The sequence below is a fragment of the Spea bombifrons genome, chromosome 6 (assembly GCF_027358695.1).
Source record: "Spea bombifrons isolate aSpeBom1 chromosome 6, aSpeBom1.2.pri, whole genome shotgun sequence".
Lineage (NCBI taxonomy): Eukaryota > Metazoa > Chordata > Amphibia > Anura > Pelobatidae > Spea > Spea bombifrons.
The window spans coordinates 43,078,554-43,317,959 of record NC_071092.1 but is presented as its reverse complement, the minus strand read 5'-3'; the positions used below and the strand labels follow the sequence as shown (position 1 = coordinate 43,317,959).

The window sequence follows — 239,406 nt, the reverse complement described above, 5'->3', positions numbered from 1 at the left end:
ACAGCCATGGATTCTTGAAATGTAGGACTGGGCATTACCAGCTGTTCAGCAGTTGGAGTGGGACTTCAACTCACATGATGCTCAGCCAACTCTAAAGCCAATCTGGACATCAAGGGTGGGCTAACCGCTAAGGTGCTGCAGCTGTGATTATATCTTACTCCGAGAGTCAGCTGTCGCCGGCCGGCCGGCTGAGGATGATAGGAGTTAGAATTTATTTTTGGGATCACACACGCCGAGGCTAGATTTTTTTTTTACGTGGCCTTTTGCTGACTTCCAAGCCACTAATTCCTTGATTGAGTTGCCGTGGCCGATCTCGCAGTGATTGACGGGAGATATCCTATCTGACAGCTTCGTGATATTCCTTATCTGGAGGAAGGAAATAAAAGAAAATGCTTAAGAGGCGCAAAAGGTGATTTTGAGTCAAGGGAAAAAAAAATGAAAGTGAATAGGAATTGCCTTAGGTGGGGGAGGGGCTTCCTGCCCCCTATTGTACGGCATGTTTACCTGCGGGTCATATATCAGGGGGGTATTGTTTATTTAAGAAAACAATGCATAGAGATTTGCAAATGAGTGCATTGTTTAAAGGGACAGGGCCGCCATTCTCAACACAAACAAATATGATTAATAATGGTAGAATTGGCGGATCAAATTGGAAAGGTGAGAAATATTGGGACAAGGGGTCATAATCTAAAACTAGTCGATCAGAGGCTTAGGTGTAAGGAAGTTTTACTTTACTGAAAGGGTGATAGAGAAATGGATCAGCCTCCCAGCAGAAGTGGTAGAGGCTAATACAGCGAGGGAATTAAAACATGCATGGGATAGACATACGGCTCCTGAATCTAAGACGAGACCAACGACTGATTAAGGTCTGAGTCTTTACGTCAGGAATAAGGAGCGACTAGACGGGGGCCGAATGGGTCTGATTTGCTATCAAATTCTTTGTTTCTGTAATTGTCTAAAAATAAAGGAACTGAGTCACTCTGTTGCAGCGTTACACTGGGCTGTGTGGCCTTAGTTTCCCTACTTTTTTTTATAGAAAGTAGAAAGATAGATTTTTCCGGTAGATCAGACCCAATCGGCCCCCGTCTAGTCTGTCCCCTTTTTTCCTGATGTAAAGACCTTAGTCAGTCGTTGGTCTTGCCTTAGATTCAGGAGCCGTATGCCTACCCCATACATGTTTAAATTCCTTTATTGTCAGCCTCTACCACTTCTGCTGAGAGGCTGTTCCATTTATCGACCACCCTCCCAGTGAAATAACATTACATTATTTCCCTAGCGTATCGGGGTAAGACACAGGACATATAGATCTCCTTCAAACCAATAAACCTTTCCCTTAAAGCAATGGTCTGTTATAGACCTACTGAAAACATTTTTTAGAGAGCCATCAATTAACCAGAATCATTTACCGTTCGTTATCACATTGCACTGCAAGCCCGTACATGAACGGGCTTTGTCGTTAAGGGGTTAATAAAAGGTTTCTATCTTCAGGTTCCCGTGCAGATTCACAATGTAATTCCCAAGGTTACAATGTTATCTGCGGATAATAATCTCAGTGATTTGGGGTATTTTCACACAATCTGTGATTAGTTTCACTGTTAGGAAAATCTTCGCCTCAAAGAAAAGGTGAATGATTTATCTCTGTGATAGAATCTGACTATAAAGAAAACAATGATAAAAAAAAACAACATTTTAGGTGTGAAAATCATAGAACGTTTGCTTATATTTTCCTGCTTTTCAGTAATATTATTATTATTAATTTTATTATTATTAAGTTTATTATTATTAGTAGTATTTTTTATTATTCATGTTATTATTGTAGTAGTAGTATTTTTTATTATTAATTTTATTATTATTAGTAGTAGTAGTATTTTTTTATTAATTTTATTATTAGTAGTAGTATTTTTTATTATTCATGTTATTGTTATTATTAGTATTTTTGTATTATTCATTTTTTAATTAATAGTAGTAGTAGTATTTTTTATTCATTTTATTAGTAGTAGTATTTTTATTAATTTTATTATTATTAGTAGTAGTATTTTTTAATAATAATAATAATGTATATAGTGCAAACAATCACCGCTGTGTTTCGTACTCTCCATACATTCATAGAGGATGACAAAACCAGAACTGAAAGCCGAAGACACCCCGATACATTAGGCAATAAGGTATCTTTATTACATCATAATAAGGTATTTTATTATATCATAAGCTTACTTGGTTGCCATTAAACCTGTATAATTTGTAAAGGAGGAGAAATGTTAGAACAAGAGACCATAATCTAAAATTAGCGGGTCGGGGGTTTAGATGTAATATAAGGAAGCTTTACTTTACTGAGAAGGTGATAGATAAGTGGAACAACATCCCAGCAGAGGTGGTAGAGACTAATACATGCATTGGATAGGCGTATGGCTTCTGGCGAGACCCACTACTGGTTAAGGTCTTTACAGCAGGGAAAATGTGCAGACTAGACGGGCCGAATGGGGCTGATCTGTCTGCAAATTCTATGAGAGGTATTTTTAGGGGGCAATAACTCTAATAATAATAACGCCGTATGATGTAAATCCACGCGTGCCGCGATGTTACTTGAGATCAGGTCTGAAACGGAGGCACGATGTAAGTGAGTGAAGTGGATGTAAACCGAGGGCTGCCTGCGTTGCTGCATTTAGTTAATGTATTCAGAGCTGCGTATTGTTTGTCTCCGCGCGATAGTCGGGGGGCTGAATCCGGCTGCCAAGCCCCACCGAGCCGTTTGCTTCATTCATCGGAAAATAGGAATGCCGGGTATCAAGAGTTAAATGCGCTGACATAAGTACTTGTTAGTTTTATCTAGCAGCGTGAAATACGACGATGATGTTATGCACAAAAATCACCCAAATTTAAATCAGTAAAAAACACTGAATTACGCCCGAGATGCTCCTAGGCGTACGTTTCAGAATGTGGCCCCTTTCAGCGCGGCTCCATGCTGATTGCAGGGATTGTTCCGCCCCGACAGAAGAGGAATCATTATGTCAGCGAGCGCTGATTGGAATTCTTTGGGAACAAAGCCTCTGAAGAATAAAGCTCCAGGCGTTTGGCGGGGCGAGGGGGGGGGGCGGAGTGACCGAGTACAATGCCGGGGCTGGAATTAGAAGTCAGGGGGTTTATTTGGGGGTAGAACGTTCATAAAAAAAAGACGTAGCCTGTGGTTATAGCGTCCAGGTGTCAGAGAACATAAAGACAGCGGGACGCGGCGAGAGAAGCCAGTAAAATAAAGGGAGCCATAAATGAAGAGTAAGAATTTAGGTGCAAAATGGTAAATGTGGTGCAATCGCCCCGGCAACCAATGGAATGCACCAATCAGCAAGAACATTCCGTGTGTTGCTATGAGAGCAATTTTGGTAAAGATGATACTTTTATCAGATAACTGAATTACATTATTTTTGGTACATGATAAATAAGAAGGGGGTTGGGGGGCTCTAAAAACCCCTAAGAGTGTATTTTACATTTTCAGTCTATATGTTATGTAATATTTTTTAAATAAATATAATTTATTATGCAAACACCTGTTGCTATAAAGCCATTTTAATGTTTGGCTGTCAGCATCCTTCAGCACGATTCAAAGTAATCCACGTTAGGGTCATCTGGAGGTTAAATGGTTAAGTTTTTCTGCACTTCTTCGGGGTCCATTGAGGGGAATCAGCAGTCATTTAAATGCAACAAACACAAAACTTTCACATTGAAAACGGGGATTAGGTGCAAAAAAACATCCTGTGTTACCCCAAACGGGCGCCATCCGCATATCCCCACGATTCAGGAGAAGAGTGACGGCGATTGATGTGCAGGAAACGGGCCGGCCGGCTCTACAGACCCCGGACACGGTGAGGAGCGAGCGTGAAAGGCAGCTTCCCTGAATGACAATAGAGGTAAATAAACAGATAAGTGTCAGACGATCCATCCAATCCCCTCCGGAGCAGCACGTGTGTGTGTGAGAGACGATGGACATATTGTGTGTGGTGCAGGTGGGTGATAACACCTGCTGCAGGTGTCCACAATGGCCGATTTCCCTGGACACTGACCCATTCCACCTGTTGCTCAGCGGCACAGGTTAATCACCCCCATTCTGTGTGTGAGATGTATCATTTATCTCCCTCTGCAAGCGGTGGGATGTTGGTTGGGCGTCATGCTTGGCAGCGTCATAGATCTCCATAGTGTATATGGGCCGGTCTGGCCCCAGAGCAGTAGTGTGAAGGGTATCCTGATTGCAAGTAGGGCAATCTACCAATGGTTATGCAGCATGGTGGTGGGGGGGCATATAGTGTGTATTTGGGTGTCTAAGATGTAAATCCAAAAGTTTAAGGATATCCTACTATCCTCTCGGCCACCACCATATTCGCTCAGCGTGAACATTCTTTTAGAACGCGTCTGTTTAAAATATTCTTTTTTGTGTTAGGTCTTCATGGAACAAAAGTAACAAAAGTAACAGCCCATGAAATAAAAACTTCAGAATAAAACAAAGGGCGACCGGCCTCCCGGTGATTGCCCCGATAGTATTTTTCTTTTAATCAACGCCTCTCGTTTCTGACGATCTGGAGATCACAGACGCAGTAACTCGCTGTCTGATACATTCGGGGAATGGGTATTGTTGATTACGGGAATGGTATTGATTTGGGGGAATGGGTATTGTTGATTTCGGGAGTGGGTATTGGTTTGGGGGAATGGGTATTGGTTTGGGGGATGGGTATTGTTGATTTCAGGAGTGGGTACTTGTTTGGGGGAATGGGTATTGTTGATTTCGGGGATGGGTATTGGTTTGGGGGAATGGGTATTGTTGATTTGGGGGATGGGTATTGGTTTGGGGGAATGGGTATTGTTGATTTCAGGAGTGGGTATTTGTTTGGGGGAATGGGTATTGTTGATTTGGGGAAATGGGTATTGTTGATTTCAGGGATGGGTATTGGTTTGGGGGAATGGGTATTGTTGATTTCGGGGATGGGTATTGGTTTGGGGGAATGGGTATTGTTGATTTCAGGAGTGGGTATTTGTTTGGGGGAATGGGTATTGTTGATTTGGGGAAATGGGTATTGTTGATTTCAGGGATGGGTATTGGTTTGGGGGAATGGGTATTGTTGATTTCGGGGATGGGTATTGGTTTGGGGGAATGGGTATTGGTTTGGGGGAATGGGTATTGTTGATTTTGGGGATGGGTATTGGTTTGGGGGAATGGGTATTGGTTTGGGGGAATGGGTATTGGTTTGGGGGAATGGGTATTGTTGATTTTGGGGATGGGTATTGTTGAACGTTCTTCTGGCATCGTGACAATGCGAGGACTCGTTTTCTGCAGTTACAGTCACTCCGCATAACGCTCAAAAGAATATCATCTGCAACCCAGGGGCTACAACAAAGTTACGGCATTAAAAATCCTGGATTATGTCGCAGACCTGGTGGAGCGAATTCGGCTTTTATAAATTGACGGGATAATGTCACAGCAGAGGGTGCCGTCTAAATCCTCTTGGTTGTTGTGACGGACGGGCTGTAGCCTCTGGCTCTGATACTCACAGCAGGCGCTCAGCACCAAATAGTGAACTAAACCCATCCCAGCCGCAGTCCCGAGGAGCTTTATGCACAGATTATATACAGTTCTTAATGGGCTGGTAAGAGGCATGGAGAATCCTGTCTGCAGACATACTGCCCCCCCCCACATGCTCCAAGCAATGCTTACTTTAATCTGTAAATAGAATTACTCGGGTTTATTCACCGTGTAGAACATGGGAAAAGCAACCGATCAACTTACACACCAGGTCCATCTTTTCGGTGCCACTGATGGCCACTGAATTTAAATCAGAGATGATCTTCATTGCAGAAAGCAAACGTCATGTTAACCAAGCATATAAGCCAGAGGTGGGCAAGCTGGCCGGTTGTGCAGCACGATTTGTCACCTGGAACCACATCCGAGCCTAAATGGATCTGCACATAACCTAAAGAGAGTCACTAAAAAGGGATCCAAGATATCCATTACTAGCATTTGTACCTAGAAATATGTCTGAATACACAAACTGAACAGTCAGACAAGAAGCTGTCCAGACCTCTGCAAATGTCTACAGCAGACAAAGTCTGGAAGGCTGCGCTCCTCTGCTTGGGGTATTAGGGCTATTTGTTATGCGGGATAAATGACTAGATGTGACTTTAATGTAGAACATAATCATTTGCATTTACAAAGCATCATTCTCCCTTCAACAGTGAAAACTTTGGGGGGGGGGGTGACGCTTACTGATCCAGGACTGGGACCACTGCCTTCCATCATAATTTCGTGTTACTGGCTTAGCTCAGGAACACTGTATCAACACTTGATCTGCCCTATCCAGCTACGACGTCTCTGAAAATGTATGCCATTTAGACTCCAAATGGTAGGGAAATTATAGATTATATCATGATATTTCGCATATGAATATATTAAGCCACCTCCTCACGTGTCGTGTGGTTTTGCATAATGTGATAAGGCGGATAAACCCCAGAGTTGGTACCAAAGCCAAAAGACCCCACCTCGTCTCTTCCAAGGTGAACAGTGCAAGGGCTCTGAAGGTAGAAGCCTTGCCACCTTTACAAGCAGATTTTATGTGTGTTTGTGGGACAAAGGTCATTGTGGTCCATCACTTGAGTGACGAGAAACAAGACGTCTTCGGGTTATAAACTTTAGTCTAGTGACCCCTAGCTGTAGACAAATAGCATTGCATGCCAATAGTCTACGATCCACAACACCAGAAGGGATGGCCATTAGAGCTAGCCTCCTAAAGCCTTTTACTAAACGTTACCCTGGACTTCCAGTGCAAGGATTAGGAAGACCTGGTGGCCTGACCCTTAAATCCCCTTCATGGGATGGAACATGAGAGTTGGGTGACTCTGTCCCATCGGTCCTCTGTTCAATATTAAAGTGAAAATCTTCAGGAATAGGAGACTACTAAAAACCACTAGTGTTTCAAGTTTTTTTAGGGGATTAGTTAATTTGCTAAATTCTGCATTAAACTGAAGAAGCTTTCTATTGTCTATTATAAATAAGTGACCCGGCACCCCAGGGTGCGGCAGAGTCTCGCTATACTCCCGGACGTGTTGGCATGTATGAGCTGGAGGGACACTTCCGAGCTCCCACGCAGGAGTGCCTTTCTTCGCTGATAACGCAAAGTAATCACATTCCAGAGCGTGAGTAAGAAAATCATTACTGTTCTACATTAAAGACTCCAGGTATTCTAATCAGGACATGTTTATCGCTCATGAAGTAGGATCTACCAAGATTGTTTACAGAGAGGGTGGTAGGTAAGCAGACCAGCCTCCCATCAGAAGTGGTAGTGGTGATATAGTGAAGGAATTTAAACATGCATGGGATAGGCATACGGCTCCTGAATCTAAGACAAGACCGATGAAAAAATGTGCCAACAAATTCTATGTTTCTAAAGAGTTTATATTACCATGGATTATATGGATCCCTTTATATGTATTTTATGTGATTTTCATTCCAATTTTGATTAGTTGTTTTCAGTAGCTCACGGCATAGAAACCAACACTCTTCCCATCTAAGAGGAGGATATATATATATATATAAGCGTTAAAAAATAAGAAAATGAATATAATGGTTAATATATACATCCATAATCTCTAAAGCAACATTTTAATGTAATTTTAAGATATTTCATTAATTATACTTAGCACTTATGGATGTAAATGCTGGAGACTCCTGTTATAGATAAGATCACTTTATTAAATTTTTTTATTTTTTTTTATTAGATAATAAAACATAAATACAAAACAATAATACAAATAGTTGGAATTCTTTAAGTAGCGTAAAAATGTGTCTGTAATTTGTCTGTAATATAGTTAAGCATCGTAACATTTATTAAATAAACTTAAAACAAAAACAAAAAAAATAAAAGCTTCATCATCCGGACATCAGTTTTTGCCATGATGAGGGAGCGTTGCATTTCTTTGGTTATATGTGAATAGACAGTAACATTGTCTTTATTCTGTTATGGAACACATACACACTCGCCCTAACACTCACTTAACATACACTCTCACTAATATACATATACACACTCACCATAACAGATACACACATACACACTCACTGTAACACACGCTAACACCGCACACTCTCACAAGTAGCTGTTCCTTATGTGAGTGGCTGCCCTATTTCAGCATCAGGTCATTTGGAGTTCCCAGCTAAAACTTGTCAGCAATCGAGCCATTGAGTATCATGTGTAATGTTTTATCTAATGTGGTGGATACATGCTCCTTACACCAAAATGAAAATATTATACTCAGGTTTTATTATAAATAAAATTCTAATGTAATCCTGATATATAGTATATACAGAGATGGTTGTACCTTCGGTCTGATCTAGGGTGGTGTTTCTAGCCGTCCCATCCTTGATCAGGCCAACCCGGGACCTGCCACCCTTGGCCAGGATACATCACTGGGTATATATGTATGTGTATATATATATATATATATATATATATATATATATATATATATATATATGAAACCAAAGAGAAAATGGGCACTCACGGGTCTTTGCAGTAAAGTGCATTAAGCACAATTTTATTTCAACCAGCACAGCCCTGTGCTGGTTGAAATAAAATTGTGCTTAATGCACTTTACTGCAAAGACCCGTGAGTGCCCATTTTCTCTTTGGTTTCATATATCTGGCTATTTTTGGAGCACCTGGGCAAATAAAAGCCTGTGTATATTAATAAATTCTCTGAGTGTGCAGCCGCTCCCTTTGGTTTGTATATATATATATATATATATATATATATATATATATATATATAGTATTGGTACAGGTATATAGTATTGGAGTATTAATAGTATCCCAACTGTCTATTTATTTGCCACTAGAGGGCGATATAATCCTACAAGAAGGGGCTTGTGCTTAGTTCACCTGTCACCCAGAAAATATTGCATTAGTTAAAAAAGTGTTATTTTATCATTTACATTTTCAATGTTAATTTTTTTTTCCTGTAGATCCATACATTAAGAAGTTTAAATCCCTTTTATATAGCAATCATTTTCAAGGGAAAAAATCATACCTAAAGAGTTGATATGTAATTGAAACAAACTCCTGGATGTAACGCTCAGGGTGCCTGAAATGTGAGCAGTTATTCATTTAACCCTTCGTGCTCCAAGTGAAAACGAGTTAAAACATAGCTTCCGCTGGGTACCCTCAAATCATTTAGTAAGCCGCAGATTTGGGTACTGAATGCGATTAACCCTTTAGCTGAATCACAGAGAAGATTGGGACCTGCTGGAGACACTTTCCTGATCCTGTATGTTGCTAGGATAATTCCCCAAGGCAGGGTGTCTGAGCTCGTGACTTCTAGCAGAGAACACCGGACTCTCTCGGGGATAATGTCAGAGGATCGTTAAAACTAGTTTATAAGTTACCAGGGAACAGAGGACGCAGGCCGTGTACACGAAACAGGAGACGAAAAAGCCTAATATAGACTATTATGCTGCACGGTTAAAAGACTTATGGAGGACATGAGAACGAGTAGAACTGCAGCGCTTTTGGAACAGACAGATTCTCACGGTTTCTGAGAGCCGTCGTCAATGGTTTCCAATGCTGTACTCTGAGCCAGCACATGGGAAAAAAACATTGCCTTGGGAAGGAAAAGTGAATAAGTCCCAAATGCATATATATATATATATATACACATCAAATACCCCTATACACAGACGGTGCGCCTTCTCGGAAAAAATAGGCTCCCAAAATCTGTCCCCTATATCTGTCTGAGGACAAGACCTGGAAGTTCTCCCAAAAACAAAGAGGTGGACAGGGTTGCTGAAAATGGAAAACTCCAACCTACGTCTCTCAGCTTGAATGTGTGTAGAGAGAAATCCCTGCCTATAAGTAAACCCCTAGGTAAATCCATACTTCCCAACTGTCCCTCTTCACTCCCCTACTCAACTTGTTTTCTAGAAGCTAGGAATGTTTGCTGGGTATGAGGGAATCGCAGGGTTCTACATTACTAAAAGCCACAATAATGCGTGTAGAAACAGTGTAATATGTATTTATAAATTATTACTATTTTCTTATTCTAAATGCCTTTCTAATGTTGGTATTTCTGAAATCCTTGTGTTTGGCAAAACCACTTCTGCTGGAAGGCACTTCCGGGTCATCTTGGTTGTCCATCCTCCTTGTTCACTCAGGCAAAACATTAATCGCACCGTCTAGTAAGCGAAGCAACTGAACCTTAGAGGACGTGTCATTTAATTCTGTAGATTTAATCTCACAAATCAGCGGCAGCCATTCGGTTCCATGACCCCTAAGTGTTCCCAGCGAAAGTGATGAATGAGGCCAAATTTTACCTGGTTAAAGAATTATCTCTGGGAAAAGCTCAAAATGATACAAGTAATGATACAGTGTTCAGTAAATGCCCCCCCCCCATTCCATGTCCTCCAGATCTTCCGGTATCACACAATAGTCCATTGTGAGTCTTCTGCGTTCCATCACTGGTGGGGTTTGGAACTTTGGATATCATGTTTTGGGGGGTAGTGTTTATAACTTGGTAGGAAACCGTCTAACATTTATTCACATTCTTATGTGAATAAAGCACGATTGGTTTTGCTGCTTTCACTAAAAAGTCTTTTTCTCAACAAAAATCCATAGCAAAAGCGTCCGCTGCATTTTGAATACATTCTTTATCCGGGAAATGATTGCACTTTGACACGGATCGTATGTTCTGTACCAGTCGGAGTGAACAGACCCTCCCGTGGATATCTACGCTCCGTCCGTGATGAATGATCCGGGGTCACACATTCAGGGACGAGGCTTGTTGTGGAAGAGTTTGCCTGCTGCAGACGGCACCCAGACATTCCTCTTAAAATAGTCTGAGCGCTTTGGGAAAGATTGGCAAACGTTCTTTAAAGGAACATTCTAGGACTTTTCTAGGACTGCTCCTTTCCTTTGGAGTGCTCTCTTTTTGGATTTTCACGCTCCCCAGCAACCTATTAACCTTTGGTCATCGCAGGGCCACCAGCCACCCCGTCGTCCGTACAGCTGAGCACCGGGATGTTACCCCGGCACCGTCCTCCGTAGTGTTAATAGCCCGATGAACGATCTCCCTTTTAACCGCCCCATTGAACATTGGGGTTACCCTGTTATGCAGCCCCCCTAGACCTGTCAGTCTAGTTGGCCTAGGTCAGAATACCCGGTGAAAAGACCCACTTCTTCAGGGATGCCACGTTAACTCGCTTCCTCCCATCCAACGCTGCTGGATGCTAGAGATGGTCCTTCACGGATGACCCTATCCTCCACACAAACGTACAAGACCTTTTCAGGGTGCGTATAGATTTTTGGACGTTCCCTCTCTCCTTGAAAAGCTTTCATTACTGGGATATTCTCCTTTTCCTCCAAACCCTCTATGAGAAACATCACCCCCCCCTCGCCTTCACCCAGAAACGGCCGGGAAATGCATCCTTCTCTGACTTCATAGAACATCATCCGGTTCCCGCACGGCAACCATCCATTCCCTTTCGGTTTCTGGTTACGAGATGAACTGGTTGCTCTGGTCAGGTTATTGGCAAACGTAACCAGCAGGTCAACATTCCTCCATCGCTGATATAACAACACACCTCGGGGTGAGGAGCGGAAAGGAGGGAACGGAGAGAGATACGGTGAGAGCGGCGTGGCGGGAGAGCGTGGACGCCACAGATAAGGGAAAGGTGTAGCTGGAATGTACCGTTTCAACATAACACACAGTGCGAACTCTGTATAAGGACGCCTTCATTTTAACCATTTCATTCCCGGGGAGTTGCACCATATATTGTGGATAGGTGGAAACATTTCTCACTTTTCATTGTACAGCGCTATGGAATATGATGGCGCTATATAAAACAATAAACAATAATATTTTTATTATTAATAGTCAATGCTGAACCCAGTCACTAGGCGAGTGCCCCTAATGCCCATGCACTTACACTCCCAGGGGAGGTCTGGTAATATTCAGGCCAGGTGGCAAGACCAAATAATACAGCCCTGCCCTATACAAATGTGCTGCTTAGAAAGAGCATGGAAATGATACAGTCAGGGGGTAAATGCTGACTAAAGCCCTAAAAACCCTGGTGGCAATTTGTGGATCTACTAGTAAGACAGACAGAAAAGGCACCTGGCAGTGGACCCCAATCTTCAAATGAGAGCACCCCAGAGTTCAGTTGCCCCCAAACACACTTGACAACCCTCCTAAGTCCCCAGCAGGGGTTAAACTATACCGTCATCTGGGGGGCAAACTGAAGAAGCAGCATTTCGGAATGAAACGCCACTCTTTTAACCATTTAATTTACTGATGACAGAAAGTCTGGGTATTATTACCCTATTAATGGGGTCCCAGTTCCCCAAAAGACCCAGCTGCTCCAAGTGGTTACGAAATCGAATAAACCATTTGGAATCGTGCAAACGAACAGCAAACCCACGTCGCTGTGTAGAGTGCGTTCGTTATAATGCACCTTTTTCCCGTTTTACCTGCATGCAGCGGTTACTGGCTGTAGATGCAATCATATAGCAAGCGGCCAAAACGTCACCTGCCTATTACAACGCCACCCTTTACTCCCCAGTGGCTTTTACTAGCACCGACCAGCGCATACTAATATGGGGGTATTTGTTTTAGCAAAAACAGGGTGTTAATTCTGTTTTAAAAAGTCATAACCCCCCTGAGGGTGGCAGAGCTTACGGGCACTGCTGCCGATACGGCATCCAGCGTCCAGAACAGAAAGGGTTAATTTTCATATTAGGGAGGTGTGGAGAGGAAGGAGTCAAAGAGTGGAGAGCATGTGAGAGGAGGGAGAGCTGGTGGAGGGTTTGTAGGCAGGGAGGGGGAGTGCTGCTAGAACTTTGAGCAGCGTAACATTCAGATCTAGAGGCAAAGTGTAGTGATCGGTGGGGAGAGCCGCGCAGGATCGCCAAGGTAAGAGCCGCCTGCTTTATTGACTCGCTAATAAGGATACCGTTCTTCCCCTTTAAAAGAGGATGCTTATAAAACTATAGGAGGGGTGCTGGGTCCAGAACCGGAATATCTCAACCCGAAACGCTCCGGGAAAATATATACCAAGGTGTGGCTGTGCTGTGACAAATGCTATGGATTACAACTCCCATCATGCCAGTGCATAAAATTATAATTTCTCGGGCATTCAATGAATTACTTCCTAATGATACAACAATATAATTCATATTAAAATTCAATGAAATGTTTTATTTCCTGGCAGCGAAAGTAATATTAATAATATTTGTATCGGTGTTGAGGTTGAAAGGAGTGCTAGGATTGTAGGTAATGCAGGAAAATTCTCTTAAGTGTAACAGATAAATGTTCTAAATCTATTAAGTTGGCCTATTTTGGGACAGTGTTTATGGCTCAATATTAGTGTTCTATTATTATATAATTCTATATCGTATGATGTAGAAATCCCACCCAGGTCACAAATCCCAATCCGTTGCAGAGGGTTCAAAGGGAAACAAATTACACAAAAAAATATCCGTTCAATATTTAGGAAAGAAATACAGTTTTTAAATGAGTGAGAGTCGTGAAAAGAACTAAATTTAACAGATAGGAAATCTTGGCTAACGTTTTTTTGCACATTCATTATGTATCCTGTGTTAGGAATGTACCGTAGTATTTTTTCCAATCTCGTTTTGTATTGTTTCAAATTCTCGTTATACTTTTGTAACTGGTGCGGAAAACAGGAAATTGGAGGAAATGGCCAAAGCCAGGCGTGCCGTATCCAAGCGGCAATGCGAGGGTCACCGCTTCGAAAGCCCTCACTGCCACTGCCACTAATTATTTTATAACACTAATAACGCTAATTGTGTTATGTTGTGTCCTGCTTTCTGGTGAAACTGCGCAGAAGGGGTACACTAATAAATGTTTCCCCCCTCTGACACATAAAGGGTTAAGGAGGCTTCTTTTTCTATGTTGGCCCAATAAAAGGTCACAAACATCAACTAACGACTCCATTTTTTTATCGGGCTAATTTGGGGAAATCCATTTTTTCTTATAAAGATTCAAGGGCAGCCTATTTACTTTAACGTACGATGGAAGCCATCTCAATGGCACACAAAGGGTTAAGGGTAAGCTAACCCCTTCACTACCGCATCCTAGGCCTTGTTTGTGAGTGCGGGCCATTCCCAGACATTTCAGATCTGTTTATCTGGTCTCTATGGGGATCTCCCTGTGTTTAGTAACCGTTCGGATTTAACCCTTGATGGATCCATGAACTCGTCAGAGACGCCGTAGCTTCTGTGTTCACGGAACACTTTGTAGGATGTCCCTGGCTCAAGAAAAACACTCGTTACCTTTAAGGACAAGAAATGGGCAGGGGGTCCTCTGGGGTTAAGGGGTTTTAACATCTAAATATTAAAAATCACATAATTTTTATTAAATTGTATCCAATCCGGTGACCTTCTGGCCTCCAAGAAAAGAGAGACCTTGGGGGGGGGTTAACCTGTGCCCCAAAGGGGGTAGATTCAACGTACTCCGGTATCCATTCTTTGAGTATAAATGTGCATTCGCAGAAATAAACCAAATCAGCAAAGGGTCCCGCGTATGATACTTTGTTATAAATGGTTTTTATGCAGTATATGTTATTGTACATCTCACAATGATCTGTTTAAAGTTTTTTTTATGAAAACACGTATAACACGTTACATTTATGTGGTTTTCATATCCTGGCCAAGAGCGTCTTTGTTTTTTTATTGTATTACATCATATTTTAATTGGGTGCGGCTCAGCGGTCTATACTATACCCCGTAAAAAAGCTGGACCCAACTTAAATATAGGATGTCCGACCGTTCCTGAACGAGACGCGGGAAGTGACAGCCTTCCTTCCTCTTTAATACCGGATGGAGTCCACGGGCCGCGTTTATATGTGTAACACGTGTGGTCTGAGCTGCGCGTGTTGCGTGTTGATGGAGCGCTCACACAGATAACACAGAAGCACAATACATGCAGAATAGGAAGAGACAGACTAAGAGACCAAAGAGCTGTCAACAAGCTGCCTACTTCGGCCCTGGGTGTCTTTATACCGAGCACATAGGTGTACGCGGCCCTCGCATCAATCGCAGGGACCCATAGGAGGGAATGCCAAATCTCAATGGGCCTCGTAGAGAAGTTCTGTATTACTGATGGGGTTCCCTAAATATTCTGGAAAATAATACGCTTCAGGAACATCCTTGTTTCACATCTATCCACATTCCAGATGGTCAAAGAGGAACTACCGTGGCTTTATCTGATTTATCTGATGCGTTATATGGGATGGAGGCGTAGGTAGGGAACAATACCTTTTTTGTGAGTTAGTGCCTTACTCATTGCACTTTACGTAGTTGAGTAAGGTGTATATATAATAATAATAATAATAATAATGCACTTTAATGACACTGTTTAATAGGTAAAGCCCGTTTAACTCCGTTGTTGCTTGCAGGGCTGTAGTACTCTGATGCATGCAAACATTCTGAGCTCCTAGGAAGAGGAGAGTGACGGAAATCTAAGAGTCTGTGTGTCGAGAGCTGGCTATGGAGAGCACCGCGGACACTAAGTGAGTAAAGTCTGTTACTTAAATTAATTGTATAAACTTTGTAGCTTCTGTGAAATGTCTTGTTGCTGTAGACCTCTAACAGTCCCCACTCGAATGCCCTCTCACAATGCTTGCACCTGCTTGCGCAGTACACCCGGCGGGCGACGAGTGCCGGGAAGCAGGCAGCAACCTCTGGATTACGTGAAGAAGCGGTATTTCTGAGTAACGCGCCACTCATCTAGAAATTCTGAATTGGGAATTCTGCAGCCTTCATTTGGATCCAATCCTTATCACCCTCAGCCAACCTGAGCACATTGCTTACAGTCTCTGTGATTCATACAGCGGCCCAGCCGCACCCTGCAACCTGCATGCTGATAAATGATTGATAAAAAGCACAACGGTTGTATAGCAGTTAAGGGCGACGATCATTTTTATACAATCGGCCCCAAAGAAAATCTGCCCTCTTGCAGTGGCATAGCCGGTTGTGTTGGACCCTGGGGCAGCGTTGGAGATTCCCCCCCTGTGCGGACATCACATCCGCTTCCAGAAGTGGACAGAGGACCGGGGGGGGGCAGCTTCCCCTCTTGCCCCGCAGAACATAGCCCTGTACTTTTTTTTTAATTTTATTTCTAAAGCAAAAGAAGCCCCCCCCTACTTTTCTTCTTAAACATCACATGTCCGAACATTTCAAATGAGCAAAAAGAGACACTTTTGTTTTTAGATGGTTTGGTTAGGATTTCTGTGACTTTTGTAACCTATTTCCAAATGTTTATGAAATTGAGCAGCCCGAGGAAGAAGAATTTTCTCGAATAAAACATTACCGTTGTCTATATGCACAAATAATCTGACTTTATAGAAGCCTGTGATACGCTTATACGCAGCAAAACATTCTGAGCTCCTAGGAGAGGAGACGTCAGGGATTTGAGTCGTAAAAGAGGGACTGCCTTTCTTAAACAAGGATACTGGGAGGTATTCCTACTTAGGATACACTTCGATCTGTTATTAATGCTTGTGGTTTGCAGGAAAAAATCCTCTGTGATTCTCTCTCTCGAGCTTAGCATGGCTTGCAGGGTCCTGATCATGATGATTTATTATTATTTGTTTTATATAGCGCCATCAAATTCCATAGCGTTGTACAATGGGTAGACAGGACACAACAAGGTGAGGAAGGCCCTGCTCAAAGGAGCTTACAATCTAGATGATGATGATGATGATGGCCCAGCACCGGTGGTGTTGCTGGCGTTTCCTCTGTGTAGCAGAATATATTGACACTGAGATCATCCTCATTTTACTTTCTCTCTGCCGCTCTTTATATGATTGGTTAATCAGTAACAACGTTACACAGAACTGGAGCCTTGCAGAGCATTTCACCACCGGTGTGGGGGGGGGGTACTTTTACGAGGAGGCACGTTCTCTATACCTCCGTCACATGATGGTGTTTGTTTTATTTATTACAGTTTTCTGTAAACTTAACCCAAAAAATAAATTCAACTTAAATCCCTCCGCGGTTCGAGTTATCGAGGGCGATATAATTACTCCCTGCGAAGTCCTTCAGACTCGTTTGGCGTCTGACCCTCGATGACTTGGTTTTTCGGTGCTTTGACAATTACAGTTTATAACTTTTAACTGTTTCCATTCCTTTTTTTCAGGAGAACTGCAGCGCACGTTGAAAACCCAACAGCACCGAATTGTCTTTTTTCATGTAATTGGTAATAGTTACTTAAACCTTATTGAGCTCTGATCTGCTGGTTCTCCTTACCTTCAGCCATGTCTGGTGAGTATATATGGTATATACAGTATGTATGTGTGTGTGTGTGTGTATATATATATATATATATATATAATCTATTACGCAGGTGGTAACATGTCCAATAAGCAGCATAATGTCCAATAAGTCTCATTAAAGGTGAGATCTGGTGGCCCAATGTATTTAGCCTTGGCCTCCTCTTTGTCTATGTTTATGTTTTTTTACATTATTTAGGGTAAACTCAGCTCGTAGGAGAACTTCACAGGGGAAGGTGTATAATGTGTAGTAAAATATGTAACATTAAATGGTATCCTTTTATATTACATTTATTTATATATATATATATATTGTATTTTACTATTCTGTATATTTTATATTGACTGTATGTTTCTTTCTTTACTCCAGGTCTTCAGTGCAAAGCGGTTTTTCTGTGGCTGTTTTTCGTCGGAGTCCGGACAGTGGGAGCGGTGGACGACCTGTGTAATAATTGCACCGTGTTGCGCAATGTGGAAGACTTGCCCAATCTGGATTCAGACCTCTGCTGCGCGATACTCAACTTCTCCGTGAGTGCTCTGGAATGGAACGTCTTCACCAGGTTATCCAGCCTGCGGGTTCTGCGCCTCTCAAACTGCGGGATACTTGAGATCGCGTCTAGCGAAGGATGGAGAACACCGACATCCATCGAATATCTCTACATGGATAACAATCACCTGAGAGGTCTTCCTGATGGATTTTTAGCCAATGCCCCCAACTTGAAGGTGCTTCACCTTGATTTTAACGAACTGCACCACCTGCCTCCGAACTTCCTGATGGCCTCAGACCACATAGAGGAGATAGACCTAAGTTACAACTACCTGACCGCTCTTCCACTGACGATCTTCAAACCTTCTCTCTCGGTACTTGGCTTCCTCAACAATAGCTTAGAATGTACCTGCGCCCTCTATGACCACTTGGAACCATTCTTCCGTAGCAATGATAGCCGTGGGATGCTAGAAGACTTGACTTGTGCTTCGCCAAAAGAGGATAATGGATTAAAAATTAAAGATGTCCAGAGAGGAAGCCTCTGCAGGTCACATAGTTTAACCGTGGTGCTGATCTGCATTCCCCTCTTGGTGGTTTTAGGGTTTACGTGTTGGTATCTTTGCTGCCGTAAACAAAAAGCCGCGTACGCCAACGCAAGGCAAGAGTGCAGCTTGGTTACCGTGGAACGCAACGGAACCTCAAATTTAAGACAATACCATCATTACGAACCTAGACAGCATTCCCAAAAGGACAGGCAGGAGCTGGAAGCTAACCAGGTAAACGACCCCATCTTACTGAAACCTTCTGCGGCCCTGTTGGGGAGCAGCCGGGATCTCTATGAAGAGGTGGAAATAAAACTAGGGACGTCTGCAGATCACTTGGTGGAGAAGGACGGTGACGTCAACCAAGATGGCCCTGGGCTGATGTTGGCGGACGAAGAGGAAGATGATGTAAATAACCGGGCGGGAGACGAACTGGACGTGGAAACGGCGAGCGTGACAGATGTCATGAAAGACTCTACAGACCGGGAGAAGCTTTATCTAAACCAGGCTACGGACTATTACAGCCTGGTCCCCGGGATTGAGCTGGAAGACTCGGATCATTGTGAATATGAAAGTGTTGACCTCTCCTGAGAGGTTCCTCTGGCTTTGCTATTCTTAGGCAAGTGACCGAGTCGGTTATTCATTGTTGGGTTTGTGCCGTTTTGCAGAGGAACGCATCAGACCGCAACGAACTGAGGAGGAGGCTTTTCTACGTGGCGCTACCCTGGCGTTCCGCGATTAATGAAGATGAGGAGATGCCGAGGTTATCCTTCCATCAAACACCAAGGACACACTATTTTCATTTACGTGTGCAGCTTCCAGATAAAGATATATATTTATTTGTATATTGATACGGGGTGTTTTAAAGCCTCCAGCCCCGTTCAGGGTGAATTATAATAAAGATGTTTTAATATGAATTAGAAAACCCTATTTTACTTAATTTGATATTATACGGAGAATTGTCACAGAGCCGGTTTCTGTGGAGGTAAAGCCAGCGCAGCTTGGGTTTTATTGTGTTGAATAGCCGTGAATCTTTCTTTTCTCGTCTCAATGACTGCTTGGATTTACTCCGCAATGAACAGTTTCTTCACTTCTAACGAAACCTGGAACCATTGTGCTTCTGTAATCATATCGGCAGTTATCGCCAATAATCAGAAATGCTCATGGATTCCAGCACATGGAATGTAGACTGAGATGTCGTGTAACATTTCCCGCCGCGATGCGTGAATTCATCCTAACATGGAATAGGATTATGTTTTTTTGTTTTAAGAAAAACACTGGATTTGAGTAATGTAGCCATAATCAACAGCACTTTTCCCCCGCATGAGGTTGTGAGTTTAGGAATTAATGGGAACGTAGATCAGGGGAATGAAGGAATGAAGAAGAGAAATGAATGAGATGAAGAAGGGACCAAAGCGTTGGAAATAAAATATTGATTTTAAAAGTGTGTATATATATATATGTTTGATTTTAAATAGCAGTCTGTCACAATCGAGGTGCTACGACTGGTTTCTGTGAACGATACCTCTTCCGGGTCCCTATCCTAGCACGTTAATGTCTATTTTATTTGCAAACTCAAACTTATATGAATTTATTTATATCCGTGATACTTTTTTAAAAGAAATCTATGAAAGGAAAAATAAAACGCTTGTTTAAATTGCATTACTGTGCTGCTATTTGCTTACCAGGAAACAGTCACTATTTTCTGCTACGTAGAATTATCATAAAAACATAGAATGTGACGGCAGATATCTTAATCGGTCCTTGATCTTTTCTTATATTCAGGATAGCTTTATGCCTATCCCAAGAATGTTTGAATTCCCTCACTTTATTAGCCTCTACCACCCCTAATGAGAGGCTGGTCCATTTATCTACCGCTCTGTCAGCAAAGTAAAACTCCTCTTTTCAAGAAAACTTCCCTCCTGTAAAAAAAAAAAAAAAAAAAAAAAAAACCTAAGAGAACCCAGTATGTAGGGCTTGAAATGAGGTGTGATAGAAACATTTTAATACTTAAAGGGTTTAAATGTTTCTTTACATAAATAGGTGGCAAAGTTTCATTTATGTGTCACAAGGTTACCGTACCTGGGAACTTTCTAGCTCCGGCTACCTGTGAGACGCGTGTAGTAGGTCCCGCTGGCGTCATGGGACACGCGATATTTTTAATGGGGGACTGGGCGAGTAGTGACCCGGAGAAGCCCCCAGGTATGAAGGTTACATTACACATTAGTGGATAGCGGTAAACGTAATATTACCTCTAGGATGTTGACTCTGTGTCCTACAAGGTCTCTGAAATCCAGTCCTGAGGCTGGTCTGGCAATAGAATTTTAAATCCCATCAATCACATCTCCTATAGTAACTCTCCACCTTATTTTCATGACGGACAGATTTAATGGATATCACCGGAACTTCTCCCGGGGGTTCCACCGATTCTAAACTCCCATCCTTAGCGGATGTGTTGAGACGTCAGTACTGTCTGGGAAGTATAAACCCTGCAGAGATCACTAATCCCATCACACAAAGCCCGGCCGTATTTAGCATTAGACACAAGACATTGTTGTCGTTTCTGGATTCAGGCCAGAGGAGGAAATGGTTATTCTGGACGGGGCTATTGTCTTAGAAACCCCGGGATTTAATGTGAGAGAGGGAGTCGCCACTTTCCTTTTCCTGACTTTCTCTAGCCCAGGGCCGCCTCGGCACTAAAGCCGTTCTCTGGCTACGGCTTCCATCGCTCTCGTTCTGGAAAGGACGTCATCCAGGAGGTTCTGGAGCTCTGCTTCACTAGGACTTCAACACCTGTACCCTCTACCTGTTATTGGCCCAGCGCTAAAACCAGGGGTATCAAAACTTCAAGTTACTAAAACTTAATTTTGGGTCCGTTCTGTGCTTTTAGGTGCTCGGATCTCGCCGCAACCGGCACATTCTTAACCGGAAGAGGACTTTTTCTGGTCAGCTAACCGCGTTCAGGCCATTCCTCGACAGGTGGATCATTTTTCTTAGTTAGGCTTCGGACCCCTTTTTGGAAACTATATAGACTAAAAATAATAATTTCCCCATTTCCACAGAATCATTTACCCATGAACACGAGCGACGCATGGTTTTACAAATACTGCAGAAATTCTGGTTAATGTGTGACTGTGTGATGAAATAGAGCAAGGTGCACAGATCAGATCTTCAAATGGTTCCCACTGGGTCAGGCTCAGGACAAATAAATAATGAATGATCCTGCCGCCTAAGTGAAGGAATGATCGATAGTGTTTAAAATGACATCGCTGTTTTCTCTTGTGCTCTTGTCTCCTTGATTTGCCCGGCATCAGGTTCCATCACAGGATGTGCTCATGGGAGTGAGCGTGGATTAAAAATGATTCCCCCATCTACTGAAAAACAGTGCAGGGTCACCGCTAGAGTGGCTGAGAGTGCTGGGAGTTACTGCGTATTTGCATGTAGCTTTAATTCTGGGCGAAATTAACATACTAGTGAGCATTTTAAAAAAAACAATTAAAGGGAAGAAAAAGTAAGAGACTCGTGCGTAGATGGTAAGCTCTAGGGACTAAAAAGGGAAGGATTATCGCCTCTTTCTCTGAGAATTTGGCTTGCGATAAACGCGGGTGAATCAGGTCAAATGGGTGTGAAAAGATAAGGACTCCTTTGTAATCCCTCACAGTAAATGTCTCAGAGATAATTCACATATGGAGAAGTACATTTTAAATTATTAACCCCGTTCTAAAAGGCTGCTTTTTTTTATTTCAGTCTGATGTGTACAGCAAGCATTCCCGCCTGAAAATGGTTTGTACCAAGAGACTGGGGTTGACTTTGTGGCCCTGGTGCTTTAAGGCCAGTTGCCACCAAATAACACATATGTTGATACGCCCGGCCACGCATTACGTTTCTATGCTCACGCGGCATGCATCCGGGCATCAGGAGAGCCTAGTATGGATCACGGTCAGTCAGTAGCCCACCGGTGTTCCAGATGGCCATTCCGCATAAACAGACACATGGAAGAGCAGCGAGGATGAGCTGTATTGTGCATCCAAAATATTGGGATCCTGGCCTTGGGGTCCCCAACGCATCGTTATACTCCAGTCTGACTTTGGCGATGCGCTGGCAGGTGTGCGAGAATCCGGTATCAGAAGAGAGAAACGGCTCCTGTTACACTCAGACCCATCTCAATGCCTCACATTCAGGGCAGCTGGGGACCCGAGACCAAGAGAGCGCCCCCCCCCCCCGCAAAATATTCAACAAATCCTCCTTGTTCCCACAGACTTCAGTCCAAGCGAAAGGTGCCAAAGAGACATTAGTGAACAAATGAATCTTCCATCCCAGTGCGGCATAAGTCCTCCCGTGGCATGGAAGCTGTACCCAGATCTTTTAACAGTACGATCATTCAGATCCAGAGTTACTAAGGGTCAGTCTTCAAATTAATAATTTCTTGGGAAATATATAAAATATGCATACTCCGTGCTGGTTGAAGTGCTTGTGGGTGCTGTAACTTCTGGGGGTCCTGGTTCATGTATGTTGGACCTCTGTCTACTAAGAGGTAGTTTTGAAAAGCATTGATGTTACTAAAAGCAGCCGGCAGGAGGACATAAGACATTTGCACCAGGTAGTTCTTCCTCTCGGAAATAGCCTTATAGATATGCGTCCTTCTGTGATGTTCCAGGTATGGCTTTTATGTTCACAGATAGACCGGGGCCCAAATACCTAGACCATAGGAAGCCATTTCTCTAAGACTTATTCCTAAATACCAGGCATGGATTGTTTTCAGTGGGTTGAATGTGGTTCTGCCAATTATTGGTTATTCTCAGGTTTTTGTTTGGTAAGAGGACTGCTGTACATGAGCTAAAAAGTAAGGAATCAATGAAGACAATACATTCATTACATTTACTGAGCATGGTGGAGTAAGACAGTACTCAAAAGACAAAGGTCGTTTCAGAGTCTACTAACAGCTGAGCAGGTTACCAGGGTGATGCTGATTAAATATATTCATTCACAGAACTCTTAGAATGCAGCTCTGTTCGGATACTCAAGTGGAATTCCTAATACAGGATGTGCGGTCAATGAATCAAAGACTGTGCTGCCACCCAGTGGAGAGTACCCAAACTGCAACTGAAGAACCAAAGACTGTGCTGCCACCCAGTGGAGAGTTCCCAAACTGCAACTGAAGAACAAAGACTGTGCTGCCACCCAGTGGAAAGTTCCCAAACTGCAACTGAAGAACCAAAGACTGTGCTGCCACCCAGTGGAGAGTTCCCAAACTGCAACTGAAGAACCAAAGACTGTGCTGCCACCCAGTGGAGAGTTCCCAAAATGCAAAAGAAGCTCCGTAGTGTAAATGTCATGAACTGGATTTTAATGCAAATTATTCAATGATATGGAAAAAACAACAGGTAATACTACCTTTCTTTTTTATTGTGATAACAATGCTTTTCCTGTCTTTATTCTAAATCTACTAATGCATCACATTTCTACCATGTAATGGTCATGACATCAGTGGTGTATTTATCTTTGGGGCTGACCTAGGGCAGAGTCGCCAGTCTCCACAGTCGTCATTTTGAATACAATAAAAGTTGCTGTGTTGGAAATATTGACCATGTGCAAGAGAGAGGGTTCCCTAAGACAAGTGCCAGGTGCCTAGGGGAGGTATGTGTGTTAGTTAATTAATACCTAACTAATAGATAACTAATTAATGGCAGTCCTAGACCAAAAGTGAAATTATTAACATCGTAAGATCAAGTATACCTTATACCTTACTATGTTAATAGTGCTCTTTGGTCTAGAGCTGCTACTTGCGGAACAGTAAAATAGGCAGCAAGTGATCAGAATCCTTTGTCGATCCAGGTTTGGGAGAGAGAACAATCGCAGAATCCCACCCATTGTTCAAGGTGTTCAGTGTTATGTATGTGAGAACACGAGGAATTTCAAAATGAGGAAGCATCTCACAGAACAAATTACAACTTCCTCCCAGTCTGTATTTTCTGACTCCAAACCCTCTGGATTTCAGATTTATACCCGTGATAAAGCTATAAATAAAACTATTTACTAATCTCTAAATATAGCCCCGTTTCTGGTGGGAAAAAAGAGCAAAGCCATCCAATCTCACCTCCCCGGGGACATCGACTAAATGCAAACTTACACAGACTCATACACTTTAATAAAAATGCAATGCACATGTACGCTTTTATTACACAAATGCATAAACATACATTTTTTACTTATTGTTTTATTTCTTGAGCTTCTGGATAGCAGTACAGGAATAACAATGAATCGATGAAGTCTCATTATGGTTACAAGGAGCTTTCAAGCCTTTATTTCTGAGCAAAAAATATAAATATGAATGCCCGAAGAAGTCCAAGACCACTTATCAAAAGATATTAATTTGATTATTATTATCAGTAATCATATTTTTATGGTTATTATTATTATATAACACGATCATGTTCTGCAGTGTTATACAAGAGTAATTAATAGCCAAAATAAGAAAAAGTAAGACTCTAAGAATCTGGAATTTCTCCAGGTAAGCTCACTCATTCTCATTTGCCCCATTTAATGGATTCCATTAGATAGACCGCACGCAAGAGCAGGTTCTCTTCTCCTTTTGCATCAATTTACTATTGTGTGTGATTTTAAATTATTTTTCTGACTCTGTTGTAACAGCGCTATGGAATCTGCTGGCGCTATATAAATAAATGTAATATGACGTATTCATCCTTGTTTGGGAGTCCAATACATGAAAGCAGAAATAATAATGCACACCCAACACATTTCAAAGGTTGTGACCCGTTTGTAGCTCTACCACTGGTACTTTACCTCTTTCAGAGTTTTCATTACTTATTTATTTTATTTATATAGAGCCAGCAAAACTTCCGCTGTGATTCTTACAGTCCGTACATTCATAGGGCATTACAAAAAGTAGAATCGACAGACTAAGACATACCGATATAATAAATCGGGCCCTGCTTGTAAGTTTACAATCTACAGGTTTAAGGTAACGGATCTGGTATTCTGCATTCTAAAGAAAAAATATCTCCATTTACTTTATTCGGTTGCCATATATCTAAAACGTTCTTGTCCTTGTTTTCTAAAGAAAAGCAAATTTGTCCATTAAAACAACATGAAATGGATCAGAACTCCAGCACAGACAGGGTTAATGTTGTAAATGACTATTGTAGCTGGAAACGGCTGATTTTTAATGGAATCTCTTCATAGGTGTACAGAGGACCTTTATCACTCCCATCACTCCTTTATCACTCCCATCACTCCTTTATCACTCCCATCACTCCTGTGTTCCAATGGCACGTTGCGTTCGCTGATCCAAGTTTAGGATTAAAAGACCCCTTTACAGCTAGAAATGTCCTTGCTTTTCATCAAAACAGCTCGGTGACCCCAAACGTTTAAACGGCAGTATGTATGTGTTATTTTCTGTGTTTCTGTAAGTCATAAAGAAACACTTCTCATAGATTAATATGTACCTGGGATTATGGGGCAGTAAATCAGAGAGTGATCAGAGCCGAGTCAAACCCTTTATAAGGATCCCTGCATCCCAGGGAATGCTTCTCCCGCATTAAAGCAGAAACAGGTAAGATCTGAGTTTTCGCAACAGTGCGAGAGTTACAAGTTCTCCTAAAATGTAATTAATTTGTCTTTTGTATTTCCATAACTAGCAAAAAATAATGGAAGTTTTACCAGGGTCCTAATAAGGTAACAATAATGAATGCGTACGTTAAGATTTTGAACGATAAAGGTTAATAGCATCCCATTTATAGCCATTTCCTTGCCACGTGGAAGAAAAAACACAAATAATAATACAGTTTTTGTTACTGTCTTCATAAATGCATAGTTACTTCTACCACGCATGCTTTATATGTGATAACTTTTACATGTGAATGTAACGTGCCGCTGCTGTTACTTTATCACTTTTCGTTTCTGTATTTTTTTGGCTTACTTATTACTTTATTTAAAGACACAAAATATGTTTTTTTTTTTCCAATGTCGTTTTTAAAGAAGAATTTATTTGCAATTAATTTGTTATCATAGATCGCAGATAATGGTCGATGTATTCTGATATTTTTAAATGGTTCTGCGGACTGGCTTTTTCATTCTGCACCTTTTTTTAGTATTCAGAATATTCTTAATCTATAGCCGGTGCAAAAATCAGGAAAGGGGAAGGCATTAAATGCGTTACCTTCGCCGCGTCTTATTTTAAGAAGCTACACAATTATTACATCGAGACTAAAGAGTTTAACTTTTTAATCAAAATATTAACACTCCGTATGGAGTTTATCCACATGGGTGACTGAAAGGGGTTAAATGTCCTGTTGCTTTGGGTCTGCCATGTAGGTATCAGGATGACCGTCTCCTATACACTGAAAGTGTCCAATGCCCGATTTGGGGGCTTCTCCAAGCTGCTCTTCAGGTGGAAAGGAAGTATCTACAAGTTACTATACAAGGAATTCATCGTCTTTGTTGCTTTGTATTGTACGCTGAGTTTGACCTACAGGTGAGTTTACGTTCTACAAACTCTTCTTTTAAACAATCAGGAGCCAGCTGAATATTTTAAGCTTAAACTCAAACCTTTAAGGGCTGCATATATTCCCGATTCACCAATCGGCTTTATACATTTAACCGGTCAACCGGTTTAACAACTTATCTCAGCAACTCAATTTTCCCTTCTTTCAAGAGGACCTCCTCAGGCTTGGTCCTTCATAATGTTTAATCAAGTTGGCAAGATGAGATTTTTTTGCCTCACTCCAACTCAAGTGCAACTCAAGGTTTAGTCAATAAACCCCATTAAGAGACTCTGTTTCGTATACGTAATTGAGACCAAAAGCACTGTGATTAATGGGTGGATATTCCTGATTACAGGTTAATGCTGAATAAACACCAAAAGTGCCAGTTTGAGAAGGTTGCCAAGTACTGTAATAAATACACGGATCTGATCCCTATCTCATTCTTGTTGGGTTTCTACGTCACTCTGATCATCAACCGTTGGTGGGCTCAATACACCAACATCCCGCTGCCGGACCAGCTGATGTGTGTGGTATCAAGTAATGTGCACGGAGCGGACGAGAGGGGCCGCTTGCTTAGACGTACCCTGATAAGGTTCGCTAATCTATCCTCGGTTCTCATCCTGAGGTCTGTCAGCACCCGTGTGCTCAAGAGGTTTCCAACCATGGAGCATATTGTGGAAGCAGGTGGGACGGATGAACTCGTCACTTTAGCTGTGAGCCTACGAGCTCATAGTCAGCTTAATAAAGGGTAGATTTCCAGATTTTCATGGTGGGAAGTGATTATTCCTGTGAAATATGTTGCTTGTAGGTCACCTATGCATTTAGAAGCTTGTGGGCCATACCATTTTTAAAACTATGATGTAGTCCACCGGCCACCAAGACTCTTCTACCATCTATCTGCCTTTAGTTATTGTTAATAGAAAAATACAAAGACATAGCATACAGTTATAGAATATTTAAACTAAACACAATTACTCTCTCAAACACTTATTCCCTCTATTATTCTAAGATTCCTTTTTGGAACCTTTATGGTTCTGCGGATCACTGTTAGTTTGCAGACCATGGCTTGAGACGTAGATTATCAGAACATTCTGTGGCCATAAAATAGACAGATCTGGCCTTGCCGTGGAATAATCCTTCCGTTATTACCTGATCCATGGTCAGTCTGAGGAGATGGCAGAACGCAGTGATCATATATTTATAGTATATATTAAAATGCATGCAAGTACTGTACTTTTTGTGTAAACTTCTTAGATTATCATTATTACATAGGCATGGTACCTTGGTCATTCTTTTGTTCAAATGCGTTTATTTTTAAGGGTTTATGACCCACGAGGAACTCAAAAAATACGAGAGCCTCGCTTCTGACTATAACAAATACTGGATCCCCTGCGTCTGGTTCACCAACTTGGCAGCCCAGGCTCGTCGGGATGGAAGAGTCCGAGACGATGTGGCTCTGAAATTGCTCATGGATGTAAGTAGCGATCTGGCTTGGATATGGAAACTAACTCCGTACCAAAAATCCATATACATTTAATGTAATAGAATTAGAATTTTACCTTTATTTCACTTCATTAGTAGCGGTTGCGCTAACATGGCAGGACAATTTCTGGCTTTGTCGCGCTTTTTTCTTCTTGAAACAAATTGTGCGTTTTCTGCAAATTATTGGTTGTAAAATTACAAAAAAAAGAAATTGGGAGTTAATGCTCCTGATTTATTTATTTTATCAGTAAAGTAAGAAATAGCCATAATAAAACCAAATATATGGCCACAAACCGTTGAATGATTTACCAAGCTCTAAATATATTAATTTTTTTGTTGGAATTGTGTTTGTTTTACTGATAACGGCTCAGAGATATTACTGCTGTGAGACACTTTTATGAATTATCCACTCTGCATGTCACATCGTTCCCTATTTACAGTATATGAGCTGAGAAGGCAAATCAGCATGATATATTAACCCATTGTGGATCAAGATACAAGGATTATATTAGATATATTACATAAATTACTAATTACCTATGTATATATATATATATATATATATATTTGACAAAATCACTAAATGTGATAATCCCAGCGCCTAAACCCGACACCAGCCGCTGCAATATATACCGTATATAACCATTGTACAGCGCTGAGGAATATGATGGCGCTATATAAAACAATTAATAAAATATGTCCCTTTTACCTGTTGTCTTAAGGAGCTGAACAAGTATCGTGCAAAGTGCAGCATGTTGTTTCACTATGACTGGATCAGCGTGCCCCTCGTGTATACGCAGGTGAGTGAAAGCATTTACCCCATCGTGTCACCCTACAGTGGGCCGCAAACATTCGCCGCATTACAGTACGCCTCCTCCTCTAAGTCCAGGAGCGGCCCAATGATGTCAGAGGGACCACCCATTATGTCAGCAGGGCATCCTATCCCTCTTCCCACAAGGGGGGCTCCGAAGCCACAAAGTTACCAGGTATGCCCATGGCATAGTAATCCTTTTAGCCACCTGATGGCACCCTTTTATTTTTGGAAAATAGGACAGCCATCAGAAATTTTGGGGCCCAGTACAAACCTAAAGATAGGACCCCTTGCTCCTCCCACCACCCTGCCCCATGCCCCTCCCACTGCTCCTCCACATGTTCGCAATGGGGCCAACTGCCCCCAGAGTCCAAAAAGGCCCTGAAGGCCTTAAAACCCACAAGGGCCCAGGTAACTGGCTGTAAGAACCAATTGGGTGACTTGTGACAGATCAGGGAGGCCAGGAGCCTCCGCTTGCCCAGGCCACATACATGTCTACCGGTTGTTCCCAATGGTGGCCGTCCTGTTTGAATGTTTTGGGCAGGACTGGAAAGCGCCCAAAGCGTCGGTCTACTAAGTGAACTTGAGTCTATTATACGCCAGTCCTCCCACACGAGGCACGAAAAAGTTAATATTTAACGACGGAAGGCGATACATTTTATTCGCCATGTACTTTCCCCTTGAACAGTTGATTCCATGCCTGATTTTCTCGTACTTTCTCTACCGTAGGTGGTTACAATTGCCGTTTATTCATTTTTTGCCTCTTGCCTCATTGGACGACAATTTCTGGACCCCAATCACAATTGTAACGCAAATACCTTGAACCCCAGTCAAAACAGCACCGGGTATACGCTGGACACCAGTCCAAAAGACCTCAGGCATACGCTGGATCCATATGTCCCGGTTTTCACTCTGCTTCAGTTCTTTTTTTACTTTGGATGGCTAAAGGTTGGTGAAAAAAGAACTTTATTTTTCGCATTGCGGTATTTACACGGAAACAGAGTCAGCAGAAGTGGTAGAGGCTAACGGAGTAAATGAATTTAAACATGCATGGGGTAGACATACGGCTCCTGAATCTAAGACGAGACCAACGACTGATTGCGGTCTAAGTCTTTACAGCAGGAATAGCCGGAAGACTAGATGGGGCTGATCTGCCATTAGATTCTGATGTATGGCTCAGAGTAATGAGATTATTTGGTAGGTTGGGTGATTTGTATGGAAAGGGGAGATGAATGAGGATATGATGACTCTTAGCAAACATCTACAATCCAACCTGGGGTTTCAAACTCAAAATGTAAATCTTTCAGCAAACAACGTGGGTTTCCATCTAAAATGTAAAGAGGTCTATTTGCCACCAAGTGAACCGACATCTAAATGTAACCAGAATAATAGTTTTAAATATAAACAGAAAGAAGAACATTCTGTGTGTTCTCCAGGTGGCTGAGCAGATCATAAATCCTTTCGGAGAAGATGATGATGACTTTGAAACCAACCGGCTGATCGACAGAAATCTACAAGTAAGAAAAATGCTGCTCAATGCACCCGTGACGTAATACACAAAAAACTAGCCCCCCGCCAAGGGTCATACGTCGTAAGTCAGACTGTTAGTAAGACTGAGCCATTCTACTGGTTACCATAAGGCAACAGAGTGAGAACGCATGGCTGATACACAGCTGCCTGAAAACATCATATTCTGCAAAAAAATCAGGAAAATGGCGCAAAGTTTTTGAAAATTAATTTCTCCTTTCAATTAGCTGTATGCATTACAAACTTCTTGCCCATCCGTTGTTTCCTGGCAGGTCTCTCTACTTTCTGTTGATGACATGTATCAAAATCTGCCTCCAATGCTGAGAGACAAGTACTGGGGTGATCAGAGTGCTGCACCCCCTTATACCATAGCCACAGCTGCCGAGACCCTGAAACCATCCTTCATGGGTTCTGCCTTCGACATGCGGTAGGAAAACTTTCCATCCTGTTTGCTGCCATTTTGTTTTTTTTCTTTAACTTTTACGTCTAGCATTTTCAACAACAGAACAAACATATAAAATAACAGATAAAATAAATTGATTTCATGCAAGAATCTTATGAAAAAGGATTCAAATAATGTTTGTTTTTTTTTAAAAAAAAAAAAACTTGAACAGTGACAAGTTTACTGTAGACTCTATAATTGATGAAAATCTAAATTGTAGGATTTTCTAACAACGCAAAAAAAGAATATACTTAAGATGATCTGTTATTTTATTAAACCCATAACCATTAATACATGTGTCTTGTGTATTTCAGCATTTTAGGGGATTCAGAACAGTGTCAGGTTGCTGTGACCCCCAACACTCCAAGGGCCCGTACCCCCATGCTCAACAGATTCCTCTCCTCTGCTCCCTCTCCCGCTATTGGCATGAAAAACTTAATGGGTCGGGGCGTACGAAGCCATCTTGTGCGTTTCAAAGGAGATGGTTACGCATCTCCCAACACAAACTCCCGCCACAGCGATCAAGACCCAGAGTTTGTTGGCCGCATCGACGAAGAGGAGACAACAGAAGACGAGAAAGAAAGTCGAGGCAGCGAGCCGCCTACGCCGAGGCCTCTTCTGAAGGTCCCACGACGACTTGAAGCTTCAGAGAAACAGAAGAAAATGGAGCAGCCCAGACAATCTCCACTCTTAATTACCGTGACTGAGCCATTTATTGAAGATTTAGATGAAGATCAGGCTGAATGCTAGACTAACCCAATCATTTTCTTATCCAACCCCTCTTTATCTACTGCCCACTGTGCCCATTCATCCAAGGGCTCCCTGACCTCCTGACCTACAGAGCCCTTAACATGAACCCCCATATCTCTGAATTCTACCCTCGTCATTGTGCCCACAACATATGCCTCACTTCCATTGTTACCACTTCTTCCCAATTCCATTTCCAGGATTTTAGCCGTACTGCACTTATTCTCTGGAACCCCGTTCCGTCAGACTTTATTCGACCTGTTCTTATGTTAAATGCTCATTAAAAACCATTTCAATGAGCATCTTCCTAAAATGCACGACCTGTATTCTTAAAGGAACCATCCACGATCTCCAGCGTGAGATCTCCACGTGACCCGCGAATCTTCACTCAAGTAGCGTCACCTTCTCTCATCCAATTTCAACCACCTGATAGATTATAAGCGCGTAAGAGCAGGGCGCTCTTCTCCTTTGCTACCAGTTTGTCTTAACCAAGTGTTATTTGTTTTCAATTTTGTATATTGACAATTTTATTGTTTTTTTAATTTCCACTCTCCCCCGTTGTAGCAGCGCTACGGAATCTGCTGGCGCTCCACACAAATAAATGTAATCTATCTGCTACAACAGCTTGGGTGTCCTTCTCTTGAGTAACACGAGGGCTCCGTTTCCCCATCGATGAGATGGGCACTTGCCCAAAGCGTCTCTTGTTTAGGGCTGTTTTCAGGAAGCACATATGAATGCCTAAATCCTAAAACTGGTCAAGTTAACCAAATTCTTTATTTCGTAGGTCAGTAATATTGAATTTAAAGACATAAAATGCAACCCCTTCTATGTACTAGAAATTAATATTGAAAACTTTCCATATGGCTTTATCGCAAGCAATACAAAGCCTGTATGTCCTCTAGGACAAGGTAAGATTGCAGCCAGTGTGCCCAGGGGCCAATTGATGATAGCTTCCCCTACGCTATGGGCTATGGTGCCACCACATACAAGATACATGACCGACTTCTGGGGTCCACTTTGCCAACTACACATCTAGATTGTAAACTCGTTTGAGCCGCACCCTCCTCACCTGTTGTCTCTGTTAGTGAATTTATGTTACATTCTACTTGTTATGTCGGGTCTACCCATTGTACAACGCTACGGAATTTGATGGCGCTATATAAAACAATAAATAATAATAATATGCGGTTGTAGATTTAATCCTGAAGCTTTCAAAGTGCAGCCATGTGGCCCAGGCAGTCATATAGTGGTGCTTGAAACACACACATTAACCATGAATTTAATCATTATTTGTGTTTATCTCTGAAATTCGTTACAACCGTAATTAGTGTTAAATGCTATTGTACGGGGCTCGGCCAGACAACCCAATTTCCAAGAACTGACACCTATGGTAACAGAACTTACCTGATCTATCTGATATAATAAATGAAGAATTCTGCTCTATCACCAGTAGGTGGCAGTAACACAACTACAACACTAGCACTCCCATCACTACCACAAAACAGATCCTGCGTGCTTGTGAGTTAAGGTTCTACAACATACAATTAACAGGTAATCCACACTGAGTAGATACCATACACGCCTCCATCTTTCTTTAACACCACCAAATAAGCCCAACAGATGCTGGGCCTCAAAAAATTGAGTGAAACTCATGGTTGTTCCTCTCCACGGAAATCTTTAGTAAAAGGCGAAAGATTTATTCGGTCTGAAGAGAAACCAGAGTATAACCTGAGCACCGCGAGGTAACCGGCAGGCCACGGGCAGTGCTCTTCAATGTTAAGGTGTGTTAAATAAATCTCACACGGAGATGTTATCTGATCACTGGAACCGTTTACACAAATAAACACAATTCACAGTGATAGGAAGTATTCACGATTGGGCTTTTAACTGCTTAATGAACTAAAGATGTGGCGGACATTTCTCGGTGCATCATGGGTATTCAAATTAGGCAGCGGCTAAGGCGGACCTTCCACAGGATTGCTTATTAACCATTTACACTGGCGTAAGTACGGATATCCCAGCTGCCTCTAGGGGGCTCAGTGCGACACCTTCTTCTTGTCTACTTTAGAGGGCCCTTCCTAAACTATTTTGAACTGGCACAGGGAGACAGGAGAGTATCGGAGGTCACGTGACCCCGCCTTCCGGTGCTCCACCATAGAAGTGCCGGCAGCAGTGGAGGTTGTCTGTGTGGCGAACGTTTGCAGACCTTCCCCGGCTGCCCCACTAGACACCAGGGAGTCTTAAGCACGGGTAACAAGTAAAGGGATACACTGGTAAATTGAGGGAGGTGTTAAGAGTGGCATGGGGGTGTTTAATGGTTTACAGTAGCATATAGGGGGTTACAAGGCATATAGGGGGGAGTGGCAAATAGAGGGTTAAAACGCATGTCAGGGAGGCAGAGTGGCATATAGGTGATCTGTGAGGCAGAGCAGCAAATAGGGGGTTAAAATGCATATAGGGGATATAAGGCATTTTTGGGTGGCAGAGTGGCAAATTAAAGGAAGTAAAAACAAAAATCATTTTTCTCAATCAGTTTTTATTAAATATGAAGAAACAGTTTACATGTGAATTAATATTTACTAATAAATCTTTTTTTCCTAGAGGGTAGTCTTATACTCAGGCCTTTTTCCCCCTAAATTGATATTCAAATTTTGGGGGGTTGTCTTTTGAGCAAACACGGTAACGTATTTTAATCCAGCCACAGCGGAACGCCTGGGTATTTATTAATTACCCTCGCAAATTTCACTAATTTACGTGACAATGATGTATTTCTTTAGACTTCACGGCTTATTTTGAAATTACGGATTGAGCACTGCGCCGCAGCAAAGCTGGACTCCATCTTTTTTTGTTGGGAGAGATAATGGACGCCTTATGGCTCCCTACCTCTTCCTTACAGTGGTTCCCCTCCTAGTATTAGGTGGGGGACCAAGACGATCCAGCCTTCCTACAGACTTCTGCCCGGGGAGGGAAGGAAGACATCCCCTTCCTATATGCTTAACGGCAGCATTTCGTCTCTTGTATAATAAACCGACTCCCTCTGTAAACCTGTTCGAGGAGGGCCCTCCTTCCTTACCTCATTTCAATGTTGAATGTTATATACTACATATGCCAGGTAGACCCCTTGTACAGCACTGCACAATATGATGCCACTATACAAAAATTTGCAGGACCCAGGACTAAGCAAAACACAAGTGGCCTTCAGGGAACACTAAAGCTTTAATGATTAAACAGAACAAGAAATGTTTAACTAACCCAGGAAATGCGCTACCACTGCAATCCCCTACTAACTACCCACTGATCTAAAGGATGACCCAGTATGTGCTCAAAAAACAAACTGTTTCCAGTACCCTGCAGGAAGAACGTCACTACTTAGAAGCAGCCCTTTCACCTTTGCCAGACAAGGAGGTCCACACCTTACTCCTTGTAAATGTACCCAGCTATCGGAAGGGGCAGGTTACAGGAGAGCCCGGCCTTTCTGCAAGAAGGGGTTTAGTTTAGCACTGGAATGAAACCCCCAAGCCAAGGAAAAGGACTAAGGAGACACTTGTCAGTGCAAAATACCAAAGACCTAGATTTCCAGCCACCATATAATGAACAAGACAAACATTCTGGTCAAAAAGTTTTATTTATTTCATTTATGAATTTAGTCAACTTCAGTAGTTCACTTAATCACGTCATCTTCAAGCTCCACAAAACCTATGGGGGAAAAAAAGTCATAATTAACAGCCTGAATCCAGATAGAAGCTTCACACATTCTCTATTCTAAAGACAGGAAGCTCTCCAGTTAAACCTAAAAGCCTCTTGATAATTCAAGACCTGGCTGGGGATTATATGAATTTTAGTTCCAAAGCTGCAGAGTCACCCACTGGGTGCTCCATGTCTTCCTCAGATTGACAAATCTCATCGCTTAACTTCAGTAGCAGAACTGGACAAAAGTATCATCACCGGAAGACTTTAATCTGCACAATCTCATGATCTAAACACGAGAAGCGGAAACTCACCTTCCACAAGCTCTCGATCCAAGCCGATAGTTTCCCCTCGGACAGCCGCTGGCACCGGAACCCTCGTTTAGTAAAGAACTACCGACGGCAACCGATCTGTAATCAGAAAGAAGTCTTAGAACATATCCGCATCTAAACAGATGGACTCATAACATCTACTGCAAAGCAACACATCTTATATCTACCGGCTGTTTGGGTTCTTATTGTAAAAGAAATTTTGGACACATTTGCCTCCATTGTGTTTATCAGTTAATGTGAAAAGCACCCCAAATACCCATAAATTGCCATTTACTATAATCTGGCACAAAAGTATGATCCACGTGGCAAGATGTAGCCTCTCCTAGGACCTCATACACTGGCGATTTAAGGATAGCTTGGGTGTGTGCAGTCCTTTCATATATACCCCCATTATATCTGCCATTACATGCCCCCTGCCGTTTAATAAGCCCTGAAGTCATCAGAAGAAAGGGTGTCATCTCTGGCCACTCAGTAGCAGAACTGGACAAAGTTTTCATCACAAGACTTCGAATAGTAACTAAACTACGGTGTAAGGGGGGGAGAATAACAGGGAAAAACCCCTCGGCATACCGCCAGAAGGCCGCAGGTCAGCCCGCCAAATGCACTCACCGGAGGGAGGGGGGATTCAGGAGGGAAGCCGCTCGGGCTGTTTCACGACCTGCAAGAAAACGAGAAGTAAATTAGCGTGATATAAGCTGGAGGCCGCCGCCCGGGGGAGAGGGTCGAGCGCTCAGTTCTCCAAGGTTGTTATCCACAGTGAGAATTCAGGATTTCAGCAGCAAAAGTAAAGGTTCATCATACGCGCCCGGCCGTGTAACTAATTACCCCCTGAGAGGCAGATGCGTGCCGCTATAAGGCGGGGAAAGGGTATATACTTACTGTGCATGGAGGAGACGCGGCCCACGCCACGCAGCAGTCACACAGACATGGTGGGGTCATCAGGCTTCTTAATACCGGTGTGTGGGCATAGCTAGATCACCCAACAGTGGGGCTGCCCGTATAAAAGCGGGGCATGCGGCAGGAGCCAACATGATACCTACAGCCAACACCACGAGTCATTGCACAGAACGGAAAGACTGAAAGCGAGCGCGGCCATTGCTTTTAAAGGAATCAAGTCTCGCGAGAGGTATTGCTCGATGACGTCATGTACTGCCGCCACGAGGTGTTATGTTACGAACACTGCTGAGCTTCTAATACGGTACAAGACTAAGGGCGGACATACTGCTGCCCTCAAACTACGACTCCCATGATGCCAAGGCAACCGCTTGTCTGGCAGGGCATCATGGGAATTGTAGTTCAACAGTAAACCAACCTATTAACTGTGCTTCATAGAATCAAATCAATTAGAATAAATAGGAAGCTCAAACACCCAAGAGGGGCCTTTAATTTATAGACTGAGAAATTACAAGTAATATTATTTATTATTACTATTGATTTTATGGCGCCTTTACATTCTGGTAATAATAAGTAAACAAAACGTGAGGAGGGCTCGGCTCCAAGGAGCTTACAAAAACATCTGCAAGAAATGTCCGGTCATGGAGGAGGACAGCAGCAACAGGGCTGCAGCTTCCAGGTCCGGTATTTTATGTTTTAATTTTGAAGAATGCATAGTACTTAATTAGGGGTGTCCGTGCCATTAAACTGCCTCCTTAAGAGTTCCAGATAATTACATTGTCATTTATACATTATAGCTAAACTAGATTAAGGTTTTGGGATGACCGAAAGTCCATAAATTGTAAGCTTGCGTGAGCGATGGGCTCGTCTTCTGTATCGCTTTATCTTCTGCATTCACGTTACTTTGTATATTCCGAATACGGAGACATTTTGGACAATGATCGGCTCCCAACTTTGTGGAGGACCCTTTTCTTTTCCAGCATGACTCTGCCCCAGCAAAGCAAGGACCATAAAGACACGGTTGGATGAGTTTGGTTCGGAAGAACTTGAGCGGCCGCAGAGCCCTGACCTCAGTCTCGTCCAACACCTTTGGGATGAACTGGAACGAAGATTGCGAGCCAGGCGTCTCATCCAACATCAGTGCCTGACCTCACAGACGCTCTACTGGATGAATGGGCAAAAATTCCCACAGAAACTCCCCAAAATCTCATGGAAATCCTTCCTAGAAGAATGGAAGCCGTTATAGCGGCAAAAGGGGACCGACTACATATTAATGTCTATGTATTTAGAACGTGATGTCAAAGTCCCTGTAGGTGTAATGGTGTATAGGCGGCCCAATACTTTTGTCCATATAGCGCACCCTGTGAATTCTCCTTGCATTATGTTTAACATCTGTTGATATTTAAATCTTATTTTCACCGGAACCGATTTTAACAGCACTACAGAATCTGCTGGCGCTATATTAAGGCAATGTAATGAATTATATGGCTTGCTCCAGACATTGTCAGCGTTGCTGCCGCATTTACATTAGAAACAAGTTCACAGTATATCCAGTCCTATTGCTTCCATCACACAGCGTAATCCGTATTATTCCAGGAGCCCACCGCATAATACGTTTTATCTCATCTATTCACAATAAAATTATCAGTGTCTATCTGGTTAAGATATTTCTTTCTAAGCAAACAAAGCACATGGAAGTTCATCTTGGGCATTAATTCCAGGATGTCCAAAAATCCGTCATTTTTCCACCCAGCTAGAATTATTCTACATAAACGGCAGATGTGTGAAGGTTGTGTTTATGGATGATGCAGATTTGTTCCATGCTGCTTCATTTTAACCCCTTAATGACAAAGCCCATACATGTACGAGCTCAAAATGCATTGTTTTCAATGGGTTTAGAGACCGCCTGTTGTCCTTAAGGGGTTAAACAATGTAGACCTCAGAATTTAGTGTGACCAAAAACACAGCAACTTTATTACAAGAACAAGCTGCAACATGTATGATATACCCTATAAGCATCTTTTAATCTAAACATACATTGCATGACACCAAGTGACATCCCATGTGGCGCTCATAGCGTAAAACATTAAGGACTGAGGAACTTTGTATCAAAGACCAAACATGATCCCCATTTTTTTGTACGGGGTATTTACACAGTTAGGAATATGTAGGGCTTTGGGTTCTAAGGCATATTCACACACTATCGACAATACATAAACCAGGTGAAAGAGAAAGCTCACAATTTTTAATAGGATTTCTTCCAGTTACTGCTGAGAAAAGAACTTTGTTTTGGAGGCTATGTTTCTTTATACGCTATTTTAATGGGCTGGCAAACAATGGTAGCTTTTTCTAAAATTCTTTTTTAATTTTGTAATATATGACAGCATTAAATCATATACAAAAGCCTGAAGAGCTTACAGTTCAAAGGAAAGTACATGGCCCTAATAAATGTAATAAGATTACAATATCAAAAGGAAATCAAATATTGAAATTTCAAAAAAAAAAAAAAAAAGTGGTTGCCAAGGGAACACCATTCCACATAGCCCATTAGTAAAAAGACTAGTTGTAGAATAGTGTACAAGGGCACCAAGGGTTATAGGAATGATTTAGATTTGTTATGGATTAGCTCAGCAAGTTAGCCCAGTTAGGGATAGACTGGGTATTCCATACTGCCAATATCAAGCGTTTAGCGGCCAATAGTTTATTTAGATTTCAAGCAGAAAAAACCCTGGGAAAAAATTATTCCAAAAGGAAATACCCCAACTTGCTTTCAAACAAGTAAGCAACATCCCCTGCTAACAGGCGAGATCTCAAAGCCAATTACGGCCAATAAGCAAGAGTACTTCCACATGGGTGTTAAAGCCTAGTTCACCAATTGAGAATCTCACCGACTGCGGTGTTCAACGAACTCCCTCTAGTAATTAGACCCCTCTGCCTAACAACTCCTTGATATCACTAATATGAAGCACAAATCCCAGCCGGCTTCTTCTGAAAGCAGGGCCCTGTTCATATCTCACAGGCAAGTTTTTGAGTTTTGGACACCACCCCCTCACCCATTACCTATACATTATACAGGGCCAGTTCAGCCCTACTTACAGGAACTCATCACTGGGGCTTGGGTTTTCAAACTGCACCGTGGCTTTGTGGAGCCGATTATCAACCCTTCTGAACACCCTCTTAAGTGAACCCAACAGGTTTGCGCAGAACATACCATTTTTCACATCAGGTCTACCCATGTATTGTTTGGGAATGTCACTTAAAATCCAATTAACACTTCAGAGGCAAGAGAAAGACAAAAGCCATTGTGTTTTAATAAAGTTCTGTTTATTTGAAGTAAACAGGTGGGGAGATGTATCTATTTGCCCTTTTTGGCTTTAATCTTCCTAAGGTAGAACTCCAACTCTTTGCCCTCCAGGACATATCCATCAGCTCTGCCACACTGACCAGGTCGGGATGCTATGCAGGCTGCAAAAGAAAAACAAACCATTAACCATCACGCAGACGCATCAGCCGGGTTCAATGCATTCTATCAAAGCATGGACACCATTACAGATACAACAGTAACCAGATTTTGAAAAATAAGCTACAAAAAATAACACCATGCATTTGTTTATTTAACTTGATTAAAAACCCCTTAAGGACAATGGGCGGTCCCTAAACCCATTGAAAACAATGCATTTTGAGCCCATACATGGACGGGCTTTGTCATTAAGGGGTTAAAGACAGAAATCATGCCTGGCATCATTTCCACCAAAGAATTAAGCTGCATTTTAACATAGGTGTAACGTTTCAATAAAGACAACTGAAACTGAAGATTTCTTTTAAATGCTCAATGACGCAGTGTACCCAGCTATCGGAAGGGGCAGGCTACAGGAGAGCCCGGCCTTTCTGCAAGAAGGGATTTAATCTAGCACTGGAATGAGACCCCCAAGCCAAGGAAAAGGACTAAGGAGACACTTGTCAGTGCAGTATCGCTGCCACTTAGACCACCATACACCAAACAAATCACAAATATTCCCTACATTTAGACAACAAGCACAGACAGGTTAACTGGAAGCTACACATACTAGTGTTCAGATAGGACATTAACAATATGGATACATATATGCCCCCACAGCTCCATTACACAATGCAGTGCATTCTGGGATTCACAACCGGCCCTGTAAGGTTGAGTCTGTATAACCATCTTCACATATGACTTCATTTGCTAGGAATATGGATCATTCTACTCCATTCCCTCAGAGATGGTGTTAATTCACAACAGGTGATTCCCATCTATCAGATCAGCATCTTTCACATTCACATCTGCTAAAGTGACCGAGGCCATTCTGAGACAGTCTCTAGCAGAGTACGAGGTGAGCTACTGCAGCCAGTTCAAAAATATATTTTACATATTTTGTTTAACCAATGCTGACGATTTCCAATCATTTCCCATAGTAACAATGTTCATCCATAACTATTTTAGCATTACATAGGGAAGCAAAGAGGAAGAACCCACTTATTTACAATACTAGGTATGGCAGAGTATGCAACAGAGTTCAGAGGGGACTTCTGTCTGTCTCTTGTGACCATCTACATATATGCTAGGCTAACAAACTAGCCAAAAGTCACTTATAATCGAGTCAGTGAGTAGGAAAACATGACAATTACAGCAGAAAGACCATTTTACAGCTAATCCAATGTGCACATTTGGCTTCTATTTTTGAGGTATATTTCCAATGCTTTCAGCATCCCCAGTCATTCCTCTAACAAAATAAGTCTCCATCATCTTCGGATGAGTTGGAGGTACTAGCCTTTATTCTCATGAGACCCTGAAAACAATTCATTGGTGACCGAGGCTTTGACTAGTGGACAGAAAAACCTTTTCTACATTACATGGTGTGTAACCAGCACCACAGAGGGCATCACCATTCATGGTGGGGCCCTCAGCATATTTCACAGCAGTAAAGACTCACCAAGCAGCTTGCCCTGCTGGAACTGTTCCTCCAAGAGCGGACTGATCTTGGCTGTCTTTTTGCGCTCATCGTATTTCTTTTGAGTTTTCTTTGATCTCTTCTTGTTCAGGATTTCTTCCTCCTCGGGAGTCTGAGAGAACATCATAGTTCAGTAACATATAAGCTTAAATTGCAAAAGCAACAGTGAAGATTGTTGTGTGTGCGGGAGGGACTAATTCCTTAATTGTGATACAAGGGGTAAGCAATTTTAGGCAGTGTAGAAGATCGAATATTAAGACATGTTTCTATCAAGTGTTTAATATCTTCTGCAAGTTCTCACTCCTCCTCAGTATTAAAAAGGATCATCTCTTTCCATTCAGTAGCAGAACTGGACAAAGGTATCATCACTGGAAGACTGAGTGCTATACAGAGACATCACATATAGACTGATGGATTGCTCTATACAGAGACACATGTGACATTGCCTACAAAACCAATTGCATGTTATATTTCAAGAAGACAGAGAAAGGACAAAACAAGCTGATTTCATACTCACAAGCTTGGCTCCCTTCTTGCGCCCAAGAGGCACGCCATAGTGAGCCTCATACCACTGCCTGTAAGGGGTGCTGTCAATAAGGAGAATGCAGTTCTTCACCAGGGTTTTCGTTCTAACCAATTCATTGTTGGATGCGTTGTACACTACATCAATGATTCTGGTCTTGCGGGTGCAACCTTTGGATTTGAAAAGGCAAAGATTAAGCATTTCTCGCTACCAACCAAGCATTTGTGTCCTTGTTATACTTCTGTTTTAAGGGGTATATAAAGTCAGGGTCCGCTGTGACTAATGAACACCTTGGAATACACACCATAACACGTTCACAAACATTTTTCTAACGACGTATCAAAAACATGGAGCACATGACCAATTGTGTACCATGTGGTACACTCGAGAACCAAACTAGTATATGGAAGGACCTGACGGTCTTGTTTTCCCAAAGACTAAGAACTTCACGCTAAGTCAGATGCTCAAAGACAACATAAATGCAGATCTATTTTAAACTCCAAACTCAAGTACCTACCTTCAGTCTTACATTTAAATGATAAGAACTGCAGTACCAGTGTTTTAATTTGTGGGTCCATGATTGACAGTCAAACATACTTCAATATTAACATTTACACTGCCCTAACCTGTGGCCCTCAGTGTGAACTAAATACAAAGCGGTGCAGTCAGTGTAACTATGACTAAGCCTAGCACAGTGAGATTCACAGAATGCTCACATAAGGTCAAAGTTATCATCATTCGCACTGCATGTGGTCATGTCTCTTAACACTAAACAATCAGAAAGGAAATAAATTTCTTACACTCAGAGCCCCAGGAAAAGTTGCCGGCATCCAACCTCAGAGCACGGTATTTCTTGTTTCCACCACGGACTCTTACAGTATGGATACGACGGGGTCCGATCTGGGGAAAATAGCAGGATATCGAAATTAACAGCGGAACGCAACACAAAAAACATCCTACATAAATACAGCACAATGTGTCAGTGTAACTATGACGAGCCTAGCATTGGCAGGCAGTACAATGTCGACCAAGACGGTCTGCTCCGCTTGCCTAAGGAGTCCGTTTCATCATCCACATTGCTGTGTAAAGTCTGAATGGCTGATTTAAAGCACAGTGTAAGTGAAGAACCTGAACAAATTTGAGTTCATTGTATACCCACATATAAAACTATACATATAAAAACACCACTGACTACTGGAACATATTCCCACCAGAAAATAAAGTGTTTTGGGTCACAAGGACCTGCAGCATTTGGTCAGATAGTCATACCTTCGTGTTGGCAGCAGGGCGGCCCAACTCATACTTTCTCTTCTTGTGGTAGGGCTTCCTTTTGCCTCCGGTCTTGCGGCGCTTGTGCCAGTTGTCCCTTGAGATACCTGGTCAAGAGACAAAAGAGTTAAAACACATTCTGGGGCCACTGCAGGCCAGAACTACTCAGGGGTCAAGACTTGCAACAGCCCCATGCACTGCATACAAGTGATGCCCTAGCCAGGGCCCAGCAATACCACAGAGAAGGCTTCGCTACTGTAATAAAGCAAAATAATTCCACCGCGTTATGTAGGAATACCTGAGCCGCATCAACGTGACAGACAGCGTGCAGGTCCGAAAGCTGCCCCAGGCCGGGACGCACTACGAGCACCGGCCCTACGGCACTAGGCCGACGCCAGGGGTTACGAGCTACACCGGGAAACCGGCACGTCTACAGGAGCCAAACTAAAGCCAATACACGACCAGCGGCCTATACTAAAGAAGTACGGGGTACGTATACAGGCCGCCATATTGAAAGCCCGTCAGCTCGATATGCAGCACTCAACCTCCACAATAAATCCCCCAGCGTTATCTTTTAATCCCAATACCGGGTGCCCCGGGTTGTTTGAGCTTCCGTTAGCATTCCCCAGTAATGCCCCAGCACCTCAGACCAAACGTCAGGGTGGATGGAAGAGGATTGTAACTCAAACTTCAGGAGACACCGCAGCGGCCATGACATACCCATTCTCAGGCGCTGGCTGGAAAGAGGAAACGCAAAGGATCTCGGGTAGGTTTGATAGCTCGTGGGTCTCGCGAGATGCGCGCTGCAGTGACGTCACGCAACTCTAGCGGCTCACTGTTATAGTGACGGGTTGTTGCTATGGAAGGATTGGAGCGTCGGTAGCCCGGTTCGCCGCGATGTGCTGTCGGTTCTTTAAGCCAGTCGCGATACGCAATGCATTAATGCGTGCGTCATACCTCCCAGGTGCCCTACATTAGCAAGCACAGTCCCTCTTTTTTAATTAAATACCTCCGCTTCACTTTCTCTCTCCCAATCTCTTTCCTTGAGCTGTAGAAAATTTACTCTCATTTACCCCAAACAGCCCCGACTCACCCCATTCCCAACCATATCTGATGTGCGCTGTGTGTAAATAAAAACGGTTCTCAGCGGTCACTTTAATCCTGACTTTAACGTTTGAGTTAGACGGGTGGGGACCACACTCTATAAGGAAAAAAGGTAAAGGAGAGGCTGGTGCTGGAGCCTAAAAGTGCCATCCAAGCATTGAAATAGTACAATAAATGGTATAAGGCGATAATAAAGACCACATGGATACAATGTCCACTTCTTCAATTCTGACCTCTTCCGGTATTTATACGTTTGGTGCATTATGGTTTCTTGATAAAAGCTCATGCGGCCGAGGCGTTGGCGGATCTCGCCCTTCTTGTTATTGCATCCAGTTTTCTAATACACAGATGTTTTACATCCACACAGTCATTATAAGTGCTCCTTTTATACCATTAAAGTTTGAGTTTGTACCAGAATTGCCCTGAGTAGCATCTGATGTTCATACCTGGGAACTCTCTGCCCCGTCTCAGGGTAACGGTCTGGAGCTGAATTATTTTCTGTTCTGCGCCATAAACTACGATCACATCTAAGGCTACCAACTAATCATTTTTGCTGTCAGTATGATATGGTTGATATCCCTGCTTGAATGCAGGTGACTCAATTAAGTGTATCCTTAGTCAAGGTTTCCACGAGGACCGGTATCAGTCATTTGGTTAACATTTACAAACAGCTACGGAAGTCAGTTCACTAAGAAAAGTATAATCTCAGTTATTCTCCATAAACAGGCCAGAGTTTAAAGGGACGCTCCGGCCGTCATATGCGCTGAGGGTGAGCAAAGTGCTTTCCTGAAACTACCACTCCCATGATGCCAAGGCAAGCTCTTGTCCTGCAGGACATCACGGGAGTTGTAGTTTAACAAAAACCAAGATGCACTTCCTGACACTGATCGGTAGATGCTGAAAATCAGCAGAACTTGTACAGAGTTTTAAATGCTTGATTTTCACACCTAGTTCCCACGTCCGCCTCATCACATACATCAGGTAACCGCGACATCCTCTAGTTCTACATTTTCCTAATTGTTTTGTTAGATTCTAATCTATATGATAAAAACACATACAGTACACTTAAGTACTTAGAATGAAGAGGGAAAAAAATAAAAGGTGTTCCAAACACGAAGATCCAGACAAACCGCACCACAACATACGAGGGAAGCCATGAGTAATACAGGTCGGTAACCCGGCCAGTAAGTTGCAGAGGAGGTAACTATGTTATGATGGATCGGCAGTAACCGGGCTTGTGGATGATCTAAATGTTCCAAGCACAGGATTTCAAATAGTCATGTCATGGACACCCAGCCCTCCCTGATGAGCAGCACCGAGCATGTTCTGGTGGGACACTGGCTACCCACCTGCATACACTGAGACCGCAGAGGGAACAGTCACCCAAAATCAATCTCAAAATGTGAAGCCATTTTTCTCAAATCATTTCTAGATCACCTGTCTCATCCTCCAACCTTTTAAAAACGTGTAATGGGGTTCTCTCCCCATCTGGACCAGAATGTCTCAACTTGTGTTATAAATTCTTCATAAATTTTCAATTTTATGTCATTGTTGATGTTCGATTTCCTCCACCGTAATACAAAAAGATGTAACATTGTAACCACAAGTACCTTTCTATAGCTCTGGTCTGCCCTGATTGTTGGTTGCCACTGCCCTATGGGTGAGGGATCGGGTAAATTGGGTCCCTGGTAAGAGTGTCAGATATAAGTACGTAGTTTAGGGAGTCCAGGAAGATGGATCTGCTCTAGGAGGGCACCATTTTCCATTCCACAGACTGTTAAAGTCAAGTTTGATCATTGTGCGGACAGCGTTTTGTACATCCAGTGCTACCTCATGATGTTCAATACCATGTATTTGTTATATGTAGGACCTGTATACATTGTGCTGGCAAAACAATGTAGCAACATATGCATTTAGAAGCGATTGTGACAAACACTTAAGGAACTCACTCAATATGAATAAAACCCCTGAAGCCTTCAGTTCCCAGGAGTTTGTCACACAATGAGAAGCAGTGATAAAAGGGAAGCAGTGCTTTACATTTCATCTGTTTTGTTATCCAGTATAGAACTTTATGCCCAGCAAGCTGTACAACAGCGGAGGACCCTTCAGTTGGCTAAATCTGCAATTAGTGTATGCAAAATTAGACATCTAAATGCGTTAAATGTGTTATTTGTGTGGTAGAAAAATCAATTGCCTGCTGCTACTCCCATTGACTAAAATGGTTCCACAGAGCTTGTGCAAGAAGTGCACTCAAATGCTGAACGTAGGAAGAGAGTAATGCTGTCAAATTACAAATGTCACAGAATAATATTAAAGGCTGTTTATTGATAAGTCATTACATAAAATTGATAATAGCCAGTGCTTTTTGTGGATAGAACTCACCATCTTCTATAAAAACTGTATACTGTACATAACACCACATTCGTTCCTAGATTTCATGAAGGACACACAACCTGAACAAGTTGCGCTGCCCCTTAGTGGATAAAAACTGCAGAGCAAGATCAGCAGCTCTGAAAGGCACATATAGATGAGGGTCTAAGCTCTTAAAGTGGGCTAAACTTTCCTGGTTAACAGCTTGTTCCATATATACATCATACTCCAACATGAACAAATACAAGACTCGATAGACAGTAAAGACAAAACCTTAAAAAAATGGCAACATAGAAACTATTTATAAAGAGGCGTCACATTACAAGCTGAAACAGTTCACCGTAGTTTCATTTATTTGGCCTTCTCTTGTCTGATATTTGCTTGCTGGCCTGTTCTTCCATCTGCATGGCAAGGCGCAAGGAATTCACACTCTCTGTAGGGGAGAAACATGTAGATTAGTTACACGCGTGATCATGTAAAAGCAAAATGACCAAAAGCTAAAAATGTCATTAATGCTGGCTACTGCCTTACTTACCTCCCAGAGCGATCAGAACCCTAGAACGCTCCTGGATGAGATATTCTGCTTGAATCACAAATTTCTCCAGATCATAGTCTGGCTGCTCTGTAATTTCCAACAAATCTGACCATTCTGGTTCCTTCTGTATTTCAAGAAAAAGGTCAGCATTCATAGTTTATACTTAAATTCAAATGGAAGTCAGATCAGCAACAGGCATGGTATAGGCAATTTCCATCTCTGTCACAATAAGCAACACATGATTGTTTTAAGACAAGGAAGGAGAGGTGGCGACACATCCTATACTATTTTATATAAAGCATAGAACCCGATAGGCTGGGGGTGCTGATCATTTCTGTAACCTGAAATCAACCAAACACTTGGAAGTCTAGAAGGTGCTTGTATTTAAGCCAAAGCCATTCATATTCATTGAATTTAGCGTTAGTGTAAGAAGTGCTTTCCTAAGGATTTAATTTATACAGGGTTGGGTTATTGTTCGGTAAGATACAGGTGTTTTACATGCTTTACATGTTTTAGAGCCTGTTCTTGTAACACAACCAGGGTTAACCTGGGGTTTTTGTGCCTTGCCTCCAAAGAGGATCCAAGCCACTTGCCCCAAGCCTATAAGAAGAGAATTTAATGGCAAATAAAGATGATGTTCTGTAATGACTATCGGGCAGAAATACAGACAACTCACCTGCACCAGCTCCCTCAGCTCCTCAACCGCCTTCTCCTCCAGTTCACCAATGCGACTCATTGCTTCCTGGAAACTGTTCATTTGCGAGGACAGCTCTTCATCCTTTATCAAGACCTTAATGGGATCAAAATGAGACCACATTAGAATCCATAAAACAAAACAAAAAAAAACTGCACGTTTATATAAAGTAGACGCGCATCATACATCATCTTCGTCTTCCAGCTGCAGCAGTCCTATTGAGGAGTTAGATCCATCGCACTCCTCTGTCTCCATCTGGTGGTTGTTTTCATTACTTTCTGTATTTTGTGGACTTAATTCCTTAACCCTGAAAAAAAAAGGAAAAAAAAAAGTTATGTAAAGCACTGTACAAAGGCAGATCAATGGCATGGGGTAAGAGGAAAATAACTCATCCCGGATGGTAACAAGATTGCTTCAGTGTATGTTTATGTTCCACATGTACATCAAGATAATACTTTTGTGTATTTTTCAGCCACAGAATGGAATAGGATATTTTGGTTAGGGACTATTTTACCTCCGCAGAGTGTGAGGTGTAAACATGGAAGTTGTGTCACAAGCTAACACAGCTGTTCCTCAAAGTTACCAAGGGCCAATCAGGCAGTCAGGAAATTTATAGTCACAAGAAACATACCTGTCAGCATATCTTAATGTGTTGAGTGTATACTCGCAGGAGTTGAATCCAGGGGAAACCATTGCAATCTGTAAGACAAACGTAGAAATTCTGCAACAGGTCATTTCCTGGCTACTCCTACCCTCCCTTGGCTACAACATACCAACTGGTACACATTTCATATTGGGGGGGGCACACACAAACACACAGCCTATCCCATAAGCAATATGGGTTTTGGGGGGAGAATTACCATGCAGGTTCTAGAGTTCTCTCCTATAAAGGAATCCCTCAGTATCTGAGTAAGTTTACTTTCCCGGAAAGGAGTGTGAGATTTGTTTTGCCCCAGTGCACGGATACACTCCTAAAGAAAGAAAATACATACATTACATATGATATAAACATGTATACAATGAGAAAAAAATTGTCTCAATTTGTAAAATAGATGTTAATAGTACAGTAAGGCCCAGAGAAGAAACCGCCTACCCTACCTTTAAGGCAAGCAAACTCCTATTGATCTCTGCTCCTTCCATGCGTGTTGTACGGTCAGCACTGGATGTATCAGCCCCTCGCTCATTCCCTGCCAGATCTACCAACGAGAACTTGCCATGAAGTTTCCCTCTTCGACGTAAAATGATCTGCAGACAGGCGTGTGAACGAGAAGAGCTGGAATTGGCAAACGTCTGCCCAGAGGTCCTGTTGAGAAGTACAGATCAGCATAGCAGAAGCCAACAAGGTGAAAAATAAAAATCTCAAGCTGCCCATCAGGCACATCAGTATTCCAATGTTATAGTAAAGTCCCTTAAACAGAGAATGCTACAATGATCTGTTCTCGTACCTGCATGCACTTCCGATTTCAATCATTTTAAAGACATCTTCTGGAGAAGTGACCTCTTTCTCCAATAACCCCACAACCTGGACCTCCTGTTTTGCATCTTCCAATACACGCAACTTTGCCTTCTTATTTAATAGATCAAAAACCTAAAAATCAGAAACACCAGTTAATTTTACACTTAAACATCACAAACTGTACAGACACCTCTACAATATGAATACAATTTAGCTCACTGGAGGTACCTGCAAGTAAACCCTAATCCCATAGAGTATACTTTAAAGAGGACCATACTGACCTTCCCATTATAGATCTCAAAGAAAGTCACAAACACCTCTAGGTCTAAGTTTCTGTAACGAGGCTGCGTCACAAGGAGGAAGACATCTCGAGCTGGGAACAGAGAACACAAATTTCATTGGAGTGATGTACCCATAAAGCTATGGAGGAGGACACTTTCCCAACCTCTAAACTAATAAAGTCCAAGTCTCCAATAGCATACTTTTAGGATAATTTGTTCTTATCAAGTATAACTTACCTGCAAATGCATAGACACCCTTGGAAACATTCTGGCTTTTGCCTGTGAAGTCCCCACCCATGGTCTTTAAAACAAATAAGCGAGATCATTAATGAATTACACATCTGGACAGTGGTTTAGCACACTTAAAATATGTATTTTCACAGGTAAAAAAGTTAATATTCATAACATAATACGCCAACATTGCTGTCCTACAGAATAGAACCTTTAACGCACAAGAACACAAGTGCAACACTGACTAGTAAAGGAGTTCTAGGCTACCAGTCTCTGGCTTTAGATTTTAATATAGAGAAACCATGGAAGTTTTACTTACATGTGTTTTACCACTTCCAGTCTGGCCATAAGCAAAACAAGTTGCTTTTCCACCTTCAAATATTGACTGAACCAACGGTCTTGCTGTAAATCTATCATCAAAGACAAAAATCAGATAAAAAGGAAAAAAAAATTGTCCGGTACAGGCGTAGCAATATTAAGGGTAGCAAAGGATAATAAGAGGATTAGTTTAGTCCATGTAGGATTCTGCAACCTAAAAAAGGTGCAAGCATGTACATCACGAACTAGAAAACATGTTTTATTAAAGAGATGCCGTATGGAAGCACACTTACAATGGTTACTCATCTTTAAATGTATATTTAAAAACTTCCTGTCCCTGTATTGAATGTGCCTTGGTTCTAAGGTAACCAGAACAGGAAGCTTGCCAGTCTCACCGGCAGTGCATTTCAGACACATTGGTTCTTGAAATAAATCATGGAAGCCTAGCTATTTAGTATCGCAGTACACGTCTAAGATGGGTAGTAAGGGATTTATTCAGAGAGTCTCCAGGAGAGTTCCAACAAAATGAAACACTTCAACCAAACATTTTTGAGAGCAATCCCAGCAAGCTTTGCCTCCAATAGAAGATGTGGCCCTTTTTATGTGTAGTTAAACAGCAATATAAACATGCACGGAGAGCCAAATCTCAAGTGTCAGCACTTTATATTTTAATAAGGCACTGAAGATGCTTCAGTTCACATGCTCTTGCTTTAGTAATTAAAAAAAAAAAAAAAAAAAAAAAACCCTGTACATACCTGTACACCACGTCATTTGTGGCACTCTCATCAAATGAATAATCAAACCGGAATGCTTGGTTCTCCAAATACTTTGTCAGGTCTACCTTTAGCTTCGGCTCGTGCACTAGGACGATATGTTTGCTCGGAACAGATATTATATCAAACTCCTTCCTTGTAAGCTCTATGAAAGGAAAGATTTGTTTTGCAGCAATGCAGGTAATCCAGAACCATCAGAAAGGGGGGGGGGGGACAAAAAAAAACAAAAAAAAAAAAACTTACCCTGCTTGTTGAGGGGACGTTTTCGGACGCAGACACAGATCCGGTGCTCATCAGCCTGCAAAGTTTAAGTAGATCTAACTACAAAAAGCCTTTATGCAGCTATTAGCCATAAAGGTGTAGCTTATAGATCGATGCCCCCTATATGTATTGGTATACACGTGTATCGACACTTACCATATCAGTCATGCTGATTCTCTGACAATCCATTGTTGCTCGAAACTCCCTGATCATTTTCCCAAACTCCCAGTTTGGGACATTTTTGTCGCAGTCCTAGAGGGGAAACTATACTTAGCATGATATATAATCTCAGCAGTGCCCCCCCCCCCATTAAAATCAACACCAGAAAAGAATCACATGGTAGCCACTTCAGTACTCCGAACACATTTACGTCCCAGATGGCAGTGTACATCAACATTAGACAGCAGATGGCTGAGGACATAAGAGTTAGAGTTCTGCAGCAAGGACATTAAACTGGTTAGCTCCAAGTTAGGAATGAGGAATCCCTTCTGAAAAGACCAATATGGTACTGTAAATTTGGTCTACAAATTCACGAGCCTCAACTACAAACACTAGGTACTTGAATCACGTTCCCCCTTTAATTATAGTAAATACCTGCGTCCGCTTTATTCTCATCTCGCTATTTTGGGCTCTCTGCTCTTGCCGTTTGTTTTTCATTTTCTCCATTTCTTTAACAATATTCGATTTTCTTCTGGCTGGAGAAGCACAAGCGTTTACAGTTAAAATAGAAACAGATTTAATAAGCCATCCTTGAACCCCAACGCTAAGTGAATGCGCCGAGATTCCATGAAACACTAGGAATGAGCAACGACACCTTGATTATTCCTGGCATTAGACGCTGCAGACTCCTCAGATATTTCACTCATTCGAGGCAAAACTCTGCATTCACCAAGAGAGCTCAGTTTTGTGGATCTGGACCGAACAGCTGTGGAGTAAAAGACAGATGAGTAAGAGGACAGATTAGTGTCTCATGTTAACAAGGCATTTTATCACATTACCGGAAACGTCGGGAATCAGCGCCGAGAAATTTTCTAGTGTAAAAAAATAAATAAATAAATAAAAAAGTTGTGTAAAAGTTGGATACTTACCTGGGACCGATTGCTGTTGTACAACAGGAGCAGGCGCTGCGGATTCCACCTCCATGTCGTTTTCAGGTGGCAGGGTCTCGTGGATAGCGGTCATTTTAGTAGAGCGCCCACGCAATACTGGAATAAGGAGTTACATTTTCAAGTTGTGGCATACAGTAATTGATACAATATCTGCTCCATCTTATTCATGTTAGAGTGATTATGATTTTAAGAAAGATTAAAATAAGGAAAGCTTCTAGAAAGATTACCCAAAGAAAAGTAGATTACATAGCAAACGCCTGCTTGGTATAGAGCCATGAATAATGACTGAACATTCCAGCTCCCTGGAAGCAGGTTAGAGAGGCTTTAAAATAAATAGGATCCTCTGGGACAAAGTAACATTAAAAGCAGATCTGAAAATGACCACCCATAGGAGATGTATACGCTAGGTTATGATCACTAATTTGGATTCATTTTTGAACCACTTCTGATGAGGATGACTACACAAAGCCTCATTAGAGCTCTACAGAGACTAGGGGTGGAACGTCAAGGATCTCTATCTGCAAAAAATCCAGCTTTTGGGCAAAGTTAACTCAATCAAAACTGATGTGTTCAAACTAGAGTTTGTTTGATTCACTTATTGAGCAGATTTGAACACATCTGACCCACCCGGTGTAACTCAAATCACACTAATGAGCACACCTACACCATCTCTAACACAACAGCTGTCCAAGATACCATATGAGGGGGAAAAAGTCCTTCAGTTGTTTTCTAGAACACAGAACCATTTCAGTTTAGTGCGAAATACCCCTAATACTTGGGGACCTCTGAAACCCTAGCAGATGTTTCCAATCACACTTAGTGCGTTAATACATGACAGATATATAGATAAATATTATATATAGTCACTGGGCAGTGCTTTTTTATGATTCAGTTACATTAGACAGCCAATGAAAAGATAAATCAATAAAAGGTGATCAAAGTGAGGATATGGGATATTTCCACTGTGCTCTTAGTGAAGGAAACCAAGCAGACTACAAGCAATTTATCCAGAATCCCTCTAGTTGCCATGGCCATTAACTTGTTGAGGTTCCAGGCATGGAGATCAGAAGAAAAAGCAGCAGTAGCAAATATTGCAAAGGTTAATGAGATATATATATATATATATATATATATATATATATATATATATATATATATATATATATATATATATATATATATATATATATATATATATATATCACAGGAATTATAAAGGGAAACAGACTACAGAAAGCCATCAAGACGCAGCACATTATTTATGTTATCTCTCCAGACAGGGGATAGTGTTTAAATACCTCTAAAGTGCCATTCAAACTGGCAAACCCCAAAGGATTCTGGATATAGCTTGTTAACAAGATATTGTTAAATAAGAAGTGCCCAGGCTCTTTACCTTGCTGTGAAGCACATTCTGCTACAACAGTATTGGATGCTGGCACTTGAACAAAAATCAAATTACAAATCCTGAATTAATTACCAATTCTACGTATTGTCTTAATGCAATATTAAAAAAAAAACAAACAAGCAACCATCCTATAATTGACCCATTGAAATGGATAGCGCACACCGTTTAGTTCATGGATGCCCTTCATGTACACGAGTGGTGCTTTAAATGCAGTTTGCTTATTTTTCAAGTAGCTGCTGTCTGTCTCCGCACTGCCGGGTCTACAACGCAAACACAGGCATTGGGGTGACCCGTTTCGGTGTTCCTAATCCTTTGCCGTCAAGTAGCACAATGTAGCATTGAACCCTGCCCGGATTCACTTGTACCCTCAAACGACTGTCCCTAAAAGAGTAATATCTAATCCTGCCCCCATTGTGCCTTAGCTTCTTACTGGAATATAAGTAATAATTTTGGGAATTTAGTAGCAACACTAGACCTGACACTACTGGTGCTTAGCACTTATACCATTAGGCTAACCTGGTTCCTCTAAGTGGATCGGCTGCAAAGGTTTTACAAAGCTGTATCAGGTTGAAGCTTATTACAGATCCAGGCTGTGATGCCAGCATACGGCAGCAGTCCCATACAGAAATGTAATCCAATAAATCATACTATATATAGGGGTACATCATCCTGCTACCTGCTCTGCCCAACACAGTGCCCTCGTCTACCCTTTGGTGCATAGAACCGGAGATTTCCTGGCAGGAGATGCAATGACCTTTCATTGCTTACAAGAGAACTTGATCTGATTTGGCCTATTAGACTACCTATAAGACATGGGGGGTCAAGAATATTCTTCCTGAATACTAGTTAGCTACGTGTAATCTGAATGGTAAAGCTAGCACTCATAGCGCTGGACATTACATACATATACACACACACACACATAGACATATATACAAAAACCTTGTATGTCAAAGAGAAAAGTGTTCTTACCTTCTTTAGGAGCAGGGATTTTTGAAATCGTTCTCCGCTTTGAATTCTGCAAGAAAATAAGTCAGAGGGAGGCATGGCATTACTCTTTGCATTAATAATCATTTTTCTTCAACGTTTTAAGCCATTCAGATTTATCATCAATAATGGCAAAGCAAGTTCTTTCACTAAAGGTTACAGTGGATACACTGTAACACCTCCAGGACTCTACATAGAGTATTAAAACCCAACATTTATGCCCCAAAAAACAGACATGTAGGTGCCAAACTTTTGCCATCATGGTGTTTATTTAACCCCTTAAGGACAATAGGGGTTATTACTCGTAGTATATTGTGGGACAATGGCTATTTTAACATTTTTCGGTGTTCCTGTTTAGCTGTGATTTTCTTCTCTCTCATTTCATGCTCCCACACATATTATATATTGTTTTTTTCAGGACAAACAGGGCTTTCTTTAGATACCATTAATTTTATCATATCATCTAATTTACTATAAAAAAAATGATAAAATATGGGGATTTTTTTGTTAAAAAATTACTTTTTCTCACTTTTTAAACAGAAAACTTTTACTCATCTGCAAAAACGAATGAAAAAACCTGCTAAATAGATTCTACTATTTGTCCTGAGTTTAGAAATACCCAATGTTTTTATGTTTTTTTGCTTTTTTCTGCACGTTATGGGGCAATAAGTACAGGTAGCGTTTTGCCATTTCAAAACCTTTTTTTCCAAATCTGGTAATTCTTCCCCCCATGTGCCATTTCAGGTATCTTTGAAGCCGGCCAATGAAATTTACCCCATCAAATCATATATTTTTAAAAACTAGACACCCCAAGGTATTTGAAATGCTGGTATTTTAACCCTTTCAATGCACTAATTTTACCACTACCCTTTGTGAAACTTTATGGTAGTAATTCTTTTTGTATTTTTTTCACACATGTTGTATAAATTTATCGCTCCTGGTGTATGTCCGTGTCACACAACACCCCAATATGTGTTCAGTAACATCTCCTGAGCGCAGCGATACCCCACATGCATGGGTTTGTAGGGTTATTTGGGAGGTAAAAGGCCGCCTTTGTGAGGTGTGTATTTTTTTGCCATTTAGACATCTGCCCCATGTCCCATATTTGGGACATCTTTGAACCCGGCCAATTCAATTTACCCCATCAAATCATATATTTTTTAATACTAGACACCCTATGGGCATTTGTAATGCCAATATTTTAACTCTTTCCATAATGGAATTTTTGTAAAGATATTAGGACATATTTTGTAAAAATTTTAGGACTTGCTTATTAAAAACTTTTTTTTTTTTTTTTGGTGACAGTGGGGATTTTTACATGTTACCATATTTTTGACATTTTTTTTTAAATTTTTTAAATTTTTTTTTAAATTTTTTTTTTTTTTTTTTTTTACTAGTCACTCTCACTAGTGAGCTGGGCTCCATTGACCTTGCATGGTTGGATGCAGTACCTGCATTCAACCTGCAGGAGGAGCTCGAGAGTTCTCAAGAGGGTCTGGATAGACCCTCTATGAACTCATTTCTATTGTTAATGCCATCCTGTGAATGACGGCAACGTCATTCACAGGATGGCACTTGTGGTTGCTCCTCGGAGCAATCACAAGGCGATCGGGGGTCGGGGGGTAGTGTTGCTGACATGCCTCGATATCGAGGCATGTCAGTAACACCATTTATGCTTAGGAAGCGATTCATATCGCTTCCTAAGCAGTTTTAGCCAGGCGCCGCCGCGATCTTTGATGATCGGTGCGGCGGCGGCCATTTTTCTTCCGGGGAGGGCTGCCGAGGGCTGCCCTCCCCGGAACCACGGTCAGCCTCACTTGTGAGGCTTCCGTGGATGCTGCAAAGCCGCCGGCGGCGCTGCAGCTATTTAACGGCAGCCCGTACATGTACGGGCATTGTCGTTAACCCGTTGCACGGCAACCCCGTACATGTACGGGGATTGTCGTTAAGGGGTTAAATGTATCATAAAGATTATTTATATTAGTTATGCTGTCAATATATGCATTCTGTGCTGCGTCACAGTCTACCCTGTGTACGATATGTCCTTTCTTTGAATAGACATGTATAAATCAGAACCACAGTAGATAATGTTTTACCAGACAAGCACAATGTAAGAGTATAATGCTGTCAGTATATATAAAGGCTGCTACAATAATAGTAGATATATATTTTAAATGAGGAAAAAAAAATAGAATGCAGCTGTAAGAATTATAACTTGAATGGCACGCTCACAACGAGGCAAACTGTATACTATATATTGGTGCTCAAAGCCAAGCGTTACAAGGAGGAACTTCATTTCCTCTTAACTGTTAGCTTTATAGGGTATATTGTCTAAATAGTTTGTGGTGTGCCATCACTCACCTGTGCCAATAGATTTCTTTGAGGGGGCATGTTTTCCTTTAAATTTGGAGCAGAAAGAACAGCTTCATGCAGCTCTGGGTTCGCAGAGATCATATCGGCAAAGGATATCTGCAAACGAAAGGCAACATTCAAATCCAGATACAAGTATTATCGTGGAGATGAGCCATTACAGACAGATGGCTGCCATGCTATGAAACTGCCTATTTTCTTCATCACATAAAGGCGCATTATCCCTTTCTCTGGCAGCTTCCATATGGCTTCTAAGTAATGCGATTGAGATACCGCTCCGTAACCCTTTTTATGCCCGTTAAGGGAGACGAGCTGCCCAGTTTAGTACTTACACTTATCCCAAGAAATCAAGCAGCTAATCTCCCTAAAGCCCTATTCTTATTATTCATCTCCGGCTGAAGGGAAAGGAAGGTGGTAGTTTACTCTGCCGTTCAGCAAACAGCCTATATCAGCAGGTTTTAAGTTACATTACTTGGATTGCCTGCTATTACTGAGCAGTGTTCACAAAACCAGATGTCATGCTTCCACTTCCAGCTCAGAGCTATAAAATGCTCATTTCATATCTAGTAGGGATACTGTATAGTGAATATATGTAGTACCGTATTTGTAACACATGATCAACTGTACAATATTGCTTTCAAACGAACGCAAAGCAGTCAAATCCTTTGACATGTTGCATATGTGCGCAATGATGTCAGCAATCAGATGGACGACTACAGAAAACGAGGTTCATCTCAATAGATGCACTTCCGTTTCTGAAAATACTAACAAGGAATGGAAGTGTTTTGGACAGCGATCAGATAAGCCTAATTAAAAAGTGCAATGGATCTTTAATCCATCTTTCCTGGTCACACTCCAGACATTAAGGAGCAGTACTAGCCTCAGGAGGAGTCAGAAGTGCCATACCTGAAGTATAGTCGCAAATAAGATGCATTTTACAATATGGGGTTAGCCTTCTTAGGCTACGTATGACAGAAGGATCCTCAGGCGGATGGGGCTAGTAATATCTGGGTGCAATTGAAATGCCAGCCGAAGGCTTCCTGGCACTTTCAACCAGATGACCAAGTCCCCCCCAACACAGGTACCATCTCCAAGAGGCAGAGGCAAAGTTTTAGGAAATACCCCATATTTAGAGCAGCCACATGTTCTAATTAATTCAAGATATTTCTTGTTAGAACACTAGGGTTTTTTATAATTATTAAAAGGATGATAGTTAACGAGCCCATTTACATGCATTTCAGATACGGTGTTAAACCTACAATGAAATAAAACTTGTATTTATTTCCATTGGCCTAGGTGTGTATAGTCCCACAGAGGACCGGAAACCTTGAGGCTTCGAGGACATCAGAACTGCCATACTTTACCTCTTTCCCCTTGTTTGTTTCACCTTCTTTCCATTCCACATTGACAGATGACCGCTCCATGTTCACAGACGTGATGTACGCACTGTGCATCACCCCTAAAATACACATTAAAAACAGCTTTCATAACATGACAAGCTGTGCGGCAAAGTACACTTTTTTTCTGGTCAAATACGGGGTCATAATTAAATTCCTTATTCTTCAAACCAGCAGGAGGGGGAACGGCAGTCGTTATTCTAGGTCTAGATTGCATGGGGTAGGGTGACCCATCGGTCAAGTTTTATGGTTCTGGAGTTATTTTCTCCATTTGTAGGTGAATTACCATTCTATTTACAGCGTGAGACGTGACTTAAAAGCCATAAACAAGCAGAAAGTAAGCAGTAAAAGCTAACATTGCTGCACATTAAACAGTTACACTGTAAAAATGTCCTCTACAGGGAAACTTTACACCATCCACAGGTTCAGCCGTTTTATTAGCGCCAACCAGCATACAAATAAATCGCTCACTAGCACAGGAATATATACATGCATTCTTGACATCTTTCGATCAGGGAGGGAGCTTTGAAACTATTCTAGATTGTAAGCTTACAAGGCAAGTGCTCTTTACCTGTGAGCTATAGTTCTTTTAGACCCATTGAATGTAAGGACTGTAAGAAATGCTGAAGAAATTGCTAGAGCAATAATTATATTATTATTAAGACATTGAGAGACAGTAGCAGTTCTTCATATTGTCACCCAATAAACCTTTGGAATGTTAGAATGCTCTGATCACTCCAGTGCCCATATCTGAAATAAGACGGGCAAAAAAAAACAAAAAACTGCGTCACTCACAACATGAATGACGCAGAGCTCTAACCGCATAAAAAAGTAATAAAAATTGTAAAAATTAAAGATAGAATATTTACGCCACAGTGACCTCTACAGGAAAAATGGTAAGAGGTAGCAATATCAAGACCAGCCAATCAAAGCTAAGAGTGCCACAGGCTTGTCAGAGACCAACCAATCACAACGCTGCAATGCACAATCAGGGGGCATGTCCAATATTTGAATTCTCCGCTGTCGGTGCATTATACCGAAACAACGAACGTACTTCACCCGGTCAGCTGCCCAAACTCACCATTACTCCGCAGGATTTTGACCGTCAGCCCGATCATGAGGCGACCGGCCACGAGCTGTTCCATGGTGGCGTGAGCTGAAGAGAGAGCAGTGACAAAAAAGAAGAGAACCCGCGCGTAAGGGTCAGCGTGTAGCTGTACTATCTGTATAGTGTACCCAACGTGCACCCTCAGCCACTTGGTTCCGGTGGTACAATACGTCAATCTTCTTCCTCTCACGGCTCAAGAGAGCTGCAACCGGCCGCCAGTTTTTAAACAGAGCCCACCTCTATATGAACGTCATCACGTCAGCGCGTCAGAAAGAACTACGACTCCCACAACCCAATAGGCGAAGGGCATTAACGCACACGCGTAGTGAGCAGGCCTAGTTCAAGCCAAAAACCTCAGTATTAAAACTCACCACTCACATTAATTATCAACTAATATTATTAATAATAATTATGTCAATAAAAATATTAATAACAGTAATAATACTCATAATTATAAATTAGTAATTGCCTGGATTTAATTTATTTGACAAAGTAAAATGATGCCAGCATTGCAAATGGCTATTTTAATTCATTTTCAGAGTTAACAAGAGTTTTACCGATTTGTCTCCTGAACCTCTTGCCGTCATAATTGTGTAAAATGTTTATTGGTTAAAACCACACGGAGGGAAATATATGTTTGAACTTGCTGCAATGTTTCAAAATGGGTTATCATGTTTTCATTTGAGCTTGAAATTGAAGTGTCAACCCCACTTTCCTTCTTTGCTGGCCCCGCATGATGCATAGTTAATAACCATCTCGCTGGTACTGGCTCACTAAGCATGCAGCCGGGCATTTCGAGTCAGTGGCCGCACACAACAGATCTGGTGGGTAGAAGGTGCGCCCGTCGGCCATTTGCCTGGTGTGCCAGAGAGCCAGTTTAAGCCTGTGCCAGGTCCCTAATCACTTGACTTTTTGGTGGGGAGCAGGGGAGGGTCTTCGGGCCACTGCTCCCCCTTGAAGATCTAGAAGATCCAGCCCTCCTTTTGGTGTGGCCAGAGAGAGAGAGAGGGAAGCAGATCCTTAAATGTGGTATATGCATACCATGTATATGCTAGTAAACAAAAAAAAGCAATTGTACTGTTTCCAAACAAATTTGATTTGGATAAAATGATTAAAGTAAGGTACACCGTCTTCAACCAAAGATTCCATGTTCCCTTTTTCTTTAGCTATTAATAGAAATGGCTGTTTTTTTTTAAATATTTTTTATTAATCTATAAGTAATAAGGAAGTAAGGAATGTGTTCAGCTCCTTTCCCAGTCGCCTTCAGATGTCCATAGGTCTGAGCATAATACGCTGGGTCGGTGTTGATGCGCAGCATCTTTGCACTCATTAGTCCAGCAATAGCCAGGGTTCTGCTCCAAAAATCCTCCTTTGGACTGTCTCCAAGGAAGAGCCTGACGGGGTAAGATGTCTCCGCGCCCGCGTAGGAGTACGACACGTACAGACAGGTCATCAGAGATGCCTTTAACTCCTGCTTGCTGGCCAGGTTAGAGGAGATGACCTCTCTGGACACCAGGTAAAGAAAGATGACATTTGCTGGTGTCACGAATCACTCCGTCTGCCATCCTTGGCGGTAGAGGGCTCTGTCCACATTAAGAATCCAGCGCACAGGGTCCTTGGGAGCCAGGGATGGTATCGTAAGACACCTGCCGCAGATAAACCTACCAAACCACGTCAGCAGCTTGGTGGCAGCGGCCTGCTCCAGGACCCATTGAGATGGTAAGTTGTTGGGATCGGGCGAGTTCTTCTGGCCGCCGCTGGTTGGTTCACCTGGCTGCTTATTCAAGAACGGAGCCACAGACCGCTTCAAGGGCATCTCTGATGTTACTGATGAGTGCCTCTTGAGGGGTTTCCCCGTCTTCTTGATGTGAGAATCCATGCAGTATTTGATAACTAGGAAAGTCTCCACCGGTAAAAGCTGAGACCTCCGTCTGAGATGCTACCGTGAGTTAAGATAGTAACAGATCCCCCTGAAGATTCTAAGCCATTGTTCTCCCTCATTATTATGACATTATTACAATTCTATCCGTCTTCGTGATGTATGGTGACACCATGGGCACCTGTGACTCCAACTCCTATCACTCTTCTCAATCAATAAACTTTATTGAAAACAATGTAATGTAACCACAAATCAGCAGCCTCAGCAAAGGGAAAACAGAAATTATGAAATACCTTTTAAAAGTAAAAAAAAAGGAAACAGTGTAAAAATGCTGAAAAAGTCTCAGGACTTGGGTACAAAACACCTTGAGTAAAGAAGGGGTTAACACAGAATTTGCCAGCAGTTCAGACCCATTTGGCCCCATCTAGTCTGTGACTTTTTCTCAAAACCTTAAGCAGTCCTTGGCCTATTCCATGCATGTTTAAATCCCCTCACTGTCTTCGCCTCTACCACTTCTGCTGGGATGTGGTTCCACTTATCTACCACCGTCTCAGTAAACATTTAAGACAACGTTATTTTTGCATACTCAGGATGGATTGGTGAGACAGTTAAAAAACAATTGTATTTAAGAAAATTATAAATCAATTTACCTGTATTTAAGTTTCTATGAATGCTATTCTGTGATCAGCGTGATACGGCCCTTTTTAATGTTATTCTGATACTCTAGTTAACAATGACTTTGGGAGCATAAGGTAATGATTGGAAGAATTTAGATGGCGGTCATTGGGGGTCTATTCACTAAAGTAAAAAATTGACAGGAAAGCTGTGTTTCAGCTCCTTGACTTAACCGTCCATAGCTTTTTGTACAGAGGAGCTTGGCTGGCCCTGAATAATGTATAGTTAAATCGATAATAGCTCTTCAAAGTCTCCAGGCCCATTGAATTATACATTATATGGGGCCAGTTCAGCCCTTCATAATGAATTGTGACGTGAGGGAGTTGAACTCTCCTTTTTAGTGAATAACGCCCAATGTGTAATATTACATATCAGAGGGACAGACTATTCACGCGGATTTGCTCTGCTCATTTTAACTATTTAGACTCCTGTTTACATGTAGGGATTTGCTCAGGGATTGTCAGACCCTATCAGTTTTCCAAAAGAGAAATTCTGCATTTTGCCAAAATAAGTTAAGTATTTGGGTAGAATGCGGTTATTCTGAAAGCCGCAAAGCTGACAGATACACGTTAAATATCCGTATTTACAAATAACTTCAGGCAATCGGCACACAATTTAATTACCGTACATCCATTCACAATCAACCAGGAATAAGATTCACTGGGTTGACGATTCAGATCTTTTCCAATACGGTGCAAATCTGGTGGGCCAAGAGAACTAGGGGGTTGTCCGAGGTAAGGTCACATTAGGAATGCACTGATAACAGTGGATTTAAAAAAAAATACAAAAAAAGAAATAAAATACAAAAAGTAAAATATTTTAAATTTTTTTTCAAAAGATAATAATAAAGAAAAAACCCCTCTACATCCCATTGCCCTAACACAACATCTAAAAAGTATAACCCTCCTGCCCCGTTCACAACCCCCAAACCCGTTAAGCAAAAATAGCAAATGGACTTGAGGTACCAAACACCCCTGGGACTGAAGGGGTTAAGTAACGGTTTTGATGTCTTCCGGCTAAATTATGTATCTTCAATCAGCAGGGGGGGCGGGTTTATAGTTTTGGATTTAGTGGAGCGACAGAGAACCTGCAGTCAGTGTGTATTCTGTGAAGATAACTACGAGCCCTCGAGTTTGCGATCACTGAGTGGGGTGGGGGACATATTTACAAACAATCTGCCCCGTAATATCAGCCGCCCGCCATCCACTCTGACTCCACCTTCACTCATTTTCTCTCCTTTAGGTGACGGTAAGTAGAGCTCACCGGAGTATAGTGGATCCACTCCCGGTAGTGCAGCATGAAGGTAAGACGTTTATTAGTAATAAATATGGTTTCAGGTGGGGCAGTTTATCGTGTAAGCGTTTGGGGCAGTAGATGATCCTGCTATGAAATGGTGACTGGATTATAAGAAATGATGTGACGTGAGTTAAGGATACGGCAGGTAAATGGTCAGGGGCGTAACGAGAAACCACAGGGCCCAGGTGCAAAGATTGCCCCGGTGCCCCCTAACTTCACAACTTGTCTGTGCCTTCTTTGCCCCCCCCTTCCAACATACACTGACACACATATGTGAACACACAAATTACACATACTCGCTAACACACATGTCCACATTCATTCTAACACATACTCCACTTAACCCCTTCAGGACCTTTTTTTTTTAACCATTTTTGCGCTAAAATTCCAGAGCAGTTTTTGTGTTTTTGCTGTCTTTCTTCAACTGTAAACTCTCTCTTCTCAGTTAGTGCACCCACACAAATCATATGTTGTTTTTTTTTTTCAGCACAAGTAGGGCTTTCTTTTGAAATAATAATTTCGCTATCATTAAGTATGAAAAATATGGGGGAAATTAGGAGGGGGGGTGGTGGAAATATTGTCACGGTTTCAACTATAAAAACTATATATAACCAGTGGGTTATATGCCAAAAGTGTATTTAGGTATTTGTCCTGTTTTGGAAACACCTCATATGCCTGGTATTTTCATTTATTTTGGTACCTACAGGGTTAAATATGAATGACGCGCATCGCTGTTTCCAAAATCTTTTTTTAATTTTTTAAATCTGGTATCCTGGGAGTTGCACCCCAATAGTGGCCAGAAAAAGAAAAACTGCTCAACAAAAGTATATATTTTTTTGAAAGATGACATCCCAAATATAAGTATTTTACTTGGGGCATTTTAACACGTTTGATTTAACCGTTTTAGTGCCAGTCTGTCCTAAACATTGCAGTAAAATATTTTTTTTATATTTTTAACATATATTGAAACAACTTGTGATTAGTATTTAGACCACCCCCCCCGGTACAGCGATACCCCACATGCATAGATAAGTCATGTTTCTCAGATATTGTGGAGCCAAAACTGGTTCGTGTGCTTTTCAATTTTAAACTTTTTTTCAAATATTTTTTTTAACAGATTACTTGCAAGTGACAAGGTTAGGCCGCTGACATTTATCAGGGAGACCGATCAATATTCAGTGACTTATTAAAATGCCACTGACAAGTGATGAGGTAATAATTATGTATTTTTTATTAATAATTTGTGTTTTTTTTCATATTTTTTTTTTAATTTTTCATTTTTTAATAATCCAGGGGCTGCCATAATGATCAAATCACTCCTATTGGCCAGGAGTGATCTGATCATCATCAGCCCACTTTTGACTGGTTCTACAGCAGTTGCCAGACTCGCAGCATTTGACCTGGAAGCACCCTGGACTTTCAGGTCAGTGCTGATTTTTTTTTTTTTTTAATTATTATTATTACTATTATTTTTAACTCATTTCAATGCTGATGCTCTATTGGAGCACACCATTGACTGATATTTAGTCCCTACAAGCTTGTGGGGACAAATATTAACCCCTGCAATGCATTGAAGGGGTTAACACTGCTCAATTGCTTTTAACAGAGCAATCGGACAGCAGGGGTGGGGGCTGCCTCTGGCAGCTGGGACACAATCACTGATATACCAGCAATTGCAGGGAGGAGTCTCTTTGATAACTCCTGAAGTAACGCCTGTGCTGGTGATGTGGGGACATTTTTCTCGGCCTTTTGGCTAAGATCAAGTGTCGTACCCCTATGGTATGGTTCTACTCGGACGTGGGCAAATTTGTAAGGGAGCACCAACTGGAGGGAGTTAAACCAGACTTGTGGTTACCCCGTGTGATCCACAAGCTCATCAGAGCCAAAGACACTATCGAGAACATCCCAGGGCTCCCCGACGCCACAGCCAAGACTGTCTGGGCTAACGTGTCGTCGAGCAGGCTAACCAACAGGCACAAAGACATTGCATTAGGGCTGCAACAACTAATCGATAAAATCGATAATAATCGATAATGAAATTCGTTGGCAACGAATTTCATTATCGATTAGTTGAATCGATTATTATCGATTATAAAATGAGGGTTTTTTCAGAGCAAACGCTCTGAAAAATCCCCCTCATTATATAATCCGTTTAGTCTGACTCACCGTCTCACAGCAGCAGCTCCTACTTACTCCCCCTCCCTGTAATCACTGTGACAACTGGCCCCGCCCCTTCCTTCTCCAGGCCAGAACCACATGGCTGTGACACTCATCTAACTGTAAGTATATGTGTATATATATATATATATATATATATATATATATATATATAATGTGTATATATGTATGTAATATATATATATATATATATATATATTTGGGCTACTGAAAGTTAGGGGAGGTGGGGGTTAATTTAGGGGCAGTTATGGTTAGTGGGGTGTTTAGGGTTAATTTAGGGGCAGTTATGGTTAATTGGGTGTTTAGGGTTAATTTAGGGGCAGTTATGTTAATAGGGTGTTTAGGGTTAATTTAGGAGCAGCTGTGGTTAATGGGGTGTTTGGGGTTAATTTGAGGCAGTTGTGGTTAATGGTGTGTTTAGGGTTAATTTAGGGGATGCTGTGGTTAAGGGGGTGTTAAGGGTTAATTTAGGGGCAGTTATGGTTAATGGGGAGTTTAGGGTTAATTTAGGGGAATCTAAATCCTGGGGGCAGTGAAGTGACATATCTGGGGGTATAAGGCATATACAGTATATAAGGCATATGTGGGGAGGGCAGTGTGGCATGTCTGGGGAGGACGGAGTGGTGTATCAGGGTGTATAAGGCATATCTGGGGGTAGGGAAATGGCATGTCTGGGAGGCAGGGTGGCATGTCTGGGGAGGATGGAGTGGGGTATCAGGGGATATAAGGCGTATCAGGCACAGTGGCAGATGTGGGAGGCAGCATGGAGTGGCAGATGTGGGAGGCAGCGTGGAGTGGCAGATGTGGGAGGCAGCGTGGCATATGTGGGAGGCAGCGTGGAGTGGCAAATGTGGGAGGCAGCATGGCGTGGCATATGTGGGGAGGGCAGGGTGGCATGTCTGGGGAGGATGGAGTGGTGTTTCAGGGGGTATAAGGCGTATCAGGCACAGTGGCATGTGGGGGGTAGAGTGGAGTGGCAGATGTGGGAGGCAGCGTGGCGTGGCAGATGTGGGAGGTGGCGTGGCAGATGAGGGAGGCAGCGTGGAGTGGCATATGTGGGAGGCAGCGTGGAGTGGCAGATGTGGGAGGCAGCGTGGAGTGGCAGATGTGGGAGGCAGCGTGGAGTGGCAGATGTGGGAGGCAGCGTGGAGTGGCATATGTGGGAGGCAGCGTGGTGTGGAATATGTGGGAGGCAGCATGGAGTGCTGTGGTAGGCAGCGTGGCATATGTGGGGGGGCAGCATGGCATGTCTGGGAGGCAGCGTAGCAAGCCTGGGCTCAAATGTGCATATATTGGGGGGCTGGTTGGGAAATAAAGACAAGAAATGTATTATCAAAGTTTTTTTATTCTGCTGTTGTATTTAACATCATTATTTTAAATAAATGAAAAATTTACATTCATTTTTTTTATCCGATTAATCGATTAATCGAAAAAATAATCGGCCAACTAATCGATTATTAAAATAATCGTTAGTTGCAGCCCTACATTGCATGGATGGCCATTCAGGGAGGCCTCCCCCTAAGGACATTTATGCATGCCAGGGGGCTGTGCAGATATAGACACTGCCCACAGTGCATTGTGGAGGAGGAGACTTCCCTCCACTTGTTCTGGCAGTGCCCGTTTGCACAGGCCTTGTTCAGAGCCCTGGAGCTGGATCTCAAGGACTCTATCGAGAGAAAATACCTGTCCTACCATTCGGTACTTTACGGACTTTTCCCAGGGACACACACGGAGAGCGCCATTGAGGATGCTTGGCGCCTCATGTGCTGCGTAAAGGACGCTTTATGGTTTGCCAGGAACCGCCTGGTGCTGAGGAGGGAGCAGGTCACAGTCCGTGACTGCCGCAGGCTTATCCACAGCCTGCTGAGAGACTACTCTCTCAAGGACAGTCTAGAGGCTGAAGACTAGCCCCGTTCTCCTCGGCCCCCTTTCCCCCCCATTTCCCCAGGTTATGTTCCACTAAGTGCTAACCATATGTGCCACGTCTGGGAATGTAATTGTACACTGCTTCTACTGAGCTTTCCGTAAACTGAAGTCGTACTGTAACGTGTATTGCCCTGCGCTGCGTCGCGGTACTGCTTATCGTCTATCTGTGCTAACATTACTGTTCTATGTATTCCTGCTAAAACAGGTTGATGTCTGTTTTACCATAACCAGTTTTGTATAATAAACTTAAATACCCCTATGGCTGGGGAGAACTGATCCTCTGGCCTTAGGGCCGGGAAAGCAATGGAGCCCGAGGTGCCAATTTGCCCCGGCAGAAATGTTGGAGTCATGATGTGCAGTCTTGCATGCCACTGCACGTTGTGAGCGCACAATCCACTGGCGGCCTTCCTTACTTTTTTCTTTTCCCTTAGTACCTTCTGGACCTGGGGTTAAGATGAATATTGTTGAACCTGGCTAGGCCAGTAATGGCCTGCCCTTATTTATTTATTTTCACGAGTGCCCATTAATTTGTTGGGGTTTTTTTTCACGGTTACTGAACACTTGGCGAGTCTTGCTTTCACGATTTGGCACATGATTTTGGCACTTCGTTTTGGACACTGTTTTTTTTCTTTTTTTTAAGAAGAAGCAGTGCAGCCTATCTTTGCTGGAGGAGGATAGGGAGCCTTTTCGGCCCCTTTCTCTCTCTAAAGAAGGGGTCACTCCCTTGCGGGAGTGACCTGAAGGCAAAAGGAGTCTCACCCTTCTGGGTGAGAATCGAAGATCCAGCCCTCCCATGGAGGGGAGGGGGGGGATTTGTCTGGGTTTTCCCTTTGGGGGAACCCAGTATCGTAACTGGCTTCTGCTGCTTCTTGCACAGAACGCTGAACCCAGGAGCATGCACCTCGGGCTCCAAAAAATAAAAATCCCTCATCACTACGCTCCGGCTGAGTGCCGGGATATGACGTCATCCCCGTGTTCGGCATCAATAGCCGGCGCATAGTGATTAGGGCGCACGGAAGCCGAGGTCTGAAGTGCCAGACCTCGAGCTCCCTAATGTTGGGCTAGTTAGAGGGAGGTCGTGATCTCCCCAACCAGCCTTGCTCATCGGGTGCCCGCTGATCAGGGCTAGTTGGGGAGATCACGATCTTGCACCTACCTCGGCACGGCCCTGAAGACCGGCCCAGGGGAGGCGGCTTCTCCGCTCACCCCTCCCCTAGAGATACGCTACAGTTTTAGGGGATTCGTGGGGAATCGTGATTCTCCAGTCCGGCTCGGTAAGTTTGAGCACCCGGCGTATAAGATGACCCCTGACTTTTGAGAAGATTTTCATGGGTTAAAAAGTCGTTTTATACGCCAGAAAATACAGTATGTGGAAGGTCCACCTTAGCTGCTGCCTCATTTGAATGCCCATGATGCACTGAGAACTGTCCTGCCTCTTGCTTGGCTTTTTGTTGCTTATTAAACAACTCAATAGTAAATACTTCCTATCACTGTGTAATTGTGTTTATCTGTGTAAACGGTTCCGGTGATCAGATAACATCTCCGTGTGAGATTTATTTAACACACCTTAACGTTGAAGAGCGCTGCCTGTGGCCGGTCGGTTGCCTCGCGGCATTCAGGTTATACTCTGGTTTCTCTTCAGACCGAATAAATCTTTCGCCTTTTACTAAAGATTTCCGTGGAGAGGAACAACCATGAGTTTCGCTTAATTTTTTGAGGCCCAGCATTTGTTGGGCTTATTTGATGGTGTTAATGAAAGATGGAAGCATGTATGGCATCTGCTTAGTGCAGTTCTCCTGGTAATTATACTCATATGATTCTTTTATACATTAACAATTTTTTATACAACCTTGTCACCTGGTCACTTAGTCTGCCGGAATGTTCCCCTAAGCAGTTGCTTTATTTGAATACCCATGATGACCTGAGAAATCTCCCGCCTCATGTTTGGCGATCTACTGGATCAATAAGTAGATGTTTAAATTGTAAGCGGTAACAGCACTAAATATCTGACAGGCTGCAAAGTAAATGAGTTCAGGTAACAGAACCTATATATAACAGGCGATATATAAACAAAATGAGCGGGTTTGATTAGGTCTTTGAAAGCGTAAGCCTGTGCTCAAGGTTAATTGAGAGGTAGAGTAAATTCTATAAAGAGCATCTGCCTGTTCCGGATCCGACAAAAATGGCATCGCGGAACCCTGTGAATATCAAAGAATTTGTGCATGGAATCTCTGGCGGGTGTAGCAGAGGGGAAGCGGCGTGCGCGCAAAGGTAAGGTAATTTTTGTATTTTCTTTTATAAGTTGCAAGATCTTTATGAAACGAATAACAATTGTTACAACCTCATCACCCGGTCACTTAGTGTCCCAGAAGATTCCCTAAGCCTCATTTGGATACCCATGATGCACCAAGAAATGTCCCGCCTCGTGTTTGGCTTTTAGCTGCTTAATATACAACTAAATAGTGAATACTTCCTATTACTGTGTAATTGTGTTTATCTGTGGAAACGGTTCCAATGATCAGATAACAGCTCCGTCTGAGATTTATTTAACACACCTTAAAATTGAAGAGCGCTGCCTGTGGCCGGTCGGGTGCCTCGCGGTGTTCTGGTTATACTCTGGTTTCTCTTCAGACCGAATAAATCTTTCGCCTTTTACTAAAGATTTCCGTGGAGAGGAACAACCATGAGTTTTGCTCAATTTTTTGAGGCCTGGCATTTGTTGGGCTAATGTACAGGTATCAAAGATAGATAGATGAAGTAGATAATGGGGAAATATGATTGTGTTGTGGGTAATTGATACAAATATGCTAAGAAACAAACATGTTAGTAAAGCTCTTTTTTTTCAAGATTGGTGATGTAAGGAATTTATAGATACGTAATTAACTGGTTATGGACAGGGAGGAGATATTCATTTGGGAACAGGAGCAGGCTGGGTGTCACATACACTAATACCAGTAAGTATCTGACGGTTTACAAGGCAAATGAGTACATGTAATACAACCTATCACAGATAATGCATAAATTAAAAAAAGCTGGTTTAAATAGGTCTCTAAAAGTCAAAGCTGTCCTCCGAGATAATTGGGAGGTAGAGAGAATTCTATAAAGAGCATCCATGTGTTCCGGATCCAAAAAAGTGGTGTCGCAGAACCCTGTGAAAGCCGAACAATTAGCTCAAGGAATTTCTGGCCGCTCTAGCTGCGGGCACCCGAAGGTTAGCAGTGGGCGTTACAAATTTCATATTTTCTTTTATATGTTGCAAGGTCTTTGTTTTATAACGTGTTTCAAGTAAGCAACCTCGTTACCCGGTCACTTAGTCTGCCGGAAGGTTCCCCTAAGCCACTGCCTTGTTTGAATACCCATGATGCACTGAGAAATGTCCACCACATCTTTAGTTGTTTATTAAGCAGTTAAAAGCCCAATAATGAATAGTTCCTATTACTGTGTAATTGTGTTTATTTGTGTAAACGGTTCCAGTGACCAGATAACATCTCTGTGTGAGATTTATTTAACACACCTTAACATTGAAGAGCACTGCCTGTTGCCAGTCGGTTACCTCGCGGCGTTCAGGTTATACTCTGGTTTCTCTTCAGACCGAACAAATCTTTCGCCTTTTACTAAAGATTTCAGTGGAGAGGAACAACCATGAGTTTCACTCGATTTTTTTGGAGGCCCAGCATCTGTTGGGCTTGCTTGATGGTATTAATGTAAGATGGAAGCATGTATGGTAGTCATCTATCATGGATGACTTAGTCATTAGGTCTAGCATGTAGAAACTCTGTGCCCAAGCAGAAAACCTGCAATCAAGGTGATTCACTGGGCTAGCAAATAGATGTTTAAATTGGAATTGTGAACAGCACTAAGTATCTGACATAAATAGGTCTCTAAAAGCGTAAGCTTCCAGGATAAGTAGGAGGTAGAGAAAATTCTATAAAGAGCATCTGCGTGCTCCGGATCCAACAAAATGGCATTGCGGAAGCCCGTGAAGGAATCTCTGGCGGGTGTAGCAACAGGAAAGCTGTGTGCACCCAAACCATTTTTGTATTTTCTTTTATATGTTGCAAGATCTTTATAAAACAAATAACAATTGTTTCAAATATACAACCTCGTTACCTGGTCGCTTAGTCTGCCGGAAGGTGCCTCTAAGCTGCTGCCTCATTTGAATACCCATGATGCACTGAGAAATGTCCCCCCCCCTCTTGTTTAGTTTATTAAGACATTAAAAACAGCACAATAGAGAATAGTTCCTATCACTGTGTAATTGTGTTTATTTGTGTAAACGGTTCCAGGGATCAGATAACATCTCCGTGTGAAATTTATTTAACACACATTAACATTGAAGAGCGCTGCCCGTGGCCGGCCGGTTACCTCGCGGCAGTCAGGTTATACTCTGGTTTCTCTTCAGACCGAATAAATCTTTCGCCTTTTACTAAAGATTTCCGTGGAGAGGAACAACCATGAGTTTCACTCAATTTTTTGAGGCCCAGCATTTGTTGGGCTTAATTTATGGTAATAAAGATAGACTTGTTCAATGTGTTTTTTAGTTTTTTTTTTTTTTTTTGTCTTTATAGGTTTGCATAACCTTTTGTTGGGCTGTCTGGGTAGTGGTCTCTGGTTTTTATTTAGAAGAAGCTCTTTTTCTACGGCTCTCTAGTATGGGCTTTTTCCAGCAGGAGTGTAAGATATTTGGTGTCGGAGTACAGCGGCGTATAGTTAATTTTGCTTTACGCAAACTTTCGGCTCATCTTCAGCTGGTTCGAGAGAAGGTTGGAGGAGCGGCTGTATAGTGTTCTTGTTCTCGCCTGCTCTTGTTTTGATTCTTTTTGGTTTTCCTCCCTGACATTTTACAATAGCAAGTGTATAAATCCCAGTTTTCTCTTTTGAATATGTCACTAGATGATGATTTCCAGCATTTTTTTTGTTTGTTTGTTTCATTTTTCGGTCAGCATCCACTTCTTTTGATACAATTGTTTGACTGATTATGTTTTATGGCAGTATTGATTAAAAGTTATTTTTTATTTAAAGATAATGTTCCAATTATGATATAATCTAAGAGTTTTCCCCTATTAATTATTATATGGCACTACTAAATTAGTTACATTTGTATTGTTAGTGGGGGGGTTTGTGCCTTTTAATGCATTATGCAGCATACGCCTTGTGAAGATTGTTCCTTTAGTTTTGGGGTTACGTCAGCGTAACTCACGAGACCCTCATCTATGTGTGTCCGCATATTGGCTTGTAGTTTAAAGTCTGGCAAGTCTTTGAATGAAACGCAATTGGCATATAATGTGTCCGGGGGGGCTATAGTACGTGGCAGCAGTGTGTTGAAGGATCTGTGTTGTGGATCTAAGTTCTGACTAAAACAAGACCTTGAGTGTAAGGTGCAGTTGTTTCTCAGGTGATTTCAGAGAAAAACCTCATTGAGCAAACACAGTATATGCAAGACTAATACCGTTACAGGCAGATGTCTCATAAATTCTGAAAGTCCATCTTGTGAACAGTGCATCGACCTACTGTAGGGATCAGTAACTGTCTTAGCATAGGTGCCTCTCCTACCTCCATAACCCTTTTACAAAGAATAATAGTAAATGCACACAAGAAGATGGATTTATATGAATAAATTCATGGTTTATTTGTTTACATTAAAAAAGGTCTGATGTGGACTATAACACCCAACTCCAGCAGCCAGAGAAATCATGAGGGTGAGGAGGGTGATAGGATGCCTTCAAAAAGGGTCTGGATGTTTAGAAAAGCAGAACATACAGGGCAATAAGTGATAGAATAAACATTAACATTTTAGAGCTTCTTGATCCAAGAAGAAATCTGATTGCCTTTTGGAGTCAAGAAGGAATTTTGCTTGTAAGTGACAAAATACGAAAGTTTGGGATCAAAAGTAGAAAGGATGGACTTGTCTTTTTTTAACCTAAATTACAGGAATCAGGCACCATCCGTTCTCCAAAAAACAACCAAAAACAGACCATCAAGAAGTCTTCCCTTTCCACGGTACCACACTGCTGATTTTGTTGTGGTGCAATTAATTTATTCTGTAACCTCCTTTACTGCAAGACAAGTAGGAATCTGTTAGTATCTAATGTTATTAGACAAATGTATGTTCTAGTTCTTGCCTATGTTAAATATACTTACTCCCAGGGATATTGATTTGATTACATCTCAGTATGTCAGCTTGAACATTATCTAACTTCACATACAGGCCATCTGCATCATCCTAAAGAGACATCAAAGATGCGTCAACAAGTATAAAGATAATTATAAATATGCCTCTTAGTGATGTACCCGTTCCATTGCAAAAAAAAAACCCGGTGTGGAGCTAGGACTGCTCTCCATCCCTCTGATGGTATTTAATTCTTACCTAACCCTAAACCCAACCCGATTCCCTCCTGAACCACCCCACCACCCAGTATTAACATTAATTATTATTATTTTTAATCCTGGGTCTTGGTAACTGGAGAAATCAGCAGGAATATTTTACCAGTTGCTCTTTGTATCTAACCCTGTAAGTGCTGCTACTCCTAATGTAATGTCCAGATCTTACAGAGTCTTATATTGAGGACAGCCAGTGCAATGCATTTTTAAGGCAGTGGAATTAATCATAAAGGTTCTTCAGGCATTCTCACTAGCTGGCTAATGTATTGATTGCCTTGGTACATACGTAAGATCCTGAACTTATATGGAAAGGGTATTGCTCTTGAAAAGTTGAATTGAAGATATTACCAAAAGCATCTGGAACAGCTTATCCCCAACTGCTTTCCTCACTTGCTCTTCCACCACAGGGATTGACAACACAAAATACTGCAAAGAAAATGTCAGATTTCAGTTCATACTGTGGGGTCATTAACTCCCCAAAGACAGGCTTTTAACTACACTATATCACCAAACACATCCCTCCTAATTATTGAGTTTAGGTTTTTCAGCCACTTCCATTGTATACAGGTATATAAAAGCTGGTTGCTTAGTTCCAGTGAAGGAACTAATGTTAATGCTACATCTTACATAGATATTTTAGACAATTGTGTGCTTCCAGCTTTGTGCCCTGTTTCCTCTTCCAGTATGAATTCAATTAAACACCTTTGGGCAACATCAGTGCCTGACCCCACAAATGCTCTTTTGGGTTAATCAGGGCAAATTCCCACAGACGCACCACACAATCTCATAGAAAGCATTCTAAGAAGAGTGGAGGCTGTTATAGCTTCGGGTGGTCCGTGCTAATGCCCATAGTTTTGGAATGGGATGTTAAACTCATATAGGCAAGATGGTCAGGTATCAGCATACTTTTGATCATACAGTGTATCATTATATGGAAATAAGCAACAATATATAAAAAACATGAGATTTTTTGCTAAATAAACATCATAATGGACCCTTGTCTTCCTACTGGTATGCACTGTATCAACAGAAAGCTCTACAATGTACTTATTTTTTAAGAAGAACATCCATCTATCATTAATACCACCAAATAAGCCCAACAACTGCTGGGCCACCAAAAATTGAGTGAAACTCATGGTTGTTCCTCTCCACGGAAATCTTTAGTAAAAGGCGAAAGATTTATTCGGTCTGAAGAGAAACCAGAGTATAAACTGAATGCCGCGAGGTAACCGACCGGCCACAGGCAGCGCTCTTCAACGTTAAGGTGAGTTAAATAAATCTCACACGGAGATGTTATCTGATCACTGGAACCGTTTACACAGATAAACACAATTACACAGTGATAGGAACTATTCATTATTGGGCTTTTAACTGCTTAATAAAGAACTAAAGATGAGGTGGGACATTTCTCGGTGCATCATGGGTATTCAAATGAGGCAGCGGCTCCAGGGAACCTTCCGGCAGACTAAGTGACCGGGTAATGAGGTTGTTTATTTGAAAGCACACCATTAAAAAATAGATGCAGTCAGAAGAGGAATAACAGGAACGTCCCAAGAAAGACTATTACATTCAGTATTAATCTGTCTCATGACATTTCCTGGCTTTAACAGCTGCCATTATTTTTCCCTTTGGAAATCCAGGGACGATATTCCACTCATGTTCATGCCTCTGGACATCTCTTATCAAGACAGAGTAAAAAGAGTTAAGAGGCTCTGCTAGAAGGTTCAAAAGACACACGTTTATTCCTCTTCCTTACCTCTACTGCCAAGCTGGCTTGCCTCTGACTTTCTGTGTGGTCCTGATTTCCCATTACAAACAAGAGGTGATGTATCACTCGTAGCTGGATCAGCTCCTCGCACAACTCCGTGGACTCTCGAGCCAACGTACTAGTCACAGATGATTTTAATGTAGGTGAGAAAGTTAGACGTTATCCTGTAATTAAATCGCCATTCATGCAGCGGTGGCAAAGGCATTACGCTGACAAGTGCAACATTCTGTGAATGACCAACTCCACCGGTATGGCAAGAATGACCAGATCACCCCTTCAAACAGTGCTGTTTATAAAATACATGTCTCGAAGGACAGAATTATTTTAATACAACCCAGTTTCCATCTGAAAATGAATTCCCTGAGGTCCCGGAAGTATATGCAACGATGTACCTTTTTGTGCTCCGTAATAAAAGGTATCACCTTGAACTATACCAGACTCCAATACAGTCCACAAAATACAACTTCGATCAGCATTCCCTATGAGGGGGAGCAGTCTCTTTAAATATTTTTAGAAACACGTAATAACATTAGGGTGTATTTTGCAGTTATGCTCATTTCTACATAAACTGGAACAAAGATCAACGAAGGAGGATGAGGAGAAGCAAGAAAGCATAGTGAAAAAACACAATTACCCTCAACCCCACTAAAATGTATGCTTTGGGCATAGGGCACAAAGACGTGTCATGCCATTAAAATCATTAAGTTCTTACCCTATAGCTTTGGCAGCAGCTGCCTGTTGGATAAAAGTTGGTAGGGAGTCATTCATCTTAGGCACAGTTGGATCTATGCAACAAGAGAACATTTGATTCGTTATTTTTTGTTTTTATTTAATAACCAAGTATATATATATATATATATATATATATATATATATATATATATATATATATATATATATATATATTGATAGCATTTGTGTACTGTTTAAGGGTACACTACTATGTGTACCGTGCTATTGGATTGGTTAAGAACTGAACCCGTTTGGTGACCTGTCCATGGCATGGTAGTCTGCAGAAACGTGGAAAGAGAAGGTGATATATAGAGAAACACTCGGCAGAGCCCATGGGAGCTGCAAGGATTTTTATTTTCTGGATGCAACAAACAGATAAAAACAGAATGTAGTTCAACTGCAGAACTTTCTTCTATTTTGCTAAACACATGAAATCAACATATTTTTATTACATACCGTCCAAAATCTGTGGCCTTGGTTTATTGCTCTCCCTTTGGGATGGTCTCAGCAATTGTACGAGTCCTTTTAACAGATCCAGACGAACCTCTGTCCGCATTAGGTAGCTGATGAGCTGCAGGGCTGGGGAAAAAACAAACACTCTCGATTAATTGAGTTTTTGGGTTAGTACGGGAACTTACGATTATTGTCGTTGCTTAGGCTGATGTAGTACCCGCTATTGACTATGAGAACCAACTAGACACTCAACTTAGTAGTAATCTTAAAGGAAAAATAGGTCTAGCAGGAACAATCCAAAAACACAAGAAAAAAAAACATCTTCTAAATGGAGGGCATAATGTTCCCCAAAACCTGAACCTTTTTTCATATTTTTACCATGCGCTTGTTCATCTATGATCCCACTTTATCATCTTTAGTGTACCCCCACAATTTAATCTAAAACTATAAGGTATCAATTGAAGAAGAAAAAAACACTAAATGACAAGTGGTGTAACCCCCCAAAATAACTAAATCCGTTATTAAACATAAATTAAGCCAAGCAAATGTTGGACCTCATAAAATTGAGTGAAACTCGTGGTTTTCCTCTGTTCCCTAATCATGATCGAGCGTTTCCTAGCAAACCACAAAGCAAAGCCTCCTTAATGCGACACGTTAGGCGCCACATTTCTATAATGGCACCCAATGTGCAAGTTCCTGGAAAGAGTCCACACTGAACGGAGCTGTATGAGAGGAACTTCACAGAGCATTTGAGTTAATTTTCCACAAACAAGCACTGCAGGTAGTATCTGTATTTTAAGAAACCCTTAACAAACACAAACTTAATTAGTCAGGACCTTGCTGGGTGTCTTTGTTCCTACAGCTCATCCACTCAGAGGCCTAAAGAGCATGCACTGTAACACCAGAGAACATGCTTAATTCTTAAGAAGAACCTCCATCTACCTTTAATACCATCAAATAAGCCCAACAAATGCTGGGCCTCAAAAAATTGAATGAAACTCGTAGTCGTTCCTCGCCACGGAAATCTTTAGTAAAAGGCGAAAGATTTATTCGGATTGAAGAGAAACCAGAGTATTACCGGAACACCGCAAGGTAACCGACCGGCCACAGGCCGCACTCCTCAATTTTAAGGTGTGTTAAATAAATCTCACACGGAGCTGTTATCTGATCATTGGAACCGTTTACACAAATAAACACAATTACACAGTGATAGGAACTATTCTCTATTGGGCTTTCAACTGCTTAATAAAGAACTAAACATGAGGCGGGACAGTTCTCAGTGCATCATGGGTATTCAAATGAGGCAGCGCCTTATGGGAACCTTCGACCAGTAAGCGACCGGGTTATTTGAAATTGTTATTTGTGTTATAAAATTCTTGCAACATATAAAAGAAAATACAAAAATTTAATTACCTTCGCGTGCACGCAGCTTCCCCGCTGCTACACCCGCCAGAGATTCCTTGCACAAATTCTTCGGCATTAATGGGGTTCCGCGATGCCATTTTGTTGGATCCGGAACAGGCAGATGCTCTTTATAGAATTTACTATACCTGACAATTATCCTGGAGGACAGGCTTATACGCTTTTAGAGACCTATTTAAATCCGCTCATTTTGTTTATATATCGCCTGTTATAGATTCTGTTACGTGAACTCATTTTTTTTGCAGCCTGACAAATATTTACTGCTGCTCCTGCTTACAACTTAAGCATTTAATTACTAATCAAGAAAACCACCTTGCTAGAAGGCTTCCAGCAGGTAACCCAAGTTAAGTTAGTAGCAAACATGCTTCCATCTTTCATTAATACCATCAAACAAGCCCAACAGATGTTGGGCCTCAAAAAATTGAGTAAAACTCATGGTTGTTCCTCTCCACGGAAATCTTTAGTAAAAGGCGAAAGATTTATTCGGTCTGAAGAGAAACCAGAGTATAACCTGAATGCCGCCAAGTAACCGACCGACCATGGGCAGTGCTCTTCAATGTTAAGGTGCGTTAAATAAATCTCACACGGAGCTGTTAACTGATCACTGGAACTATCTACATTTCTTGGTGCATCATGGGTATTCAAATGAGGCAGCTGCTAAGGGGAACCATCCAACCGACTAAATGACCAGTTAATGAGATTGTTTATTTTAAACACTTTTTATGTGATAACTTTTGAAACACAAATTTAAACATTTTAAACACTTTTTATTTGTCTTGCAACATATAAAAGAAAATATGAAAACTGTAACACCCCACTTTTTACTTCTGGGTGCCCACAGCTTCCCCTGCTGCCAAGAATTCCTGGCACAAATTTATCAGGGTTCCATGATGACATTTTGGTGGATCCGGAACAAGCAGATGCTCTTTATTGGAATTCTCTCTGCCTCCGGATTATCTGAGACTTACTTAAACTTGCTTGTTTTCTTTATACGTTGTATGTTACAGGTCGTGTTACTCGAACACATTTGCCTTATAGTCTGTGATACTCAGACCGTTTCTGATTCCGAATTAAACTATTCACAGATCAAGTGGATTAAGTTGCTTGCCGGTCCTTTGCTTAGTTTTAGATTATCTGCATCATAGATTATTACAACAAAATTCACCTAAGTAAAGATGACAGAATAACCAATGCTTACCAACAACAACCTCACGCATACCGGTAGTCATACCATCTGACATTAATACCATCAAATAAGCCCAACAACTGCTGGGCCTCAAAAAATTGAGCAAAACTCATGGTTGTTCCTCTCCACGGAAATCTTTAGTAAAAGGCGAAAGATTTATTCGATCTGAAGAGAAACCAGAGTATAACCTGAATACCGCGAGGTAACCGACCGGCCACGGGCAGCGCTCCTCAATTTTAAGGTGTGTTAAATAAATCTCACACGGAGCTAACTGATCACTGGAACCGTTTACACAAATAAACACAATTACACAGTAATAGGAACTATTCTCTATTGGGCTTTCAACTGCTTAATAAAGAACTAAACATGAGGCGGGACAGTTCTCGGTGCATCATGGGTATTCAAATGAGGCAGCGCCTTAGGGGAACCTTCGACCACTAAGCGACCGGGTTATTTGGAAATTATTTGTTTTATAAAATTCTTGCAACATATAAAAGAAAATACAAAAATTTAATTACCTTCGCGTGCACGCAGCTTCGCCGCTGCTACACCCGCCAGAGATTCCGTGCACAAATTCTTCGGCATTCATGGGGTTCCGCGATGCCATTTTGTTGGATCCGGAACAGGCAGATGCTCTTTATAGAATTTACTATACCTGGCAATTATCCTGGAGGACAGGCTTATACGCTTTTAGAGACCTATTTAAATCCGCTCATTTTGTTTATATATCACCTGTTATAGATACTATTGCCTGAACTCTTTTTTTTTCGCAGCCTGACAAGTATTTACTGCCGCTCCTACTTACAATTTAAACATCTATTTACTAATCCAGAAGATCACCTTGCTTGCAGGCTTCCTGCTTGGGCATAGAGATCCTACATCATCGATATAACCAGCAGGCAAGCCACACTAAGTTAATACCGTGCATGTTTCCATCTTCCATTAATACCATCAAACAAGCCCAACAGCTGCTGGGCCTCCAAAAATTGAGTAAAACTCACAGTTGTTCCTCTCCACGGAAATCTTTAGTAAAAGGCGAAAGATTTATTCGGTCTGAAGAGAAACCAGAGTATAACCTGAACGCCGCAAGGTAACCGACCGGCAACAGGCAGCGCTCTTCAATGTTAAGGTGTGTTAAATAAATCTCACACGGAGCTGTTAACTGATCACTGGAACTATTTACATTTATTGGTGCACCATGGGTATTCAAATGAGGCAGCTGCTGAGGGGAACCATCCAACCAACTAAATGACCGGTTAATGAGATTGTTTATTTGAAACACTTTTTATGTGTTAACTTTTGAAACACAAATTTAAACATTTTAAACACTTTATATTTGTCTTGCAACATATAAAAGAAAATATGAAAACTGTAACACCCCACTGATTCCGAATTAAACTATTCACAGATCAAGTGGATTATGTTGCTTGCCGGCCCTTTGCTTAGTCTTAGATTATCTGCATCATAGATTATTACAACAAAATTTACCTAACAAAATAACCAATACTTACCAACAACAATCTCATGCATACCAGTAATCATACCATCTGACATTAACACCATCAAATAAGCCCAACAACTGCTAGGCCTCAAAAAATTTAGCAAAACTCATGGTTGTTCCTCTCCACGGAAATCTTTAGTAAAAGGCGAAAGATTTATTCGGTCTGAAGAGAAACCAGAGTATAACCTAAACACAGCGAGGTAACTGACCGGCCACGGGCAGTGCTCTTCAATGTTAAGGTGTGTTAAATAAATCTCACACGGAGATGTTATCTGATCACCGGAACCATTTACACAAATAAACACAATTACACAATAATAGGAACTATTTACTATTGTGCTGTTTTCAACGTCTTAATAAACTAAACATACAGCGGGACATTTCTCGGTGCATCATGGGTATTCAAATGAAACAGCTGCTAAGGGGAACCTTCCAGCAGACTTATGAGATGTCTCACACAATGACGTGATTACGCAAACTTCCTTTATGAACAAAAGTCTCGTGTTTACAATGAGGCTCCATTCACATTCACATCTCTCTGATGCCCCCATGATGGGCAACAACTTAGACCGTGCTGCGATCTCAGATCCGATATTCTCCCTCTCATAATTTAAGTTAAATGCACCGTATCCTTGGTAACCACAATCTGTGCCGGAACCTCACAGATCATCTACTGCACCAAATACATACATTATAAAGAAATTGCCCCAACTATGATATTCATTAATAATAAATTCCTTACCTTCATACTGTATCTCCAGATGCATTGACCGCAGCACTCCCAGGAGAGGATCCACAATACTCGGGTGAGCATTACCTACAGTCACCTAAAGGAGAGATGATGGACATAAAGGTGCAGTCTTGGAGTAACGCTGGTATCAGAAGGCAAATGGCTTATAAGGCCACAGGCACATAGTTCATCTCTACGGAATAGGGATCCGTTGGAAATGACCTTTTGTTCTACTAAATCCAAAACTAAAAACATGTAGCTGCCGCTGAGTGGAGAGACATAATGGCTGCCAGCTGGCAAACATATTGAAGCCCCTTTTATGCTCCCCTGGACTGAAGACTCTATCTTCTTTTAGATCAATATGGCCATTTCCAGTTTCCTAACCAGTTTACCCAAAGTCAGAGCTAGGAAAGTCCACACGTACTTTTAAGTAATAAAGCTTCACTTCCATCTCTAGTTTAATTTCCCCTTTTACTATGGACCCAAAAGTTTGCAACATTTTCGCTTCCTAAAATTGTTTTGGTATGGTTACCACAGATATGGGTGGTCAGGCAGTAGCTCGATTGCAACAGGACAACAATGAGCTCATTTACATTTCTTTAAATCATCAGATTAATAGAACCTAGTGTTGACGCTCCTTTAAATTTACCCTGGAATAGTCAGAGATACAGATCCACGCCTTAAAGTATTTTTGCTGTAAAACCTTTTTTTTCAGCAGGATTGTTTGCTTTCGTATTAGAACGTGGGATATTTTGTGACATTCGGGGGTATTTCTTACCTGTACAGTCCTCAGGGTCTGGAGCGCTAGCTGCAGGGCTTTTGGTGAAGCACAGGGGAGAAGCACAATCAATCCTTTGTAAACTTGGTTCTGATACTTGGGGTTTCCTTTAGCCAATAATTCCAATAATATTTGGGCCTGTTCTTGTGTTTCTTCCATCTTAGATCCAGCCAGACATTCGGCAACAGCCTTTACACCTTTTACAAGAAAATATACAAATGTATTTAAAAAACAACAACAAAGTAAATGTACGTTGTGCCCAGAATTGTGTCCAGAATTGTGTCCTTTGCAGTATATAATTTAAAGAAATGTAGAATTTGACGGATCAGACCCACTCGGCTCGTTTAATCTGCAGCCTCAGACCTAAAGCGGTCCTTGGTTTCTACTTAAATTTAAAGACAGACGTTCCCAAGGATAGTAAGACCTGATTACTGGGGTGACAATACAATGCATATTACGCAGGGCAACAGTGATTCCTAATACAGCTTTAACATTTAACATTTCGCTAAGGGTTATAAACAGAAGGAAACATAGAATTTGACAGCAGATAAGAATCATGCGGACCATCTAGTCTGCCTGATTTTTTTCTGCTTCTTTAACTAGACATACATTTCATATACATGGCACAAACAGTTTCACCGTGTATATACCGGCATAACGTGTGTGCGATCAACACCTCACATCATAAACACTCAACTACCCTACTGTGTTGCAGGGCCATCATTTATACATTATTCTGTAACATATTGTAAAGAAGCGCTAGACTGTAAGCTCACCAGAGGCGGGCCATCTTCTCCTTTTGTATCAGTTTGTTATTGTATGTGATTTTAATATTATTTTAGTGGCAACAGCGCTATGGAATCTGCAGGCGCTATGTAAAAAAAACGGGACACCAGGTCCCCTTCTTCATTTTCTTCGGGGGTCGCACTCCTGAAGGATATGCAGCCCCTTCCTTCCCTCCCTCCCTAGCTGTAAGGCCTGCAGATCTTTAGGGCCCTCCAGGCAGGGGTTTGGACCACTGAAATACCCATTTAGAGGAGGGGTGACCATAAAATGCATACCAGGCAGGGGCAGCAACAATTTTAATATAGCTGGGAGTATACATAGGCATCTCTTGCACGTATGGTTGAGCTGGCCTGTATACAGCAAAAGTGATACCATATACCAGTGAGATGCTTCTCAAGTTGTGTCCCCACATTAACTTCTATGCAGAGCCAGCTCAGGACTAACTCCGGAGTTAATGAGTACACCCTAGTAAGTGGTCAACGGAAAACCCTGAGAGGTAGGAAACCACTATATATATTTTTTTTATATGGTTCAGATGAATAAAATGTGTGATTTCAAGCTTTTATATATATATCTATATATATATATTTATTTTCTGCATTTTGTATTTACTGTAAACGCTATTACAGAATACTATATAATGACACTAGCTGCTCACCGTAGCTCTCACACACCATCTCCTTGTATTTGCGGCCCGATTTGGCCAAAGTCTGCAGGAGTTTCAGAGCTTCCATCTTATGGTGTTCTGTTAGTTGTTGTAGACCCAGAATTTCTAGCAGAGTCATGATGCCTCCAACCTCCATAAATTCAATCTTATAGCAACTTCTGAAAGGTGACATTAAAACAGTGATTTATTTTAATGAGCTTTTTGCGCATGGGCTCATTTTAGGACCCAAATTCTTTTGTACCCTGCAAACAGTAAAGAGGGACATAAGTATCACATGGTTCTACAGCCACAGTCACAATAATTCGTATAAAAACCATGCATATGAACTAAGTTAATTTATAAATGCTCATCACTTGCCCTGGAGGTGGAAGCGCTCGCGCCTCGGGGTTAAACTTTGAGAGTTTGTTATTTCAACTCGAGTGCAAATCCAATGTTTAGTGAATAAATAAAACAGGAAAGGAAGGGATTCGGAAGATTCCAGTTGATTTGATTTACCCGCTGGATGCTGACAGAAATATGGAGATCGATTGGAGAATCTCACTTAGACACGTTCCAAACATATATCTGATTAACAAATGAAGGAAGTCAATAATCAGAAACATAGCATACCCCCTGTACACGCCACCCCTACTAATGCAGAAAGTGTCATGACAGAAATTGTCGGGGGGCTTCCCAGAAGGTTACGTTGAGGGTCCCTTCTCTCCATGAGCCTGTAATCTCTGCAACTCTCCTGGTTTGACCTGGAGTCTCTGAGTGAACTGCTGCTTTCCTGGGTCTCCAGGTCCACTTCCCTTCTTACTCCCTGTCTATTTAAAGCTATGAGTCTAGCCCCGCCTCAACATGGGTCTTGCCACACCTTCTCCCAAAGCCACTCCCTGAGAACTCCACATAACCTATCCTGGGAAGGCCCCGGGTATGCTAGCAAATAATAGTTACAGAAGACCCACCTGTTCCAAGGGGCTGCAAAGGACTATGTCACCCCCTGTCTTAAATATAAGAGGACTATGTCACCCCCTGTCTTATATATAAGAGGACTATGTCACCCCCTGTCTTATATATGAGGACTATGTCACCCCCCTGTCTTATATATAAGAGGACTGTGTCACCCCTGTCTTATTTATAATATATATATATATATATAATGTGTATTCAGTATCTTCAATGTTGGTGGTATTTTTGGGTCCATGTAATCAACCACCTGGAAGAATATTGGGTTTAAACAATAATGAAGGATACGATAGCCTTAGCCATGTAATTAGTCGAGCCAAGAACAAGCTGCCCCCCTGCGAGAATTCCTGCTCCAGCTCCGGTGCGGTCTTCCCTTTGTTCAAGGCGATGAAGTTGCCCAGGATGCGGCTTCTGATGGTTTTGTTCCCATTGTCCCATTCCTCAAAGAACTCCATCAGCCGGCCGATCGCCTCCTGTTCCTTGATCGAGGACATCCTGAGATCCTCACCGCTGCTACAGAAACAGGAGAGGAAAGTCGGCACTTTGGGCCATATATTTAGAAAGGTCATTTCTTGTCCAAAGTGCTAAATGTTGTGCAATCAGTAGGGCATTTCCATGGTTACTGCTCCACATTTAGAATCATAAAAGCATAAAATCAGAACCATTCGGCCTTATCTAGTCTGCTCATTATTCTTGATGTAAAGACTTAATCAGTGGTTGGTCTCGTCTTAGATTCAGGAGCCATATGCCTACCCCGTGCATGTTTAAATTACCCCCACTGTGTTAACATCTACCACTTCTGCTAGGAGGCTGTTCCACTTATCTATCACTCAATAAAGTAACACCTCCTTGCATTATATGTATTTAGTATGGACTAGGAACATGCATTCAATCAGAATTCCATCCTAATGCCCCCTTGGACCTCCCAGCATGAACACCTGGGACACTCCATGCGCGCTTAAAATATTTTACTAAAAAGTCCTTTGCTCAATAGACACGTTAGCATCAATGTTTGGACGTAGAAGAGTACTTTTAAGGTTAAAGATGCAGCACTGGCTGAGAACCATAGGAGTTGCAGTTCCTACAAATAACTGTGGGCAGCCAATAAACCAGTGGAGAATATAGTTAAATGTATTAGTAGTAATATATATATAGTGTGTATGATGGAGAGCGGTCACCACAATGGAATATATTAATGGTGCAGGATAAAAACAGCAGATCATAGGCCTTGATGTAATGTAAGGGAGTTTTACATCACTGAGTGGGTAGATAAGAGGAATGGCCTTCCAGCAGAGGCGGTAGAGGTTAATACAGTGGGATAAACATGAATGGGATAAGCATATGGCTCCTGAATCTAAGACAAGACCAACGGCTGATTGCGGTCTAAAGTCACATCAGTACATCAATAGGAACGAATGTGTTTTACAGGGTATTTGCTGCTTAAACATACAAAGTCCACGTTTGCTTCCATTACCTGACAAACAGTACAACCAGGAGCTGTCATAATAATAATGATAATAATAATAACAGTAATAATAAGAGGAAAGAGGTGAACTGGATACAATACTAAATAACCCCTGAGTGGTAGCTATGGCAACGGTGTGCACAAAAGTTGCCTTATAACCAAATAAATCCAACTCTACAAGTTTGTACCCCTCACCCCTCACAGATGTGCCCCTCGGCGATTATGATGACCCCAAATCACATCATCAACCCAAGTTCCCCTCACACTCACCTCTTATCCAAAAATAGTACCGCTGGCACGTTCGACTTGCTTGACAGTCTCAGCAGCCAATCATAGGCGTCCGCTGTGCCGAATGGGCGGGATTTCCTTTTTCACTACAATTCTTACGGGTGAACTGGCGGACATGTCGCTAGGCGACGGTATCTAATGACTCACTGGTAACTAAGGCCCAAGACTTCTCGGAGAAGGCGTGGTTGAAGAGGCCATGATCAGCTGATGGGCTCTGTGGTTTCTGATTGGCTAACAGGGCGAGAGTGCGCTTCCGGAGGGCGAAGGTGGTAAGGGCAAGAGTTGCAGATGGTCTGAGTACAGGGCAGCGGAGAAGAGTTTGGATTTCAACATGGGGGACCTGGACCTGGATTATACCATCGTGTTCCCCGAGCCAGCCCTGCAAGGTAATAACAGTTGCCAAGGAAACCGTGATCACCAAATTACCGGAACCCTGAGGGAGAGAGGAGAGGAGAGGAGAGGAGAGGAGAGGAGAGGAGAGGAGAGAGAAAGAAAGAAAGAAAGGGGTGAGAGAGAGGAGGGATGTGATAAAAACATTTAATATCTAAAAGGGACTTAACAGTACAGGAGAAAAGTTTATGTATAAGTAGAAGAAATGTTGGAACAAGAGCTCATGATCTAACACTAGAGGGTCAGGGGCTTGGAGGTAATGTAAGGAAGTTTTACTTTACTGAGTGGGTGATAGATAAATGGATCAGCCTCCCAGCAGCAGTGTTGGAGGTTAACACAGTAAGGGAATTTCATGATGCATGGGATAGGCTCCTGAATCAATATATTAACAATATTTGTGTTAAGGAGTTTTCTTTATGTATAGAATAGGACTTCAACAAGGAAACACTTTTTTTTAACAAAAAAGAGGAAGTTGAAACCGAATGTAAAATATATTTAAAACACGTTCTTTGTTTTCTGCCTGATATCCCTGTTCTGGAATAAAACAATAATATATATATTTCTTTTTAAGTTATTATTCTTTTTTATTTTTCAGAGTCTCCCTGGGGGAAGCATCGGGAGCCCGTGGTGATCATGCTTGGGTGGGGAGGCTGTAAAGATCAGTACCTGGCGAAGTATAGCACCATCTATCACGATCAGGTAAGTAAAGCCAGGAATTAAACCCTTTAAACTAAATGACCCTCTGAAGACAGATAAATAGAACGATTCCGGATGTACTGTATTTGCCCCCCCCCCAAATTTCAATATTAATTTAGGAAAAAAAGAAAAAGTCTGTATATAAGACTACCCTGTAGGAAAAATGTTTTACTAGTATTTTTAAAAAAAATAAAAACTATGATTGAGAAAAACATTTTTTTTGTTTTTATTTCCTTTTATTTGTCCACCTGCCCCCCAGACTTGCCGTTCTGCCCCCAGATATGCCTTATGCCTCCCTGATATGCCACCCTGCCTCCCTGATATGTCTTTTAACCCCCCATATGCCACTCTGCCTAGAGATAAGCCTTTTAACCCCCTATATGCCACTCTTTTTCATGAATTCCACAAATTTCTTCACTCAAGAAAATACAAACTTATATTGTTCAAAATGGCGTGTTCTTGCTTTCTTTTTTGCTACTAAATAAAAAAATCTCATTAAAATATAATAATAATAATAATAATAATATAAATATATAATAATATAACTATTTATGGAGTAAAAGAGTATTTCCTGCATCTACTAAACACTTCCTTTTTTTTTTTTGGCAGGGTTGCATTGTCATCAGATACACGGCAGCCTGGAAGACCGTCTTCATCACCGAGTCTTTTGGTGTCAGCTCTCTCCGGGAAGAGGCAAAGAAGCTCCTGGAGTTGCTGTTTGATTACGAGATTGAAAGCTGCCCCCTGGTGTTCCATGTTTTCAGCAACGGCGGCTTCATGCTGTATCGCTATATTGTAGAGCTGCTACACTCCAATCAACACCTGCGCAAACTGCGCGTCGTGGGAACCATCTTTGACAGCGCCCCGGGGAACCGCAACGTGCGCGGGTCAGTAAAAGCCCTGGACGCTGTCCTCAAGCCCGCCACTAACGTTGTGTTCCGCTTCCTGGCTTTAGCAGCATTCGCTCTTATGGTTATAGTACTGCGGATCCTCTTGTACCCACTGACGAGGTTCTTCCACGAGAATCACTACGACGCCATGAAAAGTGATCCATCCACTTGGCCGCAGCTTTATCTGTACTCCAGGGCCGACGCCATGATCTCCTGTCTCGACGTGGAGAACATGATCGCTTTACGTAGGAAGAAACGTCTTCCCACTGAGTCCTTTGACTTTGAAAAGTCAGAGCATGTCAGCCATTACCGCAGGTACCCCCAGAAGTACTCTGACATGTGCATCACTTTCCTCAATGACTGCATCAGAAAAGCTATGGGCTCCACGTTCAAGAGTGATTGATCAGCTCATCAAGTTGAAGAACCTGGTGGGGGGGGCCCTCTGATTAAAATCTTCATGGTTTATATATCTTATCTAAATTATGGAAAATTGAACCCAATTCCAATGCAATTAAAGGAGATACATAGATTGGATCGTATAGATGCGTTAAACATCTAAAAGATGTATTTTCAGACCCCGTATTAAACACATCAAGTGTGTTTAATATCTGCAGATTACTGCACAGCTACAGATCCTGAAATCATCCAAATCTTTGGGTTTATGTAAAAAGAATACATACATGGCGGACATAGCAATGATATTCTAGTGCAATAAAACTGAACGGTGTTAAGGGCTCTTATTGAACAAAGTCTTTTGCGGTGTTAGCAGCTGTGAATTAAAATACCATTTTATTACGATGCTTCTTCTTCATTTTCTAGTGAATTGTTTTTCTAAATGCTGCCCTTGTTTAATCCAGCTGTTGTTGAACTACATTTCCCATAATCCTCAGACACTTAAGTGGGATACATTTAACTGAGAATCATGGGACTTCTAGTTCAGCAACAGTTTAGAAAGATACTATAAAGCTACACAAGTAGGTTAAATATTGCAACAGTGCCACTTGTTGGATAACATTTTTAGGTGTATTATATTAGTGCCATATATTGGTCGCCTTTGAGCATGTACCTTTAATTCCATCCATTACTACACATCGATGCTCAGAAAGAAACAAATAAATTCATAAAAGCTACGAATAAGAGACTGTCATTTTTTTAAAAGTATTTTCCTTATTTGGTTAATTTTAACACATGATTGAAGCGCTTAGTCTGTTGTTTTTTCTTTAGAGCCAGAGTTACCTTAAAGTGGTGCACAGCTTGTCTTGGGTTTGAAGGAAAATCCTCATTTGATCACTGAGTTGCCATAGAATGATTTGTATATTATTTTATATAATTGTGTATTATACTCTTTTCCCCTTAGAAGCCAAGTGAAGATATGCGGCCCCTCACTGCAAAAAACATATGAGATATTTTCATGTATAAAATAATTGGATATTCCTGTTACTTGGTCACCCCTGCTCAGAGAATAATTTGCACATTTCAGAGTTTTCCCAACAAAGGATGTGAAAACCCTGGCTTCTGAAGTGCTCGTAGTCATGTGACATCATACTCGAGTCAATGAACATCTTGTATAAGTTTACAAAGACCCTTCTCTAAGTTTGCAGGGAGGTAGAGAAGGATATTTGCAGAATATGTACCCCGTGGGTCCTCCTAAACTCTGCAAGTGATAAGTCACTAAACCCTAAAGGCTAAAGATGTTTTGTAATACGTACTTTCACCACAAGGTGGCAGCACTTCAGTGCTTTGACAGTAAAGTTGCAAAATATACACACATTTTGTTGTAGTTAAAGGGAGATTGCAGGTTTTATATGTATATAAAGGCTGCCAGTATTGTATACTGTGCAAAAATAAATACAAAATATCACCTGATCCAGATCTGTTTTTGTAAACAGAAAAAAATAGAGCCGGGAGTCTGCTGCATTCGCTTAGAGCCCCGTTCGTACATATAAAATATTATCTCAAGCTATCAACTTACATTTCTTTACCAATATCATAGATCCTGAAGCCTGGAAAAAAAGACACCTCTAGAGATTTCATTTGTTTGCTTGATATCTACCAGTTTCTCAAACATCAGTATGAAGCTTTGTAAAATATTTATGAGACTAGAAGAAAGATCTAAACTTTTCAATTAATGTGCGTTTGCTTACTCTCCAGCGATTGTCAAGGTGATTTATGAATGAAGGGCTTGTAACACACTATACCCCAAGGACCTGTTGTTGGTCAGGTTAGTGCAGTTAACCCCGGCGTTTGTCACAGTATCGGTTATGTGGCAAAGGAACGTGTGCTAATTGCAGGATGCATCTGTTGCAAGTTGTAGAATCCAGAGAGCAATTGTATATTTGTTGAGTCTGGAGTGTGTGTCCCACCACTAAAAACAAGCAGAAAGAGTGGACTATCAGCTTTTGTTGCCAATTTCAAAAGGAGAGGGCAATGGGGGTGCTTCTGGGATACTCTGATACTTCAGATTAGTATATTGAGCACTGGGAACATTGTATTTCCAATATGTTTTGGTCCATGATGATACTGGGACGAGTGGCTGGGTTTGCCAAATGAAGAGGGTCAGACCTTCAGCCACTTTGCAAAGAAGGAAAAACCCGAATTCCCAATCCCAAGGCTCTGAAAAAGAAAAGGTTCTTGGGCCTGACTCCACTGTAGGTTTCCACCGCACCAGGGGTGTATTATCTGCAATACTCAGGGGTGCCTAGTCTGCTAATAGATAATGTGGTCAACGCACTGCCATCCGCTATGTTGTGTAATCTATTGGTGCCAAGAGGGCACTCAGATTCTGAGGTTAGTTGACCGTGACACAACCTTTGATCATTTGCATCTGCATCTGTTTGGCTTATGGGAAATGTTTTTTTCATTGACCTGGACTTGGACTATCCCTTTGTCTTATCCTTGTGTTCCATGCCTTCTCGTTGTCCCGCCCGTCTTGCCCGACCCATCTCAGTCTCCAGCCATCTTCCAAACCCCGTCTCAATTTCCTATTGTGCTGTCATCCGCCAGTCCTTGTTCCAGCCTCGCTCATTAGCCAGCCCTCGTCTACCTACCCGCTGAACCTTGTAAGCAGATGCCGTCAAGAGCTAGGGCTGGAGCAGACCAAGGTGCCCTACTTAACCAGACAGTTTCTGGGTTCTGAACAAGCATCTGTCCCTCCACAGACACCCACCTGACCCGTGGTCCGCGGTCATGATACCAGGTGTCATTCTTGCTGCAATCCCGTAACCTTGGTTACCGTTGATTGTCTATGCTGATTTGTATGATTGATTTGTTGTGTTTTTATGTTCATGAGTACTGTTTTTAACCCCTTGACTGCTAACGACGGCATGGTGCCGTCGCTAGCAGTCCCAGTCAGGTGCTAACGACGGCACCATGCCGTCGCTAGCACTCTCCTACCTTGATGGGGGTCTGTGGACCCCCATCACCACCTAACCCGGCGATCTGCCCCTCATTTTGAAGGGCATCACTGGGACCACCCGATCCGGCCGGTGACGTCGCGCGTAATGACGCGATGACGTCACCGCGCAACTTTATTGAAAACTGACAATTGTCAGTTTTCACGGTATGGGGGCATGCTGCTTAGATGCCTGCATCTCAGGCATCTGAGCAGCTACAGACCCCCAACATATACCGTTGGAAAGGTAATCGCCTCACCTTTCCAACAGTATAATGCTTGTAAAAAAATAATAAAAAATATTATGTTAAAAAAATAAAAATGTACAAAAAAAGTTAAAAAAATGATTTGGGGGTCTCTAAAGGCAGATAAATAAAGATCAAAATTGCCTAGAGACCCCCAAATTAAATTATCTAAACATAAACTGGTTTAACTTTAAAAAAAAAAAAAAAAGTTTAAGTATTCTAGCTAAATGATCACTGTGGTAGCCAATGTTACCACAGTGATCATTCAGCTATAAAAAGTCACATTCCCTTTTTAAAAATGACCGATACTAAATTTTAACCCCATGATCCCTTTGATCGTGGGGTTAAATTTAGCCAATGGTAGAGGAAGGCAATTTTTGAAATCCAGATGAACTGCAAAAATCAGCCGTATAGCCTGTAGTACGTAAGTTAACCATGTCATCCCTGGAGCCCCTTGCATTTTTACTGCAAAACTTATTTTTGCTGTAAAAGTGATTTTTTTCTCCCTTTACGATCATCTCTTTGGGATTGTAAGGGGAAAGAATGGTGTGTGTGCTTCTGCGAGTGAATGTTTGGAAAGTATGGTGTGTGCTTCTGCGAGTGAATGGAGATATGAAAAGCGTGTGAATGGTCAGTAATTAGGGTTGAAGCCTTGACGTGGCATTACTGCTCACGTAAGAAGTTAAATTATGGCACAAAAAGTACATATTTTCAAAAACTACACCCCTCGGCGCATCAAATGAGGGGCTGCGTGTGTTTCTAGGACAAACCTGGAGTGCGCAAGACACAAATGAACATGTCGCTATGGTTAGAAAAAACATATTTTCTAGCCAAAGCGACATATTCCATCATTATTTGTGCACTCAACTTTTGTCCTAGAAATACATGTAACCCCTCATTTGAAGCTCCAAGGGGTGTAGTTTCTTGAAATGTGTACTTTATGTACCCTAATTTAACTTCCCAGATGTCTAGACCACCTTAACTTCAGATATGGCAGATTGGAGAATCTTGTTAAAAAATTGTCTTAAAACATTTAGGGGTGATGCCTGCATTTAGACAGCTCTAGACAGCTGGGAAGTTAAATTATGGTACATAAAGTATATATTTTCAGAAACTACACCCCTTGGCGCATCAAATGAGGGGCTGCATGTGTTTCTAGGACAAACCTGGAGTGCGGAAGACATAAATGAACTTGTCGCTTTTAATTTTATTTATTTTTTATTTTTATTTGTGTGATATTCTCTTATTTGTTGTGCAAGTCAGATTTGTGATACAAATACAAATAAGACCTCATTTGCTGCGGCTGGAGGTGTAGTTTCTAAAAATATATAGTTTTGTTAGCATATTTTAACATCCCGGGCAGCTAGAGCTGTTTAATTGACGCAGCCATGCATTAAATTTAAAGATGAATTTTGTGATAGTCTAATAAATTTAACTTTTAGCAATAAAATATTAGAAAAACACAGTCTTCTGTTCTCAATGTCTGTTTATTTTAGACCGGTTACCTACTACAAATATTTAGCAACACAGGTTTTGATATTAGAGTTTAGAAAAATAACATTACAAACTAGTTTTTATTGAGTTGGAAGTGAAAAATTACACTTTTTTCCCATTTTTGGTTGTATTTTGCAAACCTAATGAGACATACACATATAAAAATGGTATATTTGGAATCTGCTGGGTGTGCTGAAAAAAAACAATATATGGTTTGTATAGTTTATTCCCAAGAAATTTACTTGAAACACGTTTAAACGTGAGATGCACCAAAATGCCGAAAACTAGCTTAGCACCAGGGTGTGAAATGGCTTAGCAGCCAAGGGGTTAAAATCGACTGTGCGCACAGAATGCCGATATACGGTACTTATATATGCTGTTGTTGTTGTACATTGCAGGATTAAATTTTTCCATGCGTATTGTGTCCTCTGTCCTCACACATAAAGCACTATTGTTGACACATATTGTAGAATATTGCCCTCTGTTGGTTGCAAAAGAAAATTACACCAAAAAAACATGATATTTTTAGTTCCAAAAATATTTGAAATGTTCCTTAATTATTGCCTATGTTCGTTGAAACACAGTTGTGAAAAAAATAAAAATAAATGAACTATTAGATGGTCTAAAACAACTAACACTGTCCGATGGGACACTTAATATTTTAAAAAATAATATCTTTTTTTTATGTCTTTTACTGCTTGGCAAAACAAGCACAAGTGTAACTCTCATGAAATAAAAAAAAACATCAAAATTTAATTAATATAATCAGTAGGTACATAAATAATGTTCTATGTGTTTTAAAGCATTTTCAAACATTTCAGTTTACTTTTTTTCAGATAAATTTCATGTCATTACTCTTTTATATAGATTGAAAAAAATAAAAAAAAATAAAAATGGTGACGCAATACATGTTCTTTATGCTTATTTGGTATGTGTAAAATAGTTTTTTCCCCCCACTAACGTTAATATAAAAAATCCTGAATTTTCAGTAAGGCAAGAGTTTTAAGTCATTAAATATGTGGTCGTAATTTAACCTCATAACGTGATTGTAGATCGAAGAATAAACCCAGCCCAGGAACCGTATCCTACTACATGTACCGTCGTTTGGTGTTCGATCCACACGCAGAAGTGCTGGGCAGTCTCGCCAGTTGGCAGTGTGAATGTGTTAGGACACCAACTAATGGAAGTTAGGTCATAATACTAAATTTTTAGCACATTAAATTTAATGAAGTATAGTCATTTTTAATGAAAAGAAAGAAGAACAAAATCATATCATTTTTAAAAAATCCTTACTTAAGACTTTAACAAGCAAAAGGACTAAACTCACACATTAATCTTCACACAAAGACCCACAGAGGGTTTTACAGATCAATCCAGATTAAAAAAATATATACATTTCAGTAATTATCAGCATAGATGTAACTCGTGTTCCGACCAGCATTGCGCTTTTTGTGGGTTTCTGGGAATTAAAGAGTTTCTTTACTAAACTATAAATTCTTTTCTGATTTCAGTTACATTTACATTTTTTTTTTATTCAAAAATATTGAATGTCAGCCTCGTGCTAATTCATTTTAAATTAGAACTTGTTTTCTTTTATGGAGGAACAGCATAAGCCATACAGCATTGCCATAAAGTGTGGTGTTTGAGCAGGGAAAGAAACCCAAAATATCACATGACTGATAACAATGGCCGCCTCCGGGTCCGCAGATAACGGGAGTTTATTGGAACAAAATGAGATAAAACTAGGTTTTGTCCACACCGACCGACATTACTGTATACAGCGATGGGGGTTCATGATCAAGGTAAAAAATATTTTTTTTCCATGGGACTCTTAAAATGAGCAATAAGAAGAGCTAAAATTAACTAGTTTTAGTTATTAGCAAAATATGTATATTGGTTGAAATGGTAAAGGGGCGCCGGAGCTAAAAATCCCTAAATTGATGGAGTATGATTATGAAACACTGGATATGTACTATTTAATCAGCATGATTGTATAAAATAATTTATCGGATATGTATTATAAATTAGAAGCATTTTTTTAAGGGTGTTAAACGTACTGATGCTTATTATTGAACACTTTATTCAATTTTGTATATGGCGCCTGAAAACACATTTTGTTTAACCTTGGGCTTAAAAAAAACAAATGAAAATCAAGCTATGGAGGAGAAGACATAACACTCTCAATAACAATGAATGGAGTATGTGGGATTTGCTAGTGGCACAACTTGCTGTTTGAAAACCTCCTGCTATAGGCCAGATCTGGAGACCAATGTTCTAACTGATTTAGATCTAAATCATGCCGCCATAGATAAAGTATAATAAAATCATCTGCCACATCCATCTGTTTCACAAACTGCCTCGTAGGAGGTCTACTGGGATATTAGAAGACATATAACAGGAATTATCAGGATGCCTGTTGGGGAAAAACCTTTGCAGACACTACTGGAGTGGACAGAGTCTACCCAAAGAGAAATACCCAGAGAAGAGCTGGCAGCTTTCAGCCCTCGAGGGAAAAACCCAGCCAAGTGACCTAGTGTTTTTTTCTAATGAAGCCCACATGGATCGGTGCTTCTCTGTGATGTATAAAATGGTGCCAGAACGATAAAGCAAGGGCCACAATGGAAAACGGACTCCCAAATATTCATCTTCGGGTGCCGTGGTCTCCAAAGGAATGTGTCCTATAACTGCAACAGCCCAGAACACATTCAGCAGACACCATGCTTCATCCGGGCCAACACACATCTACCAAAAGGGACTGCATCGCGGTGTAAATGCTTCCTAATATATATATTACTCTAGTCCTCCTGGTGGCTTCATATGGAACTGCAAGTAAAACCCAAAAAAGGCAATGTCCCAAAATCTTCAAATAAGATCGGCCAAAGGGGCAATTGCACCCTTGCCAGCCCGCTTATAGAAATTACATCGATTTTTAACCCTTTTTAAGCCAGCATATCAGGCAATGCACTGCATGTCATAATGCGCTGTAACGCATTTGTTTCTCCTAGAAGCCTGAGGGACTAGTGCTGCGCCTGATGTGAAGGCGAGGTCCTCCAGTGCTCCAAAGTGATTAGGCCACAGTGGATTTCTGGCTCCCTCATCATCTGGGACTTCACAAGGGGGATATGCAGCCCCTTCTCTCCAAGGCTGAAGCCAAGCGAGGGTCGTATCTTCTAGTGCCCACTCCAAAGATTGGGTCCATCAAAGTCTTTGTTGCACAGCCCGCTCCTCCCACCAAAACCTGAGCCTTCATAGACCCATCGCCACTGCTGCATTTCCAGTGTCAACCATACCAAGTAACCCATACAAAAGTGGTTCAAATTGCAACAGCAATTATAATTCGATCATTATTTTGTGCTTTTTTGCAGGTTCTGCCCAAACCTTAGGGCTGAGCCGCCCTCCTGCCCACACGGGAGCCTCATGAATGGTGTCCAGAGTCTCAGCGGGTTACACTGCAGTCCCACTGATTCAGCTCCTTGCTATGCATTATAGGCGTGAATAATTAGACAGAACTTGCAAAACTTGCAGTAGCTGGCGAAGCGATATATAATGAGCATATAGTGTGACGGAGTCCCCAATACTAATGCCTGGCGGACCAAACCAGAGGGCTCTGTTGACTGTTTGGCCTTAAGGCCAGAGGACCACATTACTCACTTGATCTTAGCCTAAAGTCAGAGAAGCCGTAACTCGTTCTCCATCTGGCAATGAAATGGTTACCAAAAAATCCTAATCAGAAATCATAACAATAATCAACTCCTTTTGCCTCCTCCGTTCTCATTTCTGCTGCAATCTGCGTTTGTTTAATTAAGTGCTTTGCCTGCTGGGACCGTCTTATTTCCATAACAAACTCACAAGTCTGTCTTAACGCAAGTTACCTCATTCATTACTGGTAATTAGATATGGATTCCCCAACAACTTCATCCTTTTTGATAAATTGTCCCCCAGACACCCACTGCCACACTATTACCATGTTTTCAATGTATTCGATAAATCATTTCCTACTCATTCGGGTTTTTTTTTTCTAGGGGTGGAGTGTGTATATTTTAAATAAAAAAATATTAGAAGTCCATTTATTTGATTAATATCTTTCCAATGGCCTGGAATCCCTAATCTCCATCTGAAGTGGAAAATTATTTACTTTTATTTCTTTTGTTGAGATCTGATTTGATATTAATAATCGTTCTTGGGAGAAAAGTATTATATGATATGCCCTTTAAAAGCTCCGGCAGATACAGAGCTTTTGCAGGAGGACAGAAATTTTAAAAGTTCATTTTCTGTAAATTCCACCAATTTTTTTTATTTTCTATAAAAAAAATGTAATTCAAATATCTATATATTGTGTTACTATGTTGTATAAATGAGATATTAAGATATTTCTTGTAATTAAAATTAATTCCAAAATTAAGTGTTGAGCAAATAAACTTTAGCAGATCTGTAATTTAAATCACATAAAAACAACCAGGAAAAATTAATGGCACATTTTTTAAGTTTGTTTGGCAGAATCATTTTTTTTTAAACAAGACAAATAAGCATTCCAAGAAAATTTATGAATGAGACAAGATTTTACACGGTCAAAGAATTATTTCTGGGAATGCTAGGTTAGGCATGAGGCTCCCGGAGCCCGTATTAATTGTTCTACATTTTCATTTAAATGATCTATTCAAAAACAACAAGAGATAAGTCGTAATAAAAAATATAAAATACAATATCATCTTTGGAGGTAAAGGTACATTTGCAGGGTCCATTTCTCTGTAGCAGATAATGCAAAGCACACCTATTTCCTGATATTGTATATATATATAATATTTTATATAATAATATATATATATATATATATATATATATATAATATATTATTATATATATGGTATATATAATATATATAATATGATATTACACCTATACATGGTGCTAGCTTCTTCTTACCCTTATTTGAGGCTGCCAGGGAGGACTCTGCAGTGGAGAAATACAATGAATAAAGAAACATCCTTTATTTTACATACATTAATAATATAGTTAGAGTTTGGTAAACTGCTGCAATCTTTATATAGCCGGAATAAATTATTTGTAAAAAGTTGGAAAGGAGCAGAATTTATGTCTTTCTAGTAGACAGCGGAAGGACCGAGGGCTGTTATAATCTTACAAAAAGGCTATTAGTTTTTTCTCAAAATCTTCTTTAGAGCTTTTATAAAAGGGGGTCTTTACTGCCCCAAACAGCTTCGCCTAACAGGAATGCATAATAATACACATAAAGAAAAATCAGGGGCTGTAATACTTGGTAGGTTGTCCGTAGACTGGGTTATATCAACCCACCGTGACTCTGCTTATAATTACCACTGGCCAGGTTCACCGAGATTGGTTCGTGGCAAAGTTTTTGGTGCATCTCTCAATCTGACATTGTTTGCACCTGATATGGTTTTATTTACAGAAGTCTGAGTACCTCGGGCTTCAGGAAAAATCTAAATTATCAGAGGACACATGAGGGTGGCCACCAAGTAGTCCTTCCTCTTTGTTTCTGTGCCTGTAATGACAGGGGTGGAAAGCTGATTGAGGAACTATGGAGATCCTTCCGTGAGGTGTGAAATATCACGTGGGTTTTTAGATCCATCGGACCTAAAGAATTTCTTGGAATTCTGTGTGCTAAATATTTTATTGCGCATGGGTTTGTAACCATGGACCAGATTTGTCATCCTGCCCGAGATACATAGACAAAGAGGAAGCCTAGTAACGTGAACCATAACGGGAGACACCGTTCTCCATCCATTTTTTTCCTCCATCCCCGTGATAGCCCATCTTCTTAACTGAATCAGCATCTCCGTCTTTGCAACCTGAGAACCCGGAGCGAGCGTTTCTGTGCTGGGCGAGGTGTAAATTACTAGTGGGACGGAGGGCAAATGTAATGAACGAACTGTGAAGACAAGGGACTGGAGGCACAGCACCATCGATCAGTCTACAGAAATGTTTGTAAACTGGTAATCGTGGCGCCACTGTTTGCAGTCCCAGAGCACCCCAGCTCCTGACCTCCAAATACAATTTCTATAGATCTCCACCTGAGTGGCGTATAACTCAAGGTACCATATCACTTAGACCGAGGCCTCGGTGTAACCCGACACTGTGGTCTCTGGCCTACTAATGCAAAGCATATAGATCTGTTTGGGCTACAGATTAAGTTTCCTTTGCTCCCTCCCTCCTGTTCTGTCAAAGAAAATTGCAAAATAATGCAGCTTCCTCGACTTCATTACATCTGGGTTTAACAAAACCAACACTTCCTAGCACTCCGTCCCCTCCTCCTTTATATTCTGTGCCCTCCAGCTTGACAATAACCTTTCACCTCTTCCAAACCATATTGACAAGGTCAGGGGCCACTGAACACATGCCCAAACCAATCAATTCAAATTGGGTTTCCATATCTAGTCTGCGATCGCGGAGCAATTCAGCTCCCCTCCTGATGAGCCTCTTGTTTGTTTTAAATAAGGTTTGCCCATCAGTGATAACAAAAAAGAGAAATTGATGTGATGTTAAACAGCTCGGCGTCCTTCACTTCGAGGTCCTCGTGCAGCCTCGGGCAAGGTGGACATTTTAAAAGCCAAAGTCAAATTGCCACGTGCCCAAAAGTCCAACATTAAGCCGGGATAAATAAGTGGCTGGTGATGGACAGCCAAATAAAAGAGTCGAAAGAATAGACAGGGGATTTTATTGTCTTTTACTGGGGATTTCTTTGTTTTTAAAATACAGGGAAATCAGATATATTTATTGATAGAAAATTGTTACTTTTAGCAGTGGAAAAAAATAATTTAAAATAATAATAATAAATAATAATTAATAATAATAATAAAATAATAATAAATACGGTACTTAAATACACCCATTCTAAATTCTTTGTGTTAAAAAAGGGAACAATAACATTCCATATTATCATTGATCCTAATTTCTACACCTATATGCATTTTTACAATCATTGTTTCTTTTTATTTTCATTTAAATATCAATAAAACATTGTGACCATTGACTTTAATAGCGTTCTGACTGCGAGAATCGACATTGTGCCACCATTCCTTATAAATAAAGTTATACATTTATGTAGAATAACAATAGTTTGACAAGGGATAACTTTATTAATCTAATCGCGGCGTGACATACAAAACTAAAACTTAGCTGTGAATCAGTCTTTATAAGATTTTTTCAAATCTTCGTTACTGAATTGGGTTCTAAGTGAATATTGAAAACCGTGCAGGAGAATCTTATGAGTTAAACGCGCAATTAGGGAAACATTTAGAATGAAACGGACCAAATCCCAAATAAATGTTTAAAGGTGTCATCTGAATGCCAGGCGCACTTAATTATATACCTACATTGACTGATGAGAAATCCATCTCTGGTCATAAAGATGTCACTGAATTAGTCATCGTGTCGGGATGTAAAAGTTCTTTCTTTATGGAAAATAAAACCACATAATTAAGTGCTAGTAAAGAACCGAAGTCCTCGATGCTTGAGGGACATGTCTAAAAATGTTCAACTGTTAAGCTTTTTGCAAAGACGTTATTTAACTCTTACAACCAATTGAGTACCCATTGTACAGCGCTATGGAATATGATGGCGCTATTTATAAAACAATCAATAATAGTAATAGAGTGTCTTAGACTGGCCAGCGGCAAAATCCTGATTACAAGATTCTGATTGAGAATTTAGATTGTAAGTTCCTAGGGACACAGCCCCCCCATGTTGTTTTAACATCTGTTCATTAAGCGTCGCAGAAAATGTTGACGCTGTGTTAAAAAATAATCTGATTCTGATTAAAATAAATTTTTATCGTACTTTTTACATAGTCTGAAGGACCATTCAATGGAGCTTCTTGCTCTCTATATATTCTGCATGTGTTATAATATACAATTATCAGTGTCTAATTGTTGGAATTTTAAGACCAAGAAGTTGGAATGCTGCTCTAAAAGTTTATAGACTAAGTTTATAGATAATTAGCAATCCCAAGCCGTTCTGTGTTAAACTCCACCAACTCGAAGATCAAGTTTTTGGTGTTGTACCTTTACGTCGACAGCAGGAGGCGCCATTGCCATAAACTCTCAACCATAGAAGTGCACACCGAGTAAAGAAACATTATAGTGTGGAACATGCGGGAGCATATGTACTAAGTGGCAATTTTTAACCATTATTGTCCATGGAACCTCATTTCTTGAAATACATTTTTTCAGTCAATTTGAGAAGCCTGGAATTTCTAACTTTTTTAAAAATAAAATAAAATATTTTTTTTTAGCACTTGAATGGTGGAACCTACTACCAGCACGTGACCCTGGAAATTAGCTAGTCAGCCAAATTAAAAAAAATAATCAAAACCAAAAAAACCCCACAACATTCAAGGTTTTTCCGTCAGCACAGCCATCAATTTTGATAAAAATAAGAAAAAAAATTAAAAAATCTGATTTTTTACGTGGAACCAAAACATATTAACTGTATCACTTTTCTTGCATTGGATATTAATACAAAAATAATAATCTAAACTAACATTTCCAGGAAAACTGAAATTGTTCCTGTCCTTCCTCGTAGAGAGAATATTTTATTCTTTCCATCACTGGAAGGATAGATAAGTCTCCTTATAAGAGGCTGGGATATCTCGTCTATGGTGTTTGATCTTGATATGATGTAAAAGCTTTGGCTAGATGTTACATTATGACAGAGTTGTAGGGGAGACTTATGCCCTGGGTGCAACAATCTTTCTCGAAGATCTTGGTGGACCTAAATGTGTTGAGACTTCTTCTTGGATCCCAGGCTCCATTTCTCCTTTTTTTAGGAGATATTTTCTGCTCACTTTTTTCTGAACATTTTTATTTTGAGGAGAGGCTTCCGAAGACCCTTAATATATGATGCACTGTATGGACAAAAGTATTGGGACACCTGATCATTAGACCCACAGGGACTTTGATGACATCACATTCTAAATACATAGACATTAATATGAAGTTGGTCCCCTTTTGCAGCTATAAGGTTGTTAAAGGGTTAAAGTAAAAAAAGGAGAAGACATGATTAATATGTTGTATCCATTTTTATCTAAAATGTAACATTCTCTATCCTTTTGTTACCGTTCTCTAGCGCCTCTGTGTACTGAGTAGGCACACGCTGGTTGCCCTCAGGCTTTACCAGCTGATAAAAGAGATTAAGCCTTGTATTCCTTCCCTTTCTTAAATAAATGTTATTTCTCAGAGACGACAGCAGCCGCAAATAACCGCAGGGCTGATTCATTTATTAATTGCCCTTATAAAGGATACTTTAACTTCTTTTACCAGGCAAGCCTTTTGCCACCACTGCGGGATGTCTGTGCAGTGTATCCACCAATGTTTTTGCGGACGCCCGTTCTTTGTTCTGTCTGGTATTCTTGTCATTCGTTATAGATGTGATTATTAATTGAATCTCTCATGTAATTACAGGGAAAGCATACTAGTCACATTTTTCATCTTTTGTTGAAATTTCTAAACTCGGGGCTTTTGCCAACAGATGTGAAATATGTTTAATTGCCTCATCCCGAGTCTTCCCCCATCGCCACCATAAATCTTTAAACAGAAGCTAATATTTTGCTCAATACCGCTTTATACCGTCCGCAAAAGGAATTTTCCCACAATCCTTTGGGTGATTTAAAAAACATATTAAAATAAAAGCGAAACACAAATAAAATGCTAATATTCAGCATTTCCCAGGGAAGACGACCCTGAGCGCACCCTCATCTGGGGTAGTGGCTTCACGGCGCTAGCTATGCATGGTGGTGGGGCTAGTCAGACACAGGGGTGGAGATGACCCCAAAAAGCCTTAAATGGGCTGGGCGTAGGAGGGGAAGTGGGCGGGGAGTGGGCATGGATAGTAGAAAATATTAAAATGACTTGGAGACCTGGGGGGATCGGTGCTTTAACCAGAGAGTTCCCAAGCACCGCTTAGGGCATAGTGGCCCTTAGTAGATAAAAGGGAGACAGGAGACATATACAAATGTGACAAACATTCCATATATATATATATATATGGGAGCCTGGGTTGTGGAAAAGTGCAATTACCATGGAAACCAATAATATGCCTCTGTTGATTGCATATGGCGCAATCAACAAGCTGCATCTTGTTGTCTATGTAACCTATGTCACAACCTCTCCCACCTCTCGATTACTTGTGTTTTTTAACATTGTAAGCTGGTGAGCAGGACCCTGTATGATCTGCACTGGTTTATCGCCATGAGATACGGTGAGATAAAGGGTAAAGTGGCCCAACTGGCCTAGGCCAGAGCATTCCCTCCAACCTGTGTTGGCGTTGTGGCAAGACATGGGGAGGACTCTGGAGTAGGCGAGGGCAGTCCTGGAACTAGGGGGAGCCAGGAGCCATGGCCACCCACCCTTACTAGCTGCCTAGCAATGCTAGTTTGGGGGGTTATGTGGTTCCTACAAAGGAGGTCTGGTTTTTTTTCCCCACCTCTCTGTGGATCAGGTGCTCTTCCAACCATAAATGGGGGACAGTAGGATGGCCACTGAGTACCGCAGGACAATGCTCAACAACCGAGACTGCCCTGCAGAAACTGGGACTGTTGGGAGGTATGCCAGAATACATCGCTGTGCTGCATCACAATCTGCGTAAATAACTGGAGCTGTATAAATAAGGGATAATAATTCCAAAAATATGTGTATAGATTCCCATAGATCCAAGAGTCAGATGAAATCTCAGACACAAAGATTTACACGTGTTTAATGTCAAATATACTTTACAAATGGGATTCTGATATATCTTACACCAACACACATCATCATCATCATCATCATTACAACTGAAAGGGCCAACAAATGGCTTCTTTGGGCAAAAGGTTTTATTTTATATTTTTCTTCTTTTTTTTTCAAAGATTTTTTTTTTTTCATTTTTGTTTTTACCCCAAAACCAACAAAATAAAAATAATTAAAACTTCCCCTGGTAGAAAAACATTATGCAAGTTAAATAATACAAAAATACAAAGAAAAAGAAGGAAAAAAATGTTCTGTTTTTACAGATGGGTTAATTATTACAGAATTAGAGAAGTCTTCTATGCGTCTGAGAAACATCATGATCGTAACCTCAGCTGTAATGGCTAATTCTCTGCATTGACAATATTTATAAAAATTTGCTTTTTAGCAATACACATAATTATTTTTTGTGATTCCTCTGCTTTTGAATAGAATTTGCCAAGATTGTATCTTAGGATATATATATATATAAAATCTTGGCAAATTATATATATATATATATATATATATATATATATATATATATATATATATATATATATATATAAATAAACAGCCGTATATAGTGCACCTAGCTTTCCGTTCATATAGGGTTTTCAGTAGATTTTCGGAGTGGTAATGTTGTAATTTTTTTTTTCTATGAGGTTTATTCACTTCCTTTGTTCTCAGGACTTCACGCTCATAGTTTTTATCGTTTAGTAATACACCCATTTTCTCCATCTTCTCTAAATCTTTACATTTTTCAGTGCAATCAAATGGCTCAGCAACTTATTGGCTGGGAGGTCAACTTAAAAGTCTTCGAAGAACAAGAGCACAAGGGACAAGTAGCCAGTACCAGGAAGAGATGGCGGCTTTGGGTCGGTAGATGTGTTTTGGATAAACCTTATTGCTATCATGGGGATCGGTTTCCAAAACCCATGGTTACCGCCATCACCCTAGGTAGCAAATACTTGTGACGGCTAAGGAGCAACTTAGCAGATACAGCCCACCATGTTATCAATTCGTCAGAGATGGGAGAACTGCTACGGTCTGATTGTCAACCTAGCAGCAGCTCAAAGTTAAAAATGGAATGTGTATTAAATGTAACGGGGTCTCCAGCTTTTGTGCAGGAGTAGAAAACCCCGAGGTCCACAGGGCAAGAGCCGCAAACGGCCCCGGGCACTACGAGCTGAGGGGCAGCACATGAGCAGCCGGGCCACAATACCTCTGCACGTCCTTGTTCTTCCCAACATTTCTGGAAGCGGGCGTGACATCAGCACAGGGCACGACATCTAACTGCACCCCAAAAACAAAGGATCCCCAAAAAGATGCTAAGCAGGAGCATCTGATAGAAAGCTGCTGGTATTTTTTTTAAAAGGAAAAAAAAATCCTTAGACGTTTTTGTAATGTAATGCATCTTTAACTTTTCTTTTATAGCTAACGCAAAACCCCCTGGAACTCTTAATCATTGAAAGACAAATGTTTAGGTGAACCTGTAACCTAGGATGGAAAGAACCGCTTTCTCTATTTATTAAGCTTATTATTTTTTTATAAAAAGAATAGTCTGTAAGTCACCAAAACATTTTACATTAGACTACTATTTGGGCTTTGTTGCAAAAAGCTTGACCCCAAGCCATTGAACTATTACTGCAAACAGACAGTGCTGCCCTTTGGATTTGCAGGGTGGAGGGCAAGAAGTTTTTATTGGCCCCCTAACAACTCTTGGGGTCTCCCTTGAGATCTCAGCAGGTCTGAGAGCTACGGAGCGCCGGGGTTGCCATTCTACCACTTAGGGTGACCGGCGGAGGACAGGCGAGACGAGAGGCAGAGAGTGGGAAGTGGCTGTAGTCCTCTAGGTGACTTCTACAGGTTGCGCTGATCCTTGACCACAGGTAGATAACCCAGGAACTTCTTAAGTGTCTAAAGCCCAGTGCCTAAGTGTGGCTCTCGCTAACCGACAATTTATATATTTAAATTTATATGTAAGTGTAATATATCATAAAAGTAGCTTTATTATATGAAGACCATGATTTCCATGAATACTTAAGTAGATAATTAGGGTCTCTCTCTATGTCTTATCTGAAGGCAAAAACAGTGTCAGGTTCTGGTATATAAACATTTTTTTATCTTAATTTTACAATGAAACGCTCGATAAAAGTAAAATACGAAACACAGGATCAAGCCCTGATTATGCTATTAACTAATTATACCTGCGCTGTTTTGTGGCACGCGCCACAGAAGCCAATAACGTGGCGTTTGCATAGCTTATCCTCGGTTGCCCTGTGGGGGCAAAAGCGACTGGAGGAAGGTTGCATGGGCTGACAGATGCTAAGGATCCGGGTCACTAACTCGTGTCAGCTGCCAAACGGCAGGTCAACACTTTAACCTACTAATTCATTTCCCCGCTGTTTCCAATACATATCTAATAGAATCAATTTCATATTCTTAACTCTTCGCGGCCCGAGGCGAGCAGCACGCGTATTGCTAAACCCTGATTAGATGTCGTCTCCCGGGCAGTAAATGGGTCAATTTAAATGTACCTTCACACTCCGCTGCCCCGCAAGGCTGCATTCAGCTAGGATCTCAGCTGCGAGTCTGTGAAGGAGCATGTGGGCAGAGGATGAGAGGCTTCTTATTCTTTAAGAATTAATCAATAACCAGCCCTGTTTGTAATGATCCACTTTCCGGTATGGCTAAAACAAAAAAAAAAACCCATGGCAGTACGGCAGCCCTTGAAACAGATGTAAGATTTAAATACTATTAAAAGGCTAAACGCGCAAACCAAATAAATCCGGAATGATGGGGAATGTCACAATCCTTCGTCAAGATCCTTAGATAATGGTTTTGATTGCTCTGTGTGTGTATATACGCATAATATGTATTTTTTCCAGAGAAGTATAACGAGCCAACATGAATACACTATTGGTGTACTAAGCTTTTAAAAGTGTGTCTGTGTGTGTGTGTGTGTGTGTGTATATATATATATATATATATATATATATATATACACACACACACACACATACATATATACACACACACACTATCTGTTTGGGCATTTTTCTGGAAAACGTCAGAACTTTGTCACCTAAACCAGCAAATACAGTAACTCCAGGGAATGTTTCTAAGAATTTTTGTAAAAGCATCTTTAGCTAATAGTAGTTTTTGTGTAGTAATTCTCAATGTTCTTAAAACACTCAGGCCAAGAGGAGCCAGAGGGCAGAATTCCCAAAAACACAAATAGCAGCTACTTACAAGAGGCAAGTAGCCCTTTATCCATCCCTTAAATTACATTTTCTTTTATATCACATTTTATACATTATAGGCTGTACATTTTCCACTTAATTTTAACCCAATAAAACTCATGTTGGAGGTAGGAATTGTGTTTAGTATTTGAGGATGGAGAACAAATCTATGGAGAGTAGCACCTCCTTAGATAAGGTGGGAGAGTCCTATATATCACCTTGTCTTTATTACTATGTCTGATGCAGCCGAAGTCAGCAGAGAATGAGTAACTGCTGTCAGAAAGCGAGGGGATACTCAAATAACATTTCCTTCAGTAACAGAAGCTGGAGACAGCTTAAGCTCATGTGTTGTCCCACCTAAAGCTTGCCTTCTTTAGGGGTTAAAAATCTGGAAATCAGGGGTGAAACCTGTAACTCCAATACAGTAACCATTCTTAAGAACATACCTATTGTATTTTTGCCTACATATAAAGTATTTCCCTGAACGACACTTACAGATAGAGAGCTGGACCAAAAAAAAAATTCCTGTTACCAAAAAAAAAACAAAAACACACAAATAGCTGGAAACAAACCAAAGGCTATTGGCACCATTCTGCATGATGTGTAAATAAAACATTTTGTCAAAGAAAAAGGTTTAAAGTTGAAAGCGGAAAATATACAGATGTGTTTTTTTGTTTTGTTCTTGGAAGGCGAAAAATCACTAGCCCCAAGTGAACAATGAATGAGCGAGTCTCCAAGAGCGAAGAGCTAAAAGGAATAAAAATAAAAAAAACATTTCCTCTCTATGTAAAAAGGATCATAAGCAGCAGCAGGAAATTATTAAAATGTTCACGGACACGAGCAGCCAATAGAGTTTTTATAGCAAACCCATCGCTTTCAGCTCCAAAGCTGGCAGATTTCAATCTATATACAGCTGTTCATTAGCAGAGGATTCACAACACAACACAGCAACTGAGGGGTTAAGAGCTTCATTCACCTGAGCCAATTAAATCATGCCCATGTTACATTAGTACTGAAACAGGGGCTGATCAGCTGACCAGTGGGGGCCCCCAGTCAGCTGACCAGTGGGGGGCCCCCAGTCAGCTGACCAGTGGGGGGGCCCCAGTCAGCTGATCCCAGTACGGACATGTCGAAAGCCCATTCAAGTTCCGCACACGCCTGATCATTATATTTGGATAGATATTTAAAACATGTATTAGCCATTTCATTTGAGGAAGAATGTAGCAGAAAAGAAAAAAAAAATAAATTATACATTAAAAACGTTCAGACCCATCTTCTTGTTAAGGAACCCCCCTCCAGCCCATAAAAAGCGAGATTTTGGGTAACAGTTCGAGTCTATTCAATTTATACACAACATTGTAAACATATAATTTATAATACATGTGCTTCGCATTTCTTTTTTTTAGGTTTCTTCTTTTCCCTGCCTGGCTAAACAGTTTGGAAGTATGGGTGGGGGTCACAGAGTTAACATCAAATAAAATTAGCAATAAAAAGGAAATAACCCTCCCCCAAAAAATTGCATCTAGACAATGTTTCTCAAGGTCTCTATCTGGAGCACTTCATTGTTCTTGGTGATGGGTGTCCTGTTCGTGCGCCGCAGACATGTCACAGTCAAGTTTGGAGAACATGGTAAAATTTAGTGAAAATCAATGTAAACAAAGTCACGGGGGGGGGGGGGGGGGTTGTTGTTGACTGGGTATCCTCAGCTTCACGTAAATCTTCATTTTGATTTTCTTTTTGGAAGGCGAAAAATAAACCAGGAACAGGGAGAAGAGAAAATTCACAGAGGTGCTGGAGTACAGAAGAAGGGGTACCAAATTTGTGTTTTTCCCATTTCGTGCCCACAGGAAAGAACAAAGCGGATTAGGGAGCCTCAAAGTTTATGGTCTTGCTCCTCTCCAAACATCTCTCTCATTCGGGAAAGTCTAGATTTTCCATATGAAGGTTCCTTTGCTCCAAGTGTTTTTTTTTTTTTGTCTCTAAGTCTCTAAGCTTCTGCTGCTCCAACTCGAGTCCTTTTCCAAAAAGAAATTTTTCAGGATGATCAAAGGGGTGGGAGAGCTTTGTCTGAAGGAATCCTCCACCAGGTTGAAGCAGCACGCGTCTCTCTCCTGGTTTATCTCACAAGTATACGCGCCGCAGGTCTCCGGGAGATGTGATCGTGTTACACTGTGGACAAAGCTTCTTTGCGCCCTAAAAAAAAAACCACAAAAATAGGAAGAGAAATTAAAAATCGGTCACAGCCAGGAGAATGTACAACATTAAGCAAACACGCTTGGAACCTCTCGCTGTATCTTGATCCAGAGCCAGAGACATTGAAACAATGCAGGGTTTACAATAATCTATTAAATCTATTACAAACACTCATAGCCCTTTTTTTTATATAAACCAAACTAAAGTGGGGGCAAACATTCTTCTACTCGCTTCTTCCACTTCCTTGTAAAAATCCTTTCCTTGCGCATGTTATTAGTCATCTCCCACCCATGCCTGTTAAAAGCCAACTGCGTACCGGAGGAAAATGGCAAACAACAAAAACCCTAATCCCTTTGTGCTCTAGATCAGAACAATTCATGCAAGGGTATATTCTATTATAATATATATATATATATATATATATATAATGCGTGTGCCTCGCAGTCCCAGCACAAGCTACTCGCACCATCTCCTCCCTATAGGTAACAGCCATGCTTCTACATCTCAGTAGGATCCACGCTGGGGTATTTTAGGTGTAAATAATCCGGTGGGTTGAGAGAAAGTAAACAATTATGTCCGTAAGAAGGATGAAGCGGGGAATGGTTTATGGGAAGAAGTACAATTTAAAGTCGGGGAGTTGGTGGAAGGGACTAAAGGGCAGACTTAACGAGATTATACACTTCGACTTTGATCAAGACGCAAAAGCGCCAAGGCGTTCCAAGACTTTTATTGCTGTCTTCAGGCTACATTTTAATGGTTACATTAGTAACAAGCTATTTCGGGCAGGGAAGACTTTAAAAAGGGAACGCTGCAAAAGTTTTTACAAAAAAACCCCGTTTAATAAATTGCGGGGCAAGGGAAGGGTGGGGACGCTTCGCGGAACACATGATGGGATGATGCTTATTAATAGTTTCCAAGTTCCTTAATGTGTGAACGTGTCTCCCATCAGCTAAGACCTACAGTAAACCCGTAAACGCCATTTTGTTTGTGAATGCACCTTTTGGGATGTTTCTCACGTTAACGAGAGGCATCTTTACCAAATTATGGTAGGTGTTTGGATTTTTATTCTAATTCAAAAATAAAAACACGAGTAAAATTCTGGCAGGATCCCATACCAATGTCCTCCCCAGGGCAGGAATAGGTTGGTGATAGGGCAGAATGGGCAATTTTTGAAAACAAGATCACAGGTTTGTTGGGAGCCACCGCCTACCGCGGTCACCGCATGTTGTCTATAACTCAGTAAGGGTTCCAATTTACATCAAATGCATCTCCTCCAAATGGCCTTTAGTGGGTCTCCCAATTAAAACCATGCGTCTGTGACACGTTGACCAAGAACAGGAGATGGGGACAGAAGAAACAACAACTGCCCACCCACTACTGCGGGCTGAAGGGTGACCAGACGGAGGAGGTATGCGACCGCACTACTGAAGGTAATGACCCAGTCAACAGAACACAATTCCAAATATCAGAAAGGCGACGCCGTCTGCCCCCAGGAATGGAAGAGCTCTTAAAAAAAATAAAAAGTTCAATAATTGGGTCTTGTTACATGCCCCCCTCACGCCGCGGCCAGCTGCTGAACAGCCCCCAGGCTTACCAGAGTGCGTAGCCAGCATTCCTCGCAGTGCACGTGCCAGCACTGAATGGACGTCAGGGGCATTGTGTACGAATCCTGGCAAGGAGAAAAGAACAAATTAATTGCATAAATAGGAACCAGGACCCTCATCGTAGCAATTCGGAGTTTATTCAAGAACTGAGCATACATTACATACTCGGTAAAACCGCGACGCAGCGCAGAACACCAACATCAGAGGTTTAACAGAGAAAGCATCTGTATACCGCCAAAAACTAGCAGTACGGCCAAAAGCAAAGGTTACGCAAAATACAGAGAAGGGACAGTAATCACATCATACATAAAGGCGCAGAAATAGGGGCTTTGGAGCAGGAATGCCTGAGAATAGGGGGGGTTATTATGACCTATGTCCAGGGGCTGGGAGATCAGGAGAGCGAGGATTGGGGATTAATCCTCGTCGTCCAGACTGTCAATGATGGCGTAGACCTCAGCCGCAAACACAATATGGTTTTTAGGACTGAGTATCGGAACTCATGATTTCCGCGACGTCTCCCACCAGCAAGCAGGATAAAAAAAAAAAAAAAAAAAAAAAGGACACCTCAGCACCTAACCCCCCCCCCCCCAATTTATGCTGGGTCAAACACCAAAAAGCAGGCCTTCAATATTTAAAGGGTACAGTCAACTAACATGAACATCACTTAAGTAATTATTTAATATTCTGCTTTAAAATCATTCAGATTTACAATTGCAGCCGTGGCACCCAGTAAAAGAATAGCATGCATTTAATGCATGTTTTCCTTTCTGGCCCATGATGCCTTAGGGAGGACTGCACCGAAATTCTACTGGTCAGTCAAGCTGGGGAGTTACATGGTCCTTGGACTCCATCTGCATTGGCAGACTGTTCCCTCATAAAGCCTCATGCAGACATAATGATGATGATTGGGGGTAATCGGGACGGTGCCCGTGATTGGGATGAATCTTCCTCAGGCAAGGACATGTTTGTTATGGTCACTGCCACGCTTACTAGAAGGTATCCAGACATTTCTGGATCGATCGCTTGGGCCGCGTCGCTACTCACCATGCAAATGAGGCATTTGTAGCGGTCCCCTCGGGACAGCTGTCTTTCTAATTCACGGATACGCGCTTTTAGTGCTTCGAACGTCGTCACTGCAGACTCTTCTGTGATCCTGGGGAGGAAAAAGAAAAGTAATATTAACAAAAGGGTTCAACCAAGTATAAAAATACGACAGCTTATGAACATTTTTAATTTGCACTAGTCATCTGCTATATGTTTTCCTGCCCACAAGTAATTCTGGTTAAATATTAAACGCATAGGAAACCAGTCACACATACACTATACAAGGTAACAAGCCTGGTATCAAAAGGGTTAACCAATCATAGCGGACCATATGGGATAACAGTTTATGTATTCCATTCATTGCTGGAAATATGTTTCATGTGCCAGCGGACTGCAAGCGGAATTCGTACGTTCACAGAAAAAAATTCTTCCTTAATTGGGCCGTGAAACCAGTAGGTGAGCGACACAATGTGCGGCAAAATAAATATTTCCTTGTATTTCATTTGGTTTTAACTGTAGAATAATCTGCACCTTTAAGGAAAATACATTTTATTTTTTTATTATTTATTAAAATACATAAAATCCCCCTTTAAATAAGTTAAATGTCAATGTCTACAAATGGAAGAATGAATTAAAAAGGAACAAAATGGACGCGGGGGGGACGAAGCTCGGAGCCGGCCCGATGCAAGGAGTAATCAATGGCCGGGCCGTAGATCAGGGTGCTAGTTAGCCGGAAAATTAAGGCTCAGCTCGCTGCGTCACGCTGCAGGGAGTCTGGGCAAATCAATGGCAGAAGTATTGATTTAGTTATTATCACTTCATACGCTCTCAGACATTGTTAAATATACATTTATTAACAAGAGCAGAGAAGCCTGGGAGGGGAGGATTCCTCGGATGAGGGGGAACAAGGTTCCTCTCCCGGCTTTCATCTGCCGCTAATCAAAAGCGCAGCCGGGACCCCTGGACAGGAAAAAACGCTTTACACCGTCGCTTTCTCTAACCCCCTGCTGCCTGAAAACTAGGATAAAATCCCACGCCCAGGGCCGCCTCTGATTGTAACAAATGGGGAAAGCAGCACCTGCTGGGGCATTTAATATAAATATATATATATATATGTTATTTCTATAATATATAATATATATATATATATATATCTACATACACATTTATATAATTTCTATTATATATATATATATATATATATTATTTTCTATTATATATATTTATATTTTCTATAAACATTTTTTTATGTGTATATATATATATATATATATATATATATATATATATATATATATATATATATATATATATATATATATATATATATGGGCAGGTCAGAGAAAATGTAAATAAGAATGTAGGATAAATGTAAAATAATGACATACAATACATTTTACACACAGGCTTTTAGTAACATTCTAACCGTATGTCTATTAACATATGTATTCATCGTATGTAAATCACAGCATGCCAGGCGCACGGCTTCATTACTCAATTGACCCTTATAAGCAAAAGGTACCCACAAGCCTGCCCCCAACAAAAAAAAACAGTCATTTGTCACAAGTTTGCCCAATTCCACATCTTGGTCCTTCAGATTTTAAATTGAGCAATTCTAGAACCACTGTCCCTGTGGACGGCCGCAAGTAATTTTGTTAATTAAATTATCTCTGATTGTGATTGATTATCTCGATTGTGATTTCTCAACAAAATACTTGAATTTGTAAGTACAGTAGAAAAAAAGCCCATACACAACAAAAATTATGCTACCAACCACAATTTTAACTAAAACAGGCAAGGCGATTAGGAATAGAGTTCCCTGGACCTGGGAGACTTTGAGATGCATCATCGACAAGTGTATAGAATGTCTGTTATTTTATAAAGACCCCAAAGCCTTCTATAACAACGTTCACACAACGGTCAACTTGCCCCCCCTCACCAAACTTGATATTTGCTTCAGCAAAGGCTTCCAGATAATAGCCGGACCCAAGTTAAGTAAATGGTGATCCTCTACGGATCTGTATCCGATGTAGCATCATGGCCTCCACGCACGTCTCTAGGACTTCTCCTCGCATCCATCCAATGGGATTCCTAATTCATTTAATCTTCTCCACCTTCAAAAACTAATCTGTACAAAAAACCCACTTTAACGTAACCCCTTTAATACTCCATCTAACCTGCACTCCACAAAGAGACAATTTGTTACCTTGGTTCCAATTTATTCCCAGACGTGGTCAGCGGCTTCTCCCTTTAACCTTTTGCTACAATCAAACCATCCTTTTGTTCGAGTAATAACCTTAGTTTCTCCATTACCCTCAACCCCCCAACAGAATGCCAGACCCTCTGCATATTGTTAACCAGTACATTTTATATTTTTATCACTTAAAGTGTTGCCAATTCCTGTACCGCCGATACAAAAAGTATACACACTTACATTCAAAAGTTTGGGGTCACTGAGCTGTTTTCAAGTAGAAATTTCTAGCTGTAACATAAACGCAAAAGGGTTTTCTAACAGTCAATTAGCCTTTGAAGTGTAAACTTGGGATTAGTGAATGCAACCTGCCATTGGAACACAGGAGTGATGGGAGTGATGAAGGGCCTCAGTATGCCTATGGATATTTTCCATTAAAAATCAGCTGTTTCCAGCTACAATAGTCATTGTGACCCCAAACTTTTGAATGGTAGTGTAGGTTATAACACTAATGTCTTCCAACAGCACACAGAGCAGGATAGAGACTCCGACCCAGTAAACATTTTCCAATCAAACCCGCATGAATATTATCAAACTAAACAAATACATTTTACGTAAACAGCCGTCCAATCAAAACACACCGATGAGGGGTTAGACCGCCCCTCCGCACGCACATTTTAGGAATATCAGTTATTCGCGAGGCTTTAACTGAATAGGGATTTTGGTGTTAAGTCTGGCAATAACTTCAACTTTCAACACTACAGAAAACGGCTCGCTGCCGACTGAAATTTTTATGAGCCCAACCCAAACTTACTCCAGGGTTTTCAGGCACGATGACAGGTTTGGCAGACGCGGCTGGAATTTTAGGGAGCCAAAACAAGAGTGTGAGTGCAATCTGTCGGAAAACTCACAAGCCTCCCCTGTGCAAGGCTGGACTTCCCGAGAGGTGAAAAGGTGGCGTATCTAAAAACAGAGGGTATTTATCCATCGAGAAGAACGAGGGAGGGGTGCGGGACGGGTGAAGTTACCCCGAACCTTGGGGCAGAATAGCCGCAGCTTTCTTGGTCACCTCTATAAAACCTCAAATGTCACCAGTGAAGACTGAGGTGTATTCACTAAACATGGAAGCTGAAGGTTAGTTGGACATTCTGACTCAATTACTTTGTTGTGTCTCATCAAGGGCCAACCTCAGAGCTTCTTCTGCAAGAAAGGCAGATGTGGCCCCGCATACTGTATAGAAACAACTTATGAGTGAGACAGACAGGGAAGGAAGGGTCTGTCGCTTCACAAGAACAAGATGATAACCCGATAATGCATGTGACGTTACCATGGCAACTTCACAGCTATCAGATTCTCAAGCGGGAAAACACGTGAAAAGCATCCACTATTTAAAGTTCATTCAAACTCCCATAAGTTTGTTTAAAGTCAATGCAACCAACATAAGTTGAATTTAACAAACTTCTTGACTGTGTAGGTAGCGTGTAACAACTGGATATACAAAGCACAGCAATCCCTGCAATCTGTGGTGGATGTAGGCCAATTTACTGGACAGAGCCCATTATATATATAAATATATATATATATATATATATATAAATAAATGGTCTCATTTTATTTCCCCCCCATTAATATTAAAGCCATTTCAGTATTATCTTTACCTATTAGAAGTCACATTAAGCTCTATACATTGATACCCTAAATTGCTGTAATATATTCTGATTTGCTGAATTGCATCAATAATCCTATACCTATTTACACAATATATATGTTTGAAGCGGTTAAATCCATCCATACACGTTCAGAATGAGAAACAATCACACGCACGCACATTCTATCCTCCGCACGAGACAGCGGCTGTAATCCATGAAGACTTCTTCTCTCAGCATCCCCGGGTTTTTTTCTTCTCTCCATTCCATCTGATTAATGATCTTGTCGTTCTGATTGATGACCCACCGCCGGAGATTAGAGTCTCCAGTTCCACCCACCTCGCTCGGCACCCCCCCGCCGCTCCCCACTTCGGGAGGTCCAGCCGCACCGGGGCTGGAAATATTAGAGAATTATTAAATAAACATTCGAACGTCATGTCTCTTCCTATCCTACTCGACACTTAAGCAGCCCGTGTCCTGTTTGCTTTCATGCTGACACCGAACAGCTGGAGTGATTCATGGAGAGGCCGGTGAAGATGCGCTCGTGTCATACATCATGCGGGGCAGAAGGCTCCCTGCCCTGACGGAGATAAAGCGATCTGACCGCCACGGGCTGGAATGAATTTATGACAACGCAAAATTGAGGAAAACGAATGGGAGGTGACCCGGCGGGACGGTCACCCCGCGCACATTCCTTGGCCTGTAATCTAGTCTGCTGGCACGAAGCAAAATTGGACAGCAACGCTCTGAATTAATATTCTGCCCCCATAATCTCAGAGGAAGGACCATCTCAACAGGGAGAACGACCAAAACAAAGCAAGCGGCGGCAGACAACGGGGAAAAAGAGCTAAATGATGAATTTCAAGATCTAAACACCTATTTCCACTTCATGTTTATATGAAAAGAGGTTTCTTCGTTCTCAGGTCCACTTTGTCTAAACAATTAAGAGACGTGGACACTTTGGGAACTAAATACGCAATTTCACAAGGGAATTTTATTTCTTTAATAATTTGATAATCAAACTAACGATAGAGGGAATGTTCTAGGGCAAGGATACATCACTAAAAGAGCCCCAGGGCAAGAATAAGTCCGGCTGCGTGCTTCAGGAAAGAAATCCTAGCAAAGGGTCGATTGTAACCCAACGCTCCACACTATCAGGCGCATTTTTTTTCGGGGTGCACTTATTAAGTTAGCAGCGAGATGCCGTATTATTTATCCTGATGATGGTTTGTAGTGTAGCGCGCTTGTGACATTGGTGATAAAGCGAGGCTTACTAAACACATTTGTTTTGGTAAATGCTAATCGTGTAGTTCAGCGCCGAAGCGGATCGATATCCCAGGGATTTCAAAGAATGGGACACTAAAGTTATGAAAAATGAAGCCGCTCCAGGTCTGGCCTACAGATTCACTGCCTTCTGCCAGCGTCACAAGGAGGCGAGAAAAATGAAACCAATTTAGCTCCAGATTAAGAAACAGAAACTCAAGATGAATCAATTTAGCCCGCCGAGCCAGGTCGCCACATATCAAGGCTCAGTGCGGCAGCGCAGGCAGATGGTACACATCGCCCTCCCGAATAACTCTTCTTCGTTACCCCCCCACCGCCTCTGCTTTTGAATACACACAAGGTCTGAGCCTAGTTATTAATTCATTTAACAGACAAACTTGCGCAGATACACCTGGGGCAAAAGATCCAGGCAGGCATTAAACCCGCGGCGACGACTATTTATTACGGTGAAATCCAGTCTTCTAAGGGAAGCTCTGATAGTAAGAAGAGTCTCCTGTGGGATGGAAGGACGCGCTTTTGGAAAGTCTTCCTCGGCTGTGAGCGATGGCAAAACTATATATTGGAAGAAAACACGTGGCGCCGCCTGCATGGCTAGGAATAGACGCTTATACCAGCGTCTCCACACTCAGAATGCAGAGCAGCTATGACCCTCGACTACTGTTTTTGGGGTACAGCACTCAAACGGTCCACAATGGTAATAGAGAAGAGAACGGATTCTAGATGCTAGGCACTACCAGCCATACACGTTAAGGAGGAAGGGGATCTCTTGTAGGACCTCTATCTAATGTTTCGGCTCGTCTTAGTCAGTTCTAGTTTTGTCGGACCCTCTAAACGTATGGATTGTAAGAAACGCTGCAGGCGGTATGTTTAAAGCCATTTTCAAAAAGAGAGGACTTAGGTAGTTAAAATGTAAATACCCAGTATTTCACCCATTTTTTAAGAATGTTTGTGAAAGGGAAAATACTTTGGGTCTAGAAGTTGTTGGAACGTTACCGCAGTCTCCAGTTCAGATTGCGAACAGAGCAGAGATTCATTACAACGGCTCGGAGGTGGCCACAACTGCACTAATGAGCACTAAAGAAACCAAATTCACAAACAGACTGCATGCCGGACTGAAAACGTCTCCTGCAATCATTGTGCTAATTAAATAAGCGCTTCAAGCGTTTTACTTTAGAGGGGTTAGCGTGGCTCGTGGTACGGGAATGTTGTGCGGAGCCTCAGGGTTGCTTTTGGTGCCGCAGGGTACGGTACAGAAATAAAAATCAACTTCTTCATCACTACAGCGCCCAGCCGATGGCAGCCCCAGCAGTGAGTGTCATAACTTCATACACACGCTACAGACGTCGACAGCCAAGTCTTGTGGTCGCCAACTGATGCGTGATCTGATCACTGGGAGCCGCACGGACCGGACTTACAGCATCTCTCAGATTCACCGATCAATATACATAAAAGCATTCATAAAACACACACATAGAAGCCCACAAGAGCACTTTGTGGAAAACTATCGTAAATCCGACTCTTACTTTTCAATGTCACTGTTCTTGCACGTTTTCTGCATGGCTGCGTCCTGCTTACTACTCTCCCCATTACTTGTTGAGGGCATTTCTAGAAAAAGCAAAAGTGATTTTTAAAAAAAATTATATTCTCCACATAACACCTTTAAAGTATTTGCAAACTCATCGAAAACGTTGCACAAGAAGTAAATGTGTCTGTGCAAACACTCACCGTCGCTGGCCCATTTGGAGAATTCTGTTGTTATCCGGGTGCTCGGTGTCCCACCGCTGCATTAAGAGAGGGGTGGAAAAAAAGCACACTTGAAATACAAAACAAAAACAGTATTACCCTCTTATTGTTCCCAAAATAAATATATTCGTTATATATAAGCTTATGTGCGTGTATATAAAATTGTTTTATTTTTTTCAATCTGTAGGAAATATTATCGATAGTTGTTAGCGGGTGGAGGTGCGCGCTGTGAGCACTCTACCTCCGACCACACAGACCGCCCAGGCAGTGTCTACCGTCTCTGTGCGGGTTCCATGAAAACCCGCACAGAGACCAATTCATGCTCATTCCCATCGCATTCCCTGTTCTCATTGTTCCGACTTTGTGTTTCATTTCAACTTGGAACAAACAAATTCGGCCTTCGTGGCTTGAAAAGAACATTGCTTACTTTAACACGGCTCCTCTCAGGGCTTCTCTCTCTTTGGCTTCTCCAGGCTCCTCACCGGTGCACGGGATAACGTCTGCTTCCGTATATCTAAGTAACGGACTCTTAAGGAAAACGGTTTACTAGACTAACACGGTGTACAGCATGACAACCTCTTGCTTTATCCTCTGCATTAAAGTGGTTCCTCCATCATGGAGAATCAAGGAGAACGAGCCGAAGGATATGCCTGCATTTGCAAGGCTGTCCCCTAATATCCTTGGTATCTCCAAAACTAACGATTGATTTTCCAGCCCCATGTACCATAGGAGCTAAGATCTGTAGTCTGTAAAACACGACCAGCTTGTATTACCAAGAATTGTGTTAAAAAAAGTTATATCAACTACTCTAAAACAGCAGCCAGCTCTCCAACATTCGGTAAAAGGATACTGCGCCTTGCCATACTCTAGAGTGTCATCTCCATCCACATCGAGGTCGGCGTCACTATCGTGATTTTCTTTGCTGCTACACATAATAAATCCAGAACCTGCGCAGAACAGAAAAGAAATGGCATTAGTAAAGCTTTCAATGGCAGACTACGGTGCTAAATGGGTTCTCAAAAGGAAAGGCCTACTCAACAAGAAATGTTCTCTCATCAGACAGCTACTAATTTTATTCAGGCAGGGGGACCAACTACATATTAATCTCTATGTATTTAGAATGTGATGTCATCAAAGTCCCAGATGGTCAGTTGTCCTAATACATTTGTCCATAATATTTAGATACCAGTATATATAATAAAGCAATATTTATCACCAATGGCTCTGAAAACAAGGGGATCAGAGGTTCCCCAGTCGGTATCTTTATGGCTTAAGTTTTGCATCTTACTCCGAAGGATGTATTCTAATACAGTGGTGGCCACCAAACGTCCTCAACCGAAAAGTTGAGACATTCGTCAATACCGTGTCTCGAAATGAAAATGTTCTTTTACTGTTGATCACAAGCGCAAAGTACGAAGACACAAATGAGTTATTTTTCAGAACACCAACAGATAATGTGCCGCTGCATCTTCGAGCGCGATTAACGAGTCGCAACTGATTAACGAGAAATCACACAAGTTTCCTTCGGTGCCATCAAAGCGCAGCTCCTGGAAGTCAAGGTGAAGGAGCCGTCATTCGGAGCAATGTCAGAGTCACGCGTTTAGTGACAGTTTTAAAGCGCGTCCCTGCGGAGGATGACCTGCCTCTCATGCCCCCGATCTTCTGCTGTCATCTCTGTGTATAAGCCAGAGAAAACGTGGAAGCAGCTGTTCAAATATTTGACGTCTGAAAACCCTCCGCTCAGAATCCGTCTCCAACTCTCACAATTTGTGCAGATATTAAGAATAACGGATTCTGAGCCCGGCTCTTAGTGGCCTCCTACATGGAGGGTCGCACCGGCTTGTTGACCCGGCAGAAACCATCACCTACCCACACGGCGGGAGTCTCACGAGGGACTCCACGTCCCGGAGAAGTAGCGGTCTCTATTTTCTCTGACAAGAGGAGCCAATAGCAACCATGACCCTATAAACATCTGAAAGCGACCCTATTAGACATAAGACCCCCTAACACCGGTGCACAGCAACAACTGTGAACATTGTCACCTGTAGCCTGTTAACAGTCGCTGCGGCTGAGAGGAAACAACGTTACTTCATCTTCCCATGACTCTCAGCCAGGATAAGCAATTCAGCTACCGGTACTGAGTGGCACCACTGACAGACCGGGAGGCGATCCCTACCATCAAACAAAGATCACCTTGAGACGCCTCAAGAGAGTGGCCATGTCTGCTGGGGGGCTGTGCCACTTATCTACCACCTCCTCAGTATAGTAAAAAGGCTCGGACTCTCTAGTTTTAGATTATGGCCTCTTTTTGGATTACTTCTCTCCTAAACTTTGTTAAATCCCTTTATGTATTTAAAAGGTTTCTATCATATCCTTCTTTCCTCCAGCGTTGCTTTACGGAGGCTTCACAATCTGAAACGTACCCTCCTACTAGTTGCAGGGATTGCCGTGGTGCCTTACTTAACCGTTAGGATGATTTAAGAAGGTAACGTAGGTAAGTCGATGTTTGATTTACAGACAGGCGCTCCACAATTCCGTCCCAATAAAGAGAGTCCTGACAACAGGGGGATCACAGATATTTAGCAAGTCGGGTAATCAAAACCAAGTTTAGGAGCAGAGGGAAAAATCGCTCTACACTCCCGACGACAAAGACTTGCGAACAGCTGGAAGCCATACTCGAAGCCCCCGAACCCAGAGCGCACGCGAGGGCCCCCCGCCTCCCTTAAATAATTAACAGCAAGTAGAGAGCTTTCTGGTTTCTAAAAAGAGCAGAGAGAAAACATTCAAGTGTTGAAATGCTAAATTTCATTAAGGGGGGGAAACATGGCTCTCTAACCCCAAACTAGATTTTTTTTATGACCCTGTCGGTAGAACAAAATTCACTGTTAATGCAATCAATTAATCAGTAGATTGATTCAGAAAGCAGAGCTGGCAGGTGGCCGCGTGCAGCGGCTCTCGTACACCTGCAGCGAGCTTTACGACCGAAAGAGCAGGAAACAAAAGCGAGCGTGAAACTTTTTTTCTTACAATTTTATTTTTCCCACCTGAATTTGTTGGGGTTTTTTTTTTTTTTTTTTGCCCACAATATTCTAGATCTATAATTTTGGACAGAACCGTCCAATAGCGAAAATATATATATATTTTTTTTTAAATGAAGAAAAAGTTTACATTATTTAATAGCGTAGATAACCGATCCATTTTAAATGATGAGTTGGCAAACGTTTTTATTACACAGTAGCACGTAGTTTACCAGAATGATTGTGTTTATAACAATTTCCCAGCATGCACTTTTTCCCTCCCTGAAATGGTTTGTAAAACGAAAATTGTTCTACTGCTGGTGAAAAGCAGTCAATGAGAACATAGTAATTTAGGTAAAAAAAAAAAAAAAAAATTCAATCAATTCCTTTTGATTCAAAAGGTGAAAAAAAAAAAAAGAAAAAAAAGAAAGAGGCCCCAAAATTTTCAATCTTTTATAAAAAAAAATTCTTAAAAAACGTTGAAACTGTTTTAACATGAGCTGGTAGGAGATCTACCATTTTTTAATGCTGAATTGCTGTTTTTTTTTTGTTGGGGGGGTTAATTTTAGGGAAACACAAAGCAGCGGGTTGATAGATTAAAAACCTAAAAATAAGAGGCGGCTGACGCTATGGCAGCTTCTGTCACAGTCCTCAAAATAGGAGTTCGGGAAGGAGGTTGCTGCGCGAAGGATGACAGGTTATTGGTAGCAGGAATACTCCCTAAAGAGGTGACAAAACAATTACGCATTAGAGACGGGAACTAAGCGGATGTCAAATACACTTAACCACTCGAAACCTGAGCGCCTTCCGAACAACCTTCCCGGCCGCTTACGATGGATTCTGAGCAACGTTCCCATCCGAGATGAAACCGACACTGAAAACCTCCCTTTAAATGTGTTTTCAGGTTCCCGATGACCATCAGGGTATTTCAGGGCAATGTTCAGTAACTTTCCAGGACCCTTGAGTGATCACCGCATCGGAATTGCGATGTCAGCCCAGGATGGGACGCTAGATCAGGACTCTACCCGTGCCGTTGAGCAGAACGCTCCCGCGTATGTATTGCTAGACACTGTGGACATCCTTGCAATAATTCTCAATACAATCTGCGAATTATGTGGACCCAAGATGGCAGCTCTCACATAACCACCCTGACTAATAAACATCAAAAATACGGTGTTTAGGACTTACGATTGGGCACTATCTGTAACGCGAGGGCTTCTCGGGAAAATATAATTAAATATCTACAGAGCGTTCAGTCAACATTTGCTTTCAGACCTCTCCGTAATACATATTTTCTTTCAAACATTAAAGGTTCGGTCAAAACAGAGGAGTAAATGAAGATGAAGACGACGTTCGGTGGGAAGCCCGCTTAGTTAGGAGATGGCCTGCCTGCTTCATTTGGAAGTCAGGCTGGTAATAGGGTTTACTTAGTCCCTCGCTTGCCTGATTCGCGCTCCTGTTTTCCATTACCCTGGGCCAGTCCTTGGGGAAATTCGCTCCCTGGAAGCTCACGTTCCGAGCCCTGTCACCGCTGGCAGGTTTTATACAGATTTCCGCAGTTTTAATTAAAAGTCACATCGCTGCACGGCCAATCAGTTCAGAGATGGGAGGATAACAACCTGCCAGGCTTATTTACAAGGGAACGGGCAAAACAAAGAAAAATGGATAACGAGAAAGGGCGGCATGCAAAAAAAATTGGTAAAATAAATATATGTATATATTGGTACGGATAAACCCTTTACATTTATACACACAAACCTTTATAGGCTTCCTCCTAGTAAAAGGACAGCTTAAAATATTACATAAAATAATTTAGGGACTTGCTTGAATAAGGAACATGTATTCTTTAAGAATTCATTACATTTAACATTCAATTTAAAAAAAATAAATCTGGAGTTTTACGGTGTCGATCATGGTTACCAACCCAGTTCTCTTGACCGGGAATAATAAAACTGCTTTGTGCAGCTTTAATTCTAAAGGACTCGGTGATGGACAGGTGACCTCTGAAGGTGGTCCAGAAATTGTTAAAGAGGACGTCAGTTAAGGAAACAATCGCCTTCCTGCCACCCGGGCCTGTCTGCCTTTATAAACAACGACCGAGCCAGACACCGAGATCAATGAATGTAAAGCGTGGTTTCGGGTGCGTATAATTCAAACAGATATGTGTTTGTCTGCTGGCAACCTGCGCAAAGCGCGTTCACGTTTAACAGAAAGAAAGAAAATCTAAATAAAATACCTTAAATCTTATGGCTCTCTTTTTTTTTTTAATAATAACATAAAAACAGTAACGAAAACCTAGTGTTCCCAAACATTTTAATTTCACTGAACTACCAGAAAGCCAACAGCGAATCCCAGCGTTAGGGATATAAGTGGCAGAACCTGGCCGCGGCTTTCTGTCCCTTCGCTTCCGTTAATAACTCACATTTTCGTATGCGAGGACTGATCAGCTTTGACACGAGATCTCCAGTAAAGTGCAACCCGCGGTGGATTTCAAACGTCACCATAAATTAGGCTTTTTATGGTCTACGAGCATAACCTTGAACAAATTCTATCTGCCCAAGAAAAGATAGTCCTGAATACGGTATTTGGGCATAACATGCATTTCGCTTTAGACGATGACAGGCCCTTTTAACACCCCCCCCCCAAAGACCGGTGGATTTAAAATTGCTAAGGTTCCTAAGTTCAGTCTCTCCTGTGGAATTATAGATAAATATAAGGGGGCGCACATATCGGACTGTGTTTTTTTGGGGTTTTTTTTAGACTCCTCTGCATTAGGACAGTGGCCCCCCATCCCTATCAGCTAATGAGGGGTACTTGCTGCTAGCTAACATTCCCTGTCTATCTGGAATCTGAATGGACAGCTTCCTCAAGCTGGCGTTATCACTCCCTCTAACCACTCTTGGCAGGCAATCTAATTCCCCCTGAAAAGGTCACCGCCATTTTAACTGCCTTTCAATCACATTAAGCACACCGCTGCTCGCGTTCAGAGTCATGCGCCCGGAGCTCTCCTGGCTGAGGTGCGATCAATAGACTGACACACCGCTCTACCATGTCTTCCAAACGGAGCTGCGGAGAACTTTCTAAGAGTGTTTACCAATACCTCCCGGATACCTTGATATATGGAAGGCATGCGGTCATCTGGTAACTGTTATTGTAATATCTCTACACCGGTCCTCTACACATTATCAGATACCATTTGTCCCAGTTGGGGTGTAAGGGTTGGGTAGAGAAGAACTTTTCTACGGGGAACACACTTCTAGTAGAAAAGTTAGGCATTAACACAGTAAGGGAATTTAAACAGGCTAAGAAATGCGCTTTACAGTGTAAAGTATGATAACCGTTGTAGTTGATTATTAACATAAAAGAAAGTTTGTTCTCCAAATGCTTATTCCATAGAACAAAAAGCAAGTGTACATACCACGGAATCCTCCTTCCAAAAGTGTCGTGGCTCGTATTCTTTTCTGGCCACACCATTCATATTCCTCAAACCGATTGCCGTGTTCATTCTCAATATCGACAGAATCGTCCTCGTTCATACAGTTTTCTCTCTGCAAAATGGGAAGGAATAAAGTGAAATGAGAAGGTGCTATGGAATCACTCGCATACAGGGACACCAATGTGTCAGAAAGCGAAGACGTTCCGGGAGAGAGGTTTCAGTAAACCCTTCTACCTTTACAATAATAATTGAAAGAATTATTCTATCAAAATCGCAACTATTAAAAGTTTAGAATCTATGTAAAAAGAATCCCATTAAAAATGGCAGCCAGAGTGGTGGTTAGTAAGAAGAAGAGCTGATAGACAGGGAAGTGACAGAAGACAGAGGGTGGCATGAAGAGCCTCCCTGCTTCTCTACCTTAGCAAGACACAGTTCCACATGTCTACTCATCTCCTCCTCCGATCCAGACAATGGCCGGCTGCAGAGCGGACATACCTGCCCCTCATCTTGCTTCCTTCGTTTCATTTTTCCAATCCGCGCTGCATGTGGAAGGAACAGAGAAACAAGCGATGCACGTTAGTATATTTACAAAGAACGGCCACATATATTAGCTAGATAGACCCTTCTATCACATCGGCAAAGGAATAACGGTTGATCAACTCAATTGCTAGGCCACATTGACCCTGTAAAGGGGATACAAAACAAGCATTTATGGTTTTTGACCTTAAGACTGTAATAGAACATACTGCGCTAAGCCTTGGCGCTACTTGGTGCCAATATATAAAGTGTTAAAGCTGTGATGTCCGGATACTCCTAAATAATATGGATAGGTGGCCCCAAGTCAGTAGACAATGGGTGGTAATTACAGGTTCTTCACATGGCATCGATGTAGCGAAAGTGAAGAATGTAAAAAGCATTTCAAAAGGTAGCGGTTTCTGAAATCCACTTAGTCCAGTATGTATGTATGTATGTGCGTGCGTGTATATATTTTATATTTTAAGAATGTGATCCTCTATACTGTTTGTATAATCTACACAAAACGCAGCCTTTCACATTGTATAAGTACATCAAAAGTGGACGTAGCCAATGGGTTGGCTGGAATTAGCGCTGGAGGGTACAGATTTCAAAGACCGGGCAAACGAGACGGCAATGTGGTTAATTAACGCCGATAGGTGCAATCATTTCTCATTAGCTCACTGACTCCGCAGAATACAGATTCCCTGTTGCCATTACAGCCGCTTACTAAGATTCAGTCGCTGGCCAAAGCAAAAAGGGGGAAGGAAAACTGGGAAACGTGAAAGAAGAGGGTAGGAGACGGAAATTTGATTCAGCTGCTGGAAAAAGGCAATAACAAAGGCCTGTTTAATAGTAAATGGTGGCACTGATGTCTCATTATTCAAACCTTATGCCCCCAGGTGCGGAGCGGAGCGCTCGTAATGTGAACATTGCTTCGGAGAAGGTCTTAACATTGTTAAGCTTTAAACATCAGGTCGCGGCAGCTGCCACCTGCTTTATAACATGCGGCTGGGAGAAGAACTCCAGAGCTGGTAAAAGGCCAACAACCTATCCCCCTGGTCTTTAACGTGGCAGCAACATGCGCAAGGTAATGTCCTTCTCTTAATAAAATATATAGAAAATATATATATATACTGCCATTCAAAAGTTTGGGGTCACTTAGAAATGACCTTGTTGTTTTTTTTGTCCATTAAAATAATATTTGAAAATGATGTGTAATGGGTTGGAGTCTCTACCCTGTTCATCCCACTAGCTTTTCAATGTGTGCCGTTGGAGGACATTATTGTCCTTGGTGTTGAAGAAAAAAAAGCCATTGCAGACGGGGTTAATGTTGTAAATGACTCATCCTGTGTTCCAATGGCCCTGCATCACTCCCATCAGTGTGTATGTGGTTAGTGTGATCATAATAAAACTTCTCTCCTATAGCTTTAAGGAGGAATGATTAATCCGAAGAGACCTCCGAGGTCCCGAAAGTTTACGCCACTCCATTCTCCGTATCGGAAGCATATTTTGAAAATAGATTTGCAGAAATACAAACGACGGACATAAAGCTGCTGGATCACATCATTAAAGGTTGCAAACATTTTCGGTGACTTGATTGGCATGTTAAGGAGTCTAAACGGGAGTCTAAACGGGCAGAATGATTCTGTGTCACACGGGAGAAAAGTTGCATAGCCTTTTTCAAGTTTATATTAATTGATTTTGTTTTTCTACATGATTGCTTGAAGCGTTACCTGTGAATACTGAAATCAATCACTGAAGCTTGAAATATGGCTAGCAGTATATACGGTAAGAACCATTCGGCGCATCTAGTCTACCTTATTCAGTCGTTGGTCTTACCTTAGGTTCAGCAGCCATATACCTATCCCACGCATGCGTAACCCCCCACATACACTTGTAGCCTCTACCACTTCTGCTGGGAGGCTGATCCACTTATCTACCACCATCTCCATGATGGCCTTACCTTCCATCCTCGCCTCTGACCCTCTAATTTCAGATGAAGACCTAAATGTTCCCCTCCTTTAACTATTTAAATGATTCTACCATATACCCCTCTTTCCTCACAGCCGGACATTTAGGGATCCCTTACCCGGTAATTTTTATTCTCTCTATATTTTTGTATTCTCTATATAGAGATCATAGTTAAGAATGTACATAAAATATACAGATGTTTTATTTTTGGGAGGTTATGGCAGAAACACAAGATCAGCACTCACCATTCAGTCTGGTTTGTCTATTGGCTCTCACCCTCAGGAAGGTCTGAGGAAAAAAAATAAAGATAGTTAAGCGATTTCCCTACAATATCATCACGTAAATATCAACGCGGGGGTGACGGGCAGAGAGCGGGCTGTAAACCCGTATTACGCGGGGTTAACGGGAAGGATCGCGGTGGATTTGGCAGGCCCGGGTCACCTCCCCCCATTGGGCATCCAGATGTAAACAAACCTACTTCCTCTCTGCAGCTCTCACTCTGCATGGTAACCGGGGTCCGCCGGGGGAGCCAGGATCGCAAAAGCCGCAAGATGAGCCGCAGACTAACCGCTGCCAGCTGTCATGCTCAGGAGAGACGGGGGCACGAAGCCAGTTTACCGGGCACAGGGCCGATGGCAGCGGATTCCAATGCCCGCCTTACAGCCAGAGCTCAGCAAGCAGCCGCCATGTTTACTGAAGTCATGTGACCGAACGCACGTAGGCACGTATGCGTGCTGACGCTCCCATGGTTGCCATAGCAACCACCAGACCTACTACAACTCGGAGCTTCCCCTGCAGCTTCACAATCACAATACTAACTGCATTGGAATATACAGTATATTAAAGCGAACATTCCCCACTAATCACCCCCGACTCCCTGCTTTATATATATATTATAAAATATATATTATTATATAATCACCCCCGACTCCCTGCTTTATATATGTATTATAAAATATATATTATTATATAATCACCCCCGACTCCCTGCTTTATATATATATTTTATATAATATATACGGTATTATATGTATGTATGTATGTAAGTTGCAAAATTTGAAGTCAGAGGTAACTGCAAGCGATTATTAATAAATATATCATTTGCTTTGCAAGATTTAGCATGCAGACTTGAGTCGAGTCTGACAGTTCTGAGTCCTGATTTAAGGGAGCGAGTGCTTATGGGAAATATATACTTGAAATGTTGCATGAAAATGACTGCCGCGCATGATGCATTTTTTCGAAGTGTCCCGTGACAGAGGTCTTTACAAAGTGTTGGGATCATCTTCCTAAATACTGAGCCTGTAGCCTGGTGATGTCACACATACCTCTGGCTCCCATGCTTGATTTAAACCACATTTAAAGATGCATTTAATAGTTTCTGGGCAGAAGAAACTAAACCTATTAAATACATCCTTTAAAACAGACTAAATTCAAACATACCACCCCTCCAGCTCCATTGCAATGCATTGCGTGGAGGGGGGGGAGAGTATGGAATTCAGCGGGACAGCATTATGGCAATTGGCCACACATTCTCCCATTGAACCGGCAAGCGACCAGAACCGCTTACGGAGTAGGGGGTTTGGAATCTGCAGCTGTACAGTCTGCCATTGCTGGCCCTGCCGAATCCCGTAGCTCGTTCCAAAACACCAAAGGGGCTGGACGGGAAGAGACGCGGATTCTTAAATTATTATTTATAAGGACAGAATGCACAGCACTGTGTTATCCATAAAGCAGGAGACAATGGTAGGGGTAGAAACATGAGAACGAACATTGCGTATAGTACTGCGGAGTAAAATTTGCCAAACTAATATATAAAATAATTATAAAATTTGCATAACGCATGATTTTTCCACATCACATAGTCCTACACTAAAAAAAAAAGCATGAAGGAAAATGTGTTCTTCAAACCCAAGATCCAACTGCATGCATTCTGCATACTGACATCATCTCTATGAACTACAAGGGATGACCTCATTAATATCAGAACCTTTTAGAGGCGATGCAAGCAACATAGATATCATTCTATACATCTATTAACTATTTGGGTGTTAAGCTAGTATAGTTGAATAGTTCACATACTTAGAACAAAACACAGTGGAAATAGTATATAGATTGAAGAATCTATTAAATGAAGACACTGTGACAAAATAGTTAAACTCAATAACTGAGTGTAAGCTCACAAGAGCAGGGCTCCTCTCTTTCTGCACCAATAAGTCTTAAAATGTGTTAATGGTATTGTTAATTTTAAATTGTGTTTGTTAAGTATAGTCACTGTCTACTATTTAAACTACGGAATCCAACGTGACTTGTCAGTGTTGATAATAAATCGACTGGCACACGTCGAAAAATAATTTATATTAAATTAAAATATTAAAAAAATATTTATATTATCTTCTTGTTTACTACCAAACTCTCTGCGATCAGAAAACTTGCCACGCAACTAATAAAATCCATTCTAAACACGTCTCATAATGATTGACAGAAACCGATATTTTTGTCAATCTCAGTTCCGCAAAGTATTTTTGTGTTATATTACTAAAACGCAATTAACGCAAGGTTACATTTCTAATAAAAAATTCAGTGAATAAATGAAAACCGCCCTTTTTTGCATTCAGGGCACACTGTTTTTGGTTTTTTTTTAATACCAGGATCCTTTCTATTTTTAGTGTTTTGCAATTTTTAGCAGTTGTCAACCGCAGAGAAGTTAACATCGCGCTGGTTGTCTGTGCTAATGGCTCTCAGACAGAAACATGTCAGTCCAGCTGTAATGACAGACTTTGTGGAGTGGCGCACAGCTACTAGTCCTCTCTCGGCAGGCAGGATGACTTCAATCTGCCAAAGTGCCGAATGCTTTCACTCTACAAGGTACACAATCACTCTCAGAAATGTCAGCCCGACGATGACGATGACGGAATGTAAAGCTTTTCGGGTTTTCTGAGCAGACAGGCGCAGGATCCACAAGGACATCCTTAATCTTTAAGTATAAGCCTTACAGTTTCAATGGAGTTCAACTCCCATAACAAGGAGCCATCCTATGGGGATCAGCGATAACAGTGTGTGTTGGTATGACTTAATTTAGCAATCAGGCTGTTGCATGGTCATTCAGGCTGTTGCATGGTTATTCAGGCTGAATGACATACGGACCATTCCCACATTGACCCCTAGGCTTAGGGTTATTTGCTAAACTGTGATATATTTTAGGTGCTACCCTAATCCTCATCCAGGGTATCACCACGAGCCGCCTCCTGTGCAGTCAAAGCCGTCCACAGTGTTAATGGGCCGGTAGGGGAGATCACTGATCTCCATTGGAACCAGCCCATTGAGCATTGGCATTGCAGGGAGCCCTATCGCCCTAGGGCGACATGTTCCCTGTTATGTGGTATACGGGTTTGTACCCCCTTAGACCTGCCACCCTACACCTAGTCGGCTTAGGCCAGAATACGTTATTATGCATTATACATGGACACTGTGACACATGGACACTGCACTGCTATATAACAAATGTATGTATGAACTGGGGCTGGCCCTTCGTTAATGCAAATATTTCAACGCCTTATCTAAACCTTATATGAATAATTTATAGGAATACATTATGTTGGTGCTCAATCCCAATCTTCTGGGTAGCAATAATGATATAAAGATAATTGTTTTTTGTTTTTTTTTGCATTATGCCAGTTATAGATCGTCGAAATCTCCAGCAAGATTCTCAGCGCTATCTGGCAGCCAATAAGTGGATCTGGGGCTCTTCTCCATAAACTAAAGTAGCTAAAAAAAAATATCCAGTGTCGCTCATCGATGAATGACCCATCTATGTCGCCTGTTTAACATTTCTGTTGGCCTCTCTGCAGTAATTTGGACCTTGATTTAATTCTAATTTGTTTCAGAGTTTTTAAAACCTGCACACCTGGTATCTATCCGAGTGGTGGATGTCCTCCGTTGAGTGAGGCGATGATGTTGGAGATTCGCCTTCTCGCTTGATTGAAGCAGATAACAAAACAGCCTGTAAAGGAGAAACGAGAATGGAAAAAAAGATGAAAAGGTCAGGAAAAAAGTGCAGCCAATCACAAATTCCCAAACCTTTTTTTTTTTGTCCTATTTTCACGTTTGCCCTTGGTTTAATTGCCCCAAGCCTTACAAACACACAAAGGTACATTTATTTGATCATCCGTCAAAGGAAACGTCTTTGTAACACTGCACTAACTTGTGCCGGCTCCATGGGGTACATTGTTGAGATGTGATCTTTCATGTAGCAGACCCATGAAAAGGAATTGATCGTATATGCTATTAACCAACGCGGATATGTATAATTGAAGGTCTCGTACAGATTAAGTCTTTTCCTCGGACAACCCGGGATACAGTTTGAACATCAAACATTAGGAGGAGAAAGAGACAAGAGAACATTTTTGGCAACAAAGCGAGAATGAATTGGTAACCTGCACAACAATAATCCAGGATTATGGGGAAAAAAAATGCTTGGCCCTGCTGGAGACACTAAATTAAATGTTATGTATTAGTTTTTTTGAATGCCGTCCAGTATTCCTCCACAGCACCAGGGAGATGACCCCTGGAAAAAAGGCAAGGCTAAACTAATCCTAGACATGTCAATCTCATAGCTTCTTCTAGATGTGCTTGCAGTTTAGATTAATAAACTATCTATTTTTAAATTGTGTGGAAACCACTTCAGTTCTAAATACCCAGCTAGCATGTTAAGTGTAGAGCACCGCAAGCCAAGTCACACTTCTTCTGATGAAGCCTTCTTTTGTCTGATTTATGTCTTATTTTACAGATGATAATCATTTTTTTTGAGGTAGGTCAGCTTCAGGGAATTAAATATTTACCAAATATATATATATATAAAAAACCAAGGATATATATATATATATATATATATGTCCATTAAAATAACATGAAATGTATCAGAAATCCAGCGCAGACAGGGTTAATGTTGTAAATGACTACTGTAGCTGGAAAAAGCTGATTTTTAATGGAATCTCTTCCTAGGCGTACAGAGTCCCTTTATCACTCCCATCACTCCTGTGTTCCAATGGCCCTTTATCACTCCCATCACGCCTGTGTTCCAATGGCACATTGCGTTCCCTGATCCAAGTTTAAGTTTAAAAGGCTAATTGATAGAAAACCCTGTTCCAATTATGCTACAGCTAGAAATGTCCTTGTTTTTCATGAAAACAGCTAAGTGACCCCAAACATTTGAACAGTCGTGCATATATATTACTTAATCCATAAAAGGGAATTCACAAACAATAAAGGTTTATTGCAATAATATGCTTGTGGATATCGTTTCTGAATGATCTTTATTTAATGTATAATTTATCTTAAGAGAAAAAAAATAAAATGATAATAAATATATAATAAAGATGTTTTGAAAATATGAAATACTAGGATAATAATTAAAAAAAGATTATATATAAAAATATTAGAGATGATAATAGCAATCTTTAACGCTTGAGGGTGGCGCCCACAAAATCAACGGAGGTCGAGTCCAGGAAGTCTGTTCCAACTTCCTGTTTGGGCTGACAGTAGCATCATGGGAAATGAAGGTACATTTGCATAAAGCACACTGGCTATGCCTTTGGTAATGTCAGAGTTGGAAAATATACTGTGAATCTTAATAACTTTAAAATGAAACATTAAATAAAGATAATAACACAAATGATGGATGATTTTCAGCGTTAAATTCGGTTATGGTATTATCTCAGGCATGACAGCTACCGTTTAAATAATTTCAGGGTCGCGGAAATGATAAAGTGAATTTTTAACATTGCACCTGGTGGCGACTTCTTTTTTTTTTTTTAAAAAAGGTCACTGATTTTTAAAACAGACCAACGGTATAAAAATCGCTATAAAATGTGTTTTGGAAAAAAAAAGAAAATGAAAGGAGAAAAATGAAAAGAGGGCAGGTAGCACTAAATCATAACGTCGTCCCTGGTTCTCTCATTAAAAGTGGCCTTTTGTAAGGTAAAATTATCATTGTAAGCAGAAAGATCTTAAAAAGGAAAAATAATTCACGGCTTTCTCACCCTTTAATATGATAGCCGCCATCGGCTAATTTTTCCCTTAATGGCAACATGGCTATAAATTTTGCCGAAGCCCTGCACTCTTCTCACCTCCTCATTCAGTCTTGGCAGCCTTATGTCTTACTGATCCCACTTAAATCCGGGACATCTGGTAAGATTTTCTCAAACTTATAGCCTATTACCATTTAATGTAATATTCTGGGTTCTCTAGCGACAGAGTGCAAAAGAACAGCTAAACTATGGTGTAATAGTTTAATTACTTTAAAATTGATCATTAAACTTCACAGTAACAGGTGCCCCTGACAATGAACAAGCTGCTAGATGGTAATACCGGGTACAGCTCAGACACACACTTGCTGGGTTTTTTAAAATGTTTTTTTTTTAAAATTGAAAAGCCAAGAAATCTGTAATAGTTATTATTTGTATTATAGAATTCTCCCGCACTTATCTTTGGGAGATGTAGCATTTAAGAGATACATTTCTTGGGAGTCATAGTACTGCTTCATTACTGTGGTGTAGGGAATCCTTGGAGCTATCGGTGTTCTACTGTTTTGTTGTCATTCAGTCTGTGGCCAGCAGGGCGGCTTTAGAACAAACTAACCCAGGGGAGGAACAAGGTATTTGATATATGTACCGCTTTAAAAATCTACTTCGCCCTGCACAGCCCCACTTATGATCCAATAACAATTACATATACAATACAATGCAGTCAATTCACTAATGGGAGAGTTGTGTTTCAGCTCACTATATATTATGTTATTTTTTTTTTTATTTTTTTTAATATTCTTTATTATTTTTACGACATATAGAAACATATAGGCATATATATTCCATAGCAATACAGCAATTTTGGTAAAAAAATATTATGTTATTTTTTTAAAGGTTCAGCTGGAGGAAGAGCTTGGTTGGCCCTGCATAATGTATGGTTGAATATATGAGCCCTTCTAGGGGTGGCCTATTATAATAAATAGTGGAAACCACAACCACAACTCTCCTTCAAGCTCTGTTGACAACTCTCCGTTTAGTGAGTAAACCCCAACTGGCTTTACATTGAAACTTAACCCCTTAATGACAAAGCCCGTACATGTACGGGCTCAAAACGCATTGTTTTCAATGGGTTTAGGGACCGCCCATTGTCCTTAAGGGGTTAACTATTCCATTTTATGGGAAATTCCATTTCTTATTTGATGGAGAAACACCAAGTTTTATGGATGCAGATAGGTCCACATAGAGCCATCTCAACTAATAAGAGGTAACCTCTTGTTAGAAACGCTAAAACCACGTAGAACAAGCTTTTCCACGTCTAAACATCTAGTTTTGTTTATTTGTTTCATACGTATTACACATGTTTTAGAAAAAGTTTGTCTTGGAAGGTAATTTCAGTGTTTATTCGTGTGCCTCTGTATTGTGTCGTATTCCAAATATTGGTTTTTGACACCACTGTGTAAACCTTTGGAATAATATTTTAAAAAAACCCTCTCTACATTATAAATGTTACCTCTGACTGTTTAATATCTAACAATTTGATATGAAGGGTTCCTTGTTACATTCAAATTAATAATGTATTAGCCTCCAAAAATGTACATTTAAAAATTGGACAAATTAAGGGAAAGTGAATTTTACCGTCTGATCGGGCAATGCCTTACTCTGCACTTGCCATGTCAGTTTTAACAAAGCGGAGATGTTCTGCGGCTTGTGCTGAAATGCAACGATAAAAGAGACAGCCTTTTCAAACCATTAAAAGACAGGCTTTGGCTTCTGATAGCACAGCCGTACAAACACATTTTTTCCCCCTAAAACCATCCATCATAGCTCCTGTCAGCAGAACAAATAACCGTGTTTTTATACATCTATCCGGCGTGTTTTTATTTCAGCACAAAGCGTTTCCTGTTTGAAGCTTTTGGCTTTAACTCTCCTATCTAAATAGGTACTTATCACTTAACATAGAGGGGGTGTAGTGACATATTATGTGCCCGCCTGCCCTCCCCGAGTGCTGTTGGAAGCATATAAAGTGATACTAATAGCTGTTATCGTTTGAGAAACGTAACCTGCAAGTCATAAATGATCCCTGATGCCCAGATGGGTAATTTTCTTTTCTTATATGTATTTATTTTGCTGTCCGTATGCATCTATCAAGTCGTCTCCCACCTTAAGAGCACAGGAATCATAAACAGAGCTTTGTCTAGAATGAGAATGTTTAGTCAGGGCCAAGAATGGATTTGTTATTTTTTATTCTATTTCCAAAGGCACACAGCTGTTTTAGGATTGGGTATATGCGCCCTCTTTGGATGGTTAGGCCCCCCCCCGGTGTCCCGCTGCCCAGGTTGTTCATTGACCGTCGGCACCATACACCCGATCTGCCGCTGGACGCGCGCTAAGCGAGCATTAAAACGGAGAATGCGACCTCACTTAAAGTGCCAGGGCCGCTCCATCGTTGCCATTCCGGTCCTAAGTATTGCTATCTGCCTTTTCTAGTACTATAGGTAACACTTAAAGGAGATGTTTGTCTGCTTCAGCTGTTTGAGATGCTGGAAGCCTCGAGGATCAGGTCAATGAAATATTATTGGTAAGCCCTGTTCTTTCTAGACTTTCTATCCCTTTAAAACTGAGCAATATCTCATAATTATTCCACAGAGGAAGGTTATAATGCTAAAGATAAGCGGCTTTTAGGGAAGGGGACCTGACTTTCCACTGTGGTCCACCTCAACATCTTAGACTTCAGCTTAGCATCTTAGACTTCATTGTCATCATTCAACTATTGGTGAGGGAATTCGTGTTAATAAAGCAGCCTCGGAATTTCACGTCCAAAATCTTTAGTTTTATCTTTACTATAGTATATTTTATGTACAGAGTTACTTAATACTTAATTAAAAAAAGATTTCTTGCAACAAAAAGGGCACATGCAGAGGACAATTTAGTTGATTAATCCTGTTATTGTTTCAAAGTAATAACCTCTTAATTAGAGAAGAGGGACAGATGGAGCGGCGGTACGTCGTAGGAGCTGTGGATTCCAATATGGCGAATCTTTAGTAGTGCAGAAGATACAGCTTCAAAGTGTATCGTGTTCAGCTTGAACATGGAAATTTACATTAGAGCTCAGCACTTGTATAAATTAAAAAAAAAAAGAAATTCCTAGAGAAATTATTATTATGGTAAGACAGCTGGAGGCTGCTGTTAAAAGATTGTTAAGCACAGACAGGGAAGATCTCATCTGAATAATAAAACTTGGAAGGTCCTTCAAAGCTTTGTTGGATGGACCAAAGAAAGGCCTTTCACTTCAATCCACGGTCTTTGCTTTACACGAGGTACCCTTGAAGTTAATGCTCTGAGGACTTTATGAAAGAGAGAAGTGCAAAGGAGGATAAACCTGCAAAACACAGCTGGTGCCTTTTCCACGTGGAAAGGCTCTGGGGCCCGATTTAATCCCCGGGTATGAAACAGCTGAGACTGTTTGTTGACTTAAGTGGCCTTTCAACAACCAGGTTTCCTAGCTAAGTCTTCTGTCCCCTGTGAGAGCGATGGGCAGCCAAGCAAAACACATAGCCTAGAGGTCTTCAGCAAAGCCGTAACAAAGTATCTTCTTAGCAACACCATGTTTGGGAACCTAGAACGTTTCTAGATGTCACACTCCGGATCAAGAGAATGGAATGACTGTATGTTACTGGCTGAATGTAATCCCAGACGCCATAAATCCATATTGGTTTCCTGACATGATATTCAGGTAATGTTGTAATGTTTCTTGATCTGTATATAATCTAACATAGCAGAAGATGCTGGTATTAATCTAGGCATTAGAAGATTTAAGTGGGAGACCAGAATAATCTGATTTAAATACCAGATGTATCATGTATCAACTGACAGCAAAGAGAATAAACAATTCTTTAAACAGCCCTTGATAATGCCTTTTTTTTTTTTAGACCAGTGCTGATTTTCTGTGAAATTTCGATAAAAGCAAATTAAACAAACACTTTCATAATCCTTTCTGCCTCTTTGTGTCACTGGATTTGCTTAGTGATATGAATCTAATGTATCACTGTAATGGGAAGAGATTTGTGTGACGGCCAAATTGCCAAGGGGGGGACGGAGTTTTGCTTAACCTCTAAGGTGCCAACAGGGCAGAAAAAGTGGAGCATTATTGGTTCTGATAAGCAGAAGGAAAATTACTTGCATAATGGGAAACCTACCCAAGCAAATTGTTAGCAGTTTACAGCTCCATTTGCAGTTAAAAAGAATATTGCTTGAAAAATTCTGTTTTATGTGCCGTTACATGAACCGAAGCATTATGTATACGGTTTATTCTATTATACGTTTTTTTTTTACAATATTATAAACATATATCTCTCTAAGCTCTACGCATACGTATAATCATAACTAATTATTTCCTTTTCATATCACTTGCTTGATTTGGTGATTCCCATAAGCAGAATAAGATATCATAAACGCTATCATGCTATTCAATTGCTGAACAAAATGTTAACTAAAACACAATTAAAATGCACGTTTGGGGAGGCAAGAATTCCGTTTGCTACCAGTGGGGCAAAAGCTAATCAAAATGCCTTACGCAGAAATACATGGTGATTGTAATACAGAAAACTGATCTCCCATGCTTACCTTTGGCGTGCCCGGGGTCATGATGTCTTTCTGTATGGAATTCTTACTGTCAAAATACAAGAAAATAAGAAAAAAAGATTTAAGTAAATACGAATAAATGATGCAAACCCCCCCCAACAAAAAACTTATAACAACTCTGATACATAATTACAAGTGTTCAATTTCTGTAGGTTAATGTTGTTAATAATTGCTTGTCACCCTATATATCCATATCATTATAAAGATAGCTGTGTGGCTTGGCTCATGAATGGCTCAGCGAGCCACATCCGGGACCTGCGTTAATGGCCTCCCAATCCAATGGCCAGCTTGCCCATCTCTACGCATCAAATTGGTTCAGCTCGCTCCTACATGAGCATGGGTTCCGATCTCATGTCTTCTATTCTTCAATTTTTAGCATGTATGAATCGTAGTAACTCTATGTTGTTGTATAATTACCTTTATTACGTTATAATGTATACACTAATATGTTAAAGCACACGGGGGAAATAATTTCCATTGTACCGAGGTTCCCCGATCTCATCTCTTCTATTCTTTAATTTTAAGCGATGTATGTCTGTTTACGAATCTTAGTTGTGCAACGCTGTTGTAAATTTCTTGTATTCACTAATATGTGTGTTTTTTTTAATACATTAATTAAAAAAACTTTTTAAAGCACGGGGGGGAATAATGCTTTGTGCGCATGAATGTCTTTTGAAAAGTACGTTCGGAGGCTAATTGCTTCCCACGTCAATTCTTACACCTATTAACAGAGGAGAAATTACTACACAAATAAAATATTTCCAAATTTCACAAATGCTTTAAAATATGGGGGAAAAAATGGGGTTCAGTGATATAGCATTTGTCGCTTTGTCTCAGAAATAAATATTTCTGCCGCGAAAAGGAGACAGACAGCTGAACTCAATTCCAGGACTGTGAAAATGATTTGTTGTATCTGCTCGTTGTCCTTTTAATGTTTGTAGTCTGACAATAAACCAGCAGTCTCCCCCCCCCCCGCCTTCCGAGGGTTCCTGGAGCAATACGCCTTAAATTTAATAATGCCATTTCCCCCTTAAGACAGGTTAAATTTGAAACAATTACATATTAAAGCCAACAACCCAAACAGGATTGAGCTATAATTTTTTGGTTATTAAAGTAATCTTTCTGATGTAAATTCTCCTGTTAACATGCTGCAAACAGCACGGGGAAATAAATTATTTTTCCGTGATTCAATTTGTCAGGTCACAAGGCACCTGCAGCCCTAAAGAATCTCGAAATATGTTTAGACAATGGCGGGGATGGTAAGTGCTTTTAGTACGGTGCGGACGTTTGCCCCCTTGCCAGATACGAGCTCGTTGTGGTCTCCTGGATCTGATGGATGGGGAGTTAAAAGGGGGGAGGCTGTGTATTTAATAACAAAATTTGTATTCAAGTCTGCAGTCAGGAGCTGAGGATGAACGATCAGGAGTCTGCAAGTATTAGAAACTCCTCGCTAAACAGATGCTGACAATGGAACAAGACATATCAAATCAGATCTGCCGCGTATTAATATCCACGCCCGCACGCGCACACATACATACTCACACTCCAGCACACACATGCCCCCCCCAACCCTCAGCATGTGCAAAACCCAGAGACATCAATACATTTTTATGAGAGTTTTTAGGAGATGAACACACGAGATGTGACAGAAAAAGTAATGTCACTGTCAGGTTCACTTTGCGGAAGGCACTTTGGTCCCAGATGCTGAACAGTTGTGGCATAGGGGGAAGAAATTGAATTTGGCTTCCCTTAATAATCCTTGATTTGGCAGATGGCGCGGTATTATGAAATGAGAAGAAATAGGAGAGAGTATCTTCTCCTCGGGGTAGGAAAGGTTTATATTTATCTGTCCTCTTCAATAGCAATAGTCCATTTCAAGACTATGGTGCAGGGATGCACAACTCCAGTCCTGGGGGGCCACAAACAGGCCACAAATTTTAGATATCCCAGTTTGAGCACAGACATCTGAATTAAAAATGCATTCAACTAATTGTTTTTTAGGCGGAGATACAGAGAAATCCTGACCTGTTGCCCCGCTGTAGTGCATAAAGCTAAATTTAACAACCATTAAAATGTCATTTCTAAGGGACCCATCCACTGGTTTACTATATAACAAGCAACATTTAATTAGGGGAATTAGTGTTAAGACGCAAGCATTTATGCCCATCATTATATAACGGGACACATTTGTTTTTATATAGATGGGGGAAGTCATAGCCCTGCGCACATTTAGCTTCCTGTTGGGCCACATGGTAACTACACGGAGGCCAGAAAACAACTCAAGAAGTGCTCTAAAGAGAAAAATTTATCTTACTGTGTATAGACAATGTTTTTTACAAATATATTTATATAGATTATACTTCTGATATTCTCCCCCTGTTGACCAGTCCCCCCACTATTCCAGAAGGGGCGTATATTTGCTATTCCAGTGGCAAATTGGGCCCTGCAGTGGGTGGCCACTGGTTGAATATGTGCGGCCCTAATCTTATTGAGTATAATAATGCCAGGGCTGCCTAATCATCCCTAGTCCGGGCCCTGCTTTTCACCGCCTAAAGAATACCTTCCTGGCACCTGAAGGTTCAAACCCTCACGTCTTTCTCATTTCGCAGTCCACGGATATTCAATTGCTTACCTAATGGGACTGATAGACGTGACAAATAAATAATGTTTAATCTTCCAAGTGCCAGAAATTATCCTTAATGCAAAAGAGAGGCGTTTGAGACCTTTCAGAAAGCAAGTTTAATGACTCCAAAAAGGCCCATGAATACTCTAAAATCCCATTTACAAATGAAGATATCCTATTACTTTCAATGAGAAAATGCTCGGCTAAAACTATGGCAATTTCTTAGTGAAAACATTGATAAATCTCCCGGTAGCTTTTAATGTTCCTAGACAGAAGAGCGAAGGTTTGCAACGTCCTCCTTAATCATTCTTCCAGCCCGGGCACTGAAATGATTACCCATTTACATAGTAATAACCCTATACCAGCATATTATTTCAATGCCAGTTCCTTTTCCACGCCCGGATGATACATGTGTTTTAAATTATTATATGTACACAGGAAATTAGTTACCAAGTTTCAAATTCATAGGCCAGGGTGACACTTTTAATTAAGGTGATTTACACCGAATTATCCTTTGAAAATAAAAAACCTTGTTCTGCGTCCTAATAAAATATGATAATTACCACATTTTTTTTTTTAGAATTTACCGTTTGTTTTAATCTGTTTGGGGAATTGATATCTAGTTTATTATAAAAGAAAACCTCCCACTTTAATTCCCCTCTTTTTACCTGTAATTATCAGCTGTACGAAAGAATTATAAATTGAAATCTCCTTTTTTCCCCATTTTTTTTTATATATTTTAAAATATTGTTTTTATTATTAAATACCACCACATACCACCATCACTGTGTCCTTACGCCATTGTTAAAAAAAGGGGGGAATCCCAATTAGCCACCTTTTCCAACATCATATATTCTCCATAATGAAGGCCATGCTAGTTTTAATGAAATCTCAGTAATTCTCAGTGTTTTTTTTGCTAGAAAAATGATCAGTTATATTCTGGGATCAGTCCCAATAGCAAATACATTCTGCTGTGTTCAGATTATTACCTACCTGAATAAACTTTTATTGAAGGGTATGGGAAGATATTTAAAATTTCTCAATATTAACCCATTAAAATATAAAAAAAATATTGCTTAAAGGCAAAATCATTTTAAACCACATAACTAATGCTGACAAGTCCCAAAGTCTTACAAATAACAGGTGTGCCCGATAAATTAAAAAAATAGGTATCAGGTATATGGGCTGGATTCAATGTCAGAGAAAAACTGGAATTGAATTACTATAAATAATTGAATATGTGAATATTTCTTTTGTACCCTATGGAAGAAAATGTATTTAATTACCTATTTATTTACCTAATATGATAAAAATGCTATCAAGGTCATCCTGAGAATACTAAAAATGGGAGATGAGGATAAAATACCATAAAGTGGCCAAAATGACATAAATGACCGGAACTGCTGGACGAGGGACCCCTGGGCCAATGCTGACATTCTACCTCGTGTGACATTGCATGGAAGAAGTGAATGACAGACATCTTGCTCTCCCACTTCCATTGGGTCAAGACGCAAGCAGAGGACCCCTCACGGACCCCTCGGCTGCAAAATGTTGTTTTATTTCATAGCCGCCACATGATATTAAAATAATTTGTTGAGTTAGGGGATAAAATCCTGTTAGTGGCAGATTTGTACAGCTGTTCCTAAACGGCAATTACACTTGTAGAAGGACATCTATCAAGAGCCGCAAATGGCTAGTAGGAGGAATATAAGATTATTCACATCCCACATTGTCTTATTATGTCAGTGTATCAATGTGTCTGAGATCGCTTGACATTCTCCCTGTAAGTGATCTAAACAAATAGTGTTTTAATGTTATCATAAAAGCTTCTCATCTAAAAAGAACCATAAAATAACAGGATTTAACAAATGTATTGTTTTTTTTCCTATCTATTCCTGTACGCGATTGGTTGATATCCAAAATAAAATGTTCATGTTAAGAAATATATCATCCCCAACAGATCAATTTATCTTAAGTGGTCATTCTTAAAATTGTTTTATAAATACAATCACTTTCTCTTGTTGGTATCAAAACGGCCGTTGGATTGAAGATGATTTGATCAGAAAAAATAAAATGGCGGCCAAAAGCAACTGAAAAGAAAAACAAAATGAACAAATAATGCAAGTGTTTAATATGAGGAACTCAACATGAAGCATAGAACCTCTGACATTAAAGGTTACATGATCTCAACATACTAGGGAATGTTTTGGCCAGCCAAGTGTCATGGGAGTTGTAGTTCACAGAAGCTATAGGACCAGATAATGTCTCCCCTACGCCTCCCGCGACTCTCTGCCCGTTGCTCGGAACCCAAACTGATCCCAATAACAAATGAACATTCTAATTTATTTCCCAAAGCATCGTGAAATGTCTTGCAGTCTTCTCTGCCGTGCTGACAGTTCTACGTGAGTATAATATCTTTTACTAAGACCCTGGCCTTGGAAAGTGTCGGTTTAGCGGAAGACGCAACGGGATATAGGAGGTTATCCGACTTGATCTGCCTGGTTTACCGAGGACCTACATAAGGATTAAGTTAAATCATACTGAAAAGCTGTCCAAGCCTTTGCAAACTGAAAGGAGTAATGATGCTTCTCGCACGGAAAATCTCCAAGTCGAGGATGATCCTGGCTCTCTCTCTTTCCTTATCAGGGCAGAAAAAAAGTTCAAAATATCTCTTGATTTGCCTGGAGGAGAGGGAGAGATGACAGCTGTCACCTCGCCTCTCCTTGCTTCAGATTTTCTTCTGAAGGACTCTGTTGTTTTTTTTAAAGGTTTCTTCATATCTATTAATACGAGGTTTGGGTCCGTCTAGAATCTCTTGCATGCTCATTACGTACATACGAGGAAGATGCGTGGCTTCCTTGCCCATCACATTAGCATTTGAATAATATTATTAGTATGCAGAATAAATTCAAAAGTATTGAATTTTGTATTGATTTGTTACACGTTATATTTAAGGCGATCACTGCAGCCCCTGTCATGGTCAAATTTACTTACCTATAGAGTCAAACGCTCAATTTGTTGTTAAAGAATAATTCCATTTGTGGTTCTTTGGCTCCATAGAGCTTAAAAAAATACTTACTTCGGTGTTACCGATTAAAAAATGGATTCCATCCATGAGATCTGTCTGTTATACCTCAGTGATGTGTCCTGTAGATCCTAGCATCTGTTCATTACCTTGAGCTAATGATTAAATGCTATATTGTGAAATGCGTTGGGTAATTTGACGCTTTTTTTCTGTTACAATGGTTGGTCTGACCGTATTAAGTCATAGAACACATTTTACGTAATAATCATCTTATTATCAGCGAGTGACCGCAGACACAGAGACTTCTTCAGATTTTATTAAAAAGGTTTTGCCTGTTATCCCGACTAAGACTTATGGCTGACTTTTGTCGTGAAACGTTCAACCTGTGATGGATCGGGTGAGTTAAAAGCATGAGATTCTTCCTTGTGGGCAATTTTTAAACCTGAATCACCTTCTATAAATATCACCCTATATCCTTTATTATATCATATAATATTGTTTTAAAGGGGTCAATGGCCATTGCATATGGAATGTAAAGATCTCTTGATAAAGCTGGTTGGTTGGGATATCCACAAATATATGAAATTATACAAAACTTGGAGTCATCCCTGCCCTTTCAGCCAGAACAATACCCCAATTTACTTTTATTTCTGGGACTGAACTGATTATTCTTTCATTAATGCCGTCATCTCACACATTCTGTGAACTTCTTTGTTGATAATGTTCACGAGATCTTATCACGAGGGAAGGAGAGCAGTAATGAAAGGAAAGCCAATTTAGATGCACAACATCTAGTTAGACTGAAACAAGCAGTGAAGGAGTTAACAGTCTTGCTTTAGTGTCCACTTTGGCGTGAATTTACGTCCATTTGGGTCACCAGAGTTGAGGCTTGTCACTGCATTCCTTATTAGCTTTTACGTACATTTTTGCCTTAAATTATTGAGGGTATTGCTGGTCGCATCTTAAATATGCTTTTTTTTTTTTTGCTGCAACATCAAGTCCTCCCATTACCCTCAGCAACATCGCACCACGGAGGAGTAAGGACAGGCAGGGTCGCCAGCGGAAATCTAGCGAAATTTATCATGCGCCCAATTACAATGTTAATTGGCAAGCCCCTGAAATCAATTAATTCGCAAATTTTTTCAATTAAAAATTGATATAAATCATAAAGATGTTATTAAGGAAAGGCCAAAGCAGTCAACTTTTTTTTTTTTTTTTGTAGGCATCTGAATTTTCTTGGGAAAAAAAAAAAAATTAAAAATGCAGGACTGGTAGGGTCTAACGCCCTTGAGTGTCTTTGCAAGAGAGGGGGTTGTCATCAGCAGGACTGGGCTGAAGACAGATAAAAAAATATCGACCGGTCGGATGTACTCCCTTCTCTTTTTTATTGATCAGGTGGGAATTTAACTTGCTGTGCATATCCACAGTGTCAGCAAATGCCAAGGGGCATATTAGAAGCAGTCAGCTTGCAGGTGTCACTTTGACATGAAAGGGGAGGGTGGAAACTAGCTGGTATCAGAGAAAGAATGTTTTAAATAATAAAAAATAAGGGAAAAACATAGGGTGAGTGTGTAGGGCAGAAGGGGGGGAAGCATGACACATCGATGGAGATAGTATACAAACAACGAAATGATTTAATGGAAGCTGGTGGGATGGAGACGGCAGTGACAAAGAGAAAAGTGTAAGCTCTTGTTGACAAGGATCTATTTTATGCATTCCAGATGCTGAATATATGTTGGGCCCATTTGGCCGATTTGATCTGTCCTGCTGTAAAGACTCAGACCTTAATTATTATTATTTATTGTTTTATATAGCGCCATCAATATTCCATAGCGATGTACAATGGGTAGACCGGACATAACAAGTAGTATGTAACATAACAAATTGACTTACAGAGCTTACAATCAGTCGTTGGTCTTGTTTTTTCAGGAGCCATATGCCTATCCCATACATGTTTAAATTCCCCCACTGTTTTACTCGCTACCACTTCTGCTTGGAGGTCTAAAATATATATAATATAAAGTAAATGAGGAAAGACAATACTAAAGGCCAGATTTACATAGAAGGGATATGTTACATTAGATACTCAGACAGCAGGTTCTAAGCAACACCGTGCTCCTGGTACTCAATACAACTGCTGATATGTAACTGTTCCCCGAATACTAAAGTATTTCAATTAATTATTTGATTCATAAATAATTTGATTCATAAATATTACATCTGTTTCCTGCGTCGTTCAAGCTGAAAGCTGGAAGTGTTTATCAGGACCATTAAATATTAAACTGCAACATCTTTGTATTAGGGTTTGTTGGGATACAAATATCACACTTCATGCAGCAGAGGCAAAAGGTTACAGAATTTGATGGCAGCACATATCTATCGCTAAACAGCTAACATGGTGTGTATATACACACACGTACAAACACACACTTACCCTTTGAATGTAGGGACTGTAAGAAGTGCTGAAAAAATTGTTGGCGCAATATAAATAAAAGTTAAGAATATAACCACATCGCTATTTCAATAAATAATTCGTGCTACATTACCAAGTGAGTACCACTAGATGGCGCCATCCAGCGGTTAGTCAACTACATCCTAGCAAAATCTATCTTTGAATCTACATTAAAAAGAATTTGCCCCCACGGGGCATTCAAGCTAAATTTCTTGTATAAAACAGATGAATCTTTATCTGACAAATCCTAATTTTTCATCGAGGAAAGAAATAAAAACTATGAAATGTTAAAAACATTTTTAATAAAAATATACAGCACTGATGAGTTTTTTTAACACCACTTTTCCACCAAAATGGTAATAGAACTAATGGTTGTCCACCACTGCTACCCATGTATTTGTAGGGCAATTTTATATAGAGCCCAATATATGTACCCATTACCAAGGTAAAAAAAATCACATTGGGTTTTAAATATGTCTGTCTGATACCTGCCCCTATCCTACCAGGTCCAAAAAGATTGCCAGGGCTTCCCTGCCCAAAAGACTTCTGATTTATAGCCATATCTATCTATCTATCTATCTATCTATCTATCTATCTATCTATCTATCTATCTATCTATCTATCTATCTATTCATCTAATAATTTTTGCTCCATACATTTTATGCTTGAATTACACGTTACAAAGAAGCGAATGGAAGTCAAGTTATGGGAATGGGTTAACCATTTCCCTACCAGGGGACAGAACGTATAGAATGTACAGTGGATACATTGTGTTCCTGGAGCAACAAGAGCTCGAGCCAGGCAGACCTGAACATTTTCTTCCTCCTCGTGCAGAAGATTCACGACCCAGAGGTACGGAGCCAAGAGCTTTCTTGCTGGCTCCATCAGACTCAGGTGCTTCCTTTGCCACTCTCTGAGATGTGAAGGCAGAGCGGAAACGCTGCCAAAAAACTGAGGCAGCACTTTCAGCTCGGCATCTGACATGTGCAGGATAGAGAAAGGAGGCAAAGGCGGGGGGGATAAATAGCGTGCCGGGAGTAAAGGGAAATTAGGGCAGAAGATTTAGGTGTTAAACGAAATGGTCCAAAATGATCTGGCCGCGCTTTTAATCACCGCGAACACAAGAGCTACAAAGAATTAGAGCGATATGGGAAAACCATGAGGTGGATACACAAGGGATGGAATAAAGAAGGCAAGTCTATACAGCACTAAGACAGCCACCTTTGGCTCATAGCCGCAGTCAATTACACTGGCCATTTTCTCGACAAACGATGCAATACAGCAAAAATTCATAGAGGGTCTATCGCGAACCTGAAATCACTTGTTCAATAATTATTGCCTGGTCCCCCCGCGTTCCTTTTTAGGAGGGATGGGGCTTACATGGACCCAAACCCCTCTGGACCTTATTTTCCCGCCACTTTCCCTGTTTTTGTAGGAGCTCTGAATCGCAGCACTCTACAGTCCTAAAAACGATCTATCCTACAACAGTTTCTGGTGGTCGGCTTGAAAATGGCCCACTGAAAATATACTGATTTAAATATATACAATGATATTTGGTGGAAATGACAGTGGGCAAATATATACTAGCCCCAATATTAAGCAGTGTATGTATATATATATATATATATATATATATATAATGTTTATTAAGGAATCACACTATAGCATTGTGATATCAAAAATAATTCCCCGTTGCAATTTAAAAATGTCACCTTTATGGCGACCCGATAATCCGACAATAACCCGTTTTTTAAATCTTGCACATGGGTTAATATACCGGACTGAAACACATTGCAACAATAAAAATCATTATGTATAACCAGTAATTCCTAATATTCAACATCTCATTGCAAATTGATTGTACGTAAACGGACCAGACAAAAAACCATGGGCTTCTGAAACAAAAGTGGACAGATGTGACCCCCGCATCGAGAGATTCAAACAGAAAATTCCTCAACCCCCCCCCCTTTTTAATCAATTTACATTTTTCGCTTACAGTGAAACGCAGAAAATAATACAATTGGTGACATATCCTAAAAGAGAGCAGGGAAAACGTGTTAAGCACTTTGGAATCTCATATATTCACCCGGCCCCTGGCTAAGACATCTCCCTAATGTTACAGTTTAAATATCCTTTTCCATTTTACATGCATTCAAGTCTCATTTGAGAGAAATGAAACGGTATTATTAGAGGGAGATTTTGCACAAATGGCCTGAATTTGACATGTCAGGTTCAATGAGGCTGTTACATATGTAACACCAAGAAGGGCTCAGAGGCGACAATCCTCTTCGGAGAGAAAGTCTCTGATTCTGAAATTAAATTTGCATGAAGTGTACTAAGCGTCCTCACCCCACTTCTCCTAGCGGTGCCGCGTATTTTATAATTTTAATTTTCTCTTTTTTGGAGGAAAAAAGCCCAACATCCTCTACAATCGCAGAAGTCTCTCGTTAGTTTTGATGGTTACAATTTTTCGTTTGGATACCACAATGATTTTGCAATACAAAATTACCATGGACTTCAGATGGTTTGGAGAATTTTTTTTTTTTAAGAATTCTCTTAATTCTATTAATTACTAGAGGTACGCATAATACAGACTGGCCACTAAGACCAGCAACCAAACAAAAGTACAGCCGTTACATGGAGAGCACATCTACACCGTAGCTTCGTTGAATCATGAACCTAGCTGGCGATATTATGTTTGGCCGCTAAAAACGTTTGTTATGGTTACACGCGCACCCCTATGTATGATGGAGGCTTTCTTCTCGTTCTTTGTACAGAATTTCATTTTTCCCCTCGCAGAATATGTTGACGCTGTATAAATAAGTGCTTTAAAGGGTAACGAATATATTAGTCTTTACATGGAATACTTAATCTGTACCTTTGCCGATCTGCACAATGGCCGAGATAGGATTAATAGTAACGTACTAACAAGAAATTGGATGATACAGTGCTTGGGGGCTCTCCAGACTATGCGTAAAAGACACCCGTTTGAGTGTGACTGAGTGCCCTGCCCTTTGCTGTAGATTAGCTTCAATTGCCTCTACGGATGGAATAGATTGAATGTTATCTATCATAGTGCAGCCCGGGTCGTTATTTAATAATTAATAGAGACCTCTTATTCTTCCGTCGGCTCGCTGAGGGGCTGATTGCTGCAAGTCCAGCCGCTTACAGAGAACCTGTCTCCTAGCTCTTTAACTGCGGCGGTTAGTTAAAGAAATAACCCCATTCTTTTTCATTTGTCAGCGGGATCACAATGGTAACTTGTCAGGTTTATGATTTAAGGTTTCCTTCTGTTTCCCATTAAACCCCAGGCTAACACCACCCTCCCTCCTGAGGTCTGCGAGAGGCAGCTACCTTTGCCGTCCCAAGCCACGTCTCCCTCCTTGCCCCTCACTTCCTTGATGGCTTTCTGTCGGCGCTAATTGCTTCTCTTCATTTAAACCGGTGCGCTAATTTGCTGTAGCTCTTTATTAGGTTGGATGAGACCCAAATTACGCCATCAATAACACACTCTCTGTCTGAAACACTCATACTGTCAGAGAGAGGGGATTAAAGAAGGGTCTTTTCACTAAGATCAAACATTTAAGTTACATTTAGAACAGGTATATGGGGTATATGGTGGAGGCTATGTAAAGAAGACCACTTGTCGTTACAATGACATCATCACTAAACATAACTTGAAATAGATGTCATAGATATTGTGTGATGCCACATGTAGTGAAGTTGTATTTAATTTTAATAAAAAAAAAACATCAAATATACAAACATGAATGCTTTACCTATGTAATCATTTGTAATAATAAACACGGGTCTTTACCTTATGTTGAATTGGGTAAGTTTGTCAAGTTCCTGCTCCATATGCTCCTGTAACTCCCCGGGCCGCAGCAGGACCTGACATATTGGACATATTGGGGCTTGGCTGTCAAACAGGGCAACCTTCTTTTTGCCTGAATGGAAAGAAACATACAGAGTTATTATATTATCACCTAGTCACAGCATAACATTTACATGCAAAAGCATTATGGAATGAGCAGAAAGCAGGTTATTGGTGGCTCTTCAGTTTGGTAAGAGTTTTAGTCCAACAACTGAGGTCATTCTAGTAAACACCTAAAGATCCACCTTAATTAGTTTTGTATGGTCCTAGGTGTAACTGAAAAAGTCTTAAATTTGACTGTATTCCATAATTGAATGTTTCCCAATAGTAATCATTCCATCCTTAAAGACAATAGAGTTCTAGATTTGTCTTCTACCAACTTCCTTCTACTAGCTATTGGAAACAAGCCAAGTAATATGCGTTTTGCTCTTACTCTCCTGTCTAAGGTGATCAAAGTATCTGGTGTAACATGAACAGGTCAAAACCATGATAACATAGTTACAGAGATTCCTAATCTATGGTCTATGTAACTCTTGGACCTTATTTGATCAGTGGATTAGTTTAGCAGAAGACATATTGGTTCTTTCCTTTGTCAGGAACCTTTTGAAAACAAGCTGGTCTACAACTTGGACTTCTTTAAGAACAAAACTGAACGGACGGATGACTCACCAAACGAGCAAGAAAGTTATGTTTGAGACGACACTTACTTTTCCCAAATAATGCAGCACTGTGTAGCCTTTGAGGCAAAAATAGCTGTTACTTTATCACACGCAGACAGGAATAACCCAGAGATTCCAGCAAGACCTATTTATAGCCAGCACCTCCGGCACCAGACAATATGGGAGCACGGCGACCCCTTTTCCTAAATAAACAAGCGCTTGTTTAGAAGCGGAGGAAATCCTGTTGAATGTCTTGTCTCTTGGCCCGGAGGAGGCAGTGAGATGTATGAACGCTGGATCACAGGCTCTGCTTACCGACTGATAATGTAACCAAACTAGAGGCAGATACATGAAAGCTGACAGCTGATAAGGACCACTCTGCCTGCTTAATCCGTTTGTTTTTCTTGCTTACAAGTGTATCCAATACACCACTGAATCTCAGGTTTTATTATCTCGCTCATAACCTCTAAGAATTCCTATACTTTCTGCCAATACGCTTTTTTTCAAATAAGGTTATCGACAAAACTCAGTATCTTTCCAGTCTAGATATTAGCTTTTCTTATTATTTTTTTAGGTTAAGCATAGCATTGTATTTCAGCATTACTGCCAACCTGGTGTTATCAGATTATAGCCCCCCATCACACGAAGAATATTTAGATAATTTCTAAATTTCACAGAATTTATTCCATAAAATACATATAAATTTAAATGGTGAATTAAATCTTCATTTTAAATTTTTTTTTACTTATTTAGTGTTTTATGATTTGTTTACCAGCATAAACAACTTAGTTTTAAAAAAAAAACATTTTTATTTATTGATTTCTTTTTAAAATCATCTAAAATCTGCACTTAGATGTGTTTGATGCTACAGCATCTTTAATTGGATTTGAAAGCTCACTAGTCGCAGGATAAATCTGTTTAATAAATCCGCAGCGTGCTAACAGATGATGTAAAAATTAGAACCCCATAAATTGGGAGAATGCGACAGAGCGGGAAGAGAAAGAGTTAACGGGTGGCCAGAAGCTACACAGCCCCTATATCAGGGGGTTGAATGGTAAAAAGAAAAAAAAATACTCAACAGGAATAATGACCCTTTATTATCTTGTCCACCATGTCACATGCCTAGTGACACATAAGTTTGTAACCTGGTCTCTGCTACATCTTCAAGAAAATGTGTATCAAATTAGCTTTTTAAAGGCTCCGTGCTATTTGCTGGTAAAGCAGAGAATTTGCGGTCTCTGCTGAACCAAGAATGTAGAATGACAGCAATTGGTAAAAAAAAGGTGGCCTGAGCTGGCTAATGGAAGGGTGCTAATGACAGACCTCTTATCACAGAAGCAGTTTACATGTCAAAATAGAGGACCTTAAACATCCTGCACCCCAGGATAGAAAGCACTTTAAAAAGTGTGTAATAAGATCCTACAGATTTTTTTTTTAAACATCGCAATTTGATGCAGTGTCTTGTGCGTAAAATATCATTTCAGGAGGCCACAGAACACCATTAGTGAAACAACGAGGCCGTACAAGGCTATGGATGTCTCCTCTAGAAGATGGCGGAGTCATCTTGTGTTATGGCCAACTCAAGCTAGCCCTGATGTTACCTTAACTCAGAGTAACTCAGTGACATATCATGACCTAGGCTGACTAGGTCTAGGGCAACAGTCCCCTGGTACAAAACTATGGGGCAGGTCACCGACGATCAAGCCCCCCCGTTGTACTGCTACACGATGGGGCATCTTTGATCGGCCTTCACCATCGTCATTCATATCCCCGAACTCGGTTTCTTAAAAGCGCACAATGCATTTTATTGTATTTGGGATGCCGACTGTGGAGAGTGGCAGCAGGGGGCGCTGTCCTAGGTCAAGCCTAGAGTGACCCCAAAAGTAAATACATCACCAAGAACATGGACACAGCCAAGCAGCCATATCTTTACATAGCTGGCTATATGTGCTAGATATTTACACGTATATTTAATCTAAGGAGGTTACCGATTGTTGTGTTGGAATGTTCCTTTTGAAATCAGAATGTTCCTCGCTACATTTGATATCTGTGTGATATGTATTACTTTTTGCAGTAAAGCGACTCCATATATGTTTCTTGTCACCGGCTGTAAAAATGAAAATAAAAACATATTCTTTAGTCTACTACTTATTTATTCAATGTTATGTTAGCCCCGGGCCAAATATGCAGTAACCGACGTTGTATGGACAACTGGTGAGGTATCCTAAGCCCAGCTTGACATGTTAAACGTTCACATCATATTCATGAATACTTAATGTCTACTCAATGCCAGAATAAATTCTGGAGAGAACAGGAAATTAAACTATGAATTGGGAAAGGTGTTTTCATACTGTTGGCCCAGGAAGACATGTTTTGACAACACTTATGATTGGGCAGGCATCAGATCCGCTTGGGTATCATCCTCTTCCTCAAAGCTTGTCATGTGTCTGCGATGGTGGCTGTCACGGTCTAGAAATGTCAATTTTTTTTTCCACAGTCAAATAAAAAAGAAGTGGCAACCAACCAGGCATTAAAGGCAATGGGTGCAACACGCTGGCTTGAGCTTTTAAGTCATGATTGTTTGGCAACTCAACTAGAAGGCATGAGTCCAACCAGACTCGGAGTGAGGCATCATGCCATCGTGACAGATGGGAGTGGGTGCTTGTTGTCTATGTATCGGATATAATGAGTGCGGCACATACTGAAGCCACACACTTTTCCACAGTGGCCACACAACATTGACAATTTGCTGGAGTTTTTTTCTGTGTTCGAGACGTTAATACCATATGGACACATTATAACCCAAATTTTAAAAATGTCTACAATGTTTGGTACATTCGTTCCTGCTGACTTCTTCACTAAAATCAGAGAAGCCAAGGCTTTCCATGGCATTAAAAACGATCATCGAGAGCAGATTTAAGGAACGTATATTTTATTTAAGTCCACTAAACTAACCACATGTCTTTTAGTCTTTGTCACAAGCCAAAAATCAGCATTGGGACCCAAGCGAAAAAGAAAGGAAAGAAGAATGCGCAGGGTAAAAGAAACTAGGAGAGTCAGTGCAATCACTTTATGAATTAAGTAAGGGGAGGGAGAGAAGAGGTGGAGGAGAAGTTAAAAGGCTGAGAGGGAGATGCATCACAATTACTGGCTGGGCTGTAATGAGGATCCTGTCACACAGCTGTCACACGGTTTAAGCCCAACTATTTGAATTCAGTAATAATATATATAAAAAGTGGGAGCCAATGAATAAAAACAGCGAGAGAGAGAGAGAGAGGGGGGGGAGCGATACATATATTCCAGCCTCGGCTGATACTCCTTTCATTTCATGGCAGGACGAAATAAGATGATACACTCAACGGGCTCAGACAAAATTGATGGGGGGTGTGTGAAAAGTGGAAGAGGAAGGAGGGTACCGGCGCTGATCGATATCACTAAAAGCCGTGAGACACGGTGATGGAGTACAATTTTTTTGTCTTTGCTAAAGTATGGTAGCAGGCCACCGGTGATTCATGATTCTCACGCACAACGGGTAACAGGAGGCAGACAAGACAATGAATTCTAGATGAGAGAAACTTTGGCATCTATAAAGGGGGGTGTTTAACACAAAGGAAAGAGTAGAAAAGAGGGGGAATTAGAGAAAGAGAGAGGGAGAGAGAGAAAGAGAGAGAGAGAGAGAGAAGGGATGTCGGGGAAAAAGAAAATTGACATGGAGATGTGGACTGAGGGTGGGTGACATGCAGAGTAAAATTACTGGAAAGACTGAGAAAACAGAGCCTGGAAGATCTCAGAGGAAAAGTAAAAGAGTATGTCAGAATGTGGTGAATAAGATTTTTTATAAATAGAAGAAAAAAATAAGTTGAGGAGGAAAAACATTCCAATTGGCGTATTCACAAATAAAAAAGAGTGAAACAGTGTAACAGGTGATTGAAGAATAAAAGTGATTATTTATTGGCCATTTTTGGTGATAGGAGGAATGTTTTCAGCTCCGTATTAGAGGCCATCGTAAAATAAGATAAGACCAATAAGATCTGAGGTGTTATGTAATAAAACAGCAATTATTATGTATTTCCAACTAACAAAATGAAAAGAAGCATTTGTCAACATTTTTGGAATTTCTTATATTTTGGTGGCCTTTCGAAAGCCACTATCAGTGCCCTGGATCTAATATTACATAGAGGTCTAATGATGCTACAGTAACCATAAGTATTATTTGGATCAACAAAGAGTGTAAAATTCAAACAAACCACAGATGTGCCCACCGTCCATCTGCTAACCCAACTCCTTCACTACATTGATTTTGCCGGAACGCCATGAGAGGCGCATTAAACAGTCCTGCAAACCGGGCTCCAGGGAGCATGGAGAGCTGCCTGTATTTGTACAAAGGCCTAAAGGAGAGGCTGGATGGGGCTACCTCCTCTGTGGAGATTAAACTGTTAACTCCACTACTTCCTGAAAAGAACGAGTTAACCCTTCGAGAGCCAGAAGAACGCCCAATGTAAAGGAGGCTCACTGAGTAATGGGACGTCCACCCTTTACGCGCGGATCCCTAGGTGCGTAATAATTTCACTATTTTCTAGAATTGGCCCTTAGATATTGAAGGAACTTACAATATACAAGTTATGGTTTAACCCCTTAATGACAAAATGCATTATTTTCAATAGGTTTAAGGGGTTAAATGCGTGATTCTCCAACCTATGTGATACGGCACACCACACACACATACACACACTACATAAAGGAATATGTATATGTCAAATGGCTGGTGATTTGAGCCAGATTAACCACATTGGGAGTTATAGTACAACACCAACCAAGACATCCATGCTGTCCATGTCTTTTTTTTAAGCTTACTAGCTGTGTTGTAGAACAACAGGCACATTTGTTAATGACTGGTAACAAAGTAACAAACATTTTGGATAAAAGCCAAGGTACATATATATATTTTATATATGTATATATATATATATATATATATATATATCTATACACATATATATATAAATACAGATCATGCTTCGATGGCTCAGTAGTACATGTTACTCCGTCACTTCTCCCTTCACAAAGTCTGTACATGAGGACGCATACAGAATGCCCATTCCAGGCACCGGCGTTTTATCCCGAGCCTCCAGGCTGTTAAATGACTTTGAGAAATGGATAATCGATTATCATTCAGTGATGACCCCCACCTCCTCATCTTCTATTCCGCCAGCTGGAGAGCACGATCACCCTGACCACTCTCAGCCCGTCTGCTTTTCATTCACACTAAGATAACACTTTGTAATTAAGTCTATATTACTTAATTGTATACACATTGTCAGAGGTCTTTTGTGTAATCGGGGAGGCATCAGATAGGGATTTCTAACTGGCCTTTTTTTTTACACGAGGAAGGAAAGTTCTCCTTTTCCACGACTTCTGCATCAATCATCTGGCAAATGACTGAAATATTCACTGATTACAAAAGGCGACATAGAGGCAAACATCCATTCCTCTTGGGGGAAGCCTTGGATACGGGACCTGCCCAAACCTGTCCTCCTGCTTGGGGACGTTATTGTGAAATTGTGGGGAAGATTTTAAAAAATGGTGAAAACCTGCAGAATGTCATCTCTCCATTGTCCATTGTCTCTAAATTATTTCCATTATTTAGCAGTTCTCTCCCTACAGCTTACAAGAAAACAATATTTAGAAATCTTGGACAGATCCATTAAACCCGGATTCTTGCCAAAGTGAGCGGAGTTGACTTCTGAGTAGATGATTCTCAAGTAAAGGGGTAATGGGAGTTTATTTTGGCACGGCAAAAATCTTACCAAAGTTGAGTCTCCCTAGAGATTAGGGGACTTGAGTTTGCCCCTGCTCCTTGACACAACGTGCGAAAAAATATGCCCCCATCTCCTAATATGTGCCCATCACAAAAGAACAACTGCTTGGTCTGCCATATGTTAAATCCAGACCCCCTGCATCCAAATTACCCCGTGCTTTAGCTAATGCAAAAACTTGGGTTTGGGGATTAGAACCAATGGATACATAAAATAGGGGATTAATATAAAAAAGACACAGATATCCCTTTTTCTGAACATAAAACAAGTATTCTAAAAGAGTTCATTAAAATATAGTTTCTACTTTAAAAAAAAGAGAATATCCAAACGATCTTCTTCTGTAGAAGAAAAAAAAAGGCTTAACATCCTGATCAGGGTTATTAATAATGCATTCCTGACTAAAGTACTAATTCCCAACTAGAAATATGGTGCGAGGTTATATATATATTTTATGTTTGGGTGAATCTATTGATATTCAGGAGAGGACAGATCGCGGCTCTCAAGCCGGCAGAATGTGCAGCTGCCATAACATCCTAATTACCGTAAGCAAATAAAATCCAACCAGGCCTTGAACTTCTGTCCGTCCTTAACTCCTTCAGAGCCACCGTGCTCTGTCTTTACTAATTGATATGGCCGCGCCATGAACAAGGAAGCTTTGTGGCCGGTTGTTTAAAACTGGGAAGGGACCAGAAGTTTCTTGAAAATTATAAATTGAACAGAGAAACATTTTAATTAATATTGTTATTTTATGACTTCGGACAAATAATTGCATCTTTAATTTTATATATATATATTTATTTTATGACTTCGGACAAATAATTGTATCTTTAATTTTATATATATCTATATATATATTGAGAGAGAGTGAGACTGTTATAGATAAATATGTTGCTAAAAGTTAATATATATATATTTCTATGATAATGTAGTATTTGCGAAATTATTAATTTGAAAATATTATTTTCGATGTTGGACTTCTACATTCTTATTCCACCCGGAACCTGGAAATGGGCAGCGCTTGGCATTTAATCTTAACCAGGAGTAAAGCGTCCGAGTGCCAATCACTACAGTCACCTGTCAATCTCAGGTGGGAGACTGGATGTCAAATGATGTTCTAATGCTTATTCTATAGACATGTTTCTGTCTGAGCTGTGTTTACACCCGGGAGTAAATCAACAGATGCCATTGGAGACTGATGGCCTAATTTCTCCAGCTGATATGTAAGGGGGGGGTATGAAGTACCTTTGCTACACCTGATTTCTTGCCCCTCCACCTCTGCAGGATATTCATTCACGACAGCGATATTTTTGCCCCCCTCCACCTTCACGTTCTACTGCTGTCGCCCCATCTCATCTGTTTTTTGACAGATAACCCCCACAATATGCGCCACAAGATAAATCCGAAGGCCCCCGGCGTGCGTCTGTCAAAGTTAAAGATGATAAATGGGGGAGGTGAGGAGGGACAGGCTTGCAGCATCTCTAGGTAATGGATAAGGTTTATCGTAGATGGATACACACACCGCTATGATCCCGCGTTAATCTCAACACGCGACGTGGCAAGGGGGGAAGAGGAGAGGGGTGGGGAGCGGAGAGAGAGAAGGGAGACTGATAACAAGGAAATAGGAATGACAACATTTTTTAGCTAAGAGATTCTTCACAAAAATGCCATCTTGCTCCTGGCCGTGACAAGCTCTTGATTAAATAGGGGGGTAGTGGAAAAGGACTAGTCGGATGCTGGGGAGGGCATGCAGGGATGAATCATTTCATTTCTGAACATTTATTAGCATGTTCACTCAAGAGGGGAGGAAAAAATGCGGTGACACCTTCCCCGCTCAGTGCTGCAAACCAGGACTAAACAAGACGTGAGCTTCTCCCAGGATAATGGGAAATGCGGGAAGGTCTATTTATCAAGACGATAAAAAAAAATAGATACTAACAACCGAAGTAGAGAAAAGCAGCTTGAAATACAGCCTGTGTTTGTCAAACGTAATCCGCTAATGGCGAGACGATCATTTCCCCCCCCCCATGTAATTGTGTGCGCTAAGTGTTGAAGAACAGTAATTATAAAACAGGCACAGTAAATAAGTAAATGCTAATGATTAGCTAAACATGGATGGGTTTTTGTAGTTGTGGATGAGTGCAGGTTTTTCATCAATACATAAATATAAAAAAAAAAACTATAATGACTTAAGATAGATCTAATATTTTGTATGGCGTTGATGCCACATTATATGGGAAGATGTTAAGTCATTTTGGGTAAAAAAACAAACCTTTAAACTTTAGAACAAGGCCTTTAAAAGACATTACATCCAACGCAAAGTAAGTTTTAATAATCTTTATAAATGGTTAGTCTCCTGCAGCCGGACCTTTTCTTTTTTATTAATAGCGCTGGCCAGCGAGAACAGCTATTGTGCTTTTATATTAGAAGGAGAAAGATTGAATGCAATTAAAAGGTTAATTCAGAAGTAAACCATGTCTTGTACAGGTTGGGTCATTCTGGGAGGACAGCCTGGCAAGGGTTGAAGTTGAAGGACAGCGGTGCCTTTCCATGCATCCCAGATAGAGATTCAGGATGCATCAGACGTTCGTGCGCATACAACATCAACAGGCGAGTTACACAACACTTTTAGAGAAATGCCAAGTATTTTGTTAAAAGACACCGTAGTGTAAGAGTTCTTATTTTGGGAATTTGGGAATTTGATAATAAATAATAAAAACTGACGCTAGTGTTGTTGATCTTTGATTTTTTTAATTGAGCTCCCTATGTTAACTCTTGCAGACGTGTTTAACGTTCCTTCTGGAGCTGCTGGCAGCAAATGGGTTGAACAGGTTCTCTAAAACTATTTTGTGGAGCTGCCACGTGTCCCTTTTTTTGTTGATCGGGATAGCTGCATCGTGCCTTCCGGCGGTGCAGGTGGAGCTGCCCAAATTACTACGAGTAAAAGGCAAGCAGGTGACATAATTACAAGCCGTCCTGCCACATCAAAAGCTGTTCCTTTTATTACAGGTGCCACATTCTTAGAGCCACGGGGGGCAACAACATTGGGAATTGGGGGAGCTATATTAAAAAGACGTCGCCCTTCTTTTTTTTTTAATGTTCACTTATTAATACTGGATTAATAAAAAAAACCTGCTGCTTAAAAGACATTTCTGAGGACTAGTAGATTTTATTCCAGAAGGATAATTACCAATAAATAGAGGGACAATAACTATTAATATTTTATGGCTGTGCTTAATGAGCTGCAGAGAACAGTTCGCTCCCTCCCTCTGTCTCAAAGAATCCCATATTTGTTTAACATTAAGAAAACGGCCTCTTTCATAGCCCCACGTTCCGCTCCCCCTTTCGTCTGCCCCGCTATATCCCCCACACATGTGAATGAATATTACGCAGGCGTAGTTTATGTTCCCGTAATTAACGAGCTGCAGGCACAAGTAAAAGCTACACAGAAAGGAGCTTTGAATACAGCATGCTGTCCATGGCATCACGATGACACTTGTCCATGATGAAAGCTGTATGCCACAGCCAGGCACGCCAGGTAACAAAAAAAAACCCTACAACCCCTATTAATCCGAGCGTTAGCTTATGGATATTTAATAGAGTCTAGCAAAGTAATTTTAATAACCATTGTATTCAAGTTTGGGGAAAAAAACTAAAATTTCCAATTTAAGGGTTTTCGGACATTTAGTATGTGGGAATCAGAGCCACTTTTGTACCCTAAATTTTAATGAAACCATAAATCTCCATGGAAACGCAATGTAAGCGATATATGTAATGAATGGAGGAACATATAACAATACAGCGTGGTCCTCCAGACAATAATAAAAACAGCCTCCTTGCCAGACAATCGCTGACCAACTAAGACTTGTCACCTCCGTCGCGTGAAAAAAAGGTTTTGTTTTAAGGCTTACGTCTGGACAAATTGGCCTCTTGACCAGAACCCCCCCTGCCCCAAGTGCTGACAGATGGTATTATTTTCCATCAGTCAATGGGATAAAACGAGCAGAGAACGTGATTCAAAACTTCTGGATCCCATCAATATGTGATCTGTCATAGTTTATCGGCATTTCCCATTGCCCGAGACCGAACAATGCTGCTAGTTTTATTAATACGTCAAATACATTATCCATGTAATATACTTGTCTGTTCGGTCCTGCCCACGGCCTCCCCAACCTATTCCTTCCGACGTGATAAATTGGCTTGTGTTACATATATGTATGTCATAATTCGTCAGAATAAATGAAAGTGGGTCCAGACCGAAGGCCCCAAGCCAGCAAGGCTTATCAAAAGAATTTAGAAGAAACAGTGATTATCATGAGATTTCCTTGCCGTAGGGGGTCCGTAGGATAAGTCGGCCAGATATTTTAAGCACATTTTTTATTTTATTTTTTTTTTTAAATACAATGGCTTAAGTAAAATCTGATTATGATTCATGGATGTGTATATTTAAATTTTTTTCTGAAATTTCATATTACTGATACATTATTTAAGGTAGATGTTCCATATTCCGTTTCAATAAAACATTTAGTGGGAATTTATAAAATGATCTTATTCTGGTAGATCTGTTTTATTGCATTTAAACCATCTGAAGCAAAATACTAGGTTATTTTTTAACTATAAATGTATCCTTTTATTCAGAGATTCAGGGGAAAAATTATACCCGGGGACATAAGTCTGAAACAAGAGACATCTCGACGTCCCACCGTAGCGAGCTGCCAAAAAACAAAAATGTTTTCAATGCTCCGTCTAATCCATTAAAACTATGCAATGGACGGAAATGGATTCCTGTTTAATAATGATCCATGACAACCAGATCGCCATGAGATATAAAGAATATAGATATCCAGGTGCTACGGGACTACAACTCCTGTAAATCTCTGCCAGACATATTTTATAAGGATTTTCTAAAGTGAATTTTGAATTAAAACATTAAAATCAATTTTTTTATATATATCCAATTTTTCCTGGTTGATAATTGGTGAATTTTAAGTAATAACAGAGTGGAATAATATGTGAGGTTCGGCAAGGGTTAACTTTCTGGAAAGTTATCATGGAAAGCTAAGCTGACATTTTCTGGAAATGTGTTCTATCATTGCGGGGAAAACTAAATGTGACATTTCTGTTGCACGCTCTTCTAAGCTTGTCAGAACCACTAATTACAACAGAGGACATGATATCAGACATGAGAGCGGCGCTATAATCAAAAAACAATCCATTCCCCAACATAATCCCAAAATAATCCCAAATTTAAGGGTGTTTTACCGATACTTTGTATTTTTATGCCTTTATAAATTGTAATATAGTCCGTACCTAATTCAAGCTATACTATACATTATATTATTATATATATATTTACATATGGAGAGGCCGGCAAATTATTATTTTTTCTATTTATTTTTTTTACGATTTGAATAATCCCAGTCTTCCCAAATTTTTTTTTTATTATTTTTATTCAAAATCAGTTTTCAACCATAATTTCTGTTTTCCTATAAAGCTACTTTATCTCATATAACCTGTAGTTCTAAAATAGCCTTAAGTTTTGCCGGTGACACCGATGTCCCAGAACACAGTGCTTCTTTTGCGTGATTTATGGAATTCTAATTGCATAAATAAATATTTTTTTAACAAAAAAATTGGGGGATATTTTATTATTTTCTTCTTTTAAGCATTCGGCATCAGAACTTTAATAAGTGATGTCTTATACTTAAAATATTTAATTAATATATTTTAGAAAAGGCTACAGGTGTTGCACTAAGGTAAATTAAACGTTAAGTCGGACAAGAGTCTCCTCTTTAATGAAATGCAGAGTATTTCTGTTCAGGGTTTCTAACCCCAAAGGTTACTTCTCCTCGGTACAAATTGGCACTAAACTAGACCTCACTCATAAAGGGGTTAAGTGTTTTTTTTTTGCCTTTGCACGCAGTAAATGAGTCAGATGTGTGAGGAAACAGCACGAAGGGATTGAACACAGCCATCATCACAACCCTTTCGAAGCTTGATCGTGGCAAATTGGCTCAAGATTAAAGAAAAGCCCTCTATTAAGCAGAGGGTGGGAGCTGCGGAGAGGGGGGGTGCACAACCGGCCCCCCTCCCAAAAACAACAGGCCATTCTTGTATCCGGTGTAAGTGCTAACACTGTAATATTTTAAGCAGAGAAAATCTGAGTCCTCGGGCCCCCCGTGGAGCTTTATACTGAGCTTATAAAAATTAAGTGGTAAGGACGCACAGCTGTTGCAATAAATCCAGCTTCGCTAAAGCAGCCCGGTCGGAAATTTCATCTCAACGTGAAACTGAAGGGACGCGTACAATATTAAAGGGGTACCTTGGGGTGGTGGGCATGAAAATGGGCCTTTACATCACACACACACTGCCGCTTTGAGCAAAACTTATTAGCTTCTGGCTGACGGAAAAAGCTACCCAGAAACAGTCGATTTGGCCAACACATCTGGACGTGCCTGTATACGTACGCTCCTTAAAACATGGCCGTATACAAGCCAGGCTGTATACCGAGATTGCATAATGATACGTCGAGTTCTACGTATTAAAACATACGCTGAACACTTTTATAGCTAAAGGCAGCTTTGGAAACAACGTCCAAACCTTCTCCATAAATCCTGATTTTTTTCCATGTAAAAATGCGGAGAGCTGTTTTTTATCATGTGATACAAAAGGAAGCGCCCTGAATGGTTGTTGCCATAGAAACTAAAAAAGCTTCATGAACATTTCTGAGTTTTTGGTTTTTTTTTATGCGTAAACCTCCAAAGAATAAAATGAAAGATCCGCTAAGTTTTAATTTCCTAACACTGCTAAAAAATAAATATAAATAGATATAAATAGATATATTACAATGCACCTGTATAGATCAAGGCATTCCAGGTGCAACATTTGAAGCTCACCCCCTTAAAGACCTATTATATTAAACCCCATATTTATTTATTTTACGTGGCAGGCGTGTTATTCAAATAACGGTTACTTCTTAAGCGGTTGATGATTTATTTACGGTGCTATTCATTAAGTAACATTTTTTTTTCCCCATTTCAGGTTGCTTGCTGGATACCTTTTAAATTGCAGCTGCATGTTAAAAAAAGGGAAAATATACCCAAAAGTATTAAGGGTCTTGAGTGAAATTTAAAAAAAAAAATCTGGCAACTTCTACCCTGTTGGGAGTGCTTACTTTTTAATATACTCATTGAAGGTTGGTAGGGAGCCCATCCGTGGGCAATATAATGAAGTGTGAGAGCCAAGACGTGACTTTGCAGGAGAGTTGAATATTCCGAGCCACCAACATCACTATGCATTACGAAGGGCCAATCTCAGTAAGCTTCTCCAGCTTAAAGGGCTGAGTTGGCCCTGGATAATGTATGGTTAAAGCAATAAGATCACTGCCAAGAACTCTCCCCGCGTTAACTATGCATTATACAGGGCCAACTCTGTATGAGCAACTGCCGAAGCAGCTCACTGACATTGACCCTCCATAACGCATAGTCATGTTAGATGGTTGGAATATTCAACTTGTCCAAAGCCTTGGTTTGGTGAATTTGGGTTCTACTTAGAGGCGGTTACGGCTCCGATTGCTTTACTGCAGAGCTTAGAAACTAACTGCTCTAGTCCCTTTCAAATCACCCTCCGTGAGTCAGATGGTCCCCCTGAGGATTAATGCCCAGCCTTTCTGTTGTTCATTACAAAGATATGTTCTTGTTATTTTTATGTAGCAAACTGGGAAGAGAGCTGTATGCACAAATAAGGCGACCATTGACCCCAGTTAAAAAAAAAAAAAAAAACAATTATAAATATTGTGTTAATATTGTGAAACAGGACAAATAAAAAATGAACAAATGCAATCAACCCTTTTAATGTTCAACAGACCTTGGAAAATATACAGTCTGTATCGACAAAAATCACTACAAGCAACAAGTTGATGATTCTCCTGGCTCTGACAGTGAAACTTGTTACAGGATCACTCAGAACGGAAATCTGCCAGTAAAAAGACAATTATGTAGTGAAGCAAAGAGGGAGTCAGGGTATAAAAACCTGCTTTAGTGCCTCTATTGTGTTTTTTGAGGGTAGTGTCTGAAGTTCTAGTGAGAGCCCTCTCATCTGAAGATCAATTAGCATCAATTACTGACTTCATTTAATTGTCGTAGAAGAAGAATTTGTCATTTTTAGTCTTGAATTAATGGCAGACCTTCAACTTTCCTTTGGCAGAACCATCCGGACCTCTTGCAGAAGGGAACTGCAGATAGAGATGGGAGGGGAGAGGCAAGGAGAAGTGGAGAGAGAGGAGAAACAGAGAGGGGAGAAAAGAGAGAGACAGAGAGATTGGTTGGTTTTTAAGCAGTGGTGGTTTGGCGTTTTTAATGAGCTCTAAGGGAAAAGAGTTTGGGGGTGATCTCTAACATATGCAATGGATTGAGCTAAACAATGAAATACATTTCTTTCGATTAAGTTGATTAAACAAAATAAAAGTTAATATGTATCAAGCCACACTTCTATAGGTTTTGTCAATTCCACTTTCTGACGGGGGCCTCGTGCATCAAGACGACCCCGTCGTGAGTGCTAAGGAGAGGGTAGAGGAGGTAACAAGATGAAAGAATATATGCATTTGAATAGAGATAAGAGGGTGACAACAGGAAAGTGAGAAGAGCATAAAATAACGGTGAAAGGGAAATACAGACAACATAATAACACTGCAACAGGGATCAAGACAAGAAGAGGGTCCGAGAGACACACAGAGTAAAGACAGACACGTAAGGACACCCAGGAGGACAGAGACACACAGAAATCAGGAACAGGGAGACAGAGAATGAGAATGTAGTGACGACACAGATAATGACAGTGGTCTCAGGGTCCATAATGAGAGTGTGTCATTTACTATAAACATTATGAGACAAAAACCCGGCCAATGCATTTCGCACACACTATAAAAAAAATAAGATAACAAGATAACAGCATTTCACAATTCTTATGTCTATTACAGGATTTAGCCTTGGTACATATATTGTAAGCTCTTGTGGCGAGAATTTGCTGTGATTGTGGTATGAAAGGAGCGGTGGCTTTGCCGGTGTTACTTTGTGTCTCTTGGGGATGGTGTCTTGGGGGGGGTGGATGGGATGAGCGGACAGGCGGGTGAGTCCCGCTCAGAGAAGCAAAAGGAGATGACAGGATGGTGGCCATCAATCACCCCTCCTGGGCTCTCTGGCAGAAATTGAGTTTTGACTCACAGGGGAGAATACAGCAAATTAATAGACCATTACCCAAGCTGTGACCTGAGAAATGTGTGTGTGAGGACAGGGTGGGACAGAGGATAATGGGAATGCCATAGGGCCGCTGTTTCATTAATTTTAATCCCCGCCGTATGCCGCAAGCCACACCCACAAAGATTCAACATTTAAATGGCCGCGCTTTCTGTCACTTAACAGGTTAAACGCTAAAAATCTAAATATTATTAAATTAGCGGAATCATTTTTCAAATGCAATGGGAATTGGGGGTGCAGGTTACCATCTGATTATTACAGAGATGTTCTGGCAGCAAGTGGGTTAATAGAACAAACAAGAAAGGCGACAGCAGAATATACATTAATTTCTCAATGACATAAACATTTAACCTTTATGGGGGTAATTGAATCAGCAGGATTTTTTTTTGCCCGTATCAGAGGGTACGTCTAAATAGATTATAAATGTATTCTTTTTTTTTTTTTTTACAAATGTATTCCGTATGTCTTTGCGATGAAAAGAAATTTGTGAGATGACGCGCTTTTAGGAAATAAAATTTTGATATTACTGTAAACTGTTGGCGCTATATAAATAAAAAGATAATTGTGGTCAGGACGAATTCTGCAGGAATATTCGGGGTAGCAAAGAAAAGCTTGTAAGGCGTCCCAGTATGGAAATCATAATGAAAACCCAAGTTCGATTGTTTAAGATCAGGACTTACTAATGGGAACAACGTAATATTTCATTTTCCGGCAAACACCTCATAAAGAGAAACACTGCTTTACGAGATTCTCTATAGTCTGGCAACAGAGGGGTTAACAAGATATGCATGCGCCTTTATATTATTATCATTTAACGCAATGTGATGGTGCATTATTTCCCCCAACTGGCCCTATCGCGGCACAAATGAATTCCCTTCCCTAATGAGTAAATATGCGATTCAGCAGTACTCAGCGACTCGAGTAGCTGGGAACATTTCTTGTAAACTTGCAAGCAATTTCGCAAGCAGACCCAGAGTCATCAACCTCCAGCGTACCTCTCCCCGATTCCCTTTCCACATGGCTGAGTGTTCGTATTAATTACTGGAGCCAATTCACTGTTTGTACTCTGATGTTTTTACTAATTACCACTAATGGCAGACACCAGTGGGCAATCAGCTTCATTTAGCTTCTATTGCAAAGCGCTCATTACCACAACAGGTTAGCAGATAAGGGAAGTCACAGAAGGGAAGCCTAAAAGAGAGAGAGATTCCGCGTGAAGGCAATATCGCTTGCGGGGAGCGGGTAATGTAAGCAGAAGGGTAAAGGATGGTGTTACTTAAAAAGGAAAGTGAAGAATGCAGGAGACAAAAGGATTTCCAAAAGCATTCTATGCCCGGAATTTGGGAGAGCTGATACGTTTACCATTTCAGGGCTACTAACAGCTGCTGCCATGTGTTTAACCCTTCAAATAACACAGAAGTGTGCCACTGATTGTTTTGCACAACCTTACAGCACACAGTGGGTTAAGAGGGTTGATGCCGCCATGACATCAACCTTTGTACTGCATTAGATTGTAAGCTCACAAGAGCTCTTCTCCGCCTGATGTCATCACAACAATACATAAGCAGTGCCCCCCCCCCACCTTGTTTAAAAATGCTGGTGACAACAGAGTGAAGGGGAAATGAAGGTGGGAGATTTAGGTGATAATTAAAAGCAAACACTAATAATGCGTGGATCAAGTAAATAGGAAGAGACAATGGAAATAAATGATAATTTCTTTATTTTTTTTTGGCAGTTTCCCACCGACGGGGACACAACGTGCCTCACAATTTAACCAGCAGGCATCGCACGCGGGATTCTTTGATGGAGTGAAGAGCAAAAAGTTCTACGTGATATTCACATATTTATAATATCCGTTACAATGTTATTGGTTCATTAAGCTAGTAAGTGACCAACACAACCAGATCGTACCGAAAGTAAGCATAAGCAATAAATTGTTTAGTTTTTTCAGATCTCGCCTGGAGATTCTGGGTTTTATCCACCAAGTTTCCACGTATTGGAACTGTACATGCGGACCACCAAAGACAGAGCTGACATCGACTACTGCGGGGTAATGAGTCTGCCATCTTAGCTGCTGGGTTCCTACAAGGTTCATCCGAAACCCAATTAATTTAAAAGAAAATTCTAATCGTCAGAAATCACTGAGATCCCTGACCGGTCTGGAAAAGAATGACTTTGCTTCTTAGTATCTGCCAAGATCTAGTCAAGTGCAGCCAAGCTGTACTTGAGTTATTTGAGTTTTAACTAACCCGATAGCTAGAGCTCTGAGTTTAGTGATAGAACCCCATGCCCAAGTCCCCAGAAACCCAAAGACGAGGTGCTGAGAAATTCTTCTGACAAACAAGTGGTAAAATGGAACTCTCTCACTGAATTTCAGTGCAAAAAAAAAAAAAAGATTAGTGTCTTAAAAACCTAATACAGCCGAAGTAAGAAGAGGGCAACAGGAGAGGAGAATGAACCTGCATCCCAAACATTGGAACGCCAGCTCTCATTCAACTTCCGGACAGAAAATCGATACCGGTGGTGCAGAAGTAATTACACGGACCTGACAGGGGCACAGAAAGGAAGAGACGTACTTAACATGAAGCCCTAAATGTAATATAAAAAACCCTTCCTACTTCTGCAGCAACATGCGCAGCCAGCGATGGCCACTAGAGGGCTCTGTTCTGTGATTCCCCACTCGTTCTGCCTCCCGCTTTCTCGTGCCCGCACTATTTTCTTTCGGTGAATCTGTTTGTCTTGTAGGCTTAGTAAAGCCTATGAATGTTGACAAGTGCTATTTCTGTGCCTGGGAGAAAACCATTTAAGCACTAAGCCCTCTTGGCTTTAGCTGGATGAATCCTTTTTGCCAGGAGCTCTCAGAAAAAAAAAAACACCTGTTATTTCGTCAAAAAAGAAGGAAAAACTCGTAAATCGTTAGGCTGACCAATTTCAGGCGGTTTGATGGACCACTTCCCAAGGGGCACAAGACAAAAGTCTTTAGATCCGTAACCTTGGATTCCAATGCATGGCCCAAGCCTCTGGCACTGCAGCTGCTGTGGGCTACAGCTCCCAGCACACTCAGCCAGATACACACCAAGTCTCATCATACTGCAGACAACATACCAAGTCATAATACAACATGACTACAACTCTCATTTATACCGCGCCCTGCAGCTCTCAACACTCCCTATGATGTCTACTTTGATTTCCATTATCCTGTGGACTTCAACTACCACTGATTAGCTGTGCATGATGGGAATTATAGTCCATCACCGTGCAAAGCTGTGAAAATACAATCCAAGAAAATGTAAAATGAAACCTAACACAGCAAAGGTAAATCAGCTGTCTCATCTGTACACAAAATGCAACATAGTCTCCAATTTTTTTCTTAAAAAAATACAGTATTTTGTGAAATGTTTGTACAAAGAAGAAATATTTAAATTAATCCTGTAAAGCAACAGAAATAATAAAATGTAGCTCTGTTATGTCATGTTTTGTATGCCCTGGAAATCCAGTATATTTAAACATCATCGAGAGTATAGATCAGGGGCTTCATGGGTCAATTAGGAACTACGTACAAAGGGGATTCCCAGCCTATGGGCCCAGGACCCCGGGGGGAGCTGCAGATCAATTTCAGGGGGTCTGTGAACAGACCTCCTAATCTTAGGAGTCCTGGGTTTTTTAATAAAAGATTTTAACCCCTTAATGACAAAAGCCCGTACATGTACGGGCTCAAAACGCATTGTTTTCAATGGGTTTAGGGACCGGCCATTGTCCTTAAGGGGATAAAGAAGACATCATACATAGAATGTTGGAGGGGGTTACTGAAAAAAGAAGTAGTTATTATGCATGCCCTGTCATTTACTATATGCTGATATGATGCAATGTAACTCAATGAAATTCATTCCTTGTTGTCTCATAGCTCCCGAATGTGTCCCTCTTACTCCAGAATTTCCCCCCCCCCAAAAAAAAACATTTGTCAACATCTGGCGTAACCTACAGATCAGACATTACTGGTAAAATGTGTGTATTGGGCGCAAACTCAATGAGATCGATAGCAAACAATTCTAACCCCTTCTAAAGAAAAATCCTGGCTGTGATCATCAGTGAGCGTCTCTCGAAGCTCCCTCTCCTCATTAATATTTAGCTTCTCATTTCAGAATATTGACGCTTTGCAGAGATGCGTAGTTACCCTTGGGAGGGGGGTATTTGAATGATGTATCACCCTGCATCCCTCCAACCTACTGGAAACACTGTTACCCTGACACCAAACACTAAGCAGATAACTGTGCCAGGACCCCTAAGTCACACTTAACGACGTCACACTGTTTCTATAAAGTAACGTGTCTCAACAACCCTACCAGTATACAATGTGACGTGTGTTTCCTAGGGTTGTTGGAGAAGGAGCTTTATTTATGGTGGTACAAGCATCAGCGTGTCAATTAATGAGGTCTGGATGTAGACACGAGGTTGAGTTGCTGAATGGAGTTGGTACTACAAGCAGAAATAGAGGTGGGTCAGGTGGGTCTAGTTTGAGTATCCAGCATGGATGGAAGTGGCATCACGACAGATAAATTATATTTTTTTGCGTGGGGCTGGCAAGACTCACTACAGGAGGTGGTAAAGAAAAAGAGCTGAGGTTACGAATGTTGTGGAGCGTTGAGAGGGATGACTGATAAGGCCAGCAATTTTGAATCATCTCACACAGGTCTCTGTCCCATGGGCTCTTCAAGTCTTGTGATATGCTTGATATTGTGTTGTGAACAATAGAGCCGTAGACCCAAAACATGCTTGCGCAGGACAGTGAAGCTTCTGTGTTAGTGGTCACGTCACACACGCCACTACGAACTCCTCCTGGCACGGTACCATCTGAGGTTGGCAGAGACAGAGCAAGTTCTGTCTGAGATTAGCTCTTCGTAACAATGTAAGCGATGCCGGCATTGTAACTAAAACCCAAAATGTCTTAATAAACTTTCAGTAGTGTGCGTGGATTATATGAATTACTTATGGACCGATACAGTTAGATTCTAATGTTGGTGCCGGGTTAAGGCTCTAGCAGATGGAGTTCCAGAGGTTGTCTATCTCCGATCACAGACCAGGATTTTACATTCCTGAACACTCTACAAATCGCCCCCCCCATTCCTTTGTAGAGGCTTCCAACAACCAAACAAGGTGGAGCTGCCTGCCACATATTGCACTGGGGCATTGTGGGTCTACCTAATTGCTTAATTAGGCAAAAAGTCTGTTAAACAGATGTTTTCCACTGGATAATACGACGGCTGCCCTATGGACTTAGGGTGTGTGGTTCTGATTTCCTGCAATTATGTGATTAAAGTATGTCAACTGACGTTCTACTTCCGCGTCAACAACCATGCCTAGGTGTATGAAGAGGATTCCATAAACATTAACAAAGTTATACTTCCCCTATACCTTGAATCATTTGCAATTCCACACACTAAATCGGAACGTGGCCTATTAAGGACCAGATATGTGGCTCATTTATGGGATATGTATATTGCGGGGCTGCACTGAAACCATTCCTGCCCTGCATGATGCATTTTTATAAGGGGTCCCAGTTAATCTATATAAAGGGGTGAAAATATTCGGGGGGTTAAATTGGATCTGTCCTTTAGGCGTTAGTGAAAGTAAAGGCCCCTCAGGGCACATCTGGGCACCAGGCTGCCAAGCCTGCGTAATTTACAACGTCTTCACTTCCCCATAAAACAAACTAGAAGGTGGCCAGGGAATGGCTGCCTACAGGGTCCCTGTCTGAAACCACACGGGAGAGGGAACAAAGGGGACAGGTTACCGCGCGTTCTGACACAGCCATATGATTCATAGCCCTCGGCCTCCGCTATAAACCTTTCAGGCTTCTCTGACACTCTGTATTTACAACCTGCAGGGCGCAGGGTGAGCACACAAGCATGCGCGGCGCTGCAGTGTCAGAGCACAAATTAGCCCATCAGTGAACACAGACAATTACCTGCTGTGTAACAAGGTAGCCTGGTGTACTAGTGCTTTCTAACGCACGCACAACGGGGTATCCGACGCCTTAAAAAACACCACGACGCAAACATTTCTGCAAAGGGTAACAAGTTAAATTAAGCTCTGAGTTTCCTAACACATTTATGGGTTTTTTTAAGAAAGAAATTCTGATAAAACATAATTAGACAGTAGGTTTAAATATAAATAAAAAGATAAAATAGAGGAGCCCCAACTCAACGGTTCCCTTTACCATACTGATCCCTCTGCCCATGAAGGACACTGGCAGAAGATGACCTTTCGAGTCCTTATCAGTTCAAATTGAATGCGTCTCTGACCATCTGATCCAACTATTTATAAGATACCGTTTTGCCATAAGACACAAAAAATATCTCCATTGCCTGGAGGAACGCTAGGGGTTAGGCTATCAACGAACTTTTATTCCCCCTGACCTTTCTTGGAAACGCCAACACATAGACGACCACAGGCTGCGTACCTTGCATATAAAATCCATTTTTATTTCATATTATATTTTACATTTGAGATCTGATGGAAACAATAAAGGCGCCACTTTCTTTGTCCCCTTTTTAGGATTTCAGGATCAATAATCAGACTTGGCAGGTAGTCCTGTGTCATATAAATAGTGCATAAACAAACTGCGGTGAGATAAAATAAATGGGCTTTAAGGTCATAAAGTTATTAGCAGCTGAAAAACCCTGCTACCGATCTAAAAAACTGGGAGGGAGTGGATTGCCCTATTAACTCTAAGGGTAGGGTCACCAGATGTCCCCTTTAACCAGGATCGGGTAGAAAGTACTTCCTTAAGGGGACCAAAGGGTTTCATGAAACTACACGGTGAATCCAGTGAAGATATCTGGCCACCTTCCAATCACTAAACCCCAACAAGTTCTACAATTTTGCTTAGCTAGACAATAAGCAAATTCACTATTTTCTAAGCTGTGCAGAACGTGGCCAAATTCAGAAGATGACCTCCTACAAAGACCCTCAAAACCTTTCGCTATCAAGAGTTTCTAGATACAACATTTGGGATATTCTGAGTTGGAATACTAAGCATTTCCAATCAAGCCTACAGGGAGCACCGATCCCGGGTATGTAGCAGGATGCCTACAAGGTAACCTTTTCTTGAATAACTCGCAAAATCACAGATGTTACCCAGATACTAGAAACATTGGCAACCGAGAGGCCAAGGGATTTCAGGAGGTCTACCTTGTGAGTATCTACCCCTGCCCCGCGTGTTACAGCGAATACATGCGTCTGTTCTCTAAACGCGAGTGGCATCGAAAATACTTGTACAGATTGCACTTTGCCCTTAATTAGTGATGCTACTTGTTCTTTTAATAGAAGTCAAATATACACAGGTAGATACAAAACTGAAGAGGTAGCCGCTACACCTCAGACGGCAAACACGTCCTGAACCTTGCATCCATTTGTAGATCAACTCTGATTGACTCCTGTGCAGAACGACTCCAAAGGAGACAGTGGCAGGTCTAACGCTAGTGAAATGAATGCGGAATTAATAGGGTCAGTGGCACCTGTCTGGCGGCCTTGTAGGCGATAAGAAGCTACAACCTTAAGATACCTGCAAGTAGGGAGAGGAGCCCTTTTAACCCTTTAGATGTGATCTGCAATGATGCTCCACTTGTTACATGGTATTCTAAATTAGAACTCTGACATGCAGATACAGAGTTTCAATTTTATACAAACACATTTATACTCGTGGATAAATTATGTAAACTAACTGTTTAAACCCCCACTTAACAGCACCCATAATTCACTCTGCAAATTCCTGAAGAGCATTTTCTTGCGGGTACCACAAGCAACAAATAGGTGTTCTTATTCTAAACTAATCATGAGTGTGTAATATATATATATATATATATATATATATATATATATATACGGTATATATATATTATATTTTTTATCGGCACTACATTATAACCTCTGTTGAATATAATTTTTTGTGGCACAGTGTACATCGGCAATGACAGGGTTAAAAATACTGCTCCATGTTCATCAAAGCGCTGGATAAGTGCGGTCTCCACCCCAAAAGCCCCCCCCCCTTTCATAACTGAAATCTTTTTCAGTTCTCCCTCTGTTTTCTGCAGTAAGCAATAAAAAGGAGAAAAATCAACAGCTAAATTATCTTGTTTATGGCAAATAATCAACAGCATGTGCTTAATTCTGGGGACTAATGAATTTATGGCTCGGTTTGGAATTTGACAGGGGTTGTAAAAAAGTAATTAACTTTTAGCGGTATGTTTTTTACACGTCAACTTCAACCATAACCCCCCCCCAACACCTAACCAACAACCACCGGTCGACTATTCAACCTCTCGGCTTCCCAGCCCCAACAGCTTCTCGGGGTAATGCTTACAAACCAGCGCACATAAAACTAATCAATTCACTTTTAATAATCTTGGTGAGAGATTGTAGAATCATTGTATGAACTCGGGTGGGTGTCAGTAAACGCTGGGCGGGTCATTACTTTCACAACTGCTTTGAGACGATTAACGTTCCAGGTATTAGAGAGCCTCGTAAAAAAAAAAAACGAGGGTAGGAAGAACCATTTTAACCGGTGTGGATATGGCTTTAGAGAGCGGGGGGGGGAGATGTTATGTTAAAAGGACAGTCCGAAAAAATATTTGGGGGCTTCGGTTTAGATTTAAGTTGCATTTTTACAGTTTTTGAAGGAAATTTTGAATTCTGTGATTTTTTTTGCAAGGTTGAAGCCCCCCAATGAACTCAACGTGCACTCCATTGAGGGATCCCAAAGCCACTTACTGGAGGTGATTTGGCCCGAGTGTTTTACTGAGATATAGTGGATTTGTGAATATAGATCTGGATTTTTGGGTTTATTAAATTCCATAAAACCATACCAAAAAATTCTATAGAAAGGTAATATTAGATTTGACACAGATTTCAGAAGTACATGTGACCCCCCCACCCCTAAAAAGGGAAACAAAAAAGTCATAGGACCTGGGAGAAGAATAAGAGCTTAATAACAGAACAGAACACTCTTCCTGTGCAGGGAAGCCGTTAGAGAGACCACAAACTGCCCCCTGCAAAAACGCAGGCGTGCACAGGAAGAGATGCCCACCAAACCTTTAAATCCTGCCGATATGTCAAAGAGGCCACAACCGTCTGGCCCCTCCGGGCTCCTGTGAACATTTACTGCCTGATTCACAGCAGCATCTCGAATGCTCGTGCCATGCGCAGGTATATCGCTGCACGAAGAACCCCAAACCCGTGCTTCTTCTAAACCCCAAACCCCTTTAAACACATTGACCCGGACCGCAGTGGTCGACCCCTCTCTCTGGTCCCGAAAGAGTGGAATCCAGATGCATGTGACACAGTATTTTTAGATTTTCTATCATTTTTTAAATTATTTTACTTCTTTTAACAGTTATTTTAGGAATAATCCAGCTGTCCAGGATGCATTGACCTGGCTGAGTGGTGCTGGCCAGTGTTGGAAGGACATCATGGTCCATGTCTCCCGGCTACAGAAGAGACCTCACCGCGATTTGGACGGATTGGGGACCTCAGACTGTGTGGTGCTGAGTGACAGCCCAAAACGGGGTGACCCTGTTCTTTTTGGTTTTAGGTTATCAGCCCTGCCTTGGACCACTCTGGAGCATTTCCAGCTTTCCTAGACGCGCAGGCTCGCGGACACATAGTTTCCCCCCTCTGAGAAGGCTGAGCAGGGTGATTTTCCACTTGGTCTGCTGGATATAAATATGAGGTCACACGGCACTGATGTGTGATGATAACACATTACGGCTTTTGATGTACAACTCTCTCGGCATCTTTGTCCACAACCTGTTTTGTGGCTGCTTGAACAAGCAATTACAAATTATAGGCTGTGATGCCCATAAGTCACTTCTCTGCATTTGCCAATGAAGTCTTAATCTCTGCAACCGCACGCTTTTAACCTGTGGAGTACCAGTAATGTAATACTTAACTCCTCAGCTGCTGGGGGAATTTCAGGTTCTATGGCAGACCTGGACAATCAATGGGGATAAAGCAGATACAACCCTCTAGTTTATATATTGGGGCTGAACATCCCTGGCTGTTCTAGGACTGCAACTCCAATCATGCTCAGCTTTTCACGCACTATTTGTTTACCAGTAACAGATAGAAGGCTAATTTGTTTCGGAGCTCTCCAACTTTTGAGGCTAAAGGTGCTTGGAGTAGCAGTTAGCTGGAGGGGCTACATTTGCACAGACGTGGTATAGACGTAGCCTGTGCAAAAATAACTCCAAAAATAAGTAAAGTGATAAACAGACTTAACCCATTGAGTGCCATTCACTTTAAACCATTCTGGCATTCAGTGGGTTAAGTCTGTTTGTCACGTCACCCACTTTTGCAGTGTCTAAAACCATGAGATAAACCCAGTCTACAAATATCAGTCAAAATATAAAGTTAATGTAATATATATATATATATATATATATATATATATATATATATATATATAGTGCTGGAAGAATAATAATATATAATAATCATGCGTCCTTCCGTTTACTATATAATTAACATTACACAAAACAAGCAGTAATGAGGTCCCCGATTGTAAGAGCTTACAATCTAAATGGTGTTTATTTCAATCGACACAAATAAGAACAATTGTAAAATAAAGAATATAATAAAATTATAATTTCATTGAAGTTAAAAGAAAATGGACATTGTTAGCATTTTAAAGGAATATCGTTGCAATTAGTATCAGGCTAATAGCTAAGAGTGGCGCCAGCCCAGTGCGTGACACGGAGACGAGATAAGTGACCTGGGAGGTATGGAAAAGGTGGGGCAGGTTTTAGAAACCCCAGACCCTCCTGGGCTGCTACTCAGAAGCAGACTAATGAATCCTGATGGGAGAAATGACCTTTACCAAATGTCACATGTCATTGGATTTTATATCACACCCGGACAATATGCCATGGGTATAAAAATCGTTTTTCCAATAGAGTTATGTGTGTGCGTGGACGAGGTGTGGGAAAAATAATAATTAAGAGACAGGAATTCGCCTTGATTTCCCACCGAGGCAGAATATCGCGTCTAAGCCCCCTTATAGATCGGACAAAGTTAACTACTTGTTGGCTCAACAGACACTAAATGAGCCGCCATCATATTAACCTTTTCAGGGCTTATCTTCCAGGAATTTTAAAAGAGATATCCTGCCATCTGCTTTGGAAACAGCTAAATGAAATGTGCTTGTCTTTTCTGCTCCGTTGGAATCAGGAGGGGTAGTTTGGAGTTGAAATCCTCAAAAGCTTACGTTGACTACAACTAACATCTTTGAATACAAAAAATCTTTACCACCTCTGATGGGAGTAGGCTTAAAACTGCGGCTTCATCTCTACCACCTCTGATGGGAGCAGGCTTAAAACTGCCCTGTAAACAAGCAGGTAGTGATTCACAACCGTGGCGCCAAGTCAGAATTAACAAACAAAACCGATAATTTATTCTTAATGAATTAATGTCCCATGCAGCTTTACAGAGCAGCTGGGACGCAATTACACCACGCAGTGTAAGGATAACATACCGAATATCAGATCCGAGAACATTATATTTTCTATATAATTAACTATTTTCACCGTAAGAATCAAGACTTTAAAAAAATCAAGAAAATGCAAAATAATATATAGTGATCAGGTCTTAAAAAATATTACACTGACAGCTGTTGGGCCATCATAATAAATACGGGGCAAAATCCTTAAAAAATATATATATATATAAAAGTGACACTCCATAGGTTTGTGATTTCTATTGAAATCAATATGATCGTTATATTTGTCCAACGTGGTAGTGCCTATGGAATAGCGAAATAAATGACATTGGGCGGCCCTTATACGACATATTGTGCGCTATCGCTACTTTGTATCAATAAGGTTTGCCCATCAGCGCCTTGGCCAGGGAATCGCAGCAAATCCTTCACATTGTCTTTTTTTACTCATCAGCTCCTGCAGACTGCAACAGCTCAATTAGTAAAGTGAATATATTATATAAAGTCTAAGAGATTAAACCATCATAGTGAGCCCATAATTTCACCAAGGAAGTCAGAGGAGCCGTTCCCTCTTATTAACTCCATAACAAATGTGATGAAAATGTTCAAACAGAATGTTAATGCAATGTTACGTGTAATTTTCCCAGGCGGCTTTCTGCTGAAATATTTCTTTATTAATAGTAATTGAGGGTATAAATTATGAATGGAGAGATTTTCTCCTTTCAGAAGGAGACTCATCATCATTTTAATAAGTCTTTATAATCTTTTTTTTTTTTTTAGCACACATTTGAGGGTCACGGAGGTACTGAGAGGGGGCAGAGATATGGAGATTAGGGGTACGCTGGCTGGCAGTGGGTAAAAACAATGGTTAGGTTATACATTCGAGAATTATTATCTAGAACAAAGGCTACTTTAATGTTTCCAAGAGGCTAACACATAAAAAATGATAACAGAACTAATACGCAGTACATATATTTATATATACGTATATCAAATGATCAATTTGAAACGGTAATTCTCAAAGTGGATTTTCAGGATCCATTAACAGCACAGGATCCACTCACATGATCTCCGTGGTATATCCAACTACACTGGATCCACATGTGCGTTTGGGAACCTCAGAACCTATGAGTTGATGTTTAATAAAGAGGGGTGTCCAGCACCCCTAAAATCTGACCACGCTCCCAGAACGCAAATGGTTAAAGAGATCTAATATTAATACTCTGTATGTGTGTGTGTTTCTTTTTAACTAGATTATTCGTGAGTATGATGCTGCTAAACATGATGGCGCTTTATTAATCAACTAATAATTAATTATGAATTCATAAATAATCACGCTCTCTCCTATTCCCAGCTGCTCCGCCGCTCTTTCCCAACACTCTGAGGTCTTCACACAATCGTCCGATAACTATTATTACTATTATTGATCACGCAAAAGGCCTTTTAACTTTCTGCCAGGAAGGGTTTAGAATCAGTACACGGCTACAAATGCAGACTCCGAATTCAATACAGATGCAGGTAACAGCGGACAATGCCAGAAGCGACTACACCAGATTTATTATTATTATTTATTTTTTTTTTAGTATTTATGCTATTTGGCATGAGTTTTTCTTTATAAATACATAGCCATCATTTTGGCATTAACCATAGAAATCTATTGTAGCCACAACAAACAAGGATGGGTACACATTAGAATGGCCCAGCACTCAAGGTCATTTGGATTGACCCCTCGGGTCATCAACTCAATCTTTGACCAATGACTGTCGAATTATCTTTAATTTATGGTAAAACTAAAAGCAAAATTAGTGACCAGCCCATGTGGTCATAACGATGATAGGTAGATGGATGGAAGAAGACGGAGATTTTTCTAAATGTTGTTAAAGGGACAAGAATCAGATGCACAGGAGGTGATCAGGCAGAAGACAAAGACAGGATCAGGTTTAAGATCTTGGAGCTGCAGACAATACAGAATGGTTTGGTGGAATAGAATCCCAGTTACAAGTCCTGCAGACCGGAACATATAACATGATCCAACAGATTACACCCTCAAGATGCCTTGTTACAGAAAGCTGACCAATGCCACCAAAACATGTCAGAAAGGACTTCTATCTGATCCTTAATTACAGCATCACATGAAAATAGTATCACTCTTTCCCAATCAAGACCAGACTGCTTATTAATTATTAAATATTGGTGTCAGTGCAGCAGTAGAACCTGGAGAAGAATCTGGCAAGGTTCTACACAAGCAAAATATTTAATCCCCTCGGGTAACATCAAGGTACGGGCTGCGCTTCGGACCCCTTCTGGCACTCAAAGGGTCAATGCATCGCTCAGCTGGAAGATGTGTTAAAGAGGCAGTCAACCTTACGCTCACCTCGCTGCAGAAGTGGCTAATTTAGTTAGGGCAATGGCATTAGACCCTTGAAGAATTGTCCGACACAGAAGTGCTTGAGGCCTGACACATTATTAAGCGCTTTCTGGTGCTGAGAAGGCAAGATTAGACTGCGTTAATTGGTTTAGCATCGCACTCACCCCGACTTCCTTTTCAGTAACCGTGTTACCCCACTCACAAAGAGTCCAACCCTGCCAGATTAGTTTCACCGATAATTCACCTCCACGGACGCGCTGACTTTTTGACCTCTGGACTATCCCTTGTCTGAAAGCAAAAGGTTAGTTTGCTTACACTTCACAGGATCTACACCTTCTATACAAGATCTACACCTTCTATACAAGATCTACACCTACTGCGCAAGATCTACACCTTCTATACGAGATCTACACCTACTGCGCAAGATCTACACCTTCTATACGAGATCTACACCTTCTATACGAGATCTACACCTTCTATACAAGAGCTACACCTTCTATACAAGATCTACACCTTCTATACAAGAGCTACACCTTCATCGCAAGATCTACACCTTCTGAGAACACCTTTGAGTCGTTCTGATACATAAAACTCTTGTAACTAGTTGCTTGATATATGAGGCTATAGGCAAATAACAAAGTTTTCAGCTAGGAAACTAGCTTATCAAGGCTGTCCAACTCCAGCCCACCAGATCCACAAACACAACAGGCTTTCAGGACGGCCCTCAGTGGGCTTCATGATAATTATTTTGATTATGTTGGTCAGAGAAAGTCCAGCCAGATTGTGGCCCTTAAGGCCATAGTTGGACAGCCCCCATTTATATAATTATCAGGTTTGAACATAAACCACAGCATTTTTTTTTCAAATACTAAAACATACACCCCGGTATAAGACTTCCAATGAAAAATGGTGGCACGGTAAAAATCGTACAAAATATGTATAAAGGAATAAGGAAATTGACTGTGAATTAACTAGTGAGCTGCCGGGCACAACAGCATAAACCCCGCAATAAATCGACTGGAAGATCGAGGTGAAAAGTGGTTGGAAGGTCGGGGGACCCAAATTATTCATGGCTCTGCCGGTCCCCTGACTGCACGATGCCCCCGGCTCTCCAACGATCACTGATTATGACTCGCATCTTTTCCGTGATGAATATTTTAGCACGGCCGTCCTCGCTTCTGCTGATCTGGCGCTGATGCAAATACACAGCGGTGAGAGGGTTTAAAGACCGATGTCTCTCCGCGGCATTAACCCCCGAGTATGAAGCCGCTACACGCCAAACACTAGCAATGATCAACACTTTCTCACGCTCCAGTTTTAACTCAAATTCTGCATCATTGTTATTTATAATGAACCTTTTACCCATTTTCCCTTCAAAGCTTTTTTCCCATCATTTTCCCTCATTTTTAGTGTCTGTCTAGAAATGTTATATTTCAGTCCGGGATGCGGTGCTTCCATGGAAAGATCTTGAGTGTTTTATTTTTATTCCAGTATTTTGTATTTTTGAAGCCCAAGGTATGAAGCGCCACCAGGTCCCAAATCTTTTTCTTTTGGGGTTACAGTCCCCAAATGGGATATAAAAATCAGTTTTTTTTATTCAGGCTAAAAGATTTACTTGTCCTGAAGAAAAAAACAGTATGCCTACAGTTACATTATTGTCACAAAGTGTCAAACTCCGGAATTCTTTATCAGTTCATTTCTCCATATAACGTTAAATGCTGAATGCCTGCGGTGGGTCAAAGTCACAAGGTATGTCCTTGATTCTTGATCGTTCCATAGGCTCCTTTTTTGCATCCGCTACGCACAGCCTAGGGTTGGAAGTTCATGGGCTGAGCGTGTCTCAAACACATGTCCATATTGACTTAAGTGTATCTTTATTAGATTGTGAGCTTGTAAGGGCGATGCTCTCTTCTCCTTCTGTACCGGTAAGTTTTAACATGTGTTAATGTCATTTAAATCGTCTGTTTAATAATGTCGCTGTGCCTTATTGCAACATCGCTGCGGCATCTGCTGGCGGTATATGAATAAATGTTAAATAATGTAACGCTATTTCCTTTTCCTTGCTGCATATCCTTTTTACAATACGCCTCTTTTTCATGTCACTTCCTTCATAACCTCTTCTAACGTATCTTTTTTTTTTTTGTCCTCCTCCTCCTCCCGCTGTTTTTTGTGTTAACTACCTCCAGGGGCAGATCCCGCTACCGACTGTCACAGTGGACTCGGCTATATGCAGACCCCTCGGTCAAATGAGATTTAAGACCTTCCCATATCTCTGGCAGTAAATGGCCTCATAAAACTGACAGAAAGACGCACATAGGGACGCCTGTTAAAATTTTATTACTAATCACTTCCAAGCTGGTCAGTCAGTTTAACCCAGGCCTGCTTCTGCTAAGACGGCTTTCTCTCTGTATATTATAAACCCTCTGCAGCTCCGCGTTTCACCGGGCGACGCAGTCATTTTGCTGAAACGCAGGACAAAGACACAGTGACACTCGTTTGACCCGAGCCTGGCTTTGAATTGACATAATTATTCCGTATTGCTCGATTTTTATCACCTCCCATGTGATGTATTAGTAGTTAAAGGCAACACATAATAGAACATAACAGCGAAAGGAAATCCACGCTCCGGCTAGCAAGGGTTAATATGGACTCACTATAGATTTTACAAAAAGGAATCTTTGTTCACTGTGTTTTGCACATTTTTGATGAGATGAGACCTTCTGGATAAAGAAGTTAAATTGGTGAGATTTCTTAACGGTCACTTCTCCAATTTTACTAAAAATTGGGAGAAATGCGAAATGCGTTGGTGTTGGACTCTAATAATTCATAATTCATAAAAAAACCACAATTTCAAGGCTTTGTGAATAAACACAACTGCCTACTCCACGCCAAATGGGTATGCCATGTAATTTTATTCTACAGAATGACGCCTTCATTGCGCCACTTTGCTCTGTGCAATCAATACAACTTATTATTGATTATTATTACATACATTGTTATTACTTAAACAAGAATTCCATATGGGGCGAGAAGAGGTTGGTACTAGTGAGATACCATAAAAAAAGCCCATTTGCTCTATTTTTGGGGGTCGCTGATGTCAGACGATACTGCTTGGACATTTTATTACTTTATTACTATACAAAAATGCTTCCGATTGGCTAAAATTTAGACATTCCCAAGAGCTTTAAGAATAAATATTAAAAAAATTCTAATTTCTAATTAACACTAAATAAATAAAATTCATGAAATGTCAACTACCAATTTACTAACGGGCAGCCGCAGACCACCAAACAAGCCGCTAAGGAATGTGTTTCCATTGTCAGCCAGAACATCACTTAGACTTCTTGCAAAACACACAAACAGGTGTCTCAAAACCAAGAACCCATAGCGCGGGACCGACGGGGGTCAGATGACCTTGCAAAGGTCGCAAAAAAGGGCAGGGGTCATCAATGTGGTGTCTGGCTAATTTTCTAACGTAAGGAAAACAAGGTGTTAAATGTCTGCTCATTAGCAACACCCAAAAAGAAATTACATATGATAGCACCACTGAAAATCCTGTTACTCCTTCCTGCTGTTTCCAAGCAAAAAGTATCTAATACTGTAAAGAAAATGGATATCCAAATAAATCTTAAATCCACCAAACGTGTGATTCTTGGAAGTAGCTGTGCTTAGGTTTGAATGTATCGGTTTCTTCTCGAACCGGACAACAATTGTATTTTGCCTTGTTTTCTTTTAAATGTCCATGGTGCCCAAATATTTGTAACTGGTAATCCATTGAACCGATTGTTCCAGTACCGTTACCAAAATAAGACCCCGAAATTAGCATATTAATATTTGTTAATTAACGACTGGATGGGAGAGTAAGAAGAAAACCAGCTATTCTATTAAACACCAAACCCTTGATTATATCCACCTGGTAAGCGCGGTTACTTGGCTCGCATGCCATGTGCTGGGAACTGTATCTTCTTATTATATTTTCTTGGAAATCAGTTTTTGGTTACTTTTTAAGGATCTAAACAAGGGATGTACTACCATAGTATTAGAATTCCATTATTTTAATATGCAAGTAAGGACTTCTCTCACCATGAAAACTGGTTTATTGTGGACACCAGAAGGGTGGATTCAGACATGGCGGGTGCAAATGAAACCAAATGAATGAAGTAAATGGCATCCCCAAAATTGTGATCCAGCACCCCAGCCTAATCTATATCACTTGTCTATGAAGCAAGGATCGTTTCATACAATGGTGGGCTGTGTTATTTGGTAATTTCTTGTTATTTGGGAATTTTGGAAACAGTAGACCATTTTAAGGGGGTTTGCTGCTTTGCTAGTGCCGAGGTTTACAGCTGCCACAAATCTGTCAATTTGGACACCGTGTAGATGCCACCCCTGGGCACCAAAGAACGTTTCCGGTACGTGGCTTCAAGCTTATCAAGTATTAACCCATTTGTTCCAAAAGATGGATGGTAATTTTTTGAGAAGGCTTTACAGGCAGCTGTTTGGGGAGGATCTTCTTTCTCTTCTCGTTACGCTAACTGGCAAAGTAAAAGAGTTAATAATATTGTGTTTTGACTTCCTTGACAATAATTTAATTTCGTGTTATATCTCCAACTATTTGGTCAATCCCATCCCCCTCCCACTTACTCCCTGTTCTCATTTTGCGTATTGATCTGGTCCTAATGGAGGCACCCGATACCAGATCCTCCCTATTATGCCTTCCCAGTTTGGGACAGGCAATCAATGCCTCTGGAAAAAAACTAGCAAAGGCCTTGTCCCTACAGGAGAGTGACTCAAGAAAAAGAATAAAGAGAATCAATGCATTTTATGAATTTAAACTATTTTATATGTTTCAAAGGCGCATTTTCCATTATTCGCAAGTATTTACTTATAAATCTTCACAATCTTGCTGTGATGTCTCACCGCTTGAGGAATGCCAGGACGTTAGCAAATGGGCGACTTTAGGTCATATCTCATATATATGATGTACCCTATAAAAGAAAAATTGCCCGGTTTATATTTATTAAAATCGTCAAAGTCTCAGTTTTACGGAATTCCAAAGACTTCCCGCACCCAAGTCGAAGAATCCCTAAACCAAAAGTTGTTTAAAGTGTTCTAAAAAGCCATTTCTTTCCGAAACTCTGAACTGAATAGGTTCCATTGGTTTGAAAAGTCCTTACAGGCCAAATAATAAAGGCTGAGAACTTTTTAATTGTATTTATCTGACTGTACATTTTTTAAAAATCTAATTTAAATGTTTAAATGTTGCTGGCTACTTCTAAAGTATAACCTATTGGCGTACTTGGGCTAAATATTTTCTTGCAAGCCTCTCAAAAGCCATTTAACACATATGGAGTTAAACCTGACAAGATGTTGAGATATAAGAATCATAATTTGCTTTGGCAGCTTTCAAAGTGGACGCCGCAGAAACCTAAGACCTTACACTCGGTCACGTTCTCCCCGTATTTTACGTCTAGATTCTCGACAGCAGCGTCTTCTTGCAGAGTCCAGTTTTGAACGTGTGACGGGAGCCAGAAAATAAAGGTGAAATTCAAGCTGCATGGATGTAATTGTGTCAGCATGTTAAATGTTCGGATCAATGGATTTCACACAGCAGGACTCCGAGGCCTCTATAAGCCAGAGGCTGAGTACCTTCGAACCTTTAGCTCAGACTGTAACACAAGCCTACAGCTCAATAATTTAAAGGGGGATCTATCGCTGCTTTCTGAGCTCTTCACCGAAAAGAGCAAATTGTGAGACTTGTCAATGAGTCAAAACAGTGCGTCTGATGGCTCGGGTGAATGTCAGCAAGGTTAAACAAGCCTTGCTGTGGGAGAAGAGCGTTCGAAGAAGCCAGGAAAAGATTTTTTTTTATTAATAATATCATCTTACGGCTTAGTGAGGTAATCATGGACAATCACGCCATTTCGTCACTGACCCGGCTTTCTGTATGTAATAAAATACCCTTTTTTTTGGGCTTTGTCTGCTCCCCCCACCACCACCCTCCCTTCTCTGTCTTATTCATGTCCATATGTCCGACCAGGTTTTTGAACCATTCCATCCGTCTTCAAGAAAGGTCAAGTATCTACGGTTATGGACGTTTGACATTTTCACGCCCTGGTGAGATGAGTGCAGGGAAAGAAGGTGGGGAACGAGACTGAAAAGGTTGCTTGTAGTCATTTGGGTTACACGGGGGTTAAACAGAGGTAAAGATAAGGTTGTGATATGTAACATTGTGTTGACGTAACCTGTGTAACACTGAAGGTGCACCGGTGTGTCAGGTTCAAACTATTGTCTGCCTTAAAAAAAACAACAGCAGATAAATATCATTCGGCCCCCGTCTACTCAGCCAATTCTTCCTGCTGTAAAGACTCAAATCAGTCCTCGGTCTCGTCAGATTCAGGAGCCAATTTTTTTGAGTTCACAAAGTAAAACAAAAAGGCAAATTTTTATCTAACTGTATTGTTACAAGACAAAAAAATTAAAAAAAACATAATTTATCATATCTCCTTTAATTCCAGATATTTAGGTAAAAAGAAAACTTTGTGTGTTAACCCGAATCCCAGGTTTTAGTTAACAGAATGCTGGCCTTTCTGGGGGGGGGGGGGACTCACCGATAAACATTTAACCCGGGGAACTTCTACTCTGTAAGCGGAAAATGTAAACGTGAAATTCCTGCGTGTCCCGGTTGTGAGCTAAGAGAGAACCTCTGAATACCAATGATGGCGGCGTTAAGGCAGAAAGAATCCACAGATAATGTCATCTCCAAGGTTTTTCCACCATGGGCAGACAGACGCATCCTCTTTCCAACTGTCTGCTGCGAGCACCTGGGCAAAGGCCAGGCTTGTTTTTTCAGGATGGATGGGTTTATTTATACTCGCTCTGGGTGGACTTCAAACAAACACCGCTCTACTGTCCCACCGACGGTGCCAAGCGCAAACGCTTTCAAAGCTTCCCGGAACCAGACTTAACCGTTCCATCCCCGCTGATGCCACAACGACACCATTTTTATTTCTAGCGTAATCTCTAGTGGGCAATCAGCCAGGGAGAAGACGCAGGTGTATCGTTACCTGTATCTGTGGGCGTCATAGCCAGACCTGCCAGAGTAGGCTCTGAAGACAGAAGAAGGAAATCAAATGTTCTTTGTCTCCACAAAAATAGGATTTCCAAGAAAAAAGAGCTGTTACATATTATTATTAAGTGAATTGATGTGTATGGGACAAAGGTTCCCACGTTTCTTCTACACCCCTAATAAAACGTCATGATATGGCAGTTGATACAATAAAATTGTTGCTTATTTTGCATTAGATAATAAAAGGAGACACTTAAATGGCAAGATAATAAATCTCGGCATTGACTAAGGACTTTAAAGAATCAGTGGGGCATATTCCCCTGGTCTATACGGTTTTATGTACATACTGTGGCCCACACACATGCAAAGGATTTAACACAGGTGATGGACATCTCAGATTAAAGGCCGATGGAATGTAAGATTTAGTATTGACTGTTTTGCAAGCTTTGAAGTAATTGTTACGGCAGCTGTATAATCAGGGTCTCGCACGTCCACATGACTGATAATTTGGGTGGGTTGAAAGAGCTCTCTATTTCATTACAGGAAGACACAACAAAGGAGCACCAACAAGCGATACACCGGTACACCGGCGGCCGGTGATGCTGTCAGTTCACTTTTGCCGTCTGCTTTGGAATCACTTGTTGGTTATGAAGCAAACTCTCAAGTGGAGACTACAAAGCCACGATACCAACCATTAATGATAAAAATGGCACTTGGAGCTATACGTCTAGAGGCTCAGATCTCTTTAGGGTTTATTCGCTAACCTGGCAGGTTACAGGAGGGTTCTTTGTCTTTGGCCGTTAATAACATAATTCTCCTTCAAACTCCAATGTTAGTGAATACATCCCAATTTGTATTCTTGGCCCGTTAATATCTGGAGCACTGTTTTGGTGGCTTGGAGTGAGTGAAACAGGGAGGGTTGGGTGGGAGACCCTGCTGCTTGTTATTCTAACATGTTAAACATATGGCATCCCAACAAGACAGCATTCATTTAACATCACGGCCCCTGCAGCTCTTTGTTTTTCTCCTTTCCGTTATATTTATTTATTCCTTTTTCTTTTATATCTCTTTTTAAACAGGTTTGAGAGAAACTAATGATCGCAGAGACCACACATAGAACACATGAATCTATACGGCACCCTGTGGCTTCCCAGCCAACAGAAAAACAAAATTCCATGATCTCTGCCAAATGGCTAGGGATATTAGGATTTGTAGTAGAGCAACTTGTAGGCTTAACGGTTTACCGTAGAGTAGCACTGCTCCTTCTCACCCTAAATAAACAAATGTTGATTTAAAAATTGGATATTTCTGACATTGGGAAACCAGCAGAAAATGAACTTGTGATGGCTATTTGGATACAATTTAAACCTTCACATTGGCAACAAAGTACACGGAGATAATAAGAATGGCTAAGGAAAGAAAGGCCAGGTGGTACTTGTGTATTAACCCCTTAAGGACAATCCCAAAACCCATTGAAAACATTGCATTTTCAGCTGTCATTAAGGGGTTAATTGTCTCACGCGGATTTGATATGTTGAACATTGGTCAACATAATGTTATTCAGCATTTACTTCAACCTTACAAGGTGGAATTCTTCTTACCACCCACTTGTTCAGGCATCCATCACACAAAGTGCTGACCTCTCTATGTTTGAGTCATTGTCACAAGCTGCTGGTCAACATATGGACGAAAACTACAATTTACCCATCAGAAGCCCATTCGCAAGGATATACCATTGTAAGGCAAGTGTCAAGAGGTTAAAGTAAAGCTTATTTCGATTGAGCTGATGTGTTCCATGAAGAACAACTGCTTTCTTAGCCTGACGTTAAAAGTGCCATCAACGTTCCAAAAAAAAACATGGCGGCAGGTGTGTCTGTCAATACATTGTTTTTTTGCAAAGCTGGTGCTTGTTTTGTTTATTAACAAAGCCCGAAGTCATTCAATTGTCAGGCTTAAGTTAAAGACAATAAGGCCACAGCATTGGATGATACAGCAAGGAGAGGTAGAAGAGTGGTGGGGAGAGCACAAGCGAGAGAGAAAAAATAGATGCATCTTTTAGTAACCCGATTCCCGAGCGCAGACCCCAGAGATGTGAGCAAACCATGCTTTACAGAATTAAAGGAGCAACATTTCATAGAAAATTCAATAAATGTTCCTGTTGTGCCAGACGTCTGTAAACAGAGGTCTCCAAATTGAATCATGTTGTGGACAATGGGCCGCATTTATGACCTGGATGATGGAATATTAGCAAAGAGATCTTTAGTTATTTGGGGCTAGAGGCATTCGAGATATTACCAGTAAAGGAACTAGGGAATTGTGGCTAATTCAGGTAAAAAAAAAAGAATATACATTACATTTTAAAAAGAGTAGTTATTGTCATTTCTTAAAGGGACACGCCAGCACTTTATGCAGTCGCAGCAATTAAGAACGCATATTAAGGTACTTCCCAAGCGCTTTAGTTTTTTTGTCTGGTTACATCTTTAAAAGTGAATTATCATATAATTCAACCGAGGGCGGTGGGTCCATTTATTACTGCAGAACCTGCATGTGAAGAAGAGCAGAACAAAATCCAAAGGATAGCAATCAGCAGCTCCCTTCCCAAAACCTTCCGTTCATGACTCGGCTTAGGATGGATGATGCAAAATAAGACGCTTTCCTTCCAGAGACAGCCTACTTTTTTCTATTTTAGCTACCATGTTTTGGGACGCCATCATCCAAAAAAACTTAAATATTTGGCATCATTGAGTTGTTATTAATAAGAAGGATTATTCTGGGTACTCAGTCACATACAGACCAACCTTGTTCCCCCAGCCAGTTACAGTGACATAGGAAAGACAGACACGACAAGCTCCTAAAAAGCGCCTAAAAAGATAGGCCAACAGACACTATGGGTAGGATGAAGACACACCGTAACCACCTCCTGTCACCATGTCACAATCGGAGAGATGCTGTTTGTATCAACAAGACGACGGGGGACAGACGTCAGGCGATTCCCACCCTGAGTAATAGCTTTAGGAGAGTTCAGTACAGACCGCCTGAGCCCAGGATTGTCCAGGGTAGCCTGGCATTTTTGGCAGAAGGAAAAAAACATACAGATTTGGGTCAATGGAATGGGGCCACCCTCCCCACTAGAGTAGACCCGGCCAAGCAGCATGAGAACAAAAGCCCCTTAAAAGCGCCATAGGAAGAATTGAAGGGACTGGTATTCCATGATTACTCAAGAGGATGATGAGCTGTATCCCTGGCAAGCCTAATCCTGGGTTTTATTTTGGGATATGGAGGTCAGAATTATAAAACCTAGAAATACTTCATCATTTTTGTGGGAGAACCTCATAGGGGCAATTCCAGTTATCCTTACCCCAACTAAATCTCTTGTTTGGGAAATGTTTGGAACAGTTGTATGCAGATTTTTGGTAGTTTATCAAATGGCCATTCGTATCTGATTTAATGTATAGTTATGTATTTTTATATATTTTATATCTATACAGAGAGAGGTGAGAGATTGATAAAAATGCAGAAGAACAGCCCAACTTATCAAATACAATGCTGTGCAATGATCTTCCGCTGCAGATCTGCCTATCATACGGATGGTCCCTCGTGGCAGCTCGGGTCTCTAAAAAGCCAAACCACTTAGCTCTAATTTTAACCCTTACATTGACGTGTCACTGTCCTCTGTCCTTTCAGATACGTATGAAGTGATTTACTGTGAGCACAGAAATTAATTTATATATCGCTGGAACAGAACAGTGCACACAAATATGTAACACCTCATAATTCATTTTAAAAAGGAATATATGTCCTTTAGTTGTGACATCATTGTGCTGCTCCATATGCAAATTAATTACCCCAATGCAGTAGTTCATTTGCATATGTCATCTCGTGGTGATGTATTTATTGAGGGGGTATGCAAACCTTTAATGCAAAGACATAATCCATTCTCCCTTGAAATGTGCTGTCTATATGTTCTGCTGTTTAAATAAAATAATTTAATTCGTAATTAATTGTCTTTGGTAGGAGACTCATGGCAGATCAAATATATATATATATATATTTAGCAAGTATATCAAGTATATATATATATATATATTTAGCTGGCTATTTCCATTAGGCAATTACACCGTCAACTTTTCACCCTTTCACTTCCAACAGAGACAAGAAGCCCCCGGCTCTTCCTGGCCATTGTTGCTACAAAGTAGTTTTAATTAGGAAGACATTTGGATGCGCCCCATACTCATCCTAACACTTTCACTTATCCTGCAAATTGAGCCTACGTTGCTAATTGTGCATGGATCTTTAACAGTTTTCAGGCAGCGGTTAAGGATAAATAAAGACCCCCACTCATTCTGCCTTGTTACCCCCCTGCAGCTTGGACTTTCTTGCAGCAGCTCATATCAATGGCAGACGAAAAGGCCCCACTTTGTCATGTCATGTACAGCTGTTAACCTCCTGTGGTCAGCAGCAGGGGAACATACACCCCTTATTTATGTATTTGCCACTGTGACAATAGAATGCCCTGGGCCCCGCTGCGCTTACCATAATAGAACCACCAACCATTACTCTGTCACAGGCTCGTATTCATCTCTGTTCCCTTCCTGGCTATGCTCCCCTTCTCTCCCCCCTTTCTATCAACGAGACCAGCCAGCGCTGCAGGTGTCCTGGTGAATTAACCCATGCATAGTTAGCAGTTCCATAGAAACGCAAATTAGACCCAACAGCAAGTGTGGGGTGGGTGGGAGGAAAAAAAAAAAAAGGAGGGGGATTTTGGTTCACTTGGAGGTCCTGATTGAAAAAAAAATTAAATAAAAGAGAGGGAGGGACCTGGACCAAAAGCCCCCTGAACGATATCCCACCGATGCTTCAGCAGCCAGAAAACTGACTTTAGACACAAAATCCCCCCAAACTCTCTGACTGCTAGAAGGACATCTAAAGAAAACGTTACAATGTGTTTTTATGCCTGTTTTAAAAGAAAAATTAGCACGAGTAGCAAAGAAGATTAAAATACACTTGAATATTTTTCTAAAAAATAAATAAAAAAGGCAGCACTGAAATAGTTACACATAGTATTATACAGTAAACTATAAAATGTCTTTTGCTAATAAGGTTTATTCTTAAAATCACTTATAAACATTCAGCATTTTCGTTATGCACTATGTAGGGGCAGCCTCAGTAGGCTTCTAGGGCAATAGAGCCAAGATGGCCCTGTATAATGCATATATTTAAATGAGTATGATGTCTTCCATGAAGTTAACTGTGCTTTATGCAGGGCTCCATACATCTCATTGATGATGGTATTAAAACAACCAATTGCCCCCAATGCCCTCTGGTTTCCTTGCCCCCCTAGTATGGGGCTGATGTGTGACTACCCATTTCTAAACATGGTCTTCAACATCTGCTGAGAGGACGTTGACCATAAGCGCTAAATAGCAAACCCTACGAAAATGTGAGTTCTAACCAAGTTCCTTTCTAAGGCAGAGTTCTCCGTATGGGCATTGTAAGGGTTAAACATACCCCCTTGGTTCTGCCATTCTCCCCATGAATGGTCTCACTATCTCCCCTGCATTTTGAATCAGCTCCCCGCTCACTGTCATAAAAATCGTGGAGAGGCGGGAGGAGGGAGAGAGAGAGAGGGAGAGAGAGAGAGAAGGGAAAAAAAGATGTTTTTAAGTTGCTAATAAAACTCAAAATGTAGACAGTTTGCAGTGAAATGGGTTGGGAGCTGGCTGCTTTCATTTAAGCATCTTGTGGTCATAAATAACCCCTCTATACGGCGGGAAGGAGATGGTGCAACTGCATTTCTTATGTTTTTTTTAAAGTTTATTTTATTTTTTCCCATAAATCATTTCAGTGAGCGATAATATTTGTTTTCCCTAATGAGTCTCTTGTGATCCATTCCAGAACTTAAACATCAGGGACTGTAGAAGGCTGATATGTTGCTTTTTTTACCCAGCAGCCACAAATTACCTACACAATTTGCTAAATGCTAACCCTTTCCTAACTTTGGAGACTACGCGATGTTGACTCAAGAATGTTTTTCAATCAATGAATATAATAAAAAAAAATAAAAAAAAAAATCAAACACAATATGCCATTAAAATCCATGTAGCTTGTCCCATAAAATCCAAAAGTTTTATCCCTTCTTATAACTACGACCTGAAAACGGAATTAAAACTGGATGAATTGTATCAAAGATGACCCTCTGGATTTCCTGCACAAGATTTTTGGCACAGAAGTGGACTCCTATTTATTAAACATACTACACCCTCCTTGCTTTGTGGGCAATATGTAGAGAAATGTGCGCTGGGATGTTCACGTTCACGCTGGCGTTTAAACTTGTTGCATAGAAGAATCAGGAAAATGTCCTTAAAACAAATAGTTTGGCACATCGCGAAGGAGGATTCACGCTCATACCTGGGAAATCTGCTAGTATACTCTGAAAGCCTGCTGCGTTACAGAGTGCTAGGATAACTCCAAGCCATGCGCCTAGGGGCCCTCAAGATCTATACAGCTCAGAAGTGACTCTAAACATCTCCTAGTGATCAGACTTGGGCACTTTCTATGACATTGTGGAGGCTGCATGACCTTCTCACTCTGCTGACCCTGAACAGGCGGGCAAGGAAGGCCTGTGCCTAGGGGTCCTGGCTGGTGAGATGTGTGCTGGCTGATCAACGCTATTGGTTTAGTGCAGCCTTATGATGAATGTGTTCCTTCAATACACTATTGCTTGGCTTAGGGCACTTAATGAGCTACAGGGGAAAAATGAGAAAAACAGAGCAAAAGTGATGATCTACGCTATGTACAAAATCGGGCGACGACCCTATCAATAAAATAAAACAACGATTTATTTAAATGTATTAAATATTGCCCCATTTCTCGCCGTGTCTGAGCCTTTGCGTGTATCTGGCCAGTAGACCTGGGGGCTGGAAAGAACATCTCCGCGTTCGCTTCTTTTATCCGCTGCCCTCTGCTTGCGGTTGGCTCCTAACAAGCTCCCTGCGCTGTGATTTTATGCCTCTACATGTGGAGTCTAATTATTTCAGGCAGACGTTGTTTCCCAGACGCAAACCCGTCTTTTAGGGTTATTAATATTACTCAGTAACATTACTGTAATAAGGCTTCCCGCAGAATTGGGATATACGCTGTCTATCGGGACCGGTAATAATAATCATTATCTGCATTTGCCCAAAGTCACTGCGGGATGAGAGGACTCTCCCCAAACTTCCCCTGCGTGCGAGGGTCACGGATCCACAAAGGCAAATTAACCTAACCGGTTGCCAAAGTCTCCGTGCTTTGCAAGAACCATCGGAAAGGCAAGGTCCTGGGGCTAAATCTCCTGGACTTCCTATATAGAAAATCTTTTTTAAGTGAAGGAACACCTTAAGAGATATCTGCGGTGCTTTAAAGGGATCTAGCTTAAATTCCAGTAAAACAATAAAAAAAATAAAATTAAAAAAAAACTTGAAATAACTTGGGTTTCTGGACAAATGTAAAAATTGTATAATAAGGTTATTATTGTTTTGTGTTGTTACTAAATCGTAGCAATAATAGTATAGAAAAGTTGAATATTTTCTAAATATTTAATAGCCAGTGATATATATTCCAGCCAATCAGGGACGCGTCCTGGATGTTTTTTTTTTTTTTACCAGTGCGCCTACTCTAATCTATTCAGCCAAGTGTTTTTCCTAACTAGAGTGCTAGCTCTTTGGGTCAGGAAACCAGTAATGGTGCGCGTTTCTATTTTTTATCCGGGCTCCAGCCATCGTTCACACTTTCTGTGTTTCTGTAGGTTATACATATTCTGTAGGAATATGTTGGCGCTATTATGAATGATTGCAGTAATAGAGGGACCCCAAATGTTTATTTTTGAGGGTATATTGCCGTGCGCTGCTCTCTAATAATAAAATCCCCACCTGAGGATGGAAGTGTTTTTTCTGGACCCTGTTCGGAATACTCCAAAAGAGCTCGGTCACGCTCGTTACAAAGTGTCTACACGGTACAGAAAACTATTAAGGCTCGGACCGTAGCGGTTATGGAAAATAAATAAATAAGAATAGAAGGAGAGGCAGATAAAAAAAGACAGAGAGATAAATGCTTCCATGGGCAGATTTTATCCTTGACTCACAAGTGCATAATAAAACACTTGTAATATACTAGAACTTGTGTGGTCTTGGGGCCTCATTTGCATACTAATTACTGAGTGCAAATGGGAACGAGAGCCGCCGATGGGAGGTGTGGAGCGGCTCGGAGGATGGGAGCAGAGAAAGGCAGGGAGGGGGGCATGTAGTACAATATGTTGTGGGGTGTTAAAAACGCTAGGGACTTCACAGCAATGGCACCTCATATCATGCTAACAAGCTAATCCTGCGTTCCGCTACCCTCTGATATACAACTTCTCATTAGTATTATAATAAAGTGCATGAAACAGCCATAAAACATTATATACTGCAGAAGTGTTGTTTTCTTGCCAATTATCTGCAGGCGGATTTATCACCGTGGTGGTGGAAAATTCCCTTTGGTGAGGAGCAGGCAAACACGGAAGGTGTACATCGGGGGGGGGGGGGCGAGGAGAGTTGGGGGGGCGAGATTTTCTATTGATGGGGCAGAACATGTGTTGGCGTGAGTATTACTTAAAGTTATGTGACTTACTTCTTCACCAGTTTCAGGAATGGGAAGTACTTAAATCGGGGGGTGGGTAGACAGGGGTTGTTTAACCCTACGGTCCTTTCACGGTAATACAACTAAAAAAAAGAGTTTCATGGTATGAGAACAATATATATAACACTGACGTGAAGCAAATGTATGTATGTAGACAATAACAGAGGTGAGTTTGTTGTTTAAATCATCAATTTTCAACATCAGTCAATAGTGAGTTAACACATCTAAGGCAATTTATTTCAAGGTTGTTCCTGCTTGAGAACTGGTGGGCTAATTCTGTGTGTAAATTAACTACTAATTAAACAATGGTCTGATGACCTGTGCCAGATGGCCTACCAGATGTTTAAGGCAGCGCATGGTCCAGACATGGACCATTGGTGGGGCCAAGAGACTCAGCGAAAGCCCTGTTGGGCAATGGCGCCAATGCATTTTCTGGGTCTTTCTCAACAATTTAAGTATTTTATACCTGTGGTTTGAAAATCTGCCTACATCGGAAAATGAGACCTCTTAAAGTCCTAAAAAGCTGAAGGAACTTTTTTTCTGTGTTGGCCCGATAAAAAATATCAATGTCAACTCAAGACTCTCTCTTGGGCTAATATGACTATTTTCAATTTTCTTATGAAACAAATATTTTACGATTAAATTATGTGGGCGCCAGGGCTTGTGTTTGGTCCACACCATTAACATGCATCCACGGGGACAATATTACATTTATTCATAGAGCACCAGCAGATTCCATTCAAGTATATGGTTATATAGCAGAAAAGCGATAGGAGACAGGAAATGATGTCAAAATACAAACCAAACTTCCTGTTCCAGTCCCAGTTCTGTTTTTTTTTTTTCTGTGGCGCACAAACCCGACTGGTTAAAACACATTAATTAAGGGTAGCAGCTGGCAGGCTGTTTTTTTATGGGGTGCCCCAGGCAGTGGCCTTTATTACCCCGGAGGAAAATCTATACATGTCCCCGTGACAACAAAGTAACAAACTATAGTCTGAATTTTACCTTCTTTGATGTTAAACCCCCCCCCAAAAAATTTGACAGGCTTCTCGCTTTTCTAAAAAAGAGCCGCTCAGGAAAGAATGTAGCTTCTTATCAGCAACGGTGATAAATATAGGTAGCTTTCCAATCGGTGTTTTATTCCTCTACAGGCTGGGAATAACAGGACAGATGTATTTTATAACGGCCTGTCTGCATTTCAAAAGCTAAGCTAAAGCCCTCTGCTAACTCAGATAAGCCCTGAGCTCTTAGCGTCTTAAATACTTTTGACAAGCTATACATTACAGCGCAAATAATTTGCCAAATTTGCGCCCATAATATGATATCTGTAAAACGTCGGGGCCCGTAATGCGATTAGCATTCTCAAATGAATTATCGAACATTCTGTGTTTAGGCCCGGAGAATGGTGAGGAAAGAAAGGAAATCAATTTCTTGGGGGGGAGGAAAAAAAGAAGAAAAAAAAAAAAGCAAACAGGGGAGGGGAAATGGCAGTAAACGAGCAATAAAAATAAAGCAAGAGAGAGGGGAGCGCTCTGGATATACTACACAGGAAAGGAGCAAAATGCATGGTAATTGCTGTCTGAAACGATTAGGTACTGTGTTTGTTTCCATTACCGAGTTAAATCCACCTGTCCGTTAACAGACCTAAACTGTTCCCAGCAAATGGGGGCCACACGGGCAATATGGAATCCATACGACCACCAAATTAACCTTTTCAGAACGCGAGCGGAATAGGTTCACCGACATTAATCGACGTCAGAGGTTCTGCTGCCACAAAGTAACAGACGCCATTTGTTTTGAAAGTTTTGGCTAAATTATTTTTTTTATTTTTTTTTGCACCAAAAAAATTCTTATTCTTACATTTCCCGTCCTCAATATCTTTTTTTTATTTTTTTTTTAAGAAAATAGGAATGCAAGCTGGAAAATAGCATCCGGTCACCACAGCAACCAAAGAGAAAGCCGGAGGGGGAGGGAATGTCCATTCACTTGCATCTCCTCCCTCCCGAGCAGCTCAGGTCCATAAAACACAGGAAGTTAGATTACTTGCACTGTAAGGGTGGGCTTAGACCCCCATCTTGTAAGCAGAGGTGTGGGAATTGTAATGCGCTAATTATTTGGAACCACTGTGAGAAAACACTGACTGTTGCATAACGGGCCGCAGACTAAACACCAGTATGTCACACCTGCAGTTTTATGAGCCGTCCGAACGGAGAAAGGACAACCTCTCCCCCCCATCTCTGGGATCCTGAAAATGTGTGTGAGCTGCGTACTTAAGGCCTACGGTCCAAACCATATGTGAACAATAAACAATAATAATAATATTAACTTGTATTTATACTTTGGTGGCGTTCACGCAACCAGATCCGCGTTGAAACTGCCCATAAACATGTCGGCGGCCAAGAGGACCAATCGGTTTCGTTCAGCTCGGATCACCAAATAACCGTTATAACTGTTAATAAAAGTAGTAAAAAAAAAAAAATACAAAGTTTTTGCCTTTTTGTAATTGCCAGAATTTAACCCCAATGATACCTATCGCTGAGAATTAAATAAACAAACCGTGACAGAGTTTCTTCCGCAGAACAGTCTGACTCTGCGCGACAAAATTAAAATGTTTAAAAGGTTAAACTCATTAACTCGTACAAGAAAAGGGTAAATTTTCATGTGCAGTAAATGTCTCCATTGTTAAAGTTCTGTTTTTTTTTTCTAGAAATACACAAATTTTGTTTATAACTAAATAGTGAAATATATATTTTTATTATTAAAAAAGTCTTGAAGTGGGTTTGATACATTGTATAGTGGCCGCACAAAGTATAAGGTAGGAGTTTTGTGTGGTAGCATAATAAGAATCAATTATTTCTTACCACTGGTCAATAAATGTGTCAACACATTATACCAATAAGTTGGTAGTTGCTAATATTAGTGTTAGAGCCAGAGAATCCCAGAGTGGATCAGACGTTCAGCTGCAATGCAGCGAGGTCCAGATGGAAGTCTGGGGAGGGTGATGTTTTGCTTGCAGCAGAAGTAGGTATGAGTGATCCCCAGACTAACATGGAATGACCATTACTGTAGTGCGGTATTACGACTCATTAGAGCCAAGTACACTCGGGAACCCCCTCAAACCAAAAACTACTTCCCCAGATGTTGGGTTCTCAGGATGTGTGCGTGAGCCGTGGTTTTCGGACGGGAGGGAGGGCACTCCCCACCTCGGCTCCTCCAGACACAAACATTTCCAAATCAGACTGGAGCCTGGCCCCTTCTAGCTGGGACCTTCGTGCTTACACATGCTTTCTAGGTCATTTAACTCAAGTCTGTGCTTATTCTCCTGCAGATGTCTCCTTGGTAAAATACAACTTTTTTAATGTATTAAAAACATAAATCTTTTTTATATCTCAATTTTGAGATGTCCACTCCATGTATGGTTGTCGGGTGTAAATTGTGGCCTTATGACATCATTTCTCAGTGCTCCGTTTCTGTGCAGGGTCTGGGACATTGGCACCACTTGCACCTGCCTAAGGGTGGCCCTCCATTGAGGAGCATCTTAAACATTCACTTCTCAAACGTTCACTATGTTTATATAGAGTCCTGTAAGATGAGATCACCTTCAGAACTTGGACAAATTACCTCAATAACCCCAACTGAATACATTCCAACACTCTAAAGTACCAAGGATGGACACTTTGGTTTGAGGGGCTATAGCGAGGGGGTATTGGTAGTGGTAGAGCTAGGGGACAAGGCTAAGGCCTTTTATGTACCTTATTGATTGAGGTGTATGTAATTATGGAAGCTATTTAGAAGATTAATGTCATTTACATACACATTATGCTGTTCTGTTTCCCATTATTGTGACTTTTAAGGCCGTAGAACACAGTGGACATCAGTCTAATGAAGGATTTTCTTTTCTCTTTGATGGGAGAGGTTATTCAAAAATGTTTAGACTTTTGTGTCCAGAAGGAGACAATCTCTGGCTGCCATGGCCAACCAAGAAGTGGATGTTAGGGGTTACATTCAGGAGCAGCAGTAGGGTGGCAGGCTAAGCACATATCTGCTACACATATCCAAATACTCAGTGAAAACCCAGTGTGGGATAAATGGAAAGAGACAGACACAAGGACATCCATGTATACAGAGCAGATCCCAGCTGGGGGGTTTGGTCTTTTAACTCCGTGTCTGCTTTTCTGTTTTTTTTTATAGGACGAGGGTTCCTTAAAGCTGGAGGACAAATCAAAGCCATGAAGCTAAACAGGCTTTTGCTTTCCTTGGAACGGGATGGTTACTTTGTGTCTGACACAGAATGAACTCAGTGTTTAAGTAACCTCAGTTGGTTTTCTCTTGTCTGCAACCTTTTACTTGATGAGTCTCCAAAATAAAGGTACAAAATGGTACTCCATTATGTACATGGCATTATTGTATTTTGGGGGTTTGGAGAAAAATGTCACCATCTGTACATATTTTTTTTTAGAAAATCCAGAAAAAAAATCATTTACAGTAGGTAGAAAGCCAGGCAGGCTAGATGTGCCAATGGTTATTTGCTGTCAAATTCTATGCTTTTATGTCGCACGCTGTATGAAGATCTTAGATTAGCATACCAGGGGAGTTCCTCATGGGGAGTTCCTCATGGGTAGGCTCTCTGATGCCGGGAGGTTTGGCTGTGTGAAGGGGCAGGGCTAGCAGGGGTGGAGCAGACAGCCCTTTGTGGGTGGGGAGTGATCTGAAAGAAGGCAAAAAATGTCTCTCCCCTTTGCGGAGAAAGAAGAAAGTGATGGTTCTTGTTCTTAATAACCTAAATAGCTATTGACACCCAGCAGCCCAAAATAAAACTACCTAGAATCCACCACAAGAATTGGCGACCCAAAATCAGCACATGGGCACAGCACATTTATCGCAATTAATCATAGTAAATTAGTCATTTACGAACAAAAATAAAATTCAAATTCAAGTTGGGTCTATCTTATCGTATGCATTTAATGTCTTAGAATGTTTCCCCATCCAGCCTCCGCGGATTCATGATCTGAAGCATAATTACAATTAAATAGCTTTTATTGCTCCTTTTCCTCTGCAGCCACTTTTTTATACAGTATCTACAGGCAGCCGAAGTGTCTAATTTGTGCATCTCACTGTAAATCCTCACATTACACAAAGGTGAACCGAGGCACAGCTGCCTTACCAACGACAGACCCATTGGGGTTGCAAAGCTTATGTATGGTTTAATTTTATTTATGTAGCAGGAACTGTGTCTAAAGTACTTTACAAGAAAGCTCTGCAAATGAATAACTCAATAATACCCATAGGGAAAGAGGGGGGAAACACAAATCCTACTTACGCTGGAAACCACTTCATACACAAAAGAGAATTTTGCATCATTAAGAATATATGTTAATGTTTCCAAACAATGTGGGAACCTTTACACATACTAATGTGCTTGAGTATGCATGTTTTGTTAGTCAAGAGACTGGGGGAAATAATTGACCCTCGCACACTCCATTTCCTGTGCACAAGGCTGCTGTCAGATGTGGCAGGTTTTGCACTTTGAAAACCAAAATTGCTTCCCCCAGCCTGCTAAAATAAAACATTCAAAATATTATATACATCATTTTAATTTTTTTATTTTTTTTTAATATCACAAATTATGTTTTAACCAAACTCAGCTTTTTCTTTAACAAACTAGCATTCGCTTGTTGCATCAGAGTAAGTTAAAAGTCACATATGTTCTACCCGCTTGTCTTGTCCAAAACAATAGAGGAAACCCGCTAAATACAACCTGTTTTTTTTTTGTTTGTTTGTTTCCAGTCCTCCAGATATAAAGGGGGCAGAATCACGAGGCTGGGGAGGGCTGTAGGGTGGGAGTGGAGTTAATTGAGAATGCTGTTTAATTTTTTCAGCTCGACTGGGCATCCCTTGGCCACAGATGGTTTAATAACATTGGATCTGTACCTATATCTCAAACCTCCCCCTTACCGCCTCCCTCTAAGCAAAATACACACTCTCAAGGCAAGCGTGAGCTTAAGAAGAATACGGAAAAAAAGGCAAATTCGCACAAAAGAGCATTCAGTGTCTTCTTTTCAAGGACTCCCAGATGGGTGGCAGGAAAGGAGGCGGAAAGAGGGAGGGAGAGATACTTCCAAATTTTCTAGTTCGCATAGACGTATTTCACAGGTCAGAACACAGGCCAAAGCTTGGCCTATGGTGTACCAAGAACATTTGGTATCCCAGACGGAAAAGGGAGCATCGAAATAAATGTTATTTTCACTTCTAGAGAAAGTTAAAGATCTTATTACATCCATTATTCACAATTTAAAGATAGCAAACCCCTTAAAACCCTTACTCTCTTTGCTTACTATGGTTAGAGCATTCCAGTGTTTTGGTATGTTTTTAAGTTCACATAATTTGGGGGGTTTCACGTCTTAAAATGGCACAACGTCTAAAAGCCAGTCAAATAAAATATATTCATCAACCTCTGTGACATTAAACATTAGCCATGAGGCTTCATCTTCACTTGTCCAAATTGGACAACTTGACCAAGGTCTAATTTGACATCAGATCAGCAAAGTTATTGTACTTAGAACGTTAGAATGTACTTGGGGAATTTCCCATGCAACTTTACTCTAATGCGTTGTATGTAACCTTTTTTAAATCTCTCCCAAATTCCTTTAATCTACTTTACCCGCCATGGGACACGACTCCAATTTGAATCCAATTTCATACTCTCAACTTATTTCCATTTCACCGGTTCTAATTCCTTGAGATCGAGGATGTCTGTGCCAGTGGTCTGTGGCCAGTGAAGATGGAGAACTTTAGGACACAATTGCACAAAGTAACTAAAAAGATCAAAGCAGACGTACGTCTGGTATTTTGGCATCATAGACATCACTCCTCAACTATCCCGTTCCAAAACTCTGAAATTATTGTAACTACTAGGTGTGATCAAGAAACATCTTCAGGTGCCTTATTGCCTTTTTTCCATTTTGCTGAACACGTGCACAGCAATAATGTTGCCCTTTCATCTTTTTTACATATTTTTTTAATTCACATTTTTGAGCAAAGTCCAAAACGAGCTTGTTACCGTTTACTTACTGTGCTAGGTTCATGAGAATCCATGTCATTTATACATGGCTTACACATAGCACACAGCAGGCAAAGGAGTTTACAAGACAGTTTATAAGGGGGAGAGCTGCAGGGAGGTCGCTCCTAATTTGGACTCTGGGACCTCTCTCTTCACCCCCCCCCCTTTTCTGGCTGCGTACACCGGATTCGGAAAAATTTCAATCTCACTAAATCACCGCTGACAGGATGAGGAGTAGATGAGAGCAGAGCCGATAACTTTTTACAAACCGCGAGTGAACGTCGCAATCACCTGGCTTTTATTAACGAGGTTTGCAATCATTTTCCTCGTTGACTCTCGGCCCATGGTAGAAAATATTGCTCACGAGTAAATGGGCGATGCATGCATACCCCCCCCAAAAATGAATGAACCTCCTTTTCTGACACATTTCAGGAACCGGTGATTAATCAGCTGGTCAAATATCCTATTACGGCTCTGGAACAGCGGACAGCTGCCCAAAGTTTGATGAACTACAATCCCCATAATTCTCAGCAACCGGTTAACTCTCACGATCCTCAGCCGATTTTTGATTGCTCAAAGTCTCATCATAGCAGAAAAGCTACCTACGTGCTATCTCTTTTCTAGAAATGCGACAATTTCTTAATTTAATTTATATTATCCTTTGGCTGCTTAGCAATAGATAAGAAAAGGTGATGACTGTTTAAAAAAAAAGAAAAGTCTTATGACATCACCAACCTGGAAGAAAATTCAATATAGTCAGAAATAAAATATTCTATGTACCTATTGCAATGAGATAAAAGTTTTATTTTTTGACCTAAAATCGACATATTACTTACAATAAAAAATACAATGATTATGTATCTTGAAGAAGCTTAAAGAAGCAATAATTTTATTTGGAGGACTCCCGCTGGGCTGTTTGCGAGACAGGGATATTTTTATTGACAATTCTAATTTTCTCAGCATGGGATGAGACGAACCCTGCTGGATTCCTAGATAAAGCACAATACGGAGGTTCAAAGCAAATACATGAAATAAATACCGCGAAATGAAACAAATAACTGTAAATAAACATCACCAACGCAAATAATTTCATTCTGTCATAGAACAGACCCAGGAAATAAAATATGACATCGATGCAGGGCGTTTATCGGTTACAAGGGACTGGGGATTACTGTAAATTCTGGTTAGGAGATCAATCTCAATAAAGTCATGAAAACCGAAATGCTGCTTTGATAAGATATGAATCTACAGCTTCCTCGGTTAAACATCTCGTTGCGTATTGGCATAATAGCACCTATCTGATTTCAGCAGGGACAAAAAAGATTAATTTACAGTCAGGCTCGTGGAAACAGACGCTAATTAAGGCAGAAATTGTGCGAAGCAAACGCATGAAGGGTTTTTTTTCACTGCTGAAGAAAAGTGCATAAAATATTTGCATAGACGTATTGTTTTCCCCATCTACGATGAGATGAACCCATAATAGGAGCATGTCGTAGCGGTTAAAGGGACAGCCCAGCTATCATATGCACTTTAATGTATATGGGCGCTCAATGTCATCTTTAAATTGAAATCTTTACATGTTGCATGCAAATGCATGGAGAGTTATGTGAGAGTTGCAGGGGATCTAACAACATGCGCATGCACAGAAAGTATTCCCATTGACTCCAATGGGTGCAATATCATGCCAGTGATTGGCAGCTTCAATCTACTATTATTTATTTAGGGTATAAGCTTGCAAGCAGGGCCATTGTCACTTAATGTATCAGTTCTAGCTTTGTCATCCCCTTTGAATGTCTGTCCCGCAAGATGCGCTATGGAAATTGATGACGCTATATAAATAAAATATAATAATGATGATTTAGGAAGAACAAAAAAATAACAATGTTTCCTCTTAAAGGTTTTTGCTTACACTTAAGATTAGAATTTGCAGAAATATATTTGATGTTACTTTTCTTGTATGTGCCCTGGTAGGGGAAACCGTATGACATGGTTGGCTGATTTTACACTATGACATCATGAACTGTCATCTACTAACTGGGTAACAGAAAAACTTGCATCGTTGAGTTTCTCATTGTCAGTTTTATCCACTTGGGTATCACAGAATTGTGTAGACGTGCCAAATCTTTGAAATTGTTACAGACACTCAAAATGCAGAATAAAAGATAGAAACATAGAATCTGCCGGCAGATAAGAACCATTCCGTCCATCTAGTCTGCTCATAACGATGACTTCATCACTGTATATAAGGAAAATTACAGACCGGGCAATGGACAGGACCTTACGCGTTGCTTGTAACTATCTCACTCCTGACCCCTCTTGTCTATCCTGTAGCCACGGCACGGAACAATGTTTCAGTATGAACCTCGGTACAGATCCGAATGGCTGAGAGAGGGAGATGAAAGGCAACGGCTGTAACTGGATTAGCACAACAGTCGAGCAATCTTCAGAGGCTGCAGAAACATCTAATTAAAGCCATTCAAACACGCAGCAAAAAGTATTTCCCTTTATCAATTCTCCCCGGGATTCCGGCCCATTCACAATTCCGTTTATGCCTTTTTATTAATTACCTACACAGCTGTTCCAGGCATAGCAGGGGCTGCAGGGGACTCTTCTATTTACTTTGGGCTTATCCCTAGCCCAAGTTTTTCTTAAAGCACTCCAGGGGTATTGTAACCAAAGGCTGAGATCGTGGCAATGTGCTCATTTTAACCTAACCCACTGATGCTTTGTCCCGATACATACATATCTCAGACCCAGAGCTTCTACATCACAGGTTGTTCTTTAGATAAACTCTGCAATATAACAACACCTATAAATTATCTTTCTAACCTGCTAATTCCTTCTTTTTCTTTCTTCTCTATTTCATGGCGTGATAACGCAAAGTGAGCTAGGACTGTACCTTTTCTGGAGGCCGCCATGTGCCCAAACACACAATGTTAATGATTTTTCTTGATACCTGTAGTGTTTCTTATCCCATGTGCCAGAGTAGAGTCCGACGACTTGCTCATGTGAGCTAACAATCTACTTAATACGTCCAGGACTGCCTTTAATGCTAATGCATCCTTGGGCTAGTGTCCTCGGCAAGTGCCTTTGTACGACATACATTCCTAACTTTCTTGAGAGGTCTTTGGGTTCTAAAACAGATGGCACATTCATGTCTAGTCTAACCTCAAAAGCCCGCAATCTGTTAGCCGTTTTACCCACCTAGAGCTCCATCTACTTGAAAGGGGGCAAAAGGGGAGAGCTGAGGGGTTCTATGGGTGCCTCACCATGGGGCATCTGCCTAATTTGTTTGAAGAGCGAATGGGCTAATAGTCTCTATTTCCAGCAGGTCCAGCCTGGTGTATATTTCAGACAGAAACTAAGGAGAGAAAACACATCGGGGGGAGGAGGAGATGGGGACCAGCCAAAAAAAAAGCCAGAATGGGAGAATAAGCAGCACTTGTGAGTTGCATTGTCCACGCTTGGCCACTAATTTGCTGATTGCATTCTCCTGCAGCAGGGAGAATGTTACGGCGGCTTAAGGCACAAATCAGATACAAGATAGAAAAAGGCCCTGTGTGGAGCAGTAAACCAATTAACATAGCGTTTTGTGCTACGACTGCTCCTTTTGATGGCAAGCTGGGCGGGGGGCGACGGGGAGGGGGTCTGTCAGCTTGTACCGTAACCTGCTGCCTAATAACCATAAAGTTACCATTATTTACGGTACAAGATATTAAATAAATAATGGGGAGAAGAAAAAAAATACAAGCGCATGGGAGAGAATGAAAAATTCAAAAGCACTTACTGCTCACAAAAACTTTAAATCCGGAACATTTTGTTTTATTCTGTTACTTCCGGGGGGAAAAAAATGGTTTGTGAAATCCAGTTTTTAATCCAAATCATACGGTATGCTGGAAATGGCATATCTAATCATAAGTAATAAAAATCAGTAATTCTGCTTTTTCTATATAACATCTATAGTGGCAATTACATTTCAGGTTTTTTTTTTTTTTGCAATAGAAAATAAATGATCCAAGTGCGTCTATCTGTATTTTTGGTTCTGGTTGTGATCCCGTGACTTGTAGGCAGGTAGATCTGTTAGGAAGTATTAGAAGTGAGAGAGCGGAGACGGTATTTGCTTCTATAAGCATTTCACAGATAAGAGGGGATTTGGTCATCCTACCTCTGATGTGTATTGGTAGCGTTCGGTAAAAGACAGATCTGGGGCTCTAGGAAGACCACCACTATGAGTGAGTCCCCTAAAGGTAGCTGCAGTTTGCAAATACACCCCCTGTAATAATAATACTTTTGGAGACCCTCTTATCTGTCCTGTTTTTCCTAGTAGTCGTCAACTGAAGCCCATCATATTTTAATTAATAATGCATACCAAGACAGGCCCCCTGAAAACTGCTAAAAAATTATCTAATGATACATTGAAGAAAAAAAACTACATGAATCCATGTGGTCGAAATATGAACAAGTAGACATGCCTGTATCAGTAATTACTTATTTGTCATATAAAACCCAAAATGCCAGGCGTTCTACAGCAAGAGAGGGATTTACTTTGGTTTAACTTTACTTTTAATCTACTTATTATTATTTTATTTGTTTTCATATTTTTTTTTTGCTAGCTTGCAGCCAAGTCAAAGAAGCATTTCTAGGTACAGGGGTCTTCCTATCCTACGGAATCTGTTTACAGGTTGAGCTGATTCTCTCCTAGTTTCCCATCTCCCAGCAAATCTACTCTGTAGACGAGGGACAGTAAGGCCAGAAAACGGCAGGAAAGGGTCTTTTAAATGTCAACGGCATTGTTTAGACACAGTAAATATCCCAGCTGGCAAAATCTATGAATTTCTTAATGGGGTTTCAGGGTAGCCTTGGATTAAGACCTAAGATCCTTAGAGTTATTGAAGACGGAGTAAACACTCGTCCATTTGCTCCCTGCAGGGAAGGGGCTATTGTCAGGGGCAGTCACAATCTACGTAGCTAAATGGTTCCTCTTTTTGTGTTTTGAATTACCCAATTTGAGAAGTCGGTGTGAGGTGCATCTGGATGGCATTCTATCAGCTCTCCTTCCTGTCTACTTAGTACTGGTGTTCAGCTGAGACGCTTACAGTCAACATTAACAGGTCTTTTACGTTGCTTGGGGGTAAGGGGTTAAACTCAAAAACCCCCTTCTCTAGCCTTTTTGTCCCTTCTCTGGCTGGTGATTCTCTGCCCTTTACAACAAAAGCCTTTAAAAGCTGATTGTGATTCAAAAACACTTTTTTCCCCCCTTCTGTTGGGCAGGTCCTGTCGCTACCCCATCCATTCTCAACCTCCCTCATCAACCCCCCTCGGGAAAAAAAAAAGAGACTGTACAATGGATTCCCCTCAGTGCCTCGTCATTCAGATTATGTAGAAGCAGTGCTTTTTTGGGGGAAGCCGGCCTTATCCAGCCTTTTGTGAGGTCTGTGCCCCATGCCATAAGAGGTCAACCAAAAGAGACCTCCAGCACACCAACCACAAACAATACACTTCTGCTCTTTCCTGTGATTAGAGGCCAAGGAGCCAGCAGTCACTACAGCCATTGGAAGAACACGAAATTCCTATCCGATATAAAGACCCTAAAACAGAGGATTAGGATTCCTATAACTAACTCACTGAGTCACAACGTAACCAGCGTCCATATCGTTCTTTGAAGAGACTGGAGAAGTTGGAACAAAGTAAAGTAATACCCCAATGCACACTCTACAAGCCTGTGCTTAGGGTGGATTTTTAAAGGACACAGTTAAATGCCCCCCTTTGCATTTTGGCTTCTGTTTTGTGCCAGAAGATGTACTTTTGGTCCACGAGAAGCGCTTCAGCTTTTCCAGAATGGCCGTCCACAAATCAGCTGACATCTACCATTTTTTTTAAATTCCCTTGCGTTTCCAACTCATGGGGTTACAGATGATGATGATGATGATGATAAGGGAATTTGCAATTAACTGCTTAAATTAGCATTGCATCCACTTACAGATCACTCTAATTAATTATCATAATTTATCATTAGCATATGATTGGTGGAGGACCGAGAGGGTGATCATATGGCTTGTTAAAGTAATTATGAGCCCCCCCCCGAGACTTTTCCTTTTATAGAAATATAAAACAACAAATGTATTGATCATGGCTACAATGACCAAAAATAATAAATTGGCAAAAAAAAATAAAAAATTAATAAGAAGAATGATAATTTTAAAATATATTTTTTGGTGAAAAATTAAAAGATATTAAGATGCAAAAAAATCTATTTTGTTGATTGTGAAGTTTAGAAAGTAAAAATTTTGATCTCTATTTTTTTTTTTAAACATTAGGGTAAAAGAAGAAAAAAACGTAGCACGTCCGAGCAACAAATACAAGTTTGTGAGAAAAAAAAAAGTTGCTGTCAGCTTAAGAAAAAGAAATCTTCCTTTTTGTCCTCGTTCAAAGCCTTGGCTAATTACTGTGGTCACACTGCATGTTATCTGCTATCTACCAACAAGAAAGAGGCCGGCCGAGGCAAACGCATACAGAATGGGGGTCTGGAGATACAGAGGAGGGTGGGCAACGTGAAAAAGAGGGGAAGAGGGAAATAAAAGAAAGATATCATTTTTCTTGGTGTAAGGTTGTTAAGGAAAAAAATAAGAATGGGGAAATAAAAGAATCAGACAACGCACATTCACCATGAACTCTCTATCAGCTTTCACGGGGGCAATACATTTTATTTGTTGGCAGCTTTAACTTATCGCCGTCTTGTTTTTAATGAGGTATAATAAGGGGAACATTTTGGAACGCCGCGGTCCCTCTATTTTATCCGACAAACAGCTGTGTCGTGCCAGGGCCGGAGAGAATGATTCATATCTCGCCACATGCATATGCTAACACTCCAGTAATTACCCCCGCATCTTCAATAAAGCAGAGCCTTAAACCTGTCGCTCGGATTACAAGGGAGAGGTGCCGTATCTCGTAACTGGGACCGCTATCGTCGCAACGAATTTACCGCCAGTGCACGGCAAGGATTAGCATGGGCTACAGCAAAAAGACAAGGATGTACCCATAAGACCCCCCAAAAGAACACAAAGGTGTTACTCTCTCAATCAGTCCCTAACCCCTCCTTATATCTCATGTCAGCATACAACAGACTGCGCCCATCCATCACCCATGTCTCGTATCGATCTGTTGCTGCCAGGCCTTTCTCTGCTGAGTCCTGGGAATACAGCCGGATCCGTAAGCGAGTTTGTCTTTAGGTGTGTGCGCATGCATAACTTTGGGTGCAGGGCATGCACAACCATATCATCCTTTAATGGCTTTAGAATGCAAGACGCAATAGTCCTCAACTCTCTCATTCAAGGGGTTAGTAGGGCCTGAGAGAAGTCGGTACCTGCTTCTAAATTCAAATCTTATACCTAGGCTAAGCTTCAGGGTATTTACCTTATTAGCATGGAAATAAATAATCAACAGTATGTATCACTGCGTAAGGGCCAAGTGTTCTTCATTCTAAAAACCTGACGTGTCTTTGGCCCAGGAACACTGAGCACTCAGAGGTTTACGACAGTCTCGCTTATGATAGACATAGACTTGTAGGGTAACCACTATCCTTAAAATCTGTCCATTGGGGAAAAAAAAACCATATAGAGATTTATTCCAAAAATTGTTTTTTTTACTTAACCTAAGGTCCTGCTAATGCAAGTATAGGCACCAACATTGCCCATGGTGGACGCTTACTGGGGTCTGTGGTGGACAATTTAATGTTCTATGGACCTTTACAAACCTTGTCATGGACGCTGGTGTCCTCGTACGGACACTTAATCTATCTCTGGGGTAATATGGACGTGATCTACGTATTTAACATCATATGGTATATTTTTACTATAAGGTTGGATTATGAGCATAGCAGTAATCAGGGGGCACTAATGCGATAACGCACTCTCAACTAGGAATTCATCTACTAGAGGCATTTATTACTAAATAAGCCCAGCTTGTGACCCCGTCTACAACAGATTCTAATTGGTCACATGACTAGTTAACCTTCTCAATGCCAAAGCTGTGAGCAATGCATTGTAAAGCACTGGAAGGATTAGCCATTAACCATAGCCACACAACAGTTGAAGAACCACATAACAGCCAAATAATCAGATACTTAAAGCATGAGCTATGAGCAAAAACACCTGTCATAAGGTCTGTGCCTCATTTAACCCTTGATATCTCTCTCTGGGGGCAAATCTGTCACCGGATGCCACTAAAAGCCATTATTAGCATTTTTCGCACATATTGACATCTTTGTCTTTCCTTTCTCCAGGGCCATGAGTGATTGGTGTGGACAGAGGGCCTATACGGACTTTATCTCCATGGCAAATATATTGACGGAATAATATTACTGTCCCTTGCAGGATGGAAACTTATGCAAAATCAGGATGAAAAAAAAAATGTTGACACCGGGAGACGAGAGAATTGTACAAGGTGCCGGTGACCCTGCTGCGGTGACAGGTGCCCTAGCTGGCGTATGTATACCTCGCACATTCTATAGTCTCCTTTTTTTAATTTTAAAATTCCTCCCAAAAGACCCATCAATCTGATCAGTGCAACACTGGGAACATTTATGGGGAACGTAAAGATGAAAATAAATAACGGGTTTTGTTTACTACTAAAGATTTTTTAATGTAAAAAATCCTAGTCAAATTACAAAAGACAAAATTTTCATTGTGCATTTATTTAGTCTTTTTTACACAACGTATCAAAAAGTATCAAAAGTCAATTTATGAAGTCCTATTTCCACCATAGGAAGGGGTCCTTGAACAAGAGACTCTAAATAAGCAATCATATATGTTTAAAGCAGTCTCACCCTTTAATCTATTACTATATCCCTTTAATTACATTTCAATACATCGTATCTCACAATGAAAAAGCTCTAGAGAATGGTAAAATAGAAATATTTTGCACAAAATAGAAGAAAAAAAATTGCATTAAGTGGTGTGAGTTTGTCAGGTTGCAACATTAGCTCACATAGCCTTCCAGCCATTGAGAGACATGGGCTTCATGACCTTAAAATTGCTCATTAATATTTTAGACACACAAGGAGTTGTGCCTGCAAACCACCGATGGTCTCAGGAGGGAAACCGTGTAGCAGCACAACGTGATATCACATCAGAGAGGTTTTTTTTTTTAAAGCGGAACAATAGCAGATTCCAACTAAGACAATAACTCTCAATAATGTTACCCACTACCTGGTGGCTCTGATGTCACGGGCGTATGTGATGTATTAAAGTGCAAAACGTCCATGTATGAGCTTCATTGGGCTATAGAATCTGGAAAGAAAGGCTTTCCAACATCATAGCAGGTGGGAAAGCACTGTAGAGCTTGGCATCACCAATATCCACCATTGCTACCCAAAAAACTCATCAAAAATAAAGAAGGCACTTAGAAATCTTAACATCTAGTTAAGAAACTGTTGCTTCCTGCTTCCACTTTCTCTCTCAAGTATTTGGTCAAATGGTTCAAGCAACCAAAAATACACTTCCAAGCCCAGCTCTTACCACGTATGGATACACCTCTAACTGTCCTTAACACCCACGGCTATTTTTACGTATTACGTTTCATTTTTTTTTTTTTGCTTTGTTTTATTGACAGTTTTATTAGTTCCATTGCACATAAAGCAGAGGATAAAGTCATAACACGGTCCCAATAAAACTATCCAAAACTGGAAAGCGCAAATAAAATTGTAGCCATAAATAACAAAAAAATGAAATAAAACCAAAATTCCTAGAAGCCCGTTATAAAATTGTGTGAAGGGGAATCAACGACGGACATAAATCAGGTGGCGGCTGACAGTCCTCCTGTTCTCCAAGCGTAAAGCAGCCTTCGGCTGTAAAGTGTCACGCAGAAAAACGCTAAACAAGAAAATCGGGGCAGATTTACTAAAAGGTGAAACGCTGGGAATGAAAACATTAGGTTTTTCAGTTTGAATAACATTCCTCTGTATAATGCATTAAATCTAGTTTGTTTTCTTGATCCAATTCTAGAATACAAGAACTTTTCCCAGACTTCCAACCCAACACGCAACGAAGGCCAACAACAGTTTTAATACAAGGGGGAAGATGGGCCATAATGTCTGTGGACTTCACTTATGATTAATTAATTAAAAATATATATATATATATGATGTTATTTCTAACGCCTGGTCATGTAACTCTGTCTGACAGTGTTCCATCTTGATGATCCTACTACAAAGGCACACATGGTCCTACACGGGAACTCTCAGGGTTTTGCCCAGAGACTCCAGGTAAAAGTGTTTTTCCCCCAGGTCTTCAGGTCACTGCGGGCAAAATCCTGGTCCCAATTCCCCTCCAAAACTGGTGGGTTTTCAGGGTCATCGACGTGACCCCCGACAACGTTGGAAGGACTGGCCAATGACATTAGCAGGACCTACTACATGCATCCCGCAAAGGGGGGGGGGCAGAGAGCATCCAGGTATGCGCATGGTAGGAAACAGTGGAGGAATCCTGCCTGGTAGCATGAATTCTTTATGAATTCTACATACTACGGGGCAGTATTTGTCAGACTGAACTGTAGAATTCATAGGTGTCTATGCAACACTAAGCATTTGATGGCCTCCATGCTGGGTTTCTCACCTTAGAACGAAATACAGATTAATGGAAACGTCCAAAAATATGCAAATTCTTCTTTAAAAGTCCATAGAATGAGATGTCTGGTTGAATGGCTACCTGTGAATTATGGGAGTTGTGGTCCACAGAACTTGGGAGTCTCAGAGGCTGCCTAATACTGAATTAATGGGGCGCACACAATATATGTATTTTTATGAACGTATAATAATAGCGCTCAGATTTTTGGCAGGTGGCAGTCTTACTTTTCGCAGATTACGCCAGTTAAGCCTACAGCCAACCCTAGCCAGGAGATCGTAAAACGTCCGGGACATATGGAACCCCGTGAAATGCTTACGCTGAAACTTTAATGAGACTGTGTAATGCAGAACAGTCATCAAGGTGTTAATTTGTATATCTGACCGCACTCACTAGTCAATTGGGACTTTTACAGTTAAAACAAGATAAAAGCAAACAAAGTGAGAAAAAAAGAGCTCACATTGAAAGAAATAAAGAAAAAAATCCTCTAAGCCAGAGAGAACGGAGATATAAACCCTGCCGTCCGTCCATGTTCAGCCATAACATGCTTGATACATTTAATGAACATAATAATGATTATATTGGCAATTACAGCCTCCCCGATGTCGTTAAAGCCCCGGCAGTGGTGTGTGACTTCTTTTTAACACTTCCTCTCCCAGTTGGGAAATAGGAGAAAGTGAAAATAGAGCTCGGCAAGGAGTTTCTTCTTTTACAAATTGGTGTTTAGCATAAGAAGAGGTGCGAGGCCGAGAGAAGGAAGGCAGCGAGGAGAGATTTCCTCTACCCTGTTGAATAGTTTGCAGACATGAAAGAGCAATTGGACGCAGAGCAGAGGAGATGTTTACAGGGGAAAAGAGGAGGGGTGCGGGGGTCTCAAGCCATTGCAACATCTGGTTAAGTACTGCTCAGTCCACTGCCAGGCTACCTAATTAGCACAACACTTGTGTCGGGAAATAAGGCTCAGCGCTTGCACCATAAGCGCCGGACGGCAGCTGGCGGATGTAGGGATAGGAGTGCATAAGGCGGCTGCCGTTACGAGCGGGAGAATATCGCGGTGTGTGTGCCGGTCGGCACGGGATGGGCCGGGGAGGCAGCTGATCCGCGCGATCCTGGAGAAGGGAAAACTGAGCCCTGGTGACTATCAAGTCCTTTAAAGAGCATTTTTTCTATGCAGCTTGTGGCTGCAAAAAAGAATTATAAAAAAAGTGATTTTTTTTTCCCACTTTGCTATAAAAAAAGTCAGCAGTATCTTTTAACCTCCGCAGTGCCATGGGGTGCATACCCCTGCTTGCTCCATTTTTTTTATAATAACCATTCGTCAGATATATATTTTTTACGTATATATAAAGAACAACAGAAAACTTTTGTTATATGCTTAGCTCTGTGAATACGCTGCCCTAGCACACAAATGGTTAAAAATATAACTCCCAGAATCCTCTCCGGTTCATCAGTGGTAATATTTAGTTCTGTATCTACTAACGCCTCTCTGATAGTTGAACCCCTTTAGTTCTAAGAACCTGAAGAACAGTGTGCCGGCCGCCAACCCGCTCTTAAATGGTTATTTTCTGAAGCTGTGATTATCACATTTAAAACGAAATTCTTCCTCTCTTCAAAGAACCCATTAAATCCTCCATTTACGTCAAACAATGTGAGTCAAACTCTTGCAAAAAAAAAAAAAAGAAAAAAAAAACCTAAAAAAAGAATCAACTGGTGGCGTGCCAGGTCCAGCATCTCTGGCCCATGCGCCACAAGATTTTCTTCCTGGTACCCCATCAAATCATGACCGTACCCCCGCATACCAAAAATGCAAAAGAATAAAAGCCTTGAGGAGGAATGAGGAGGAATGAGGAGGTTCTCCTGCGCCGTGGTGTTTTGTACCTTTAAGACCTTGTCTTGATCAGGAAGGAAGCTGGATCCTTATATTCTCCTGAAGGAATGTCGCTTACTCAGAGTATCCTCGCTAAACCCCCTCTGAAAACCACCAACACATGCGCCAGGACATTAATGCCTTTGTAATGACATCAGAGCATCCAAATACACGCAGAATGCTTAATTACTATTTATAAAGTGTTGTCTCTAGACATAGATACATATGGGTCATATATATATAAAACAGTTTGAGCAGGGCCCTCCTTACCACTTGTTTCTCGAATTGTCATGTTATATATATATATATATATATATATAGTACTTGTTATGTCCTGTTTACCCATTGTACAGAGCCACGGAATATGATGGCGCTATGGAAAACAATAAATAATAATAATAACAGTTATGGGGCAGCGTTCTTAATGTACAGAAGTTACCATGGAAACCGGTAGAACGTCGGTACCGGTTGCTCCACATTTAGAACTTTAGAGGTACTCTTAAGTTCCCCTTTATGAAAATAAAGCAGACACATAAGTGTGAAAGTTGATTTTTTAAAATATATTGAAAGATATATATCACTTTCTGATCTGTTTTGGCCCAACACATTCTCATTGGAATATATATTAAATAAATATCCTCCATACAAGCATTCACAATAATTAAATTGATAGGCAGGCAGATAAAACGTGTGAGGTGTAGCGTTATCGCAGCTGAAACACTTGCCCTGCTTCCTCCTCACTGACTGCATTGGGTTTGTTTTTTAAAAAAAGTGATTCTTCTGAAGAGTTTGAAAAGTGCATTTATCACCATAGCAACCAATGGAATCGACCAATCAGCAGGGCTTCCAAATCCCACTACTCTTGGCCAGCTCTGGTGGTGAATGTGCGTAGACAGAGCAGCATAATAAATCACTTATCGGAATAAAAGCAATACACCCCCCCCCCTTTAATTCCTACAGTACAACATTCTCCCTGTGTCCAGCCATAAGCAATAAATCTCTCTGCAGACTACATGTTCTCTAACATGATCCTCACATTCCCCCAACAACTGCTGTTTTTCCGTGAAGCAAGCTTTGGGGGTTATGCGTAAAAGCGATTCTGATTTAAAGGTTAAAAGGTGGTCTTATTGCATTAGCAACCAGTGGAATGGGGAGCCCGATTAAACCGCTTGCTATAGTCATAAGACCACTTTCAGACTTTGCACCAGAGTAACGTTTTCTACACAAAAAGCAATACTTGCTCCTTTTTAGAAGCCCCTCTAAAGTTTCCATGTAAAATAACGTGCGCTAAGGGGCATGCATCTGGCATGAAAGCCTATGAACCAGGTGAGGGAGGCTAAAGTGCTTAACATTATATTTTGCCACGGGATATATGAGAGGGGGCTTTAAACTTTAAAAAAAAAGAAAAAAAATCAATAAAAAAAAATGCATTTAAAAATATTCAAAAGATTGCAAAGAGGGGGGGTGGGTCAGAATTTTTTTGGGGGGTATTAGCTGTATTTTGCATCAATTGCTTCAATTATGGAAGGAAAGTGCAGGCAGGAATTCCAGATATGATCTAATAGATGGTTAAGCGTCTCCTTCCTCCTCGCCAGTCTTAATAGAACCAAACCAGTGATTAGGCATTCAGGGCATGAAGCTGGCATAGACACATCCAGACATAGCCAACTTAGGGCAGATGGGCAACCAACCGTACTCCTTTTCTCCATCCCTCCTCTGTACGTTGCCAGGAATAAAAAAAAAAAACAACAAAAAAAAAAACATCCACGGTGCAGAACGGCTCAGCCGGCTCGGCTTAATGTTTGTGCGGTCATTGCAAGCACAGCTTGTGCGTTCAATTGCCAGTGATCTTGGGAAAATCCCTTTAACTATCCGTATGTAATAAGAGATTATTATCATTCTGCTCCCTTTTCCCCACCGGAGGCGTTAACACAGACAACACTTTCAGGTACCGTAATTAAATACAGGGAATATTAATGTGACATATTTAAATTAGCGAAAGCTGGAAAAGAAGACGTTAACCTCAGCGTATTCATCGTGTTCCGGATCACTGGTAATATTTTGCTACGTGGTTTGATCCATCTTACCGGCTGCGTGACGTGTGTGGAACATTAGAACTTAAAACGCGTGTCGTCGTTGGGTTTCGGAAGACGCCGTTCTATGAATACACCTCTTGGAGCCTACAGGTTTCTACGGTTTGTAGGTCCTACAGAGTGTGTCCAAGAAGCGCTAAGCGGAATTTACAAGGCCAAATTGGTTTTACGGCAGCTGAGGTTGGTGTAGGTACACGGGGCTTAATGGGAACCATTTTTTTTCTAGCCTTGGAAACTTAACTCTGTGTCTAATTCAAGCAGACAGACCGGGGAGGGAAAAAAAGAGTAGCTCCGACCAAAGAGAAACAGACAGGACATCTCAATTACCCTCGGCGGTGTCGTAACGGGAGGACACGGAAGACGAGAAAGCCGACGCTTCGCTTTAAGGAGAGAGAAGAAATTTACACTCCAGGAGAGAAGCCGAGTATGAGGAGGGGGGGAGAGAAAAGTATCGCTTTGGTTTAAAAATGATCTTTTTTCACTCCTAGGGGAGTTTTTATCATCCCGGCCGTGCATGTGTCATTTTATATGCCGAGCTGGCCGAGAATGTCAGCAAGACGCATATCACCGCTGCCAACTGTGTCTGTACGTATATAAGGGAGACTATATAAAGAGCTACTAAACAGGGACAGAAATCCTCATATTATTTACATACCATGTACATGGATCAATGATAGGCTAAACGCAAACGCCCAAAACTCCCATGACTCTCAACCGGTTACAAATTGGCTAAAAAAACCATAGACGCTAAGGGTCAGCCCCTGTTTGCATTATTTAGATGCCTGGTTATTGTATGAAGGTGAGAAGGACTTCTAACCCCAAAGAATAATTCTGAGTTCATCTTCTCCTGTTTTTATATAATTTTATGGAAATTTGTACCAAAGTGTGATTTGTTTTCATCAGTGGTGGCTGGTGGGTAGAGTATGTTAGAGTTTTCTCTGATGAAACTTGCTTGCGTTTCAGTTGGTGCTTAGAAGCCTCGATTTAATAAAGATTTTTTACTTCTAAATAGTGAATTTTGTTTCTGATACATTGAAATTTAGGAATATATTATTATTTTTTAAATCGAAGTTAAATAGGTTTTTATATTTTCTGAAATCATAAAATACATGAATACTGTTTTCTGAAGTTGTTTTAGAGAATCGTTGATGTTATAAGTAGATATTATGTGTTGGCGAGGAGCTTCTAATTGCAGCTTCCGTTGTGGAAGTTACCGGCGCGTGTACAATGGGCATAATAAAAATGATAAAATCGTACTTACATCTATCATTTCGATCTTCAGGGCTGGATGACGTTTCTCTGTCTGAAATCAGGCCGGACACAGCAAAAAGTTTTTTCCCAGCATCGTCCACTTTGAGCCCCCCTGGGGAGCCGCTGGGGATCTGAGCACCAAATTCATACTCTTTCCCGTCCGCGTCCGAGAAGCGCAGGTGTGGGGAATCAGTGTCATGACAGCTTTTGAGTCGCTTGGCCGGGGTAAAAGCTGACTGATAACTTTCACGCTCCTCAGGGGAAGTGAAAGGCCTAAAGGCACCCACACCGCTGTGATTCAGCATGCTGATTGGAGAACAGTCCAGGTTGGGTGGGGCAAACTGTGGGTGCAGATGGAGAAGCGAAGGTGGGAAGTCACGGTTTTGGAAAGCTCCAGGTACCCCTCCTTGACGGTGATACATGGAGGTGAATGTATAGGAACCATTGGTAAATGGAATGTGGACCTCTTTGTCCACTGACACCGGAACCCCAAAAGGTCGCGGCTGTTGGCACGGTATGGATGCATCGCGACTTGCTTCGGCAGTGGATGCCAAGACCATTAGCGCCGGAGATGCCAGAGGGTTGGGGAGAAAAGAAGAGTTCTCCATCTTGAAAGCAGCCCGGTGCAGATCCATTACTGACTTGTAGACTCTTGCAGGATCAAAGGGTATGATGAAGGTTCCTCGGGGGGCTGGAGCAACCAGACCTGGATTAAATAGGGGCTCCGTCACTGCATTTCTTTCTTACAAAACCTGTGTTTCAAAAGAATGAGAGAAATACAAGCAGGTAGAATTGAGTTAGTTGATGACATTTAATGAAAATAGATTTTACTGTATTGGCCATCATTTGGCTTGAAGAATGGACCTCTGAGGTCCCGAAAATTCATGAGGCTTGATATCTTTAGCAATGGATATTTTGGTCCACTAAAAGGTATCACTTCTTTAAAAACACGTAAGCTAATCAATGAAAGCCCTGAATATTTACAGCAGTACACAGCAATCCAAATAATTACACCATGTCACTACCACATAGACAACTGGTAAGGCATGTTTCTTAACTCGTTTAAAGCATAAGGAGTGAATAACACTGCTTATATTTTTACCACAAAAAATTTGTGATTTAGAATTTTTGTAATCTCTTCCTTTATTTATTTATTTATTTATATATATATATATATATATATATATTTATTTATTTATTTTTCCTTAATATATATATATATTTTTTTTACTTATTTTATTATTATTATTGATTTATAAGGACCCTCATATTTTGCAGCACTGTATATTGTTCCTATTATTATATATTAATTATATTAAAAAATCATGTTATCATACAATAATACAAAAGGCAGTGAATGTGTATATATATATATATATATATATATATATATTTATGTAAATTATATATATATATATATTTACTCATTTCAGAAAATAAGGATAACTATATAGTAAAAATAGAATTTTCTGAAAAAAATGATCGATTTCGAGTTTGTCTGTTTAATAGCGCCTGCTGGCCTGGATTTCTAAACTTCCTTTAACAATTAAGCCATTTCGCTATTTGCAAATATGCCTATGAGGCCAATAGTTGTGGGTGATTAGATAGCCAGATAAAGAGAAGGAAATAATGATATGTACAGATAGTGATGAATAGCTGGGTGTAATTGCACGCATTCAGATCAGATGGCAAATACACATTAACCCTTTCTACGGCTTGCGCCTCTAGGCACCTTCAGGATTATTAGCAGACTGGCTTCCAGGTGGGAGCAGACATTAATGATGTCGTCTGGGTAAAAGGATAGGCAGGGATATATAGATTAAACGGTCAGGCAGATAAGAGTTTAGGGAAGAATAATTACCAAATCACTTTCCTTGTTAAACAAAGACAGCGCCGAGTGTAAATGAGCGATAATTCCTCTCTGCTTTTAAACCAGACGCCGTCCGACCCTGTAGTTAAAACTTCCATGCTTTATGATAAGGCTCAACGGGCAAAAAAAAAACCCCCCTGCTTTATTTAAGGTGATTAACCCTTTCATCGCCGTCGACAGAAATTCATGCCGTAACGTTAATCGACTGGATGAGCCATGTTTTCAGAGTAGAGAAATTTTATGTTTTTGTTTTTTTTTTAATAAAAAGCTGCCTGGATTTTTAAAATTTTTTGGAGATTGTAATAGAAGGATTGCGTTCACTCGTGTAATACAGAGACACGGTTCAGCTTAATTGGTTAATATCAATTCTGGCCGGTTTAAAGAATAAACTAAAAAATTAGAATTTCTGGAAAATAATAGTTATTTAATAGAACGTAGATTGAAGAATAATTTTTTGCTAATCATGCTATATGGTAAAATGGATTTTCTTGCCTATTGGATGAACAAGAAATGATTTGTTCTGCCGTTAAGCGGACTGGATAGTAAGAATGAAGGTTGCAGATTCACAGAACCTACTAATATAGTTACAGACAAAATATAGCATATCTGCGCCGTATATGTTTGTGGGGGTATCACCCGCCGCATAAACAAACCAGAATTATATACCACAACTGGGCACAAGAAACACCTCACTCCAACATATTGCTCCTTTCTTTAGAGACCAATAAAAACATCTCTCTTTTTTAACTTTATCATATAAACAGCGGCCGCCTTTCTTTTAAATCAAAGCACACAAGTTTAATAGCGGAGATGAAAGACTTAACATTAAACTCAGAAACCAGGACTGAGACTAGTAATACGGAGCTGGTAAAACCGGAATACCAAATGGTGACGAGTGACTTAAATATTTAAAATAAATAATACTTTATTACCTGTTTTAGCTATGGATCTGCTGATTTAATTTTTTTTTAAGTTTGTTTATGTTAACGTTACGTGCAACACTTTGTAGAAAATTTCATTAGGCGCACTACGAACCAAATATTAAAAACTAAAAAAGTGGGGAAAAAAAAGCCCTTTTCCGTTTTTAACATGGGTGTCCACTATGAAAATTAACTTTCTCCAAAAGAGCTTCGTCGGATCTTAAAATGAAGGTTTAATCAAAGCCTTTAAATGCTTTGTCACAAGTGGTTGTAAGGGATAAATATTAATAGGTGTTTAACCCTTTCAAAGAACTGCACAATTCACTGGCACTGAAAGGGTTAAATCATCAACGCAAATCCATCTGAACCGCCCTATCTCAGTTTTCTCGTTGCCCCAATTTATTCTGCCGTTAAATTGGTTCATTCAACGTTCTCGTTCATATTCGACCTCCCCAGGATAAAAAAAATAGCGCGTGTAACGTATCTCCTAAAAGCAGAAATTTAGCAGCGGAATCTACCAGATTTACTGCCCAATCCCTTCCTAAGCAGCAAGTCCAAAACAGTTAATGCCACTGATGTATTTTGTTCTAGATTAATATTTGGAATAGTCCTAAAATATGTATTAATATATATGTATATATATATATATATATATATATATATATATATATATGTATATATATATATAGGCAGATAAAGCTCATGCCTGGATGGAGTATGCTTCGGAGTTGCAAAAAGAATATTTAAATAAATAAACTTATTATAAGTGCTCCATATATATATATATATAAATATTTTGGCATATATTTCAGTGTATATATATATATATATATATATATGTCAGGAAAGAGACAATGAAGCCTCACAGGTGGTAAAACTCTGGGTCCTACAGGTGAGCCTAAACTTTAATATAAAAACGCCCGGTTTATCGATACCCCTGAATGTATTTCCTCCGCTGCCACGTATCCCGGTATTAATGGTGTAAAGAAGAGGACACCCTGAGATCGCTTCCTCATTTGGCAGATTTCCTGGCCCACATCATCCCTAAATTACTACATTATATACTTCTCATTTATTTTATTTTTCCTCTTCCAAATTTTTAAATAACTTTTGAATCAAGCCGGAGCAATTACGTGATGTCAACTGCACTTAATTGACCTTGAGGGTCTAGATTATTTTCAATACATGATGCTCCAGAAAGAATGTTTCATAATTCCAACCACAAATTTCAGCTATCCTGCACAATAATATCTCCCTTCATTTAAAGCACTGTAAAATATTTTTGGTTTTAAGCATTAAAAATAATTGTAATAATATATATATATATATATATATATATATATATATGTAATATATAATATATATATGTATGTATAAACAAAAAATGGGTTATGAACATGATGTATCAGTTTAAATAATATCCCTTATATCCTCCTGATTTTGTAGGAACATCTTCTTCGCCGTAAAAAGACTAAAAGGATGGTACTTTCTCAAACCGCAGCCCTTATGGAAATCTATAGTTAATACACTCACAATGTCAAGATGTCATCGTCTTAAACACAGGACCCTAAACAAGAAAACTAACAAACCTTCTTAATTAAAAAAATATGGATTGCAGGATAATCAGGCAGAACCGGGCATTGAATAGCTCGGAATACACCGCAGGAAGACGGCAGGAAACCAATACATATTTCTGCTAGTATGCTGATTTTTTTTTTTTTTTAATTTAGCACCTCGTGCAAATCCAGATTAAAATAACTCCAGCTATTGATCTGGGCAGTGGGATTGACATTAATTTTAGTTCACTTCTCACTTTGCAAAGGGATCAATAACAAGTAATAAGAGCTGACATCCAGGCTGAAAGGAGGAGAAAGAGAACTCGCAGACAGCAATCGAAAAAAAAAAAAAAGCTCCCAAATAAATCATCAGATACTTTTCCCCCAGCATGAGACAAACTCAGCCGCAGAAGAATTGTCTTTGGTGAATGAACTAAGCAAGAAGAGCATGATGAGCCCCCCCACACACATACACCACCACCAAAAAAATAGGACCACCAAATTTAAAATTTGTAAAAACACAATAAAACCCCCAAAACAGCATAAAACGCACACCAGTTTTTTAAGAATTAATGCTAAAGACGTGCTATTCTTCACAATTTTTTTTTATATTTTAAAGCAGTTCAGAATACTGTTATTGAAACAAGCAATTATAAAACTAATACAATTATTATGATGTAATGTACCATATATATCTATATATCTATATATATCTATATATGTATCTATATATATATATATATATATATATAGATATAGATATAGATATATATAGATATATTAATATTAATGCTTAAATTGCATAATAGTGGTAAACCAAGAAAATCTTACAATTCACATATTTTAGAGAGCTCTAAATAGTATTATATGTAATATATATATATATATATATATATATATATATATATATATATATATATAGTATTCAATTACTGATATATCATATTAAGCATGATAGTTATACCATACATAAAAAAATGTTTTAAAATTTGTTTTATTTAAGTTGTTGCTTTGAATAGATTTAAGGAGGTAATAAAACTGCAACCAAACAACTATGTCGGGAATGTTTAAAAATAATTGGGCAAGGCTTTTTACTTACTTGTTGACAATGAATTTTAAATAGGATTTTTTTAAAATAAAAATCATAGATCATTTATACACAACAGGTTGCATTTCTGTGGTCACATAATTATATGCAAAGACTCCGAAATGAATAAATACAATGCCCTTAGTTTTAAAGAAAAAAGCTTGCAAAAAGTCAGTTCTTTCAAGCTCCTTGTAAAATTGTTCCCGGTGATATAAAAATCTGATTACTTACATCGGGTCCAAATTTAAGGTTTTTTAACATGCTTTTGTATGTCACGGCAAATTTAAAATTCAGCTTCGTAAGTACATACATTTTCAATAAAAGCACAATTTAAAAAAAAAATACGTAATTTAAAATATACAAGAAAAAATATTGTATTTGTAATTTAATTTTATTAACATATTAACATTTACCAATATATATATATATATATATATATATATATATATATATATATATATATATATAATCTGTGTGTGTATTTAATATCTAGCTACAATTAATATACAAGAAAAATATTGAATAACAAAGTTATTCTTAGAAAAAAAAATTAAAAAAGAACACAAAACATTTTCCTTGAAATAAGAAAGTGATGTTGGCAAAATCGCAAAAATTGACCACAAACAATATAACAAAAACTGTGGCAGGATGATTGCAAATTGGGTGGATCAATAATTGTATTAACTGTAGGCAATTTGTTATAAAATAATAACGGGAGAATTATTTTATTTTAGTCGGTTTTCTTAGGAAAAACAACATTAATGCGAAAAAATGACTACATATAAATAAATAATACATAGATCCAAACTGGTATTGGGCGCTTGATATGCAGGGGGTACAACCAGGTTCTGGACAATTTTTGGATATTTTTGGTTACGCATATAACTCTAAAATATTAACCATACAATGAAAACAGCTTTTATATTAAAATGAAGGATTATTTAAAAGTCAAGACACCATTGGGTATCCAAACATCAAACATGAGCATGTTAATTATAAAAATTTCCAAATATCTAGTTCTTACAGGGAAAGCAGGTGCTGATCCTTAAAAAAACCTCTATTTTGGAATAACGGAAACTTTCCAAGATCTTACAAATCACACATATTTCATGCTTCAATAAAAGGCACAAATACACCAAGCCAGATTAGTGACATTCAAATCCATTACTAGAACTAATTGAAACAATATAGAATTTTCATTAAATTCCCTTTTTAAAATTAAGCCACATTAACCCTTTTTATACCGGGTTTTTTTTTTAAATAATGTGTCGTACAACAACAATATCAGGTGTCGGACTCTTTGTCCAAAAAAACCTTCATAGGATTTTTAATACTTCCCTACTACAACAAAAAAAGATAAAGGCCTAATGAAGCCCCCCTGTCCCAAACAAAGACCCCCCGCAGTAGAGAGGATGCTAGAACCCTTGAAATTTATTGCGAAAATCGCTTGGAAGGAGTGTTTCCTGTGTGGCAGGACAGGGGCAGTAAGGTTCCTAATCATTTCACGGTGACCAAACAGATGGTTTTTTTATGCATCTACATCAGAAGGTGAAGAATTTGCTTCCCATAAGTCTTAAGCCTAATTCACACACTTCCCTCTTGGATTTTATTTTTAAAAGTTCACAACAATTCCAAGAAGGGTCCCGCTGAGTTTCTATGTATCTTCTCAGGATTTGCCAGGAAGGAAAAGCTAAAAAAAAAAAAAGTGGCACAATTCTGTAACATTGTAACCCAGCTGCCTTTAACCCCCTAGATAACATTCCATATGATGAATCAATAATCTATAGTAGCTACAATGCAGAAAGTCAGAACCTCTAGGATAGTAGAGGAACATCTAGAGGAGACCCAGTGACCACAATGGTCCCCCCAGTGCCAGGTTCATCTATACTGTGCTTGGGATAAATATTTATTGAATGTCAAACGAATATATTTCTGTGCATGGTGGATAACATCCAGAAGGAAACAATAGAATTTAAAATGTTGGGGAAAAAGAACAAAGTCTTGATTTCCAAATAAATAAAGCAAAAGGAAAGACTTACAGGACACTGGTTCTCTGTATACAAATTTTTATATGTAAAAGTAATTCATAAATATACTGGTAACTGCAGAAAAAAATGCAGTCTTCAAATAAAATGGAACTACATAATGGGATGGAATTGAAAGTAGCGTGAAATACAAATTGCTAATGCTAAACTGGGGAAGGATTTCCATGTAACTGGCCACCAGCACCTGGCCACTGGGTTCCTTATCCACTTGTCCTACCCCAGGGCAGGGGTCTCCTACAACAACCCCAGCAAGAGATGAGGGTCTGGTGCACCAAATTCCTAGCCCAAGCTCCTGGAGGAAACATGTCTTAGATCTACACATATTTCTGCATCTTGTTGTTTGCATGAAAAGGATAAGCCCAGGAACTGATGTATGATGTCAGAACCCTGCAAACTTCCAGCTCAAAGTTGCACTTTAAATAAGCGAAAGCTCCCAGCACACAGGGGCTCTATAAGGACTCCTAGAAGGTCTTGATCCATAATCCAGGAGCATGAAGTTCTTCCCCCCCAAGTGTCCTGCAAAAGCCCCAAAGACCCTCCCCAGTGCAGTGTCCCAACACATGGGAGACAGCTACTTCTGAAATGTGTACTTACAGTGAGAATGCTGTGCATCTGGAGAGGTGAGAGGCAGACAGAGGGAGAGATCCTTGCAGGAGGCTTGCTGCTTCTTGTCCTCAGCCTTTCACACTGTGGCTTTCCTTTTGCATGTGCAGACCAAACAGCCTCTCAGTAGCACACATACATGCAAACACACCAGTGAGTGAGAGGGACTGGAGCAGGGCTGTCTCACTGTGCATGCAGATAGCAGTGACTGAGCTTCATAGGGGACTCCTGGCAGCAGACACACACACACACTCTCAGCCTCTCTCTCTTTCACTGCTCTGAATACATTAGGGTACAAAGGGAGGATGGGAAAATTAAGCCCACATACAGGGCTGTCCTACAACATAAACTTGTGCCCCTGCATGGAGTGTGTGCTCATCTGCCTATGGAAGATCTTGTGGGTTCTTCTGTCCTTACATGGGCTTTAATCTTATTAGATGGATCCATGCACCTTGCTTTTGTGTGTTAAAGCGCCGTGTACATGGTCGGCTAGCGATAGGATATCAGGCTGCTCAGTAGATGACTCAATAAAGAGACAGGCTTGTACAATAAAAGAAAAATATTCAGCAATATAACATTAGTGAGCGCCTTGGGACTGTAGCTAAACCCTAATCAATATGTGCAGATAAAGAGAGTATAGTATGGGGCCGCACATTGTAAATCATATCAGCGCTGGATTTAATTGGCTAGGAAACATATACACATCAGGAAGAATGGGAAAAAAATAGGAGCATTTCGGAGCTAAGCCTTTGATATAAAGAGTAGGTATGAGCTGGCGTAATGAGTCATAGATTATATACGGATCACGCCAGAGGAATTTATAGATTTTACTTAATGACGGTTTCAGATCCCAAACGCTGGTCGGAGACGGGTACTGACTGGGTGCTCGGCTGATACCAACGTAAACAGGCATGATGCCTTTAATGTAAAAAAAATAAATAAATAACAATTATAAGCCAACTGAAACGGCCATCTTTGTAAATATGTTAACCCATTACATGCCAGATAGTTTTAACGTAATTATTTCTGTAAGAGTGAAATTAACGTTCATTTCAGCAGTTCATTTAAATTCATATTAATAGAGATATATATATATATATATATTATCATAGAAGACAATAGCCCCGGGACCCAAAACAAAGAGGGTCCCAAATCTTGTACATCAGAGAAAACAACTGATCCAAGTAGGGCTTCTGGTTCTGCTTCTGGCCAACATTCCCATGTAGAAATGGTTAAATGTTTCTCAATTTATCTTAGTATGTACATACTATATATATATATATATATATACACCAAACTGAGAACCAATAGGTATTTATTTCTATAGACGCACATTGGTTCACTTTGACTCATTATAATTAACTCAGTAACTCGGATGTCCCAAGAATAGCTTGGCATTATATTAGTGAGAGTTTTCATGTTGGTGTATTCAGGATTGCATCTGTCTCTGCACAGAACCGACCCTCATATCCTCAGACCCTGGAAAAATATCACTGGAGCTCCATTTAAAACTAGACAACTCAGAAGGAGCTTATGAGAGACCAGATCAGGTCTATGAATTTTGGACTTTGAGAGCAAGGTATGGAACCCATGGCCCATAACTGACGACTGTCACAAAACATTTAGGTATAAGAAAGGTTTTAAAGTACACTGCTCACCATTTTGGTTATCATCATGTGAAAGTGTATTTAATTAATTTAGCAAAGTTCTAGCTATGGAAGTTTCTTCTGAGGGCCATGTCACCTAAATACATATGTGCTGGCCTGACGTATGGTAGCCATTCTGACTGGCACCTTTTCACATGAGCAGAGCGCTATATAAGACACAGCGTCCTGCATGGCACATTTGTTCATGTTCAGAGTTCCTTGCACTTGTACACACGAGTAGATAGCTAGTAATGTTTATTATTTGCCAGTGGCCCAGAGAAGTAGGAAACAGAAAGAATGAGCCTGAAAACCAGGATCTAGTAGCCAAATTAGCACTGACCTTCCAGATGCTCACTTTACTAATATGCTGGAAGATAAGTGGAACAGCCTCCCAGCAGAAGTATTAGAGTTGCTTTAAACATGCATGGGATAGACATAAGGCTACGCTAAACCTAAAACAAGACCAGGGACCGATTTAGGTTTTTACAGCAGGACAAATGGGCCGACTACATGGAATGAATGGGTCTACATTTCTACACGGGACACTTGGTAGGTATGCTTTGGTTTCCATGGTGATTGTGCCACGCTAATCATTTTACTCCAGAACTGCCCATTACAAACAAGACCCTGCGTGGTTTTATATGGTTGGGTGTGATGTCACCGATGAAGCGTCTTTCTGCCTATTCACCTTTTTTAAGTATCAAAAGCGTCCCGCTGCCCGGCACAGTAAGGGTTAATGGAGGAATGAGGATTGTGCTGTCGAAGTTGTCCTGCGAAGCAGCTTATGAAATAAATACCCTTTGTATTAGCCTGTGTTATTAAAGCAATCTTAATATCTGGCGGTTATAAATCAGCTGTGTGTTGTTGGGAAGCTGACCTCCCTAACACTCCTGTTTAGCCTCCCAACCTCTAGCCTGCGAGTTGCCAAGATCAAGGTACACTTTACCTGCTGTGTATTTGTGCAAAATACTATTAATCAAACTTTCATGTCAATAAGTACGGTTCTGGCCCGTGTGCCCTCTGTTGGTCTATAATGATTTGCAATACGTTGGCCGTGTTTATACAAATTAAAAAATACAGCTATCAGGGCGTATAGGCTAGCGCCACTATTTATTACTCGCCCCAAGAGATGTGACACTTCCCCTTTACAGATCCAAAGTCATTCTAACAGCATATTGTGCCCTATTACCAGGGACAGGCAATCTTAGACACGTCATCTGCTGTGGACTACAACACCCATGACACTCAGCAAGCAGCTGGCACGGCAGAGGATTCCTATTTGGCTTTTAAAGCTACATGAATTGGGTAGGTGTGTGGATATCCTGAATCTACGATGAGACTAAGGACTGGGTCTTTAAAGCAAAAAAATGGGAGGATGAATGTTTCTTTGTTTTGTTTTTTATTATTAGTCCAGTTGTTAATGATTGCAGTTCCACATATGGCCACAAGGGGAGTTAACAGTGACCAGATAGTCAGCAGCATGTCCACAATGCCTGAGCCTTTCTGGGCTCCTCCAGTGACATCAAGTGATGCAAGAGATGCAGATCTGCACAAAATAATTGAAATCTCACTTTTTCCTTAAAAGTATTTTTTTTTAATTTAAAAGTCCAACTCAAGTGGCATTTTACATGCCTTATCAGGTAAATTAGAGAACATATGAAACATTTTTGCTTATAGATAATATAAAACAGTTCAAAGAAAAACAAAAGGGAATAGGTGCAGAATGCAATATAAACAAACATTTAATAATAAAAAAATACATAAATATATAAATAAAGACCCTGTGAAAGGTACAATGCGCCAATTGGCATCACTGATGGACTCTGGTCTTCTCACAGCAAGGAACCACCATCAAAATATGAAGTATAATAAGTAAACCGGTGGTTTCCACATGAAATAAGGTATTGTTACTGTCTCTCTGTCCATTGGTAGGGGGAACTGAGGAAGTGTGTAACCGGCCAATGCTTTCAAGACCAGATAATGATCACAAAACCCATTTTTTTAAGTTTATACCTTGACTTGAACCATGATATAGATCTCGATATTTCTAGCTGTATGTTTGCTGCAATAAATTTAGTATACAGCGGCCCTCTATAAAATATAATGTTGTCTCTTTAAGGACGTGTGATCTCCCCTTTTGTAAATAAGATACATGTTTACTTCCTATTGAAAATATTTGAACTACAATAAGAAACGAGCATTGTTATGGGATGCTGAATGCCTCATTGAAACAGGAAACCCACAAAACGCATGAAAGTCACAAACAAAATAACGGCGACCGAAGCAGTAAAAAGTTAGCCTGACAAAAAAGGAATGTAACGGCAGGAAAAAACGCGGAAAGGGTTCTCAGCAACATGATTGTTTGCAAGATATTTTTATGTCGTTGTAAACAACATCTTATGGACATCTTTAGAAATCATCTGAAACAATGTTTCTCCTAGTCTTAGCGCTTGGAGTGTTTGTTGATCCTTGGCCACGCTGCACACTGAGGGGTATGGCTTGTTGCCAGGGCTGATTTCAGAAAGAATAAAAAGTACCAGGTGACCAGATGGGCCGACATTCAGCATCATGTAGGATTAGGTTCTTGGTATCCACCAAGATGTCCATGAAAATCTTGACCTGGTATGCTGGGAAGGTCATTGTCCTCCACTGGTGTCCTTCAGTTTTAACTTGGATGGCCACCTAGCATGACCCTGCTAAAAAATCAGCCCTAGGTGGCACTTGAAAGTCATATGATAACTCAGTCTGGGTGATCCCAATCATGTGTACTGATCTGCACCCTTTCTTCTAGAATATGAATCCAGACGTCCACCTTAGTTTAAGTAAAAATCTTCCACAATCAAACCACAACCTCTGATTAAGAATTTCTCCCTCCTTCCTTCTAATGTGCATTTACTAAACTTTTGAAGTCTTTGCCGGTATAGAGGATAGCATCAGAGTATGGGTGAAAGGGGCAGATGCCCAGGGTAGGGCAGAGATTCCAGGCGCAGGAAAAAAGGGGGCTTTAAAGTGGAGTTTGGGTGAGAGGCACCCTGTAACCGGGTTATGGCTGTATTGAGCTTTCCCGTCAACAGAAGAATAACACTTCAATGTTCAAACATTATCAATCCAGCTTTAACCCTTTGAGTGCAGAAGAAGTGAGTAAAGCACTAAAGGGTTAAGAGTGGAAACAAAGACTATTCACTCTGCAGTCATGAACTTGGACACAACTTGTGCACTAAACAATTGTGACCATCTGCACATTAACACAATGATGTATTATCTCATTGTTTCTGCGTAGTCTCGGGGATCTTTGCATTATTTGATATACAGTGGTATGATTAAACATCTGTGGAATCCAACGCCTACCAACTGTCTCAAACTTTCAGTTACAGTCCTGTGTTTTAAGGCTATATGCTGTTGACCTGGCGCATGACCAAAGCTTTAAATCAGCACTTAGCTTTGGAGAGTAAGGTCTTTCCGGTAGTGTTATTATCCCAAATTATATACAAAACTAGCCGTTAAACATGCACATTTGTATATAGTTTAACACATGAAGGGTTTCCTTTCATAACAGAGTAGGCGATCCTGCAAAAGTTTTAACTTGGAAGGTTTTACCTTCTAAATCAATGGACTTTTATTTGTATTCAATGTTTGAAAATACACCCAAACCAATGTGAACCTTACAGGCATCCTGAATGTATGCGAAAAGTTTGTTTTTCCTGTGATGCTTCCAGCGTTCCCATATTAAAGTTATATTATATGTATGTACTAATACTGCCTTTAATGTAAGGTTTATTTGTTATGAGGCTTTATTGTGTCTTTAAAGTTCTTTTCTTGGGGTTCTGTATGAGTTAAAGCAGTACTTTGATGTGATAATGCCCTAATAATGTAGAATTACAGTCTTACAAAGTATTATTAACTCCCGGTTACATGCTGAGGTGTGACTTCGCAGTGGCAAAGTGTCCTTGGAATTCTTTAAACTTTGGTATAGTTGGGTGCCTTTTTTGTAGTATCCCTCTTTAACCCTTTTAGTCCCAGGGGTCATGTGCAACACCAATCAGATGAGTACACGCGGAAGGTTCATTATTGCAGTAGCAGTATGGAAAGGGTTAAAAAAACAGCAAGTTCACAGGATTAATAATATCTTTGTACGAAAAGCAATGGTGTTCTCCCTTCTGCTATTCTGTCAGCAGCTCGCGCTCTAAAAGTCCATATGAAATAATTATAATTATACCGCGATAATAACATAGCTGTTATGTCACGGACAGCCAAGGCTCTCACAAGCCATTACAGCCGCTTGCAGCTCTGTCTATGCTTGTCACTCCCAGGCTGGTAATTGTTCTGTTGTGACATCAAAACACAACTAATAAAAGCATCAAATAGCAACTCATCAATTACCATGTGGGAAGTGAGAGGCTACAGCCATTTATATTCCAAACAGATGTCAGTGGCTGCATTGTCTTGGAATCCTGTCTTTTGCAGGTCTCTTTCAGATCAGACTCTCTCTTCCACGCTGAACCCTAGTTGTCTACGTTCTATTAACTCTTTAGAAACAGGAGGCATTAATTCAATGCGCTGCGTCACAAGAGTTTATGTTAATACAGTATAAGCCACTTTGTTGGTGATCCTTTTGAGCCCCGAATCCACCACCATCATCATTATATATTTATAAAGCTCCAACGTATTCCATGGCGCTGTACAACATGGCATTTAAATTTGCGGCGTATTGAAGCACGCAGGGAACGGACGCTAATATGCGATTTCAAGTCCATAAATCACTTGCTTTGAACAAGTCTGACCTTTCTATAAATTGAAAAGCGAAAAAAAAATGCTATTAAGCTGTAAGCTCTTTAACAATTTATTCCGATATATATTTTTTTTATTCGCTTTTGGATTTTTCTCTTTTATTTTATGTTTTTAGGGGGTATGATATCATAACATATTTAAAAGTTTAAATCGGCACTATCATGTTTTTTTTTAAATTGTTCTGGCCCTAAAATCCCAAAAGTTTATCGTTTATAATTGCGCAAGAAAAGGATTAAAAGATAATATAGAGGAATCGGGGTGGCGGAGTCGCTATGGGCATCAGCAGCAAGATGGCACCTCCGGTCAGGGCTGTTAAAAAAAAAAGGGCAAAACGACCTTAATTTCCAGCAATATAGTAAGCATTTCATTCTTGAAACAGTAGCGGCTGGGCTTGCAGGGGTAAAGGGAACATGTGTATGATTTTTATTGTTAGGAATGACAGATCTGCTTTAAAGGCAGCGCTGCTCGGCCAGCGCCTGAAATACGTTGTTCTCCAGCTGCTAAGATTACAAATATCTGGGATTTGTACTGAGCGAGCTTTGATAGGATAAGGGATCTTGACAGCAGTTATATCATTTAAACATGATTCATCGTCTTGTCACACTCCGGTTCTCTGTTTATCTTTCGGGGTAAACTCAGATTTACACAAATATGACACAATGAGTGAATTGCAGCCCTGTAAGTGCATGTTATTTCGCACCGTTGTGTGTTAATTGTAGTGTTGAGGAGGACGCAATGAGAATCGGCCAGGGGCAGGGGGAAAAAAACCTATATGCGAACCAAGAAAGAAAAAATAATGCATCAAGGGCTTATCGAGAAAAAGTCAAAGACTGATTATACTCATTAACCCCTTGACAACTAGGGAGGCCTGAGCTGTGTTAAGCACAATTTGTCTAGCAGCATTCAACGTCTTGAGACACATGTTGTATTTCCGCACTAAGCTGATGATTTGTCTTATAAATAAATGGCTGCTTACATTCTTGCCAGCGATCAACCCTTTCGGTGACTGAGAAGCAAAAACATTTATAGTATTCCAGCAAGCGATTGCATAGGCTTAGTGCTAATGGGTGTAAATAAGACGCTTTGGCATTTATGTAGCCCTCCTTTTGTGCAATATGGTAAAACACGACACTGCGTTTGAGGAAGGGTTATAGATATGCAAAGGCATTCCAGCAACATCATATGTTATTCTGACAGCTTCCCGTGTACTTATGTTTTATTGTCACAAGATCGCAACATAGCACCGCTGCATGTAAAGCTAAGAAATCAAGGCACTGACAAAAGGATTATTAACAAATAACCAGAGAAGGTCTAGTCTTCAAAAATGACAATGTTCCATAATATATAAAATGTGTAAATAAGTAAACTTACAGCAAAAGTACATTTAAACACCTGTTGGGTACCATATTGCAGTGAGATAAAATATCACTAGCCACAATCTAGCCCAAGCCTGCCCCCCAGTGATTTGTTAGTCACCATGTGGTATAATTAGGTTATTTTGTAAGTGCCCACATTTTGTTTTTTTTATGTGTTTTGGAGTCTATTGTGTTTTACCGCATGAATTCTTTATGGGAGATTTCTCACTTAACTCCACTTCTGGCTTCCTCAACTAGAAGCAGGAATTATTAGTATCTACACATCTTCCAAAGACTTAATAGCACTCTGTATCTCCAGATAGCATACATGTGATTGGTGGCTGCTAATTCCATGGATTTCAATTGGAGCTCAGATTCAGAGTGACTAGAGTGGGAGCTCTACTGAGCATGTGCAAAAAGTGTACTGATGAATGCTTCCTGCTCTCAATAGAGGCGGCTGGAGGAGGGGATACACGAGACAGAAGTGTCATTTCAAAACTCCAATAGCTAGAGAACGCCTGCACCGATTTGCATGCAGTAAAATCCATGCGAAGTAAGCACATAACTTAAAATTAGGACTGGAGTGCTCATTTAGGGTAAACCAGCCTCCAAGCAAACTACCAGTATCTTAATCTATACTCTTATAGAAAAATGTTTTTGGGGGGTCGCTGTTGGAATTGGGACCAAACAGATATTTTTTTCCCACTGACTGGTTTTACAGTAGAATCAGAATGTGGATGTTGCTGGCCTTTGCTCTTTTGGATCCAATAGCCCTTCCAAAAGATTTACCATTTGAGTTTGTCCACATCATACCTGTATACATTTCACAACCTATGAAAATAAACCTCTACTACAGACGCACAAAGCCTATTTATGTAATTTTAATAATAAACAAGATGTGAAAACAGCGAATTGAAAAGTGCAAATTTTTATTAACTTATTAACCCCCTGAAAGCCAATGGTTAATAGTAATTGTAACTTGACTTAGCAATTTCTTTAACTTCCTTAGGTTGGTCAAAATCATATATCATATTAGAAGAAAAGAACCGCTAAACACATGGACAGCAATAGCAGGCATTAGAAAAATAAAACTGATTATGAGCCACGGAATGCCTGCCTGACTACAACAAAGAGGCAACAAAAAGATTGCTTATTTGCACATTATGATTTGTGTTAAATGGGGCCAAATCATTATCCTAATAACTAGAGAGCTAAACTGTGTAATGATTTTACGGACACCATTAATATTATCCTGTCACCACAACATCTCCGAGACTGCGCCTCGCATGAAAGATTTGATGCATCGTGAAATATTAACATACATAATTACATTTGATTAATACAATTATTGCATAGAATCCTAATAGTCTAGTAGTCCAGGGTAAAATTAGATTCTCGTCAGACGCCGATGCCCTTATTCGGAACAACATGCCCGCGTATATATATTGATATTATATAAAGTGACAAATGCATATAGGCCTTAAGTGATTAATGGCCCCCTGATTCTGATAGCACATCCCAGAGTTCCAACACTTCCTTCTCTTAATTGGAGGCTTGGATCAGGCGATGGGGAGGCATTTACGGAACAGACCTTTATATCAGTGGTTCTCAATCAAGATTTAAGAAAACCAACATGTTAAAAACATGTATAATCACAAAAAAAGTATTTTCCATGTAGAATAGAAACATAAAATTTAACGGCAGATAAGAACATTTAGTCTTCCTGGATTTCTATACTTAGAGTTAGGATACCCATATTGCCTGCTCAATGCATGTTTAAATTCCCTTACTGTGTTAACCTCTACCATTTCTGCTGGGAGGCATTTCCACTTATCTATCTACCTCTCAGTACGTTCAGGCAAACAGAAGACCTACGCCGGTTTTAAAAATATAGCGTTTTTAACCCTTGGGTCTTTAAATGGCGAGCCCTACAAGCTGTTAAGAGACATGTGAGTTACACAAACTCTGTCTTGTGATATTCTAGAATCTTAAAGAGGACCTCCCACCATACTTTTACAGCCTTTGTTATCGTTGCATGGTTTCTAATATGCATGTAATATTTCTCACAAAAAAGTCTCATAAATAGTATCTTTATGATGTATGGAATGTTTCACACAAGATGTTCTGCTATTTGAGAAGCTATTTCTCACCATCGTGGCACCAATTGCAACATATGTGACGAAGGGCACAACACAATTGCCTACACTTTTATGCCGCAAACACTTTTTAAATATTGTCCAGTGTTATGCCCCTAATGTAGGGGTCCTTATCCTGGATCAGTAACAAGGGCCCCTTGCATCTGAATTATATATATCTCACCACATGGTAAATGGGATCGGGGCCAATCCCTGAAGGTGACTAACGTGAGCAAGTAGTGAGATTTGGGCTTCCAGTGGCCCGTGCCTCTCCTTGCTCCTCCAAGTGTCTTCTTGACCCTGGAAGTCAATTGTCTGGCATGCCAGGGTGATGCAATCAGTTATTAAAGAAAATACCCCCAATGTTTAAAAGTTGGCCTGGGATCTACCAGCGGTCAACAGAAGCCTTCATAACGCATGGAGAACGTGCACAAGAGATCTGTGCCTCAAACAAAAGTCATGGCGTCTTTCTCATGTAGGACGACAAGAGAGCTTTTTGCTGGTGGCAGAACTTGGTAGACGAAAAGGCCCCGAGGGGAGCTAAACTTACAGCCAAACTGTTCGGCACATTTTAGTTACTCCTTTGGTCTTTTCTATAGATTCTCCAAGATTTAATTATCTACAACATTTTTTTTTCCAGCCCGGTATTTCTTAAATATTACCCCCTGTTTATTATCAAGAAACAGTTGACATGTGAAATCTCACAAACTGTCCATGTAGTGAGATATATAAATTGATGCTTTCTATAACCCAAGTAAAATCAAATTTAAAGGGCCTCATGACATCCCTCTAATCTGACTGAATTAAGAAAAACAAATGCTTAAAAGGACCTTTTCCCCAGATTTAATATTCCTCCACCGTGTACCAGCTCGGAATTAATCATAGAATCCCAAATCTAATTGGTAGTTGGAATTCCGTATAGCTTGCTTATTTTATGATCCATTCCATTACATTTATTAGTTATTATTACATTATATCATATTACAGGGAAAGGTCTTGAGAAATCCCATAATGGCTCATTTTTCATGTTGTACCTGGGTCTCTCTGTATTTTCACCTTGTCGGGAATCCTAGATGGGTTTCACATGAGCTCTTTATCCTCCAAGATAAAGTAAGTTCCTCTGATCAGTTATTTCAACGTTTTCTGAATATTTTACAACAGAGAGCAAGGGATGGAAAGAGAAAGGGAGAGATGTTTAAGATGGTTTAACACTAATGGCTCTTACAAAAATGTCACGTAAAAAACGTCTTCTAGGACTCAATATTCTGTGTTCTTCACCGGAATATTTTTAAACAACAACCGGAATTTTAAAGGAAATTCTTATTGATCTCGTTTAATCCTACTTAAACACAACCTTAAGCACCTTGTAGTGCACTGCTCCGTATTGATGAAAATTTACATGTAATTCCTTGTTTTTGACCGTTTATAATCTTGTGGCTATGCTTTTTTTTTTCACACAATGGGATTTGGTACTTAGATTTTTTTTCCTTGGTCCCTTAAATTATCCATCAGTATCCTTGCGGAGTGTGAAATACCCAATTAGTCCAATAAGTGTGACTGCATAATCCTGGTGGGAAAAGGATGCCAGAGTCTCTAGATTACTAAGTGTAATGGAATTATCTGGAAACTAGATAGTAAGAAAATACCATAAAGGAACGCTTTAGGTCTTTTGTCTTCTTATATTATGGACAACCCTTTTGAACATTATATCGACAAATAAAATAATCCTTAAAGCATTGATACCAGCTCATAAAAACATTTTCTGCACTAATTACATGACATCACAATACACTTTATACGGGTAGTTTTTAGAACCTTTTTTTAAAAAAAATATATTTTAATGATTT

At 40.6% G+C, this 239,406-nt stretch overlaps 7 protein-coding genes, 1 long non-coding RNA gene and 18 other non-coding genes across 31 annotated transcripts; 7 read left to right on the top strand and 19 right to left on the bottom strand.

Annotated features, from left to right (window-relative positions):
• Positions 1-12,851: 12,851 nt before the first annotated feature.
• On the top strand, positions 12,852-19,270 carry LOC128500258 (uncharacterized). 2 transcript variants are annotated; one of them, XM_053469346.1, is made up of 4 exons: positions 12,852-12,935; positions 15,442-15,555; positions 17,184-17,308; positions 17,687-19,270. In XM_053469346.1, the coding sequence occupies exons 3-4, from the start codon at positions 17,302-17,304 to the stop codon at positions 18,934-18,936; spliced, it is 1,257 nt and encodes a 418-aa protein (XP_053325321.1). In that variant the 5' UTR covers positions 12,852-12,935; positions 15,442-15,555; positions 17,184-17,301; the 3' UTR covers positions 18,937-19,270. The 2 variants fall into 2 exon arrangements, with proteins under 2 accessions (XP_053325321.1, XP_053325322.1); XM_053469347.1 differs by lacking the exon at positions 12,852-12,935 and adding an exon at positions 13,952-14,092.
• Positions 19,271-26,683: 7,413 nt separating this feature from the next.
• On the top strand, positions 26,684-31,928 carry BEST4 (bestrophin 4). Its single transcript, XM_053469457.1, has 8 exons — positions 26,684-26,839; positions 27,205-27,533; positions 28,169-28,323; positions 29,054-29,131; positions 29,872-30,090; positions 30,579-30,659; positions 30,942-31,096; positions 31,426-31,928. The coding sequence occupies exons 1-8, from the start codon at positions 26,688-26,690 to the stop codon at positions 31,859-31,861; spliced, it is 1,605 nt and encodes a 534-aa protein (XP_053325432.1). The 5' UTR covers positions 26,684-26,687; the 3' UTR covers positions 31,862-31,928.
• A 1,540-nt stretch (positions 31,929-33,468) lies between these two features.
• On the bottom strand, positions 33,469-33,583 carry LOC128501045 (U5 spliceosomal RNA). Its single transcript, XR_008354985.1, has one exon. It is a non-coding gene; the product is annotated as a U5 spliceosomal RNA (small nuclear RNA).
• Positions 33,584-35,283: 1,700 nt separating this feature from the next.
• Positions 35,284-35,414, bottom strand: LOC128501076 (small nucleolar RNA SNORA35). Its single transcript, XR_008355015.1, has one exon. It is a non-coding gene; the product is annotated as a small nucleolar RNA SNORA35 (small nucleolar RNA).
• A 50-nt stretch (positions 35,415-35,464) lies between these two features.
• On the bottom strand, positions 35,465-36,477 carry LOC128500092 (uncharacterized). 2 transcript variants are annotated; one of them, XR_008354883.1, is made up of 3 exons: positions 36,448-36,477; positions 35,860-35,955; positions 35,465-35,554 (listed from the first exon to the last, which is right to left on the bottom strand). It is a non-coding gene; the product is annotated as an uncharacterized LOC128500092 (long non-coding RNA). The 2 variants fall into 2 exon arrangements; XR_008354882.1 differs by lacking the exon at positions 36,448-36,477 and having other exon boundaries at positions 35,860-36,030.
• On the bottom strand, positions 35,739-35,809 carry LOC128501062 (small nucleolar RNA SNORD38). The gene has a single exon (XR_008355001.1). It is a non-coding gene; the product is annotated as a small nucleolar RNA SNORD38 (small nucleolar RNA).
• Positions 36,314-36,381, bottom strand: LOC128501063 (small nucleolar RNA SNORD38). The gene has a single exon (XR_008355002.1). It is a non-coding gene; the product is annotated as a small nucleolar RNA SNORD38 (small nucleolar RNA).
• A 123-nt stretch (positions 36,478-36,600) lies between the features above and the next one.
• LOC128501058 (small nucleolar RNA SNORD55/SNORD39) lies at positions 36,601-36,681 on the bottom strand. Its single transcript, XR_008354998.1, has one exon. It is a non-coding gene; the product is annotated as a small nucleolar RNA SNORD55/SNORD39 (small nucleolar RNA).
• Positions 36,682-40,073: 3,392 nt separating this feature from the next.
• On the bottom strand, positions 40,074-44,300 carry RPS8 (ribosomal protein S8). Its single transcript, XM_053468994.1, has 6 exons — positions 44,257-44,300; positions 43,537-43,643; positions 43,068-43,167; positions 42,262-42,437; positions 41,727-41,856; positions 40,074-40,236 (listed from the first exon to the last, which is right to left on the bottom strand). Exons 1-6 carry the CDS (start codon positions 44,258-44,260, stop codon positions 40,127-40,129), a joined length of 627 nt encoding a protein of 208 aa, XP_053324969.1. The 5' UTR covers positions 44,261-44,300; the 3' UTR covers positions 40,074-40,126.
• On the bottom strand, positions 40,610-40,740 carry LOC128501075 (small nucleolar RNA SNORA35). The gene has a single exon (XR_008355014.1). It is a non-coding gene; the product is annotated as a small nucleolar RNA SNORA35 (small nucleolar RNA).
• On the bottom strand, positions 42,047-42,119 carry LOC128501061 (small nucleolar RNA SNORD38). The gene has a single exon (XR_008355000.1). It is a non-coding gene; the product is annotated as a small nucleolar RNA SNORD38 (small nucleolar RNA).
• Positions 43,241-43,345, bottom strand: LOC128501064 (small nucleolar RNA SNORD46). Its single transcript, XR_008355003.1, has one exon. It is a non-coding gene; the product is annotated as a small nucleolar RNA SNORD46 (small nucleolar RNA).
• Positions 44,301-46,945: 2,645 nt separating the features above from the next.
• On the bottom strand, positions 46,946-60,187 carry KIF2C (kinesin family member 2C). Of its 2 annotated transcripts, XM_053469393.1 has the most exons (22): positions 59,909-60,187; positions 58,795-58,889; positions 57,422-57,529; positions 55,046-55,091; positions 54,062-54,106; positions 52,648-52,764; positions 52,374-52,484; positions 52,154-52,254; positions 51,716-51,811; positions 51,542-51,596; positions 51,281-51,443; positions 50,527-50,617; positions 50,214-50,277; positions 49,977-50,068; positions 49,685-49,827; positions 49,338-49,542; positions 49,100-49,210; positions 48,871-48,938; positions 48,426-48,546; positions 48,222-48,335; positions 47,546-47,669; positions 46,946-47,443 (listed from the first exon to the last, which is right to left on the bottom strand). In XM_053469393.1, exons 1-22 carry the CDS (start codon positions 59,970-59,972, stop codon positions 47,358-47,360), a joined length of 2,220 nt encoding a protein of 739 aa, XP_053325368.1. In that variant the 5' UTR covers positions 59,973-60,187; the 3' UTR covers positions 46,946-47,357. The 2 variants fall into 2 exon arrangements, with proteins under 2 accessions (XP_053325368.1, XP_053325369.1); XM_053469394.1 differs by lacking the exon at positions 54,062-54,106.
• Positions 60,188-69,511: 9,324 nt separating this feature from the next.
• Positions 69,512-69,626, top strand: LOC128501046 (U5 spliceosomal RNA). Its single transcript, XR_008354986.1, has one exon. It is a non-coding gene; the product is annotated as a U5 spliceosomal RNA (small nuclear RNA).
• Positions 69,627-70,500: 874 nt separating this feature from the next.
• LOC128501048 (U5 spliceosomal RNA) lies at positions 70,501-70,615 on the top strand. The gene has a single exon (XR_008354988.1). It is a non-coding gene; the product is annotated as a U5 spliceosomal RNA (small nuclear RNA).
• An 844-nt stretch (positions 70,616-71,459) lies between these two features.
• On the top strand, positions 71,460-71,576 carry LOC128501051 (U5 spliceosomal RNA). Its single transcript, XR_008354991.1, has one exon. It is a non-coding gene; the product is annotated as a U5 spliceosomal RNA (small nuclear RNA).
• A 695-nt stretch (positions 71,577-72,271) lies between these two features.
• Positions 72,272-72,386, top strand: LOC128501042 (U5 spliceosomal RNA). The gene has a single exon (XR_008354983.1). It is a non-coding gene; the product is annotated as a U5 spliceosomal RNA (small nuclear RNA).
• Positions 72,387-73,830: 1,444 nt separating this feature from the next.
• Positions 73,831-86,997, bottom strand: ARMH1 (armadillo like helical domain containing 1). Its single transcript, XM_053469955.1, has 12 exons — positions 86,977-86,997; positions 85,530-85,751; positions 84,789-84,857; positions 84,285-84,451; positions 82,841-83,037; positions 82,075-82,159; positions 77,227-77,349; positions 76,751-76,823; positions 76,027-76,156; positions 74,619-74,696; positions 74,031-74,112; positions 73,831-73,945 (listed from the first exon to the last, which is right to left on the bottom strand). The coding sequence occupies exons 2-12, from the start codon at positions 85,733-85,735 to the stop codon at positions 73,926-73,928; spliced, it is 1,230 nt and encodes a 409-aa protein (XP_053325930.1). The 5' UTR covers positions 85,736-85,751; positions 86,977-86,997; the 3' UTR covers positions 73,831-73,925.
• Positions 75,364-75,478, bottom strand: LOC128501047 (U5 spliceosomal RNA). The gene has a single exon (XR_008354987.1). It is a non-coding gene; the product is annotated as a U5 spliceosomal RNA (small nuclear RNA).
• Positions 78,184-78,298, bottom strand: LOC128501050 (U5 spliceosomal RNA). The gene has a single exon (XR_008354990.1). It is a non-coding gene; the product is annotated as a U5 spliceosomal RNA (small nuclear RNA).
• On the bottom strand, positions 79,039-79,153 carry LOC128501040 (U5 spliceosomal RNA). The gene has a single exon (XR_008354981.1). It is a non-coding gene; the product is annotated as a U5 spliceosomal RNA (small nuclear RNA).
• Positions 79,902-80,016, bottom strand: LOC128501044 (U5 spliceosomal RNA). The gene has a single exon (XR_008354984.1). It is a non-coding gene; the product is annotated as a U5 spliceosomal RNA (small nuclear RNA).
• LOC128501041 (U5 spliceosomal RNA) lies at positions 80,790-80,904 on the bottom strand. The gene has a single exon (XR_008354982.1). It is a non-coding gene; the product is annotated as a U5 spliceosomal RNA (small nuclear RNA).
• On the bottom strand, positions 81,401-81,515 carry LOC128501049 (U5 spliceosomal RNA). The gene has a single exon (XR_008354989.1). It is a non-coding gene; the product is annotated as a U5 spliceosomal RNA (small nuclear RNA).
• Positions 86,995-89,768, top strand: TMEM53 (transmembrane protein 53). The gene is made up of 3 exons (XM_053469956.1): positions 86,995-87,380; positions 87,980-88,083; positions 88,690-89,768. Exons 1-3 carry the CDS (start codon positions 87,326-87,328, stop codon positions 89,371-89,373), a joined length of 843 nt encoding a protein of 280 aa, XP_053325931.1. The 5' UTR covers positions 86,995-87,325; the 3' UTR covers positions 89,374-89,768.
• A 20,033-nt stretch (positions 89,769-109,801) lies between these two features.
• Positions 109,802-227,760, bottom strand: RNF220 (ring finger protein 220). Of its 3 annotated transcripts, none has more exons than XM_053468593.1 (16): positions 227,627-227,760; positions 219,565-220,306; positions 166,019-166,066; positions 151,305-151,434; positions 139,370-139,415; positions 132,628-132,723; positions 128,969-129,011; positions 126,732-126,775; positions 126,219-126,348; positions 120,634-120,730; positions 120,211-120,297; positions 119,766-119,821; positions 119,564-119,645; positions 112,920-113,028; positions 111,866-111,940; positions 109,802-110,271 (listed from the first exon to the last, which is right to left on the bottom strand). In XM_053468593.1, the coding sequence occupies exons 2-16, from the start codon at positions 220,187-220,189 to the stop codon at positions 110,200-110,202; spliced, it is 1,740 nt and encodes a 579-aa protein (XP_053324568.1). In that variant the 5' UTR covers positions 220,190-220,306; positions 227,627-227,760; the 3' UTR covers positions 109,802-110,199. The 3 variants fall into 3 exon arrangements, with proteins under 3 accessions (XP_053324568.1, XP_053324567.1, XP_053324569.1); XM_053468592.1 differs by having other exon boundaries at positions 126,654-126,775; positions 227,627-227,755; XM_053468594.1 differs by lacking the exons at positions 132,628-132,723; positions 139,370-139,415; positions 151,305-151,434; ... (1 more) ...; positions 219,565-220,306; positions 227,627-227,760 and adding an exon at positions 129,202-129,432 and having other exon boundaries at positions 126,654-126,775.
• Positions 227,761-239,406: the final 11,646 nt, after the last annotated feature.

What these genes read in the sequence shown, in the direction of transcription:
- ARMH1 (XM_053469955.1), bottom strand. Translation starts at nt 85,735, where the DNA reads ATGTCCTCGATCAAGGAACAGGAGGCGATCGGCCGGCTGATGGAGTTC. An exon ending in AAGGCCACAGATTTTGGACG is followed by an intron (nt 76,824 to 77,226) that starts GTATGTAATAAA and finishes CTTGTTGCATAG; the next exon opens with ATCCAACTGTGCCTAAGATG. An exon ending in GCTGCTGCCAAAGCTATAGG is followed by an intron (nt 76,157 to 76,750) that starts GTAAGAACTTAA and finishes ATCTGTGACTAG; the next exon opens with TACGTTGGCTCGAGAGTCCA.
- RPS8 (XM_053468994.1), bottom strand. An exon ending in CTTTTCCTGGGGCTCTGAGT is followed by an intron (nt 42,438 to 43,067) that starts GTAAGAAATTTA and finishes TCAAATCCAAAG; the next exon opens with GTTGCACCCGCAAGACCAGA. An exon ending in CCAGCAGGGCAAGCTGCTTG is followed by an intron (nt 40,237 to 41,726) that starts GTGAGTCTTTAC and finishes TTTCTTTTGCAG; the next exon opens with CCTGCATAGCATCCCGACCT.
- TMEM53 (XM_053469956.1), top strand. Translation starts at nt 87,326, where the DNA reads ATGGGGGACCTGGACCTGGATTATACCATCGTGTTCCCCGAGCCAGCC. An exon ending in CCCCGAGCCAGCCCTGCAAG is followed by an intron (nt 87,381 to 87,979) that starts GTAATAACAGTT and finishes TTTATTTTTCAG; the next exon opens with AGTCTCCCTGGGGGAAGCAT. An exon ending in GCACCATCTATCACGATCAG is followed by an intron (nt 88,084 to 88,689) that starts GTAAGTAAAGCC and finishes TTTTTTTGGCAG; the next exon opens with GGTTGCATTGTCATCAGATA.
- KIF2C (XM_053469393.1), bottom strand. Translation starts at nt 59,972, where the DNA reads ATGGAACAGCTCGTGGCCGGTCGCCTCATGATCGGGCTGACGGTCAAA. An exon ending in AAACAAACAAGGGGAAAGAG is followed by an intron (nt 57,530 to 58,794) that starts GTAAAGTATGGC and finishes TTTCGTTTGCAG; the next exon opens with ATATCCTTTGCCGATATGAT. An exon ending in AGCTGAGGGAGCTGGTGCAG is followed by an intron (nt 47,670 to 48,221) that starts GTGAGTTGTCTG and finishes CTTGAAATACAG; the next exon opens with AAGGAACCAGAATGGTCAGA.
- RNF220 (XM_053468592.1), bottom strand. Translation starts at nt 220,189, where the DNA reads ATGGATCTGCACCGGGCTGCTTTCAAGATGGAGAACTCTTCTTTTCTC. An exon ending in TGGAACTGTGTCTTGCTAAG is followed by an intron (nt 126,349 to 126,653) that starts GTAGAGAAGCAG and finishes CCCATTTTGCAG; the next exon opens with AGAGAAAACTGTATGAACGA. An exon ending in ACAAATGCCTCATTTGCATG is followed by an intron (nt 111,941 to 112,919) that starts GTGAGTAGCGAC and finishes TCTCCTTGCCAG; the next exon opens with GATTCGTACACAATGCCCCT.
- BEST4 (XM_053469457.1), top strand. Translation starts at nt 26,688, where the DNA reads ATGACCGTCTCCTATACACTGAAAGTGTCCAATGCCCGATTTGGGGGC. An exon ending in CTCTGAAATTGCTCATGGAT is followed by an intron (nt 28,324 to 29,053) that starts GTAAGTAGCGAT and finishes TGTTGTCTTAAG; the next exon opens with GAGCTGAACAAGTATCGTGC. An exon ending in TGCCCCTCGTGTATACGCAG is followed by an intron (nt 29,132 to 29,871) that starts GTGAGTGAAAGC and finishes TCTCTACCGTAG; the next exon opens with GTGGTTACAATTGCCGTTTA.